The sequence below is a fragment of the Podarcis filfolensis genome (assembly GCF_964270895.1).
Source record: "Podarcis filfolensis genome assembly, chromosome: 9".
Lineage (NCBI taxonomy): Eukaryota > Metazoa > Chordata > Lepidosauria > Squamata > Lacertidae > Podarcis > Podarcis filfolensis.
The window spans coordinates 45,607,884-45,896,241 of NC_139610.1; the positions used below are offsets into that span (position 1 = coordinate 45,607,884).

The window sequence follows — 288,358 nt, forward strand, 5'->3', positions numbered from 1 at the left end:
AAGACATTGTGGTCATTTGCTACGGATGGAACAACTTCTACATCCATAAATAAATAATGCAAGCACACACACCTGTATATGTAAATAAGTTGATAAGAAGATGGGGATAGTTAAGTATTCCAGCTTCAGCCTCTTATTTTTTGTATTTAGAATACTGATGAAGTTGGAGCCTGAAACACTTAACTGAATTCATTTATTTACATATTACTATTTGGCTGCATCGTATATAGAGCCTTCTTCAATGCAGTTTAATTTTGTTGTTTTTCATTCATATCTATCTCTATCTATATATGAGAGAAAATATATAGTGCACTTGAACACTCCTCTAGATCGTTGTTAGCTACTGAAGTTCAAAGAAAACTAGTTCCCTCTCTTTCACAGAATAAACCAGGCAAAATGGACGGGAGTGAGAGTGAAAGCAGGATCCACTTGTTAGAAAGGGTGCTAGGGAAAACGTGACCTATTTGAAGAAAATGAAAGTCTTGCATTTATCAAAGAGCTTAATATATGTATCCCAAAGTCACAGGAGTAAGGTGAGATATTCCAGGACACTCCATGAATACGGATTCACACAGTGTCAGTATACCGCAAAAATCCTTATGCAAAGTGATAGCCATAAATGCCTAGCAGTAATTTCTCAAAACTGGTTATTTCAATTATTAACTTAAGTCAAAGTTTCAATTCAAAATGTTAAATCTAATTAGACTCAAAAGAAATTGTTCAATATAATTTATTCCTCTCCACTTTATTTGCGCAAGCCTGTAATTTAACAGGCAAGTCTACAAGTCAAGAATACCACAGACCATGCATTTTTTTAAGTAAATGGATCAGAATTGGTTTAAATTCAAGCATTTTAGCTTGTTTGGTTTTGGTGTTGAAATCACAAATAACTAGATTAAAACAAAATGAAGCCTTTAAAGTTTGGACCCTATGTTGTGAAATAAATAGCATCAATGCATTAGGGCAATGCAAGAACAGATAAAAAGTCTCAGGTCATCATAAATACCCTAATTTCAGATAATCCATTAAAAACACACAGAGAACAGCAACAACAAAAAGCTAAGTGTAGTACACTGGTACATGCTTCTCAACTAAAATGGCTTTTTGCTTGATGTGCATTACGATGATTATATTCCCGCATTCTGCCTCTCCATTCCAGGCCTTTGTACAGATGTTTATTCTTTTCTCTCCTATTTGGTTATTATGGTTCATTATGTTGAGAGAATAAACTGATTGAAATGTTCAGAGAGATGAGTACCGCAATAAAATGTGTGTTGGGAGGGGGTTGGAAGGAAGCAGACAGGGAGATGAGGGCAAAGGGGGATTTTATCATGCTTGAGCACTGCTGCCTCTGAAATGATGCAAAGGAACTAGGGGTAGCTTGGAGGAGGAAGGAGCCTAAAATGCACATATCTGGAAGTCGGGGGTAGGGGGTAGGGGGGACCTTATGCCAGATATATAGAGAGAAAAGAGGAGCGGGGGAGAGAGAGCGGCTCTGTGTTCCGATGTAAACTTCTGGCAAGAGCTGGTTTGTTGTCAGGTTCCCAGACACAAAATAGATGCTCTGTTCACTAAGCATGAAGCCCTGCAAGGAGCAGGGAGCTCAGAGGCTCTTGGCTTTCCGCAAGTCTCATTAGGTCTGCATATTAATGACTTGCAGTAATATAAAGCAGCCCTTGAACAGGCTTTCCTCTCTCCCCCCACCCAACCCCATCTTACAACACGCCCAGGCTTCTCGTAGCAAAAGAAACAACACACTTGGAAGAGCAAAGGGCTGGAAAACCAACCAGCCAGCCTCCACTCAGTCTCTCAGTGCTTCTGAGGAAATTGAGTAGGGTGGGATTCACCTTCATGTCCTCTCTCCAGATGGTTTGGGCTACAGCTCCCATCAGCTCTAGCCAGCACTGGCTGGGGCTCATGGGAGATGTAGTCCAAAACATTTGGAAGGGACCCAGCTGAGGAAGGCTGTTCTAGCAAGAGAGGAAAGCAAGACATACACACTTCCTCAGAGGATCACCTTGAACGGTGTGGCTGTAACAACCAACAGGAGGCCCCTTGAACTTTTGTGACTTGACCATTATTAATGCAAAGATTGGATTCCAAGACCTCAGCTGGTGACAATTCAGAAACAGCTGGCACTGAATACTGTAGGGTGTGCATAACAGCCACGTAAATGCCAAAAGAATCTTTGCTCCTCTCAAACTGGTGGAAGCAGCTCCACCACAAGACTATGCTCTCTTTTCATCCAGAAGCCGATGAAGATCAAATCACCATGTACCACACAATCATGAATCCAAATATCACAATTAGATGCAGTCCACTTATTGGCTTATAAAAGCCAGGTTAACGAGATAGAAAGTACCATCCTGCAAGTGCAAGGCATCACATATTCAAGATACCCTGTGAGATGCTACTGATCACCACACACATGTACACACACAAACCTTCACCATCCAACTGCCATTCAATCATGACTCTTTTGCTGCCTCGCTCTTTCTCATTCAAACCCCTAGGGGCACACTCCTTGTGCATCACTCAACAAAGCCAGCTATCCAGTTGATGCTGCAAACTGCTTTGAAATCTTCTCAACAGCTTTTCAGAAGATCTTTTTCTGCCTGCTCCCAAATGTGTCAGTACCTCTGTACCTCTAATAGGCAAGGAAAGTCCACCACACAGATTAACATAGCAAAACTCTGTAGCTCTCAATAGGAAGCCAAGGTTGTGGTGTGTGTGTTTTTTAAAATCACACACACATAAATATGTATTAAATGGAACACTCTTAAAACCCATCCATGCATCTGCAGAAAAAGACAACAAACACTCTGTATCCCATTACTTTCAGGCCTATTATTTATTTATCTATCTGTAATTGCCCTTGCTGCCTCGCTTATTAAAAGATCAAATATTTAGATTCCCCCTTATCAGACTTACCAGAGGATTGACCTCGATTAGTGGCGTCATGATCGCTGTCTCCTTGCTCACTGTCTCCATGACCACTGTCCTTAGAGCTTACTATGTCTGCTTCCTGGAATGCAGAACTAGAAACATAAAAAAGCGCTTAATATTTGAACACCCAGGAAAAAGGGAAAGTCATAAAACATTCTTCTGCCATCACATGGCCACATGTGGAGCTGCACTCAGCCAGACCTCCCGCTCACAGCACTGATGTTGCTGTTGCTGATGTTGCTGTTGCTGAGAAGCTCTTTCCATCAGAAACAAAACTTGTACTTCCAGGCATTAATAATCCATCTGGACAGTCAGTAGCCATTATTACACTGCCTGTGCTACAGAGTTGTTATGAATAATTTGGCTGAATTTGCTTAAACTGGGAAGCTAATTTCTGCACAGAGAAGTCAATACTATATGCCAGTTCTTGAAGAGAGGCTCATAAGTATTTGAGGCACGTTTCAGACCAGCACAAAATGAGATTCCACTCTCTTTTCAGGTAATCTCTGCAAGACCCACCAAAAGCCATAATTCAAAGGTGTTCATTCAGGGCCGATTTATTTTGCTTAATGTTCCTGTCTGAACAATTTCATTTTTATATTCCCCAGCTATTATTCGACATCTGCAGTAAACACATTTCCACGTCCTCCTTCACACTTGCTGAAATACATCTCAGGTTGTGCAAAATTAGGGCCATAATTTAGGAAATCAGGAGGTCCTACCTGTTTACCCGCCGTGGTCTATCAACTAGATAACTGAGCTCTGCACGCTGGTGTTTAGTCTAGAAAAATAATTAGAAAAAATAATTGAACTCCCAGTGTGTTTTTTGCAGGCAAAACCAGTTTATGTATCTATAATTATTATAATGGATCTATAAGTGCATTATAGTTAAGCCATATAATACCCAAGAAACAAGTATCACTGGTGTATCTGAGTTCCTTACTTCCCTTACATTGGCAAGGACTGAAATATTAGCCCTAAGGCAAATAAACAAAGATTACTCTTGAATTCCATGCCTATATTGAATAGCAATGGGTGAAAAATGTCAAATGAGGTACTATTTATTCTGAATAATAAACCTACAATTTGAACACCTCTGTGTATTTCATTGAAGCATATGGAAAGAAGAAATACAAATTTATTTATTTATTTAAAAAAAGATGAACAAGGAGAATATTTCTTCTTAAGTTCTAGAAGAACAATTTTTCAAATATTATCAAAAATTCTTCATTGGCTTCTCCAAGGTGCAAAACACTGTTTTCTCTCAGTAATAGACACAGAGAGTATACACTCAATTAAATACCCAGCAGACCACATTTTAATCGAAGAATGTTAAGTCCAGATTATGCGATCTGCAAAAATTCTTTACACACCAGGGTAACACAAAACATGCATAATGTGGCAGAATGTTAAGCTTTGATAGAAGCTTTCAGTTGCATTCTTTTGAGAGGGTTCTTTTATAACAAAAAATGCTTCATATGGAACCACTCTGCTAGAGTCATGAAAAGTTAATTAATAAATCCTTAATTCTTGAATTAATTAAAACTGCTGCCTGATAGTTAGATGTTCATAACCACAAGAAACCCCACCACTCCCCCCCCACAACCTTAATCATACAGGCAGGCACTTTGAGATGTAAATGGTAGCTTTTTAATTAAAACACACACACACAAAAACTTTACTGCATTGAATAGAAGCATCATTACAGAAACTATTTCAGATTTACTGTTCCTGAAAGGAGTAATAAAATAACTAAAGGACCAAACGAACAGCAAAAAATTCCCTGACATGCATGGATTGGTCTGCACTGAGGGAAAATAAAAACTGGCAGCTGACCCAGGGCTGTGTTGCTTTGATACAGAAAAGGAAGAAGCTAGGCTAGCTTCATTCAAATGCACATAGTGTGGGCGCTTGGCTGCAACCATTTCTAAGATGCTCCCCAGTGCACAATTGCTTCTGCCTCTGAAAAGAAGCTACTTACTGGCTGAAACCAAAAGGTGCCTCAAAACACACAGAGCTGTCCAAGTAGCCTGCCCTGCATCAGGATGGAGCAAGATGGATATTTAGGAGGGTGTGTGTGTGTGTGAGTGTGACTGAGAGAGAGAGAGAGAGAGAGAGAGAGAGAGAGAGAGAGAAGGTGGACAAGGCATGTCTACACAGAAGTAAGTCTCCTTATGTTCAGTGGAGCTTTTCCCCAGGTAACTGCACATCATTACAGCCTAAATAACAGTGAAGGAATTAGAGATGGTGCAGATGAAGGAAAGCTGCACTGCAGTTTGATGGCAGTACAGTGGCTGGAAATGCATGTGTTGCTGGAGAGAGGGCATAAATCAGCTGACTACTCATCTGCTACTACTTGCCACAACCGTAGTAGTAATCTACAGCCCACTTAAGAGAAGTGAACTGAGCAGCAGGTTGATAGTGCCAATTAATAAATGACAGTCTGGAGACCTGTAAGCATTTGAGCAGGGAGATTATAAGGCAAGTCAATGCTAGTAACACTTAATACCAGTAGTAATACCAGTAGGAACATTAATAATTAGAGAAAAATATGCAACCAGTTGAGTGAGAGTTGTATGTGCAGCTGCTCAGGAGTAAGCCCCCTAGAAGGCAATGGGACTTACTTATGAGTAAATATTTGTTTACTCTTCACTTGACCACCTTGGAACTTCCACCTGATTTAAGTGCATCAGGTTCCAACACTGATAGTTGGTAACTGTTACAGCTCAAGAGCCAGTAAGATATAACAGGGTGTCAGACTAGGAGCAGGTGAGACCTAGACTTAAAACTCTTCTCACCCAAGAAGCTCATTTGGTGACCATCATTCAGCCTGGTCTACCTCTAAAGGTTGTTGTGAGGGAAAAATGGGTATGGAGAACAACATGTGCCCCCTGCAGTTCCAGGGAGGAAAGGCAGGCCTGTTGTATGTCTAGCAAAAGATAGTGAGGGCTACAGCAAAGGGAGGGGGGTAGTGCCCTGGTAGTAAGTGGCTCCTTAGGTTGTGAGAAGCCCCGAGGGCAGCCAGACGCCTTACCTCGCTGGACAATATACTGCCATTGGAGATGATGTCGGGCTGCTGGTCGGTGTATCCCGTGACGATGGCCCCGCAAGGGTTGTGCTCGGCGTCGGTGCTGCGGGAAGGGCTGCAGGGCTTGAGGAACATCAGGTCGGTCTTGGCCGACTCGGGGGTGAGGCAGACCTGGTAGCAGTAGTTCTGGTTGTGGTGGTGGGAGCCGAAGCTGGCTGACTCCTCGACGGGCACCTGGGCCGGGTTGCTGGGTACGTTGGAGCTCTGCACGAGCATGATATCGGACTTGCTGAGCTTCTTCTTGCGCGCCCGCGCTTGGCGGCTGCAGCAGGGGCAGCAGCAGCAGCAGCTGAGGCAGCAGTCGCTGGCCAGGCACGTGTAGATGTTGAGCTTCTTTTCCTTCTGGCAGCGTACGGCCAGCACGATCATGGCCAGCAGGAAGATGAAGGAGACCGAGCCCAGCGCGATGATGAGGATCAGCGTCAGGTCCAGGGATGTCTCGCCGCCGGCACCGCCCCCCGAGCGGCTTGGCCGGTGCTCTCCGCCGGGGCCCCCAGCGCCCCCGGGACCCAGCCCCCCGCCGGCCCCTGCGCCGCCTCCGCCACCTCCCGCGCCCGCGCCCTGCCTCTCCACGGCGCTGTCCACCAAGACCACGTGCAGGGCGGCGGTGGAGGAGAGCGGCGGCTGCCCGTGGTCGCGAACCTCGATGACCAGCTCGTAGGGCCGCTGCGCGTCGCGCTTGGCGGGCACCTTGCGCGCGGTGCGCAGCTCGCCCGTGCGCCAGTCCATGCGGAACAGGCTGGCCTCGTTGCCGCGCGCGATGCTGTAGGTGAGGCGCGCGTTCTCGCCGTCGTCCGCGTCCACGGCCGCCACGCGGGTCACCAGGTAGCCCGGCTCGGCGCCGCGGGGAAGCACCTCCCGCGCCGGCGTGCCATTGCGCCCGGGCAGCGGGCTGACGATGGCGGGCGCGTTGTCGTTCTGGTCCACCACTACGATGTTGACCGTCGCGTTGCCGGCCAGAGCTTGCTCGACGTCGGGGTCGTCGGGTCCTCCGCCTCCGCCCGCCGCGTCGCGGGCTTCCACTTGGAAGCTGAACTCCTTGAGCTGCTCGTAGTCGAAGGAGCGCAAGGCGTACAGGAAGCCGTTCTCGGAGTTGATGGATACGTAGGTGAACACCGACATGCCCTGGATCTGGCTGTCAAGGATGGAGTAGGCCAGCTGCGCGTTGGCGCCCTGGTCGCGGTCGGTGGCGCTCACGGCGTAGATGTACGCGCCAGGCACGTTGTTCTCGCTCACGTACACCTGGTAGACGGGCTGCGAGAAGCGCGGAGCGTTGTCGTTCACGTCGCTGATGCGCACCTGGATGGACTTGCTGGTGCTCAGCGCCGGCTCGCCCAGGTCCCGGGCTACCACCGTCAGCGTGTAGGCGTCTCCGCCGGGCTGCTCGCGGTCCAGGGGCCCTTCGGTGACGATGGTGTAGTAGTTCTTGAAGGAGCTCTTCAGACGGAAAGGCGCATCGCCCTGCAGCAACTCGCACTGCACTTGCCCGTTCTCCTCAGAGTCGCGGTCGGACACGCTAAACAGAGCCACCACGGTGCCCGGCGCGGCAGCCTCGCTCACGGCCTCCTTGACGGTGGAGAAGCTGATCTCGGGCGCGTTGTCGTTGGCGTCGAGCACCCGCACCAGCACTTTGCAGTGGGCGGGCACGGCGTTGGGGCCCAGGTCCTTGGCTTGCACGTACACCTGGTACACGCTGCTCTCCTCGAAGTCCAGCTCGCCGTTCACCTCGAGGCGACCCGTGCGCGGCGAGATGCCGAAGAGCTCTCGCGCACGGGCCGAGATGTGGCTGCTGAAAGAGTAGATGATCTCGCCATTCTGGCCCTCGTCCGGGTCGCTGGCGTTGAGCTGCAGCACCAGCGTGCCCGGTGGCGAGTTCTCGGGCAGGGCGACCGTGTAGACGGGCTGCTCGAAGGCGGGCACGTTGTCGTTGGAGTCCAGCACGCGGATGGTGAGCAGGGCTGTGCCCGTGCGCTGCTGGGGCTGCCCGCCATCTACGGCCGTCAGCACGTAGCGGTGTACCGCCTGCTGCTCGCGGTCCAGCGGCTTGGAGAGCACCAGCTCAGCGAAGCGGTTGCCGTCGGGCTGCGTCTGCACGTCCAGCGAGAAGTAGCCATTGGGGGTGATCTCGTAGGTGCGCAGCGAGTTGGTGCCCACGTCCGGGTCGAAGGCGCTCTCCAAGGGGAAGCGGGTGCCTGGCGTGGCGCTCTCCGAGATCTCCACCGTCAGGTCGGGTTCCGGGAAGGCGGGCGGGTTGTCGTTGATGTCCAGCACTTCGATCTCGACGCGGAAGAGCTCCAGCGGGTTCTCCAGGAAGACCTCGAGGTGCAGCTGGCACGACGGACTCTGCTTGCAGATCTGCTCGCGGTCGATCTTCTCGTTCACGTACAGCACCCCGGTCTCCAGGTTGAGGTCCAGGTAAGGGCTCCGCGAATTGGGCACCGTCTGGAAGCGGCGAGCGGAAAGTTTTGTAATGTCCAAGCCCAGATCTTCGGCGATATTCCCCACGAAAGTGCCATGCTCTTGCTCCTCCTGCACCGTGTAGTGAAGCTGCGAAAGGGCTCCCTCCACCATCCAGATTAAGGCAAAGACGAATAGCACGACCATCTCCAAAAGGGGAAAAGAGATTTCCCCCCCTCCCCGACGCTAACACTTCCCCCTTCTCCAGGAAAAGAAAAAAAACCCTCCTCCTTCGAGAAACACCGTGTCTGTGCGGGGAGGGAGGGAGGGAGGGGAGGGAGCGCCAGAGATTGATGGGAGCTTTAGAAAGGATTTATGATTCCTTTCCCTTCATGTTCTCTTTCCTCCCCCATCGCCTTCCTTTAAAATAAATTTAAAAATTGAGGTGGGGGTAGCTGGGGGGGGGGAGGAGAAATATCACCCAAGATGGGCACGGGAGGGAGCCAAGCCGAGCTCCCACCTCATCGGTGATCTTCGCAAGAAATGACCAACTGGAGGCAATACGTAGGTGGCTATATAGACACAGGAGCCCGCTTTAATTTATTCCCAGAGTCCTGGCACTGCACCGCGGCAGCCGGAAAGGCGCTGGAGGCAGCGGTAGCCACGGCAAATCCCGAGGAACTGGTCGGTTTCAAGATTGTCCTCCGTTGGGCTTCCTGGTCGGAGCGGGAGCGCGGAAGACTGCGGGAAGAAGCGATGGGCATGCCCCCTTCAGATGAAGAAAAAAGCATGAGAGACGGGGAAGGTCCTCTCTCAAAACATTTTTTTAAAGAGAGCTACAAAAATATGACAGCCAGCGGAAGGATGGGGAGAAAAGCGGCAGCCCCAAACTTTAAATTCCCTGAATTTCTCCGGGGCTTTGCTGAGATGCTCTTAAATCTCCAGCTCTTCTTCCTTGCATGCCTTTGCGCTCAGTTTCCTTCCGCCGTCTCCTCCTCGGCTGCTTTGCCTCTTTCTCGCTGGCTTGCATGCACATTCACTAAGCAGTGCTACTGCTGCTGCTGCTACTGCAGCTCCTCGCGCTAGCTCGCCCGCCCGCCTCCCGTCCCGAGCTCCAGCTCCCGCGATCTCGGCTGGCAGTTTCTGAGCTCGGAGCGCTCGGCTCTTCTGTTTTTGCGCAGCGACCTGCTCCTGCCAACCAATCGCCTCGCCGTCACAGCCCCAGGGCGGCAGCCCATTGGATGTGCCGCACGTCCAGCAGCTGTCGTCACGGAGCAAAGAGGGAGGAGGAGGAGGAGGAGGGAGGAGGGAGGGAGCCCGGGAGAACCCCGCGCTCCAGTCGACTCGGCGCGAGGGCGCGCGTGCGCGCCGGTCTCAGGCAGAGAGAAGAGCCCTGCCACTCCCGAGGCGCTTGCCGGGGAATCTCTGCCTCGGAAAGTTACTATTCCCCTGTCGCGGCTCCTGAGCGAGGAGATCACCTCTCGTCATCAATGCAAACCATGACGCTAATAAACAAGCTGCTCCGTGGAGATGGAATTTCCACCTGCTGCCGACTTTCCCTTTCGCCTTTGCCTATTTCGGTACCTTTCTGCTCTGGAAAGCATCGCCAACAAGGAAAACTTGACATACATTTCCCTTACTTATTTTTCTTTTCCCCGCGGTTTGATTTTCCTTTGCCGGATCGTCTTTGACACGCAATGGAGAGCCACTTGGAGTTTCCACCAACTGCCTGCTGTGGCTTTTGGGGGGGGGGTCCTTAACAGCAAGCATTTATCTTCTAATCGATTTCACAAAACAAGCGCTCGCAGAGAGATTATGACACTGAATAACAATATATGGTGAACGAATTTATCCACAGGCCACCTATGCTACTATGAACATCGTACCCGCTATGGCTCAGTGGCAGGGCAGAGCAGAATGTCGCAGGTTCAATCCCCACCGCACCCAGGTCTGGCTGGGGAAGTTTCCTGTCTGAAATTCTGGAGAGGAGCTGCCAGTCAGTAGATATCATCCTAGACCAATAGTCTGACTCGGTTTCTATGTCTAGCCAGGAATCTGATAGGATGTGGTTTTGTTGTTGCTTTAAAAAACAATAATTGTGGATTAGAGAGCCCATCCGATGCAAGGCAATATTCAAACATATTACAAAATCATACTACAAGGGTAGCCAACATGGTGCCCTCCGGATGTCATGGACTCCAACTCCTGCCAGCCTTGCCAGTGAGCAAGGCTGATGGAAACTGTAGTCCTTAACTCCTGGAGGGCACCACGTTGGCTATCCTGTGTTTCCGAGTTTAAATATACCGTAGGTGCTTAAATGGTTATAACCAGTGTCCTGTGCTAGAATTGTAGAAGTGGGGAGCAGGGGTGCCAACCTGAATAAAATATTGGGGGTCCTCCAGGTAAGCCCCACCCTGCATAATCAATCACATGACCCAGTGCGCGCGCGCGCACCCCCCATTTGAATGGCAATGCTCATCAACTTGAGGGGGCACCGTGAAATATTTTATGTGGGTGCAAAGACCCCCCGCCCCTTAGGAGTTGGCTCCTGTGGCTCATTACCTTGTTAACAGCCATCCTAGTTACTGATGAAAGAAGATTATGGGGCGACATGTTTTGGCTAAAACTTGGGGTGGGAGGAGTGAAACTTGTGAATGGACGGACTACCAAACTTTTTCTCCCACTGTCGACGACTCTAGCCTAAAACATGTATACTCAGAAGTTCTGCCGAGTTGAATGGAGCATCTTTCCGAGTTGGGATTTCTGTTTTGCTTTTTTAAAAGTGCTTTGGAGGCAGTGACGGTGGAAGAGATTACGATCAGCGAGGCTAAAAACAGCGAACTGGTGAAATCCCCCGTTCGACGCCCGGCGGGACAGAGTCTGTTTACTACGGTTGGCTCTCCTGCCTTCGCGCAATGACTAAAGGCTCCTTTACGCAGAGGAATTGCACTATAGCAACTGAACGTAGGTGCTCCCTTGGCGCAACGCTGCCTTGCTTTTGCGCCTTATTGTTGCACGTTAATCTTTGAACTTCCCGGAGCCGCGAGAGGCTCCCACTCGCCTCCCTAAAAGCATCTTCGCGCTGTAGGGAAAGGACGTTCCCGGGTCGTTGTGTCTAACACCCCCGCCGCGCCCCCCCCCCCCCGCCCACTCGCAGAGCGTCATAATTTATTACATTTGAGGAGCGGAATCAAAGAGAAGAGGGGCCAGCGGTAGTAAGTGGCCTGTCAAAGTGCAAAATGCAGCACAGCAACTAAATGCTCTCACGTCATTTTTACAGTACGATCTTCTATTACTCGGAAGTAAGCCACACCGAGCCCTTGGGCTCATTCTCCGGTGAACATAGGCTTGAAATCCTACGCTTCCCTTACCTGGGAGGGAGCCCTATTGAACTCAGCGCGCTTACTTGCGAGTAGGCGTGCATAGGCTTACACACTGGGTAGTGCTTCAGCGAAGCTCCTCTGTCTGAAGCAAGGGGTTTAGGATTGCAGGGGATGGTTTGACGTCACAGGATGGGAAATGTACCCACCAGTCATTCCTCCAAGTTGCCCTCACGTCTTCCTCTAAAATCAATGCAGAGTCAATGGGAAATGGCCACCGAAACTAGTGCTCTCCGGCTAAAAGTGGGTGACCGCTACCCGATTGCTTCGGAGTAAGTGGCTTGTGAACGGCAGCCTCCGTAGACCATTCCCACAGTGCTTCCAAGGACTACCTTGCTTTCTAAATACACATGCGGAGGCGGGGGCAATGGATCCGTGTGCACACAGATTCTAACGTTCGGCATCTCTCTCGAAGTCGATTCGAATCGGCTTCTCGATCCCCAGCCGCAGACGCGGAGCAGAGGCGGGCGCGCGCGGGCGCTTTTCTTTATGATGCATTATAATTTGGGGCTGGTTGCTTGAAAATGTACAAGCGAGCCCTTTGGCAAAGCATAGCGCACATTATCGGATACCTGGTGTCCTCTGGAGGAGGATAGCCTTTTGATCTGCAGCCGCTTTATGCCTTGGCTCTAAGCCCGCTCATTAATTCGGGCCGAGGGTCCATTTGCCCAAGATGGTGTAAAAGCGCAAGGAAGGATTCCGGAAAGGATATTTGAGGAGCAGTGGCAATATTGGATTGGGGACGGGGATGGTAGTGAAAGAGGCATGACCCTAGATCTGTACAAGCATGACTTCCCCGTGTATAATAGTCCGTCTCCGACTCCAAATAGCCCCAGCCTCCTGGGGATCTTTCTTTTCGCGAAGACGGCTGCCGCCGCCACGGCCGTCTCCCTCTCCTCCTTTCCCCGCCTCGTCTGCCTATCGCCGCCAGCCACCCATTTCTAAGCATCCTTCCCTGCCTAGCTGCGCGCATCCTTCTCTTCACTGCGGGCTGCTCTCCTCCTCCTCCTCCGCTTCTTTTCACGTGAATGGGTCCTCCTGTCTCTGAGCAGTTAAAACCCTGGGTTGCCTCTCTGCCAGCAAAAGAGAGGGGGGTGGGGGTGGAGGGGAGCGACAGACAAAATGGCTAGTCCTTTCACAGCTGCAGTAAATTTACGGGCGGCCAGACAGAGCCAAAAAGAAAACCGCGGCAGCGTCACACGCTGGCAGCAGGGGAGGAGGGACCGGGGAGCCGGCAGAAAAGGGACCTGTGGCTTAGCCGGAGAGGCTGGTGGGGTGGAAAGGGAGCCTGCAGGGTGCCTGTTTGAACCTCCCCACCGGATCAGAGACTCTGATGCACCCTCAGCCTCCGTTATGTACTTAACGGGAAAGAAATCGCCGTCGATTTCAACACCCGCTCTCCGGACTGGCAAAGGACGCGCGTGTGCGTTGGGTGGCGAATGCTTATCCGGTTTCCTCTGTCCTGGTTTTAAAACGCTGTCTTATTGTGGCACCTTGGTTGCCCCAAAGAGAACACCCGAGCCGCCCCTGCCTGTGTGTCAGTGTATACACGCGCGCGCACACACACAAGCGCGCTCGAAAGCTCAGTGTCGTTGACTCCGACGCTTAAAAGGAGAGGAAAGCGGGATGCGCCGCCGAGAGATGGATTGGACGGGTCTGGTGGTAAATAATCCACGATATCTACCGCCACGACGTTTTAAGTTTCCTCCAGCTCCGCAGGGGAAGTGGCGCGGGCTTGGCAAATGTAAGCAGCAGGCTCCTCCTAGCGGCCAGAGCGAGCCACTGCTGCAGACGTGACGTTTCGTCGAAAGAGTTGTGAGTAGCAAGCAGCAGCAGCAGTGTTGCTCCTCCGTCCTTTTGTGTGAGCAGTTCAAACAACCCTCCCCTCTTCGAAAGAGCCCATTTGTATTTGTAGCCTCGCCTCTTCAGCGAAGAAGCGAACTGCTGCGAAAGGCTCCTCCGCGGAGGAGGCAGCACTGCATGCGATTTAGTCCCCTTGGGCTATAAAAACCATCGCTTTGCCTTGGCTCTGTCTCCCTGCCTGAGCGTCTTCACCTTCCCCCGGCCCCCTCCCTCTCTCCTGGACGTGACTCTTCCCCCTATCCCCTTTCTTCCTTTCGCGGGCAGCGCCCGCCGATTTACGACGAAAGAGGAGTTACATCAAACAGGTGCTCGGGTGGGATAACACGGCTATAAAGCGTCGTGGTGTATATTATAAACAGCGCGGTGCCACTCGAAGGAAGTTGTGGCCACAGCACAACTGTCCACCCCACGCCCCGGCGGCTCACCAGCATCGTCCTCGAGGGAGGACGACCCTCCAAAAACAGGGGCAGTCTACCGTCCCGATCACAGCTGAGGCTTGAGGTGCTGCTAAGCTTCACTCGCCTCCTTCAGACCAGGGTAACAGAGTTACTGCGTCACACATGTCCGGATCACTTTTGGGTCTTAGGTGACTGATTTGAGTATTATTATTATTTTACCTTGATTGATCGTCTCTCTCTCTCTCTCTCTCTCTCTCTCTCTCTCTCTCTCTCTCTCTGTGTGTGTGTGTGTGTGTGTTGATACTGCCCCAAATGTTCCTTTTCAGAGTGAGGTGGACTGGAGAACGGACTTTCTGTCTTCTGCAGCCTTTGGGAGAAGGAGGGGGGCAGTTTGTTAACATCTGGATAAATGGCTGCTTGTGGTGATTTAACATGACTTGAAAGCAATCTGTTCCTAAATCCTCTTATTATTGTGGCATGGCTCCGGGCTTGGCGAGAGGCGTTTTTCCGAGCAATTGAGGAAAAATAGGAAATCCAGATGGGATAATAAAAACAGGCATTTTCCAAAGCAAGAAAAAGGAAGAAAGGGGCTGGGGGAGATAGTCTAACTAGGATAATTAACCAATAAACAAGGGGCAAGGAAAATACACAAGCATCTCTTCGGGGAAATTCATGTGGGTGAAGAAAATAAGAAATGTTAGAGTAAAAGATAAGAAAAAGCCTGGAAAGCATACTGCCATTGACCAGAATGGAGTACCGCACAACAGCATAGAGCCAGAGACTGCATCTCCCATCGCCCTAGACCCGTGGCAATTTGATTTATAAGGGGGACAATTTGAGAATGAGTTATTAGCAGTCAGTGGCCTTTTAGGCTTCCTCCACGTGAATAGGAGTTCACTTTTTGAATAATAAGAATTATATGTCACAGGAGGGGGGGAGCACATCAGAATTTTTGGTGGAGCATGGCCAAAAAAAAGGTTGGGAACCACTGCCCTAGACCCATTGGGCATGCTCATGGCTGGTGCTGATGGGAGCTGGGAGTCCAGCAACATCTGGAGGTTCCCCATCCCTGGCAAAGAGACTCCTGCAGACTTCTTCACTATAATTGCCTCTTCCCAGTTAGGTTGAGGGTGCACGGAGGCAATGTGCGCAATCTCAGAGCTACAGCCCCTCCCCAAGGACAAAGGAACAGGCTTCCCAGCCAGTTAGTATTATTCATTCATTTTACTTGTATGCCGCTTTTCCACACATAGAGAGAGACACACACGCATCATGTTCAAAGTCGCTTGCCACAATAAAGAAACAAGATATATTTTAAACAAACACTACAAAATAATTTCATGACAACAGAGCAAAACATAACAGTAACGATTTCATAACATAGCAAAATAATAGCAAACGCAACCCTCCAGATGTTTTGAGACTACAATTCCCATCATCCCTGACGAGTGGTCCTGTTAGCTAAGGATGATGGGAATTGTAGTCCCAAGACATCTGGAGGGCCAGGTTTGCCTATGCCTGCCCTAATCAGCCACACTCACTTGCCCCAGGCCCCTTACTAGCCCTGCTTCGCACACTCCCTCGCCTGGCTGGAAACTGCCCTTGAAATCTGAATGTGCTTTTGCTTGTTTCCAGTTAAAAAATTCAGGGTTTTTTTTCCTCTCCATCTATTTTTGCCTCTCATGCCACCTATCACAGGCTCATGGCTACCAGAAGGTTAGCCAGAAGATGACCTTCAGGTTGATAAAGGGTTCCTTAACCCTGTATGAAAGAATGCAGTGGCATTGTGTCCCCAGAGAGCATGTTTGGCCATTAGTACTTAGATGCCATCCTGGAGTGAATGGAGGGTAATTTGTGGGATGGAGGATTTTATTTTTACTTTATATATAAAAAAGCTGGGTGTTGTAGGCAGAGAAAATTGAGTCACTTTATCTTTCACTGTACTTTTCTAGATGGTTATAGTGAATTATGTCCTCCAGATTGTTGTCACTGTATCTGCATCTTCGTCATGTGGTACCTCGGGTTACATATGCTTCAGGTTACATACGCTTCAGGTTACAGACTCCGCTAACCCAGAAATAGTACCTCGGGTTAAGATCTTTGGTTCAGGATAAGAACAAAAATCGTGCTCCGGCGGCGCGACAGCATCAGGAGGCCCGATTAGCTAAAGTGGTGTTTCATGTTAAGAACAGTTTCAGGTTAAGAACGGACCTCCGGAACGAATTAAGTACTTAACCTGAGGTACCACTGTATTATTATTTTTCTAATTCTCCATAGGAAAGATCTGATTATACCTTAATTCAAATTTTATTTATGATGGAGATAGGTTGGAAAGCTTATAGGTTTAAAACACACAGGCAAAGTTCTCGTATATAAGCATTTCGTATGAAGTCGCACATTGCGCCTAAACACCCAAACTATGGTTTTGTGCAATTCCCTGTCATTTCCATGTAGTTCCACAGGAGGGTAAGATCTCAGTAGATTATACCTAATATGCATAAACAAGGCTTCGGGGTCCACAAAGACTCTGGTACTGCAAAGGGCATTCTGCGCATCTCTTATCTTTATTTGTCCTAGCTCCATGGTTGGGCACTTCATTCTCATATAGTCTCAGTTGTCAGACAGGGCTGGGCAGCATTTTGTTAAGCTTTAAATAGTGAATTAGAAGCACTGATGATCTGAAGCAGCCCCCTAATGCAAAATGACAAATTGCACTTAGGCAATACATGAACAAGAAAATGATTTATGGATTTTCACGATGGTCTGAGCAAATGAAGGCAATATGAATTATACATCCTAATGCTCACTATATCATTTTCTAATAATACTGTTGCAGCTGCGAGGCTGTACATGGCTCTCTTCAATAGGGGCTATTGATTAATAAGAAGTCCAGGCCTAGTTTTACAGCACATATGCCTTCTCTCCTCTCTCTCTCTCTCTCTCTCTCTCTCTCTCTCTCTTTCTCTAAATGCCAGCACCAAATGAGGTTTTCTCTTTTATTTTATTTATTTCTTCATTTCTGAGGCAAGTGACGAAAATCGACCCCACCGCCACAGTTCCTGTCAGCTCCTCCATATGTCATCGTTTTAGGCAGCAATTACTTCGACAAATGAAGACTAATCTTTTGCAAAACCACATTTTGCTCCATGCTGCCACTTAGAAATGCAAATAAATGGTTCCAGGCTGGTAAATCCACCTTTCAGATTGAAATGGAAAATTAGCAACAGATTCCTCCCTCCCTTGTAAAGTGCCTTGGTCTTCTTGATCATCATTTATCTCCTTTGCCTCCAGAAAAATGTTTTCTTTGCAATTATCTAAGACTTTGGCATCACGAAAAGATGATTTCAGCATACGGTGTTATTCAACTACCCTTTGTTTTTGTAATAGAACATGTGTGCCAGCCAATAGAATTCCCTCTCCCCTTTATTTTCTGGGAACCATCAATGTCCGCAAGACCTAAATATCCATCATTTTCTGATTATTGTCAATGATCTGAAGAACAACAGGTGGAAAATGTCACAATCTCTCTTGACCTCGGACTTTACTTTCAGGGGTATTAAAAATGGAAGCGATTGATATACCACTGCATTTTCCCACTTCAACAAATGGGTTAATCCATGGAAGAAAGCATTCTTGAGTAATTTATATATCCCTGTATGAAAAAAATCCTTTGAATACATGATGCTTAGAGAACTTTTCCAGACCTTACCATTTTCTTTTTTCAGGAGTCAGCAGTTACTCTGCCTTTATGGTGACTGGAATGGATGCATCAAACAGATTTAAGTGTGAACACGAAGTAATTCACACCACTATTTTCTAACTACAACATGACCCTTTGGCAATCTTATTCTGGAGGATATCCACATGGAACCCATTTTTGTGACTGAATCAAAATAAGCCCAGCAGCCTGTGCAAACGAGATGTCACACAAACTGGACAGAAATCACTTCATGGTGAGAAAGCAGTTGTAACTTGCTGAAGAATAGTGGCACTGTGGCAGCTAGAGAACAGTCTCTTAATCAACTTTTCACATCCCTTTCATGGGAAAATCTAATTTGTATTAAATCATTGATTCTGAGTCGAGACAAGACAATAGTAATTTGTAATTGTGACTAGTATTAGTGAAAGGATATAAACCTCAATGCCCTCGAGAGACGAAAAGATTTAAGCTTAACCCAAATATTTTGAAATAGATTTTGTTTAAATGAGATGGAAGACAGTATTTTACATCTGTGTACCTTTTGTGGTAAGATAGCTATTCCAATGAAGATCTTTTGTGTGGAGAAAAGGCAAGGGTCGCAAGTAAATTGTACTCAAATGGTTTATTAGTTGCGTAGACATGTTTAATTTGTATTACTTTGTAGCTCTCCTTTCTTCTGGCAGGGTTTTGGAAGAAGCATAAATTCAAGCAGGTAATGGAGATGGTGTGATGGAGAACATTTCACATAAGGACGGAAGATTATCTCTACTAGATCAGATTAAAGGCCTATTTAGTCCAGCATCCTGTTTCTGCAGGGGCTAGCCACATGGCTGTGGGAAGCCAACAGACATTGGCTTCTTTCTCAGGAACTGGTACACACGCCTCTGATATATAACTACCATGTCTAGAAACCATTTAGATGATGATAATGATTTTACTAGAATCTCCAATGTGTTTCAAATACTGTTACCACGATCAAAACAAAACAAAAAAAATTTTTTTTCCTTCCAGTAGCACCTTAAAGACCAACTAAGTTAGTTCTTGGTATGAGCTTTTGTGTGCATGCACACTTCTTCAGATACACTGAAACAGAAGTTGCCAGATCCTTCTATATAGTGAGAAGGTGGGGAGGGGTATTACTCAGAAGGGTGGTGGGAATGGGTGATTGGCAGATAGCTGTGATGAGCCTGTTGACGACTCTTAACGACTGCAATAGGTCTTACAGGAAAAAGCAAGGGGTGAGAAGGTGAAAAATGGCTTTGTCATGTATAATGAGATAAGAATCCAATGTCAATGGATCTGGCAACTTCTGTTTCAGTGTATCTGAAGAAGTGTGCATGCACACGAAAGCTCATACCAAGAACTAACTTAGTTGGTCTTTAAGGTGCTACTGGAAGGAAAAAAATTTTTTTTTGTTTTGTTCTGACTATGGCAGACCAACACGGCTACCTATCTGTAACTGTTACCACGATGCTCTTGGTTAAGCATAACCAAGGAACTGCATTAGGGGTAACAGCCTGTCAGTGATCTTCTCTTTTTATGAACTTTGACTTTACTTGCAAAGCAGACATGACCGGAATCACTGTGAAAATTGGACGGCAAGAAATGATAATACTGAAACTATTTGGCTGTCAAAAGATCACTAAATGCAGAGACTTTCTCTGCTTGAAGGATCATAAGCAAGCTAATAAAGTTTGTACCAATCATCCTTGAATTTGGACTTTGAAAGCTCTGCCAAATACTTTCCCCCTAGTACTTTCTCTTTAGTTACACAATAATATTGACCAGATGAGGAAATTACTTGAATTCCCCAAGTGACCATGATGCACAAAAACATGGCAATTCAATTTCAGACTCATGCAACAAATCAGGGGTTGTTTGTTTTCAGTCCTTACAATTTACAGAAATATTGCAGATTATTACTCCTTTAGGTTCAAGACAGGTTCTGATTCATTTGACTGAATAAGTACCGTAAATGTTTCTTAGGTTTCTCTTTTTAGTCTGACCGGACAGTATAGCATGCTACATAAAGTAAGGATTTCAAACTACAATCTTACTGAATACTCTTTGAAGCATACATGCTCTCAGTTACAATGGGAAATTCTGCTCTAGTTGTAGTTTCTCCATTAACATTAGATGTGGTCTTCCTAGCAGTTCTAAGAGAAATCTCCAGGGTGTCATTACTCAGCTTAATTTTAATTATCTAGGCTTACAAAACAAACAAACAAACACCCTGGTCCTGTTTCAAGAGGATTAATAACTGCTCTTAGTGCAGGAAAGATTACCAAAATCAATGATGTGATTAGGATTGTAAATAAGAAGAACAAGCTGTTGCCATATTTTAAGAAGTTGCCTTCATGTCTAACAGCTCAGTCTACATTTTGCTGATGGGGTAGGGTGATTGGGTGGGCTTAGGCAACAAACAAACAAACAAACAAACAAACAAACAACCTTGGTCCAAACCTTGTGGACTGACTGAACAGGAAATTACCTGGAAGGCCAAATTTAAGGTTAATTGTATGAGATGGAAAAGGTTAACTACACCTGTTACTACCTATTCTCCTAAAGTGTTCTTAATTGCCAGTGATGAGACAAAAAGAAAAAAAAATGGAAATCTACATTCCTCTGCAGTCTTCCAAGGAAGTAGGCCTCATTGACCTGTATGAAGTTTTGTTGTTGTTGTTTATTTGTTTAGTCATGTCCAACTCTTTGTGACCCATGGACCAGAGCACGCCAGGTACTTCTGTCTTCCGCTGCCTCCCGCAGTTTGGTCAAACTCATGCTGGTAGCTTCGAGAACACTGTCCAACCATCTCGTCCTCTGACGTCCCCTTCTCCTTGTGCCCTCCATCTTTCCTAACATCAGGGTCTTTTCCAGGGAGTCTTCTCTTCTCATGAGGTGGCTAAAGTATTGGAGCCTCAGCTTCACGATCTGTCCTTCCAGTGAGCACTCAGGGCTGATTTCCTTAAGAATGGATAGGTTTGTTCTTGCAGTCCATGGGACTCTCAAGAGTCTCCTCCAGCACCATAATTCAAAAGCATCAAAAGTATGAAGTTTACTTCTGCATAAATAGGCTTACTCAGACTGCACAGCTCAGTCCATTGTAAGGAACTCTATGGTATATAGCACAGGGTGTGTCGATGTCAAGCTTGTCTGTACTTGAGACTGGTCCATTAGGATGATTGGGAAATTGCCCTATCAAGCACATCTGCCCACTGCCTCCTGACATCAGGAGGCAACATGTGGGTCCAGACGGAAAAACGGTGCCACTGGCAGCCAGCCAGTGGTGAGTGACCCAGGGTAGGGGACTCCATTGCACTGCTCCTCTCCCCATCAGCCACCTGAGGCAAAAGTCTCACAGTGCCTTTTGATAGATCTGGCCCTAACCCATGGTCACATAATTAATACTGGTCCAGGGTAAGTGTTTCAACTTACAAAAAATCCCCTTCCACCTCTGATTCCTTAATGTCTTGCCCTAAACCCTGTCCCAGTTATAGGGAGTGGAATGATATAACACTTGTTTCATGAGTGGGATGTGTTCGAGAAGAGCAAATACATTTTCTTCTCTTGAACTTCTAATGAGTGCATGTGTTACTTTAAACCACATAAGGAGACGGTTTGTCTAGTAATCTAGCCAGCTCTTGTTTGTAGCCTCTTTGTCCAGTTTAACTCTACCACTAAACCTGAGCCATTTTTTGGTTCTCTTTCCCAACATGTTGATACCAGATATCTGCCTTTTCTCTCTCTCTTCTCTACACATCCTGTAAATAGTTCCTGTATGAATAATGCCCTTGTACTCCAGAAACTACAAGCAATTATTTCAATCTGATTTACCCAAGATGGTATGTTTCCTGTCCTTACTATTGTGGCCTAGTCAGTAACCCTGTTAGGTTCAAATTTTGGTATCTTAGGTTCATGATCTATCTCCTGCTTTAGTGGCAAGGCAAGCCCTACCATTAGAAAGAGCAAGGTGGCTGTCTCAGCCAGCCAGTGCTGAGCACAGGGCAGTGGCAGTGAGGTGCTGAAGGACATACATGGGTTAAGCTAGCTTTCTTCCCCTGGGAATAATGGAGGACACTGTCCTGGCCTCAGCATTAAAGTAAGATTCAGCAGCCAGCCCAGTTGGCTTCTGTTTATCAACTGGGGGATGAGACACCCTCTTGTCCTTTATTTCAGGTAATAAAACACCTTGTCTGGTCCTGCTTGTGAACTCTGTATACACAGGGAGACTCTCAAAATAGTACTGGAGAAGAAACCTTAATACCATGCTACAGCTTAAATGTTAGTTAAATGAAGTTAATGATGCTTATCTTTCTCCAAACAGGGGAGTGTGTGAGAGTGCACAATCATATGTGTGTGTGTGTGTGAAAGAGGATGTTCTGGGATGTGTGCATCAATATAAATAAGAGTGACAGAACTGGGTTATATCTTTAGTATTCCAAATGACATTTTGACGATGCCTGATGACAAGGTGACAAAGGTTTTCCAAAGTGACTAGTCATCTCAGGTTTTGCATTGTTTGAGTGCCTCAATTGAGTCCAGCTTGCCTTGAATTACCTCTTTTCTTTTTCCTTTCCTTTTCTTTTCTCCCTAGATGAGACCCTGAATGGTTAGTTATTATTAAAATAGCACTGTAAATAGAAAACAATGAGGCTGATGACATTCAGCCACCGAGTTTTGTAGAAACCCAGCCAGTTGGGTGGGGTATAAATAATATATTATTATTATTATTATTATTATTATTATTATTATTATTATTATTCTGATCAAAACACAAAGGGATAGATAGATAGATGATAGATAGATAGATAGATAGATAGATAGATAGATAGATAGATGATAGATAGATAGATATAGATAGATAGATAGATAGATTAGAATCATAGAGTTGGAAAAGATCACAAAGATCATCTAGTCCAAACCCCTGCAATGCAGGAATCTTTTGCCCAGCATGGGGCTCTACACAACTACTAAAGATGCAGAAGGCCTGCCCCCTTTTGCATCTGACCACTCTAATCACACAACTGTAGTATCAAATCATACGTATGTTGTCAAAACACTTCATTTCCCCCTATACATCTGCTTTTCAATCTCTCTCTCTGTCTCTGTCTCTCTCTGGCATTGGTGAATTTATAAGGAGAGGAGAAATGAGAGCAATAGAAAAACAAGAATAGGATCGTTGCATTAATTTTGTTCTCTTGTATGAAAGTGTTCTCTAACAACAAAATGTTTCTTACGTGCCTGTTTCATTAATGCAAATAAGAAATAAAGGAACCTGACTGAGCATGTATCACTGTTTGCCTAATGAACGAGTTTTCCCTTGTGAACCTTGTCTGCCCTGCAGCTAAGTGGCCTGATGTGGTGAATATAACTTTATCCTCGGCAATTAGAGTCCATTCTTTTATTTTCATTTTAATCTTTAGGGTTAATTCATTTTTAATCAGGAAATACTTAACTAAAACACAAAAGCTTATTGTGCATGGACCTGCTCAAGCTTAGTACATGTCACAGCATGGCTTTTATAACCTAATTTAGTTTTGTAGATCCGAGGCAGTATCCTGGCAGCAAAGGGTGTGTCGAGGTCAAGGAGTCAGCAGACAGCAAGAACTGATATCTTTGTTGCTCAGATTGGTGAACTAACCTGACCCAGAAGATCTTACAAAGGTCAGGATGAAGCATTTGTCCTGTGGATTTCCTTGGCTGGTGATCTTTGTTGCCTGCAATTAGGGATGCTTGAGGAACTTTTGATCTTTGCAAATTACAGGACGAACAGATCTAATGTGCACCTCCCAGACTAATGTGCAGATAGCGACAAAGTTATCCATTGGATTTCTCATTTTTCTGAAGGTTGCAACACACATTTTGGCTCAAAAACACACCAGATATGCAGTTAATATGTGTATTTTGAGATAACATACATTTTAAAACACCTATGCAACTGTGAATTGTTGTGTGTTTAATGAAGAAACAAGATGGGATGCATGCACAGGTAAACATCCCTTTTATTATAAAGCAGCCTTTCTCAAACTTACTTCCCCAGATGTTGTTGGACTACAACTCCCATCATCCCTGACTGCTGGCCCTGCTAGCTAGGAATGATGGGTGTTGCGGTCCAACAATATTTGGCGATACAAGGTTGAGAAAGGCTCTTCTAGCCTGTGCTTCATTGGTTCATAGGGTGGGCTACAGTATAAAACATATGCAACAATTACACAAAGAGTCAAAGACAAGTATAAAAATATAAAGCACTGGACAAAGACGTGAAACAGTCAGTAATGGAAGAAGCTGGAAAGCCAGTTATTTAACAACCAGTCTTGCAAGAATGCATGGGTGAATGGTATGGCTTCAGTCAGTACAGAGAAGCAAATGGCATCAGTGCCAGATGCACTTCAGAGGGGAGAGTATTCCACAATCACGGTACCACCATAGAGGAGCCAGCACTGTACTGTGTCACAATATGCTTCACTCAGGGCCAGCCTGACCACAAGCCTTGCTGAGGCAGTCACCTAAGTGGCAGGCTCAGGAGAGCTGGCAGCCGTGACAGACCTGAAAAGGAAAGAGATAGGCATTCTCCTTTACCTTTTCCACTCCTTCAGTTGCAGATGCAGTGCTGCAAGGATCTTGCCACTGCCCGCCTGGGGAGGGATCTGGACCTGGTGGCTCCACAGGCTTTCTCCAGTTGTCACAGGCTGTGGCTTCCCACAGGGGCCACCACAGGTCAGAGGAGGAGAAGACACATGAGGGCCCCAGCTGCCACCATTCCTGTCACTGTCATCTGTGCCAGCCCCCAGCACTGGCCCCAGCCAATGAGCAAGGGGCTTTCCTGCTGCTGAGTCACCTCAAGTGGCAAAATGTCTTGGAACAGGCCCTGGCTCCACCCAAAGGTGCATCAACAAGTAGGGTCTGGGCCAGATATGGAGTGATATTTGAATGTGGCATAGAGTTATATATGTCTTGCCATGGTGGTTCACTCCAGGTAGGGTATACAGGGTACATTTCTCCTGTTTATAACTCAGACAACCACTTTAGTGCCTGTATAGCAAATACACATTTCTTTTCTTTTTCTTTCCCACCCACCACCCAATCATGGTTGAAATCTGAACAACATTCAGGTTACTTCATTGAACGTGGAGAGTGCAAATGAGGCTCAAAGGCTCATAGAACATTTCAATTGCTTGCTTTTCTTTCAGGGTTCACATTACTCTGTCAAAGATAGCACAAATGAACTCTCATTATTTATCATTATGAAAATTGTACTCGTGGCTGCGACAGTGTAGGTAGCTCAGGTGCTGATGCAGATCCCTTATGTCGGAAAGAAGTACAGTGCTTGTTTAAGAATCGCTAAGGAGGGGGTGGATTATGGTATATTGTGGCCACAAGTCCCAAATCCACATCTTCCTATATCTGCTGCTCCCCAGATATCCATCTTCTCCAGGAGTGACCATCTATTCCAGGAGTTGGGAACTGGGAAACTCATCTATCATCTATCATCTATCTATCTATCTATCATCTATCTATCATCTATCTATCTATCTATCTATCTATCTATCATCTCTCTCTCTCTCTCTCTCTCTCTCTCTCTCTCTCTCTCTCTCTCTCTCCCTCCCCCCCTATCATCTCCATCTCCCTCTGAACTCTTCCTACCACACTCCTATACCAGGACACCCCCCTTTCACCATACCATACCCCCTTTGGTCCTGATTGACACTCTCTTCAAGGGTTCTTTCTTGGTCAAAATGTGTCCATCAACTGCATTAATGCCTCTGGCTTGGTTGGATGAAGAGAGGCATGTGTTGCGTGTGGGTATAAAAACCTCTGACTTCTGACTGACTGGAAGGTAGCCCATGCCAAAAAAGCTGGAGACACATTCATTACTTTGCCCACCTTTGCCCTCTGGCCCCACCAGCATGTGGCCTCTGGAAGAGAATGTGGCCCTCTGGCTGCAAAAGGGGATATATTCAATGGGCACTTGTTGATGTCTATGAAGTTGTTTGGATTGAATTTCCTGAGAAAATTCCTGAGAACGGTTTGCATTGAGTGGGGCTTAAATGCAGGCTGATAGTTGCAACAAATTTAAAAAAATGTTGGAAATGGTGGTGGTGATGGGAAAGGATGTTGATGTGTTAGTTTCTTAATTCCTACTGAGAAGAAGCTCCCCGCTTCCATGCCACCTTTTCGCCATGTCATATTTTTTTTTACCTCTTCACATATTACCACACAAGGCCTTGTATGTTTCGTTCCTAAGAGTATTGCCTGAAAGCCAAGTTACCAGCAGCAGTGAAATGGAAATCAATATGGTAAAGGTGTAAAACAGGGGAAATATGCCTGACAGCATCCTTCACAATGTAGAAACTGATCTGTAGAAAATGTAACTTGAAAAAAAGACATTGCACATACTTTTGTAAACCAAGAAATCTTCAATAAAAAATACAGTAAAAAAATGTTTTAACCACTTGGAAAAAAACTTCAAAATTTGAAGTTAATTTTGGTAATAGGCCCTTTCCCTGTTTTCTTGTACTGTATATTCGATGGCAGGCTTCCTCAGCCTCGGCCCTCCAGATGTTTTTGGCCTACAACTCTCATGATCCCTAGCTAGCATGACCAGTGGTCAGGGATGATGGGAATTGTAGTCTCAAAACATCTGGAGGGCCGAGGTTGAGGAAGCCTGTTCTATGGCTTGTATTTCTGCTATTACAGAAGTGTCCTTCATGTGCTATAAAGGTCAAGGGGGCTCCATGTCGTTAAAAGGAAGTGGGACGACATTGCTCCCCTTGCCCTGAGCTCATGAGCCCCCAGACTTCTGTAAGTTGAGCACAGATGCCTAAAAAGAAGAACTCTAGGTGCAAAAGCTTCTGTGTGATCTCTTCTCCTATTCAACTATCCACAGTCAATGTGCAGATCTTGGAGGGTAGGGGGCAAGGAGGCACATTCTGGGTTGGAGATGGCATACGCAGTTCCACTTCCCCTTAATTATGTGGCATTCCCTGCATGAGTGCAATTGTGGCGAAGAAGCTACAGAATAAGCATGAGAGAAGCAAGGACCAGTTAGAAGTGGGCAGCTCAATAGAGTGCCTAGACGTTGCTGTGGTGTGTTGTCTGGGAGAAAAGAAAGCAGAGACTCTTTCCTGACCAGAGAGTGTTATATGGCAGTACCAATGCTGCAGTGACACTTTGATGCTTTTTGGTCATTATTTCATCCAGCTGTTTTTGCACTGAGCCTCCTGACCAGGTGCTCCAATGCAACAGCAGTTGTACAGCTTTGCCTTTCTGAAAGTGGCGGAGAAGGCTCATCAATTCCTATTTTGTTTTTCTTCCCAGTTCCTGGTACACAAATGCTTAAAGACTGTATTTATTAAACACACACACACACACACCACACACACTCTCTCTTGAACAGTTAACTAAAGAATAAGAAATATATAATATGTTAGTTCTACTCTTTCCCCTCTGGTACGCACCCAGAATTGTTTTCAAATAGTTCTAACAGAATTGCTTCTCTCCATTCACTGTCATTGGTGGCTGAGTTAATGGGACTGCTGAGGAGTGGACTCAAATCAGTAGAAAACTCCCATTCATGCCAATGGGCTTTTGATCAGCCTCTCATTCTTCTCCAAACTGCTGACTGCAACTGTACCATGGTATGCCTGGTGCTGACTATGCAAGGTGTTTGTTCTTCTGCTTAAATGGGGAGAAGGTGGAGATTTACCAACAGATTGTTTCTTTGGAAATTTTGTTTTAGTCTCCTTGCAGCTGTTTATATAAAGAGGATATAAAAATAATCACACATATATTCCTTAAAAAATAAAATGGTGCTTTTGCATTAAGGCATCTCAAAGCTGAGGCTAGTGCAATTCTTGATGAAAGACGATCAGCTAGGGCTTATTCTGCAGTAAACATCCATTTATCTCCTGTGAATAGGGAGTTAGCATAAAGTGATCACAAGTTGGCAATAAACCAGGGCTTATCTTCTCTTTAACATACAGGTCATATGTTTAAAATGGAATTGGAATATTACCATCTTTCCTTAAATTGACAAATCACTCTCCTGTGTTAATCTTCCATATATTAAAAAGTTGTTTGGTTGATTATTTACCCACATAATTTAGCATACCCCCCTTCAGCTTAAATTGAGGATAGCATACAATTAAAGAGATAAAAGAGACTGAAACATCAATTAAAGCAAAAACTAAAGGATAAAAACAGAAGCAAACTAAAAAGGTAAGGCAACTGCAATTTCCAGTAAAAGCAGATAAGATATTTAAAAATCTGGGTAAGGAAAGATCTAGGTGAAGCTGGGTAAATTGAAAGGTCTTTGCCAGGTATCCAAAAGACTTGGCTCCAGGCCTTGATCTTGTGGGAAAGAGTTCCATACATGAGCTGCCACTACTGAAAAGGCCCTTTCCCTGATTGCCACTTTCGTCACTATACCCAGAGAAGGGTCTCTGCACATGATATTAGTACAGTTTGTGGGGGGTTAGTCATACCTTTAGATGCTGGAGTTCCTAGATGCACAAGCTTCAAATGTTAAGACCAGTATTTTGAATTGTTCTGTGAAATGGACTGATAGCCGGTAAAACTATTTAAATACTGCAGTTGTGTGTTCTGTCTTACAATGATCTATCAGCAGTGTTCAGAACCAATTGAAATATCCAAGTAGTTCCGAAATGCAGCACCACACATATAATGAATCTCAGTTGTCTAAACAGGATCATACAAGAGCACAAATAAGGTGGAGGCAGCAACTGGCACAGCACCCACAGTGCCACAGATGTCAGTTGGGCATCCAAAAACAAAGCTGGATCTAACAATGGGACCCCAAACCTGAAACTTCATCATTTAGGGAAGTGTACGACTCAATCCAGAATAAGTTGAACACCCCTTCCTTGGTTCACTACCAACCTTACCTCCATCCTGTCTGAAATGAGCTTCATTTTATTGCCCTTTATTAAAGCCATTATGCATATCAGATCTGATGTAATGTTTCAAGTGCATCACCTGAATCAGATAAAAAGAAACAGAGCTGGGTGTCATTAGCACATTGATGATACCTCACTCCGGATTCCTGGATGCTCTCACTTACTGGTTTCATGTAGATGATAAACAGAATGAGGTATGAAGTAGAACCCAGCGGAATACAACAGCAGAAGGATCATGGGCAGATCAGTGAAATTCCAGAACCACTTCCTGGAACTGGCTGTCAGTGTGCAACCAATCACCATCCAATACAACTTGTTCAGAACAATGGGGGACATGGCCAATAGTATCAAAAGCTGCCAAGAGGCCCAGGAGAATTTTCAGGGCTGCATGTTTTGGTTCTTCTAACCTAGCTTATCAGTATAACTAAGTATCAGTACCAAACCTGGGATCCATATAATCCAAGAATGTCTGAAGTTGGCAATTAAGGGTACATGCACTATTGATTAGGTGTTTTGGCATCAAACCGGAAGCTGGGGGAATGGATAGGAAGACTTCACCGGTAAACAAAGTGACCTTTTCCCAGGAGGTTCTTTGCTTTGATATGGTAGGAAGTAGGTCATGCAGATTTCACAGTCACGTTGAGTTGTAAGTGGCTTTCAGTTAACATTTCAGAAAAAAGGACTAGTAAGCCCAATAAATAATATAGTACCAATAATTAGACTCCCCTCCTTCAGTGTGTCACCAGCAACAGGCAGAAAACAAGCACAGTATTGACAACTTGATGGGTGGTGGTGGTTTTGTATAATGGGGTACAAAATGTATCCAGGACGTGCTTGCAATCCTTTCAAAAAGCAATCAATCTCAGAATGCAGAAGTAAGGACACCGACTATTCAGTACTACTAGCGAGGAAGCCACTTTGAATTCTAAGTCAACTGAAGTGCTAAGGCAACTCCTAGTAAGAATTGGACTAATGCTTGCGAAGGACCAAGGTTTGCTTTGCTAAAGAGGAACAAAAATGTTTTGCATAGAAACATGGAAATGGACTCCCTTCAGGTTCAAAGCATAACAGCTGGGAATGCAGATTACTAGTGACTGTGTGGAAAAGTTTAATTTGCACCTGTAAGCTTATGAAATCAGGTGAAATTTAACTTTGCTGTGAATATTTTTCCAGTTCCATAAAACACAGAGACACTCATCACCCACCCCCTCACTAACATTGGGCCAAGTGTTTAATTGAGCAAACATAAGCACATCATCCTTAAAGCGTCCACCAACTAACCAAACATTGTGGTGATACACAATGTGATACACAGTTTACAGCTTTGTAATGGGAAGGGGAGAGAGAGAGAGAGAGAGTGCTGAGAAGATTTCCAAACTTTTTTTCCATTTTTTCCCACCCAAAAGTCAACTTTACACACAAAAGCACCATTGACAATTAATCTCACTCTTTTTCTCAATGTCATCAGCACCCCAGAACTAAATAACATAGTAATGGATCTATTCAGTAAACATTTACTTAAACTAGACTTCCTGCATTTCCACAACATCAAGAAATATGCTTTTATAATTTTTCTTTTTGTTTGTTTTGGTATGGTATTGTCTTTGTTTGTTGTTGCTAACTGCTTTGGGCACTGTGTTCAGGATGGGAGAAAACAAACAAACAATAATAACAAACTCCTCAAAATAATTTATGTAATAACCTTGAAATTTACTCCAAACGATTCCAGATATATTCGCTGCACAGATAACATCTGCTTCCTGGCCCCAGTCTGGATTCAGACTTAGTCACGATTAGAGTGACTCAGGCTCTAACCTTAACCCCACCGACCTGGGATTAAGCCCCACTCAATTCAGTGCACTTGAGTAGACATGGTTGGGACAGCAGTGTAAGTCTGGATCCAATTGATTGACTGTAGTATCAGCTGGGGATCCTATCCTGAGAATCATCATCATCATTAGTAGATTTTTACACCACCCTTCATAAAAAGATCTCAGGATGGTTCACAAGATAAAAATAGAATATAAAAGCACAAACAAATAGTTAAAACTTTCCTCCACAAAGGAAACAAAAATACAAAAAAGGAACAAGTGTGTCCCTTTTGCGATAGAATTTCATCCAATATCTTCTAGCTAAACTTTTGCAATTACAGAAAACTACCCCTTGGCAGCCAATTCACAACATCTTTAAAAAGCTATAGGTATGCTTCCTTTCACTGCATTCTCCTTGTCTCCAGATCTATGCAAATGACTTGTTAGAGCTGAACCAAATCTGCCTATCATAAATTCTGAATGGCATCATTATAAATCCAATAGCCAAATTTATCTTAGGGGGAACTTATCTTAGGAAAACGGTCACCTTCAAAAGCAGAATGGCTGGCAAGACCTATTACATCACCTGCAAGCCCAGCATTGTAATATATGTTACAGAGTGCAAATGCCCTGGATGTCGCATGCAGTATACTAGGGAAACATCTATGGACCTTTGCCCCATCCGGAAATCACAAGTCAGCAATCACAGCATAAATGCTTGAACAGCCTGTTGCAAGACGTTTTAATATAGGTGACCGTATCCTTTCAGATATAAAAAAACAAAAAAATTTTTTTCCTTCCAGTAGCACCTTAAAGACCAACTAAGTTAGTTCTTGGTATGAGCTTTCGTGTGCATGCACACTTCTTCAGATACACAGAATGTATCTGAAGAAGTGTGCATGCACACGAAAGCTCATACCAAGAACTAACTTAGTTGGTCTTTAAGGTGCTACTGGAAGGAAAAATTTTTTTTTTGTTTTGACTAGGGCAGACCAACACGGCTACCTATCTGTAACTAGATATAAAAAAAGCATTCCTAATTGAAAAGTCATCCAATCTTGGACTAGTGACAAATGCGGGGCAGGGGGCACATTTCTTAAACACCCAGTGCCCTAAGCTGGAGGATAATACTTTAACTTTCACATTTTTTATTTTTATTTTATTTAAAAAAACTGTATTGTGCATGCATGCACACACATTTTTTTATCCAAGTTGCTCCAGGTGGCTTACACATTACTTCCTCTCCATTTCACCGTCACAACAACCCTCTAGGGTAGCTTAGGTGGAAAGGTCATGACTGGCCCAAGTTCACCCAGCGAGCTTTATGTCTGAGTGGGGATTTGAACTCTGGTCTCCCAGGCCCTGGTCCGGCACTCTAGCCACTGCATCACATATGGCAGATATCACTATCCTAAGTATTATCTCCAGGAGGATTCTTAGAAATATCGCCTTGGTTACCAGTGCTCAGTTTGAAATCCAACTCTAACCCTATTTACATATTATATGCATGTAGGGGTGGGACACCTATCTCAGGGGTCAAATGCAGTTTTTCAGGAAGACGTTTCTATTTGGCCTTAGAGACCCTGCCCACATGTCAGGAATCCAGTCCCTGGCTTGATAACACAGTGAACATAATTCATTAAAAGGATGATTTATTGTCAAAACAAACAGATAACTCCGGACAGCTCTAACACGCCCTCTGCCATCATCAATCATGATGATCCGTCTAAGGAGTCTTTCCTCTTACACCAACATAAACAGAACCTATGATGCTTACATTTCTGATTCTGTTTCCTGTCATACACCCTCCCCCAGGGACAACTCTGAGGGCTCATTGGATCCCCTCCAACTTCTTCCTGAGAAGACAGACTGTCAATCTTCTCTTCTGTGCCTTTTCCCTCCCCTTGAGTAACCTGGCTGAGATCCTGCTCACTCAAAATAGTTCCCTTGCCAACCTGCATTCCAAGGGACGGTGGAGTTACCCCTGTCTGATGTGAACTCTGCTCAGCCTGCATGTGATTTGACTCTCTCTGTTCTACAGCAGGCTGCAACCTTTCACTTAGAGCTGTCTCAGTCCTGACACCATGCAATGCCCCTCCCCATGGGTCATGCCATCCTTGAGTACTTTTCCCGGCTGGAGTATGCCCTTGAACTCTTGCTTGCCTGAAAGGGGGATGGAGAGATGGGGAGCATGTGTGCAGAAGCCTCCAACCTACTGTACAAAGCTAAAAGAGTCACATTCATTGGTCCTCCCACCTGCACCCAACCTTGGCCACCACTAACATGTCGCCTCCAGAAAAAGGTTCTCCATCTCTGATGCTAAGCTTCTGTGTCAATAATGAGAAGGTAGGTTGTGGTGCAGGTTCTGCTCCCAGTGTCACAAGCTTTGTTTTATCAGCCACTTATTTACATATACATTTCAGAGTAGGTGTGTGTGTGTGATTGCATCCCATGAGGATTTTAAATCTAGGTGGATGCAGCACTATTTCATTGTTTTTCACATCATGTATGCATCTATTAGCACATACGCACTTTTCTATATTCTCCACTGCAGTTGTTATGTGATCATGAATAAGCAGCAAAGCAGTCTCTGCAACTGGAATGGAGTCAGCCAGCTGCTAAGATGTGTGTTCGAGTTTTTATTAAAAAACCAGAGCACAGCCAGCAGCTGAATCCTAATTGTAGCAATTCACATTTATGGAGTTTAAAAACCTTTCTGGTTTTCTTCCGAACAGGTGGATTTTCCACTACTGAGGGAGCCTGAGCAGAAATTAACTAGAGCTCAGAAACAGTTGCATTCTTTTAGCTATATTGTATTTTCCTATTGTCTGCAGCGTTTTGATCCAGGAAAAAGCATTATGCTTATGAACTGGTGATGTGCTTCAATTACAGTCTCTTCTCCTCGGCAAATATTGGAAATAATGATTCTTTAAAGAAATAGTTTTCCTTCTCATGTGAAACTCTCTCAAACATAGTCAGATCCTGAGCCAACCCTACATTAGGCAGAGTGAGGAGCACAACTCATGTGGCAAATGCAGAGTGGTTGTGAATTGTTAGAAGACAGAGCTGTGTGCGCAACTTGTTCTGAGCCACCCAAGCTAGCCTGCGGTCGTTGGGTGTGGTCCCATTGCCAGAGCTGAAGCATGTTTCAACTACCAGTCTGGTCAGCTTTTGAACACAGAACAGGAGATGTTCTACATTATTGTTTGCCCCAGGCAGCAAGATATCTTGGGCTAGCCCTGGTGGGGTCCATCTAATCTAGCACTGTCTACTCCAAGATCTCAGATGGAAGACCTTGGTGAAGGGACATGCTGAAGACTGAACCTGGGACCTTCCATATATAAATGTGTTCATGGTAGAAATCCTTTCAGAACCAGGGGTGAGAAGATGTCATGTTATGCTCTCCAAAGTTTTTATAAGCATTAAGAAAGGTTAAGAAAAGTGGAGAGAAGCAGCAGCCAGTCTTGCCCTACTGGATAGGAAAAACACCCCATATTCATTTTAAGTGTGTGTAGTCAATATGCAGACTCTAAAATAAGATAATTACTATTTTACTACTTACTTCATACAAAAATATACATGAAACTCTTTCATTTTGGACACACCTTGATAGATGAAACTGTTCAAAATGGGGGTGTATAGCATAAGGTAAGTTTGGATCTATCTATCCTAGAAGGAAATTGTCAATTACTAAATAATACTGTATGAAAGGCAAGTGAATGTCAAAACTGAGATAGATCAAACACAGTGTAGTTACATGTTTTGGCTTCCACCTCCCACAGCAAAACATTAGGGATTAATATTTGGAATGGAATAACTCTAAGAAGTGTGGCATATGCAAGAAAATTAGACAAAATATGTTGCCTTTAATCTTAGGTTCCTGGTCTGATAGGACCCTTTATACATCTAAAACTTCTATTTTCCTTCTAATATCCCTTCATTTGATGGTTGCTCTGAAGCAAGGATGGGAAATCTGTGGACCTCCAGAAGGTGATGGATTACAACTTCCACCATCCCTGATCATTGACCATGCTGACTGGATCTGATGGAAGTTGTAGTCTGAAAATATCTGGAAGGCCGCAAATTCCCCATCTCTGTTCTATAGGAAATAGTTCTAATTCAGATAAGTTGTGTCTATGAGAAAAGTATTAAACTGGCGCGCGCACACACACACACACACACATTTTATATACATAGACATATACCCACTTGTTCTATATAAACCATGTATAAATGCCTACTATTGTTTTACCAATGTATTGGGCATGGCACCCATGGAACATAGATTTAACAATACTAATAGTATTAATATCATAATTAGATGTACAGACAGAAAGGAAGTATGTGTACCTATCTGCCTATTTTATACACTTCTGCTAATTTGTACAATTAGGTTTGTACTCCTGACAATAGTATCATAATGATTCAAAATCTGAAATATGGAATTGATATGAGGGGAAAATGCAATTCCTTCCACTTTGGAAAATTCAAAGGGAGAATAACATTTTTTGAGAGAGAGAAATTAAGTCAGGTCATGTCATTTTACAATAGTGGTATGGAACAAACAGAGCAAAATAACAGCTGCCATTTTAGTTCAATAGACCTTGAACCCCCTTGTGATACTGTTTGGAGCCTGCAGCGTAGGAAGAGTTGAAAGGTCTATTGTAAACGACTCAAAATTCTATTTATTAATTAGACTAGTCAGAGGCTGCTTTGTATTTGAAACAATGACTAACCTTTATTCCTGGGGTGTAGCTAAGCCCTTAAGCTAATTTGATTTCCTGCTTTTGCTTATATTTAACAATACTTTACCTTTATTTAGTTATTGCTCTGGATTGAACTTTCAGTGTTTAGATTTCCCTTTTATGTTTCAGATTGCCTGCTCTTTGAAGAAAGGAGGGGGGACCCATCTCATTGTAATGGCATTAAGGGTTTGACCAGATGGTTCCAGCCAGGTACACTCCAGAGAGCTATCCAATAAACACATTTCTCTCCATGCCTGTGTTTATCTCAGGTCATTGAAACAGGAGAGGGGAAACAGTTGCATAGCTAACTTACAGGCTGGAGAACAGTCTTTTGTTTTTGTTTTTTAAAGTCCTATCCCACCATTTATTCCCTTCTGCCAGCCTTTTCTTTCTTTCTGCATTTCTTCCAGCTGGATTGAAGAACAGAAATAAACCACCAGGAGGGAGAATTTTAGGGGTGAATTGTTGGGTGTGGTAGGGAAAGAGTTAAACACCCCTTATTACCTGTTGGTTTGCTCCTATAAATGGCCTGTTGTATCACCATTTTCTAGCAAAGTTGTGGCGAAACATATGTCTGCCAAGTTAATGGGATGTTCAGTACAAAATGTCAATACAGGGTGTTGTCAGGACATGGTGGAGTTCACAGAATCCTTGGTTATTTCAGGGTCACCTGCTTCTTTAAAGTGGCTGCAGTCCACCTGGGATGCAGAAGAGCAAGAGGTGGTGTGAGGCTTTCTTTTACACTCTGCCGATTGGACATGGACCAGCTGCAGCCATAAAGATCTAATGAAAGGTTCCTGGAGTCAATGGGCTTACATTATCCTGTGAAAATAGTTGGGGGAGGAAAGAAATGAGTGTGAAGGTATCATGAGTCACAGGAGAGACTGATCCTAAATATCCAATTCAGGAGAGACTGATCCTACACATCAGACTTCTTTCTCCTCTCTCCTTGTCCCCACAAAAGCCCATAGAAAGCAGCTTTAAGAAAACCCACTGAGGACTTTGAAGCCAGAGGCAACACAGAGTTTGAAGCTATTGCTCCAGATCTTTCTCCAAGGACAATATGGAAGAAGACTGCACCTCTTGAGAGCAGGACTTGCATGGGGTGATGGATTTAAATTGTGTTGAATGCGAATAGTGCACTCCTGAGAGTTCCTTAGCAGCAAAGCCAAATGTGAGCCCTGCTACTTTCAGCAGGGATCAGATCCACACAGGTGGACACCCTACTTCCACCCATGTTGCAGCTCCCCTGACATGCCACCCTCCATGTGTTTTGAAGTCCAATTCTCACCATCCCTCGCCATGTCTCACTATAGTTGTGGTCCAAAATATTTGGAGGCATCAAGTTGGAGAAGGCTGCTCTAGAGCTTGTTTCTACCATCTTGATCAATGCAGAGCAGATTGTCTGGGTAAGGTTGCCATGCTAATGTTGAAGAGGTGGAGAACATCCCAGAAATATTCACTTGGGTGACTTTTTCATTTGTTTATGCATACACAAGTTGGTGATTGTACTGTGCATTGTTTGCCTTTTCTATTCTATTCCACAATTGCCTTTTTAATTATTGTTTGTTGTGCCAATGAGATCTCATTTCTGCCTTGAATTTGTTACCACAGAATACACACACAAACCTCATACAGATAGAGCAAGCATGCATTTGCAATACCAGCAAGGAAGAATACAAAATGTTATAAAGCTAAAAAGCAATGTTAGAAATGTGTGCCGGGGGAGGTGGGATTCCACGAGGACATTGGAAGTAAGGAAAAAGGCTAAAGATACTGTTGGTCCCTTGACTGCAAGAAAAGGTTAGGGTTTTGTTTTTTATTAGTTCTGTGCTACAACCTGGCCTCCAATTTCCACAAAGTTTTCTTCATCTGTGGAAAAGGCTTCTGTTTTTCTGATGCAGTCCCAGGGTGCTTCTGAATTATTTTAGAATTCTAGTGGGTGTGGGGTTGAGCTTGCATTTTCATTGCAAGATGCCCAAGGCCACATTCACATCATACATTTAAAGTGCTATGATGCCACTTTAAACAATCATGGCTTTCCCTAAAGAATTCTATAGTTCATTAAGGTTGCTGGGAGTTGTTAGGAGACCCCCATTTCTCTCACAGAACCAAAATTCTCAGAGTTCCTATGAAAAGGGGTTGGTTGTTAAGCCAGCCTGAGAAATGTAGCTCTGGAAGGGTATCTGGGATCTCCAAACAACTCTCAGTACCCTTATTAAAATACAGCTCCCATAATTCTTTGGCAGAAGCTATGACTGTCTGAATTGGTATCATTGTGCTTAAATACAGTGGTGTCCAAAGAAGGCCAGATTTGATGAAGTGAAGGGCCATGAGGGCCAACCAAGGGGTCGGCCAAAGTTGTTGACCTTTTTACCTTTTTTTAGGATTGGAGATGTTGAGCCACAGGGGCCTGATTAAACTGACCGGTGGGCCGGATTAGGCCCACAATAAAGAAGAGGCAAGACTCAAGTACCGTATGTGGGGCTGAACTAGGGTCATATTTTATTCAAATGTCACCGGAAGGTAAACCATGTGTGGGAGCAAGTCTAATTCCACAGAACTTGGGCAAGGCCATGACTTGATCATAGCCCCTTGCACAAGGCCCAGCCTCAATAGGGAGACTTTCCAGCCCTAGCCCAGCAGCACATAACTCCTGGTAGATGAGTCCAGGAAGCAGCACAAGTCACACAACCTGAAAGGGCCTGGTACGTCCCTCATCTCCAAAGGTGCTCACCTGTTCATCTTACCATCCTCCCATTTCCACCTACCTGCCAAAATATGACCAATTTAGCCTGTTTAGCAACACTCACTTCTAACACACTTAACTCCATGATGTAAGCACAAAGGAAGCATAAATTTCCTTTCCACTTGAGCCAAATTGCTGATAAACAAAGAATTCCTATTCAGCCTCAGTCGCCATGGATGGTGGGCGTTGTACTCCAATAACATCTAGAAGATGCCTTGTTTGCTACTCCTAACTCAGCACAACAAATACTCTTGCCCCAGCCATCAGCACTTTCTCTCCTTTGTTATTTTTTAATGCAATCTCTTTTCTCATTTATTGATGGGTTATGATGAAAAGCACAAAGAAGAAATCAGCAGATATAGAAAAGACCCAGCTGCCCAGTAATTTGCTTGTTTTTTTGTCAGAGGAAAAATAGTTGTATCAGATGATGAGCAGAATTGGTGTACATATTAAAGATGGGTCAAGAATCATGATAGGAAAAGTCTGTCACATAACATGTGGCTACCTTGCATGAGAAGTCATGATAAATCAATCCATCTTTCTAACTCCTGATATGCAATGCATCAACTGCCTTGGGGATATGTGTTCAAAAAGCAAAATATCAATCTAAAAATAAATAGCTACATCCCCACCTCCCTACCTAACCATCCTTGCATGCTGGTGGATGTAGAAATCCCAGAGCCACTAAGACAGCAAATTTAAGCAGATTGAGAGTTTGGCTCTCAGGGATACTAAAAATCATCAGCATAAATTAGCCAAGTTATTCGTGAGAGATGAGTAAGATGAAGAGCTTTTAGTAAGTAAAGCATCACTTCAATTTGAGGGTTTAATTTTTTTTTTTAAAAAAATGTGTTATTAATGAATGAGTGATGTAAGAGATACTTTTCATATGTTATGATTCTATGGAAACCCAAGGTGGGGCAGAAAGGGCGGAAATGGGGAATTAATTTTCAAAATGGTGAAGCAAGGCTTGTGAATGGAAGACTGAATAGTGATTATTTGATATCTAATATTATTTCAGTGCTAATGTAAGCATTTATTTTAAAAAAGGAATGCTAATGATCTTATAAAGATGGGGAGAAACAGATAGATATACTAGATGCAGCTACATTTCATATTAGCAGGGATGAGTGATTATGTCAACTTCTGCCTTTCTGTTTTTTCTTCCCCCCCGAACTTAAGTTCTGTTTTCATATTTTCACATCAGTTTGTGATTCATTTTTTAAAGTCATCATAAAAAATTGCCAACATTTTAGTGTGAATTTCTCCTAAACTGTACATTTTGGTATGCAATTTTGCCTAACAGACATATCTTTGCAAAGCAATTTCTCCTAATGGAACACAGGTTTGCATGTTATTTTCACTGATTTATGTATTTCCATGCACATTTACCCTAATATATGTGGGAAATCCAGCCTCATATAACCAGCATGCTTAGCTCTAGTTAATGCAAAAAGGGGTAAGACCATAGAGTAAGCTGTTTCGCCATACTTGACTAGGTTGACTATGCCCCCTCTTATTGAGTGGGGAAGGATCAGCTAGTTTAGAAACATTTTACCAAGTTCTGTAACTAAGGTTTTCTGCTTGAGATCTGTTGCATGGGAAAACACATTAAGCTGACCTTTGACAAGTTTGTAAGTAAATCATTTTGATAGCTTACCAAACTGTGTGGTCTTTTCTATGCTACAGAGGGAGAAAGAGGAAGCCTTGTAAGTGACTTAAAGAGGGGATCTTTTAAAGGTCTAACAGCCTACATTTTCATGCTTTGCTGCATGTTTTGTGCTTTTAAAATATCTGCTGGGGCTCTCTTACCAGAGAGTGCTTGCCCCATGTCTGGGGCAAACTCTTTTGTTAGCCAAAACCAACCATAACTGACAATATGCAGTATGTACTTTTGTACACATTACTTGGCTGGACAACTGCCTTGCAAAATTCAGAACTTGTTGTTTTTAAAAAATTGCATTTTGATTTAGAAAGTGTGCATCAGGTAAATTCACCTTTACATGTGAAGTGAATCAAATCCCTCCCCAAGTCCGGCATGTTAGCATATGTAACCATGGTTTGATACCTTATAAAGGCAAATATCATTTGGAGGATGGATTTATATTAGTCGAGGTGCTTAACGCTTTCACTATCCTGTTTATCACTTCAAATCTACCACAGTGGTTCCCCTGCATATGGTTTGTAAGGGCAAGTTCAGAGTTACTATAAGGTTCCTTATGGCCTTCACCAGTACAACATAAAGGCATCCATGTTCTTCCTAGTATATATTAATTGAACCAGCTACTCCGGCAATATATGAATAGTATGGGAGACTATAGAACACTGCACTCCTGTCTAGATTAATGGGCTACAGAAGATTAATTAATAGATAAGAATTTTTTTGAGAAACAGGTTTGGGTTTTTTGCTGAGCTTGTAGTGATTTTTAACAGATGTTGATCTCCTTTAATATTTTGCACAACAGCTTATTTCTTTCCTAACCACTCAGTAAGACTAAATGAAATTCCCCATCTGTATTTTATTTTTTTCTCCTCATGCAGATTGTCAAGAATCTAAGCTCATGTTCTCTTCTCAGTATTGCTGGATGTAAATCTGCTAATATTTCCAACTCCATGTCAGAAAACCTGCTCATACCTTTTGTATTTCATCTTTTACTCTGTGACATATACAAGCCAGCCTTGTGTAATTTATTTGAAGTCTGATATATAAAAAAACAAAACATGAAACTTAAACTAACCCAAAAAAATGCACCCCCATGTTTGGCACTATGTTGGTCTTTCAAGACTGATACACATAGGCTGCAGATGACCAGTTGTCCTTCTCACTTGGCAAGATGATACAAAAGGCTTACCAAGGAGCTACATGATCATCTTATTAACTTATTATTTAGCACTTGTTAAATAATTGTCCAGCCACCTATTGGAACATCTGAAGGATATTGGCATATCTGTCATATTTGACCCAATTAACTATACTTGCAGAGATCACAAATGATAGTGAACATCCGTAGGATATGACCCCATATGCTACAGAAGAAGCCTCATTTGTGCTTCATTAGAGAAATCTGAATATTGAATGAACTCTGCAGCCATGCTTATAAGACAAAACCATATTGACTTATGAGATGGATGTGGCTTCCTGGAAGATGTTTATCTGAAAAGTTTTCTTGTTGCATTGACTCTGTTGATTCATCTAAGGTGCATACATGTCACTCTTCAGATAAAAAGTTCCAGGGCACCTCATGCAATCACATAAAAACAATAAAACAATAATAAATACAAAATAAAACCTACTAATAAATGCCACAGAAATCAACAGAAGCACAGCTGAGGCATAAAACAGAACAGAACCAATAAAGCTATAAATTTAAACCATCTATGGCAGGAGTATGGCAGGAACTGTGTCCCCCAGCTCTTATTAGCCCCAGTCAGTGTGGCCCATGACCAGGGATAACCAGAGTTGTAGTCTTGAGTGCATACACATTCAGTTTATCTTCAGTGATATGCTGAAGACCCTGCACAAATAAAAAAAAAAGTCATTGCCTGGCAGTGGAAATATATCAGATTTGAAACCAGGCAAACCTCCCTGAGGATGAAGCGCCACATATGAAGCATCAGAACTGAGAAAGTACTCTTGCAAGTCACTGCTTGGCAAACTTCAAAGGGCTTGAAGGAGAGCCTCCAATGATAATCATAAAGTTCAAGCATGATTCTGAAGAAGATAGACCTTTAGGTAGCTGAAGCCCTAAGCCATTTAAGGAATTAAAGGTAATTGCCAGCACTTTGAATAACAGAGAAATGAATCACCAGCCAGTACAAATGTTTGAAAACTGGTGAAATATATATTCTGTGAAAGGTCCCAGTTAGCAGTCTGCAGCTACCTGAAGTATATGAGAAGTCTTCGAAGACAACCTTGCATGTGTTGCAGTAGTCTAACCTGGAGGTTGCCAAGACATAGGTAAATTGTGGGCTGGCTGTCTATGTGCAAAAGTGGTCACTACTGGTGCACCAGTATTGGCTGGTAGAAGATGCTGAGTACCAGAGATTTGATTTGGGCCTCCAGTGGTAGTGCTGGAATTAAAAGCACCTCATAATCTGTGAATCTGACATTTATTTATTACATTCACGGGATAGTCCAACTTCATTTCTGAACAAGTTGGACACCAGCTCAATGGTCAGATGAACTACCCACCAACAGAACCCCCATCTTGTTTGCGTTGAGTGTGAGTTATCTAGTCCATTGGTGTTCTAATACATCAATTTAGCATCTCCATTGCCTCACCTGAATCTATGAAAATGGTGTTATGTATTGAAGTCTGTGCATAGTATACTCTAGTGTCAACATGTTGAGAAGCAAATTGCTATATGGATTAATGTGCATTAGAAAGCAACATGCCTGCAAAATGGGAAACTGGGGGAAATAGCTTTTGGTGTGAAAATGCAATTACTTCATTTCAATTTAATATTTGAATTTAAGAAGATCTGTTTAATCACCACTGCTGCTTAAATGTGGAGTATCATTGAAATGGAATACTTTTGTGTGCATGTGTTCCATGCAATTGATGTAAAATATAATATGCTGTTCTTTTTCTTTTTCTAGCGAAAAAATAAAGAAAATCTCTTAGAGCCAATAATAATGTGCTGTCAAGGAAAACACTGTATTTTTTTTTTTTTTTTGGAAAAGAAAATGTTAGGAGTTCCTGTTACAGTAAGCCATTTCAGGCAATCCAGGAAAACAAGTTTTGGAGAGTCATGTGCTTGCTCATGTAACCTTGTAGCCAATTGCCTGATAGGGTCACTCTTCATTGCATGCCTGAATAAGCCCATTAGGTTTGAAGACACTGCAGAGAATATATTTTTTTAAAAAATGCACCAGCAATTCAGCATGAGGAAGCACTGAAAATATTTGCTAATGCAGAAGCTACTGGAGATGTTTTAGACTGACTTTGATCAACACATTGTCACTAACTCTAAGAAAGTGCTAATTTTGGGAATGGAGGAGAAAAACCAACCTTACTCAGAGGGAATAGTGATGTTCAGCTTAGTTATTTGGCTATTTTGCAAAAAGTCCACAACAGATTTTGCTCTGTGGAGCTCTCTCATTGGCCTACATGATCTTTGGCAGGGTCAGGGATTTAGGAATACAGTGGTACCTCGGGTTACAAACGCTTCAGGTTACATACGCTTCAGGTTACATACGCTTCAGGTTACAGACTCCGCTAACCCAGAAATAGTACCTCAGGTTAAGAACTTTGCTTCAGGATGAGAACAGAAATCATGCTCTGGTGGCACGGCGACAGCAGGAGGCCCCATTAGGTAAAGTGGTGCTTCAGCTTAAGAACAGTTTCAGGTTAGGAACGGACCTCTGGAACGAATTAAGTACTTAACCCAAGGTACCACTGTACTTTGAACAAGCAAGACTTAGCAGTGCTGTTATCACAGGGCAAGAGCCGGGTAGCTAGGCAAATACAGAATTCCAACATGAGTGAACAACACCCTCTTCCTTGATATCCTGATTCACTGTATAATAATTCTATAAAATTATGAAGCAAACACCTCAGAGTGTACAGAGCACCAATGGCTGTGAGGAAGTTTGTTTACCTGCTCTATCAGATGAAGCCTATTTTTACATGCAAGTGATAAATCAGGAGAACCACACTGGTTGGATCTGTACATGGGAAGCATGTACCTGTGGCAGGTAATGACACTGCAGTATGTGCAAACCTAGCCAAGAGCAATGGAGAAAGGGAAAGAGCTGTAAATTAAATTCCTGCTGGTGCTGCTAACACTTGAAATATTTTTTTCTTAAAAAAAGCGTACCTGAACAGGGCATGGTGGGGTGGTTCTATAGCACGATGGGGAACCTGTAACCCACCGGATGTTGTTGGATCCAACTCCTTTCATGCCTGGTCACTGAACATACTGTTGATGAAAACTGGCATCCAATAACATTTGGAGGGATGCAGGTTCATCATTCTCTATAGAAAAGGGGCTGCAATGTATTGATTAGGAGGTGAAATGCAGAACAGGCTCAGCATTATTTCCAGGTGGCTGAGCTTAGGAATTTTTAACAATTTTTAACATGGTCATGTGATGTGCACAGCCTTTAAGAAATGGCTGTTAGAGGAGAAACAGTCTTGCCCTTACTTATCTAGCAAATGATCACAAAGCCTCCCCCACCCACCCCCGGTCTGGAAAATGCTTCTGATGCTTGCCCTCCCCCTTCAGTTGGTAAATTTGGTGCCAGTGTGATAATGGATTTTTTTCATTTGTTTTGCAATATGCAACTCAAAATTTGTGCATGAACCATCAGCTGTATTTATCATTGTACATCCCCATCAGTGGTGAGTATCTGCTTTACTTGGAAATTATACATGCTCTCAGGATTATAATCAGCTAAATTTTCAAATGCATAACTATAACATTATTGCACTGAACATAATGGCCCACTCCTTTCATAGTACCTGATCTTTTCCTTTTATTTTGTCTACTAATTGTGGTGTTCCTCCAACTCTTTAGAAATCAATTATGTTTCTTGATTTAGAGCAGCTGCTAGATTTATAAACCAGTTCCTCTCTAATAAGATTACAAAAACTTCTTTCAAGCTGGCTTTAGCTGAGCACGGTAGACATCAAAGGTCACTTGAGTGCAATTTCTGTACTACATTGAAACCATATGCTACATTGTGACCCAACAGCCATAAATTATGTCCAAACAGGCTATTTATTACTAAATGCCCAAACATTTTCTATGTGATCAGAAAAGTATTAATCTTTCATGTTCTCCAATTCCTGCACATATAAGTATTTCAAAGGGTTATGCTAAACTACTTATATATGGCAGGTTACTTTTCTGTAAGTAGGAAATAAAACATGGACCTTTGACCAAATTGGTAAACTACAGTGGAAAGCAGAGAACAACCCCAAAGCTGGAGTTTGGAGATAAGCCTATGGCCCCTGACTGATTTATTAAGGAATTGTCCTGATTTGCTTGTACAAAGCTTTCATGTAGGTGAGGTTCTATCTGGTCTTTGTCGAGCATACGCTCCTATTTGTTTGCAGGGCAATTATAGGACAATGAGCATTTGCCCTGCATCCCTCCTAATTTGCTTCAAAGGGCATTTAGACATCTTCCTCTTTCTTAGTCAACCAACACTTTTCAATGCATTTCCTCATCACTTTCCAAACCGCAAAATGCCCAATTCTTTCACAGCAGATTTGTTGCACTAGGGATGCAGAACCCTTTAATCCAGGTTAGCTGCAGAAACCCAACTTTCCAGCTTGCTTGAACCCTCCCACAAAATAGAGTCTGGATGCACTCTTAGAAAGTACTTGAGAAAGGCGTAGCTCAGTGGTAGAGCCTCTGCTTTGCATGGACAAGGTCCCAGGCTCAGTCCCTGCCATTTCGAGGTAGGACTGGGAGAAATAGCTGACTGAAATGCTGGAGAGCTACTATCACTCATTGTAGGCAAATCTGAGCTGAATGGATGGATGGTCCTCCTCTCCCACAACATGCTGTTCTGGGGGGGAGGCTATCCTGACCCCGAGAGCTGATTTGGTGCACATTTGGCATGCACGGAGGGGGGGAGGGGAAGCAGAGGGGGGGGAAACTCTGTTGCAGTAGCAGGACTTGTTTTGGCTCTCATTTGTGTGACTATTTAGATGAATCCTGCTCAATGAACCAAATTTAGTCATGTCTGTTACCCAAAGAGTGAGTTGGACTAGCATAGGCATTTACTTGTGTGTGTGTGTGTGTGTGAATCTACTTGTTTAGACTCAGGCAGCAAAATGACTTAGGTTGTCCCTGGATGGATAGTACAAATTGGTTCACAGTTTCATGTATTTGCTGCCAAGGAAACAAAATTATATTTCCTGAAGATTTTGTTTGGGGGTGGGAAACCCTTTAATTTCATACAAAAGGGGGGGGGGAGAAATCAAATTACTTTTGTTCCCATTGATTTGTGATCTGGAGCCAGACATAATTACCATAACCACACTAAAGCAAAGTCTCGAAAAAATCAATGCATAGCATAATACATCCCAATGTATTTATATTCTCCATAAGGGGAATTTATTGCACTCTATGATTCCTTGTTAGCTCTTCAAAGGGTAGAACCAAGATGAGGTCCCTATTTAATACTCTGCATGTAAGGAAATTACAGATAGGAAATTGCTAGATGGCTGGTTTCTAATGCTGCAAAAGTCCATTTATATCACCTGTTTGTTTCAGCGTTTTTCCTTGCTTCCTAAAGTTTTTTTTTAAGGTATCAAAGGAAATTAGTGTAATGATTGTTATGCGATTAGACAGAAATCCTGAAAATAGTAAGCAAAATGGAAAGCTGCTGTGCTTATAACAGCCACACAATATTACATCACTGCATTTTGGTAAACAGGTATTATTTCCCATATATATGTATATGAAATTATGAACAGCATAATAAAGGAAATAGAAAATTAAATGCACAAAGGAATGGTGGCAATTTGCTTTTATTGTATGGGTTGCTGTCATACAGAAATTGGATCAGGGGAAAATAATTGAACTCAGAGGTTTGTAATTATAAAAAAAAACCAACCCACATACAAATGTGAGACTTTATGTATCCTTTCTGAACAGGTTTTTAAATGACCAATGCGTGCCAGGATATGAATGGAAGGCATCAACAATAAATATATTCGAAGCAGAAACCATATCAGAGACTCCTGCAGAAATACTGAATTTTGAGATGTCTTTGTGTGAGGGAGGAGCACTTTAAGACAACATAATTGTGTGGCATGGTTTATGCATGCTTAAAGTAGGGATAGCCAAATTTTGGGTACTGGGAATGGGGCCTGGATTCAGTTGACACTGCCCATGTTAGCAGCAGTATGGAAGAGGCCACCACTAATCTGACAGGTAATGACCACGGTGGCAGAAAGGTGAAAATTGACTTCAGCCCATCAGTTGGCCAGTCCTGCTGAAAGCTACTTGCCGCAACCTTGAGCATTTCTTAGTGGGGGAATTAGAGCATTTCTAGTCCACATTTTACATTGTTTCACAGTGGTGTATAGTCATTTATAAATACGTACATACCAAATGTTGAAATCACAGCACAAAATAAAATTCAGTTCGTAATCCAGGGCAGAGTTAAAAGTATAAACATCTGTGGGAATTAAGCACCAGTTTAAGGCCTGGTTCCAATTCATTTCACTGGGCCTTGTGCAAAAGTGTCTGGCATTTGCTTATTTCACTTCACTCTCCACCAAGCAAAGTCTCTGAGTTGAGGTATAGTAGAAGCAGCGAGAATGCATATATCACTAGGGTCCAAAAAAGATTTCTGTTTGATGTAGCTGCCTTTCATGATTGCCACAGCCAAATCAATAGCATAAACTGATACTCTTGTCTGCACTTTCCAAGCTGCTTACTACACCTCAGTTATATGACAGGTGGGGTCCCTCATTGCCTCAGGGCAAGATGATTTCTAGACAGTCCTGTAGTAGTAGGTCAAGGAAGAAGGCACCTGGTCTAGCTTCTACTTACTCCAGCAAAGTAGGAGCTATACAAGGGAGCCTCAATTAGCTGGCTTGGGAAGGCAGTGCAAGGGCTGGGTGGTGGTGGTCAAATGTACAGTAGCTGAGGACCACCCAAAAAGGCCTCGAGGACCTTGTTGGACCACCCTGAGCTGAACACTGGGCATCTGACAGGCTGCCCTGTTTGGGTTTGAACCTCAGCAGAGCAGGAAATTCAGAGGGGAAATTGGATGGTTATGGGGCAAAAAATCCCCCACCCATTTACCTTAATTTTCATTCCTTCAGTGGACGTTCACAGTCACAGCAATCATATCCATTCTGAATTTTCTGATTGTGCTGGAGGGGCCACCCAATTGCCCAGGCTCTCTTGATCTTCTGGTGTTTCATTCAACACAGTGGGGACTTACAGGAAAGTGCAGCTAGGCAAACTCTTGATGGATGTGCTCATCATGATAAGAAAATAGAGAGAATCGTAAGATCAAAGTGGATGGACGCTGCAGTGCTTCACTCTCTTGTGTGCGTATTAACCACACATGCATTCCAAGCGTTTCTTACCATGTGCATTGTTCACCATCCTTTACAATCAAAATATGTTATGTTTGTTGTTCCAATATTTTTTTTAAAAAAACTTTTATTAAAAAATTTCTTGGTTTACAAAATTATGTGCATTGTCTCTTTTTCAGTTTGTAAAATCTTTTCTACAGATCAGTTACATTTGTTATGAGACATTAGTGTTGAGTACAGTATAAGGTGGGGGAAGAGGAGGGATGGGGTGGTGAAACTTATATTCTTTTATATAGTGTACATGTGGGGTTTGGTGTCAGCGTCAACTGGGTCAGTTTTCTTTCTATTCACTTATTACATTTCCTTGGCAGTGAGAGGTACTGGGGGCAGGGTGTGGTTGGTTGTCTGTGAGGTTTGTTTGCATTTATAAGGGGGTTAGGAGCTTGTTGGGTCAAGTAAGCCAGATCAATTCATATGCCATCAGTGGGTTCTTGCTGTTGTCTTGTTGTTTCAATATTGAATAAACATTATCCAGAATTTGATTAATTTATCTCTCTGGACGTGTCCATTTCTCATTCTAACACTGCTGCTTTGATTTACCAGTCCTATAATCTGCCTCTTTTTAAAATAGCATTTCTCATACCCAAATAATGTATCCTGCCCTTTCCCTCTAAATTGCAATCGAACTGTAGACTAAGTCAAGATACTGTCAACTGAGGGAGACTGTATTTATTCTTGCTTTTCATTTACTCTGTGTAATTTACTTAACATTTGTCTTATCTCCCTGAGTACTGACAGCGTTATTGTTCATTTGCAATTATTTAGTAATATTGTTGAAGACTGGGGAGAGATTATTTTGTTTTAAGACCAGGCAGCATCAGAAACAAACAACAACTGGACTGTGTTGGGAACTTCTCCCTACAGATGCAGATATTAGAAGGTTTGATTAAATGAGAGAAGCTGGAATAAAGTACATCTCCAGTCTACAGTCTTGTTACAGTGAGGTAGGTTAGAGTTTGTTAAGATAACTTAACCACCAGGTCAGTTACATGTCTACCAACATGTGTAATGTCAGACAAAGTGTCCCTCTCCAAGTAGCTGCAGTTGGGACTTCTGTGAGCCAGCAATTTGTACTTCTTGAACCAGTTTTTAATCTTATTCACATTAAGAAATAGAAGTACACCACTTAGCTGGGGGTGTTGAGCAGGCTGCCCATAGCCATTTGGCTCTGTGTGTAGGCAGAGAACCTCCTGGAATTTTGATAAATAATATCCCCAAAGAAAATCCTTGTGTGTTCATATCCAGCTGTTAAAACAGTGTTAATAGCTGTTTGGCCATGTCTTGCCTTCATATATTCTTGGCAGATGCTAATATCTGGAGGCTAATATCTGATGCGTGGTCCCTTCCAGAAACATCAGCCACCTATCTGGATTACTTCTGCAATGTTTGGTAGAACTTAAAACTTAGTCACACTTACCTGTCCTATGTGCTTTCCTGGTACTGTTCACACTTTAAACCTCCAGTTCAGAGTGCCTGTTTGTTTGTTTTCCTTCAGAGCTTTCCCCATGAAAACCCACTCTTTAAAGCTGAATCAGAGCAAACAGCAATTGACATAAAACCCGAATAGCCATTTCCTCTAATTCAGCTTTAAAGAGTTGGGGGGGGGGGGGTTGGGGGGAAAGCTCTGGAGCAAAAAAAAAAAAAGTGCACTTAGACATGGAGCTGTCTTAATATGTGTCCAGATGTCACCACATTCTGCAACTCCTGCTTCCAGAAGCAACCAATTATATGAAGAAGCAGCATAACTTCATAGTAGAGCATGAAGGTCCCAGGCTTAACTCCTGGCATCTCCAGGTGGGGCTTGGAGAGACCCCACCTGAAAACCTGGAGAGCTGCTGCTAGTCAGTGGAGGCAACGGTCCAAATGAGCCCAAAGGGGGAACATGGGGTTCATACATTGATGTCAGAAGGAAGGCTAGATGTATATTCTCATGTTTAGTTTAGTGCACAGAAGAACTTCATTGTCAAAAAACTTTATTTGAAGTTTAGGGTTAACAAATGAACACCTTTCTCCTTTGTCAGAATCTATGCTAGATCACAGGATCTGCATGTGAGGGACTTTGGTATCCTCATTCTTTCAAGCTGAGAACTGAACTGTGTCTCAGCTTGATTTCCAGCACATCAAGCAACATCTTAAATGCCAGCCTTTTGCTCATTCCTATTATACAAGAACCATTTTCTCCCTTCCTCTGAGTTATTGGAAGACATCTGCACTTTTATACACAAAGCTTTTAAAAAAGCAGAATGGCTTTCAGTAATGTCTCACTTTTATGCAATCGACTCTTTAGTGTCTTCCTAAATCTTTGTTGCCTTTCATACTGGAATAATGTTACAACATCTAATTTTTAAAAGTTCTGCTTTTGTGGCTGAATGATTCATGGATACTTTGGTGTCGATACTGAGCACATCGTTAATACAGCATATTTTTCAGTGACATACAAACAACCAGTTGGCAGTCTCTTAAAAACAGTTCCCATATATTTTCCATTTTCTTTTATTAGTCCTTCAAAAACTCTAAGAAAACAGAATTAATCAGAATGGGGAGGGGAAAACATTTCGAAATGTGAGATATATAGTCCATCAGGATAGGACTACTTATTATGGACTCTGTAGAAGTTCTTGTAGTAGAGGTTCAAAGGTTCATAGCCAAACCATCCTTCAACAATAAGTTCTAAAGCTGTAACAGAAAGGGAAATTAAGAACATGGCAGCAGATCATATTCTGGTATCTTCCTGAAATGCAAGACGTTTGCACACATACAAAACCCCATTTGCACACACATAGAAGCCTCTGTGCATAAAACATGGGTACACATAGACTCAACAAATAAAAGAACAATCAATCTGCATAGGCTGGAACAGGATGAGCAAACATCATCCAGGTTCTTCACTGTGCATTGATTGCACAGTTTTGGTGCATCTGAAAAGAACCAGAAGGAGGTGAATGAGAAGGCATCTCATTATTTCATCAGATTTAAAAGTTTGGTGTCCTGGCTTGGAACTGTTTGTGTGCTGCTACTGAAGACCTTGGATTGTTTAATACAGTGGTGCCTTGGTTCTCAAATGCCGAAAACCTGGAAACAAGTGTTCTGGTTTTTGAAAGATTTTTGAAAGCTGAACATCAAATGCGGCTGTCGGCTATTGTTTCCAGGGCCCCTGCACCAATCAGAAGCTGTGCCTTGGTTTTTGAACATTTTGGAAGCCAAACGGACTTCTGCCATTTTTTGTCTCCAATGCATCCAATAGTAGTCCTACTTAGAGTAGGCCAATTGAAAAGGATACATATAATTAACTTATGCCTATTAGTTTCCATGGGTCTACTCTCAGCAGAACTGAGTTGACTATAATCCTGTGTTTCTTTCTTTTAAAATACATTTTTGAAGCTTTTTGAAGCAGGAGAAAAAGAGCAAAAATAAATAAGGACAATAAGCAATAATTATAAACTTGAATCCAAGAGCTCAGTAATCACTCTTTCTAAAACCTGTCCACTGGAATAGATGTGTTAGTGGACCAGGCTTGCCACATATTCCTTATTTCAAAGAAATGGTACTTATTTAGTATTAAAATGCAGCATTCATTTTCATGCTAATAAGGAATGAAATTTATTCCTTTTAATTCATTCTGCCTCAGACTGGTTGCTGTGCACTGTAAACGCAGTTACAAGAGGGTGATTGTAGGTTACAGGACTCCATAAATCAGCCCCCCTAGGTCTATCCCCAAGGATACGGAGCAGATTGCATTGCGGGGTGGGGTAGAATTCATTGAAGTTTTTTTTTTTATGTGTGTGCGTGTGTGTGTGTGTTTTAAATGAAACTATCAACAACCTTTTGGCAGAATTGAATGAAATTTGCCAGCATAGTAGCTCCTTCTGCAGGGATGAATCCTGCCATATTTCAAAAGGATGTCTGCAAAGTTTTGGTTTTATTTCTTTTCTTCTTTTTATTTGCAAGGGTTATCTTTATGGTTTTTGGTTGGTTATAAAAGGATTGATTATGAAAGAATATTATTCTGTTCACAATTTGTATGGGAATGCTTACTTCATAAAGATTATCCCTAGGTAAGAAATCTCTGGTATTACATAAAAATATGAAATCCAGGGGTTTTCATGCTGGGCACATTTAAAACTGGGGAGTGGAGGGGGAGAACTAAAAAAAAAATAACGTCCCTCATTGTGAGTTTGCGAGCTATGATTTTCATATGAAAACGGCATTATTACATTAGTGCTCCACCATCTTTCCATTCTGGCATTTTACTTATAAGTCAAGCTCTGAGAGAAATATTTCTGTTTGGCCCAGATATGCCTCCTACAGCACTCCAGTATGCTTTGGAGGCTTCCAGTTGAGTTTAGAGAAATTCAGAGGTATCTCATTTAAATTGGCACGAGCTCCAAATATTTTCAAATCATCCCAATTTGGTTCTGGATTTGATATCTATCCAAATTTTGTGCATGCCTCTGCTAGAGAGACCATTGGCATGATTCCGTATAAGGCAGTAATTCCATGCTTTCAGCCTCATTTTATTCACTACCAGTTTTTATGGTAGGGAAACGTCAATGTTTATACTGCCAGTGATCTGAATCTCTTTGGATTTATGCCTATTTCCCTTTTATCAGTGAATAAAACTGGGCAAGGAATTCCTTCAAATAACTCCCTGAAAATATACAATGCAGAAATGTACATGCAATTTTATTTCCAGTGATATTTTTATTCGTTGTACATGTCTGTTGCCTTCTATCCACCTTTGTTTTGTGTGTCTTTTGTATGTTTTGATGAACCCCCCCCCCCATGGAAACTGACTGAGATTCTCATTTCTCACTAAGATGGCAAATGACTGAATACCAGGAAAGTGCCTGTAGTAAGAGGATGGCAAAAGTTCAGACTGATGACTCAGGGCTCAGCAGGCGAGCATTTCATATACCGCCAGTGCTCTGTGACAATTGATACACTGGCTCAGGGATGAATTGCACTTTTCTTTATCATTGCAGGGCAATGAAGAGTTTTGTTTCAATGATTTTCTGCCACTATATGAGAATAATAGGGTCTGTGACCGCTAGTGCAATAGAAGAATAAGGGTTTCCTCAATAAGTTTCCAGCGATAGAGAGTAGGTACCACATTGCTCTCATTTCACATTTTGAAAGATGAACCTTTAAGGTTCATGGAAGCTTAAAGCAACAAGCAACTGCAGACTGTGAGGGTCATTTCTCTCATAAAGCACTTCAGTTTCACCACAGAACAAGAGCATGTCAATGACCTACCTAGATGAAGGATAGATCAGGTTGAACGACATGTAATGGACAAAGTCTTGAATGCTATTTGCACTTACCACAAAGGGCAGAACAATACTTATTTGGGATGGAAGGTGAAGGGAAGAGGAGAAGGGGTGAAACATCATTACATGGCAGTAATCTGTCAACATAAAGTGGCTTCATGGCTTAGAGCTTTTGATATGCAGAATGACAGAAGGGTAGTGAAGCCCCATAGGTATAGCAAGTACTTCTCTTGCTTCAGCACAATCCCCCTTTCTGATCTCCCAGACAGGTTAGCTCATCCCATGCTACTTGCAAGGCCAGTAGTGGCAGCTATGTGGCTGCCAGCCAGGAGGACAGAGGTGAAAAACTGTTAGCTGAAAGAGAGATGGAGAGAAGACTTCCACAGGCGCTGAAAAAGAAAATTTAAAAAATGTTGGAATAAAGTGTGGAGAGACCATGGCACCAGCACACTATCCTAAATAGCCCTGCTCCACTCCAGATCTTACCACATTGAGGTCAAAATAGGATTTGCAACATATTTGACTAAATATATTAGGAATCCTCCCTAAAACTGGGAAGCCTGTACAATCAAGGTTCCCAATCATGGGGGCAATTCAAAGCATGTTCAGCCAAATGAGTAAATAATTCCACTTCATGCCTTCGGTCTCAGTCTACAGAGGTCAACATGAGATGTTGGGAATGGGGATAATGTATGGGCACCTTCCTGCTTTCTCCACATTTTGTTCCCATGCACCTTCTTTGAACGCCTAGAGCAGAAACGGCCAAACCTTTTGAGTCCATTTGCAAACTGAAGTTGTAGACACCTTACGCAAACCACAACAAAGCACTCACTGCAGACTATTTGACTGACTACAACAGAATGCTTCTTTCAAGCCTTGGTTCAGTGGCAGAAGGGGGCAGCAGAGCGTGCCTTGATGGTGCCATGGAATGCCTCTGTAAATACTTGTGTGCCCTCAGCTAGAGTATTATGAGGAAAAAAGAGCCATTCAAGGGATGCAAATTTATCTGGATTTAAAAGTCCATTCATTAGTACACTTCGTTTGAGATCCCTGAAATATGAAAGTTTGGCGAAGGTGAATCTGCTGCTGCACAAACTGCAAATACTTTGCAAATCAGGAGAGGAGAAAAGCAATGACCTTTGCAGTTAAAAATCATGAATATATTTTAGAAAGGTAATGACATGTCTATCTATCACTGAAACAGGAGGTAGAACATGGGCACAAAAAAATTAATGATTATTTGTAAACCTCCTTAAAGATTTCCAAGGACACCTCATGTTACTACACACTGTTACTTGGAATATGAATGGCAGAAGTTTAAAAGGAACAACCAATAAAAAGTTATGCTCAAATTACCTTGCCCTTTTGGTGAATATATAATTATCTAGAAAGAGGTTTTGTAATGAACAGCGTGATGAATGTGCTGTGTTCCGGATCATATTTGCTTGTTTCCTATGAGCTTGAATGACATAACTCAAGGCTCTATATTTGCTTATGCTAAAGCCACAAAAGGGAAGAATTCTCATCACAGTGAGAGACTTGCTATACGGTGCTGAAGCTCTGAACAGAAGTAACACACATACACATGTGTTTATTTAATTGTTTGATTTTTTAAAAATTACTTTTACCTTTTTGTACAATGTTCAGGGTGGCTTAAAATAAAAGAGTTTAACCCCTCCCCTTTTTAAAGAAAACCACTTTAACATCATTTTAGCTAAAGCTGCAATAGCAAAAGTAAGTTCCTTAGCCTACTCTAAATAGGCTTTCCTGAGAAGCCAGGTCTTGGATGCATGTTTATTTGGGCTTTTACATCATATGGCAAGCCTGCATAAGGAGAATCGGGCTCCCTGTTTCACACAGTTACCCACCAACTCATTGAGGATGACAGGGATGTGTGATCAGGGCTGGATCTACACTGATCTGGAAAAAGCTATAAAAATGCTATAAAAAAACTCCCAGTGCAATTTCCCATTGGCGAAAGATCGTTGTTCTACAGCACCAGGGCTAGCATGCTAATTTCCATACCCTGTACAGATGTTAATTTTACCACTTTCCTGAAGCTTTCTTAGTATTTCCTTGAGCTTTTTTATTATTCTTATTTCTGGGGTATTTCTTTGGTAATTTTGAATTGGGCTGTCTAAAGAGAGAAAATGCATCATAAAAAATCGGATCGAAAGAGGGTACAGATCTGCATAAATTCTGCATATGCTAATTTATAGGTACAGAGGCATATCCTACAATTTAAATTGAAGTACAATACAAGTCACTATAACACAGGGTTACCATACACCCAGGAAATCCCAGACATGTCTTTTTTAGGGGGGCCTACATGCCCAGCGGGCGGGGGGGGTTTTTGCAAATGTAAGCAAATGTCTGGATTGGGGGTGGGGTTAAAAATGTTTGTGTGTGCATGCAGGTGGTTCGGGTTCAGGCTCTGACTCTGGCACTGGCAGCTCTGGTTCTGTTTTGGGTTCTGTTTTGGGCAGCTCTGGCTCTGTTTTGGGCTTTGTCAAGCATGGGTGGTTCAGGCTCGGGTTCGGTCTCAGCGGTAATGGCCGGCCAGAGGGGCCTCAGCAACTTACTTTGTCCAGATTTTTACCTCTGGAAATATGGCAACACTACTATAACAGGAAAGACTGTGATGCAGCCCACATTTTCTCAGTGGTTTACAGGCAAGACCTGCCGTATTTCCAAGGAACTAGGGAATTGTAGTTCTGTGAGAGAAATAAGGCCTACTAACATCTCTCAGCATCCTTAACATACTACAGCTCTCAGAGTTATTTGGGGAACATCATGGCTGTCTATCTGAGAATGCATTTTAATTCACCATGGGTAGAACTGTAACAGCAGATTACATCTTGCTCTTAGGAAGGGCCAATTCTTACTGAAATCTTGGCTTGTACCTCTTGTCATGGGAAATTGTAGAGATTAATAGTGACCCAACAGAATTCTGTAAACAGGAATGAATATTTGAGAAGCAATAGCATGTGGTCCTAATTGGCATCTAAATAAGTGCACAGAGGGAGGAAAATAAAACAGGCTATAATAGGAAGTCATTCTTCACCTCTGCTGAAATAACACAACAGCATGGTTGACTTGAAGCTCAAACCTTCAGCACTAGAACATAGCTGCTCTATGAAGTTATTAAAAAACTTGCTCTGTACTTTTTTAAGCTAATGTAATTGAAATCTAGTGAAATAAGATGTTAAGCTGTTTCCTTGTAGCTGCAACATTTTTTATTTTATGTTACTGGTGGTAAACTAACATTTCTTCTTATTCAGAAACATAATCCCAAAATGGTAACACAGAGAAAAGAAAGTGTGTGCGTGTGCGTGGCAAGGGGTGGGGTGGTACCAAGCCTTACAAAGGAATTCTCTTTACAAAGATTCCCTGTGTTGAAAGACTTAGTCCACCTTTTGCTCTGCCAATTTACCATCCCTACTACTAAAATTATCTCATAATACTGAAGTTTCTCTTGAGTTCCATGTTTTTCTGTGTTTATCTCACAAAAGCTTTGCCAATGATCTGTGAGGAAGGTAATTGAGGCTGTCAGCTTATCTCACAAATCCAGGAGAAAAGGAAGACATCAAAAGATGAGTTTAAGCAATACATGCTTCTCAGATGATCATTTTCATGTCAGACTGGCTACGCCCCTATTATTTTCTCTTTATTTGCTGTTGCAGAGAGGCTCTATTATAATAAAGTACTTAACACTTTCCTGGTGGCGGTGAGAAAGGACACACACAGATGTCTGAAGTCGTTTGGGGCCTATTTTCAAACTGCTTATTACAGAATTCTGGCATCCCAATGGGAAGTTACCTTTTGAGTAATTGACATGACTCCAATGCTTGACAAGTATTCCTAAGGCAGATGATAGTTATGGGACCTTTGGTGACTTCTGCTGCTTCCATGATTAAAATGATAGAAGGAAATGGTGAACTGTCATAGTGCTATGGGAATTCCTAATGCATGCTGAAGAGGCAAGACACATTGCAGTGTGAACTATAACATGGGAATATAAGAAGCTGCCTTCTATTGAGCCAGACCATTGGTCAATCTAGCTCAGCATTGTCAATTCTGGCTGGTAACCATTCTTAAGGTTTTAATACAGGGATTTCTCCCAGACCTACCTGGGCATGCCGGGGATTAAACCTGGGACCTTCTGCATGCAAAGCTTCTACCCCACTGCTACAGCCTTCCCCATGTCCATTCAAGGAATGGAAGAATCACTTACAGACCCAATAGGACAGAATCCAGTTCTATAGGGTACACAGTCCTGCTTCATAGGCCATGAATGTGCTAATTCTTGCATGATCTGCTGTGTTTTCTTTTAGCCTACATGGAGCCTTGAGGTACACCAATGAGTTTCAAATTTACAAAACAAGAGGGCAACCTTGGCATCGCTTAACATCACGATATCACTTAACAGTGAAAGTGAAAGTGAGAAACACTTGACTGGGGACTGACTTTCTTCAGCCTGGTGCAAGTTATTCAACCTCTGAGCATGTTACTAAAGAGAAACAAATAAAACAGAAGGTATACAGATCTCACGACCCTCTTAATGGCTCTGTATGTGCTGTGTTCCAGCACCAACATATGGAGTTTGGAACTAGAACTATTGAGTCCTGTGTTTACCCTCGTATACATGTCCACTGTGCACAAGCTAAAATGGATTGGGTCCATTGGCTGAGATCCATTGTAGCAAGGTTGGATGTTCATGCATGCAATGGGATTGCTTCTTTTCTTTTTTTGCCCCTACAGCCCATGTGCAACTCAAAATTCTGTTGTAGAGGATTGGGGGCCTATCAGACTTTGGGGCACACAGGGAGGCTGGAGAGAGGGAGAGAAAATAAAATAAAATGGGGAGTCCTATCGCAGAAGCAGACTTCCATGCCAAAATGGGTGGACATCATTGTTGTCACTCATTCCACAGCACATAGTGGCATAGAAGTAAAAAAATTGATTAATTAAATGTCTTTCAAATATGCAGTCATGTTCATGCTGCTAACAACTTTTTTGTGCAGTGCACAATGCATCTATCAGTGAGTCTTTTCCCACTGGTGACACACCCTTGATGTTCTTGCATTTCCTATTATCTAAACATGTCACAACTTAAAGAACATATTTCTTGCCACACCTTGTCCTTCAGCTCACAAACCAGTTTTTCTTCAGACCACATAACAACTTTACTTACAACTATCACATTAATTAAAAAGTACATATCCCTAGTACATACTCCTCCAACTATTCCTTTACATAGAAATTAGGTAATTGGTTGAATTAGTTGTAACAAGTCGCTCTCATAATGTCATAATGGCTATGTAAGCACAGAGGGTTCTAGGGCAATCTCCCATAATGGCACTAATCAGAGTCTGATCTGTTTAGCTGCCTTTGGCATTCTACACGTAACTAGCAAGCTCATTTTATGTGCACCATCCATACACTTGAAGGTAGGTACTGGCAGACCTGGGGGAACCTGAAGACTTGCAGAAGTACAACAAAATCTTTGACAGGAGGAATAAAAGAATGAACAGAGAGCATGTCGATGAGGACTAAGCATGCTCAGTGACCATAGAATGCTGACTTACTACTGGAGGGAGGAAATGAAAAGAAGGCGAAAGAGGAGTGGGATGGGGTATCCTAGAAAAGGGCAGGGCCAGCTGGCATATTTAGGATGAGCTTTCCACACCACAACATTTTGCTGCAGGTACCTCTTGGTCATGCTTAGTACATAAATTGATGTAATTGTTTATACAAATATGAAGTTTCAGGTGACCTCTCCATCACATGTCGAAAGAGTAGAGCACAAGAAGGGGGCTTGGGGGCTCTGCAAGCTAGACCTGTGCCCCATTTGTGATGCGTCCAATGACCATGCTGTCCCCCCACCCCACATAGTCATCTGGCATGTAAAGGGATTCTGTGCAGATAGAGGGTTCTCCCTTGAGTGGAGGGTATCAGCATAGTGCTCCTTAATATCTTATCCTAATGTATGGGTTCTGTAGGCTGTATGTGTGTAAGTGGTGCAGTGACAGGGCTAGCCCATAAAGTCACAACCTCTGTCACATACTCTTTCAACACATAGGGGGTTATGGTAACAGGTAATTTGAATTATGGTCAGGGTGGGGCATCTACACAGGACCAGCATCAGAGGTCAGCCAGGCCAGATACTGACCAAGGGTCCCTGGGGCTCAGAATATGTGGGAAATGGATTGAGGATTAAATATGTAGATTTAGATCTAAACCTCTTATCTCTCATGTGTGGGAGAAATACAAAAGGTAATCTGACTGTGAAGCCTTTTCAGCAGAGTAAAACACTTATAAATTTTACATCTTATTAAAGGCAATTACTTTTTTATCCCTTACATTTGTGGTCTGCTGACCTCCCCCTCTTCACCCCAGTTTCAGAGAACAAACCACACATTTTTAGTTTACTTACATTTCAATGCAAGCAACATATACAACAAAAGTCGTATGAAGAAAAAAATACTTTTTAAAGTTACAATAAATACTTCTAGGTTACAAGGAGCTTTAGTCATGCATGTCTGGTCAGCTTGGAGGCATGGTAGAAAGAGAGAGTCTCCTCACAGGCAGAAGGAAATTTGATGGATCATCTCCTTTGTTGCTGAGTTCCTGCCCAGAGGAGGCAAAGGAAGTGACCACACTCAGAGTGTCATCTCTAGGAAGTTCAAGAACTCTCTTTATACTAGCCCTGTGCTTGTCTAACAGAATATGCATCTGTAATTTGGGTTGCAAGCCACAAACAGAAGGCACTTATTGCTACTCAGCACTCGCTGCTGGACCTCTGGACCCATTTCAGCATTGGGAAGGCATCCACCATGTTACCGAAAAGTAAGTAGGCTCAGTCTATAGATTTTATGGATCTACATATGAAAGATAAGCCCCAGTGCAAGGCCCTTTGGCAGCACTGTGCTGGGAGCCCTCTGTACTCTGGCCCTGCATCTATATTATGGTTGAACTGGGGTTGGAAAGAAATGCCTTTAGTCAAAACAAGACGGCATGAAGAACTTCACAAGGCAGCAATGGGAAGTTATAATAGCACAGAAGCATCTTTAACAATCCAATTTCAAGTTTACGTATCTTGCAAAGGTAGTATAGATTAGCGAACAAGTTAGTGTTAAGTGAATGTATTCAGAAAACTATTACAGCATTGTGACTCTGCAGATATGAATGGCATATATGGGATAATTAGGACACATTCCTTAACATGCTATGGAGCAATTTCATAAAACTTAATGGGACTTAATTGTGAGTAAAAGATGTTTAGGATTGTTCTGCATGATTCCTCTGAAGAGAGAACACACGCAGCGATGGGTGTAACCACCAGAAATGCTAGCATTGTGAAATAGCACTTTTGCTTATAAACAAGGTTTTGTGTTTAGTTTTAATTGCTCAATAGTACACACATCACTGCCAGAATCTGCTAGCATTCCTGTGAAATTTTAAATGGCATGTTAAGGCATATTATTTGTTGCCACCCATAAAGCAATTATTTCCTATCCAGTTCAGTCATCTAAATTTGAGCTGCTTACATTGCACCATTAGTCTGAAATAATTTCCCCTGAAACAATGTGATCCTGTGCAAGAGAAACTTACAATTGCTTTAATTGACTATTTAATTAAACTAAATGCAGAAGATGGGGGAAAGCCTTTGGTCTCTGACTCTCATTTTTTGCTAGAAGGCTAAGCATGCGTTTTATATTACTGCCCCAAGAATTTATTAGATACAAAACTTAGTTCATTTCTGTTTAACTGATTTGCAGATTGGGCTGTCAATGGAAGTGACAAGACTATGTCTTTGAATGCACCCAGATCAAGCAAGGGTGAGGATGGTGCATATGAAACTAGACTTTAAGGCATGTTCTATTTGTGCAATAGGTAATGCCTGGGAGTAAGAACAAGTCAACATCTCAGAACCTGGGGTGCACATGTGATGATGTCTTTGTAGGAGGGATGCTGATTCCAGGCACAGACTGAAATGACTAATCTGGAAATATGGGCTGAACCTGTGTTGGAATGAGGTAGTAATCCCCTTGAAAGATCAGGTCCAGTGGTATCCTCAACACAACCTTGCTGTTTGTTGCCCAAGTGGTGGCTGTGCCCCGGTGTGTTCTTCATCTTAAGCCAGTATGTCAGCTGGGGCCATTTCTGTGTGGGTTGGATCAAAGTTGACATGCTTTAGTTACACACAGACTGGATGACTGTGATGTATTTTAAAAGGGGCTGCCTTTGAAGAGTCTTTACAAACACAAGCTGGCCCAGAATTCACCAGCAAGGCTGTTGACAACGGCTAGTTCCTAGGAGCATGTGACTGACTTCCAGTTTGCTTCAGACTGTTTACTGCTTTTAAAGCCCTAAATGGTTTGCAACCAGGAGACCTAAGGGTCTGCGTCTTTCCCTATTGTATTTTAATTAGTGCTGCTGAAGTTTTCATCAAAAATAGAAATGCAACTAGCTGGAAAATGGGAGCAGCCCTTAGCTTTTGACATGCCCAGGCTATGGAACTTCTGTCTAGTGAAGTGTCCTCTCCCTGGCCAAGATGTTTCTTTCTGATGGCTTGTTTTGAGTTGCCCCTAAGGTTGCTTTAATATGTTTTGTCTCTGTGATTTATTATTATTATTATTATGGATAGAGTGAGTCCAGGTGCTGCCTTTCCACAGTGAGCTGTGCCCACTCTCACCTTCAGAAGATGACAGAAGCAAAGGGGAAATGCTGAGCAGGTCCTCTCCACCAGCCTCCTGTAAGTTCCACCACCTGCTTCAGGTCTTCACTTTCTTATTGTTTCATACTATGTGAGTTTCCATTTGCATTGTTTTACAATGGAAAGGGAGGATGCAAATACACTGAAGAAATAAACAAACTTGTGGCCACAGACATGAGTTACAATTAGAATAATTTTGCTAGCTGAGGAGCTCAGAGGGACAGTCATGAGGCCTTGAATGCACCCCCAAAAATTATTTTGCAAAGTCAAATGAAGGCCTAGGAAATCCTGTTAGCAGCCTGTAAAGTTTCCCATTTCTCATAAGGTAAACAGATTTGACAGCACTAGCCTTTTCTTTGGCAGGAGATGTACCATTGTGCACAATAGACAAGTTCCCCAAATGAGATCACGTATTTTCTCTCTCTGTTTGTCTTGCTGTATTTCATTATCACAGAAATGGATTGTACATTCATTTGTTCCCTGTAGAGAACATTAGCTTTACATAATTTCATCAAAATGCAACATCTGAGGTCACTAACAACAAATGAAACACTCTGGTTACACTTGTATGTAGTATTAGACACACTCAGATTTCTTTCTGGAAGGTTGCAAGTTTGTAGCACCCTGCTTGTGGTTAACGCTTAGCTGGAATGAAATATTCAACGCAGCAATAGAGAAATTAAAATAATAATTTATTTGTCAGACAAATAAATGATAAGCACAGTGGTATATGGTTACCAAAGCTCTGCCTATGCTCCAGCCTAATGGCCAGCACTTATATTTCCTCAACCCAGCCCCCTTGCTCCTACTTTGGCTGCCTCTGTCCAATCAGCCTGGTTGAAATTCCTATTGGCTGTTTGCTAGAACCATCATAAAAGATACACCCATTTCCTATTACCTTTTATGGGAGACAAAGAGCTATATTTCCTTCTATCCATAAATGGCAGACAAGTAGCCATATATCTTACATTTGCCTCAACAAGGCACCTTAATTACCAGATCACCTTTTGCCCTTGTTGCCCCTCCATTCCAAAATAGATGGCTAAAACAGATGGCTCATGGTCTTACATTTTGTCTTAAACAGAGATCTTGGGTTCACATTCTCACACACCATCAATGGAATAAGAATCTAACATAAGAATCTAACATTTCTTACTTTCTAAATCCTTTGCATAATAACATTTAAGCCAACAAATCTCATACATTAACATAGATAGCTTTTTAGAATAAAAGGCCTTTGCAAAGTAAAACTCTTCAGTTTACACCCCCCTTTCCCAGCCAGCTGCTTTTCCCATTAGCTCTTGCCCTTTAACCTTAGGAAAATATGGCTAGTCTCTAATGGGAGGCACATGGTATTCTTTTCTGTTAAACAATAAATCCTACTATTTACTAACTCTTAATTAGTGTTTTTGCAGCTTGATTTTATTCTGTAATATGTAGGGTCAGTGTAACCTTTGCTCCCAGCCTGTAATTCCCTTTTACAACTTTGAGAATTTTGGCTCCTGCTATAAATCGGGGGGGGGGGGGCTGTTTAGGAAGATAAACATCTGCCAAAGTACTTAGCCAGCTGCTTTTCTGCCTGGCATAAAACATTTGCAAATCTTTAAGCTCATTTTAAAATACAGGCCTTGATCAGATGCCTCAAGTTGAACATTTCTGTATGTGTATTTCCAAGTAGCTCATACTCACAGCAGATCCATTGACATCAATAGAGCTAATTCCATTGATGTCAATGAACTTGCTGTGAGAATGATTAACACTGTGTATCACCGAACACGTAGGAAGATCAGATGCCACTTTCACACACACACACACACACACACACACACACACACACACACATCCACTTTCCTGATTCCACAGAACTACATTATTATACTTGCTTAGGCACAGACCTGAATCACAAGGCTAAGGCGACAAAAAATTCTTAGACTGCATATGTAATTTGCTAAGGGTACTGGGAATTGTACCTCTGTGAGGGGCAAACTACATTCCCCAGGATTTTCTGTGGGAAGTTGTGTGCTTTAAATGTGTTTTAAATTTGTGGTGTCTACACAGCCTTGCTTTATAATATTAAGTTCAATTAAATATAAGCAATATGATTAATGCCGGATGTGATTCAATTGATAATGATGGCACAATGAAAACTGTAACAACAACAACAACAGACCCCATTAGATCCTAGGGTGGGGTACCAAAATAAAAAATAAATGTAAATTAAAACAATTTACACTTAGAAAAATAGAATGGGACTAAAAATTACAATACGAAAGTTTAAATTAATAAGGCAATACACTTGGATCTTTGGTGGTGGCGGCGGCAGGTGTCACTTTTTTAGAAAGCCAATTATCTTGAGCTATTATCATCTGCATTTCCTAATCAAGAGTTCATAATCTTATATCACACCTAGCAATTGTTGGCTCTGCTTCTACTTGTGTGGGTTCTGAGTTCTGCATACCTCTTGAAGCATTTGCTTCATTTACATTGCAGAAAAGTACCGGAGGGCATGACATGTGCATGTATAACCTTTCTCTCAGGCATAGAGAGTTCATTCGTGAAATCTGTAGTGTTATGAATGGGTGCTTCCTTGTCTAGGCAATGCTTTTTGGCTCAGGAAATTAATTATGCTTCAGTATATAAAGGAACTTCCAGTTTTATAATGGTTGTTTCTTCGTTGAGTACATTATTCAATATTTACAGCAAGGAAGCCTTTTCAAGAGGAAATTTAATCAAAAAGGTGGCATTGCTTAAAAAGATGATTTCAAAACTACTTTTTTAAAGTATAAAATTAATTCTCATATTTTATTTTTAAAATATTAAAATTTTAATGAGGTTTCCTTTTGGGTACTCTCTTAATGCATTGATATACTTCTCAAGCTAATTAGAAAGTGCAACATAAAATGCAGAAGCAACAATACATTTTCAAAAATAAAAATAAACATAAGAAACCTGGATAAACATCTTTGGCTAGCATCAAAGACTGAACAAGGTTGGCACCTGGGGGGCCTTTCTAGAAAGAAAAATCCTACAAAGAGAAGACCCTACTGAGCAAGCAAACATTCTTTGGTTTCCATACATCTTTCTGGTTACCATAGATGCCAGGGACACCTGGAGGGACACCTCAAAGCATGAGCAGGTTGACATGAGAGTAGGCATTCCTTTAAGTACCTGTGTGTCCTAATACATAGAAATGGTTTGAATTGTGCTCAGAAATCGACCAGAAGCCATTGAAGTCCTGTCAGTACCAGTGAGCTATGTTCCCACCAATTGTTCTCAGTCAATTGCTTGATGGCTGTATTTTGAACTAACTGATGTTTCAAAGGAGTCTTCAAAGGCAGTTCCACAGAAAGGACATTACAGTAGCCAGTCCTACATGGTTCCAGAGGCTATTGATGTACAGCAGAGGTTGAAGTTGGAATACCAGCCTAAGCTGATGTAAGGCACATGAAGAGTATCCCATTCTCCAACGACAAGGCTGAATCAAGGAGCATCTGCATACATACTCCCCACCCCAAACAACAATGGTAATCCTTTAGGGGGAGCGCAGTTTCATCTGGAAAATACTGAACGCTATCATTTTGAACAAAGGAACCATTTCTGACAGAACCTCTATCTTGCTGGGACTGAGTTTAAGTTTATTGACCCTGATTTATCCCTTTATGGATTTCAGCACATCCACTGTGTCACCTGAATCAAGTGAAAAAGAGAGGCAGGGCTGAGACAGAGCTTTGGTAAGGGGTCCCCCCTCCCAAATAACCCCCACCAGTTTGGGGGCAGAATTCCTGCTATTGGTAGATGCTACTGTGATGAGCCAGGACATCCCTTTTAAATATATAATTACTGACCACCATTGCTCCTATAACCATTTTTATCTGGACATGATAGTCAGGTATCATTGTTTTCTCTATCCCATTTATCCCAGAAGAAAGATAGCATCAATAGACAGCTTTGGAATACAGCATGTTAGTGGTGTGTCTTGTCATTTGTGCATTATGGGAATGTTTCTGCTTAAGCATTGGCAGGATATACCTGAATAGTCTTTAAATTACCACTGTCACTTAGTAAGATCATTGTCTTTCATATGCAGGTAAACACCCAAGCCTTATCTTCAATCTTTGGGTGTCAACACCTGCTTTCATCAGCAAATCCTACTGCATCCTTGTGCAATAACTGAATCTACTTTAATGTTTTTATTCACTGTCTCTCCTCTCCCACAAGAGATAAACACAGATTAGAAACATTCATTTTATTTCAAAACTTAGTCAATCATTTTTTAAAAAACAAAAACCAAATCATCAAGGCACCAGAACAAGTTGTTTTTATCTGGGGGGGGGGGGTTCCTGATAATTTTATTGTTTTGTTCTTTTTGTAAACCACATTGAGGTTGCTGGTTGTTGTTTTTACAATAAATGGTATATCATTTGTGTGAAATAAATAAAACAAAACAAATAAGCATATTCGCAGATCCTTCTGAAGCTACCGCTTCTGTTATCACTGTATACTCCTCTACTATCATAGTTTTGGATGGCAGCATTGTAGAACTGTGAAGTTTTGTAACATCTGTTTATTTATAGATGGAAACCCATTTTAGCTGTGAACCTGAACTCAGCGACCAACCCGAATCAAGGTGGAAATAGCAGGTTCTATATCGATATCTGTATTTATATGAAGTCCCACCTCTGCAGAATGCCTTTTAGAGACTGACCCTTTAACTTCACTACATCAAAACAGCTGCAGGCCTACAGTTTCCACTTTGCAACTGGTGCTTGCAGGCCTGCATCTTTCTTCCAACAGTGCAAAGTACCAGTTATATTTTTATCATTTTATTGCCATGGAATATGGAGGGAGGACCCTGCTGGTTTCAAGATTCACAAACATATAGAAAAAGCAAAGAAGAGCAAAACTTTGCCCATGTTTCCTTTTCATTTCCATCCCATTTGCAAGATCCCAACTTTTTTTGACTTTCCCAAAACTTCTTTTAAATTGTTTCTAGGGCTAAGCCAAAGTGGTGTTTGTGGACACACACTTTTTGTGAATAACCACTGGCAATTCTGGGGAACTAAAAAAAAAAGAGAGAGAGATGGAAATGCTTAGGTGCTGATTATGATCCCATTGCAGAGTTAACTGGACTGGCACTTGCGTGTTCAGACCCAGAAACCTCCCCCCTAAATAAATTCACACTTGACTCAAATTTTAGTTTGGTTTTTGGCATAATTTAGGCCACAGCTTTATTGATTACAGTGAGTGGTTGCATAGGCTCTTGTTCGACTAGCTCCCTGCCATGCAGGTAGCGCTCACTCAGGGTTCCAGCATATGTCAGCCAAGGCTGAACACCTGGATAGGCAGAAAGTCGGGAACAGACTACAATGGTACCTCAGGTTAAGTATTTAATTCATTCTGGAGGTCCGTTCTTAACCTGAAACTGTTCTTAACCTGAAGCAACACTTTAGCTAATGGGGCCTCCTGCTCCTGCTGCGCTGCCGGAGCACGATTTCTGTTCTCATCCTGAAGCAAAGTTCTTAACCTGAAATACTATTTCTGGGTTAGCGAAGTTTGTAACCTGAAGCGTATGTAACCTGAAGAGTATGTAACCCAAGGTACCACTGTATGTCCCCCAACCAGATGTCGTCCTGGACTCAGGCAAGGTCATAACCCCCTCTCAAGGGTTGACCAAACCATTTGAGTCCCTGGATTCCTTTAACGGAATACCCTTCACATAGGGATGGCGAGAGTGTCCTCCCATTCCTATCACCCGTGCCCGCCACCAACCACTCACACCTGTAACCAATCGCTTAACCATGCTGACATGGAGGTCAGCCACAAATCATTCCCAATTACAGACAGATGAACCCCATCAAGCCTGTAAAGGGATGCGTCATGGAAGTTAATGCCCGGGTTACGGATCACCAGAACCTTCTTGGCCACTGCGCTCTGGACGTGCCTCCTGGCCCTCTCAGTGGCAGCTGGGCATCAGCTACCTCACCACACACATCGCTGCAGCAGCTGCGACCAAAATATTTTGAGTCCAGGAAGAGCTGCCTTCAACTCTTCCAAGTCCTCCTGCATGCGGGTAAATTGCTCTTTCTCGGCTGTGCAGAGGACACGTTGTTGCCATTCCGAATGCACACACCGAAAGAGGAAGCTCTGGGTCACGTGCATGGGTATATAAAGGTCCCTCGAACCATTTGGACTGTGACCCATTGGCCAGATTGAACCCAGCATTGAGGGACCTACCAATCGGGTGTTGTGGCTAACCAATCTTACCCACCCACAACATAGGGATTTGGTCTCACCGCAACATGTGCCCTCCTTAAGGGAGGACATGATTTCCTATGCTGCCAGTACAGCTTGGCAGTCCCTCACCTTCCCTGTCCATAGCAACAGAGGTCTAACAGAGCATACAGCCACACCCACAAACAAATTCACAATCAAGCCTTTAAATAGCTCAGACAAGCAACCAAAAGATACAAACTCACTCTCTTCAGTCTCCTTCATCAATCCCTCACAAGTGCTCCTGTTTACAAGTCCTGGTCACAAGCTCCCAGAGACTGAAAGCAACTAAGTAGAACTACTGTGACTGCATGCGCCCAAACATGATTGGCTGTATAGCTCCTTGATAATGTTATCATTGTGTGTTCCCTGACTGGCTGGTATCATTTGGGAAACAAAATGACAGTATCAAATAGGAATGCAAGAACTGTGGATTGCTTTCAGCTGCAGTGAGAAATGGTGCTTTTAGGGGTTTAGAGGAATATTTTAGAGTCCCACCTCCAAAGGAGCCGTGTAATCCTGAAAAATTCCCAAGGTAAAAATTCAGCTCAAATCTATTTGCTTCCTACTTCTTAGTGACTCAAGAAATAGGAAGTTCCAGTATGGCTTTCCATAATGGTTTTAAAAATAAATACAGTCCCAAACGCCGCAAACCCGGAAGTGCTTGTTTCAGTTTGCAAACGTTCTTTTGGAATCCAAATGTCCACCAGGGCTTCCACGGTTTCTGATTGGCTGCAGGAGCTTCCTGCAGCCAATCAGAAGCCACAATTTGGTTTTTTAACATTTTGGAAGTCAAACAGACTTCCCGAACGTATTCCGTTCGACTTCCAAGGTACGAGTGTATACACATTGGACATTACAAATATGCAGGTAGCAATACATAGATAGGCAGACCCATACACCCCAAAACCAAAGGAACAATTTTCCACCGCGTCAGGCTTTAAATAAATTATTTCTGTTTCACCATCCAGATCCAAACTCATTCCCCTGTTCTGGGTATGCTGACCTTTAGCTCATATTGTGACTGCTCAAACCATTTTCACAATCTTTTCCCATAGTGGAGATGAGCCTGAACAGACCATCCAAATGGCCCAAGTGATCAGTTATTGTGATTGCCCATTAACTAGCAATCATTAGTGGCAAAGCCATGCCAAATCTAAAGGGAGCATTTGACTAATAGGACAGCGCAACACAATGCAACACTTAAAGACAACCCTCTTGAGATCAGCATTTTAAGATTTGCTTGAAAGAAACATAAATTGATTATAGAGACTTTTATTTCACTGCTGAGCATGAAGCAGGCTCAGAAGAGGAATTCTGAAAATGAGCTTCTGTATCTAGGCGTCTGAAGGCTGTTACAGTGGGCTGGAGCAATGTGTAAACATACCATGAGAAATCTGTTTATATATAAAATAATAATATTTAATTCAGCTAAAATCCATGTAATTAGCATCGGGGGAGATGTAGCACTGAAAACAAATTAGACCATTATTTTATTTAATCATCTGTGAAGGGTCTAAATAATAAATGGTTTCTGGGGATATCCAGCTGCCCCACATCCCAGTAGGGCTCCCATGTCTTTAACAGCTTCAGAGGTGGCAAATATAAGCAGATGACTTTTTCTTTTCTGGCATAGAGATTTGCTGACTGAGAAAAAAGATCCCTGCTGTTTGATTGTTTTGATACATAGCTGTTATAAAAGCAGAAGAGCCCTGCTAGGAAAAAAGTTGGAAAATCTGGCAGCTATTTTTAATCTCATGCCTTAATACTATAGTTTAGCGAGGGTTCTCAAAATGGAATTGCCACTTCTTGGTGCGTTTTGGCTTTACAACATCATTTGCTCATAGCAGGAATGGGGGACACATTAAAATTGTCCTCTCCTAGAGACATATAGGGACGCGGGTGGTGCTGTGGGTTAAACCACAGAGCCTAGGACTTGCCGATCAGAAGGTTGGCAGTTTGAATCCCCATGACCGGGTGAGCTCCTGTTGCTTGGTCCCTGCTCCTGCCAACCTAGCAGTTCAAAAACACGAAGTGCAAGTAGATAAATAGGTACCACTCCAGCAGGAAGGTAAACGGTGTTTCCATGCGCTGCTCTGGTTGCCATAAGTGGCTTAGTTATGCTGGCCACATGACCTGGAAGCTGTACGCCGGCTCCCTCGGCCAATAGAGCGAGATGAGCACCGCAACCCCAGAGTCGGTCACAACTGGACCTAATGGTCAAGGGTCCCTTTACCTTTACCTTTTAGAGACATATAGATTCCAACAGATTCCTGAATTGAAGGATTTCCTAGTGAATAAAACAGGCTATCTTGTTGAGGTCCTGGCAGGGTTTTTTTTTTAAAGGGGGAACTCACCAGAACTCAGTTCCAGCTGCTTTCAGGTGAGTTCCAGCACTTCTCAGGGAGGTGCCAATTGCAATTTTTAAAAAAGAGGGAGTAGTTCATGGTGAGTACTGGCACCTCTTTTTCTAGAAAAATAGCACTAGGTCCTGATCTCTGTATGGAATTGTGACATGTAGGTGGTAAACACCATGCAGTACCGTTAGGATATGTGAGACTGGATCTAGAAGGGCAATGTCTATATGAACTATCCTTGCTCGCTATTTCGCTTTAGTTGGTCTGTTGGAACTGAAATTTGTATTTGTAAGTAACTTGATGCTCACAAGTTAACTGCAGAATCTAACACAGCAGTTTGCAGAAAGCTATGCCTTTAAGGAGAAATTATAAAGTTAATAAAAGAAACCTTTTTAGGAAGATGTTTTGCAATTTTTAAAATATAAAATATGCATTACACTACTTTTTAAAGTACTTTCACTAAGGAAACATATGTCTTGTTTGCAGTAAAAAAACAAACAAACAAACCCAAAAGATTTGTTAAAAGAAAAACAATTAAATTGTAATTAACCAAAACCATGAATTATGGTGACAAAGAGAGTAGAGATGGTTAATCAAAAAGTAATGAAAAGTGTAGCAATTGTATGTTAATTATTCTTCCATTTCTCTTTATCCACACCAAAAATAAACAAGTAAATTCTAGAATGACTCATAGCTTTTTCAAAATATAACATTGAAAAAGCTGAGTCTTGGTAAAGTTTGAGTAGCCTTCAGTGGTTTTGCTGAGCAAAACTGTAAACAGCCATTATGTTGCAAAGGGAGGACTATTATCCTTATACTTTTTTTACACTGGTAGAGGGAGATCTTGGTGTTAGTAAGTGCTTCACTGTTAACTGGATAGCTGTTCCTGGTATCATTCAGGACCATTCAGTTAGCAACCATTTATTGAACGGTGCTGGCGCCACCTCCATCCTTCACTAAATGTGAAGTTAAGAATTCTAATTTCCTCCTTGACTGTCACACAGCTACTACTGGCAGTTTCACCTAGTGAACTGTGGCAGCAACCTCTCCTGATAGCCCTTCTATCATAACATTCTTTAGTAAGTTAGGATAGTGAATGATAGCCTCTCTTTTCATTGTTAGGCATATTATGTGTATATATGGTTGCTCCATAAGGAACATGTGAGATCACTTAATCACCACCAGGAGCTACAAAACCTTTTGATAAGCAGCAATTCTGACACAAAGGGTCTCTCTGATAAAGCTTGTCAGCACTTGTCTGTTAAATGGAACCAAAGTCAACCACAGCTTGAGATGCTAGACTGATAAACACTACACGTGCTTCTCAATTTTCTCACTTTCAGCACTGCTGCGATGTCCATCTTCTGTTGCTACTTCAAAGATGGCAAAAGTAATCTTCCCGCTTCAGTGGCATTCTAACACCTTGTGATTGCAAAGCTTTGATACCTGGATTTGCCATGTGATTTAAAATTATAAATGGGTAAACATCAAAATGTGCTGCTTCAAAGTAGTTCAATGACACCAAATTCCATGCCATAAACTAATATCAACAGAATATTGTGCATATATATATATATATATATATATATGATTGCATTTCTTTCCAAAGCGGCACTAAAGTCATAACCTATGTGTGTATTCACAGTTCTTCTATGCCTGTGTTGCTGCACCTTGTGGTCCACCAGATATTGTTGATTCCAATTCCCATCAGCCCCAGCAAGAATGACTAATGGGCAGGGATGATGGCAGCGGGAGTTTAGCAATGGCTGACCTAGCCCTGTTCTGTGTATACAGTGGTATGTATACAGACAACAGTTTATAGTGGACAATAGAGCTGCAGAAGCTCCAGTGACCCAGTCCAGGTTGTGCCAGGAATCCCCAACCCAACCTGGGTCCAGCCTCAAATCAATTTGTGGGAAAGGCTAATGTTTAATGTGGGAGAGGGGAGGAAAAACATTGTTTCCTTCTGCGTGTGACTGCACTGCAGAGGAACACGGTGCAGGGAATGCACAGGCGAAGCAGTCCCCTGCAGCCAGCAGGACTGAGTCCTCCACTTGCCAGCAGGAGAGAAAAGAAATCCAGCCTATTTCCCCAGTGCACTCCCTGCAGAACGCAGCAGAGTTGATTCTCCTGCTCTTTGCAGTGCGGTTGTGGGGAGGGTGATGGTGCAGGAAATACACTGGGGAAATAGAAATCACTTTTCTTTTTCCATCCTCATGCAGGGCTCAGTAGCGCTCTCTGGCTGCTGCTTCTCAGCAACCATAGTGCCTCTGAACATGGACGTTCTTCATGACAAACAGCCATGGACTCCCATGTCACAGAGAGCACAGTGAAAGCATTCTCATTGAATGGCTGGAGCTGTCCCCGGCACAGAGGTTAATTGTGAAATATGGTTTATGTGTGTCTGGGAATGCCATGTGCACATGTAGTGATGGAATATTGTGGATGTGTTTGAGAATAAGATACGAACAGAGGCATTGAATAAAGCTGGTTAATTTTCTCGGTTTAGGGATACTTAATAGACTCATAGATTGTCACAGCTTTGGGGACTGCATTATTTGGGGCTTCTGCACAAGCAAGGCCTGTAGCTATCCGCTTCCTCCAGAGCCATCAGTATATATCATTGCTGCCAGTTTTTCCCCTGCAGACAATGACATATGCAGTTTCTTTGTTCTGGTCTAGGCAGCATCCCAAAGGTTGCTAATCTATGACAAGAGGGAGATGGACTTGGCAGTAATTTGAACTGTATGTGATTTTACAGCAATAATCACATGTTCAGATGCACAACATTTCTGAGAAATAGTGGATTGAATAATATGTGCATTAAAATATAATTGTTTAGTCCTCAGTCTATGTCAAGAATCAATTTTTTATTTGAATGGCCCTAATAGTTATTGTTCAAAAGAAAGGGGTGTTCAAGCCCATCTTTAAATAGCAGCTCCTGCTCTTGGAAGTTCCAACTCAGTCCCAGCCAACCTGAGTGGTAAGTGATTATTGGAACCTACACAAATATACAGACACTTTTACAGGGGTGCTGACCCTCTGGGGCCCTGGGTGCCCGAGCACCCACAAATTTTAAATAAAGGGGCTACCCCACAAATCCTCTCAGGTATGCCGCAGGTTGTGCTGACATCACTCATGTATGCCACAGTGAGCCACAGCACGCGCTGGGCATCCGTTGTCACAGGGCCAAGGCAACAAACCTACACGTTTATATAAATCACAGAATTATATTGAAGAGTACCTCATGTGTGGGCATCTGTAGTTCATTCTAGGTTTGTTAAACTTATTTCCAATAGCAAGGATTCATACATCAACAATCATTAAAAGATTAGCAATTATTTATCTTAGGGTTTTTGAGGTCAAAACTAGAACTTTGACGCACACCTGTTCACAAATTCAAAGGCAATGACACAATATTTACCTCAAGAAAATAAAATTCTTTCCAGTAGCACCTCAGAGACCAACTAAGTTTGTTATTGGTATGAATTTTCGTGTGCATGCACACTTCTTACCTGTACCTCAAGAGAGTATGCTCATCATGGAGGTGAACTGATATCTTGAATTAGAATTCTCATCAGGAAATGTGCATAGTTGCCTGCTGTCAGGCAAACTGCCATGTATACATGGCAATACATTTGTGTAAATACAACTTATCTTCCTGCCAGTACCACCTAAAGGTTGCCATAATTGGACTCCACACAAGTATGCTTATCTATCCTAAGCATTTCAGAAAACTGCTGCTGCACTCAGGTTTTCTTGTAGGCTTCCTATAGGCAACTGGTTGGCCACACTGAGAACAGGATGCTGGACTAGATGAGCCATCGGCCTGATCCAGCAGGCTCTTTCTTATGTATTTGAAAACTTATTATCCACTGCAGTCTTACATCATGCATATATACAGTCTACTGATGACAGGTTTATGGGTTTATGGTTCAGCACTATTTGAGTTACAGCCCCCTCAATCTAGACATTTCTTTCCTAAAGGGGGAAAAAAATCTATCAAACTGATTCATCTCCAACTGCAATCCCAATGAAAATAATTTATGCTTAATTGCATCAAAATCAGCCCTGCCTTCCATCATTTCGACAAACTAGTTCAGAGTTGCCCATTAGACTGTTTATTTTAAGACCCATTACTCATAATTGCATAAAACTTTGTCCCTCTTTCACTCTTCCAGATAGTACAAAATTACTCATTTGATTCAAGAGATATTACTCTCTGTTCTTCTGTTACTATATCACAATGCATTGTGAACATTAGTGTTGCCTTTGGCCTCCATAATTAAGCTGTTAGTTAATTGGTTCAGACCTAATCAGAACACAAATTAACGTACAATGTTGTCACAACATTGCACCTCTTTTCATAACAATTAATATGTCTCTCTCTTTGATGGGGGTGGGAAACCCTTTATCATTGCTTCATGTTCTGCCTCACTGCAGCACAAATCTGGAACCCCACACTTTACCAAAGAAAACTGAACATTTACACTCTGTCCTAGAATTCATCAAATCTATCACTATAATATTAATAATTATTTAACTGAAGCATATAGTGAATCCAGAACATAATAGAAATTCAAAGAAGATTGACACCAGGGCAGCCGTAACTAAATACACTGGGTGTATTTATAATAATTTACACAATGGATATTTATTAGATACCAGATTACAGTGGGCATCACCTTTCTGGTAGTAATTTTTGCGAGTACCCACTATAGAACACTTGTATCATGTCATGAATGTTCATGCCTTAGCAATCTTTTGCGGTTTGTGTGTGCATGCACATAAATGTTGAGGTCATCATGCAATAAGCACTTGTGAATGTTATGTTCAAAAATAAATTGTTTTCAAGCAACATGGAGACAATCCACACAAATATTCCCCATTGCTATTATTAAACGTGTCTTGACTCTCAGTAAAAAAATAAAATAAAATTATTCAAGGTTATCTAAATGTTGATTGCCTCCATGTGTCATGTATGGATGGACTGAGAAGCCAAATTCATTCCACAGTGGTACCTTGGGTTACAGTCACTTCAGGTTACAGACGCTTTAGGTTATAGACTCCGCTAACCCAGAAATAGTACCTCGGGTTAAGAACTTTGCTTCAGGATGAGAACAGAAATCGGGTGGTGGCGGCGCAGCGGCAGTGGGAGGCCCCATTAGCTAAAGTGGTACCGCAGGTTTAGAACAGTTTCAGGTTAAGAACGGACCTCCAGAACGAATTAAGTTCTTAACCTGAGGTACCACTATATTTCAAATTGGAACTCAGTCATAAATCTGTTCCACCTATTTCATTTGGTATTAATTATTATTATGATGATTAAAATCCATGAAACATATGCATTCAAACTGGGCATTTTTGTGTGGATTTTGTATAGTTTTTTACACTTTTTACATAAAATATGCAGCTATACATAAATACACTTTCCCCAGTGTTTTCCCAATACATCTGCCTCATTTTTGTGTGTACTGTTTGTACAGTGAAATTGCATTTTGATATCTGGAAACATGCATAATCTGACTGTGTGTTTTATTCTGAAAGCAAGTTTCAGTCTCAGATTGGTTTGGACTACTTTGAGAAATGGACTAAATAAATTCCTCCTCCAATGGCATGAGAACACGAAATGAAAACAATTCCCATTCATTCAGAACCGAGTTTATCCAAATATTGTGCGTACGAAGCTTACAATTAACACAGGGCCTTATTGTATCATGTGTATTACAGTGAACATTAGAAACCTGGTAAATGTTGACATTTATTGGCAATGCTTACAATTTTTATGAACCATTGGGAAATCTATAAAAATTCTGACATTTATTTTTGTACACATTGCATTGTTGCAATGAGACTTATAGTTCAGCTTGGGAGGGAGCATTTGGCAGTCTTATTGAAGATCTGGACTGAATAGAATGGGATCCCTCTAAGCTTTAAAGGGAATTCTTTCTCTACAGGAGAACACATGACTGTATATTATGGCTTTGGCTTGTGCTAAAGAAGTGCAGAACCAGATTTTCAAAATTAGGCAAAATATGCATGTATGCAAATCAGGTGTTTTGTGTGCATATGGCAAGTTAACTATCTGGCTTTTGGCCAGGCAGCTGTATGTTGAAAGAAATTAATGTACTGAGTAGTAATTGTTTAGGGCTATATCACTGGAGATCTTTCATGCCAAGAGATGAAATAGCTTATATACTGTCTCTCAAAACAGTTGTGAAATAATGTGCTAAGTGAGCAGCCTAGTCTTCCATGTATCAGTGTAGATGAAGAGGCAGTCTGTGTTTGAGTCTAGTCTATATCCCAACTGAGATTTATGTTCAAAGTGCAAGAAAACTGAAAATTTTTGAATCTGTGACAAAGCAAATATAATAAAAAAATATAAAGCAAATATAAGTCACTCAAGAAACACACACATTTAAATATGATTATTTTAACTCTCAGAATTTTTTAATTTGAAAGTACATGGAAATAAAAGCGCATTTTGATTGTGAAACTAATCCTCTAGTGCAATTAGGGTTTCAATATTTGTAAATATTGAGCCCTAATGACTCTTTTCGGACCTTCTCACACCCCTCATCAGCCCTGCTTTGCACCCCACTTGAGTGCTTTTACCTGGCTAGAATTTGCTTGGATGAAGGTTAGAGAGGAATGTTTGAATAACTTAACAATTATTACTCTACCCACATTTGATTTTGGTTCCACTCACCACTGGCATATAGGCCCTGGGAACTTGCCTAGAAGGGAATACAGCACCTGGGAAGAAAAATGTTCTATAACTTTAATAACACTAAGTTTAGTTTACCTTTTAGAAACTTATCTTCACCACTTCCTCACAAATAGCTTCTTGTTAGATAAAAGCAACAACAATCCAAATTTGAGGATATATCCTTGTGTGTATATAATATTTGTTGGTACACATAGCCTTATATATAAACTTAGGCTGCCTTCACAGAAGTTTTATTCCGTTTTCCTAACAGTTAATTTCAGCATAACATTTGAGCTAAGTTTAGCACTCATTTCTGTGTTATTTGCTTTTAGGGGGAAAATACCTTTGTAAATAACACATAAATGAACACCGAAATTCTGCAATATTCTGCTATATTTCTGGAAGTGGCATTTACATCGTGTGAAATATAATGCCAAAATGAAGAGTTAGGGGAATGTTAGAGAAAACAGAATAAACTGCAGTGTGAATGCAGCCTTAGATACACAGTGACTTCCACACAAATGATAGGGCATGCTTTAAAAACCATTTTATGAGCACACGCCTAAGATAGATTAATCTTTCATGAGTTATGATGTATAAGCTGCTCAAGCGATTCATTAATTTTTGTGGTAAAGAAAACCAACATTTTCATAGGCAGATGGCACTGTTATTTTGGAAGAGAAAGCTGGAGTCAACGAGAAAAGAGTGTGATCTATTGTTTGCTGTGCATTCAACACTACAGGGAAAGAAGTATGGGGAAATGTCAGCATCTGCAACATCCACAGCAGCAGGTACTTATTATCACATGAAGTCAAAGTGCTTAGAGAAACCACAGTTTGTATGTCCTTTTAATTGTGCCATGCAATCTTGATACAGGCAAGAAAGCAAAGTTGTTCTCAGGGAGGAAGAGGACTCATAATAGGAGACAATGGCCTAATTGTCTCATTGGTTGGAGGCGGGGTGCTGCAATGTGCGATGGATAAAATTTGCTTGCAAAGAAGCAAACGCTGTGATGTTATTTCAGATAGTCAGCACCATTATTTTAAGAGACAAAAGGAAAAGTTTTTAATAGACTTGGTAAGTCCAGTGCTTTTTTCACCTAGAAAAATAGGTGCTGGTACTCACCATGAAGTTGTTATAGTAAGTGCCAAACTTCTGAACAACAAAAAAGGGTACTGTGTATCCTTGAGTATCCCCTGGAAAAAGCACTGGTTATTAGTAATAATAACACAGTTTGCAAATCATTTTCCCGTAACATAATACATTCCTGTATGTTATTTTCAGAAAAGGATACATTTGTATGCACACTTTACAGAGTGCATACACCTTATGTACAGAGGTGGGGAATTACTTGTAGACCAATCTTGGTCTGCCAGGCCGTTTTCCCCAAACCAAGTGCATACACCTATCAGCTGATGTCACTGGTGACATCAGCTGATGGGCAAAAGGTCAGGTTTTTATCCTGCATTGGCAGTGCCACCCTGTTCCTAGCAGGAAAAATAATCATGCAGGTTAGGCACTGGGATTTAATCTCCACTCATCAGCTGAGATAGACAGAGACAGAGAACCCAACAAACTGTCAGACTAAGACCAGAGAGACTCAGGATCAGGTTTCTACTCTGTCATGAAGCTCCCTTGATGTCATTGGGAGAGACTAACCCACTTTACATGTTTTGAGGATAAAGTAGAGAGAGTGAACCATATATGCTGCCTTGAGCTTTCTGGAGAATGGATAGGATAAAGGTGAGATGAATTATAATGAGTATCAGTTTTTTATCCAAGAGATAGGATAGAAAATTGTCTGCACAGATTCCTAAGTTGAAGGTTGATTTGCAAATCACTGTCATAGGCAATGCATAAGGTAATCTTGCAGAGTTCTAGATCACACCAAGAGCCTCCAGGAACACAGGAGGCTCCCCACTTCAGTAATTTATGGCAGATGATGCGAATTCTGAATAGGTCAGAAGTATGCACATTTGTACAGCTTGTGTGTTGCTTGTAAGTGCAAGTAGAATGCCTGAAGATGGCTTATAAGAGTGTGTGATCTGAAAGCAGCCTCTACATTCCAGATTTCATCTCTTTCATTTCTTTTTTTTTACTTCTGATGAAAAATGGAAAGTTGTCTTTGAAGCCTGCAAATGAAATAAAAGATACTTTCCTAAAGATAACCCACGTTATTTCAAGGCCATCCATCCTTTCAGAATCAAATGTCTCTAGCATACCACCGAAGGTTGAAGACATTAGTCAATTGTGAGAGTTGATGTCACTGGCATCTATCTCAGCTATACATGCAAGTAAATTGCCTGCCTTCTCTCCACAGATAATTGGCATGTGTGCACTGTAAATTATCTTTCTTTTAACACCACTCCAGCTGAAGCTAACTTCAGTAATCTTCTTCACACCTTATGGCCAGTAATTTGTCTTACACTGTGCACTTAACCAAGCTACACTCTGCTTTGGAAAATCCTTATATTCTAAAAAGAGCCATTCATACTCTCTCAGTACAGTATGTAATTTATGTATGATAAGAGTCAGAAGTGAGTCTATAAGTGTTGAGATCATAGAATGGCTTGCAAATCCACATAGATAAATTTACAGATAGATAGATAGATAGATAGATAGATAGATAGATAGATAGATGATGATGATAGATGATAGATAGATATAGATAGATAGATGATAGATAGATATACACATATTTAGTAATAGTGTCAACATATTAAAAATCCAGTAAGACTCCAGTGACACGTTAGAAAGAACATGTAGCTCCTGCAGGCCTTCTAAAATCTCCCTCATTATGTTTAACTCAAGCAAACATGAGGTGAATTGGCATGGTTTTTAAAGTGATGACACCTTGACCCCACTTCATTGGCTGCTGATATTTTACAATGAAGAACCTAAACATCAAAATGTCAAGAGATATGACACCTATAAATGTTACCAAATATATATATGAAGAAGCAACATGTATCAATGGCATAGGAAAGACCATTTCTGGATCAAACCAAAGCCCTGTGTAGTCTAGCATCCTGTGTTCACAGTGACCAACCAGATGCCTCTGGCAAGACCCAAAACAGAACATCAGGGCAACAGCTCTCTCTTGCAGCTGACTAGTTACTAGTATTTGGAAGCATACTGCCTATGATCTTGGTGGTAGCATACTTATTCTGAACGAGAACTATATGCAGCATTCAAAGTTTGCACTGTGGACTATTGAGAGCAAGCCATTAGGGAGCTGTCCTTTGCAAGTTGCCCATTGAAATGAACAAGAGTTGTGCAGGAGCACACTAAATTCAATCAGGGATACAGAGAGGGGGTGAGAGAAATAACAGCACAGCAGGTAATATCCTTTAGGTCCATCTTTCCCAAATTTGGGTCTCCAGCTGTTTTTGGATTACAATTCCCATCATTCCTAACCACTGGTCCTGCAGGCTAGGGATGATGGGAGTTGTAGCCCAAAAAGAGCTGGAGTCCCAAGTTTGGGAAACACTGCTAATAAGTTTAATTTATATCCTTCCTTTCCTCCCAAAGGAGCCCGAGACAGCAAGCAATAAAACAATATAAACATCTTAAAAATATGAGGGGAAATTTCATGTGAACAGGTGTATCTTAGGAAGAATCTGCAGATGAATTTGCATGAAAACATTTTTTAAAATGCATGGAACACTAGAGACCTGAACTTAAGATTGGGGAGGGGAGGACGAGAGAAACTAAGAGAAAATGAAATTTATAGATGTGGCCATCCCTTGTTGTTGTTGTTTAGTCATTTAGTCATGTCCGACTCTTCGTGACCCCATGGACCAGAGCACACCAGGCACTCCTGTCTTTCACTGCTTCCCGCAGTTTGGTCAGACTCATGTTTGTAGCTTCGAGAACACTGTCCAACCATCTCGTCCTCTGTTGTCCCCTTCTCCTTGTGCCCTCCATCTTTCCCAGCATCAGGGTCTTTTCCAGGGAGTCTTCTCTTCTCATGAGGTGGCCAAAGTATTGGAGCCTCAGCTTCACGACCTGTCCTTCCAGTGAGCACTCAGGGCTGACTTTCTTAAGAATGGATAGGTTTGATCTTCTTGCAGTCCATGGGACTCTCAAGAGTCTCCTCCAGCACCATAATTCAAAAGCATCAATTCTTTGGCGATCAGCCTTCTTTAGGGTCCAGCTCTCACTTCCATACATCACTACTGGGAAAACCATAGCTTTTACTATATGGACCTTTGTTGGTAAGGTGATGTCTCTACTTTTTAAGATGTTGTCTAGATTTGCCATCGCCTTTCTCCCAAGGAGCAGGCGTCTTTTAATTTCGTGACTGCTGTCACCATCTGCAGTGATCATGGAGCCCAAGAAAGTAAAATCTCTCACTGCCTCCATTTCTTCCCCTTCTATTTGCCAGGAGGTGATGACACCAGTGGCCATGATCTTCGTTTTTTTGATGTTGAACTTCAGACCATATTTTGCGCTCTCCTCTTTCACCCTCATTAAAAGGTTCTTTAATTCCTCCTCACTTTCTGCCATCAAGGTTGTGTCATCTGCATATCTGAGGTTGTTGATATTTCTTCCAGCGATCTTAATTCCGGCTTGGGATTCATCCAGCCCAGCCTTTCGCATGATGAATTCTGCATATAAGTTAAATAAGCAGGGGGACAATATACAGCCTTGCCGTACTCCTTTCCCAATTTTGAACCAATCAGTTGTTCCATATCCAGTTCTAACTGTAGCTTCTTGTCCCACATAGAGATTTCTCACGAGACAGATGAGGTGATCAGGCACACCCATTTCTTTAAGAACTTGCCATAGTTTGCTGTGGTCGACACAGTCAAAGGCTTTTGCATAGTCAATGAAGCAGAAGTAGATGTCTTTCTGGAACTCTCTAGCTTTCTCCATAATCCAGCGCATGTTTGCAATTTGGTCTCTGGTTCCTCTGTCTCTTCTAAATCCAGCTTGCACTTCTGGGAGTTCTCGGTCCACATACTGCTTAAGCCTGCCTTGTAGAATTTTAAGCATAACCTTGCTAGCGTGTGAAATGAGTGCAATGGCCGTCCCTACCATCAACTAAATCAGAGAGTGCTATTTCCACCCTAGCAGTTTCTTTGAAATTTCCACCATTTTGCTGAATCACTTTTTATGAAAAATCCATAAGTTTCTGCCCTATATTTCAGTGTTTTCTGTACTGCTGTCCTATCTTTACTTTCATTTAGGGAGGGTTTCCAGGTGATAATCTGGAGAAAAAGCAGGTAGCTTTAACCTCACCAATCAAATCGGAGACAAGGTAATAGCAGATGTTCCTGCCCATTCCTAACTCTGTTGTTTTTACACCAACTTCTCCACCTCTGATAGGGTGGAGAAAAGCTGTTGAAAGCAGAGGACCAAGGCAGACAAAAGCACCAAAGAAGGATTGGTGGGGTAGCAGTGATTACTTTGTCTGCCACATCACTGGCATATTTAAAGATAAAGGTCTCATTCTCTTGGTTGCAGCCCATTCTTGCACACCAGTGCACACTGACTACAGCTCAGATGGAACCAGAAATCAGCCATTTCATTCTGCAGTGATAGCTTCAAAGTACTCACAGCACTGCCAAAAAGCAAACAACACACATACACAAAGCCACCAGAAGATAAAGAACTGTGACATAAATCATTGTGTGTATGAGTCATCAATCCCTATGCTTTATTTTAATATATAACTGACTAGCATAAAAGACAAAACAAATGACTCTCCACTTGAAGAATTCATTTCTGTTTGTTAGTGCTTACAGTGTGACTGTGACAGTGAATGAGTGTGCATCTTTAATGTAGCCACTCTATCTCCATTTTAAAAAACAAAAAAAACAGGGATCACATTCAGACAATACTTGCTAGTCATGTCTGATTTGATGCATCTAAAATAAAAGATAAGCATTTTATTTTTACAATGCCCCATAAATGTCCTGCTGCTCTCTCTGTCAAGTCAACTGCATATCTTGGTGACTTCGATGTAAGCTAATGAAGCTTTTCTTACATTATGGAGAAGCTGTCCCCATAAATAGATAATGTATGCAAACCCATTATTTTGCAAAATGTGATGGGATGGACTTTGCTTGCTTTCCTGCTTTCCCCAGGCCTGAAAGAGATGCAAACAGGAGACTTGATTATGAAGGTCAATGCTCATCAATACTTCCAGGTAAGCAAAGGGATTGTCAAGATGAAACCCTGGGAAGATGAATTGTACAAAAATTGTGACCAGAGAGGTTAATAATAAGAGGTCTTATACACTTTAAAACAGGGAGAAGTCATGGCTGGAGATAATCTGTTCTGCAAAGTGTACACTCTTGTTGATGCCCATCTTAGACCAGAGTCTCTGATGCCTTTTGAAATCAACAACAAAAAGAGATGTTCTCTGTTCAGCTAACTTATCAAAGCAAGCCTTGCCTAAGGCCTTATTCCAGAACAAAGAAGAGAAGAAATGATCAAAGAGATTGGACCCAACAGGAACCAGGCAACAACAGACTAATTGGACATTTTCTCTCCTCCGCTCATATGGTACTGCTTTATCCTGGTTCTACTAAATTCATGCACCTTTTCAGCTGTTTTGCAACACTTGGATTAATTAATTAACATTCTACTTTCAGGCAGTAATTATTTGTTGTATCACCATCTGAAAAGCAATGCCTCAAAATTAGTCCATAGCTGATAGTTGATTTTAGGCGGTGAAGCAGGGGTGGTTAACCTGTGGTCCTCCAGAGGTCACTGAATTACAACTTCCATATTCTCTGCCCCTTGACCATGCTGACTGGGGCTGATGGGAACTGAGGACTAGGAACTTCTGGAGGATCAAAGATTAGCCACTCCTGATGTAAAGCTCTAAATGGCTATTGGCCAGATTATTGATAGTCCAGCGACGTCAAACTCCCAAGAGACTGCGATCTACTCACAGTATAAAATAATGGCAGTGATCTACCCATTGTCAGAGTTTTTGAGCTTTTGAGCCTGATTTATACCAAGTGAATTACAGCAGTCACAGTAGCAGCCAAGCTGTAGGATGATCTTTCAAGAGAGGCTCATATGGAACCCACTTTGTACTATTTTCAGTGTCAGAAAAAGTTTATTTTTTATTTTATGGGTTGGGGGGGGAGAGATTACAGGGCATTTTAGAGGTTCTTAATGGCTTTCAAAAGTGTTGAGGTCTGCTTGTGAGTCTTGCTTGATTTTGTTCTCTGATGCTTACAGTTTTGAAAAAAAACTTCTTTTATTTTTATTGAAGGGTGGGGGAAGTTTCTGTAAACCATCCAGAGAATCTTGGTTCTGGTTATACCAGGCAAAGGGCCTTCTTGATAGTGGTGCCTGCCCTGTGGAACAGCCTCCCATCAGATGTCAAGGAAATAAACAACTATATGACTTTTAGAAGACATCTGAAGGCAGCCCTGTTTAGGGAAGTTTTTAACAGCCTAATAAATGTGTTTGTGGGAAGGGGGTTATTGTTTTGTTGTTTTTGTTTTAACTATTTATTTGTGCTTTTACCTTTTATTTCTATCTTGTGAAGTACTCTGAGATCTTGTGGTTAAAGGCTTTATATAAATCTATAATCATCACCATCATCTAGCATTCTGTTCTCACAGTGGCCCATGAGAAACCTGCAAACGAGACCTGAGTATAACGGCACCCCCCCACTTGTGATTCCCAGTACACTGGACCCTCCAGATACAAACTTAATTCATCCCAGGGGTCCGTACTTATCCTGAAAAGTCCATAGCTGGAGGTGCCACTTCTGCGCACATGCGCAGCGCAATAGAGCGCCTTTCTGCGTGTGCACGTGTTGAAACCTGGAAGTATACACTTCCGGATTTGCTGTGTTTGTAACTTGAATTACATTACCCGAAGGTAACGTAACCCGAGGTACCACTGTAACTGGTAATCCATAGGCTTACTGCCTTTGATAATGAAGGTAGAACATGGATGTTAAACTTGACTATTTCTTCTAGTCCAAACAATTAGGGTCATGTTGTACTAGCTTACAGAGAAGAGAGCAATATAGGAAGAATTATCTCATAATTCTAATTCATCACATTTCAGTTGTCTAGTCATTATTGGTATTCACATTCTGTACAGCTATTCCTGTGTTTCGCTGGTTAGCATCATTTTCTCTTTAAGCATTTATGGCAGAGTATGCAATGGCATCTTCAGTGCATATTTAAACAGCTCTCCACTTTTGGGTGCTTGATTGGTTGGATGGATTACAAAAAAAAGAAAACGACAGAAGTGCAAGAAACAATTGATGGCATTTATTTTAAAATCTACAGATGCTTGCTGATATAACATTGACTTTAGCTCAGAGAGGTAATTGCAAACAGCAGGAAAAAGTCTCACAAATAAACTTCGGCTCTAGATTTGATTTAGAATGTGCTAATAAATGTGAATGTAGTGGCTGCCATTAAAGAAAATAATCTGGAGGGATTTCTAAAAATACGAGCTTCTGTAAAGCAATTTCCTGCAGGGTACATAAAATCATAGCTTCTAAAGGGTCTATTTTCCAGGCAGTTCCAGTTAGTTAATATCTGGTAACTAGCACAGGCTTGTTCTCCATAGCCAGACATTTGTCTTTAAAACAATGATTGCTTCTAAATATGCAATGCAGCATATATTTGGGGTGATTTAAAAGGGTAAATAGCCCATCATACTAGAAGGAAAGCAAACAAGGCCTGTTGAAAAGAGAACCAGAAGTTTAAAATACTTTAAAGCACATGAACATTTTTTTACAGGACTTCATTGAAGGGGTTGGGCTGAAACCTGTCTTCCAATTTATAAAAAAGCTTTATTCTCCCATGAAAGAGACTTCTCTTTGTCTATGTTCCATTCACAGGGCACATTTATAATGATTTTAGCACTGAGTTTAACTTTATCATCCCGAGATAGCCAAGGGCAGTGTGTAGGTTTTTCTTTCCATTAAACATTTATCCAGCAGTCTGCAGCCTCCCTGGCTGCCCTCATTTCCTGATTGGAAAAAGCCCCATGAGAGAAATTACCTCATGATGCTTCCCCACAGGCTTTAATTGAAATGTGGGAGGTTATTGGGGCTGACTACTTAGCACCTGATATCCTTGTACTTACTGGTTTTGTTTTTAAGTGAAGTTCTTACTTCCCTTTAAAAAACCCTAAAAAGACTTTTCTTAAAACAAAACAAAAGCAAGCAATGAACAGCGGTCAGTTGGATGGGAGAACTCTGATTACAGGAAAGCCCAGCTGAGGATGTAATGGGATTTTTAGGAAATGCAGATACCTGGGACGGCTGCGGAAAGCAGACCACTGGAGAGATGATTTGTAGAATGAAAGTACACTCACAAAACTGCTCAGTCATCTTGAGTAATAAAAAATCCACTCCTTTGGACGTTTCACCACAATTTCTCCCCTTCCTTTTAAAGTTTCTTTTCTTTTCTTAACTGATGAAGAATAGCCTAGAAAGATACAGAAGAATTTTTCAGTGCAGTAGTAGAAGGAACCTATGGTCATGGAATGTGAATTTCTGTTATCCTACATGTTAAAGGCCACATCTACCTGTTATCCCAGTGGGGTGGTATCTGGCCTGTTCAAATAGCAAACATTAACTGGTTGCTTGTGTGAAGTGGCTTGTATGAAACTGAGGCGCATTGTAACCAGGAGGCTCATTCTTGAGGCAGCCCTGCACATGTCGTGCATCGCATGTCCAGTGGCCAGCTCCTCCAGAGCGCTCAGACTCCTCCACTGCATGCAACATCACATGCATGTGATTCACACCAGGCACCCCCCGAGCTTGGGGGCAACCTGGTGCCTCTGGTTATATGGGCATTTTTTAACACAAGTGCTTAGCTGTGCAGGTCAGCAACCTGATGGTTGGGATAATGTATAAACAGGGCCAAAGAAAATTCAGAAAGGTAACAGGGTATATATAATTTTATGTAGTATGGACTGTATTTGGGAGTGAAGCGTGTATGTGATGAATCTGTGATTACACATCGTAAGTCTGTGATGATCAGTCATCAAAACTGCATGGCTAAGCTTCATAAGACTACATTGTGGTAGAGGTAACCATATGTGAATCTTCTACATGGATTAGTCTCATTTAAAAAAAAAAATGTAAGACAATCTGAGCAAAGCTGGCTGATCAGTTAATTTTGCTAGTCAGTTTTAACTGGACTGTTATCACACCTACATAATTAAACCTTCTCTATAACTCCTTTAGCTGATCCAACCTTGTCAAGCCATTAGGAGATGGAGAAATTATTTTATTTTCTGAAAGTTTCTATTCTGCAAAGCATTCATAGTTGTTTCCAAAGAACTTTCCATGTCAATGGCAGGAAATGAAGGAAACACTTAACGTGGGATCAAGGTTACATTGCTACGGGTGAAAATAAAAATTCACTTCAGAAAATGTCAATCATTTCATTTCATAACCAGGATAATTTCTTTTCACATGTTTGAATGGAATAATCCTGTCTCTAATTAAACTTTCCACTGTCACATCACATCACCACATAAACACCTGTTGGTGTGTGTGTGTAGTTACAAGCCACATCATTGTCTCTAAGTTCAGCCTTTTTACAAAGTTGCTAGATACTTTTATACTGACAACTTGAATTACATAGAGGAGTGTCTTCTGAAATATTTCAAATGTTGTAAGAAGAATAGTAAGTCTCTCCTCTGGGTGGACACAGTTATATAAGATGATTAACACTTGCCTCATTCCAAACCTGCTGAAATCAATAGTTGTCTTTCCACCGGGAGTTATATCATGCCCTTGCTGCATACTTTATATAAAAACAGTTGCTCTATTATTATTTTTTCACATTCTTTCAGCAGACAGAAGGGAATGCAAATCAGGATGTTATAAGCATTTTTATTTCTATTTTTAACCAGTGATCACCAACTTATGGCATAACTGAGGTAGAGGCTTGATTCTTTTGTCTTTTCTAAAAAAATATCCAATGGAACATGTTAATTCGTGTTCCTTGTTCTTTCTTTCTTTTAATCATTATTCTTACATTCAGGAAGATCGTTAAATCTCTCTGACAATCTTTCGTGGAAGCCTGACATCAGTTCTAATTACGTGCTCACTATGTGGAAGGTTTTTATGTAATTGGTTCTTTTTTCCCCTTAAAAAAAATGTAATTCTATTGTTGACTCTGGTTCCTGTAACTTCCTTCTTTTCTAGGGTATCAGTTGTCATTACTGCTCTTGAAGGTATTGCAGATTTTTTTTTTTTAATCCACTTGTATTTCATATAGAAATCTTCCTGGCTTGTATTTCATGAACCACACCTCTTCCATTTCAACTGCAAAATTCTATCCGGTTTTCTGAATACAGAGAACAAAACTCTCAGCATACCAGATACACTAGCTTGTCCCTGCTTGCATGCATATTTTTCAAATTCATTATTCATTTGTCTTTTGCTCTCAGGCTAGACAGTGATCTACAAATAGTTTCTAACAAATGGAAACCAATCTGTTTATGGGTACCCACTTGATTGCCAACCACCTTGATAGGAGTTTAATTGAAATGAATCAATGGTTTTAAAGAAAATACCAATGACAAGAAAACTAGGCTACATCCAACAAAGTCATATTTTGAGTAGTCCCACTGAAATCAGTAGATCCCTAGCTCCTTTTCACATGTACTGCTAGTAAGCCAGATGTCCCCCCATGTTATATTTGTGCAGCTGGTTCATCCTGCCTAAGTGTAGAACCTTACATTTGTCCCTATTGAAATTCATTTTGTTAGTTTGGGCCCAATTCTCCATTCTGTTAAGGTCAAATTGAATCCCAATTGTGTCTTCTGCCGCATTAGCTACGCCTCCCAGTTTGGTGTCATCTGAAAATTTGATAGCAAACACTCAAGTCCTTCATCCAAGTCATTTATAAACATAAAAACAGGCTCAGGACAGAAACTTGTGGCACCTTACTTGTAACCAGTGGTGTAGCGTGGGTTGTCAGCATCCGGGGCAAGGCAAGTAATTTGCGCCCCCTAACCCGTGGATTTGCACCCCCTAACTTGTGGATTTGCACCCCCTAACCCTAACGCCCAGATGTTGCGCCCGGTGCGGCCAGCCCCCCCTGCACCCCCCACGCTACGCCACTGCTTGTAACTTTTTCCCCACGATGACTGAACCAAGCATCCCCCTCCCCTTAAATCTGCCTTTGCTTCCTCTGTGTGCTGTACATATTCAATTGCACACAGAATCTCCTATTTGCAGCGAGGCTGATGCAAAAAATGCAGTCATATGTGGATTGCATTTTGTGCCATTGCTTTTCAGTTGGAACTCACAGAATCATCAGACAATGGCTAAAATGCAGAAGGAGCCCTGTGTATTATCCCTCTGGATAAGTTTTTCAAACAAAATGAGACCAGGAAAAAGTGAAGAGTAAAAGTTTTACTTTGTAATTTAGATGTGCATACATCTTTTGAGAAAAGAGGCAATATTTTTTTCCTTCTTTCTTTCCAAAAGATTAAATGTTGGTGAATAAAAGTTAACTGAGTACTAGAAAGCAACGCTAGAGGCTGTTCTAGATGTCATTGTAAAGCAGTACAAAACGATAATCATGTTAGGAGATGTGGAAGCAAACCCTTATCCTAAAGGCAAGACTGAATGGCAGCCATTAGGAATGGCCTATATGGAACACAACATTTTCCTTCCTCTCAAATGTTCAAAGCTGTGATACTGAGGCAAATAAATATCAGAAAAACAGCATCTTGACCCTCTGCTGTTCCTGCTTCTGGGAAATCTAGGGAGGTCCTTGAATAAGAAGACAAGCTTCTCAAGAAGAGGAACTGCTTGTTTCAGACAAAACAAAAAAAAAATTTTTCTTTCCAGTAGCACCTTAAAGACCAACTAAGTTAGTTCTTGGTATGAGCTTTCGTGTGCATGCACACTTCGTCAGATACACTGAAACAGAAGTTGCCAGATCCTTCTATATAGTGAGAAGGTGGGGAGGGGTATTACTCAGAAGGGTGGTGGGAATGGGTGGTTGGCAGATAGCTGAGATGAGCCTGTTGACGGCTCTTAACGACTGCAATAGGTCTTACAGGAAAAAGCAAGGGGTGAGAAGGTGAAAAATGGCTTTGTCATGTATAATGAGATAAGAATCCAATGTCTTTGTTCAGACCAGGTCTCTCCATGGTTTTAAGTTTGGTAATGAGTTGCAATTCAGCAGCTTCTCTTTCCAGTCTATTTCTGAAATTCCTTTGTAGTAATACAGCTACTTTGAGATCTTGTATAGAATGTCCTGGGAGATTGAAGTGTTCTCCTACTGGTTTCTCTGTCTTGTGATTCTTGATGTCCGATTTATGTCCGTTTATTCTTTGGCGTAAGGTTTGGCCTGTTTGTCCAATATAGAGAGCTGAGGGACACTGTTGGCATTTGATGGCATATACAATGTTAGACGATGAGCAATTAAATAGTCCCGAGATGGTATGTGTGATGTTGTTGGGGCCAGTAATGGTGTTGTCCGGGTGTATGTGGCAGCAAAGTTGGCATCTGGGTTTATTGCAGGCTCTGGTGCCAGTGTCCGTGTTACGTCTGGTTGTAGTATTATTGTGGGTTAGGAGTTGTTTAAGATTGGGTGGCTGTCTGTAGGCAATGAAAGGTCTTCCTCCCAGAGCTTGAGAAAGAGAACTGTCATTGTCCAGGAGAGGTTGTAGATCTCTGATGATGCGTTGTACTGTTTTGACTTGGGAGCTGTATGTGATGACTAGAGGTGTTCTGTTATTTTCTTTTTTGGGTCTGTCTTGCAGCAAGTTCTCTCTGGGTATCTGTCTGGCTCTGTTGATCTGTTGTCTAACTTCATCTGCTGGGTATTTTAGTTCTAAAAAGGTTTGCTGTAGATCTCTTAGGTGAGAGTCTCTGTCTGTAGAATTGGAACAGATACGGCTGTAACGTAGTGCCTGGCTATATACAATGGACTGTTTGGTATGTTTGGGATGGTAGCTAGAGGCATGTAGATATGTTTGTCGGTCAGTTGGTTTACGGTATAAGGTGGTGTCTATGCGTCCATCCTGTATTTTTATAGTAGTGTCCAAAAAATGTATTTCTTGCATAGATTGATTCATTGTTAGGTTGATTGTGGGGTGAAAATCATTGAATTTCTGGTGGAAGGTGTCCAGGGTCTGTTGACCATGTGTCCAGATGATAAAAATATCGTCAATGTATCACAGGTACAAGAGAGGTTTGAGTGGGTAGGAGTTTAGGAAACGTTGTTCTAAATCTGCCATGAAGATGTTGGCATACTGTGGGGCCATGCGGGTGCCCATTGCTGTGCCGCTGATCTGAAGGAACAGGTCATCACCGAATTTGAAGTTGTTGTGGGTAAGGACAAATTGGCAGAGTTTGGTGGCAAAGTCCGCTGTGGTTTTGTCTGAAATGGTGTTCCTTATAGCTTGTAAACCATCGTTGTGTGGGATGTTGGTATACAGAGATTCCACATCCATAGTAGCTAGTATAGTGTTGTTGGGAAGATTATTTAAAGATTGTATTTTCCTCAGAAAATCTGTGGTGTCACGTACATAGCTGGGAGCACTGATGGCATATGGTTTCAGAACAGAGTCCATATAACCGGAGACACCCACTGTAATAGTGCCAATACCTGAAATGATGGGGCGTCCTGGATTTCCTGGTTTGTGTATTTTAGGTAGAAGATAGAAAGTTCCTGGTCGAGGTTCTGTTGGTGTGTTGGTGAGGATCTGTTCTTGGATGTGTGGGGGTAGCTCCTTAACAATCTTGTTCAGTTCTTTTTTGTATTCTTGTGTGGGGTCTGAGTCCAATTTTATGTAAAAGGCGGTATTGGAAAGTTGTCTGTGAGCCTCCTGAATGTAGTCAGTTTTGTCCATGATAACGACAGCTCCACCTTTGTCTGCTTCTTTAATTATAATGTCTGGGTTGTTTCTGAGATTATCTATGGCTCTCCTTTCAGCATGGTTTAGATTTTGTTGTAAGCGATGGTGTTTTCTGGTCACATCTGTTTGGATTCTGTGGCGGAAGCAGTCAATGTACAAGTCCAGTGTGGTATTGCGTCCATCAGAAGGATGGACTGTATCTGACGAAGTGTGCATGCACACGAAAGCTCATACCAAGAACTAACTTAGTTGGTCTTTAAGGTGCTACTGGAAAGAAAAATTTTTTTTTTGCTCTCATTGTATGCTAAGAATGACCCACTCTGGAACCACCTAGTTAAGGGCAGGCAACAAATATAGCATCATTATTATTACCCATACCACACCCCATTCCTCAGCTATGTATCCTTTGCCCATGCAACACCCCTCACCTGCTTGGCATCCTCCTTGACTATTTCTGGAATGTGTTCTTGAACTCTGATAATACATCAGAAAAGCTGGGAAAGGCTTAACAATGGTAGAACATGCAGAAGGTGCCAAGTTCAACCCCTGGCATATCTAGGCAGGGATGCAAAAGACTCTTATCTGAAACCTGGATTCACTGTCAAACAATGTAGACAATACTGACCTCATTGGACCATGGGCCTGACAGTTTCATATCTTATGTTCCTCTTGCTTGAACTTCAGTTTTTTGCTCCTGGGATGTCCCACCAGCACACACTTAACAATAAGCAGAGTCTGGAAAAGTATGTTTACCAGTGGCACCAACTTGAGCAAAACATTGAGGGGAGCCAGTGCCATTCTCCTTTCCAGTCGGGGGGTGGGGTGGGGTGGTTAGCCTGTCGTGCAGCCAGACAGGCACGGCGAGCATCAACAGCATGGTTGGGGCACTCATTCTGCCTTCTTCCCTCCTCCCCTTGGTCAGCTGGACAAGCACACTCTTCAGCCCTTGGGCCACCATTGCAGTAGTTTCAGGTGTGAAGTCCCCTGAGGAGGTTGCTTTTCCCTGCCACGGGAGAGCACCACATCCACTGGCTCACCTTTCTGCAAGTTTGTAGGAAGCGAGGGAGGCAGGCAGGCAGGTGGGGGGATAAAAAATATTGAGGGGGTTGTGCCCCCAGACGAAAAGTATTGGGAGGGCAAATGGTCTCTGCCCCCTAGAATTGGGGCCTATGATGTTTACACAGTGTCTCTGGCCCTGTGGTGGCATAGTCTGAAAACTGAAAAAGACAGAATTGCATAACCCTGAAGCTTAATCTATCATGGCCTGCTTGATATTTGGCAACCCTCCTATTTTTTGCAGTCCCAGATAGGAAGTAAAAACTAGAAGGTTTATTGAGTCCCGTGAATATTATGGATGGTAACTAGGCTGTGTTCAACTTGAAGACCAAAAGTCTTGTAGGCCGAGCTGATATGAGGAAACATAGAGAACTTCAAGGAATATATTTGGATTGATCACATACAAGAGATCAAGAGTGCTGAGAACAGTCCTGCATCCAAAATAATTCTCTAAAATATTCAGTACCATTAGACATCAAACCTCAAACCATTTCTTCACACAGAAAGGAGAACTTTTAAGCTTCACCTTGAATTTCCAGTCCTCCTTGAATTCGGATAAGACCTGCAAGGAAAATGGAGAATGACAATGAATGTTCTTTGAACCAGTCATTTATCTTGGTTTAATAGGCACTAAATGTGTCCTTTCTGTCTCCAAATATCAAGCATTTGAGCTTTTCATTTGAAAGTGATATTTGTGCCCACAGCATATCTCAGTAATTCACTTAGGGCAGTTGAAGCAACATTATGAACATTTCCAGGAGGAAAAAGTCCTACCTAGCTGTATTCTAAAGCTGTTCTGTTTTCTACAAAGAGAGTAGCATTCTAAAAACCCATTTATATTCTGTAATATTTTTAAGCACAGATGCTCTTATGTGCTGCAGAATTCTGTCAATTTTCATAAAAAGGCTTCAGTTCTGATGCTTACCATGCTTACCTAGGTCAACATTTTATTATTAAAATTGGATTTTCCTTTCAAATTGTTGCATTCCTAATGCCAGCATCTATTTATATATCTTAAAGAATAATACAAGTCACCTGTTCAATATAATGTTCAGATATGGTTCAGCTCATAGCTCCTGTTTCCAGTTTTTGCATTGATGACATGCAGATGGTACCTCAGTATTTGAAATGCTGTTTCTCTTTGTAGGAAAATCAGTTTCTACCAGCAACACTGACTGAGGCCTGTGGAGGCTTCTCTCCACACTGTACTTTGTTTTGAGAAACCCTAATCTTCTCACTGGAGAGCAACTGGACATCTCTGCTCAGGAGCCAATCAATGCAGCTTATTAATCAATTTGAGTGATTTGCTGTGAAACAGCTTCTTTCTCCCTAGTGTGATGTGCTTAGTTCACAACACCCCCAGATCCCCTCAGCTAGTCCACAGAGTAAGGCAGCTGAATCCTGATACGAAGGTAGAAAAGCATGCCCAAGTCATAGTAAATTATATCCTAATGCCTCTGTAATGAATCCCAAATTTGCAAAAACACAAACCACCTACTGTTTGCGAGCTCTGTAGTGATTGAATTGGCTAGCTGGGGATGCATCTCATTTGAAGAATGCTTTGAATAATGTGGCCTTGATTTTATGAAGCCTTCTTGAGAGAAATGGCATAAGAGAATGCAATTAATCAAGAGCAAGATTTTAAGACTTGATGGATTGAGTGGTTGCAGTTTTAAATGTAAAAGGAAGGCTCATTTTCAAGATGTTGCTAATTGTAAATCACACCCTGAGATGTTTTGTTGGAAATGCAACTGCAGTTGAGAATCATTGTTGTTTTCAATTTGGTACTTGTATTTCAATATAAAAACACTATATATTGTTTTGATGGTTTCTCACAATGCTCGATTTTTAAAATTTGAATGCCCCGTAAATGACCACCAACAAATCTAAAATCAGATATCCTTAATGTCTATCACAATTACTTGCATAAAGAAGTGGTTATACGGTGGCTAACCTAAGTAGCTGCTAAGAATTATTGCTACTCCCAAAACATTATTTTCCATGTAGCTTTTGTTACAAATTCAGTTGAAGTTAATGAGTTTTGACTAGTGTTATGCTGGGCACAATCTATTGTGTTTGTGCAGACCTAACTTAAATTGGCTATGCCAAAGAAAAGAGGCCTTACTGATAGACTGTAAGGAGGAAATCCACAGTAGGGATGACTGAATTGGTCAATTTCAGATTCTTTTTATCAGGGGTGCTTCTAGGCTTGAGGGGGATGAGATGACAGACTATTGTACTCTTTTCTTGTTTCCCACTATCATTGACTTCTTCTTTTTTTACCTCTGTGGTTGTTGTAATTTACAGTGGCCAAACTATTCCCTCACTCCCTTGATGGCTGGCTAGTTGAGTGACAGGTAGGGAAGCTGGAACATGTGAGCAAAGTTTCTGGCTGGTGTGCACTGCAAAGCAAATTGCTGAGCCAGCCAGCTCCTCTGAGGTTCCAGCTGCTCATCATACTCATTTTAAGAATACAGTGGTACCCCTGGTTGTGAACGGGATCTGTTCCGGAGGCCCATTCACAACATGAAAAGAGCGCAACCCGCAGCGATGCATCTGTGCACACGCAGGTTGCGATTCGCTGCTTTTGTGCATGTGGGTGATGTCATTTTGCGCTTCTGTGCATGCGCGAGTGGCGAAACCCAGAAGTAACAATTTCCGGTACGTCCGACTCTCTGCGGGACATAACCTGAAAGAACACAACATGAAGCGGACATTACATGAGCTATGACTGTAGCTAACCTTAGTGCAAAAGTGGCAATGAGCTCTGCCAGTGAGACACTAGTTTTGGTATTGTGGGACCAATGATGGTGCCAGAGTAGCAGGGGGCAACCAAAGCCCCCTTAACCCCCCTGTCCCTGCTCTCATTGCCCCGTGACCCAAATGGTAGTGTCTAATTGGTGTAGTATCACTGCCGCTAAGAGCATAATAATGTAAACAAGAGCCTGATAGACCAGGCTAGTCACCTATGTTGTACAGTGGTACCTCGGGTTACATACGCTTCAGGTTACATATGCTTCAGGTTACAGACTCCACTAACCCAGAAATAGTGCTTCAGGTTAAGAACTTTGCTTCAGGATAAGAACAGAAATTGTGCTCCGGCAGCGCGGCGGCAGCAGCAGGCCCCATTAGCTAAAGTGGTGCTTCAGGTTAAGAACAGTTTCAGGTTAAAAACGGACCTCCAGAACGAATTAAGTACTTAACCTGAGGTACCACTGTATAGGTTCTCACAGTGGCCAACCAAATGCCTGTGGGGAACTCTCAAGCAGGATTCAAGCAACAGAGCTCTTCCCTCCTGTGGTTTCCAGCAACTGGTTTCCAGCAACTTCTTCATCTTTCCATTTTTGGGCAAGTAACATTCTTGCCGCTGTAGTTGCAAGTTTGTTGTTTAGCATTTTGGAGCAAAGTTTTTTAATTTCCCCAGACCCTTTTTTTTTTTTACCAATTTCTGCCAAGACACTGTATTCTGGATATGTTCAGGAAATGTATGGCTGATGTACGGCAACCCTATTCTCTGTTTACCGTTTCTACAACCTTATGTTCAATCTGCCTCATTTCTGCATTAGTTCATGATCACCTTTCCCCCACAAAAGTCCATGCAAAATGTTGTTCTTGTTTTAATGCATATTTCTTCTAATATGCATATTTTTGCAAGCAATTTTCCTTAGCATAATCCCATTTTTTTGGTACAGTTTTCACTAATACACACATTTTTGTGTGCATGAATATATAAGCTTGGTTGTTTGTTTGGAGAACTTCACCACAAAATTTACAGAAGTGCAAATTTATAAGGATAACTGGGTTTTGGTTCATAATAGTGGTTTAGGCAATGCAACGGAAGTGTGAATGGAATGAGTTTATCTCCCATCCCTAATTCACAGAAAATATTCACTCTTCTGTGTTTTCCATTGGTTCCAATGGCTGGCAAACTACCGAGCTCAAAATGTCAGGCACATAAGAAGGCAAATGAGCAAAGCTCTTTTGTTCCAAAAAGCAATAAAATGGGACTTAGAAAGACCTCACTATTTTTCTGTTTCCCCAGGAGAGGATTTTGTCTCAAGTTTTCATTTGCCATAGGACAGGCTTATCAGAAACCAGGAGGACAAGATGTATGGTGATCAAGGCATGGCAAATTAACCTCTTAATAGGTTCTATAGACCTAGTATCCTTAATTGACTCCATTCTGGCCAATGGGAAAACATAGGAACAAAGGTCGCTGTCTCACTCTAAATCAGACTACTGGTCCGTCTAGCTCAGTATTGTCTACACTGACTAACAATGGCTCTCCAGGATTTCAGTAAGGGTTTTCTCCCAACCTTGCCTGGAGATGATGGGGACTAAACCTGGGACATTAGCAGTTCTATTACTGAGCTATGATCTTTTCCCTAAACTGATGGGGCTGATATACACATATTTCTATAGAAAAATATGTATGTTGAGGAAAAGGGTGGTGGTTTGTTTGTTTGTTTGTTTAAAGATACAGGGAAATTATACTTCATACCACATCAGTTTGCTTTCAGCCTTCTTTCTGTTGTGAAACAGCACCTTCTGCAAGCCCAATTCAAGCAATCATATTCAAAGACGTAGACAGATTCTAACCTCTCAGTTAACAGGTCCACAAAATCCTAAGCACCAATTTTTTCAAGTCCTATATCGGCAGGTTAAATTTCACAATATAGCCATTGATTTCTTTATTGAATGCCCTTGCAGCATCATTTTTCAAACAATGATATTCTTAAATGGAGCATATGCTACTTTGATTTTCGTTTGGGATCTCAGAATGTGTTAAAACTGTCTGATTTTCTTTTTGCTAAATGGCAGGAAGAAAATGAGACCAGAAACCTCACAGAACAGAAGTCTCAGTTATAGATCACTTTCTTCCATACCTTTAATTTGCTTTATATCAAATTCTTATTTCCCATAGAGAAACGTAAGTGCCAATGTACTCATTAGAACAAAAATTCTGTCTTATTTTGGGGTGTCCTTTTAAAAATGTGCAATCCATCTTTTACAAGTCGCTGATGGAGCACCAGGCTCAGTCCTCATGAAATCAGCAAAGTTTTGCCTTCAAAGTAGGCCTGTAAAGAATGATGTCCTTACTTTGAAGAAAGCATATAAAGAAATTTCTCACAGGTGTGTGTCTGTAACTACTGTAGAATACCACTTTGAGGTTTTAATCTGTGTCTACAGATGGCAATCTATAGATACTCCAGAACATTTATGCTTTTGTACCTCTCACATGTTGCAATCTCTGCACCAGACCTAGAACATGGTGCCAATAATCTCTTCAGAACAAGACAATGGCTGAGGCTTTGGGGAAATGACAGTCACAGATAATACACTTGCTCATATTTGAAAACTGCAGGCATTAGAAGCTATATATTGGCTGTATTTTTCAAACGATCAAGGTCTTCAGCTCCTGTTGACATTAGCAGAGTTTCTTGGTGCTCATTGCTTTTGAAACTGAAGCCATCACAGTTAGCAAATGTATATATTTAGCTCCTGTGATGCTTCTGTAGTTGAGAAAAGTTAGAAGTGATTGAAAATAGTTTTTATAAAACTAATCTTAACAATGGCACCAGATGTGGATGGGGCGTTTTTTGGAAGTGGGAGAATGAGAGATACCAATTCTTTATTCTATTAAAGGTTTCTAAGATTGACACTTGATATATTATCAGAGAGTTTAGTGCCAAGTAGGATAATTAGGTGAGTTATAGAAGATCAGGTGATAGAGAGATGATTTCATTTTGTATCATATGCCATAATAATTTCCATGCACTAAAATCTCTAATGTCCCTTTCGAGGGATCTGCTGTATTAACGTAGAAAGGAGAAATGTGCCCAAATACCAGTTAATGCATAGTTGAATGACACAAAATGACATCCAGTTATTCCTGCCCCAGGGATAAAGACTTTGATGTGGTTGTGCAATTTTATATCCTTAAACTACAGATCTCTGAGGTGGGCAGGGCAATGCAAATCAATCTATGGAATCTATGTTTGAATTTCTGTATATCTCAAGCACTGTCTAGGAAACAGTTCACAATAAGTAAACATTCAGTCAATATTTGTTATTAATCAGCACCATTCTGGAAGCTATATTTACTTTTTAACCGTACACCTGAATCTGTATTAACTCCTGTTAACTTTTTTTCTATCAATCATGCTCCAAAATCTTATTTTCATAGTCTGACATTTTTACTCATCAGTAAACACAGTGGTATTCAGTGGGATTTTATTGGCTGTGCTAGCATATGGGACAAGTCAGGTGAACACCATTAAAAGATGCCACACCACTCAGGAGACATAAAAGGGTAAATGAACAAATTAACATTTAAAGAAGAGATAGTCCACATTATAGTGGTAGCTAATGAACACTTGTCTAAAGCAATATTTGCTGCTGTAAATTAGTTGTCTTATGCACACTGTTGACTAAATCAGGAAATAAAGTTCTGTTCTTAAACATGTGCAAGTCTTACATGACAATATACAATCCTATGCAAATTTTCTCTTAAGTAAGTGCCATTTCTTCAGTGGAACACATATTGACATAGACAAGTGTAAGAAGTTTCTTTTGTTTTATATGGTACAATTATTCATGGAATATATTGTTTCTTGATCTAGTTTACCAAAACAGTTTGAAGCAAATTTGAGGTCTTCTTGCCCTTCCTAAAGACCCAGAGTTGACAGAATCTGAATGCAGTCATCTGCACACTTATCTGTGAATAAGGATCAGTTGAACAAAGATGAGCCTTACAACTCAGTAAACATGCATAGGATTGTACAGTTTAGCTGTGATCCTTAGCACAATTTCTAGGGATTAAGCCCCACTGAACACAGGAGAACTTTTGTTGTTGTTTAGTCGTTTAGTCGTGTCCGACTTTTCATGACCCCATGGATCAGAGCATGCCAGGCACCCCTGGATCAGAGCACGCCAGGCACCCCTGTCCTCCACCGCCTCCCACAGCTTGGTCAAACTCATGCTGGTAGCCTCAAGAACACCATCCAACCATCTCGTCCACTGTCATCCCCTTCTCCTTGTGCCCTTGTGCCCTCCATCTTTCCCAACATCAAGGTCTTTTCCAGGGAGTCTTCTCTCATGAGGTGGCCAAAGTATTGGAGCATCAGCTTCACAATCTGTCCTTCCAGTCAGCACTCAGGGCTGATTTCCTTCAGAATGGATAGGTTTGATTTTCTTGCAGTCCATGGGACTCTCAAGAGTTTTCTCCAGCACCATAATTCAAAAGCATCAATTCTTCGGTGATCAGCCTTCTTTATGATCCAGCTCTCACTTACTTATGGATAAATAATTATAGGATTTGTCTGAAAATGACATAAAACTAGAGTTAGATGAAATAAAATCAAAAAGATGTGTGTGATCCATTTCCTACTCTTGAAGGCTTTAGAACCACAAGCCAGCAAAAACCAATGGGGGTTTTAAAACTCCCATGGTCCTCCTGTTACTAGTGATCTCCCACCCATCAACACTTACCTCCATCACCAGCCCTCCCCCACTTGACTCAAAGTTAATTTTCATTTTATTTTACTCAGGAAGGAATTAGGTACTTGGTAGGGGAGAGGCTTCAGCCATTTTGATGGGTATTTTCTTTCCCCCACTTCCTTAAAAAAACAACAACACTCCCCCTCCAGCCCCCTCCCCCACCAAAAAATAAACAAGAGAGGGAGAAAAGGTTTTTTAATGTGTGGTCAGGGGAATTTTAATATTGCTGGCTGAGAGTGATTAATTTTCATTACTTGATTGTCCTCTGTATGTACACACTACTTTTTATAGGTCCTACCTTCTTTCCAAGATAGAGGAAGGGAATGTTCTCTTCACAAATCCAGCTTCAAATAATTACAAAATCTTCCACCACTGTGGATTTCCAAATCGGCATGTTGCGTGCATTGCTGTATAATGATTTTCTTACTGGAATTTCTTTCACAGCATGGCTTCTAACCCATAAGTGGCATACTAGTGCTTCTTCATCCTTTTCTTTTCATTTTTTTCTGATGAAAATGGTTGTCATCTCAGTGTCCACAGGTTGAAAGGCTTTCACATTTTTCCTATAACCCCAGTCAGCAGTTTTATATTGCAAAATGGGGTGGGGGGAATTGGCATAGACTTCATATTTCTAGGTCTGCTACTGTGTACCTAGTAGCCAGTTTGAGAAGCATGCTGAGTTTCTATTGCTCTTCCCATGTCTTTTACCATTAGTGTCTTAGAAAAATTTCTCCAGCACAAGAAGCTGTAATTGCAGCTACTTGGTGACCACCTGAGAAAATTACCTTTACCATTAAAAGTGAATGGATGAAAAAGGCTTGGTTCATCCTTCCTCTACAAAAACATATCTCAAGCAGAGCACAAGCATCAAGGTGATCTGGGGAACTGAATGGGGTTTCACAGGGCACTTAGATATCTTCGTGCATGTCAATATTTTTCTGGAACAATGTTCTTTGAGAAAAGATAAATTTGTATCCAACTAAATTAAGAATATAAGGGTTGTATCCAACTAAATTAAGAACATAAATAGGACCTGCTGGGTCAGGCCAATGGCCCCTTTTGACCAGCATCACAGTCTCACAGTTGCCAACTAGGTGCCTATGGGAAGCCCAAAAGCAAGACCTGACTGCAACAGAACTTCCCTACCTGTGATTCCCAATAATTGGTATTCAGAACCATACTGCCTCTGAAGTTCTACTCAGCCCCAATGAAATCAATTTACTTGTTAGTCATGAATTTCAATGGGTCTGCTCTGTGTATGGCTAACACTGGATACAATCCCCAAAATGAAAAATGCTACTTAAGTAAGAGACAGGCAGCCTAAGTATGTTTTAGAGATTTATGTCCCCAGATTTGCAGTGTCCCTGGCTGTAGTGAAATTATCGGAGGGCACGTCTGCATAGAGGGAGCTTGGCCACACAACTATTCTCAAAGCTCTTCATAGCTCAGAGCACAGTCTAATCTGAATAGCAGCCATACAAAGGGTATTCCATCAACATTTTGAATTCCCATCAACTGATTGCTGCTCTGAGTCATGTGAAAAGGGAAACACTGTACTATGTCTTGTTATATTACAAGATATTGTATGGGCCTCCAGATGTTTCAATCCAGCCATGGTTAAAATAGTTGTGGCATCCAAGTATGGTAGGAAAATGTTTCACAAGGATTGCAACCATTATTGTATCTGGCCTCCCTAAAGACTTCTCCACTCTTTAAATACTTCTGGAGATAATCTAGTATTTGTTACCTAGCCATACAGCAGAATTCTATTCCCCTGGTGACAGTACTGACAATAAGCCCCAGGCAAAAAGAGCATATGCTCAACAACGGAGTGGAGGAAAGGAACAGAGCCTTGATGTACCAGAGTGTAGAAACCCTCCTCCAGATATTTAATTCAAATTGCTGCAAACTTGTGCAACCTCTGCTGCAGCATCTGCTTTCACAAGTCTCACTTCTCTGCTAGAACAATAGTTTACATCTACTAAAATGAGCAGATTCTATCTGCATCTCTCACTTTTGTTTTGACACAGAGACATGCCAGGTTGAACAGACCCCCGTCACTCCTTGAATGGATGGACACACCGTCTTCAGTTGAGCTGAAGGCATATGAGAGCAGCAGGGAAAAGAATATGCCAAAGAGAGTTGGGACAAGAACCCAGCCCTCTTCCACACCTTTATAGCAAAGGTTTCAGAGGATGAGCTGACTTACTGGATGGTGCCACACATGTTCTTGTGGAAGGACACAATAACATTGTGAAGTTTAGGTGGGCATCCTGTCTTGCTGAGAAGTGAAGAGTCCTTTATGGCTGATGAGGTCAAAGTACTTCATCAGGTCTATGAAGGCGATGTAAAAGAGACAGCTCTGCTGTTGGCATTTCTCCTGCAGCTGGCGCAGCAAGAAAATCATGTAGACTGTTGACCTCTGAAATCTAAAGCTGCATTGTGACTCAGGATAGATCCTGTCAGTGAGCAACTGTAATCTCTTGAAAAATACATGGGCAAAGGCTTTACCCACAGTACTCAGCAGGGAGATTCCACAGTAGTTGTTACAATCATGGCAGTTACCTTTGTTCTTGCAGAGGGTCACAATGCTGGAGTTGTGCATGTCTTGTAGCAGAGATCCTTCTTCCCAACACTACAAGAGTAGTGTTGGAGGCATGTCATGAGAAAGGAATTGAAGCCAGCTTTCATGTTTTCAGGGGTGCAGTTTTTCTGACTGTTGGTCCAAAGGCTTTCTTCATGCCTTTGTACATTTTGTGAGTATTGCCAGCATCAGCAGAGAGTTGAGTGTTCTCACACAGCTTTAGCCAGTAGTCATTGGCACATCATCTGGCAACCCACTGGGCATCACTCCTTGCCTTTCTCAGTGTAGCAAATGTATTTTTGCAGGGACGCATGCTTATAGTTCACAAGAGCCTTACGCTTTGCCTCAATGTTCTTTTTCCCAGCCTCAAACCAGTCAGGGATCTGCTGCTCTTTTTGGCCAAAGGCACACATAGCTGTGTTGTAGATTCCCTCTTTTTTGAGGTTCAACCTTACGTTGGTGGTATATCTGGGGCAGTTCAGTAGGGCTTGTTTGGCAGAATCAGAGGAGCATTAACAGAGTTCAAGTATGACTGTTGTCACAGTGTTGATTCAAGTCTGCACTTTCTGCTATTTGCTATGTGCCCTCTCTGACTGGAGATGGCTCTTTCTTGCCACCAGGGAGTGATCTATGTTGCAGTTGGCGCTGTGGTAGGTCCATGTGACACAAATACAGTTAAGTGCTGATTGCCTGGTGACAATCAAGTCCAGCTAGTGTCAGTGGTCTGAGCTTGGATGTCTCCAGGACACTGGGAGTTTTGTCTTAGTAGAAAAGAACATGTTCATGATGCAAGCACAGCTCAAGCAGTCTTAGTTCATTCTAGGTATTAATGAATATAGTTTTTGCCTATAAGGACATCTGGCAGCTAAGCTTGTGTTTTCTTTGCTGCTCTGTAGAAATACTTTTGCGTGACCAGGCGGTGACAGCCCCAGGCCCCAGGGATCATAAGGAAGGAATAAAGACTCTGACAACGTATATGGAATTAAAATTAGGCCACAACTTTATTAAACTTCCGAATGTAGGAAGCTGTTTCTCCTCAACATCAGCACTTGCAAAATGTAGCTTCAAAGTGACATTAATCTATCTACTGGTATTTATCAATGACATCACAACAGCACACTCTTGCTTCCTGAAAATCTTGACTGGTCTAATGAAATCAAACCCAACTGCATGTTTCACCACACTTTATCTTGCATAAATAAAATGTTGCTTTATGACAGTCATTATGCCTAAGCAATAAATCTGATTGTGCTTATCTTGCCATACAAGATCTGGCATGGACATTCTAGATGGATGATGTTCTCATTGGAATGCTACAAAACAGCAATGGAGTGAAGGAGGAGCAAACACTTTAAGGGGGGGGGGTTGTACTGAGAATACAGGCTGGCATCTCAAAGGAAAAAAAGTGCATTATGTGCTATTAATAAGTAGAAAGTTTCCAGGTGATTTGTATATCTTTCTTATGATTGAAATATCAAGAATTCACCAAATATCTGTTCTACTTATTCTAAGAGTTCTGGAAGTTGGTCATTTTAGATCAGTGCTAGAGAGTGCTGGTAATATCTTTCTCTCTGATTACAAATTAGACTTACAATGGAGCTCTTTCTCCATACCCCCTTCCCATTCTGGTGTTTGCTTCATCCCTTCCCAACTTTATGGTAAGTTTAGAGATATTACTTTCATTTTCAGCAGACACTTACTTCCACTTTATTTTTTAAAAGTCTGGTCTGTCAAGGTGCCACGAAACAGTTCAGGGGCCCTTCCTTGTACTTGTGCAGATTCCAATTTGCTTCTGATAAAATATCTGCAAAGTATCTTGCTTTGGCTCAGGATGCGGAATTCATCCAAATCCAATTTGTACCTCTAGTATAGTCACTAGTTGGAGGTAAACTGTATTATCTGATTATTGTAGGAGTGGAACAGGTCTACTCTTGACTCTCCCATTTATCTTGAGTCTGTATAGGATTGTGAGGAAACATGCATTGCTGACTCTTCCACTTTGTTTTTCAGTCCTACTGGGTAAAACTGGTTTTCTTCCCATCCTTTTAGATGCAATGTTCTCACTAATCTTTTTATTATAGTGAATGAATTTGTTGACCTTAAAGGTGCCATAGGATTCTGTTGATGTTTTGGCTACAACAGCACACTTTACCCTGCAGGAATTAATATATTCAGGGAATATGTTGCACAAAACTACTTAACAGGGTACCTTATTTTTCCTTAGGGAGTGTATTTTCATACTCTGGGTTTAGTACTAAAGCACCAGACATACCACATGAGAAGTGCTTGGGTGTATCTCTGTATGATGGATGGGTGTATCCTTAATAGTGTGTCAACAGGATAGGCAGAAATAGTGAAGAATGATCAGTGCAGCAATTTTGAGTCAAAGGAGAAAATATATGCTATAAAACATACACTTTTAAAAAGAGTTTTCAAATAACCAGCAATATTCAGGAATGGAATTGCAAATCTTTCCCTCCTAATGTGCATAACATGCTGGATGAGGTCCTCAGCTGCAGTAAATGGGCATGAAGGTATGGCCATTTACACCAGCTGCCCATAATAAAATTGCACTGTCAAAGAATTTAGCATCATAGAATTATTCCACCAGAATAATAAAACAAACCATCATAGATACCACTTCCCCTCCAGTTAGAATCTGCACTGGCTTCATTGAAAATTCTCTCTTTATATTAGTGATAGAGAACTGTATTGTTAAATACAGTCTCATGGCAGCTAACATGAAGGAGGCTTCATTCCTTGGATGACAACAAACTGGAAACTCCCACATACTTCAAGGATTTCACCAAGTTCTTTACTAACATTTTCAAAAGGGTGCGGCTGTGAGAAATGTTCACAGCATTATGGTTTCAGCTATTAGTAGCTGCTGGTGGTTATCCAAAACATTTCACATGCATTAAGATAAAATTAACACCCGCAGCTCTTCCAGCCAACACCCAACTAACTACAATAAATGAAGTCTAGCCACTAATTCCTTCCATACATAATGTTAATATCTTTGCTGTAGAACCTTTACATTTTAATAAGCCTAATGTGACTCTGATCCAAGTTTCTTCTGGCAAATCCTGCAGACTACAACTGTAAAGTAATTACAGCTGATTATTTAACAGGACAAGTAATATTTAATATTTGTTGAGTTTCAACAGGATGCTAGGCACTTTAAAGAACACAGATGTCAAACCAGAGCCTTTACAATGTATATTAGGTGGAGAAGAGGAACATAAGAGGCTGGCTTATAGTGGATCAAATTATTTGTCAGTTTAGCCTAGTATAATATACTCTGACTGGCAGCAGTTTTCCAGGAATGCCAGCAAAGGTTTCCCTGAACCTTTTAAATTAGGCTCCAGGAGGGAACATAGGATCTTCTGTATGCAAAGCACACACAATACTGGTAAGCTATGGTCACTCTCAGCAGCAGTCAGGGGTTGACAATAAGGATGGGATAGAAGGAAAACAAATGGTAGTGGATGATAGTTAAGTGTTGCCAGCGAGTAAATAGCCTTTTTCTCCCTTTTATTGAAAAGAAATTTACAAGACATGAGCATGGCTGGAATGATTCAGATGAGGAGCCAACATCAATCACAAGGAGCAGTATTGTAAAAAGGGTTATAAGGCACCCTGATTCTCACTTAGGACAGTTTTAACTATGCCCCAACATCTTGTCCCTAAGAAGCTCCATTGTGACTAGGGAATGTAAATTAAGTGATGTCTTAGAGAACCAGGACAAAGACCAACCTTTAACTTCAGAAGTGGCTCTTGCCAATTATGCAAAGAAGCTCAATAACCCCAGAATATGCAGATGCCTGGTTTCTAGTTCAGTCAAACTGCCCAAGTTGTGCCCACTATTCGAACATTTCAGAAGCCCAAATTGAGGACACTGCATACCTCAAACACTGCATGCCTGAAACACTGATATCCCCAGCAGCAAACATATTTATAGGTACTTAGCCACTAGCAGCTATCAAGGTAAAGGTAAAGGTACCCCTGCCCGTACGGGCCAGTCTTGACAGACTCTAGGGTTGTGCGCTCATATCACTCTAGAGGCCGGGAGCCAGCGCTGTCCGCAGACACTTCCGGGTCACGTGGCCAGTGTGACGAAGCTGCTCTAGCGAACCGGCACCAGAGCAGCACACGGAAACGCCGTTTACCTTCCCGCTATAAAGCGGTACCTATTTATCTACTTGCACTTAAGGGTGCTTTCGAACTGCTAGGTGGGCAGGAGCTGGGACCAAAAGACAGGAGCTCACCCCGCCGTGGGGATTCGAACCGCCGACCATGCGATCGGCAAGCCCTAGGCACTAAGGTTTTACCCACAGCGCCACCCACATCCCTCAAGGTATCAAGCTATCAAGGTACTTCCACCCAATAAACTGCATTTAGTTTTTACTCCAAGCTCCAGCATTTTCTTTGACTTCTAACTCCCCCTCATGTAATCCGACTCATGGTGCACAGGGACCCTTAGCTAAAGACTCAGACATGTCAGTTGCATACACATGTACATTTGTGTGCAAGTGTAGATGGGGATGCACATTAAAAGCAGTATCTATTCTAGCTTCCTTAAGAACTAACAAAACATTCAAAACTCAAAATCCATCAGGATGAGAGAGTTTGGATTTGGTGAACCTTGGCCTTTTCTAGCTCAGTCGGGGCTCACAAATTGTAAATTCTTCACCCTGGCTGAACCAGTGGAATTTAAGGTAATGCCAGTCCCCCCCCCCAAGGGGTGTTTTAAATGTGTGGCAGGGTCATGCTGGTGCTGGGACAGAGCAAGGAGAGACTCATATTCCAAACCCTTTCAGCTCTATCATGTGACCTACTGACCTGACAGAACTAAGCTGGCAAAAAGGTGGTGTAAGGAAAATTCTTATTACAAGCTGGACCTATAAGTCATGAAAGAGCTGCCCCTCCACTTCACGATTCTTGTGTTTTACTTAAGCTAGATGCATAAGATTCAATTTTGCAAGGCTGTTCTCTCTCCCTGCTGGCATTTCCCTTAAATGGAAAATATACATTTTACCCTTAGATGGAGTGAGTGGGAGTGGGACAGCACAAATACAAAACGGGATAATTTTCATATCATCTTAGCATAATACTATGAGTCATGCCACATATTCGGCTATCAGTCATCAAATGTACAAAATTCAAGTGGAGGAAAATGAAGTGATATAAGTGCAATACAGTCAGGTTGTGTATCCACAGCAGTGACCAGAGGAGGAATGACCACTGGGAAGAGCGCAGAGAGACGAAATGTCATGCACCCAATATAGCAAAACCAGATGCTTTCATCTGCTCCACCTGCAATAAAACATGTCTCTCCTATATCAGTCTCTACAGCCACAGCAGGTGCTGTAACTCTCCAACGGTTTGACTTTATCCCCCAAGGCACTTTCTTCCATTGTCTCCAGAAATAGATGGATTCTAACAACAACAAAAACCACCAGTGTGTTGTTGTAGCTGTCTTCAGCAACAGAAATGTCATTCGAAAAGAGGACCGGATGATACAAAGTAGTTATATACTTCCTTTTTTGGTAAATAGAATGAAAATTGAGCAAATTTGTTTAGTAAACTTACCTAATTATTTATAGTTCCTTAGCAACAAAGCTTTCTTTCTTTTTTGAACGTCCATTTCAAATTGTCAAATGTAGTTTAATCCATTTTACTCTATTATTATTTTTAAATAGCATTACACCCTAGCATTGTACCTTCCTTATGATATATTACTGTGCTATAAACTGAGCTCATGACTCTTCCTCACCCATGCCCCTGTTTTCCCATAATTCAGTCACTTTCTCTAAACATTATCCATCCCCTCCCCTGATGATTTGTCAACTTAGTTTACCAAAATGAAATTCGTAATCAAAAAGACTTCTGAAATAGCAAGAACTCCATCTGTTCTAATGGAGTGTGTGTAATAAAAATGTATGGCGATGAACACCTCTAACATTTTTTTAAAAGGTCATTTTTAAAAATATTGCAGTAAACATTAGACCAATTAACACTGGTACTGAAATAGTTTCAGGCCTTATGTTCTTGCACTTGCAGATTTATGAGGAGAGATGCTGTTGTTTATAAATTGCATGTATACTTAATTGTATAGAATTCTGCTTCCTCATAAAGTTATGTAAGAATACTCAGGCATCGTTCAGCCTTTATATTTTTAATTTAGGCCATGGGAGGCCTCATTTTGTAACACGTTATTACTTATTTCTCTCAACAGAATTATCTTGTTTAACTGGAAACAAAACAATATTTCCATTTTGCAGAACTTCAATGAGACTTTTTAAATGTTGCAACAGGCATTGTCTATATGACGATCACTTCCAAGTATCCAGTAATGGAATAGTTAACAGACAACATTAAACATGGCACCACCTAATCACTGGAAGAATAATGTAATTTACTGAGTGGGATTTGTCACTGGACTGTCTAAAGAAATGCACTCATTGAACTTTGATATGCTAAGCAAAGCCAAAATGGGGAAAGAAAGTGATTTATTTGTTTTGTTTGCAAAACAAAGATGATGTAGTGAAGATGCTATCAGAACCCCACTCATGCTATGTTGCCATTGCTGCCTGTGGCCGATGGAGTACATTCCACAAGCACTTTTCTTTTGCTACAGTCAACAGTGGGAGAGAACACATTGGCCCCAGAGAATGGTCTGAAGGCGTAAAATGCAGCAGCTTTGCTAAAGTTCAGCAGGTCTGGGTCTGATCAGTTCCTGGCACATGTGGGCTCATCAACTCAGTGTATAGCATAAATTTTAATCCCCCTTTAAGCCATTGAAGCTAGTAACCATCACCACATCTCATAGCAGCAGACTATGTGCTGTATGAAGGAGGATACCTCTTCTTGTCTGTGCTGAATCTGCTGCTAACCAGTTCCATGCGATGACCCCCAGATTCCAGCCTTGGGCATCCATGGGATGAATCTGTTGTTGGAAATAACAGTTGATAAATAGTCCTTGCTAGTAGACAAGGGCTCTGAAAGTGCTTGGACTGAATGTTTGCTCAAGCATGACACTGTTCAAGGTGCAGAGGCTAAAATGCAACAGAACTCTCTCCATAGATGCAAAGTTTTTCTTATCAGTGCCATTATTCAAATGTGATATAAATATGTTTTGTTTTGTTTTCTTTTTTTTAAAAAAAAAACTTGTTACAAATGTCATCATTCACACTTCATTAAGAGGTAAGTCTGTGAATTTTACTGCTCTCTCAAGCCACTCCCCCCCCAACCCAATGCTATTATTGAGCAAAAATGAGAGTCTCATCTGAATTCCATTCTTTGATAACCCAAAATAACAGATGGTCTGTTCTCCTAACCCAGTTATTATTTATCAAGGTCTCTTGGGTTTTTTAGAAGCCCTGCACAATATTCTGAGAATAAAGAATATTTTTCTCAGTCAACTCCTTATGCTGTAAAGTGTGGAAATATTTGTACACTAACAACATATTATGGATTAGCATTACTAGAACGCAAAACAATAGTGCAAATTGCCACACACAGATCCACAACAGATATATCTGATCATACCTTTGATCATTTTTAAATAATTTCCTGGCTGCATTACGAACCTTCTCAGCAACACCCTTGAAATAATGAAAGCATTGTAATTGTCAAAGTTGAACGTATTTTCCTGTGCTGCTCATGTAGTGAAACAAATTATATGGGCCATATTATATTAGGTTTGCACCTTGACTTGGTTATTATTACAGAATTGAATTTTGTGCTAGGTACTGTACAAATAAAATAAACAAAAGCTATAATGAGACCCTGCCAATGGCTGACAACGTAACAAGCTGTGTTTTGTTTAAAATTGACAGCATTGTCTTCTGCTTCATCCACTTAATTGAACCTGAAAATATGACCTACTGACTAACAAGGAGTAACTTCCATATGGACAGATGTTTTTCTTCTGCTTGGTAGATTAGCAATTTATGTGTTAAGCTTAGTATCCCTTTGAGAACGTCACTGAGAACTTTTGTCATTGCTTAATTTTTTAGCGTATTTGTTTAATGAAGTTTGACGCTGAATAGTTCAGTTGCTTTGCAATAGATTTTTAGATGGGCCATTAAGAAGAATTAAGGAAGTGATTTAGGCAAGTTGCAACATTCCAGCCAGCTAGGCAATTTGAATGCTATTGTCAGTTTATGCTATGTCATTTGACTGTGAGTTTACTGCAACACCTAAATGCTATTCATCTCCTGCTGGCAACACTGAAGATGAAAATAGTTGCTCAGAATTAAAAGCTAGCATGGTTTGAAACCAAAAGATAGCTGATACATTAAAATAATAGCAATCAAAAGTTGTGCATGGAAACAAATATGTGTTTGTGCCGTATGTGTATGGATGGATTATGTTAAAAACTTAGCATGCCATCTATCTTCTACCAAGTGCACAGATCACAGAGGAGTATTCACTGGAGCGAATGGGACCAAGTTCAGGGACTATAGGCTCATCACTCTCTCTGTGGGTCTCATACTCCACAGGCTGCTGTACTGTCCATCAGATATATGCGCAGCCCACCCTACGATCAGGAGCTGTGACTAGGCTACTGCCGGTGGTTCCCCTATTGACCTAGACCCATTTCCACGCATGATTCAGTATATCTGAAGGAGCATCTCCACCCCCATCGTTCTACCCGGACACTGAGGTCCAGCACCGAGGGCCTTCTGGCGGTTCCCTCACTGCGAGAAGCCAAGTTACAGGGAACCAGGCAGAGGGCCTTCTCGGTAGTGGCGCCCTCCCTGTGGAACACCCTCCCATCAGATGTCAAAGAGAACAACTACCAGACTTTTAGAAAACATCTGAAGGCAGCCCTGTTTAGGGAAGCTTTTAATGTTTGATGTATTACAGTATTTTAATATTTTTTGGGAAGCCTCCCAGATGGGCGGTGTATAAATAATAAATAATAATAATAATAATAATAATAATAATAATTATTATTATTATTATTCATGACATGCAACAGATGCTACCCTGCTGCCTATAGAACAACTGTCCAAGCCAAAGGAGCCCTGGTGGGGTGTGCAGTTTACAACCCCATGCATGTAACATTTTCAGGAGCTACTCCATCTCAAAATGCTGATCATGGTTACATGGAGTTGTAGATAGAGATGCTCCCCCCTCCCCCCGTGATTTAATTTGGCTTCAGTTTCCCTGAGGGCAAGACTGTTGGGGGGAAGGAATGATGAGGAAGTGGCAATGAGTACTTTTGTGATGCTCCCTGGCATGTTAGAGTCGTTGCAATGAAATCCGTGATTAGGACCGTGTGCAGAGTAGAAATGAATGTTCTCCACCACAAAGCTTTACAGCGTTAAATCTGTTACAAATAAACATTACAAGATGTAGCCCCATCTTCTTTTTTATTCCTTAATGCAGTTCAATATACTTTCCTTTTTCTGGTCCCAAAGAGAGATCCTAAGCAACTCGCTTGTATCATCATCATTGAGCTGACTTGCTACTACTACTACTGTTGCTGCTGGCTCCATCCATGGCAAAGAGACTGAATTCTCAGGTTTCACCTTCCTGCTGTGAGAGATCTGCAGCTCGGGTTTCTGGTGATGAGTCATCAATTAGCCTAAAGACTGAAATGGAAAAATGCCCAACCTTTCCTTGCCGCTTTTGCCAGATTGAAACCTCCTTCCTAATAAGAACTTTTCTTCATAGCATTTTAAATGCAATGCACTCAAACCATATCATTTTATGGATATTATATTTTATACTTTATATATTTTTATATCTTTAACATGTTTATTAGGCCCAATAGCAGGAATGATTGATCACAAGAGTTGCCAAGAGAAAGGTGGTCCAAAGGGGTTGGTTAGCCCACAAAGGAACCAGGCTATTTGTCCATGTGGTGCTCCTCTTTATTGGCTCAGACCACCACCATGTCTAGTGGGCATTTATACCCTAGATTTACTGTAAAGCTGGGGCCCTGTGCATGTAAACTAGGCTAGAGCTCCTCCTGAAGCCTTTGTGCTACAGACATCTATGACTGGGTCTTGGGACAGGAAGACCCCATTATATTCTCTCTGCCTGACTCATGTCTACTGCTGGGATGGTTAGAGAACTGCTCTGTGAGTTCCAGGATTTCCATCTTGTTTTGCCACTGAGAATGATTGGCTGCTTTTCCAGACATGCAAAAAGTGTGAGAGAGGCATATGGCCCTCACTTTCCCCTAGTGCAGTTTGAACTCCCATTTTGTGCTTCCTTTCTAGCATTCCCATGTTCTCAGAAGTTTATGGAATACCAAATTAATGGAGGTTAATAAAAAATAATCCCCTAATGCTATTGTCAAGCCTTCACAGCCTTGAAGACGAAGAATTAATTGAAGGTTTGTTTGCTAAAGATAAAAATAACCCTCACAAAAGACACAGTTTCATTTTTCTACCCATGAATAATTTATTGTAAAATGAATGAAGTGTTTGAGGCACAATTGAGCTCAAATTCAGAATTTTTACATCTCATTGAATTTAATGGGGGAAGATTAGGCATATGCATACATTTCTCACATTGTAGCGAATTGAATGGACCTTAAAAGTGCTTAACCTGGCTAGATCATTACTCAACACTAAAACCCTATACATGTTTCATTGGTACCAAGTCTTAATGTGTAAGATAATATTGTTATGCCTTTAGTCCTCTCTTCCTATTGAATAGGCATTTATTGACAGGGTTAACAGCACCAATCCTAAGAACATAAACAATAGCGCTGCTGGATCATATTAGAGACTTTGTAGGCCAAATTCCTGTTTCCCTAGTAGCCAACCAGATGACATGTGAGATGTTCATAAGCAGGGCATGAGGATAGCATCTCTCTCTTGCTGCTGTTCTCCAGTAACTGATATTCAGTGGAATGGTACCTCTAATGGGATGTCAGATGTATTAGGGGAGGAGTAGTACCTCTGATGGGACACGTCATGCTACTTCTGGGATAGTCTGTCCACCTTTGGTCCTCCACCCTGCACTCAGCTCTCACTTGTGACTCCTAGATGTAAGCATGGGACAGTGGCTTTGATTGGCTGGCTAAATTAGGTGAGGGTCACAGGTGAGTATATTAGGTGAGGGTAAACCAGTGAGTTAGGTACTCCCCCTGCATGCGAAGATAGGCAAATTAAGCGGACAAGACCAATACTGAGTCCAGTAGTCAAGAAGGCGGTTTCTGCATGTGCTCTAGAGGGAAGTGAGGAGCAGGTAGGGCTTGTAAACCTGGAAAGCTAGCTCATCTAGGAGAAGGAAATTTTTGACCCTAAACTTCCACTGCCCTGTGGGATGTCTTTGGGAGAAGAAAAAGCTAATAAGTAAATCCTACAAAAAATCCAGAAAAGAGTCCCTAAGATGGTTGGATGGTGCCTTGTACGTCTCCTTTCAGCAATTCCTGGAGCCCAGCTGGTGTTTAATGTATTGCTCTGGTTTCATTTGGTCTACATCAATGAAGCCAAGAGGAACGTATTGTTATCTGGGCAGCCCAGGACCTCCATACACACTGCCCAGGCTTGCGTCCTGGGGATGTCATTTTGGTGCTGCCAACACAGCAGTTTGACTTCATCCCTAGAGGGGCACTCCATTGTCTCTTGAGATAGACAGATGCCAACAAAAACAAAAACGTGCCTCTGATCCAGGAGGTAGTATACAGCAGTTAAGACGAGTAGCCACTGGTAGCATTCTTGTCCATGAACTTGCCTAATTTTCCTTCAATTTTGGAACTGTCCCACCACATAGTGAGGAAGTGAACTCCATGGTTTAAATCTGCACTAAGTGAAGAAGGACTTCATTTTATGTGTGCTAAATCTTCAACCATTCGGCTTTATTGACCAACCCTGGGTTCCAGGAGAGAGAGAGAAAGAGAGAGAGAGTAGATACTGTGGTGTAAGTCCTCCTTTGCAGCTCAGCCAGAGCCAACCAAGATGAGGCTGGTATATGTCCTGCAGAAAGGGTGTTCTGGAGTTGGAAGAGAGGGGAACCTATCCCTTTTCCAAACTCTATTCTGCTCAGTCACACATGACCCACTGGACATTACACTAGAAAAAAGGCTGGTGCAAATCAAACTCTATTTTAAATGCTTCTTCTTTCTCTGCTAGGCTTGGGCTTGCTTATGTGGTAGTAACCCCCCTTCTGAACCGAGTTTGGAATAGTGGTACATTACATTGCCATAATTTACTACAGCTTTATTCCTATAGTTTGGATTGCTAAACTGCGGATCTCACATGTGGAAATACTATGATATGGGATGTGCTGCATTTGTTTTTTCCCCTTGCAGATTTTCTGAACTTGTCCAGCGCAACAGTCACATTATTATTTTTTAAGAATCATTTGAAACACCCTTATTGAAAATTCACTATTGTCGGTCATTATAAAGGCAGATGAAGAAAAAATAATGTTTTGGGTAATTTTTATACTGACTTATAAATGCTAAACGATTGCTAAAAGGTAATTGTTCCCTTTGTTTTTTTCTTAACACAAACATGTTCCAGTGCTAAGCATGGTGTTACTTTTATTTAAATCTCTGAAACATCACTGGCAATCTGGATCAGATTTTCTTACCCATCTCTGCCAGATTTGCATTATGAAAACAGTGCTACTGCCCTAGGGCAGAGCCTTTTGCATGTTGTGTTTCCAGCTGATCACGGATTGTGATGGTGGATATTTGTTGCTTTAATTGCAGTTTCCAGTCCTCCAACTGAGACCAGGTTTCTACCACAAACATGATCATGCCTGGAGCTTTGGAATGGGGAAAAATGTAGGAAAAAAGGGGAGAAGATACAAATGAATGGCAGCTCGGATTCAGTGAGCACATCTTTCTGGAGAGGATATGCATATTACAGTCTCTGAATCATCTGAGCAAGGACAGAAAAAAACTCAGCAAGAATATCAAGTAGAGTTTAGAAATATTCAAGGCAGTCAGATATTCAGTTTTCTTTATGAAGGAAATTGCTGGATATTTATGTAATGTTTGTCACTATCTGCTCATTAAAAAATATCCGTACATGTCAAATAAGTATTAAGAAGGTACAAAAGCAAACATTAGCAGTGCCAGTTCCAAACAAGAGAAAGGGGTGTTTCCTCTCCATCTCACTGTAGCACAACCAAATGCAACTGAATGTAAAGCTGTTTTAATGAGGCATTTGATGCAAACTTAGGTATAGTCACCCAAGTTGTAAAAATACACATTTGTAGTAGTAATATCTTCTAGTTTGCATGGTGATCTGCTGCCCACAAATGGCACAGTCTGTGACCTGATCTATACATGCAGCAGAACGAACTCTTAGAGGTGGTATGCTGGGATGTATCACACCAAATTGCAGGTGGGGGAAGCACAGTTTTGAATCCTATAATCATTAAATTGTAGAGTTGCAAACTTTTTCAGCAGGGGGCCGGTCCACTGTCCCTCAGAACTGGTGGGGGACCTGACTATATTTTTTTTGGAGGGGGGTGAACAAATTCCTATGTCCCACAAATAACTCAGAGATGCATTTTAAATAAAAGCACACATTCTACTCATGTAAAAACACGCTGATTTCCGGACCGTCCACGGGCCAGATTTAGAAGGCGATTGGGTCGGATCTGGCCCCCGGGCCTTAGTTTGCCTACCCATGATCTAGTCTAACCCCTGAAATGCAGGAACACATCTCAACATACATACAATTTCAACCTCCCCCATACAATTTCAAACCATACCAGACCCTGCTTTGCTTTACAAAGCTGCTAGCAGGTTTTATTGCTGCACCACTAGGAGGTAATGACCCTGTGGTGAGGGGAGTGCATTTTAGCACTATTTTAATGTAAAATTATTATGTGTTTAGAGTTATTAATTATAACAAGTTTGGATTGTGATTAGATACCCCAGCATGAAATGAAACATGAAGAAAAACTGTATTGGGATAGATTAGGCCTCAGACCCCTGTGAAGGTCACAGCATAAGGGGTCTCGGCTGCTAGCAGAAACCGTGGTAACAGTTACTGTAGAAGGCAGCACCTCTGGAAGTCAACAGCACTAAAAATGAATGACGCTGGTATTTACTGAGCAGAGCATTAATAGGGACTAATCTAATTGGTGTTCTGAGCATCATTCTACAATGCCTATTGGTCTTTGGGTAAAGACCAATAGAAGAAAGTTCCAGAGCAGGGGAAGGGAACCTTTTTCAGATTGACAGCTGGATTACGATTTGGGGAACCATCTGGGGGCAATATCCTACAGTGGTGGGTGGGGTGGGTGAAGCAACTAATGCAAATATTACTTTTGCATACCGTAGGCTCATTTCTACACCAACCCTCTTTATTCTCCACTGAAGAAAGCAACTTCATTGGAGTTTAATGACACATTCTAGCCTGACCAAAAATATGACAGGAGGATATGAAACAAGGCTAGTGAGGGGATGGCATGGGGAAAGTGGTTGTGGCCAGTTAGAACAGGGTTGGAGAACAGCATTTGGCCCCCGGGAATCAGGTTCCCCACCTTCAACCAACAGATACACACACAATAACTTGTGCTCAGGGTGAGGAAACAAAAGAAACAAAAGAAAACCCCACAAGTCAACCTATTGTCCTTCTTTTCCCCACCTGTTTCTGCTTCTTCCTAGTTATGTTTTAACTGTTTCTTACATAGAGAGTAACATCTTTGTGACAATGAATTAGCCCAGAAAGAGAAATCTTCATCTACAACTATTCAGAACCAAAACAGAGCTACACAAAAGTACTTTTTTTTGCAAACCTTCACAGAAAATGTTGCTAAGATGTCCTTTTCTTCGTGACATTTGACAAAGAGTGCAAAGTTAATTACTACCAAATACAGTAAATCAAACAGGAACGTTTGAAATAACCATCTGCTGATTTCACCTGAAGCAAAATATACACTATGGAATAAAACAAACAGATTGTGGCCTACAGATTACCCCGCCCCCATGAACAGCAAAGAGCATTAAGTTAATACAGCATTAGTTGGCACTAGTGCTCCAAGAAACAATTAAAGAAAGGAAGATTTTCAAATGTGTAGCTTGTGCAAGATTAATAATAAGAGAAGTGATGTGCTTTGTGAAATTCAGCATGGTGTCAATGACATTTAGGAAGAAACATAAGTCTTTTGGTTTTGGTTGTATTGCATTTGTACACAGGCCTGTAGCTAAGTTTAAAAGATCAACATTGCTCTTCCCCACACCCCCAAATGGATGTTTCAGGTTTATCGCTTCAGTTATTTGGATTGGATTTGTTTAGACAAGCATAAAGTGCACCTTTTATTACTTTAAACCTGTCCAAAAATGTCAGAGTTACCAACAAAGCAAATTTTGGGATGTTAATCCAGTTCCTTCATTTTAAGATAAATCTTGTTGGGGGTGTGCTGCTCATGAGTAAAGGCTACACCCCAGCATCATTATACTTGTCTGTCTCCATGACTTGGAGCAGGAAATATGAAGCAGGAAGCCTCCTCTATTTGTAGATGTTCCCTGCCTGGCATGATTTAGAACCCCCGATTTCCAGGGTTATAAATCACATAGGGAAACTCCATTAGTAGAGGAGGCTCCCCACTTCAGACTTTTGCCTCCAAGTCATAGAGGGTAAAGAGGATATCAACACTTTGGGATACTCATTGATCTGTCTCCATCACTTGACGTCCAAGTGGTCCCATTGGCAAGGCATGCCTATTTCCAGCACCAGCTGTTTCGCAAACTATAGAACTTCCTGGAGAAGGAATTGGCAACCATGATCCATGCCATGGTAACCTTTCAGTGGGACTACCCTTGAAGATGGTTCAGAAGTTGTAACTATGTTAGCAGAAGAGCCACCATTTTGCATCCTTTATAATCAAGCATCATTCCAGATCACTGTGCGGGTGTATGTTGGGGTGGCGGTACCAGGTAAGATAGTCAAGTCTATTTGGCAAAAAGTCTGGAAAAGGGTAATGTGAGAGATAAAAAACCTGGGTTTTTCTCAGAAAAATCAACTCTGTAGGAAAGTGGTGCAGGAAAAGTATTTATAGTGGAACCTCTACTCACGACCACAATCCGTTCCAGAAGCCCGTCCTTATGGCGAAATGGGTCACTGGGAGAGGCGCCGTTGTGCACAGGCGCAGGCAATTGCTGCTTCTGCACGTGCGTAAACGGTGGCAAACCCGCTGGTTACTTCCGGGTTTGCTGTGGTCGCAACTTGGAATGTCTGCAAGTAGAGGTGGTTGTAAGTGGAGGTTCTACTGTATTAATTTATATGCTGCTTACCTGCCAAAATTGCTAATAGGTGGTTTGCAAGTATAAAACCACTTTAAAATAAGGGCTGCACATAATTCAAATACACTATAAAACAGTTCCATCAAAACACTGGAATAAACACACATAATTAAAATGTGCAATAAACAAAGCCATTAAAACAGCCCAGCAATTAAAGCAGCGGTTAAAAGAATAAAAACAAGAGATGAGGAGAATGCTCATCTAAACAGATGCAAGCAAAGAAAGCGCTTCACAACACTAGTGCCACCAGTGAACAAGACTGGCTCCATGTTACCAGGTGGTAAACATAGGGCTGTGGCTCAACCTCCTACGTTTCATTTTTCTTTCTTACACACTTTACATACTTGGTTGATTTCTACCTATATATCATTTTTTTCAGCCTATTACGGGGCATATAAAGTTCACCATGTCCCCTGATGCTGTTAACCCTTGCTAGAAAAACTTACAAAAAGGAAATATTTACTTGGGTTGGCTATTATAATGGCCACTTAACCAAATTTAAGAAAAAAAATTATATTCAGAGCCGTCTTTTAAATAGCTCTTTTATTTACCAGTTGAATTGAAGGCACTGGCAAATCTCACAGTTGCACCTAATTGTTCTTGACTGCACATAAAATTACTAAAGGCCCAGCTTGCTGCATGCCAGAACATGATCTGAGCTGCCACTGAACTGACAGATGCTATTCCAGGATGTTTGCAAAGATGCTTATCAAGTTAGTGAAGTAAGTCTGTGCCAACATCCTCATGTGATATGATAATTATGGGAAAGCAGAGATACTTGCAACATTTGAAAACAAGGGTCACACTAGATGGGATGCTAAATGCATCACTAGGTTGCATATCAGGGATTTAAAATAAATAATGGGTGTGGGAAAGTGATTTTCATCGAGACAGCAGCACAAGGAGAGGGGGATTCTTAGTGTGAATTCTGCCCATCCTAAGTTGAAGTATGAAAAAAGCTACTTCTCCTGTATATCATAGTGTATAAGGCTGCATTTGGAATTTTGAAATGGCAGCCAAAATACCATTGTAATCCATGTAAGAAAAACTATCACATCAATAAAAAAAACTGAGCTGTGATAACGAAAAGTGGGGGGGGGGGAATAGGCTCAACATTTTTTGAAAGCAATCTGTGTTTTTAATAGGTTTATTTTAACCATTCCCCATCCCCCTGGCTCCTGTAAAATAGTTAAGTATGTCGAGAGATTCTGGATCTCTGCCAAGGTATTTGGCAGCCATTAGAATTTTAAATGATATATTTGATGTGCCTTGGCAGTTGAAAAGTTACAGTAATGGCTGTCTCAGATACAATAGGGCTTTAAAATAAAGATAATTGATTTGTTTTTTTATAAAAAATAAAAACAAGACTAAAAAAACAAAACAGCTTATTGAGTGCTCCAGATAGCCAATCATGTTACTCATACAACCTTGTGGATATGTACTCCATGACCTAATGATTCACTAAGGAACAGGGAATTTATACTGTTTACAAAGGAGCAGACACACTGTCTGCTGATTTGTACCGGCAAGAGGAGCAGAACAGAGAATTAAGGGACAATCTGGGAATTTATCTTTCTGGTGCCATACAGTACATCCATACTCTACTAGACGAAGGCAAATTATGACATTAGCCCTTCACAAGTTACTCTTGCTTCGTCTCATTGATTCATGAAGGTTTTTTAATTTACCTTAAGTATTTAGAAATGAAAAATGCAATATTGGTTCAGCATAAAATAAAGTATGTGATGTAGGGTTTTCATTTTAAAAAGTCAGTGTAATATAATAACTCTTCAATTATGACAGAAGAGAAGCTTAACACTAGGAGTTGCACTCATGAGCAGATTTTGTTTAGATCTGGATTCACTGTATTGTAAAACAGACTGTCTCGATCTGAGATGCTTCATAGGTTGCCCAGTTCAACTCATCAGTCCAAGTCCATGTTGCTTCCCTCCTTCAATTTCACTGTTAATATTCTTTTTTATTAAAAAAAAATATATAACCCACCCTTTTGGCAGAAGTAGATTGATTTATTATTATTATTATTATTATTATTATTATTTTTTTTAGGAACTGTAGCTCCCCCAGAATAGATAAAGCCTGCTGGATTGCAGGCAGCAGCCTCAGGGTTTTTTTGTTTTAGATACATCTAAATTTTGATATGTAGTTTATAAAATTAATACTTACAATTTTTAATCTGTTTGAGAAAAATTGGAAGAAATTTGCAGGCAAGTCTATTCTTTTTTCGGGAAAGAATCCTGGCAAATTTCAGAAGAATAGCTGCAGTAGTTTTCCTGCAAGAAGACTGTCAACATTTTGGGAGAGTTAAAAAAAAAATTATTTATCTTTCGTTGGTGTTGCATGACCAATTGATCTGAAAACTGCAGACATGACCGGGGTGTCATTGGGTAAGAAGCCTGCCAAATTGCAGAATAATAGGTCCAGAGCATTTTGGGCTATGCACTCACAGTCATGGCCTGTCAATCACAGCACAGCTCTCCCACCATGCTGCTTCCTCCTCCAAAGCATTGGGATTGGAGTGTACTGATAAAATAACCCCCTTTGATTGCAAAGTAGACCTGTCAGTCATGAAGGAGTTTCCCCTAACTCCTGACATTTTCCTAGGGATGGGATGTAAATTTTGATTTTACAAAGCTACTCCATCTTCCCACATCCTGACATTAATTTTTTGAGGACACTTGATTTCATCTTTTTGCGTGTCGAGGTCCCCAGGGCCACCCCAATAACTCACACATCACACAGAATTTTTTGTTTAAGATTTTTGGCATAATTTTGGCCACAACTTTATTAAAATACAAATTTGTGAGTGGTTGCTTAGGCATTGGTTGCAACTATCTTCCCCCACCATGGGGGACAGACTGACATTCCACACGATGTGAAAGTCAGAATAGGGGAATACACTTGGGGGTTACGCGGAGCAAGGAACCTGCCCTCACCCCAAATGCAACCAGGAGCTCATTGCTATGGCCCGAGCCCCCTTGACAGAGTGGACAAGCAATAGTTAGCTCCCAATTCCTTTAACGGAATCCCTTGCAGCAGCAGCATTAGAGGGGCAGGCACTCAACTTACCAAGGGCAGGCACTCAACCACTGCCCCTCAACCAACCAAACCATAAACCAATGCCTAACCGCAACCTTACAAGTTGTGACAATTTGCTATGCAGTAGGCAAAAACCAAATGGACCCAGCCAATCAGCCAGATGGACAAAATTCCTACCGGGCCCCTGCCCCAAGAGCAGACAACCCCATGACAGGCATAGCAAGGTCAAAGCAAACAACCCTAATTCTAGGGAGGGGGGGACGGGCAATCCAATGCACGGGCAAAAAGAGGAAGTCCTAGCCTCGTGCAAGGAGTTTTAGCATTTCTGGCTGTCAATCAACAAATGGCAACATTAACTTCTTCCCAACAACAAGGGAAGCCCCAATCACATCAGTGGCCAACGATCAATTAGCCCGCCCCCAACTTTGGAGTGTCCTGGCGGCCCCCACCGCAACACGTGCTCTCCATGAAGGAGAACACACTTTATTTAGTGTCTGGATTCCTGAGGAAGACACAGCACTTCAAGGGCTTTCTGCCTTGACTCATGCCTACCTTGTAGAATCCAAAAATTCTTTGAAGGCACCCAACCTCAGCATGCTATGGAGGATTTGTACAGCTCTACTTAACACTCTAAAGTCTGTACTCAGGGAGGAACACATGCACACTTTATTAACTATGAGTTCATTTATAATACTTGAAATTGGAAGCCTAGGCACAGAGTCATAAAATTGTAGAGTTGGAAGGGACCTGATGGCCATCTAAATCCAACCCCCCTGCAATGCAGGAATCTCAACAAGATCATACATTTACATCTGCCACTGGCTATTTTAAAGATGCAGGTACAGAATTGTACATGTGTGTAAACATAATATTTGATTTCTGTACTGAACATGATACAAATGGAGTATGGCATTGAAATAACTTTTACTTAGAGAAGACCCTCTGAAACTAATGAACCTAGGTTAGTCATGTCCGTTAACTCTCATGGATCTACCCTGAGTAGGACTAGTGTGGAATACCACCCGTAGTGTTTGATATCAGCCTAATTTTATGATTAAATTTGGTATGATAACAAGTAACAATGAAGCTTGCAAAAACATTTGCTGTAGCCAATATGTTGATTTTTCTGTTGCCTTTTTCTTATGCCCTAGTTTTGCTTGGGAGGAGACTAATGAGAAAATGACCCTTTTTATATAAGCCAAGGAGCTGATTTCATATTTACGTGCTTTAAAATCATATAGAAAAGAGAAAACCATTCAGCAGATCAAGAGCAAAATTGAAAATGTCAAAAGTTGTGGAGCACAGAACAATAATTATCAAAGTACATCAGGTGTTATTAGAACTTTCATAGCTTCCTCATTGACAGCCAAGGTAATGAGAACAGAAAAAATACAAAATTAATTTATTTTATGACAAAAAAATAGCAATGAAGTGAGATGATGGCAGACAGTTCATATTGTTAAAGTTGTCATTTCCTGTTGAAATTCTAGGGTAATTTAATAGCATAACTAAATAACTTGTTGGAACTCCACTTTTCTAACTATGTGCTCAAGAACACAATCAGGCCCTGGTACTAAGGTTTACATTTTGTGGCTACAAGTAAGAGGTGGACATTCAGTCTGGAATAAAATTCCACTGCTGTATCACCAGTGTAGACATAAAACTAATACAGTGGTACCTCCGGTTATGAACTTAATTCGTTCCAGAGGTCCGTTCTTAACCCGAAACTGTTCTTAACTTGAGGCACGCTATCACTAATGGGGCCTCCCACTGCCACCGTGCCACCAGCGTGCGACCTCCGCTCACATCTTGGGGCAAAGTTCGCAACTATGGGCATCTACTTCCGGGTTAGCGGAGCTCGTTACCTGAAGTGTTCATAAGGAAGATGGTACGTAATCCACAGTTCCACTGTGTGGTGATAATTGAGAAGACACAAAATCTGCAGGCCAGAAACACACCCTTCTAAATACAACACTCTCCAGTAAAGAGGTGAAACCTGAGAAAGACATTTAGTGTTGAGAAAGACAGAAAAGGCTTAATTTGGGCTCTAGACCTTGTCCAAGTAAATTGCTCAGTTGGAGCTCTCCAAATTCTGTAACTCTGGACTACATCTTTTTACTTTAATTATGATCAAAGTTTATTTATATACCACATTTCCCACAGTGATTTACAAAAAAGAAAAGAAAAAAAAGCAAAACAGATGTAGGTACAAAATCTGGAATAAAAAATACAATATCACTACAGCACTAACAGGTCAACAAGTTTTTTTAAAAAAATCATTTAAAATATATAAAAGAAAGGTGAGCATAAAGTTTGTCAATAGGTCCATTAATATCCCACCAACTAATTATAATAAAACAGCTCCCCATGCCCACACTTTTATACCCAGACTCAAAATTCCAGCAGAAAAACCTCACAGCTCATTTGCTTAGTTATGACTGTCCTGAGTGGATGCAGCCATTGCTGGATGTCATATAGACTCTCTGACACCTTGGAGTTTTTCTGTCAATGAACAAGTCATTTACCCCAAATCAAAGAATATTGGAGGGCAGAGAACATAAGAAGAGCTTGCTGGATCAGGGCAATGGCTCATCTAGTTCAGCATCATGTTATCACAGTGGCTGACCAGATGCCTGTGGGAAACCATCAAGCAGGTTTGGAGTACAAGAGCACTCGCCCCTCCTTTGTTTTATAGCAGTAAAATAATACTGCCCATGAAGGCAGAGCCCAGCCATCATGGCTAGTAGCCATTGATAGCCTTATCCTCTGTGCATTTGTATAATCCACTTCTAAAGAGTTGGTGGCCATCCACTGCCTCTTGCAGGAGTGAGTAAAAGGTAAAGGTAAAGGGACCCCTGACCCTTAGGTCCAGTCGCAGACGACTCTGGGGTTACGGCACTCATCTTGCTTTACTGGCGAGGGAGCCGGCTTACAGCTTCCGGGTCATGTGGCCAGCATGACTAAGCCACTTCTGGCGAACCAGAACAGCACACAGAAATGCCGTTTACCTCCCCACCGGAGTGGTACCTATTTATCTACTTGCACTGCATGTTTTCGAACTGCTAGGTTGGCAGGAGCAGGGACCGAGCAACAGGAGCTCACCCCATCACAGGGATTCAAACCACCGACCTTCCGATCGGCAAGCCCTAGGCTCTGTGGCTTAACCCACAGTGCCATCCGCATCCCTTGCAGGGGTGAGTACCATAGTTTAACTATGTGCTGCCTGAAGAAGTACTTTCTTTTATCTCTCTATTGAATCTTCCAACCTTCAGCTTCACCAGATGTCCATGAGGTCTAGTGTTATGAGAAAAGGAAAACCACTTTTCTTCACCCACTTTCTCCAAGCCATGCATAATTGTATAAACGTCTATCGTTTCACCTTTTCTCTAAACTAAAAAGTTCACAACACTGCAACCTTTCTACATAGGGGAGTTGCTCCATCCCCTTGATCGATATTTAAATTTTTATTGATTTACAAATAAAAGATAAACAAAAAATAAGAAGAAATTAAAAAGAAAAGAAGAAAAAAACAAAAATAGTACACGTTACATGTTTCACATCAGATATTTCACATTTCCATCTCTTATAAGACTTCCTTCAGTTTGTCCGTAAATCATTTGTGGTAATAATTAAGATTACGCATTTCCTAGCATATATTGACAATATATATCTCTCTCTCTTCTATTCCCTTTAGTCAATAACTCTTCGTCTTTCACAATGCTTCTTTAAATCCCCTTAACGTTGTTTGTCCCTCACTTATATATTCCAGGTAATCTACATATTTTCCCCAATCCTTAATGAACTTTTGGTCTCTTAAATATCTAATCTTTCCTGTCAATTTATCCAACTCCGCGTAGTCTAATAATTTTGCTCTCCACTCATCCACCGTTGGTATTTCCTGCTGTTTCCACTTCTGGGCTAGCGTTACCCTTGCTGCTGTAACCGCGTAGTACACAAATTTACAATCCTTCTTTTGTATCTCGTTCCCTAGTATCCCCAATAGGAAGATTTCTGGTATCTTTAAAAACGTATATTTTAAGATCTTCTTGAGTTCAATGTATATTTTTCCCCAGAATTCTTTCACTTTTCTACACTCCCACCACATGTGGTAAAAGGAGCCTTCCTTGTCTTTGCATTTCCAGCACTTATTACAAACCTTGTACATTTTCGATAATTTTATAGGTGTTATATACCACCTATAAAACATCTTCATGACATTTTCTTTTATTGTCGTACATGCTGTAAAGTTTAATCCATCTTTCCACAGTTTTTCCCAATCTTCAAATTGTATATTATGGCCCACATCTCTAGCCCAGTGAATCATAACGGACTTGACTTCCTCATCTACTAAATTCCAATCTAACAACATCTTATACATTTTAGATAAAGTTTTCACATCATTGTCTATAATTTCCGTCTGAAATTTAGAGTCTTTATCCACATATCCTCTTTCTTTGCTGTCTTTTTTAAACATTGCATTTATTTGGAAATACTGTAGCCAATCAAGTACTAGTTCTTTAACCTGCCCATAAGGTTTCAATCTCCATTTCCCACCTTCTTTAATTAATAATTGGCTGTATGTTACCCAGTTACTTCTCATATTAATCTTTTTCACACTTAACACTTCAAGAGGTGATAACCAGTGTGGAACTTTAGGCTCCAACAGGTTTTTGTACCTTTCCCATATTTCAATTAGTGGACCTCGAAAGATGTGGTTTTCGAATCCCTTATGTACTTTCCTTTTTCCGTGCCACAAGTAGGTGTGCCAACCGAACCTGTTGTCGAAACCCTCCAGATCTAGCAATTCATTGTTCACTAACTTGACCCAGTCTTTCAGCCAGCAAAGACATGATGCCTCATAGTATAATTTCAAATCTGGCAGGGCAAAACCTCCTCTTTCTCTTATATCTGTTAACAATTTAAATTGAATTCTCGGTTTTTTGCCCTGCCAAATATATCTTGAGAGCACCCTTTGCCACTCCTTAAAGACTCCATTCCCCTTAATTATTGGAATGGTCTGAAATAGAAACAACAACCTTGGTAGCACATTCATCTTAATTGTGTTAATCCTTCCCCAAAATGACAGTTTTAGTCTTCCCCACACTTCTAGGTCCTTTCTGATTTCTTTCCACACTGTTTCATAATTATTCTTATATAAGTCTATATTTTTAGGGGTTACCCAAATTCCAAGATATTTAACTTTTTTAACCACCTCTATCTGTGACTGTTGTTGAATTGTTTCTATTACCCTCTGATCCATATTTTTGGCTATCATTTTCGTTTTCTTCTTATTTAGTTTGAAGCCTGCCACATCTCCGAACAGATCTATTTCCTTTAAGATTTCTTCAATTGTAGCTATGGGATCTTCAGTCATTATTACCAAGTCGTCTGCGAATGCTTTAATTTTGTACTCATTATGACCGATTGTTACTCCTTTTATTTTTTTGTTTTGCCTAATTGAATTCAGAAGGACTTCTAGCACCGTTATAAATAGAAGTGGGGAAAGTGGGCAACCCTGTCTCGTTCCCTTCTGTATCTTTATTTCTTCCGTTACTACATTATTTATGATCAATTTAGCTTTCTGCTCCCTATAAATTGCTTTTATCCCATTAAAAAAATCTTTGCCCACTTCCATATATTCCAAATTTTTCAACATAAAGTCCCATGCCACATTATCGAATGCTTTCTCTGCGTCCACAAACATCATTATAGCTTGTTTGTCATACCTGGCAGACAGATATTCTAACATATTAATTATGTTCCTTATATTGTCTCTCATCTGCCTGCCAGGAAGAAAACCCGCTTGGTCTCTGTGGATAATTTCTGATAACAAAATCTTCATCCTCCTCGCCAGAACTCCTGCAAAGATTTTGTAATCTATATTCAGCAGTGAAATCGGTCTATAATTTTTGACTTGGGTTGGATCTGCATCTTGTTTTGGAATAAATGTAACATATGCCTCTTTCCATGTTTCCGGAATTTCTTCTTCTCTTAGGATGTTATTCATAACCTCCTTCAATGGGTTCACCAAGATGGATTTCATCTCTTTGTAATAACCCGCAGTGAATCCATCAGGTCCTGGGGCTTTTCCTCTCTTCAATTCTTTGATTACTTCTACTATCTCTTCTGTTTCAATAGGAGCATTCAATTGTTGTTTTTTATCTGTTGGTATTTTCTGCACCCTTTTATCCTTCAGAAATCTCTCTATTCTCCTCAAGTTGTTTCTCTCCTTGTTTTTGTAAAGGCTTCTATAGTAGTCCAAGAATTCTTTCCTGATTCCTTTTGGATCGCTTATTTCTTCTCCCTCTACTGTAATTTTATTTATTGTGCTCTGTTCTTTCCTTTTTTTAATTTGCCACGCAAGCCACTTGCCTGGTTTGTTTGAGAATTCAAAGTTCCTTTGTCTTAATCTTTTAATATTCCATTCCACCTCTCTATTTATTATTGTGGCAAACTGGGCTTGTAAGATTTTGATCTTTTCTTTTATTTTCCGACAGTTAGGTTTCTTAATTAGTTTTTGTTCATTGTCCATTATCTGCTTTAAAATTTCCTCTTTTCCTCTCTCTCTATTCCTGTTTTTAATTGCATTCTGCTGAATGAAGTAACCTCTTATTACGGCCTTGCTCGCGTCCCAAACCACTTTACTCTTTGTTCCTTTATCACAATTATCAGCAAAATAATCTGTTAGCTTCTTCTGTGCATTTTCTACAATTTTTTGATCGTCTAAAAGATATTCATTTAATCTCCATCTAAAAGTTCTTTTCTCAAAACTCTCCAACTCAAATTCAATCGGATTATGGTCTGAAATTACTTTGGGTCTAATTTCTATTTGTTTGGTTCTTGGTGTCAATTCACTTGAAATCCAGACCTGATCTAACCGTGACAGCGACTGGTTTGGTTCCGAATAGAAAGTGAATTGTTTATCCAACGGGTGTCTAAACCGCCAGATATCTATCAGGTTACAATTTTTTACCATTGAAAAAAAAGATTTTGGTAATTTCCCTTCTTTGCTTGCTCCTTCTCTCCGTCTATCCATTTCTAAGGAAACCACCCCGTTCATATCTCCCATTAAAATAATTTTCTGATCCATGTACTCGAGTAATTTCTCTTCTAGGTTTTCGAAGAATTCAGTTTTGTTACCATTTGGTGCATAGACCCCCACTACGACCAGATTTTCTCCTTGCCAATTGATTCGAATCGCAATCATCCTTCCCTCATCATCCTTAAAGATTTGTTTGGCTTCAATCTTATTTTTGACATACAATACCACCCCTCTTTTCTTTTCTTTATCTGAAGATTCAAATTCATTCCCTAATCTTTTGTTAATTAGAATTTTTTTGTGTCTTCTAGCCACGTGCGTTTCTTGCAAACAAATAATATCCAAATTTTTCTTTTTCAAAAATTGTTCAATTTTATTCCTCTTTTTTTTATTATTCATCCCATTAATATTCCAGTTCCAAATTTTTAACCCCATGGTGCCCACCATTTGCGTGAGTTTCCTTTTCTTTATAAATTCGCCGAGTCTCCTTCTTCCTCCTCTTCTTCCTCCTCCGTCTGTCTTCCACTCCTTTCTTCTTCTTCCTCCGTTTTTGGTTCTCCTGGTGATCCTCCCTCCGCTCCCTTAGCTCCATTCACCTCTGATCTTAATTCCTTATATTTCCTCAAAAATTTCCCTGTTTCTTCTAAATTTGACAACCTGTGTCTCTTACTTCTATACACAAATGATATTCCTTCCGGGAACTCCCATCTAAATTCAATTTTGTTTTTCTTCAGTGTCTGTACCAGTGATTTATAAGAATCTCTTCGTTTAAGTAATCTAATTGGGATATCTTTAAAAATAATTATGTAGTTCCCATCTATGTTCAGCCTCTTTTCCCTGTTTTTTCCTAATATTCTGTTTCTCATTTCTTTATCCTTAAATGTAATCAGACAATCTCCTGTAAATTTCTTTGCTTTTGTAGTATTCACACGCATTCTAAATGCATTCTGCACATTTTTGGCCATTTCTTCTATTGGTATATCCATCCCCTTGATCATTTGGGTTGCCCTTTTTTCGTAACCTTTTCCAACTCTAAATATCCATTTTGTGGTGAGGTGACCAGAACTGTACCATTTTATTTTCAATGCCTTTCCTAATGATCCCTAACATAGATTTTGCCGCTTTCATACCTGCTGCACACTGGGTTGACATCTCTACTAAGCTATCTACTATGACTCCAAAGTCTCATTCCTGGTTTGTCATCAACAGTTCAGAAGCCATGAATGTATATGTGAAATTAAGATTTTACACCCAAACATGCATTACTTTGCAGAAGTATCAATCTGTCTGTATTCTCCACCAAAGGAACTAGCCTGCTCTCTGTGCTACTCCTCGGGCCAGTCTACTCATGCGTGAGCATTCTGCCTATGATAAAGCTCTGTGCTTGGGCATATAGTTAGGGTAAGAGCAAATCCTGTCCAAGCACTTCCCCATGGTCTATGTTGTTGGTTACAGGTGCCTCCTGAGCCTTGGAAGACCCCTCTCTTCAAGCAAAGCATGCCAAGGCATATATCTGGCTTCACCATCAAAGTTCCTTACTGTGTCTTAACTGAAACTCACAGTGGCCAATGAAGTCCAGACTGACCATTAACTGTCCATTCTTCATTGGCTAGAATCTCCAACCAGTTAGGGTCCATTTTTTACCAGACCAATCAGAATGCATTTTCCTCATCCAGGCCCTGCCTATAAATTCTAACGTGAGAGGCTTTCCTCTCTTTCTTTAGAACTTGTGACCAATCAGCTAATGCTAGAAAGTCCTGCAGCACAGTAGCAGCACAAGGCCTTGTACTCTGAAAGTTACACTCTGGCATCACCAAAAGCCACAGAAGTCCATTTCAAAGAATAAAACATAAACAGATATATACACAATATTTCCCTCACATGTTCAGGTTTCCTTCATCCTTTCCCCCCTGGAGACCTGCTCCATAGTTCAAGAATGTAGGATTTAGTTCATATGTAGCCGAGCTGATACTTAAGGTAGGGAAGTCTCTCACTGCTAGCAAACTCTCAGCTTTAAAACCCCACAAGAAGACCATAAAACATGCTGCCACATTAGTGAAGGCTGCTGGATAATTCGTGCTAACATGTGAAGAGGTGGTTCAGTGCTAGGGAAGTTAGAATCCTTTGAATTGGGTAGTGTGGGTAGAAGACTATAGAGTTCAGTTTCATACTTGAAAAAATATCATCTAAATAAATACAAGAGAAGTTGTGGGAGTACACCAGAACCTTAATGAAAAACCATGTAGAGCTTCATCTTATCTATTAACTTTCCATTTTCCCTGTAGAAATTGTTTCTGTCAATATTTTATTATGACAGGGGATGAATGGGGAGGGGGGAGTGAAGTCTAATCTAAGCAGATGTTGCCATAAATGGCACACAGCAATTGAGACTACTGAAAGGAATCAAGAGATTTCTCCTCTTTTCCATGTTTATGCTAGAAGTAGTAAAATGATTCATTAGAGGGGGGGGGAGTAGGAAAATGAGATGCAAAGCAGTTGGACAAATAAATAAAGCACCGAAAATATCTCTTGGACATTATTTGGGATTGAGATTACCACTGGAGCTTAAACAATCAATGCATTCATAGCTAACAGAAAACAATAGAAATTGGCATATTTATTATAGTCATGAATCGATGGTCTTATCTTCTGAGATATTACAAGGTTGATTCATTCTGACAGGAATGAAGGAATGTCTTTCAAGCTGTTTCTCCATTACTGATAGATCAAATGAGTTACACCATGTTTCTTGTCAATGAGGTGGATGAAAATACTAAGGGGTAACGGCTGCTGGTAAGGCTAGATTTAGCTTGGTAAGCAAAAAAATACAACTCAGTAGCTATCACTCCTTTCTGATTAAAGATCCAAAGCTAAGCTTTGATGAAAACTTTTTCTTGGTTCTTTGCAATATAATTCTACATCCCCTTTATATATAGTTTTATAGTACTGAACTACACAGTATACTTTTAAAAAATCTATAGTTTATTAGAGCTTTTACATTACTACAATAAAACAGTATTTTTCCTTATTTCCCCACTCCCAGCTCTCCTCCCTCCCCTTATTTTATTTTTTAACAAACAACAACCTTAAAGCACACTTATTTCTGATGCCTCTGATATTGTTTGGATAAATTTCTATTTCTGTATGGCTGCTTGTGGCAAATTGCATCTCCAGCAATCAACCGTGGCTATGATGCCCATGAATTTAAGGCACATTCACTGATATTGAACACATTCCAGAGTAAGGACCACTATTTTATTCAGAGTAAATATATTTGAGATTGGGCTGAGGTTATTATTTTTAAAAATAAATGACAACGGCCTCTATGATTCAATGGGCAATTGACCTAGGACACAACATCGATATGGCCTCTTGGGAGAAATTGTGGAAAACAACAATACATTTCTTGGCATGCTATGCCTAAAAGAGAATCTACAAAAGATGATAATAGATGGTATTTGACCCTAGAAAACTTGTAAAAATGTATAAAAAGGGAACAATTTATGTTGGAAATGTGAAGAGATTGAAGGGACATTTATACACATGTGGTGGGGTTGCAAGAAAGCCAAAGAGTATTGGGAGATGACATACTCAGAACTAAAAAAGATGTTAAGGGTCTCATTTCCCAAGAAACCAGAGATGTTCTTACTGAGTATAGCAGAGGGGGAAATATCAGCAGCCAGAATAATTTATACCCAATGGTGGAAGGACAAAAATAGACTGGCAGAATAAGCTAATAGAATAAGGAGAGCTAGCAATGTTGATTGCAAAGATAAGAAATCAAGATGAGTCTGATATAAGAGAAGAGTGGGAATACTTTGGTGAATATTTAAAGAAATATAACAATCAGATAACCTTCCAACTGTGGTTAGATATATGGGCAGCAGTTAAAATAAGCAGGTGGGGTGGTAATTATGGAGATGCAGCTTAACAAGGACAAAATAAGGTCCCATGGAGGGATGAGTGTTGAAGTCAAAGAGTGTAAGATAAATGATGACAGTTGTATAACTGATGTACTAAGGTATGTAAAATGCACAAGTAAATAATTAAATAAAGAACTGAACAACAATTAAAAACCACCTGAATTGTTAATTGCAGTGAACATGAGGGTTGTCTAGTGTTGTTGGCAATATGTGAAATGACATGAACCGCAACAGAGTCTACCTACTGAGAAACAAATAAGTTTCATCTCAACAAGCCAACAATTCATACATTTACCTACGACAGAAATCCACTACATTCCCCACACAACAGCTCAGCAATACAAATAATCAAAACTAGGGGTGCCAGTCAACTGAAGCAAAGATAGAGATCTTCGCTGACTTAAAACACATCGGTAAATTAGACAATGAACAAGGAAGCAGAGCATATAATAGAATATTTAACTTGAGACTGAAAAGATAGTTATTCAGACTCTCTTTGGTACAATTTGAACAATTCTTGCATAAATAGTGATGCCCCCCTTCACGTCTGTCCTTCTCTGCAGTAAGGATTTTGTTGCAAATCCATATTCTCATTTAATATGATGGAGAAAATGATTTTCATATAAAAAAAAATTCTTTCTATAAGAATAATAACTTGGGATTACAGTGGCTGTAGGTTTGGATTTGAACATCTCTCTTTGGACAGTCTATCATTTCTTTGAACACATAACCATATACTGTCAATGTCTCATCAAGTAATTTGATCCATTATAGACTAATTTATAACATGTAGAGTGAGGTAACATAGGAACCTGATTGTTTCAGGCAATTACATTGATTGACAAAAGGGTCTTAGGCTATGCTGGCATGTTGTGGCAAATTAATATTCAGTGCGGAGCAAAATGTGAATATTTTTATGTTGCTACATTACAAAAATGTGTGTGTGTGCATGCATGCAATTTCCAGCAGTTTAAAATTATTTTTATCATTAGTTTTCCTGCATGGATATAGATATTTGTATAACTTCTAGGCTAAATACATTTCTCTATGAAATACCTGAAAACATTGCCATAATTTTAGGAGTGGCTACGTCCAGGACCAGCCCAAGACATTTTAGCACCTGAGGTCAACCACAAAATCCTCCCTGTGTTTAGCTTGTGGTCTATTAAGACCCCTATATACCTTTCACATGTTCCACTAACAAGCCAGATATCCCCCATCTTATATTTGTACAGCTCGTTATTGCTGTCAGTGCAAAACCTTACATTTGTCCCTATTGACATTCATTTCCTTTATTGGGCCCAGTTCTCCAATCTGTTAAGGTCATATTGAATCCTGATTCCGTCTTCTGTGGCATTAGCCCCTCTCCCACTTTGCAAATTGGATGTGAATCCACTCAATTCCTTCAACCAAGTCATTCATAAAGCCCTTGAAGAAGAACTTGTCCAGGACAGAACCCTGAGGCACCCCGCTTGTCACTTTTTCCAGGATGACAAGGAACCATTAGTGAGCACTCTTTGAGTTCAGTCAATCAACCAGCCACAAATCCATCTAACAGTTACCTCATCTAGCCCCCATTTTACCAGCTTCTCTGCAAGAAGCTCCTGGGGTACTTTGTCAAAAGCCTTGCTGCAACCAAGAACACTACATCCACAGCATTCTCCTAATCCACCAAGCGATCCAATAAGCTTGCATCAAAATAAAAAATAAGATTCATCTGGTATTACTAGTTTTTGAGTAAGCCATACTGGGTCTTAGTAATCACAGCATCCTTTTCTAAATGTTCACAGACTGGATGTTTTATTAACTGTTCTAAGACCGTTCCTGGTATCAACATCAAGCTCACCAATCTGTGGTTTGGCTCTCCTTTGGCTCACAATTGGCTTCAGGTAGTGAGTGAATTGCCCTTAATCTCATACACCTTCATACCAGCTGCAATCCTTGGAGTCTGGATCTGCTATCTCTGTGGATCCTGGCACCCAAGGCAGTTGTCTCAACTTGCCTCATATGTGGGCTAGCCCTAGTTACTTCATCACCATTTATCAGAATGGAGGCTGTGATGCATCTCAATATCTGAGTGGTGAGAGACTCCAGGGGTGCCAGCACTTATCCAGGGTTCAGTTTCCTTGGAAAGAAGGTCATAAGACATTGCCGTGTCTTTAGTACACATGGTTTTATTTACACATATATACAACCTAAGCATAAGATGGAGCGTTAATGCTGTGAGTCTGACCAACAGATCTTGCTTGTCCATTAAGTTTCAAGTAAGGTCCCCAAAGTCACAGCTTTGGATTCCTCACAGAGAGCAAGCTCCCAGCTTCAGACCAGACTTAAAACAAAGACTAGTCCTTGGCCTGTTGTCCTCTTATCCCTAGGATGATGCAGCATTCTGCCAGGGGAGGTGAGGGGAGTCTTAGCCATCCTGAAAGAATATCACCACTCAGTTGTCTCTATGGCAACACTTCTGTTCTTAACCAGCTCCTCAGGCATGTAAATGGAGTGCTTACAGGCTTGACTGGGAACATAAACAATTCAGTGCAAAGTAGCTGTAAAATCAATGACTCACATTTGCGATACAATAAAACACAAAGGATGAGATGGTATTTCATAGCTGTCTTGTGTACTTAATGGTTTGGGAGTATAGCTTTGGACAAGAGCTTCATAATCAGTGCAGAGATATATTAAGATTCTCAACAAGGCTACCATGATTTATTTTGATTTCTTATGAATTGCTTCTTCTTTTTACCCCCTAAATGTGCTTAAGAAAGCACATGTGAAACTGGTCTTCACATAATATTCAATTCACACTAAGTCAGACCTTCAAGTTCTGCAAGCCAGGTGCTAGTGTCATCAGTTCCCTTTATATCAGCTTGTTATTCACTGATTGACTGGCCCACCATTTATTAACTGCAGCAAACACATGTACCAAATGGTGCTTTTCAGCCAATGGTAACTCACAGAATGCTAGGCAGTTATGCATACCACAGGATGAAGAGCACTGGCCACAGAAGCAGAAAATTCTATCTAAATAAATAATAATAAACTATGTGGGAAACTCAAATGATCTTATAATGGCTTAATTTATTATCTTCATTATTTACTATTGACAAAATGAAGATGGGAGGGGAACTATGGAGAAAATGTTTGATACACCCATCAATGATATGTATCTGGCTTCTGTGCAATTCAATTTTTGCAATCAGCCCAAAATACAGTGAAGTTAGACCACATAAGATATGACCGATTTGCCTGCTGTTTGATATATATTTTCAACATTGAGTGCAGTACACAGTCAAAATGGGAAAAACTACTCACTACATTCAATCCTACACACACCTGGGAGTAATTCCTTTGAACTTAATGAAACTTATTTTGGAGCAGATAAGCATAGAATTGCACTGAAAGAATACTAGAGTATAGTTGCCAACTTGAATTGCCGCCACTTCTCCTTTTTTATTTATGTATCAGAAAGACTGGGTTTATGCCTGCTTTTTAAAATGGATGTAAAGAAGAAACAAATGTAACTACAGAAACACCTGACAGATGGGAAGTACTTCAGGGAACTAAGGCCAAAGGATAACCAATACTTCATATACAAGCAATGAAAGGAAACAAATAGCTGACACTTTAGTCTCCAGCATATCCATGGAATGAATTACACAGGTCACTGGGTCTGGATAGTGTTCAAATACTCAAACAATATTGTACAATAATTAAGAACAGTGTGGGGACTGGAACACTGGCAAAGCATCATGTTTCAACAGAGCATCTTCAATATAACAAAGGAAAATGTGCTGCCTACAGAATGAATTATGTTAATGGAACATTCAAGCAAAAGTATGTGGTATTCAACATGGGGTCAGCATTAAAAGATCATGAATACATTACTATAACAAATAGGAAGGTAATACGTTTTTTTAAAAAAACAAAACAAAACAAAAAACAAAATGTAATTAACAACATGCACATTTGAAGGCTAAAGTGGCTTATTTGAAATGCTATGCAGAATTTCCATTTCACTGCTATTTTTTCCAGTCTAAGCAATAAGAGATCTAAGTAGATCCCACCCCCAAGAGAAAGCCTTATTAGTGTAAAAGGATTACTAAAAGCTCCCTGTCCCATTTTTATTTAAAAAATATATCACTATTGCCAGAATCCTACACCCACTTACCTACAAGTAAACCCCAATAAATACAGTGGGACTTGCTACTCAGTAACATGCATAGGATGTATGGAAATTTTCAATCCTGGAAATGTTGAGATCTGAAGACTTGTGGGTCAAGGGGATAGTGGAGGTCAAACTGCAAGATCCAGAACTTAAATTTTAGACAAAACGTTCAGTTAAAGCTCTTTGCTAGCCAGTACTGGAAGCAGCAGGAGTTGAGAAGCACTTTCGAGATGATAACAAGCCTGTGCACAATAGCGATATCCAGTGCCAACCTCAAAGAGTTTCTCCTTCACTGCCATCACTGTTAGCTGAAGATGAGGAAGTTGACCCTATATTGAAGAAACAGGTATTGGGGGGGGGGGAGCTGTAGGGAGGACAAGTGGGTCTTAGTCTTTTGCACTTCAGATGGTTCAAAAAGGCTTACAGTGCAAGCCTATGTATGCTTACTTAGAATTAAGCTTCATTGTGTTTAGTGAGGCTTCCTCCCAAGTAAGTGTGCCTAGGATTGCAGCCTTAGTATGGCCCAATAAGGCACAATTGCTCATCTATTTCAGTGCCCACAGTCCAGAAGAAATCCAGACTTCAATATGCAGTGGCCCCTACCAGTCCTTATAGCCAACAGAGTCTGTTCTAGCTGCTGATGAGCCTAAACTTTCTGCCACATGTTTTTTTCCCCAACTATTCTCCATCAATTAATGAGAAAAGAAATAGAAAAGGGGAGATTAAACAGTGAAATTATTATGGGTGTGGTGCAAGACTTTGTTATGTGAAGCTTACTTTTAAGGTCATTGAGCAATGATTTATGAGTGTCATTTCTTCCCATTCTGCACCCTGCAGCCTTCCTGGGTGCTCTCTTTTCCTGAAAATTCCATAACATCCCCAATGGATTTACCTGTAAGCACAGGAAAATGGGAAGACCGACTAATGTGGTCCTAACAGCTGTTCATTGTTACCTATTGTTTTAGGTCGTCATACTTTTAAAGAAATCAGCAATTATTAACAATAAAAGGTAAGAGAAAGACTTCCCTTAAAAATAACATCATTGAGCACACTAATTCCAGACATTCTGTAACCAGCTTTGCAGGCTTCCTACCTGTCAAATAAAGTTCAGGGAAAGACATAATAATACATTCTAAGGTAACTCATCTTATGGGGCTTTTTCAGGACAGGAGGAATAGGCAGCCAGAGAGAATGCAGCATGCTAGAATGGAGTTTAACCTATTGCCAGCTTACAATAAAGCAAGCTAAACTCTGCACCCACCAATAATCTGAATAAATTCTGAAGTGCCCTGAGAATGTGTCAGAAAAATAGAAGCCTCTTTCATGGATAGCACAACTGCGTTAACCTAGGGGTACAAAAAGGTGTCTCTTGACATGACTCAGAAGTGTCAATACAGCACTTGACTACTTGAATTTGAAAGAAGACTTTGGAAGGATATTCCCTCCCCCTATTTTAAACAGTATGCTACTAAAAAGCAAAAGGCACAGAGTAGGAGAAATTATGAATAAAAATGTGAATAGTGCCTAAATTCCCCCCTCAATATCTGTTTTCTTTCATTTAGAGGGTGGGAGATGAAAAACAATTAGATGATGCATTCACTTTGCTAGCCTGATTAAAAGCTCATCAAGGGCCTCAAGTGGCGTAAAGTTTTAAATCCATTGATTAAATTTGCATCTCTTGTTTTAGAAGTGTTCATCCACACAGAGTGCAACCTAAACAGCAAAATCTTTTGCCATGTTAGGTATAGATTTATAACACTTTAAATAGATTGATCAAAACTGGTGTTCCACATGATACATTTTGAAATACCAATTTGTGCTGGATTTTAACAGCCCCGTAAACCAATGCTATCACTAGAAGGCATATGGATAGGAATGGCTCTGTGGATAAGAAGGGAATATGAGGTATTTGGTTTTGGTTTAATTAATTTTAGGCTAGGATTTATTTTTATGTTGTATCTTAGAACAAGTACATTCAGGACTCTGGAGCACAAGTTATTCCCATGTGGTGGGAATAGAAAATGACTTTTTCTTGGGACAGCCAACAAACAGCAATTCTTCTGTTAGCCATAGCCAGCAGAGAGCTCCAGAACATCCTAGTGCTCTTGCAATTCAGGCTTTAAAGCTTAATATCAGGGTCAGCAACCTTTTTCAGCCATGGGGCAGTCCACCATCCCTCAGACCATGTGGTGGGCCAGACTATATTTTTTGGGGGGGCGGGGATGAACAAATTCCTATGCCCCACAAATAACCCAGAGATGCATTTTCAATAAAAGGCTACATTCTACTCATGTAAAAACACGCTGATTCCCGGACCATCCGCAGGCCAGATTGAGAAGGTGAATGGGCCGCATCTGGCCCCTGGGCCTTAGGTTGCCTACCCCTGCTTAATATTTTGTTGTTATTTTTTGAGAAACAATTTTGATTTCAAGGGATTAAAATATTCAGGACACCACATAAAAGGGAAAGAAACAGAAATACATTTTTTTTTAAGAAAAGGAAAAGAAATAAATAGATAGACAATTTTTTTACTAACAGTGGTCCACATATCGGTCATAGTAGCCCATTTCTCATGTTATGCCCATGCATTTGCTGCAGTGTCTGTAAAAGTCATGTGGCAGCTGCTGGATGCATGTAAGTGCTCCTTGTGACTGGAGTCCCTTCACATATTGGTTCTTTGCAATAAAAAAAAATGTATAAGAAGGCATGATCTGATGAGCCTTTACATGCATGTACAACATTGCAAACTCTTTTTAAAAAAAAAAAAAAAAACCCTATTAAGTTTCAAAAGCGGCCTGACAGATATAGCTCAAGGTATTCTTTCGGCTAAAGGAACAAAAGCTCTGCAATATACACGTAGATCTTAAATGCTCTTTCATGGTCCAAGACTGAGATTATTAACACATTTCCTTGGAATCTTAGGACTGAGGTGTTAATTGTCTTTTGTCGTGTAACAATGTGCTGTATTGCTGCATATTTCTCTGTGCTAAAATTTGATCATGTTAGCCCAGACAACAGATGAGTTTTACACCCAATTTATGTTTGCATGCCAACTGAAAGTAAAATTGACAAGGTCCCTTGCAGTGTCAGTAGCAATTGCAGGGAGCCAGTTCATAAAGGTATTTTGTTGTTGTTTACTCATTTAGTCGTGTCCGACTCTTCATGACCCATGCTACATAAAGAAGTGTTTGTGGCTAGATTACACTGAATTTCTGAGTATTAATTTTGCACTTCCATATAGGTGTTGGCAAAAGTGATTTCTTAAAAATAAAACTTTTGCTTTTCAACACTTGACTGTTCTGGGGATGGGCACAAAAGACATGAATCAGTTCAACACAGGAGACCAGTGAGCAGGCTCTGCCATGGTTAGCTTTCATTTTCTATAATTAGCAGCATCATACAGCTGTTTTGAAGAATTGTATTAAATAGATCCTTCTGTATTTAATGCTTTTCAAAATACCATATGGTTTTTTATTAAGCTTCTTTTGATATCAAAAGATAAATATATAAAGAAGAGTAGGAGGAACAAGCACCACAGAATTTATTTAGCAGTTTGGTGGAATTTTAGGATATCTTATTGTTGGAAGGTGGCCAAGAGAAGTAGGTGTATTTTTCCCTGCAGTAAACATTTCTGTGTAGAGCTGCTCTGACTTCACACACTTCCTGATCAGAAAAAGCCCAGTAAGAGGCAGGGGCGGAGGAAAGGGGGTGTGGTGGGGGGGTTCGCCCCAGGTGTCACCACTGACAGGGTGACAAAATGCCGGGTGGCACTCACCGTGGGGTCTGCAGCACGCCCGAGCTACGTGTCTCTCCTAGGAGAGACATGGTGGCTTGGGCGTGTACAGGCTCTGCGCTGCCCAAACAATCTGCCCACTGCCTCCCCCCCAGCTGTAGGGTGGCTGAGTGGAAGGAGGCAGGCAGACTCTGGAGGCCCCGCAGTGCGCCCCATCCTTATGGGCGGCTTGCCCTGCCCCTGGGTGCGCCGCCCCAGGCGCCCGAGCAGCTTCCTCTGCTGTTGATAAGAGGAGTTGCTTCCTGATGTATTTTCCCAGGCTTTAACTGAAGCATGGGCACCCAGGAGAGAGCCAGTGTGGTGTAGTGGTTAAGAGGGGTGGACTCGTAATCTGGTGAACTAGGTTCGCGTCTCCGCTCCTCCACATGCAGCTGCTGGGTAACCTTGGGCTAGTCACACTTCTTTGAAGACTCTCAGCCCCACTCACCTCACAGTGTGTTTGTTGTGGGGGAGGAAGGGAAAGGAGAATGTTAGCCGCTTTGAGACTCCTTTGGGTAGTGATAAAGTGGGATATCAAATCCAAACTCTTCTTCAGGAAGGCTACAGAGTGCAGGCAACAGGTGAGATGATATGCATAATGAAATAAAAGACACTCATAAACACCGCTTGGCCACCTCAAAAGTAAGGTAAGCATAACCCTACACATAAGAAGACAATTCATTTTCTCATTAATGGGAGAGAAAGAATGGGGGGAAATGCAGATAGGAAAGGCACAAAGTGGATCTTTTGATGAGTAAAATAAAACAAAACTTCAAGACACTGCAGGAGTTCCTCATCATGAATCTTCCACATCAAGCCTAGCTTTTTAGTAATGTAAAATGAAATCCCATCCCTCACAAACAAACGAAGTTATATGCATATGAATTGGTATCTTCAATTGGACTTACGGACATAAAGAATATTGGATTGTTGGCATAATACAAGTTCTAGAAGATGGTACAGACAGTTTCTCTGAAATAGAATAAATACAAAACAGCACTGGGCAGTTGCAATATTCATCCATTACAATCATCCTCTTAAGAATGTTGGCTATTGATGAATTCTGTCTGACAAAGGCACAAGATCAAGACACAAGTAACAATAGGTTAGTGAGTAAGGAATACATTTTCTGGAAATTGTCATTAGCAATTTGCTATGGGAATGGGAAAGAAAAATACCTTACTGAAAATCAAATATGCTCTTTGCCTTTTAGACCACTTAGCAATTTGAAGCATTGACAGAAGAAATAGACATTTATTTTTTTCAGGGAAGGGGAAAAAAAAGGACAAAGGAATCACTAAGGCTGCCACATGCTGCTATAAATCATTATTAAATGAAATGCAAATAAATCCAGAACACTTGATCCTGCAGCTCAAACCAATGCATTGAGAAGAGACAAAATAGCTGAAACTCCACTGCAACATTATGTTTTGTAGTGGTACACTGATTGTGCGATCTGATTGGGATGGCAGACTGACACAGTGGCCTGTATTAATGCAGCTGTGCTACCAGCTGCCCCTTTAAAAATGTCAACAACCTGATGCCAATGTGGTGGAGTAGGAAGATGATTGACTAGGGCGCACTTTCCATTTCAGCTCCTGGACACACTATGTACAGCTATGAACTAAATTCCCCTAGTGGGATTGGAAGAAGAGGCAGTAGAGAAGAACAGGCACGCTTAACTTTTTATATACCACCGTCAGTGTAAGTGGCACTTTATGGAGCAGCATAAACAAAAGGCGTGTCACTGATGAGTTTACAATCTCAGTTTAGACAGTGAGTTGTTAAAGACAACAAGGGAGGAAATGGAAGGAACAAGGAGAAAACAAACTGCAGAAGAGAAGGAAAGTGTGAGTGGACATTGACAATGGATGAAGGCAGCTGCATGTACGTCACATTTGTTTGAGTTAAGGAGCTGGACTAAAGGCACAATCCTAACACCCAATCTACACTGCTGGTTTTTCCCTACCACCAGGCTCCACCACCCAGGGGAGAGATCTTCCACCTCAGAAGCCCACACTGTACCTACCAAAGGCATGGGATGATTGTTAAATACTCAACAGAAGGAATCCTGTCAGCAGAAGTCCCTGAAATAGTGCATTTTAGGAGAGGGATGTACCAAAGCAGACAAAGGCTGGATCCCATACCAATCCTGCTTTGCCCCAGCCCTGAAATGTCCTATTTCGGGGCCTTATTCTGGGAAGATCCCTGGATCATCTGCCAATCCATTTGCTGAATGGTAGCAGGAAATGCAAACCTGTCCACTTGGGTCTGTCTGGACTGTTAGGAGCTGGCAGGGCTTCAGATGCAGCAGTGGTTTTTCTTCCCTGATAAACCCCAGAACCTTTCAAGATTGTTCTGGATGAGACCAAGGCAACGGCTTCACAGAAGAGATGAGCTGAGAGTTGAAGAAACGAATGTGATGGTTCATTATAGGTATTTTGGGTCTGCTGAGAAACCAGCTCTATTTGGTTCCTCCCATCTTTCAACTGTCACTTAGTGTTAGCCATTCTGTTTGGTTGCAGCAGAGGAAGAGATGGGGATGAGGCCTGTCCGATCAGCTCTGCTCAGCAACCAGGTCCATTTAGGAACTGCTGCCTGAGTTTGCTTACTTGAATCTTCCCTTATCACCCCTTTCCCTGTTTGTGTTGTCTTTTAAACAGTAGGTCTGTGTTTGTTATTGATCTTATGTAGCTGCTCATGGATTAAACCAATCAGTTATATACCCTATATTAAAATGGTTCATGTCCAATATATCAGTAATGTTTACATCATCCTTGTAAGGTAGTCCTGCATACTCAGTTTATGTAAGGGGAAAGGCTGAAACTAAACTGAAGCTGAAAACTAGTGGCTTGCCTAAGGTGATTTCAGTGCTGAGATAGGATTATACAAAAGAATATCCTCCTGAGTCAGGTTTGAAGGTGGACTTGGAGTGCTGTGAAGCTTTTTTTTTTTTTTTTTTTGCAGTCAGAGCATTTTTTAATACCTTACATCTCCCTCTAGTTTAATTTATCTCAACTCTCCAACTCATACTGCATTTCTCCTTTTTTCCACACATCTCTCTAGGAAAATTGAAGTCAGGTACTGGAGCATTTATGTCTATAAATGGCAGCCCCAGAGATTGTGAAACAAAAGACTCAAAAAGAAAATTATATACAAAATAATTCTAGGCAAGAAGATTTCCACATAAGAAAATTACACCCACAAATCTACCTTGAAATGTTTCATTTGGAAAGAGTTTGTGTTTTATCCAAGAGGCAAATTCATTTTAAATGTATTCACTTCATGTATAGCTAAGGTACAGAATGCACATTTAATTAACAAAAAATTAGAAAGTAAGGTACACTAAGAAAACAACAACAGAAGTGTGTGGGATTTCTTTTTTCTTCTTCTTTTGCATCTGCTTGTATTATTAAAAGATATAATTCCACTATATAAAAAATGTGGCTCTATAATCTTCCCCCTGAGTAAAAATGAATTATATCGACTTTAGACAATGGCGTATTATAGAAGAGTGTCAGTTCTGTACTTAACTCTTTCTAAACTGCCTGCAGTGCATTAGAGAAGTAGAAAGGGCACACAAAGCGTTAATTGATTCTGTAATGGTGCGGAAATAAGAAATCATAAGGTTAGGACGAAAGCAAGGGAAATCTGCTAAAGTGATGTATAAACTGCACAGGAGACTAAGAATTTGAAGATTCATTTGATTGTGTCTGAGCGATTCATGATTATAAGATGAATAGAATACATTTTAAATGCCAGCAGCTAGATGGTAGTCATACACAACACTTTTTCAAATATATCCCTCTTCTGATTTTGTTTAAAGGGGGGGAAAACCAAGTTAATGATTCAGTCACTATCTCCAATAGACTATCATTTTATCACACACTAGTTTTGATATAAATTATGCAAAATTTGGGATATTAAACAATGCATTTTGATTTTTTAAAAAGTTACATTTGGTAATATTAAGAGTTCTATGGCTAACATGAGATGTCACATTATAATGTTATAATCAGCATTATATGGGTTAGATCCATAGAAGACTGAGTGAAATTTTGTTTGGCCAGTGAGACTTTCCTGGTTTTTCCTTCCCTTACAGTGCCTATGGCCCCATGAATCTACTCCTGACCCTGTGGAATGAAGTAGGCTGTGGGGACAGGGCAGGGCGGGGTGATGGCTGTAGTGAGATGGGGAAATTGAAAGAATTCAGCAGGATTGACTTGAGCAAGCAGATGTGGTTTTGGATTCAAGTCAATAGCTTTTCCAGCTATTCCACTGTTGTACCATACTTGTGCAGAAGGCACAATCTAAAGCAGGGGTAAGTAGTATGGTAGATGTTTTGGACTTCCATCATTCCTGGCCAAATGTCATGCTGGCTGGGGTTGGTGGAAGTTGGCACCACATTGGCTTTCCCTGATTAAGAGAAATTTTCCTATTCAACAGGTTTGGCTTCAGGGTTTGGTGGCTTTTGGGAATAGGCTATCTCTAACCCCTTGGCCTCTCCATTTCCTCCATAGGCCTGCCCCAGTAGGTGAAACTGTTTTGGGGTGGGGGGCATTGTCAGCACTGCACCAAAGGCCCCCTGAAGTCTGAGTTTACCTTGGCTGGAGCTAAGGCTTCATCAATGCCAGTCTGCCTCAGCTGATCAGCTCTCCTGAAGCTCTACCTCTATGGTCCACTTTCCTAAACTGCTCAGCACCTTCTGAAAGGACTGGAACATTTTGAAATGTATTAATTGGCATTCCTACTGTCAGCCCCATATACCCAGTTGCCCCTTGCTTAGGCTGCCATTGGCTGTCTCTTGCTTGGATTAGTTTGGGTGGCAGGCACGAGGCAGATTGTCACCTCTCAGAGAGATCTGAGCATGGGCTCAAGAAAAACCACATTTCCAGGATGCTGCTGTGATTTTCCCAAATATATACCTTTTTTCCAATCCATGGCATGAGCAGCATACAAAGTATTTGTTGAGAGCAGACCAGGGTAGCAGGATTGCAGCAGGATGTTCTGGTGGTAACCATTATTTTCAGCTATGCTAAGGTAGATTTATGGGAAGTGGGATCCAGCAACTCTTAGGATAAGTACATCTCATGATCTCTAGGCTTTGTGCCTCAGCATGCTGCTACCATGGAATACTCCAAAGAGACAAACATAAACCCTTGAAAAGAGCTTGTTGGATCAGACCAATCTTGTCCAGCATTCTATCCTCAAAGTGCAACCAGATGCCTGTGAGAAGCCCACAAGCAAGAACTGAGCACAAGAGAACTCCCCCTCCTATGTTTTCCAGCAAGTAGTATTCAGAAGAATACGGCCTCTGACTGCGGAGGGAGAGCATAGCCATCATGGCTAGTGGCCATTGATAGTCTTCTATGCATTTGTATAATGCACGCCTCCATGTTAGTGGCCATCATAGTCCTGTGGGAAGGTATTCCATAGTTTAACTACATCCTCAACCTTCCAACATGCAGCTTCATTGGATGTTCAGCGTTCTAGTGTGTTAGGGACTGGACTGAGGGGGACGAGATTGAGGAGGAATGGTGGAGACAGTCCCCCCTCCTCCTGAACCTTCCAGAAAAGAGGAAGGCAGTATTGAATTACAGCAGTGGTTTGAGGAAGGTCACAGCTCAGATACAGGTGAACAGTAGAGTTGGGAGGTGTTAGGAGAAGAGAAGGGGGAGACAGAGCCAGAGGAGCCAGCTGACACGTTATCACTGGAGAGCATTTCTGACCCCCCTTCTCCCAGAACCCAGCGTGCATTGAAAGTGGAAAAGCAAAGGACTCAGAGACCATTAGCCCCTGGCAGCCACCTTAAGGGGAAGTGCTGTTGCTAGGAAGGGAGGGGGGAAGAGCCAGCGTGGTGTAGTGGTTAAGAGCGGTGGACCGGGTGAACCGGGTTCACTTCCCCACTCCTCCACATGCAGCTGCTGGGTGATCTTGGGCTAGTCACACTTCTCTGAAGTCTCTCAGCTTCACTCACGTCACAGTGTGTTTGTTGTGGGGGAGGAAGGGAAAGGAGATTGAGACTCCTTAAGGGGAGTGAAAGGCGGGATATCAAGTCCAAACTCCTCCTCCTCCTTCTGTTGGACCAACACCATTAACCTAAGAGGCAGCGTAGAGAGGCACTGTGAAGATTGAATATAGACTCGGTAAGAGCTTCCTTGTCTACTTCCTTGGCTGTCTGCCATGAGAGGGGAGAGGATTGGAATTCACTGAAACCTGACACAGTGTTGTGAGATGGGGACAAAGTTTCTACTTTCTCCTTGTCATGTTTTATACACATCTTTCATGAGAGTTTCCATATTTCAAAAAGTGAAAAATTGCTGAGCTTTTTCTAGTTTTGCCCAAAGTTGTTGAACTTTTTTTTGGCAAAATTGGCAAAATTGTTTTTAGCTGTTTTTAAAGAAAATCAGCAAAAAAACCCACTGCTGACATACGTCTAGATTTTCCTGGACATTTTACCAATTTCTGCCCGGACACTGTTTTTGAGTGCAATATTTCAAGTATGTCGAGGAAATTCCGGACATATGACAACCCTATCATGTCACCTCTTATTTGCTTTTCCCACCTTGGGCTACATAACTATACAGTGATGATCTGACACATCTGTCCTCCATGGCTGGTGGGTCACACATTTGTGCAGGCCTAAACTACCTGCACTGTGCTACCTTCTCATATCAATACCTTGAAAATATGTTGCTGCAATGGCTCCCCTGTGTCTGTCAAAGTGCCTGTATTGATTTTTCTTAGAACTGTGTTCAATTGGAAACCTAAGCTTTATAACACACACAAAGAAAGAGAAACCCCTAACCCTATGAGCTTGCCTAAACTCTTCATTGACCTCTGTTTTGTCTGACTACAAAATGATGGTGATAGGTAACTGGGAAGAGGGACATTATGGATACTGTGCCCTGAAGAGAAAATTATTGGAATACCTTCTTCAGAGTTTCATGTAGCATGAGCTCTGGTGCTATTCTGAGGCCACCTTTTAAAAAATCTCACTGGACATCTCATTATATAATCTAAATTTGCTTAGATTATGACTGTGTTTGTTCTGATGAATTTTTTTATGCCTCTGTTTTAATTGCTGCTTCTGCTGTTTTATTCTTGGAGTATTTATATAGTTGCTGTTTTTATTCTCTTTTTTGTACACTTTCCCTGGGAGTTTTTAACCGAAGGGTGGCATAGAAATCTTCCAAATAATAAATAAAACTGCAGCAGCACTTTTTGCACTTCCAACAAATGCACGGAGGTGGGGTGTAAATTGAGATTGCACATCTGATGTTCTGACTAGAGCTATATGCATAAAGTGGAATGTGTATAGGTTTTCTGCACAGGCGACATGCACATAGGGTCTATTCAGATGTTCCATAAAAGTTCTGAAATGTTGCTTTTGGGAGTCATGATAGCAGGTACTATCTCAGTTCCCTCCCTTCACACAGTCCTCAAAGCTGTGAAAAGGAGTACTCACTAACATGTCTGAGGGCTGGAACAATTTCAATCAGGAGTAAGGAATCTGACACCTGAGATGTTGTTGGCCTCCAGTTCCCATCACCCCCATCCAGCATTGTCAGTCACGAGGGATGATGGGACATATAGCAAAAGAAGACTGGGAGAGCCACAGGTTCCCCACCCCCAATTAGACAAATACCCAGATGTTTAGAAGGTTCACCCAGTCTGAATCTCTCCAGGTGAATAAAGATTTAGAAATGTCTTATTTTTTATTCTGCATGCCAAGAAATGCAAGTAATCATGTAGCCATATGGCAGTTGCTGCTGTTGTTGTTGTTGTAATTATTATTTATTTCTCTTATTTTCCTATGCTAACATTTTGTTTTGAGATCAAGAGCCATTTCCAAATAGAGTTGTTAACAACACAAAATGCTGCCTGTGAACAAGAAAGAGCAGAGGATCAGTTCCTGGCGTCTTTGTGATGCTTAAAACGAGACAAGAAAATAAGCATGCCCAGGTCACACAGATAAGCCTGCACACTTTAATTATATTTTTACCCTTTGCCTCTATGAATGTGTATTTTCAAAGTAATAATAAATATTTCCAAAGTCATCTTTCTGAGGTTTTATCTTTAATAACCTCCATACAATATTTTGTCAAATTGTTATTTCAAAAGCTTTAAGAAAGAAAGAAAGAAAGAAAGAAAGAAAGAAAGAAAGATAGATAGATAGATTCAGTGGCGTAGCGTGGGTTGTCAGCACCCGGGGCAAGGCAAGTAATTTGCGCCCCCTAACCCGTGGATTTGCGCCCCCTAACCCATGGATTTGCGCCCCCTAACCCATGGATTTGCCCTAACCCCAGATGTTGCGCCCGGTGCGGCCGGCCCCCCCTGCACCCCCCACGCTACGCCACTGGATAGATTTAATGTAGTCTGGGCACTAGCAACAATCAGAGTGGGCAGAGAGTTTTTGTGGGGTGTTCCAAGTTGGTGAGTATGGTTTTCTTGATGTCAAATACATCATGACTATTTTGAGTAGGCAGAAGAATATTTTGTATAGGTTAAGTGGGTTTCCTATTAACAATACAAGCCAGGTTCCTGACAGTCAAACATAATGCTGTCTCTGCTAAAATAAGATTCACCGTGTCTGCAGGTTCTAATAAAATAAAATAAAAATTCTTTTCAGTAGCACCTTAGAGACCAACTAAGTTTGTTTGAACGCACACTTCTTCATATACGGTCGATGGACTTCCATTTCATGCGGCTCAATATGGTGCCTTCCATAGTTCTAGTTACAGGTAGGTAGCCGTGTTGGTCTGCCGTAGTCGAAACAAAATTAAAAAATTCCTTCCAGTAGCACCTTGGAGAAGTTTGTTATTGGTATGAGCTTTTGTGTGTATGCACACTTCTTACCTCAAGAAGCTAGTGGAAAGATTTTTTTTATTTTTCAGATTCTAAGATAGGCAGAGCTGAAAGGTAATAGGCACCAGCTCATTCTGTAAGTAGTGATTAAAATTATTTGTGCTGGCTTCTTTTGATTGATGCATGGGCTGCAAAGGTTTTACAACCTGGAGAAAATGGTGATGCTTTCTGTTCATTAGGCATTATGAGAACCAAATACTGAGCCCTACTAGCTAGGCAGAATTAGGCTGGTTCTGGATGGCTTATTTAACTGAGCATTCTTCCTGATTTGGTTGCAAAAAGTTGGGATTTAGACAAAATGTGCTATTTATTGGGTGTTCATTCTGATATATATTTTAAAAAAATTTTTGGCAGGGAGGTTCAGAGATGTTGTGTTAAGAAAATATTATCCTATACTCTCCAGGGTGTTTACTTGTGCGTCGAGGTCCCCGAGCCACCCCAACAACTCACACCACACACATCAATTTTTGTTTAAGGTTTTTGGCATGAATTTGGCCACAACTTTATTTAAACACACACAATGCCTAGGCATTGGTTACGACTATCTGTCCTTGCCCCAGAGACAGAACTGACTTCCGGATTACAGCGGAAGCCAGTCAGGGAAAACAATATTGGGGAGAAATGAAGCTGGGCATCAGTCCCTCACTTCTCACCCTCATGCCCCCGGGGGCTTGCACGGCCCAAGTCTGATGCCAGGGACTAGGACGAAAGGATGGCAAGCCCCTGGATTCCTTTAACGGAATTCCCTATGCAGCCCCACTATTGGAGGGGTAGGCACTTACCCCTCCACCAACCAATTTTAACCAATGCCTAACCACCAACCTTACAAGTTGTGACGATTTGCTACGCAGTAGGCAAAAACCAAATGGCAACAGCCAATCAGCCAAATGGACAAAATTCCTACCAGGCCCCTGCCTCAAAGCAGAAGACCCCATGGCAGGCATAGCAAGGTCAGAGGACAAGGAACGCCCCCCCCCTTTTCAGGGAGGGTGGGCGGGTGATTTGGTGCACGCAGCCCAAAAGAAAGCCCCAGGCTGCGTGCCCTGTATTTAAGCCCTCTGACCCCTCCCACCAGTTTGTAACATAACAAACTCCCCAGCAACACACTTTTGCCCAATCACAGCTCCTGGCCAAATATTAGCCAAACAACAGTGGGGTGGTCTTTAGGCCCCCACCGCAACACGTGCTCTCTCTTATGGAGAACACGCTTTATCACTTTCCTTACTGCAAGAAGTGTGGAATTTTTTTTGCCTGGACAGGGTTGCAGGGAGGGGGTGCAGGGAAGTAGTTCTGTTGTGCAGGAGCTCTAAATCAACTTTTAATTATGGAACCTGACTTTGCTGGTATATGTCTGAATATATGTCTGAATATGCCCCAAAATATTGACAGTCTGCAAACACCCATACTTGTACACTTTCCTGGAACACGGCCACACTATGAGACAAAGAGGAGAAAATAAAATGTTACAGAAAATGTTAGCAAAAGCACAATAGCCTTTATTCCCCCCGCCACACATTCATAGATGAAGGATTAATGGCAGCTTCTAAAGGTCACCACTAAACATTCGGTTGATACATCCAAGCAGGAAGGGTCATGTGCCTGAATCCAGAATGTGCTTTTCATAACGAAGGACATCAGGCTTCTTATATTATCACAGAACTGGGGGCAAACACAAGCATTCTTCTTCACAATTAAGCCAGATTGCTACATTCATAAATATTGAAAGATTTCTTTAGCACTGTGAAAGCAAGTGCCTCTTACTTAGAAGCAAATCGCATCAGTAGCTTGATGATGTACAGCAGACTGCCCACAAAGAGGCACTCATGGATCTAAAGACCTATACTGCATTGTACATTCTGCTTCAATTCTGACAAGAGAAACACATTGAAATGGCAAAGTTCCAGGCATGCAGGGCAGCTGTTAGCTAACACACAAATCGTTGGGCTCTCATAAGTAAATATATTGATAGCAGCTGCCTCAATTCCCCCCCCCCCCAGAAAAGCCAAAAGTATGCCTCAGCTATTGCAACCCTAAAATCTACCGAACATGAATAATGCAAATAAGAAAAATGTTGTGCTGCTATGTTGATTCAGGAATGCTTTATATGCTCATTAGCTAATGCATATTATAACTGAACTCCTAGAGAAGTCCGTGTGACAGCCCCATGAATGCCAAATGAATGTGTGATGATTAATAGTGTTTCAATGAATATCAAATGATTTTTTAATGACTGAACACTTAACATTTTACTGTTGATTCTTGCAGAATACAGAGGCTCTCAAGAAGCTGATCAGAAATGACAATAAGAAAAAGCTGCTTGAATTTAGACACAGGGTGTCCTTTTCCAGAGAAAGGTTGTAGAGTCTATGACACTTCATAATTTCATTGTCTACTTGTGGCATAGTTAAAACAGCAACAATAACAAACCTGCAAAATATCAGTGAGTAAGCTCTAATCATCAGATTATTTAATTCACATAGCATTTTTCCCCAAATTTGTTTTAGTTTATGAACCTTTGTATTTCATGTGTGTATCCCCATGTAAATTCAAAAGTGCCATATTATGTCCTACTGACTTTGGTGAGTCAGGTGCACAAAGCAGAACAGCCTTCATGAGCCAGCTCAGTGCCATGCAGATGTTCTGGACTGCAAATCACATCAGTCCCATCTTGAAGGCACCAGGTTGTCGAAGGCTGAGGTGTAGCTTCATGTCGTGCACCCATGAGGCTGGGATTTAAGAGATTAGGATTTAAATAAAACTGGAAAGAGTCAATAATAAAATGTACAGCTATATCTCAATGACCAACAATATCTAATATCCTAAAGCAAAAAAATATATTAAGGACAGAGGGATGAATGCACCAATGAAATTTAATATCCTATATTGCCTCGCAGTTAGCAGTTTTCTTATCTAGGTTCCTAGACCCTAAAAGAGGATTCTGGATATGTTTCGAGTAGATAGGATGAAGTCCTTTATTAAGTAAAGGACAATCCAATAATTAACACATAGCTTAGGACAAAGGGAAAGGTCAGGTATAAGCTGAGTGCAGAAATTTCTCAGTGAACTTTAATATTCCATAATGACAAATTTAATAAAGAAAATGGCTGAGATCCAATGTGCAACTTTAGGTATGCCCAACTTTAGATATGCTTCCCTACCCCTTGAACAGCATACTACCATGTTTTTGTTGTTGTTGCTATTTTATCAGGCATATTCCAGCCTTTCCATGTTAAAATATTAAATGCTGTATGACAGCTTTCTATTTCAGTCTTCTATTCCAAACTCTGTGTGTGAAGCACCAAAACTTGCCTCTGCAAACTGTGACATATTTCCTTTTGAGCTCTTACGTAGCTGCTCTACTCAATGCAGATTGCCAGTGAGGATCCTCTACCCCTTCAATCTGTGCTGCAGATAGAGGTGGGAGAGAAACCTCTCACATGGACTGGCAGTGCCAGCCTACACAGGTTGCCGGAGGGAGATGTGTACACTTAGCCTCTCTTCAAAACTTCCATCTGGGCATGTTCTGAAGACTAAATCCACATTTGCAATGCCAAATGTTTCAGTCCCCTGCATCTTCTATTGGTTCTTTCTTTACTCTTGTGCTTTCTCTGCACTATGCCTCTATGATATCAGGGCTGCTGAGCACATGCTTCACATGCAACAAGTTCTGGGATCAGGTAGCAGGTTATGTGAAACTCCCAGGGCTTGGGTCATTTAAGGACGGCGCGGCCCGAGAACGCCCATTTTCGTCTTCGATTCAGCTGCAGTTTCCCACCCACCCGCCCTCTAGGTTTTCCCCTCTGACTTTGCTATGGACCTCGGTTGGTCGCCGCAAGGGGCCTGGTAGGAGTTTTTCCACTTGGCTAATTGGCATTGTTTTTAAAGCCATTTGGTTTTTTCGCCTACCTCGTAGCAAAACGTCACAACACCTTTGGTTTGGGCGGTTAGGCATTGGTAGGGGTATTATTATGCTGATGAGTTGGGGGGGAGGAGCGCCATCACCTCTCCCAAATGTTGAGGGGTAGTCCGATAAAGGATTCCGGGGGGCGTTGCCTCGTCCGAAACCTACGGAGGCTAGGGCCTAAAGTGCACCCCCGAGCGGTGACCCCTCGGGGAGCCCCTAGGGATGTGCATCTCAGGGGCTCCCCCTGTTGGAGTTAAACCCTCCCGGTCTTTACCGGATAGTCTGATAGGACCAATGCCTAAAGCCAATACTGCTCCTACCTGTAATCAATAAAGTTGTGGCCATTTTTTGCCCATTAACCTTAAATTCTGGTGTCCTGTGTCTTTATTTCTATCCAACTTGGGGGAGGGGGGAATCGCCACACAATCATTCTTTGCATTAATGGTAGTTTTCTATGGTTTCAGACAGGGGTCATTCACTGTCCAGCTGTAATGGCCTGGGTCTCTCCCACAAACGCGAGACCACTCTGGCAGTCAATTATTTCAGATTTATTGTTCAAACAAACAAACCAGGTCGGAACTCAGCTAATCTCCATCATCCTCAGGTAGAGGATGCTGGAACTAAGCCACACCCCCTTTTCCCCCAACAAGAAAACCCCCACCTTCTTTTCCTTTCTTTTTCGTGCTTCTTGTAAAGTCTTGTGATCTTACGAGATTTTGGAGAGGGCACTGCCGGTATTCCTGGGTGTGGGTCACTGTCTGGGCTGACAAGCTGCATTCTTTCACTCTGGCTCTCCCTTCCCTTATCCCTAAGCCCAGAGATCAAGTTATGGCTGCTCCTTGCCCCTTCTCCCTCCCCTCTGCATTCCATTCTTATCTGCTCTTTCTCTATGCCAGTGTTCTCATTCCTCGTCAGTGAAGGAATGTAGCTGACACCAACCTGGGGATGGAACCTGCATGTAAGGCAGATGCGCTGCCACAGTTCCCCAATGCCAGACTCTGATCCAGTGCTACCAGAGTAGACAATACTGGGATAAATGTTAAATAGTCTGGCATGGTAGGCAGCTTCCTATGTTCCATGGGAAGCTCAATCAATCACCCCCAAAAACTTTATTACAATATATATTACAGCTAACTGTAGCAATATTACCACTGTCCCTCCTTCCTGAATCTCTTTGGTAATCATCCTAATGTTTGGAAGATCACATTGCAGTAGATGGGTCATTGATTATCCCCTGTGTTACTATTTGCTGCTTTAAGTGGGTGGCCATATTGACAAAAAGTTGCATACTATAGTGCATTGCTGTCTAGTGAGCTCATCATCTTTTTTCAGGCCATTAGTCTCTGTTGTGGGTAACATAGTAGGCCATAGATTACAAAAATAGCACACATCTCTCTACCTGCACCATTTCTGGCAGACAACTAGCTTCTCAGAGCATCTATGAGTAATTGCTTGCTTAGTATTGTGGTGCAATTCCCAGCAATGTGTTTTGTCAGCCAATGCAGTACTATTCCTAATATCTCATATGAGTCCCACCAGATTAGATTTATCACATTCATAGGAAAATACGCATCAAGGGAAAGATTTATAATTTATCAGAAATCTCCACTTTTAGCTATCTTTATTTCCATCAACAGATCAGTTCTAGAGCATATGGTAATCTCATCCATGAAAAACATAATAAGCTTCAATGTGGCATTTTCAATTAGCTCCAATTTTTGTGCTCAGGTGCTAATTATGTATACCAACAACTATGCCAAACTAACCTAAAGTTCTGCTCTGAAACGTGAAATTGCACAGCTCTATGCTTAGCCTGTGTTTGGATAAAAATAGGTTTCTTTTCTTAACAAGTATAATTATAGGGAGAACCAGCTAGCTTTGTGTTAAGAACAAAACTACAAGGACAACTGAAGAACAGAAAGGAAATGGACTTTATGTTGAAATGCTTTATTGCAAAAAGTTACTGTGCTCAAAACTTTAACAGGAGTACACCAATAATTCATTTATTTGGTTATTTTGGTCATTTTGGATCAATACCTTCCAAGAACATAGTATGAACACACAAAAACACAAATTTATTCTGTCTTTAAACATTGTGAGGACCTCCTCGATCAAGCATCAACTCTCCAAAATTCTGAGCACAACTGTCCTATGTGGTAACCAATAGAATTAAGGTTAGATCATTTCCCTCAACATTAAAAATTCAACCAAAATGGCCACTGGCTCTCCTTAGCACAAAGGGATATAAAAGTTTCCTGTTTGGCTTTGGGGTCTTTCTAAATCAGAGGTGAGCAGCCTGTGATGCTATGTTCATCTACATTCCCATAATAAAGCATTCCCTTAAGTACAGATGCATACTCTGCAATCAAAAGAATTGTTACTATTCTGTAACTAGTGGAGTGGGTGGCGCTGTAGTCTAAACTACTGGACCTCTTGGGCTTGCTGACTGGAAGGTCAGAGGTTCAAATCTGTGCAACAGGGTCAACTCCCGTTGCTCTGTCCCAGCTTCTGCCAACCTAGCAGTTCAAAAGCACACCGGTGCAAGTAGGTAAATAGGTACCACTACAGTGGGAAGGTAAATGGTGTTTCCATGCACTCTTGCTTCTGTCACGGTGTTCCGTTGCACCAGAAGCAGTTTAGTCATGCTGGTCACATGACCCAGAAAGCTGTCTGTGGACAAACGCCTGCTCCCTCGGCCTAAAGCGAGATGAGTGCCGTATCCCATAGTCGCCTTTCACTGGACTTAACCATCCAGGGGTCCTTTAGTTTTTACTTACTTATTCTGTGACTACTACTATGCACTAAGATTTAGCAAGCAAAACCAGAGAAAGGCTTGCACAGTGCTTGCAGAAGAAATGATATTCCACCCCCACCTCCAACTGACAGGGCACCCAGGTCAAAGAATAGTTTTTGATTGACTCCTCATATGCAGATGCAAAACAAAAATATATTTCAATAGTAACAATGTGGTGCAGGAAGGACAGCTGCAGAACAAGGAAAATGGTGTTGTGCCCATCCTAGGGAGACGGTCAACTGCAGAATGCATAATGTGAGGTAATTTAATTTAAAGCACATTTTCAATTCTATGCTAATAAGAAGTGCTTCTATTTTCATGACGGAAATAAAAGGGGGGAAAATCAGTTAGGGTTGAGCAAATATTCCGCCATGAATTATTTATTGGACAAGTTTTGCCCTTTTTGTGTGTGCTGGTAGGATATCCATAAGCAAATTGTAATTTCCTCAAATTTCCCTGTTGTTTAAAGTTATTCCATCAATTTCCTCTCGTTTTGCTAACTCTGCGGAGTGATTGGAATATATTCCTCCCAGTGCCTCTCATTTATTAATCAGTATTCCAGCTGTGTGGGTTGTTCTGATTGTGTGGCAATCACACAACACTATAAGCAGAGAGAGAAGTCATAGTGTATCTTTTCCTCATCTCTCGGCGTAAAGAACCAAACTGATATTTTCCTGCCTGTTAGAAAGATTTTGAAAGCAGGGTGGCACTCAGGAAGAATCAGGTAAGGTTTCCAGACCCATTCCTCCCCCTTCTTTAAGAAGTTCTTCAACTGCAGCTTCTCCAGTCACTTGAACACTAACAAGAGAGGCTATATTTTCAGGACTCTAAGCGGCCACAAATCACTCAACAGGATAGGAAATTTGATAAGAATGGAAACCAGTACACCTGGATGTGCAACCGTGGAGATTCCATAGTACACAAGGGCAAGGATTCTGTATTAAACTGAAGTTAGACTCCCCCTTATGTTGTGGGAGGTTGGATTGCATGGAGGTCCACTGGTTGAGTCAGCCTCCCACCAGCCACTGAATAGGTGGGCAGCATCTTTGCCAGCAAAGGTTGAAGAAAGCCTTGCAAAGGGATGAGGCCAGGGTGGAGTTGAGGCAGCCCATGGTCTGCTGGATCTCAATCTTGTCCCACTGCTGTCACAAATTGGCATCTGGTCCAATCTGGAACTGGTGTACAGGTCCTGTCCTGCCCATACCCTCTGCTGTGAGTTTCCAACTTCTAAGCAGCCCTCCCTTAGCAGTGTTTGGAAGTTTTGACTGCTGCTGTAATCAGTTGCTAATATTTAGCTATAATAAAGTGAAGGGCTATTGCTGAGTGGTAGAGTATATGCTCTGTATGCAAAAATGTCCATGTTAAAGCTCCATATCTCAAGGTATTTCCTGGAAAGGCTTACGTCTGGAACTGTGGAGAGGTGCCCCCAGTTACTGTAGACCATGCATGGCTAAACCTGGCTCTCCAGCTGTTTTGGGGCTACAACTCCAACCATCCTTAGCTAACAGGTCAGGAATGATGGGAATTGTAGTCCCAAAACAGCTGGAGGGCCAAGTTTGGCCATGCCTGCTATAGACAATATAATGCTAAATAGCCTCCTATATTTCTAGCTATGCCATGACACGTTTCAAAAACTCTGTTAATGGAACAGGAGTAGGGCAAACCCTATTTTATGGCTAATGGAAACCCTACTGATGGAAACTATCAAAGGCAGCCAAGATTAAATTCTTGTCCTTGACTTTATTCACACATTCTCCCTCTTGTGAATATTATCTTGAAGCCATGGTTAGGTTTTCACTGCCACACACATCTAAAAGTTCTTTGCCTATTTACACATTGCCATTTCTGAGTGATGGGACAAAATAGGAACAATATTTATTTCTGTGTGTGGAGGGGTTACTGTATGTATTGTATCTTGCCTGCTGGATTTGAACAATCATGGGAGGTTATTTTCCCTGCTGAATTAGGTCAGTGTATGTCCTGCATAAACTGTTGTTCCTAATAAGCACTCAATAAGCACACATGGTGCAAGTGTGTGAAGTATTCTCGTGTACAAAGTTTCCCCTTCCATACCCTGTCTAGTTATGCTAGAGGAGAAGAGGTTAAAAGACCATTGTTTATTCACGGAGCGAGTCAAAAATGAAGAGAAGTGTAACATGCCTCATGAGCAGAAAACCATTAAAGTTGTTATTATTGGATATTTCAGTTTTCCTGTATGACTGAGAAACTTTTGACAAAAGCACAATAAAAATAACAAAAAAATATGGATGAAGTTCCTGACCTTCTGTGTCAAAAATCTTAATAGGACTGGACCTGTCCAATCTCAGAGAAAATGGGTACCTCGTAGATTAGAAATTGAAAAAAAATAATAATGTGGTGCCTGTGACCCCATGATAGAATTCAATATCATTTATAATCCTAAACTAAATGTCACATCACAGTGTTACATACAATCTCAGATGTCTAATCTTAAAAAAAAATGATTTGCTTTCAATTAGCAATATTCTCTTAGGTTCCTTTTATGGCACATTTATTTATATAAGGATTTTGATTGCTGTTCAATGTGCTCAGCTACACTGGGTTTTACTTGTTATTTGATTTATTGCTTAGAAATATAGAGGGAAGAGAGAGAGAGAATGGGATAAATAATATTAAGTGATTTCTGTGATTAAGCACAAAACTTGATTCATGGATTATGCAGCAGTTCATATCCATTTATCTGTCTTCAGATTCCATTGGTATCTTAGCATCATTGGACTCCTGGGAAGCCTCACTGGTTTCAATAAGCCGAAGACCTCTCAGCCATGTATTGTTTACAGATTATAAAAGTCAGATGAATTGCCCTCACACAGAATTGCCCACAATTCAGATGAATTGCTCTCATGTGGAAACGGAGAGGAATTGCATTTGCAAGTCACATCTCTAATGCTGAAGAGTCCACTAGTTATGCCCCTTCCCAGGCGGCAGACATTTGTTGTTAGTAAGAAAGAGGGCATACTCTCATACAGATGTACACAGATACTTCTCTTTTAAGGGAACAGGAACTCTTATTGACCAGAGTTGCCTCTTAAATGGGAGTGCCTTACTTTCTCATATCTGTTTGCATTTAGCCTCATAGGCATGGTTGCCAGTGAATGCGTAAGCATTGTAGGGGCATGGGTTGAGGACATGATCCAACTCTCATCTCGTGTTTGTTTATTAAATGTGTGAGAGGACTGATTTGAATACATAGTCCAAAAGTAACAGGTGCTTCAGTCCTCAACACATTTGTCAAAGTCTTAGTTGCAAGGAACTTTGCAGTATTTACTTCTGAACAAACCAGGTAAGGATCAGGCTACTTGCTTCTTCATCTGTTGGAGACAGGTGACTCATCACCACCTCCCCTCCCCTTCCCAACCTGTCGTTAATCTTTATTAAATTTCCCCACCAGCAATGCACAGGATGGTGAATATCACAGGTACCAAATTCAAGGAGACCCTTTGGTGGTCACAAGCAAAACTATAGCTTCTTCCCTCCTACAGCTCTTTAAAGGTAACCAGCAAATTAAATCTAAGGAATAACTTTTTAGGTTTTGCACTTAAAATATTCTCTGTTAGACTATGCTCTCCAAAATCCACATTTTGAAGAGGTTTTTTTTTTTTAAGGCTTATCTGATTTCAACCAAGGAGGCTATTCTGCCTTTATATGTGTCTCAAGGACTATAGGAGCCTTGTCTACTTCCATAGCTTTCTTTGACTCACTTCTATAAACTTCTGAGAACCATGGCAGATCAGTGATCTGAGAAATCAGGAACTGGATCTCCATTTCTCCCCTAAGCAGCCACTGGGAGCTCTATTTTTTATCAGAATTATGGTGATGGGGTTTTACCCTTTATCCATCCCCCTCACCCCACCTACCAAAAGCACTGAGACATCATCATTATAATAAAGTTTTTTTCTATTTCCAAAAGAGAATAGCAGCTTCAAGGGACTATTTAGACAGTAAAATATAACAGAGAGAAGTATCACCCCCCTGCTCAAGCAGTAACACTACTTGATTAAAAAAACTGACACCTCCATGACTCTCTTAAAGGGAGAAGTCAGGTAATCTAAAATCTAAATTTCCACATTATATCTGTAAGGATTTAATTTAAGGATTAACCTTAAATCTGCTTTATAACAAAGGCCTGCAGAAAGCTCTTTCAACTGTTCTACGAGGCTGGGCTTTAAGCTTGTACATTCATACCCTAAAAACTGTCAGTGCCACCCCTCTGGAATATGTAATATATTCATGAGCATCTTACTAGTCAACACAAATCAATGGGCTGATGTACCACCTTCTCAGAAGCCATGCCCATTTCTAATTTTTGCAGGTGCTATGAAACTCGCCAAGTTCCTCTTTCCTCACACTGTTCACTATGGAGCAAGGATGAGAAGATCTCGCCGGATTACAACTCCCATCACCTATAATCATTGACCATGCTGGCTGGGGCTGATCGGAGTTGGAGTCCAATAATATCTAGAAGGCTACAGGTTCCCCCTACTTGCACAGAACAATGGAAATAAACAGTGAATGAAATGTGGTTCAGTAGGATAGGCTTTCTGCAGAAGACTACATAATGACACAGGAGAATACAATACTAGTGAAAAGTCTGGAAATGTTCCTCAACTTGACTGGATCTACCATAACTCTTTCTGAAGCCAGATTTTTAAGCCAGTATCTTGACTTCTCTGTGTGGCAACCTCATTTTCAGTGACACATGAATTTTTACAAGTTGTTGGATTTAATATTCTATTTGTGTTTTTCATTCTGTGCTTCTTCTATTACATGCTCCTTCACCAGCATTACTACTAATGACTTTCTCTCCTTTTCATCAATAAAAAGATGTGCTCCAGAGTGACAGCCAGATCATCTGCTAGAAACCAATTCAAGGTTGATAAGACAATACAAAAGAGAAAGGAAATTTATTCCAGACCAGCGCCTGCCACATCTGTTCACGGTGAAGGGGAATAAAGATTTCCTTCTGCCTTCCATTTTAGAAAGATAAAGTATCTTTTTCACTTGCTTGAACTAAGACAGCCATATTACCATAAGCCATAACTAGTTCATTCCTCTATAATAGCTATACCAAAATGCATGAAAAACTCAGACAGAGGATAATGCAAGCAGTTTGATAGGCAGAATGAAATAGGGTCACTGATAAGTGAGCTTATCCTCCAACAATTGATTTCATGGCTATGCTTGTCCACTATGAATATCATTCTCCATCTCAACCACAGAACAAGGCATTCATTTGCAACAGAGCATTTGATGTGAGGAGCTTTGGTAAAAAAAACACATACTGCACTGACATTGAGGAAAGTGGTAATAATTGTTCTTTTGTTCTATGGGATATCCACATGTGCCGGACCATTCTTCTGAATATTCCTCATATGTGTGGTATGTTAGACATGAAGTGACAAAAAGTATGCATATTGGGGAGTAAACAATGATTTCTTTTCTGAAAAGTAAAGTGGATGACTTCAACAACATCCTGGAGGACCATGAGTTCTCTATCTCTTAGCTGGACAATGGATTTATTTGAATTTCAGTTTCATGCATGTAATACAGAAAGGTAAAGAGGTCTACTGCACAATGTCCTGTTCTAAAGGCAATCTACCTCAGAAAGTGGTGGTCTCTCTTTCATTGGACATTTTTAAGCAGTGGTGGGATTGCCATTTGTCAGGGATTCTTTAGTTGTGGTGCATGTATTGCTGGGAGTTGGACTAGAATTCCAATTCTATGATTCTATTATTCATAACAACACAACTGAATGAAGGGACAGAAAATATTCATTGTGTTTTAAAATGGCTTTCACTGCATGTTTTCACAGTATAGCCAGCATCACAGAAGTGATTTGGATAGCCACTCCAAAAGTCATACACACAACAAAAATGGCTTTCCAAATGAAAAGCGCTACTCAAAGATATCCCTAGGGCTGTATACACGCAACATTTTCTGACAGGACTTACACTGTAGTTATACAGAATAACTGTAGCTTTACACAAGTGATATTGATCCTCGGCCAGGAAATTTACAAGACCAAACTTAGAAGCAATTCTTTTGAGCAGTAATAAATTATATGGTGTATGGTGAAGTCTTTCCAACTGTATACTGTCAGTGATAGGGGAATTGGCTTGGCAGTTGGTGCTTTCACAATGAGAATGATTATATTGTTATTGCTTTATTGAATAAGTATGATTCTTTCACTATGTGATATTACATCTAGCATTGTGGTAGAGGTACATCATTCGAAGTCTGCTTGTGGGGACAAGTAAAAAATAGTGGTATTTTATCCCCAGATTTACATTTGGCCCTGTATACAGATCTCAGCTGAGGGGACTTCAGGCTTATAGATGGCTTTATTGGAGAAGCCTAAAGTATCTAGTGTTTATCCTATCACAATCTCCACCCCCCACCCCGGTTAGTATCTATTTTCTGGTAGTTATAATGGTGGTGTTGGGGGGAAAGGGGAAGCTCAAAAATGTGTGCTTTATTTTTGTTGCATTGAACCTCCAGCTTTTTTTTTTTTTAAGTTAAATGGTAGGTCCCAGGAAGGAGCAGCAGGTGGTTAAAGGAAGGCACTACAGATCTGGCCTCCTGGCAGTGGTTTTGCTATTGAATATCAAGATAGTGTGGGAGTAGGGCAGGGCAGTGGCAAGGGCAGGGCAACTTGGATTCACTAGCAGAGCCAATCTCCCCCAGCTCGCTCCTGCCATGACCAGGCCCCCCCACCATTCTTGTACACAGTAGCTCCACACCACCACCACTCCAGATTCAATGCCTGAAATCTCCAGGCCAGCCGAGAGAATAGAATTCCACCTAAAATACCAAAGAGCTGCTGAGATTTTAGTATAGAGAATGTTAAGCTAGATTGACCAGTGATTAAATTCAGTATAAAGCAGCTTCCGGCATGGTGGCTGTAAGGTACATAATTTAGGTTGTATATTGTCAAAAATGGCTGAGGACACATCCCTTACAGCTGTCAGAACATCCTGCTTATATAGTTGAGAGCAAAAGTTACATTTGCTCTGGGTTGTTATAGCTCAAATTAAATTTTCTAATAGTAGATATAATGAAATCACATGACAAGGGAAAACTGAATTTATAAGCTGCGGAATTTCCTCCTGCCATTTCCGCCATCACAAAACTTCATGTACTGAACATAGTCAAAATTTATCATTGACGAAGGATATTGGGCCTACCAACCCGCATCCAAAAATTTTAATGTTGGGATGACAATTCAAGCCTGAACAGAGTAAATGATAGTGTTTTAAACATTCTAGTCCCTGTACCCTAAATAATAATTCTGTAGGAAAATTTTATTGGTACTTATCATCAACAGTTAATCAGTATTTCAAACATCTGCTTTATCGTTTCTGCTTCTAAGCTACAAAGGTTAAATGCAGAGGTTGTTTACAAATGCTCTCAAGCTTTTTAATATGTGTCAAATTATGATAATGAATACTTCTTATAGCACTTACTTAGTGTGCATATGGCACAATCCAGAGTAAATAACATGTCAAAATCCCATTGAAATAAATGTGATTAATAAATATGTCAATGGGGCATGGGCGCAAACACAAATTTATCTCAATTGCATCCTTAAGCCATTATATAAAAATCTGTGGCCACTGAAGCTACTTGGCTGCACAAAGGGGCATCTGATCATTCCTTGCCAAACAGATGATCAGCACTGTCATCAGTATGCAGCTGATGAAAGGTTGTTGGGCTCAAAGGTTTTACACTCCACTGGTTATCAGCACTGTCAGAACTGAAAGGCAGGTGGAATTTCAGGATGCAGAAACCTGATTCATGCACCTATCATCTGTTCTGGATTCTAGCCAAATCTTTCCTTCCCACAATGTTCTGAGGCTGTTTCTTAATATTTCCATTTTATTGATCGGCAATTCATTGCTCAGATCCAGAGACCTGAACAGTGAATTCAGGATTGAATTTTGATGTGGCCCAAAGTCTCCTCAGTCCAAGTACCATGATGCAGCAATGTACCACAATGACTCTCAGTCCTGAACATGACGTACAAGGTAATTCACAACCCTTTCAAACTCAGAAAAAGAACAGATTGATATACTTTTGAAATGATCATTGCTCCTTCAGTCCAAACTAGATGTGAAATTAGTTGGGTGAATGGCATTCACAGCAGCATTAAAAAACAGAAGAAAAAAATCAAAACAAAACAACCCCCCCCCCCGTAAACTCTTGTATCACCCTATTAATCACTTTGCTTTGCAGATTAGGGCCACATGCAGATACCATCTTACCAGGGGCCTCTTCCATACATTACAGGAATTGCGTCTTTATTGTTGTCGCATGCATCCAGGGAACTCATTAAGTATTAGACATGTGCTATCTCTTGTCTTTTTGATACCTATCAAAGACCTTCCTCTTTCAAGAAGCCTTTTAAGTCAAAATCCTTCCCAGTCTGCCTCTGTATTGGAATTATTTCAAAGAAGTTTTTAGATGGCAGGAAGAGTGGGATATAAATTAACAACAGTTAACCACATGGAAGGAATAGTATAACTGTGGAAAATAGGGAGTTTAGCCTACTGTGGTCCCAATAAAAAATTTGCACTCTCCAGCCCTGAAGTGGGGGGGGGGGGTCCCCAAGCAGGTGGCAGGGGTCCATGGGCCAGTTAAACAACCCCCATGGGCCACTTGAGGCCCATGGGCCTTAGGTTGCCGACACCTGCTTTACTGTGTCCCCTACAATGTTATAGATATGAAATCAGAGCAATATAGATACAGAGCAGTGAGAAAAGATACCTGCAGAGGGATATACATCTACATTACGGAGTGGGGAACCTCAATGTGACAGAAAAACCAACGAGGAATCCAGCACTCCACTTACTAATCCCTTACTTGCTTAACCCCCATTGAAGTAAAATAATAGGAGTTGTGTTGACAAGGGACCTTGAACACTGTGCTAAGGAATTCATTGATCAGCTAGCTAAGCACCTAAAAACAAGCATTATAGTCAATTGCCGCTTTTGCTCATTTCAGTGAATGGATAGAACTCATAAAAGGGAGAATCAAAATAAAATAAATTGCTTATGTTACAAAGTGTAAATTGATTCTAAGCATCTCGTGTGTTATCTCCCAATTGGGATAACAGTGTAAGATGTAAGCAGTAAATTGAAGCACAACTATTAAAAGAAGAACAAACAACCTACACGTATTAACTACTGAAATTTGAAATGAAACCTTAAATCCTAAAACATGTGGCAGGGCTGGAATATCATGAAGCAGGGAGAAGCAGGTGTATTAAAGTAGCTTATTTTGGTTCGATTGTTTACTTTATTGTTGTTGTAATTATGAAGAGAACCCGACTCTTCTCTTATGCAAAACAGTCCATTGCCAGTGCATGTCACTTATGCATTGTGTTCACCCTTAAGTCTATTCTATCATGGTTCTGCAATTGATCTGCTATCTTTTATATTTTAAAAACTGCACAAATTGCCTTTAAATATTAATTAAGCTTGTGTTGAAAAACTTGGTGGGTTGTTGTTGTTTTTTACCACATACATTTGTTTTGTCCCTTTTCCAGTCAAGAATTGCCCTGGAACATTCAGGAAACAGAAAAACTGGTAGATAACGGAATTCAGATCCACACATTAATCTGGGAGGTACAGACTGGGTTGCTATCATGGCCTTGGGTTCCACACTCTGTCCTTGGAAGATTAGAAGGCTAGACATACAGAATGGGAGAGGAAATTGCCTTCAGGGACAGCTCTAGGTATCCCAACTCACCTGGAAACAGGAGATCAAAGGAAACCCATTGTGCCAGTCTGTGGCCATAATGCACTCCTCTGACTCAGACTAATCCAACTTGGAATCCACAGTGGAACCACAATCTTCCTCATTCCCTCACAGCTGATGACAGTTAAAGCAGGGTGGTGCCTGAAGATGACTAGTACCGAAACAGAATGTGAGCTCTGAGCCTACATCTACTTAAGTCTCTAATATAGATGTTAGTGGAGGTGCAAGTTATCATGTTTATTCATTAGATACTGTAAAGCTGATTTGGGAGTCAGGGATATCTTCAGGTCAGCTCCCCTACTGTTTGAGCTGAGAAGACACCTGGGAGACAATGCAGATATTTCCAGGGGACAGTTTTCAATACATAAGCTTTATTAGTCTAGCAGTATGTATTAGTGATGTGTTTCAGCTGTGTGCAGATCTGAATTATGAGAGAAACTGAGGTGATTTGAGGCAAACTCCCACATTCCTGAGTTTAATCACATCATTACTAAGGAGGGTTGATGTGAAATGGGGAGTTGTGGTTCGAGGACCCGACCCCCGCAGTGTGAAATGAATACACAAGGACACGTGATGTAAGGTTAATGGGCAAGGAAAGGCCACAACTTTATTGATTACAGCAGTGAAAAGGTATTGGCTTAGGCATTGGATCTCTAAAACAAGTGGGTTTATTCACCAGTAGGTGGAGCCTGTTGATGCTAATCCAACTATAGGCTCTCCCCTGATGTCACCGAGGGTCGTGCTATGGCCTCCCGCCAAGCAGGCATCGGACAGAATACACGACCACCAGATTCCTTTAACGGAATATCCAAAAATTGAAGGCATAGGCGATGGCTACACCTAGCCCTTCGACACACCACAACACATTATTCCAATGCCTAACCTACCCACCAATACCACAAAAGTTGTGACGATTGCTACGAGGTAGGCGAAAAAACCAAAAAGCCTAATGCCAAATGGAAAAACTCCTACCAGGCCCCCTAGACAACCAGGGCGACCAACCTAAGGTCCATAGCAAGGCCAATGACCTAAGCCCTAACTCAAAGGGAGTGGAGGGTGGGTGACTCGCGACGAAACGACGGCGAAGAATGAGGCCGGGGAGAGGCTGGCGCTGCAGCAAAAGGCTGCTGAACACGCCCCCTCTGATGCACCTGGTTGGGTGCCTGCCGAGGGGCGTGGGCGCCAGCCAGGTGAGGTAGAGGCAGGGGGCTGACGCCCCCTGCTAGGGGCGGTGCTCGGGCTCCCGCCCACAACCACTCCCCTCTCTTCCAGGGAGGAGAGTCTTTCCCAACCTTCTGTGTAGTTCTACTGCTTTACTCCCCTCTCCAAGTTAAATGTGGAAACTTTTAAATACCTTTTATTTTCTAGCAAATGAAACCAGTGACCAGGGATATGTCCAGAGCTTAGGTGGGTAGAAATGGCGTTTTGATTTTGTTTGTAATTTGACTTAAAAATCAGTGCACTATTTCCCCAGTTCACTCCAGTCACAGTAGCTTGGGAGAGGGATTTTCAAGTAAATAAGCAATACTGTTCTTCATGGAGGTCATCCTGCTCCTCTGAGGTTTGACTGCGACAACAGCATGCAAGCAGCAGAAATTGGCTATTGGGTTCACCTGCTACTTCCTTGCCCCCCCTAAAAACCACTGACACTGGAACTCTGTTTCTCTCTTTCTCCATGGAGGTTACTCCTAAGAAGAGGTAAGGTAGGAGGTGGTGGGAAGTGTCTGCAATTTTGCAGCTTTGTTTCCCAGAAGTACTCCCCCTTATTTCCCCAGTTTTAACTCCCACCCCCATTAACAAAAAACCCTGCAAGAGGGAATATGATTTGAATTTTCCCACTCAAAATGGTAATCTCTGCCCTTAAAGGAGAACCACTGCACCTATCTTCCTGAAATTTTGCACCCCCAACCTAAAAATATGTGATTATGTCTGCTATTTACATCCAAAACAGACATCAAATTTTAAAAGTCCACCCCCCTTCACTCCTACCCACAGATGAATCTGCCTGAAATTTAACAGGCTTAATGTAATTGTGGCAGCAAGTGGGGAATCTTTTGTCTGCAAATTCCATCCACTTATGTGAAAAGGAAAGAAAAATAGGTAGCAGTTTTGTAGATTCCCCATTATAGTCAGTGGGTGGAAAATAGAGCTTCAGATTTAATATGACAGATTAGATAAGAGGATAAGAAATCAGACACAAATGGTACAGAGTGGATCTGAAACAGATTAGTCATCTTCCAAACCACTACAGATAAAAGAAGAATATTGTAATCACTGTATACCCATAACTGTGTCCATTTGAGGCTTTTAATAGCTATTCCTCTTCAGTCCATTTGGAAACTATTTCTGGCTAACACAACTGCATTTGGAGTGTCCTCAGTCTGAAAAATAGTTCTCCATAGGACTGATGCTTGGAAATGGTCCAAGACAACTTGGGTATATGGAACTAGTTGCCCTGTTCTTTGGATTATGGCCATCAATTCCAAAAGTGGTTAGCATAAATCTTGATTTCTTGCATTAATTGATTTGTTCATTTGAATGCTAACTCTATTTCATTACTATAATTCATTTACTTTAGTGTGTTTTATTACCTTATTCCATTTGGACTTTCAAACATGATATTGAAAAATCAACTCATAAAAGCCCAGGAGTTTTAAAAATGATCACTCACCCAATTAAGCAATATGCCCTGTAGCATGTGCTATGATAAACAAGCAATCATAAGTTTCACATCATCAAATAAGCACATTCAGTGCTTCATTACATGTAGTATCATTTCATAGAATCATGATTTATGATATGATGATTTTATTTCAGAAGTTATTGATTTTATGATTTATTTCATTATGACTTGATTGCATTTTGCCTGAAACTTACATTAACATCAATATTTAGTCCCACAAAATTAAAAACAAATCAATATCTACAAAATTCACCTCATATCAAAGTTCCAGTAAATAAACTGAGATGTGAAAGGGTGGGAGTGAGGTGTCAGTGCTTTTAGGTCTTCTACTCTTGGGTTTCTACATACTGTGCTACATCTGAGTTTAGGATGAAGATGTATGCCATTATCATTACTGGGTTGTATCTAATTTAGTCATCCAATGCTAGTCACACTCGCTGTAAACGCAGATAACTTTCAGTGGCTTTACTCTGAGTAGAATTTAATTAGAGACAATCCATAATTATTTCACACCATTGTTTGACATGGAACTAGTTACTACTTAATAAAAAAGACAGAGAAAACAAGTTAAAGATTCAATGATAACATGGGCACAGAAAATTGATGGTAATATTCCTATGGAAACTTGGGGAATATTGTGGAAAAGAGCTCACAAGTTATAATTATACCAGGCTATAAAAGAACAATGATATGAAGTTATATCAAGGTGGTATGATACCTGTTGCAACTAATGCTATAAATAAAAATATACAAAACTGAGCTGGCAATGCACACACACGCATATATCATCACTTCAGCATTCCTTGTGGGATTCTGATTCATAAATGACATGTGTTATTGTTACGGCAAGGCTGTATGTGCCACATGGACTGCTTTGCAACCTTTAAGCTAGCCTGCTGCTCCCAAATGTGGTGGAAGACCTTGTCCCATTGTAGAAAAATGCCAGTTGGGTTGTGTGTATGGTACAGGGGTGTCATCTATTCCTTTGCTTCAGGCAGCAAAAAGTCTTAACCCAGTCTTTGTGCCACCTCAGAAATGTTGTCACACTCACACAGAGGAAATAAACAACAACAACCAAAAATAATCAGTGTCTGAATTTCTTGTAACTATATCTTGCATTCACCACAATACGGTGCATTATAGAGTATGGCATTATATTTGCGCTCTGTGTGTGTGTGTGTGTGTGTGTGTGTGTGTGTGTGTGTGTATATACATATGATTCAACAGCTTCATCCTTATTTGTCTGCTTGTATCCATAGGCATATTTCTAAAGGTTACCATTCAATATTTAATTCTGCATGTATTTAGAAAGACAAAGACTTAACAAATTAATGCTTTAACTAGCTGATATTTCAGCTGCTACTTTTTTTTCTTTTTGCCGTAAGAACCCATCAAACATTTACAACATAACAAAATCCCTCCAACCTGCAGCCAGTTTTAATAATGAATTCAGAGTCAAATCATCACCAGCAGGTTACCATTTTTCTTACTATTACATTTGCTTCCCCTGAGCTCTTAAGAGAGGTGAAGCAGACTTGGCCTGCCTAGATATATGTTATCTTTATGGGGATTCAAACACAACAGCTAGAATACTGTTATTTCTGGGAGCTTAATGGTTCAGTGAAGAGCTGCCACATGCTACTCTAATGGAGAGATTTGCCTAGTACCATTTGTTACATCATTTACTCTTTCAATGTTCCTCTGTCACAAAAAGACATCCAGACTTTCCTTTTAAATTCATTGCTTAGCATGTATTGTGATGCTGCAGAGCTAGGTACCTATGAAAGCTGTGTGGCCTTAGAATTCATTATTAAGATCAGGCCAATATTGAGCCAGAAAGAATGTCATGTATGCATAGTAATCACACACAACCAGCCTTTCAAAAGGAGATTAAATAACTGAGAGGGGTTGAGTAATCATCCTGAAAAGTAAATAAAATAAAATAATGAAGCCCTCTTCAGCCACTTGCAATTCTGATATGTGTTTTCTGCATAATCCTGAAAACATTGGATGAAAAAGGACTGTATGTTATATTTGATTTGAAAGATTCTCAAGAGCCCATACTATGCCTAGAGAGTAATGAAAGTGAATCACTGGAAGAGTAATATGTATCACAGCTAGGCTGTTACAACCAAATCTTTAGAAATTCAGGTCAGTGAGGAGATGAGACTTGGGGCAGGAGGAGCATGTAACACTCTTCTCCCATTTGCATGTTGGCGTAAGGAAACCTACAGATCTTTGGAGTGAGGAAAGATACTTGTGTTCCTTTGCAACATTGTTGAATTTGTAACCGTCATCTTTCCCTTCAAAATGCATATTCTGTGCATCATATTTTGGGGGGAAATAGCAACTGTCAGTCATAGTTGTCACTGCATTTGTGTATTATGGCTGTAATTTACTTCATTTCACTTTTTTATTTGATTTCTTAGTTGCCTAATAAAAACATTTTTCTAGACAACACACACACAACTAAAACAACTGTATCGGGACATTCCTCTGGGCCAATCCCACAAAACACTTCAACCCACATCCGTAGATGTGAGCACGCATTAGCAGAGTTCAGCGAAAGCAAGATTGTGTCGGATATGTACCGTCAGAGTCTTCATTTACAGCAAAGAAAACAAATGCATCATGACGACCAGTGAGCTGCATCACACAGCTTCTCACACAGACACTTCCCTCAGAAGAGAGAGAGAAAACAAAGAGTGGAAGTATCTCAGACTGACTTCCATTCCCATACAACAACAGTATAGAAAAGTAAACATAGGATCATATGAATCAGCAATGGAAAATGAAATATACTAACAAACCGTTGCCTTACCAATAAAACCCAGCCGGCAATCAGAAACAAACTGGATCATAGGAACCAACTCTTAGGGCTGAGATTCTTTCACCCTCCCCAATAACTTATTTGAAGGGGATGTCCCCCAAAGTTGATAGGCATTTCATCATGTGATTGATTATGAGGGGTGGGGCTTACCTGCCCACCCAATATTTTATTCATGTTGGCACCCCTAAATTGGATTATATGTTAGCTCCCTGTGTCCTTAAGTGTACATTTTATAAAAGATAAATGGCCAGAATGCTCTTCCTCAATCTAGATTGGAACCCTAATGTGAAGGAGAAGAACCACAGTCCCTTTGCCTGCCCCCAGATTCTCCATGCCCCCAGCAATTTACATAGAAAGAGAAACATTCATCACTGGGAGCTGCCACCCCCTGGGCTACGTAAACAGTTGCTGGTGATGAGGGCAATCCAGACCAGGACCACAAAATTAGCACAGAGTTAAAGACTTCCCTACCCCCCAGGCTAGGGTTGATCACACTCTTTATGTCTAGTTTGTGTTCATTTGGGGTTTTGTATGTGCCTGCACTGATGGACACATATAAGGAGATATGCTGGTCGTCATTCACACCCATCCCCTGCTATCTAACTTTTTCTAACCATTAGTTTTCAAAAGTCAACAATTCTGCACTATTAACTAGAAATTCACCCAACAAAGCATGGTTTGCCAGCAGATGTAACAATATTATAGCTTCTGCCTTTTACAACTCTCTTGAAATATATGGAAAGTTGTAAGCAAGCTGCCATGTGTTTCAAATACAACCAGCAAAATTGCCCCACATGACTTCATAGTTAACTAAGCTGTGAGAACCCTTTTTTCCTGTCATCTAATTTTCTATGTGCAATTTTTACATGGAGGCACATTCCAGTCATGTGATTTCCTGCCAGCAATTTGAAGTACATTTTAGACATCTAATCTGCTGCTTCTGATAACCAGACCTAGATTTCCAGCCTAATTCATACTTTTCTGTTTGTTTTGGCCATATTGTCTCCTTCATTTGTTTTCTTTTTTCTCCGTTTATTTTCTAAGGCTGGAAAATGTTAGAAGCAAGAAAACTTCCTGCTTACACACTAAACAATGTTATGGTCAATAGATGCTAATAACCTTGTTGGTATTTGTGCTAAAACCTATGCAAACAAATCTCTGAATAAAATTCCACACTGCACTTCACAGTATTTTGAATATCTTGCTTTGTGACCCAAACCAATCTTTCATATTCCAGCTGCATAGCGAAATCACGTTTCAAACATTTTCCCAACAATATGTAGTTGTTTATGAACAATTTCCTGATGCTAATATAAAAAATAAAGTGTGCAAACATAGTTCTACAGATGCATATCTTGTTGATTACAATGGGATTTAAGATTGTATAAGTCTGTTCAGAAATGTGCCGGTATTTTATAAAGGTACTTTGAAAAGGAATTTAAAACCTTTTTGATTAAACCATGATATATAATTGTCTTAGATTCACACTCTGCATTCTTATGCTAATAAACACTATATATTTTTATATTGCTAGTTTATGAGAAGCATTTGATTTGCACATCAGATGTCAAAAAGACCAGTATTTTGCTCCCTGCAGAAAAGCAGTGCCTCTTTCTATTAATTAATTAATTAATCATTCATTCATTCTCAGATCAAATAGATAATAAAAACCAATGCCAGATAACTGTGAGGCTAACAGTGGGTTGGATTTATTTTCTCTCAACGGATAAAACAGCTCACTGCATGATGTATACTGCTGTCTTTGGATTTCATTTTCCCCTTGCGTCCTATTTTTACTGCTGCTACCCTTCCAACCAGGGTCTGTATAGATCGTTGCTGTACAGCAAAGTCAACTGAAAGGTCTTCCCCAAGTTCTCAAAGCCTTAGGTTTCCAGAGTTAACTCAAAACGTTGCACTCCATATGCAAAGGGCAACCATACATTTAGCAAATCATGAAAGTACTTTCCCCTCTATCTTCCTTAGGAATCAAAGTAAATAGCTGAAGCTTAAATGTATCTTAGCTCTCTTTACAGTCTTCAGAGCTCTTGCTGCTCTAAAACATGTCATTGGTGCTGCTAATTGAAATAATTATGCTCAATGCTTCCCTGATTGCCTCTATTAAGAAAGTGTTGATGGCCAAGACCAGAACCTTATAACCCAGTCGTATGTATTGCTGCACTGAATCAGGTGTATGGGTCCTTCCATTAGGGCACAGCACAACCTGTATTGCCCATACCAAGCATGGGCGCAGGGCAGGAGTAAAGATACATCAGAGAGAGTAGTATTTGATGGTCTAGATTCAAGCAGATGTTTTACAACTTTCCTATTAATTGACTGGAGAAGGAAGAAAAGAAGCCAAATAATCTTTGGCTCAGCAGACATCTCTACTTCTCATGAGCAGTTGGCAACAATACTGGTGGGAGATAGTTGGAGTTGGGTGTGGGAGAGTGTTTGACTGGTGGCAAAGTTAGTGGAATAGAGTGGGGTCAGCATTGCTGTTTGTCATGGTTTAGGGATAAAAGGAGTGTGAATTTAGCTTGTATGTATTTATATGGGTAGAGTAGGTAGGAGTGACTGTATGAGCCAGAGCCATATCTAACAAAACGTAGAGCTGAAACCACATGCTTCTGCACACTGATTTATTGTAAAACCTTTTATTACTTCCAATATCACTAAAATTGTTGAATATACAGGATCTCTGTGTCCTGCTGAGCCTCCCCTGAAAAGTGTTACTGTGATTTCTCTCTCTTTTTGTCTATGAACTCATTAAGTTGACTGGGGTTTGTAGTCTTTATAGTCTTTTGCCAGGCAAAGGTTTTTGCCAATATAAATGTGAATTATAACAATGGGCTCCCAAAGCCTAACCTAATCAAGTTTTGCCAAACAGCCCCCCTGCAATAGGTGATGCATTAATTCAAGAGCTGACAGATGTGAATGCTTTCCACTGTGTTTTACATCTCAGTGCCAAATATTTGCATGGATGCTTCCATTAGCCACATTGCTACAAATACCATTGTGCTGAAGCAGCAAGATGATACAATCCATTGCACAACCTTCTACCGTGAAGCAGCTCTTTAAGTTGGTTGTGTTAGTTACTTTGGAACCAATGATCTGGAGATGTCAAAAATAAAGACTTACAAGAACAGCCCTAGGTGAAGCTCTTGAGACAGCGGCTGTAACATTTCTGTTTTTCTCCAACTGTTTGCTTATAAAAGGCTCTCCACTGGCAGTTTCTGCCTCATGGGGATTTCTGTGTTTGCTTAACACCACACTGTAGTATTGACAGCAAAGCTCCATTATAAACACTGTACCTAAAGGTAAGTGGAGTTACTTGAACTATAGCATGTGCAATTACCTGGTAGGGTAATTCTAAGACTTTAGGGATTAGCACAATGGAAAAGGTCAACGATGGGTGTTAGATCCAAAAATGTCTACTAAAATGATTTCTTGCTTGGTAAAATTCTGTATGTGGTTGATGTTTCATAATTGTCCTTTTCATATAAGCTACTTCTATAGATCTGGACTATTATATCTATTTTTGACAACACTGAAATCATGTATCCAGAGTTGTATAATCAGTTAGGGAACTGGAAAACTACACAATCACCCCATAAAATAATTCCAAACCATTATAACCAACTTCTGACATCCCATATGCTGGTATAGTTTCCTGGTTGCTTCCATAGTAGCCATTTTCTATGGAGCTAACCACCCGTACTTTATTCACTCATATTTTTATGGAGAATCTAGGAAATACTGATGCTTTCTATTCCATTTTCTTGTGCTTCTTGAGACCTAATTGGTGGCAGCGGGTAGAAGGAAGGTAGGAAAAGATATATTGTTTTGATATTACCCCTCCTCACTCATGCTAGTGAGTAAACAGCAGAGCACATTCCCTTTGAGCTTATTGGAAGCAAGTTGATGATTCATTACAATCCTTTAATTAAGCAATTCAGTCTGGCTTGTCCTGTCTGGATTGTTTTAGGTAAGTTTCCCATTTATTTCCCTCTTAAAATAATAACACAACACAGTCTTCTTTAAAAGTAAGAATAAAGTTTTACTCACATTCAGTTGAAAGCAGTAATCTAAAGGCAGGCTTTAGATTACAGGCTTACAGTGAAAAGAAGTCTGAACTACATCTCAGACTTTCTGCTTGTGGGCTCCATCCTATGTGAAGGTTGAGACATGCACTGACTAAGAGCCAGGAGAGCAAGAATCCAAGAGTAAGAGTCCAAGAGAGATGGTTGCATGGCCAGCCCTTTTATCTGGTCAGCTAGGCTCATGCCCATCTACTTGGTCACACACATGGGAAGGAAGCTCCAGAGCAGGTATGACAGGAAGTCCTCCTTGTCTGGAGCCACATTCCCCTGTGTGTCCATTCTAGGCAACAGGAAAATGTTGTACTTGACTAGTAGTACATCCCACAGGACAGAAGGGGCTTTCCCACTTGGGCTAGCTTCCCAGCAGCAGTTGACGCTGCCACTTACTGGGAAAGAAGGGGGGTCAAGTCAGCACCAAGGTTGAGACTATTTGGGCACAATATAATTAAAGTTTAAAAAAACCTGTGCCTTTAATTAAAAGCTGTGTCCTTACAGATCAATTACTTCTTCATTAACTCCTGTTCTGTGGGGCTTTAATCACTAGTTTCTCTCTCACACACATACAGTGGTACCTCAGGTTACATATGCTTCAGGTTACAGACTCTGCTAACCCAGAAATAGTGCTTCAGGTTAAGAACTTTGCTTCAGGATGAGAACAGAAATCGTGCTCCGGCGGTGCGGCGGCAGGAGGCGGCCCCATTAGCTAAAGTGGTGTTTCAAGTTAAGAACAGTTTCATGTTAAGAATGGACCTCCAGAACGAATTAAGTACTTAACCCAAGGTACTACTGTACACACCTCCTTTTATAGAAAAAGATAGCCATGCAGAAGAAAAAGCAGTTTCAAACTAACGAAGTAGCATGAGGATGGGTTAACCTTTTCCTCCCTAGGCCAGTATCCCCCTGGGTCAGTATTGCCTATCCATTGCTTTATCCTGTCAACTGAGACAGTTACTGTATCTATTTTACAGTGGAAAGTATACTCACATGTTTTCCCTACAGGGCAGTTTGAGGTGATTTGCTAACATTAATATCAGGAAAATGGCGTGTGGAAAATTTAGAAAAACAGACAGAAAATGTCTGATCTCCCCTGCCCCATGTAGGCTGGTCACTTACACATTGCCAGAAAGGGTACCAAGAAAGACATGATTTTGTATACAATTTGCATATGGCTAGATGAATATTTAGAAACACAGTATAATTAGAAATGGAATACATCTCACCACAGTGGAGACAGCTGTGACCTGGTGACTTGTGTTCTTATTTCAAATGCTAACTATTTATGGGCAACTTTAAGACCCCCCTGCTCTTCCTTCTCATGGTTCTTTATCTATAAACTAGATACGGTTTGCACAGCACTTCAAATAGAACTGCTTTCTGACCAGCCTTCAGATAGAGGTATTCTCTGCAATGTGCCCACGTACTTACCCTATGTCATAATGTCGTTGCTGAGCTCAGTGGAGTGGGAGACCATACAACAAGAAGAGTCTCTGAGGTGTACTTGCCTGAAGGCAGAATCAGCATCCAAAGACATGTCCACTTCAGTCAGGTAAGCAGCAATCCTCATGGTCAGATGGTCCAGGGGTCAGGGAATCTGATAGTCACAGAAGTCAAGGGTCAAGACGAGGGGGAAGCAGCAAGGTAGGACCAGGAACTGCAGACAATGTTACCAGCATCTAACTGCTGCTGGAAGCTCTGCTTAAGAAGGCTGAAGCCAGCTGGTTCTCATCAGCACCCTCTTCTCTGAGTCCTTGAAGGCTGCCGGTGGAGTCACTCCACCTTCTCCCCCCTTCTGGCTGCTGTTCAGTAGGCAAAGCTGACTCCTGGCCCATGACACTCTAGTGCTGTGGCAGTAATTTCATTAAACATCCCACCCTGGTTGCTTTAACTCCTGCGTTTACATCTAGTTGGGTTCTGACCACGGAATGTAAATTCTGTCAAGGCTTTAAAAATTTGGTGCGTGATTCACTTAACCAGTCTTGTCAGTGGAAGCCCTGTACAAGGACTTCTGCTTGAGCAATGGGGCCTCCCCCCTCCTCTTTTTGCACCCCTGAAAAAAATCACTCAGGAGGGTCAGGAGAACCCCAGAGGAGCATGAAGTGGAAGGAGGGGGCATTTGCTTCATCTGGCAAGCTGAAAAGCTTACCCTGACAGAATGATTGACACAGCATGACCTTGAATTCTTCCCATGATTACCTTGACTGCCTTTCTGCAGCTGCAAGGTAAGACTCCTCAAATCTGCATTTTCTTTAAAAAAAGAACCTCACATGTTTTTATTCCCCTATTCTGAATAAAAAAGACAAGCAAATCTTCCAAGTATCATTGTATACAATTTCCTCCTGTAGGGATGATTTGTGTGGAAATGGATCTCAAGTGACATTTATTAGTCATCTTGCTTTATGAGCTGTTCCTCTTAACTCACTCCATGGGGCTAGGAATAGAAAGAATTTATATAGATCACAGCTGCAATCCCATGCCTACTTATGTAGGAGCAAGCCCCATTGAATTCAGTGGAACGTGCTTAAAGTAAACATGTACAGAATTGCCCTGTAAAATGTAAAAATGTATGTTTTTTAAACAGTCCACATGAAGAGAGAAAGTGCGTGAAGTAACCTGAAGGAATCTCAAGTAACACAGTTATGTAGGTGATTATTTTTTACACATTCCAGAAAAGCAAAAACACACAAGGTGGCAAAGTGGGGCAAGTGAGGGGAGTGGCCTGGGGAAAGTGGGTGTGGCTGGGGAAGGGATGTGGTTTGAGGTGACTGCTGAGGACCAGATAGAGATGTCCTGAGGACCCTGATTCCCCCACAACCAGTCTTAGGTTCCCAACACCCACTCTAAAATCTAGTAAGTGGAATTGTTCTGGTGGGTGATGGGCCACTGTTATTTTCCCCCTATATCTCAAAAACACATGAAAATGGATATTAAGCTGGTATCGACAACATTCTAATTCAGGGAACAATTTCCACGTTCCTCCATTTCAGTTTACTGACAGTTGCTTTTGCTTTTTACATACTAAACATATGTTTTGGCACTTGTTTCTGTGATGATAGGAAGGTGAGATAGTTTATTTCTTAACCCATTTCCACAAGTAGTTCTCAAGCCTTTTCAGAGAACATTTCCTTCAGTTCATTTTTGTTTCAAATTAGCATTTAATAGCTTTGCCTGAGAAAGCCATTCTGAATGTGTACTTTTCACATTTTGTCTCTTTAGCTATCGGCATACAATGTGATTTTTAAAGCAAAGCTGGACAAAAAACAAAATCTATTCAGATAGAACAAACCAACAAGAAAACACACAGGGCCATTTCCTAAATATTATATTACCCATAGAATCCTTTTCAGTAGCCATTAGTTTTGCAAAATAAGTTTGGCAGTAAACGTTTCAGAACATCGGAAACTTCAATTGGTCCATCTAACTCAGTACTGTCTACACTGAATGGTAGCAGCAGCTCGAGGCTTCCAGATAGGGTTATTTCCTAATCTACTTGGAGATGCTGGAGACTGAACCTGGGACAGATGCACACTACTGAGCTACAGCCCATTCCCAATTTTACATTTGCACACTAAGCTAGTTTCCATGCACTCGCATGTCCATCTCTATCCAGGCAAGCAATAAGCATTATTAGATTTCAAGGTACATTCTAGCCATGCAGAAACACCCAAGGAGGGTGCCAAGCAGGTCTTGTGAAGGTATGTGGCTAGGGGTGTGTGCATATCTGGTGCTCAGGAGTCCTGGAGGACTGCATTTGGCACCTGGGCCTGAGGTTCTCCATCCCTGGCTTAGAAGCTAATAGTGTGTCAGGAGCAAAAGGTGACATCAACACTGCTGTGATAAAAAACCTGGATTAGCAGGTGGAAGGAAAGTGACCGTACTAGCTCTACTCACTTCCCATAGCTTAAATGACTGTTCAAAATAGACTGCGGCTGAGCAAAACATGACTTCCAAACCCACTATTTGTGGGTGAAATTGAGAACATTTTGTCAAATATTCTCCTGGGAAGAATTGAAAAATTGCAACAGTTTTAGAAGAGTTGGGGGGGAGGGTTAAAAAGGCCATAAACTTATATCATGAGACATTTCTGCTCACTTACAATATAATCACATCATCTTGAGTTCAATGGAACTTTCACTCAGGTAACCAGTCCACTAGGTAACCTCTAGGAACTAGTCTGGAGGTTATAATATCTATTGGCATTGCTACATTGTGCCAATAGGACAATGAACCAAACTGTACATGACAACAGTAGCAGGTAACCATTTCTATTGCAGTGGTATGCTAAATTGCAGTGTGAAAACAATTTGCCAGCTGCTGTGGGTGGTAGCCATGAATAGCCATTTCACAAAGGGAGTTCTTCACTACCACAATACCATTCAGTTCACAATGATCTTCCAAAACCTCATTAAGCTTAGATTTCTCTGGAAGCAAGTCCTGCAGCTGAGGAGTATCCACAAAATGTGAGTCTCTGCATGACTTTATTTGGGGGAGTTTGTCACAGTCAATAAAGATATAAAAGTTATAGATAGACCCATAGACATTGTGGACCAAAAAGAATTGTTTTAAATACACTTGGCATTGTCACATCAGCTACAACAGTTTGCAGTGCTGTTCTTCATTTTGCTAGCCAGCCAACCAGCTGTGCTCTCGTCTAAGACATCTCACTCCTATTCTCAGTTTTCCATTCACCACCCCCAACAGGCAGTTGGTGTTCTGTGGCAACTGGCCACACTCATTCTTCAATGGACTATTGCGGGGTTCTCACTTAAATATTTTTGTCTTTCATCCAGTGTTGAAGTTTCTCAAGCATCTGTATTCTTCTCTCTCACTTCTCTGTGCCTCTGCTATTTGGGCTACACTCCTGTCACAGCATACAGCAGCTCAGTTTGCTATTAGAAGAAAATACACATACATATACAAAGTACAAATGAAATACAAATACTTTTAGATTTATAAACTGCATAAAAATCTATGCTGTATAAAACTATAAGTATTTCATTTTTTCCTCAATGCCTTCTCCTCATATGTTTTTACAAATATATCTGCAAATGAGACATGTAGGTTGGCAATGTCAGCCTCACTATGTGGGAATCCCTTGCAGATGACCATACTGCCTGGAGACAGTCAGTCACGTTGTGTATCCACAGTAGTGACCAGAGGAGGAATGACCACTGGGAGGAGCATAGAGAGAAGAAACACCATGGTGCATCTGCAACATCACAACTGGCTGCCTTCATCTGCCCCAGCTGCAACAAAACATGTCTCTCCCATATCAGTCTCTACAGCCACAGCAATCTCAGTAACTCTCCAATAGTTTGACTTCACCCCCAAAGGCACACTCCTCCACTGTCTCCTGAAGCAGATGGATGCCAACAGCAAGAAGTTGTGACATCACTACAGAGCTTTGCATTTTCCACTAGGAATGCAAAAATTGTTTCATATTCAAAATATAAATGACTTGCTATCAAACATTATTCTGTAGGTTTTATTTCTGTCAAATACATTTCATTGTGTTTCATTTCTTTAATCTTCTTTTCCAAAGCCCATGACAGAACAGGGGCTTTGGGCTTCAGAACTGCACAAAAGTGGTCTATCTCCTGAAGTTTTTGGAATTCAATTATGCAATGTCAAAATATATTATGTTAATATATAATTCACAAGCTAGGATGCTTGTCCGAAAGTTTCTTCTAAGAGATTGAATGACGTTGCTTATTCATTGTTTGCTTCATATCCTTTGTTTCAGTCCATGGTCTGTGTACCCCAGTGCTTGGGTTCCATTTTTGGTGGAAAACCAGATATTAAACAGTATATATCTTGAATTTCTGAAGCCGCACACTTGCTGTGAGTTGAGGCTCTTAATAATCTCTGGGTGTTTGAATCTCAGCAGGCATGAAATACTGCAAGTCCACTGAAAACTCCTACCTTGCAGCCACACTAATGAATGTAAACTGAGGAGCCAATGCTTTGAGGCTCAGCTTCATTTCTTTGACTGCATTATTCAATACATGCTAACCATGAAGAGATTTCCTAACAAGATACTTGTCATAGAACATGATGTGAGGAAGTAGGCAACACAGACGATTTGCTGGAGGATAGCTATATCTTCCCTGAGTAAGTAGTCTCAGGACATTGCCTGAGGACATATCATAATAGCTGATACACTGAGATGCTGAAGTTAATTCCGTTTCAGAATAAGATATAACTGTAGCACCAAATGTTTTTGAACACTAGAATGCATTAATCATGTATAAGAGATTTCCCCAGTCCCCCCCCCTCTATCCACTTCCATACTAACCTCTCTCTTTTTATGGGCATTCCCCCTGTTGTGATACATATCCCACATATTATTGGTAATGCCTACAGATCGTGTGCAATTTTCTGTCAGAAGTCTTTTGCTGAATGCTAGTTTTCTGTCAGTAAGTCCCCACAATCCATGACAGGAAATGTAGACAATTTGTGACCTTTCATGGCCTCTCAGCTGTGGAAGTGAGCCTTCTTCATTGCCTATCACCTCTTCCTCCCACAAGGTCTTCCAAAGTTTTATTTATTTATTCTTTTTGGCTTAGGGGAAAAGATGACACAGGCTGGGAATGATGGGTGAAGCAGTTGTAATCAAGCCCAAATAGAGCTTGACCTTGACTCAGAATTAGGAGCACAACATTTAACACTTTGAATTCTCTCAGCTTGAAGTCTCCTTAAGAGTGACTCCTCTTTCAATGAGCTAGACATTTGTAAAGAGGCTAAATGAATTTCAATGGCTCCTTTATCTACCTCACTACATTTAAGGCAGGAAAAGCCAGTGTTTTGCCCTCAAGAAGTTGTGGGACCAAATTTCATTAGTCCTAACCAACATGGTCAATGGTGAGAGATGATGTGGGACATTTCAACCACATCAGGAGGCATAGGTGCCAAATCTCTGGGGCCCTGGGTGCCCGAGCACCCACAAAATTCCTCATGAAGGGGCCAGGAACCCACAAATTTTGGTGCCAGGGCTATGCACACTGCACGGCACCCATGGTCACGGGGCTAGGTTGGCACCCCTGTCAGGTGGTCACCACACTGGCAACCCTGGTCTAAAGGGGGCTCTCTAAAGACCCCTCAAACGAAGAGCAATTATGAGGCTCTAACTGTGAGGGAAGCAGGTCAATACACCAATTACCCTAGACTGTTTGTTGTCTTAAAGGTATAGCTTGAACCTCCAAGGTGAGGGAGTTTTAATGTTGTCAGTCAAAGCACCACCTGTCTTGTTTTTGATATATGGTGTATAACACAGCAAAGAGTTCCACATCAGCAACTGTCTCTGACAAAGGCTGAAAGAGAAATGAGGTTGTGAACTTCTGCCTCTCATCCACCCAACAAAGGTCCACCCCGTCTCTCAAAGAATGAAAAGCCTAAAGGAGAAGGTCTTGCCTTGGAGCATAGCACATCTACATTCTGACCATTCTCTCTGGGTGCACAGTCTGTGTTGACAAGTTGACATGGGGAGGCAGGTTCCTGGTATCAAGGGTGGCAGTTTCTTAGGTTGTGCAGGCCCTGTGAATATGGATTTTGGAGGTCCTGCCTTGGCAGTCTTGAACACAAGAGCCCGCCATCTTTTAGGCTTGCTGTGTCAGGCCTAGCCATGGTGGTGGGGCTTGGGTTGTCTTCTGGTGCTGCTGTGCTAATGGACTGGACTTGTACCTCTGAGTTGGAGTCAGAACCCAGTCTGCTGCTCTGGGTTGAATTCCTATTGTGCTTCTCCAGTGCCACTTGGCAGATATAGCCAGCCCCCCATAGAGTTGGAATCCATGCTACCTCTTTGTGTGGGCCATTTCACTGATGCTCAGACAATGCTGCAGTAAATAGCACTCAAGAGCTTGGTGAAAGTGTTGGGCTAGTCTGCTTTGCCCAAGCTGTAGCCATCAGTGTAGCCACTAATGAATGCACTTTATTTGACTGGTAAAGGCATCCTAATTTTGTTCTGCTTCCATAGCAAATATGCAAATATTTCTGCTCCCCCCCTTTTTATATAAAAAATGCATAGTAACTGTAGCTGTTTGACATGTAACCATCTTTGCTTAATGACAAACATTAAAATGATAGAAAGAGAATCCCCAGTCATTTTGCACGGAAAACAACAATAATCCTCTAGTACACGACCCAGCCCCCCATTCTCCTGCTATTTTAATTGTTAATATCTTTTCAGCATGCAGGAACAGTAATCTCTTCCTATGCTAAAGCAGTCAGCCTAATTGAAAAGAAATACAAGTCATCTGGAGCACAACTGAAATATTTGGCTAGGACGCAATCTGTCATTATCTTTCCATTGCCAATTTTAAATACGTATTAAAACAAATAGGGAGAGACGTCTTTTCCTTTCTCCTGTGGCATCCCTCCTCTAATCCTCAAATGAAGATTCCGCCCGATACCTGAGAAAGCATTCAAGTGTCGGCCTCAAGTGGCTTAGAGGCTGCTTTCTAAAAATAGAGGACTACCTTCCCTATCACAAATTAATCTCATTTGGAAATGATTTTCAAAATACAGTTTATGCAATGCAAATCCCTGCTCCCAAAATAACCTGTAGTTGCGGTTGCTATGCCCAGCCAAGAGATAAATTACTGCTCAGTGAGCTGTTTCAGAATGGCAACGTGAATTGAAGCTAGGATTAAGAGAACTGATGAAGCATAGCATACCATGAAAGAAATAAAAACATTTTATAGGACATATGGGTATTATTGACAGGTTTCCACTGCTTTTTCAGATACAATGATCTCTCTCAGCAGGAGATCATATTTGAAAAATGTCTCATATGGAAAACAATATGATGCTACATTTAAAAGTGTGTTTGGACCAAAATATTTCACAATATGCAGTGCTTTTCTATTTAATTTGCAAAATGCACATTCTCATGCTGAACATTTATTTTCTCTGGAGATCATTCTTTCTAGTCTAAGAGAATAAATAAGCTTAAATTAGAAGGGTTGGCATCATCTTTATGATTCTAAATACAATGCTCAGGTAGGCATAACATAGTAAATTCTCCTCACAGATTCATACATTCACCCTGGCTCTTGGTTCATCTCCCTATTAGAACTTCTTTTGACTCATTTCACTTCTTATAACATTTTAGCTCTCTAGGGTGCCTATGAGGGTATATGCATAAAAAACATTTTCGTACCCCTAAAGGGAAGTATCCTGGTTTATTGTTCAAAGGGAAAATTTATTATATGATTTGCCATTTACTTGGCAACATTTCTAGATGGGATCTTGCCAATACAAATTTTTTTTTAATTAACTGCAGCCCATTTTCCACTTCAAATTGAACAAGTCATTCAACCCTAACAATATCCTATCCTTTGCTAAACCCAAGGCAAAGCAGTCACCATGGGTAGCATTTTCTTCATATCATTTAGCACAGAGCTTCAGATGCTCATCTGGAGAGTTGATACACATAGCAGGTAAGTGGCATGTAAAGAATACTACCTGTCAGGGCCTTGGGGAGATTGCTTGGTGAACTTAATCTCCCAGCTGCCCTGGATCTAACAACCGTATCTCGAAACAATTACTCAAAATCTCCTTTTGACAAGAGTAGGCAGCTCTTTCAAATGGTTTATGCCATGTCACCTGCACACAATTTAAAGCAAAAACTAGCTATCTAAAGTTATTTGCCACAGAAACCACACAGATGTTTCCTGCATCACAACCACAAGATGTGTCCCAGCTGCAGCCATTTATTGGTTTGGTTCAGTGCTCTACTAAAATGTCGGCTTTGATCCATCTTCAGGTTCAGTAGCTGTCAACGATTGTTAAACAGAACAGGAGACAGAACTACACTTAGGTTTTCATTAAGACGGAAATAAAATCAGCTCAGTTGATACTGATTAAGTTTACTATTGAATCAAGCACTGGTCTTGGTAGACTGGACACTCCTTTAAATCTGAACTACTAGTGCTGAAGGAAATCTAGGCTGAGAATGCATCGGGCTGTATAGTCAGACTGTTTATAACAACTAGTGATGAACGTGGGCTAGTTGCAATTCCAGAAAAAAATTAAAAGGTTATAGAGAAACAGTTTATCCACAAATCCTGTAATTATACTGCTTAAAATACTGTATGTTGAGACACAGTCACACGACTCTGATTAAATACTGCTTGGTTGATGCCTATCCCTGCTGATGCTATAGTTCAGGCTTCCTCATATTCGGCCCTCCAGATGTTTTGGCCTACAACTCCCATGATCCCTAGCTAGCAGGACCAGTGGTTAGGGATGACGAGAATTGTAGTCTCAAAGCATCTGGAGGGCCGGGTTTGAGGAAACCTGTTATAGTTCCTGGAAAACTGGAAAAGCATCTGGACTGAGAAAACTACTTACTGTGATAGGACTGAACTGAAACTATGTGTTCATAACAGAGCTCATCAGATTCATAGCCTTGGCCATAACCTTTCTGATCTAAAAATTAGACATGTATGTACAGCCTGTAGCATCAGAATACTAGTTGTTTGAGTGTACACTGAGTTTCCATTGGAATGATAAATTCCTTATCTTCATACTTTAGTTTGATACATAATGGAAATATATCAGGTGATGTTGTGTTAGTTGTACTCAGGGCAGATGCACTGAAATAAATCTAAAATTACTTGTCCATTTATTTGAATAGCACTACTCAGAGTATGACTTAGTTGGAAAAAACTCATTGTTATTATGCAATAGTAAATGACTCAGTTATATTTTGAGTACCAAAAGAAGGAAAAGCACTTGTATAGCAGATTATTATTATTGATATTTTAAGAACTACAAATCCCTAAATGAGTTTGCATAGACTTCTACGTATAGTGGAAAATACAATAGCATGCTAATACTGTGATTATTTGCTGTGCACAGAATGAACCATTTATGAGAAATAGCTTGAAAGCTACCATCTTTGTTTGTGTCTGGATATAATTCAAGTTGGAAAGGCTTCATATGGATAATAAATCAAGGCTACAATCCTGTACCCACTTACCATGTCTTCTTCTGAGTACATGTACATAAGATTGCACCATTAGTATATGGGGAAAATCAAGCCAAACTATTGCAAGCAACTCTGCCTTAGGCACTTTCTGTGACAAAAATTGAAATAAGAAAAACCAGTGTACACTGAAATGGGCTGTACACATGAATATTAATATCAGCACTGAAATGAACAATATTTCAGAGCCATTAACTTTATGTCATCTATAAGAAAGCACTATACAGTATACTTAAATTAAGACTTGTAATCAAAGTTAAGATGTGTAACAGCAAGAGCAATTCTTAAACCAAGGGAAAAATCTTGTAAGCATTGAAAGATGAAACAATAAAATGGTTTGACAGATAGGATAGATAAAGAATAACTTCAGTTATTGCTGGGTGAAGAACTGTGGAGGACGTGTGTGGTCTAACACATGGAAAGGAAACGAAGTTTGACATGGCTGGGACACATCACCAGTGAGGAAGAAAGAACATTGACAGGCAAGGCACTGAAATAAAACCCCATAAGGGAACCTATTTAACAGGCTGGCTGCCAGTTGGAAACTGTGTTAGACAAAGAAAAGCCAGTCACTTTTGGGTCAAAGGAGAGGTCCTCTCCACTGACCCAGAAAGGATGACATATGTACCACAAAAGGAAGACAGCTTTGGAATAACACCTTTTTCTGCAGCCATTTGCCTTGGGTTTTTTCCCCCCTTCAGGTAAAATTAGTTCAGATGTGAAATCTGAACACTGACACACGTTAAGTACCTATAAATTCAACTGACTTTCGCCCACACCCATTATCTCATTTCACGATCCCGCTTGCTGCTTATGAACTCTTGACCTCCCTCATCGTTTAGAACCTCTTTTGTTTCAAATGAGGGGAAAGGTAAGAGCTACACATTTTCCCTTCAACTGTTATATAGTAACAAGAGGTGAACAGGAGAGTTGCAATGGCAAAGATTTATTGCCAACTCCAATGAGCACCCACAGAGATCAATTTGTTCAATCAGATCAAAGTAGTTTGCAGTTCTTTACATTGACAAACTTTGTTGATTTTGAATCAGTTATTTCAAGGGCTGAATTGTGGGAGAAAGAAGAATGAAGACTCCACCTTAACAAAGTCCTTAAAAACAAAACAGGTGTATGCTTGCTCCCACACCCACAAATAAGTACTGCTTGAAGGTGAAATTGTCACCAGACAGCAACACCATCACAAATAAATCAACACCTATATGACTCTAGTGCTTAAAGTTAACATTCTCTCTTCAGGAACACCCTATGGTTCCACACCTTCCCAAGGTGATATCTAGTGCTAATGTCAGTTACCAGGTATTCCATTGCTGTACTGCTCAGTCCAAAAAATGACACTAGCTTCTCAAGAATTAACAAGTTATAAACAACTTTGATTACAAAAGCATTGCTTAGCCAGGGTGACAGTAGCTTTGCAGGATACCTGAAAATATGTTTAAGAAGAAAAAGCACAAAGGATCTGTTGGCTTTTGCCTCATGCAAGTCATCCAAAAGAATGCAGGCAAACACTATTTAAAATACCAGAATCCCCAGCACACTTGGTCCCTAACACTGAACCACTGTCTTCCTCCCATCATCATGCAGGTATGGCCAGTTGCCTTTGCAGAGGATGAGTAGAAACATTTTGATCCACACTGGCCATGCACTGTGAGATCAGGTCATCTGATGTGTCCAAGATATGCATAGAAATCAGAAATAGCTCTTAATTATCAGAGACAGTGCTGGATATGGTTTATATAATATTCTACTAGCAAACTGAGAAAATCTTTGGACAGTGAAGGACCAGTTTCTCAGAGAGACTATAGGAATGTGAATCCTTTGAAGGTAGGCCTGCCTGCCTGCCTCATCTACCCAAGGATTATTGACTCATGGTGGTAATGGTAATTCAAACTTTCCTCTCTCCCTGCAACTTTGGATGGAGAGTTTATAACTAAGGTGGAGTCACCCATATAGTGAGACAAAGCAGCAGGTGACTGATCACCACCAATATATATCCCTCATGATACACTCACACTGGATGTATGAATACAGTATTTAAACATTATATTGAAGATCCTGACAGTTATAGTTATAGCCCATTTCAGTCCAGAACTTGTGTCTTGCTTTTCATTCTGAAGTTTGCTCATAGAGCCTGGAATGAAGCAGAATCAAATGGCTAGATCAGATGTTCACACTTTGCTCTTGATAACTGTAATATATGACCTACATGAATGAGCCATCACAAACACTGCAGATGGGGCAACACCTCAGATCTATTGCTCTTCATTGGAATCCATTTGCATTCTGATGAGAATAATTCAATACTGGGGGACTTTGAACAAGTCTTAAGTCTACCTTAATGGGATATCTATCTGTGCATGTTTTAACCACTTCAGCAATACTTCCTGAGCTACTTTTTCAGTTCCTAAATCTTGGTTGTTACACACACATTATATTTGCCTTACCCAACATTTTCAGGAAGGTGAATGCAACTAATGCACATCAATAATAGAAATTACATTTTTAAAAATCCACATCAAAAGCTATCATTCAAAGAGGTAATATTTTACAGGTCCCAAACTGTCTATACTGTGTATCTCAGGATGAAACTATACAAAAAGTGCCAAACATATGGCTGCCATGAAAATGTTGTAAAAGTATGCTGAGCTCTTCCTTTCTCCAGAAATATATTTAGTCCCTTATGCTGTGTTCTGACATGATCATGGCGTGCATTTTTCCACCCTTGTCAAAGTTCTTCAGTCAGGTCAAGGTAACACTTATAATGAAATGGATTCTAGTAAGGGCATGATAGAGGTTTCTAATATTATGAATAATATGAACAGAATGGAGGAAGGAGAAAATTTCTCCCTCTTCCCAAATAACTAGAAAACTTTCAAGGTCACCTAGTGAAGCTGACTTACAATAAATTCAAGAAAGAAAAAAGAGCACACATATTGGATAGTTAAAACATAGCATTAACTATTACAAAATATAGTAGTGACTATATTTTTACAGAACATTTCCCCTTATAGTCAAGAACAGATTTTGTATGCAGGAGAATATGCATAACAAACCCTATTCAAAATTAAGTAATCACTTTTTTTCCAGGGCGGGGGGGGGGGGATGATCAGAAATTCACATCAGCTTTGGATACAGTAAACCACTACTGATTTAGTAAAGACCTTACCACCTTTTTTCCACATCATCATTGCTAGGATTAGAAGGGCAACACTTAGGAAAATGTAGTGCATAATACTCCCATCTTCACATCCAAGGTCTGTTGATAGGGATTAGAGCAAAGCTTATTCATGAGATTTTAAATATTTACCATGTATCTATTTGTACAGGCTCACTTAAAAGAGGTTAAACACTTGGCTAAATACCCAGGAATACTCTTAGTGGTTCATTAAAAGTCTGTTTTAACAGTTAGCAAATAACTGTAAAGAATTATCAGCCATTACACCTGATCGAGGAAAAAGGCACATCAATAACTTTATTTTACACCTGGAAAATAGGGTTATAAACAGGTTTATGTATGTGCCTTAATCTGCCTAGAGAGGATCTATATTAATGTATGTTCTCCTTTGTTCAGATATTGGTTAGAGACAGAAAAAAATGCTAATGAGATATTTATATAGTCACACAAATACATAGGGAATCTGGCCATTAATTTAAGCAGATAACCATCCAATAAACTATGGGTTTGTGAAGACTGAGGTGCAGAGATTGCTCAGGTCTTTTACAGTCATAAAACACAAATCTTTTGCTCAAATAAAGATACTGTAGATAGCATCTAGTATGTGTTATTGTAAGCCACATATGACCATTCTTCTATGGCTATTATCTCATCATGGCTTGTTCATCAAAGTGCACATTCAGCTTTTTCTTCAGTGAAGGGTGAAGGCTTCCAACAAAATATTAAAAATACAATAAAACATCAGACATTAAAAACTTCCCTAAAGAGGGTTGCCTTCAGATGTCTTCTGAAAGTCAGATAGTTGTTTATTTCCTTGACATCTGATGGAAGGGTGCCACTACCAAGAAGGCCCTCTGTCTGGTTCCCTGCTTCTTGCAGTGAGGGAACTGCCAGAAGGCCCTCAGAGCTCTCCCTCAGTGTGCGGGCTGAATGATGGGGGTGGAGACACTCTTTCAGGTATACTGGGTCGAGGCCATTTAGGGCTTTAAAGGTCATCACCAACACTTTGAATTGTGCTCAGAAACATACTGGGAGCCAATGTAGGTCTTTCAAGACCAGTGTTATGTGGTCTTGGCAGCCGCTCCCAGTCAGCAGTCTAGCTGTCGCATTCAGGATTAGTTGTAGTTTCCGGGTCACCTTCAAAGGTAGCCCCACACAAAGTGCATTGTAGTAGTCCAAGTGGGAGATAACCAGAGCATGCACCACTCTAGTGAGACAGTCCGCAGGCAGGTAGGGTCTCAGCCTGCGTACCAGATGAAACTGATAGCCCTAGAAACAGAATTGACCTGGTCCTCCATGGACAGCTGTGAGTCCAAAATGACTCCCAGGCTGCATGCCTGGTCCTTCAGGGACACAGTTACCCCATATAATGCTCCTCAATACTCTACCAGTGCTGGATACAGGTTCAGCTTCAAGCACAAAGTCATAGGATTGGGCTGTTCAGTGCTACCCTGTTGACATATAAAAAACAGTCACACTTTGACTTCTGCGACCATCCACATTGTCTTGCCTTGCTCTCTGACAGTATTCTTGGGCCAAGCCTTCACATTCTCCAAATCTCAGTTTCTCTATCTGTTTGTTAAGAGGCTAGTGCTTCAGCATGCAGTGTCAATTTCTCCATGCAGCACAACTCATCTGTATTTGCATGCCCATGTGTTCCTAGTTCTCAGAAGAGATAAACCATCCTAATTGGCTCACTTTTGCCTATCTTTTCAGTTTATCCCTATGATTGCCCAAAGTTGTGTGTGTTTCTATGCTCCACTGAAGATGTGATCCCCAGACTTCGTATATTGTGAATAATCTCTCAAATAAGTAGATGGGAATGACAGATAAGGATGTGATTTTTTTCTCTCCACCAGGTTCATGTTCCTAGATCAATATCTCAAGTCAGTATAGGTGCCAAGTGAACTCCAAAATCTTCCATTAAATCATGGTCCCAAACTCACCAGGGTGAAAACTTTTGCCATTAGTCAAGATCAGCAGTGCTAGAATAGCAGGATATTATTGCTCTGTTCTTTTTCTCTGGTGTTCTTTATTGCTACCAAGGGCTAATATTAATAACATTTATCTAGCAATTTACATTTTTATTAACTAATTAATCTTTTCAGTGCCATATTATGAACATTAAATACTTACTTGACATCCCTATGTTCAGTCTTCACATTCATGCTGCTTCCAGCACCTAAAACAGCAACAGTCCTCTATAGCTAGAAGTGCCTTTTACCAGCTTTGTCTGGTTTGCCAGCTACAACTATTCCTGAAGAGGCAGAGCTTGGCCACTGTGTTAGCCTTAAGTCTAGATTACTGCAATGTGCTATGTGGGACTGCCGTTGGATCTGGTAGAGAATCTCCAGCAGATCTAGAATGCAATGGCCAAAGTCAATCATATATATTAATGTGAACCTATCTGAGTCACACTTTCCAAGCCAATACATGAAATAAAATGCAGCTATACTTTACAATTCACACTTCTCTGAATTTTGTAGTGCAGTTTTTGACCCCAAAATGTATACAGTATATGTTAGGAGAATAGAGCAGCAAAAGGGGGGTATTAGTAAAAATAATGTACAGAAATGCTTGGAAACATCTGTGCATTTGGGAAAATGACATTCATAAGTGTGTATTTTGGAAAAATGCACATAAAATGCATTGAGATTTCATGTAAATGTTTTTAAAAATCACAAACTGATGCAGCAAACTGGACTTAGGTCTGGAAAAGAAATAGAGAAACCTAAAGTGACAGATCTGTAAATCTCTATTCTGAATGCAGACTTCTGGGTGAACCCACAGTTGTATAACTGAGAATACTGTAAGAATGAGTAATGGCAGCAACTGCACAATTCCTATTCAGAAGATCAAACATTTACTTGCCAGGTTTTGAGATGTGATCCATTCTTTATTTTATGTAATGATATAGTTTTATCTTTTAAGGTTAAAGTCTGGAAAAAAGAAAGACTTCTTATTATTTGCCAGTGGTAAATTGTGCTCCATGACTCAGGCATCCACTTCTGCTCTCTTAACTTCACAGGTTCAAGCTACTAAGTGCAAGGGGGAAATGATGTATGTCTGGGAGATCAGAAGTGGCATTGGCATCACACATCAAAAACAGTCAGTAAGGAAAAGTTTTTGTTCATCACCTTACACTTTTCACTTGCTCAACTTTTCAAATTCACACTTTCAGAAAGGATGCTGGAAAATATGCACTTGGTCTTCACTCCACAGCACATTGTGGCAATCACTAAAGCTCAGAGACTTCTAGAACACAGGCTAAAGCAGAACAAAATATGTCATATTTTGCACCACTGAGATTAGAGAAATGCTTTTCTCAACACAAAGACTGACACCAGCATATTACCAGGACCTTGAATACATGCAACTCAAGAGACAATATTGTGATGGGAAGTTTGTGCCACAGCTCTTTAAAATGGGTAGCTAAAGAAGGGTTTGAAATTCATAATGACTTGGTTCAGAATATATGAATCTGACTGGCTCATAGGATTTAGATGTATAATAAATTGTGCCAGTTTTTCTCTGGCATGGGGTGTACCGTAAAGTAAGATTCTAGAGATATGGTGTTTGGTAGACAAGAAACCCAAATCCACTAGCCCTGCACAGGAAATCATTGAACATTATCACTTTATTCTCAACGAAACTTTCATAGGCTACTGGAAACCAGATTATCCAAGTCACAATTTGTTTTGGTGGACAAGCAAATTTTCTATTTGAGATAGGTATTCTTTACACTTTTAAAAAATATGATTTCTCTCCATCCATCCCATATTTGTTTATTTATTTTATTTAACCCCCGCCCCCTTTCTTCCAAGGAGCTCAAGATGGCACATTTGCTTTCAAAGGTCCTCATTTCATCCACACAAGAATCCTGTGAGGGAGGTTAGACTAAGAGACAGTGACTGGCCCAAGTCTGTGAGATGGTGGAGGCTGGATTTCATAGAAGTGTGCTCGTTAATTCAACGAATGTACAATTGGTGTATCTATAGTCAGGAGATGGAGCCAGGGGCAGGTCAGCAATAAAACATCTGGGACTCAGCTACATTAGTCAAAATAAAATGTTATAAATGCTTTATAACACTCTGATACCAGATGGTGCTGTAGAGCTGAAAATGGAACTCTGTGGAATTTTCCATTGTGAGCTTTAAAACGTTCCCCCCCCCAGAGCATTTTAAGAACGTTTTTTATAGCTGTGTAGATGCAGACCTGGTGTCAGAGAAGTTAACTCTTTGTTCAAAGAAACCAAAATAGTGCAGACCTAGTTTCACAGCAACTCTTCCCAGTAGGTATTGCCTCCTTGTGACAATTGCAAGGACAGAAGGTATTTGCCTTCCCACCTCTGTCTAAGGCTCCTCCCCTGCTTCCTTCCCCAGCAGCCTCGCGCTCCTGGGAGAGTTCAGCAGGGAGAACCTGGAGCTGCTATTCCTCTCACCCCCCAGCAATGGTTGCTTGAGGCAGTTGCCTCACTCTGACATACTGGTAGGGATGGCCCCATAGGCCCATAGCCTATTCATATCCCACTATTAACCTTAGCATCCAACACTATTAAACTCACTGTATAGAATTTAATACCATGACCACTTTTTTCACTAATTGAAATCAAACTATTTTATTTCCTGTTATTGAGACCCCAGTTAAAGTCAGTCCCCCATTCATTTCTCCACCCTGCCCCTGATCCCTGCTACAACCCTAACTATTCATCTGATAATACTTTCCTAATCAGGGCCACTAACCTTCAAAAAGCGAAGAAAGCAAAGGCAAGATGTGATGCTCAGAGGGAGGGAGAAAAGACTGCCTGCACGGTTCACAGAAAACAGATGGAAAAGGATGCTTTTTCTCAAACGGATGATCGAAATAGATTAATTTCAATGTTCAATGTACTGTAAGATGTAGAAGTGAAGGAGCAAAAGAAGGTTCTGAATATTTCACTATTTATCTTTCGAGTAAAACAGATCACTCAAGATATTTTTAAATTACATTTGGTGATGGTTTTTTAAATAGAAGTATAAGATTCACATTTTCTCATGCAGGTCACAAGCCTCCATGGGAGCTAGATAAACATTTTGTAAACACTTGCATGAAAATACATTTAATGCTGCAGAGAGAATTCAGTGAGCTGACTAATTAGTTTTGCATTTAATATGAATTCAAACAAGAATCACTTTGTGGGAACCATGGGGTGCATATACAACATCTATAGCTGTACTTATGAGAAGGGATGGATGTATTGCTTGCCTTTATACCTGGGGAAAATGGTGTTGGCCATAGCTGTGCTAATAACTTTCCCACATATTTAACAAATAATAGGATTTGAAAGACATTTCACCAAGTAGGTCTTCCTGAAATGATAAGGTTCATAGTTAACAATTTCCAAAGTTTGTTTACTGTTTTTATTACCGTTGTTATTTATTTCATTTGTTTGTCACTTTGTACCAAAAAAAAGGTCTGAAAGCGACTTAACAGCAATATAAATTTCAAGCAAGTAAAATCAATTGGAAGGGTCATAGCATAGTAGAAGAGCATCTGCCTTGCATGCAGAATGTCCCAGGTTCAATCCATGGCTGGGAGAAATCCCTGCCTGAAATCCTGGAGAGATGCTCAACTAGATGGACCATTGTGTCTGCCTGTCCATACCTTAGCTTAATGTGGATTGTGAACCCCTCCTGCCTCCTGTAATCACCCTTTAGCCATGCAGCATACTCCTCCAACTACTGCTGTCCCACATTTTCTCTCCCAAATCTGAAGATCTCTGATGCCTCAAAAATCAGATATCAACAGGTACATTTGCCTGAAGCCAGCAGTCTGGAACTGGGGCACTGGCAGAGGTGCTTGTGCAGGTAGAAAGCAAATACCACCATAGTGCTGTGAGAGAGGCACCCTTCCTCCACCATCACCTCCTGGAATTTGCTTCCCCTTAGCATATACACAATGATGACTGTTTCCACTGGTGAGCTGCCTTAACAGCTGCTATTGTGGATTCCAAAGGCGCTTGTAGGAAATCAATTGTCTTGGTTTAGCCCTAACCATGTCTCTAGTTGTTGGTAGATCATCATATTACTGATAAGGTTGTAATTTGTTCCCTTAGAAGCACATGATTGTCAAGTATTCATGCACACAACCAAACATCAAGAATGCATAGCCCTTTGAACAAAATTTTCTGCAAATATATCCCAAGCTATAATTTTTTTCTCTTTGAAACAAATGGTAGTCAAGTAGCAGGAATTGTGTGCAGGCATGCACACAACAAGATATCAAGAGTGTATCTAACTCTTTGAACGAAATTCTTTTCAAATATATCTTGAGCTCATAGTGTAGTTCAGCTACACTGATGAGCACTTCGCTTTCCCAATTTCCACTGTGAATCAAAGTTCATTAAAACAGGCATTTTACAATGGTGAAAGAGAACACTGCCAAGACTCGAAATGGATCTGTAACTCATATCAAGTCATGTTGCTGTGGTCAGCTATTAGCACAGTGGGAAGTGGCTTATCATGCGCCAAAGACACAGTAATAGCATAACAATTGCTGTGTTGCTTTGTTTATGAATAGTTCTAAAGCTAAATGTACTTATTTCAGGGTTCTGTACCCTGCTTATACCCTGCGTACGTTTCAAGGCAGCTTACAAAATCAGAATGTGATGAAATAATGCAGTAAAAAAATAGAAACAAGAAGAACAATGAGCAAGTTGATTGAAAGTCTTTAAAACAAATTTCCCAAAAGGCCACCAAAATTTCTTAAAAGCCCGGGAGAGCAAGATGGACTTTGCCTGTTGCCTAAAAGGTAGTAACAAAGGTGCCAGGTGAACATGCCTAGGGAGATAGTTCCATAATTTAGATACAAATGCAAGAACTAAATAAATACTTAAGATATTGAGAACCAGTTGTTGTTTGCATCTCTTTGATGACATCCTTAATGCAGTAAACTAGCCCAGATATCACAAAAGCATGAATGCATTTATCTGTAGGTTACTGTATTGTACTTAAAGAGGAAACAAGTGCCCAGATCTTTATAAGCAAATACATTTTATATATATAAAAAGTTAGATATCTTATTTCTGCCCTAAGCTGATGGAGGAAACCAACAGCAAATCAGACTATGTAGTCAGAAAAATTGTTGAATTGATGTAAAAGTGTTTAAAAAATGATCCCGCAGATACAATAATGAAGCAAAATAAGCTTCTGATGAAAACATTTGAGCTTCTTGCTAAGTAGGAGAGAGACTCAGAAATAGATTGACATTGAAATTGAAAAGCTTCATTGTTGTAGCCTAATGTGCTGCCAATATGATACAGGTGCACACTCCATGCACTCATATATAACTAAATATGGCATCTGAAACAGAGCGCAGAGGGCTCTAGCATAGTAGTTAGTAGCAATTCTTTGTTACTTTCACCTGGTTTCCCTGTCACCTGTGCAAGCACAGAAAGATGAAAGCATAGCACAGGGAATCACAAATGTATTAAGGGAGGAGATCCCACAGAGCCATGCAGGCCAACCAAGCACCTGCAAAGGTGAGATCAACTATCCACTGGCTATGTCCAGAACACGTTCTTTATCTGTCAAGCAATATGGATTTATAGCCACTGTTTGAGGACAAAAGCCTCAGACAGCACAAAATAAGGTGATGCTCATCAAATCCTCTACACCTCACCTATGAGGATGTTACTGCAATTTTTTCTCTCCACTGACAATTTTCAATAAATTTCTTTTCTTATTAACTGATGGGGAAGATGACTTACCCATAATAGTTGTTAATCTGTTACTTGCTAATTTGAAAGGCACAATGCAATCTCGTCCATCTCGTACCTCATGAATGCTGTCCAGACAATGTGTATTTGTTATAAAATCAATCAATAATTTTAAAAAATGCAGAGGGAATTTTCAGCGCAATACTACACTTGAACAACACAATCCTGGCTCCAGACTGGAACAACTTGAACAACACAATCCTGGCTGGTGAATCAGATGGTTCACCGAGGCAAAAAAAAAGGGGAGGAAAGGTACCCTATCCCCAGTGCCCAAGGTGTGTCCATCCTGACATTTCCTCTCAAGCCTATCAACAATAAGATATGTTGTGGAAACATCCCTTCAACATGCTGGATACTCACCAGGGCATTGTTCCTGCTTTTTTTGTAAGTTGCTTTGAGTTGCCTGTGGCAAAAAAGTGACTAAGAAATGACCAGTGCTATTTTACTAGAAAAAAAGAGGTGCCAGAACTTAGCATGAACACCTACCCTGTTCTCTTATAATGGCAAGAGCACCCAACTGAGAGATGCTGGAAGTAAGTTCTGGTTAGTTCCAGCTGAAAAAAGCGATTATGTTGATGATGAAGATAGGTCGTATTTTGCCCTAAGATATAGCTCTGTACAACTTAAACCACAATTTTGAAGGGAGCGCAGCAGCCATTTGTTTCATCCTGCTAGATCAGGGGTCGGCAACCTAAAGCCCATGGGCCACAAGCGGCCTACAGGGGTCGTTTAGCTGGCCCACGAGCCGCCCCCAAACCTAGCTGCCCACTCGGCAGGTCCCCACATGCTGCGCTAAACCAGCGCGGCATAGGGACTCGCTTCCATGGCACCAGAAATCACATCTGTGCATGAGCAGACGCTGGAAATCGCATCTGCATTGATGCAGATGCCAGAAATTGTGGGCACACACGCTCATGCACGCACACATGATCTGGCCCACAGAAGGATCTCCGCTGGAGTGAACCGGCCCGGGCAAGGTAAACCTTGCTGACCCCAGTGCTAGATGCTTGATGCAGGCGTACTCAAATTTTGCAGTCCTGGAGCAGCTTATTGTACTGAGCCTCTGATAGCCAACCAACTAACCATGTATGATGGCCTATGTTCTGCTTGGTAGAACCAAGAAAAGAGAAGAGAAGAGAAGAGAAGAGAAGAGAAGAGAAGAGAAGAGAAGAGAAGAGAAGAGTCTTTTGTTTACTGGGTAACAGGAACAGTAATTGGCAACTGGCCAAATTTTCAGTTCTAAAAAATGTGCCAAGTGAATCCCGATGTAGCAAAGGGTATCAATCCAGAATTCCACCAAAACTAACAAGAACCAGTTGGGTTTGTATGGAAAAGAGTGTGGCAAATTGCTAACTTTCCCCCTTCTTACTTGCACATTTCAGAATAGTATAGTACTGAAGTAAGCAGAGCAGATGGACAAAAAGGGTCATACGGCATGGAACAGGAAGACTATAATGATTCAGAAGGAACTACTTACATGATAACACCATCTGTTACATCTCCTGTCTCTTGTCTTCAAAACATACACAAAACCAGGAGCATTATTAACATCACTAGAGTACAACTGCTGCTTAGTTCATTATAACCTCTGCTCTTGTGCTGTCATGTTACTATTTGCTTATTACTACAGTGCAATACTGGATTTGCCATCTGCACTGTAGTAGCGGTGACCTCTCGGTCAAATGTGTGATCATCCAGTTGATAATTATACACTTCAGCAAGCTTGAGAAGTAAGTCACATTTAGGAAGCCTAAATGTTCATTCTCAGTATCACAACAGTTGTATCTCATTAACACCAGCTCTCACATTGTAATACATAATGTATTAATTTCTCGAAAAATCATTGTCTTCCTTACTCCCATTTTCAGTTGTGTCCTTACAAAATAATGTGACAGCTAGGCTCTAAAATTAGTTTTCTAAAACCTGAGTCATTAGCTTTAACTCAGGTAGGATTCCAACAGTCATTATTATGCTGTGGCCAATTTCAGGCATGATGCTAAACCATTATCTACATGCTTTACATGGTGTTACATGAAGATACAGTATGGAGCCTTGAGTTGAAGTGCTCCCCCATTCTCCTGGTTTAAACTAACTGGAGTTTTTTATTGTGTCTGAATTGGGAACTCTGGTAATTTTTAACTACAATTTTCTGGAGGTACGTGGACCCAGAATCATAAACCATAGGGATGGAGTAGGAATTTAATTCAGTAGACATTTAAAGCCAACTCTATCAAATATGCATTTCTCGAAACAATATGTGAGCGGAAATATAGCTATCCTTCAAATCCTTCAAATTTGTCATGCCATTCTCCAAACAAACAAAATTTGCAAAAATGCATATCTTAGAGGAAAGTGTGAATAAAAATGAAGATATTAATGAAAATAGCAAACAACAATGCGTTATATTAAGTAAAATTGCTTGCAAAAATGTGTACAGTACAGTCAAAACTACATATAAAATGTATTGTGGTAGAGATTCATATGAAGTTTGCTCTAAGTGCTACCCAACTGTATAATTTTGCATGGTAAGCTTGGCTTTTGAAGCAAGTGGTAATCAGGCACTAGAGGTTGCAGCAAGACTTGCTAAGGAAGGCTTCATCATATTGTTACATGCCAGCATATATTTTGCAATAAGTTATAAGGCCATGTACCAAATCTCCAAAGGACTCATAACTTCCCACATATTTAAAAATAAACAGGATTAATCATATATTTATTTGAACACCAGCTCTTTCGAAATCTTTCTTAAGTAATAAGTTCCATGATCAATCACTTCCAAGGCACATTATGCTCCTCAGTTCCTAACCATCCTTTCACTTTTCATCTCTGCCAATGTCTGGGGGCCAAATTTAAGTGTTACTCACATATCACTAGTATTTTCTTCTGCCCCATGCACTACTTTCTTCTAGCAACTTTCCCCAGATTTCCTTGGGAGCAATGCAGTGTGATATGATGTGGTAAGCAGCAATTTCCTCATGAAATATTTGGTTATCATCCCCTCCCAAAAAATCTGGTAATTTTTTTTTGTCGCCATCCACCCATGAGTACAGTAGCTGAAAAAAAGTGTGCATATGTTCTATGTACATATGTGAACAGAGGGTTGGAAATTCATGAGAGAGAATTGCATTTACATCACTAAAATGAACACGTACCATTGTACTTTTATTCAGACTTATTCTTTCTACCATTAATAAACTGTGGCAATTTTCCTAGGAATTTGTTCATTTGATTCATGTAATGACATCTTGTAAAATATGTCCATTTAGTTAATAAAAAGCAATGCTCCATGTCTTTTTAAAAGCCAATTGGGTACATCTTATAGCATGGCAAAGATACTAAAATTAATCATACATATGCTTATCACTGAAATTCTGAAAAGCAAAGAAAAACCCGGTATTGAGGATACACTCAATCCTTTTTATAAAAGTCTGAAGAGGAAACAACCTCAACAGCTGCATCTTTAAAGTATTATAATGGCATATAAACAAAGAATTTAATTTTGGTCTAAATTTCCTCCCAGCGTGCCTAAATAACTGCTAATGCACTTGGTTCAGAAAGAACTGGAAATAGATGAAAGGACTAAATGCACAAAGTCTCCATTTAACTGTTTTTGAAAGGTCATGCTTTGCAGCAACGTTAACATCAATGGGAAAATGAGAGTACAAGGCAAGCATATGTCTTTATGAGCTTTGCCTACAGGTAACTCTGATGTTAAAAGGCTGATGGTATTCATAGCCATAAAAAATTTAATGCATTGTGATTCATTGCTGTAACTCATATTGAACTCTTAATTGAACATTAAGTTTCTGGAGCTGTCAAGGAATTTATTTAACTTACTAGCTGTTCTGGACAAAAGAAAGAAAGTAGATCCTATTGGGGAACAAACCTGGCTCACAAATTGCATATTTTTCTTTACTTTAGCAGAGAAGTCAAGGGTGCTCATGTCATTAATCAAATGCATAATCCCAAATTGCTCCTATCAGGAAGCATCTTCATTTGTTTACCCCTTTTCTTTATCAGTTTGTTGTTCACAATTTTGTTATTTACCTTCTCAAAACTTTGGAGGCCAAACCACAGTCACATCAGTCTGAATTAAGTTGAAATCAGTGGGATACATTCCAAGGAAATATATTTATGACTGAAGTGAAAAGCAGCTTAAATTCAAGCAGCTACATGTAATTCTTTGCGGACTACAGTTTGGCGTCCTAATCCTAACACATTTAGGCTGCAATCATAAGCATGCTCACCTGGAAATAAATCCCATTGACATCAGTTGAACCTACTTCTAAGTGAACTAGGTTAGGACTGAGAATTGTTTCCCAGTGCTTTCTACTACATAACTCCCAACTATCCCTATTTAGGTGGAGCAGTAGCTGTGGCAAATTTGCTTTGCACTTTGAGGATAATGTCATTTAACCTCATAGTGTCCCAGACACAGTTGTTTTGACAGGTCTGGAAGAGGCACCAGTGTACCACCTCGTCAGATTTTGTGGTATTATTGAACCTTGGCCATTGTGGCTGATACAAGCTGACAGCAAATGAGTCCTGGGTGCAGTGAATGCCTCAGAATGAGGGGGGTAGCAGTACACACCTCTTTGAAAGAGACAAGTGAAAGAAAAAGAAACCCACTCTGAACCCTGAAGTACTAATAACTACTGTCCAGACACAAATACCTACTTTTTTTTTTAGCAAGGTGATTGACAAGCTGGTGGTGTACCAACTTTAGGCATAGTACGAAGAAATCGATTACCTAGACCAATTTTAGTCTAGCTTCAGGCCAAGTTTCAGTACAGAATTTACCTTGTTTGCCCTGATAGTCTCATATGTTGCCATAGTCAATAGAGGAGTAATCAATGTCTACTAGGATGTACCCTGATGGAACTCCTATTTGGGGACTTCCCTGGATAGTTGGCCTTGGTGAAGACTTGACATTTTCATCCCCCAAAAAGTTTTTGATTTGAGTTCCTACTGAAATGAGGCTGCATTTTAATGTTGTATTTTAATCTTGTTTTTAAGTTGTATTTCAATCAATTGTTTTTATATTTGGTGTTAGCCACCCTGAGCCCGGTCTTGGCTGGGGAGGGCGGGGTATAAATAAAATTATTTATTATTATTATTACCCTTTATGTGGAGTCATCTTCCTTTGGAACTTAGGCAGACACCATATTTGACTATATTTTAGCACCTCCTTAACATATACTCCTTAACATATATAAGTATATGGAATTGTAATTGTTAACTCTGATAATAATTTAGTGGACCTTTTAGCACCAGGGTTTTACAGATGTATAAACTGAGTTTTAGGGTGAAGCAAGCCCCCTTTGTGATGGAGAAAGGGTGGAATGTTCGATACGTCCACATAGCCTTTTTAGCAGATGGCTAATTAAGCTTGGCAGGGACCCCAAATTGGACCATAAAGCCATTTCCCTTAAGTTATGCCCACTCGCCACACATCTAGCATTATGTATGATGCCTTATGTGGGGTAGGTACTTATGTGACTGTAGAGGAATAAACAGAAGCCTTAAAATATACTCTCGGTTGTTTCTTGGCAAGTGGGCCTTTAATCGAGCTCCTTTTAGATTTTGTGCCAAATTCCAAATGCTCTGCTGGGCTTTATTTCACTTTGGAAGCTCTCAGTCAGAGCTCCCATGCAAAGCTGATCCCTGTGGAAAGCAGGGCTTGGAATCAGTGCTGAGCATTGTGCTGAAACTACTTGGATCAGCTACACTGCATACTTTCTGATCTGCTGGTTCAATCTGTTTCATATGACCCTGTCTGTATAATAAAAGGAGCAACTCCTAACTTGTTATTAGCAATGTTTCAGACAGGCAGTTACAGGACCTACTGTTCTCAACTTGCCTCTCTAACCATCTCCATCAACCTCTCTCCTGCTTCCTGTTCTTCTAACTGCTCCCCCCAACAACTGCTAATTTTACTTCTGAGCTCTGTATATATTGTTACCCAGTGCAAGTCTGGCTGGCTGGCTGGCTGGCTTTATATTTATTTATTTATTTATACATACCTTCTCCTGAAAACCTGTTCAAACTATTCATAAAGAACCCATGTCTCATTCCACCTTTTTAATTGCTTTAGATTTCCAGTGGTTTTTTTCTGGGGCTACTCAAGGGTACTTTGTAAACCCCCCTCCAAAGTGTTAATAGTGTGGCACTTAGTATGATAACTTCATGGTGAATACTGTCACCTTTTTCTTTAAAATAAAAAAGCACTGGATTAGACTGATCATTCTCATGCAAAAGGAAGCTTTTATCTTAGTGCCTTTGCACATCTAAACCTGCTGTAGGAACAATCACTAATTTTTCACCACCTGCCTTTGCTAGAAAGAACTATTCAATAGATCATTAAAATGTGTGGTTTATGTGCATCAAGCTCATTGTTGTGCTTCACACAATCATTAAAAACCTGATAGTGCCAGGGAAAAATCAGTTTATGAACTTACCCTTTAGTCTTTGAATACTTGTCTTCCATAGCTTCTGAGGTTTGCTTGTAAATTATTAAATGTTTCAATTTTTTTTGTTTTAATTCCTGCCTAAAATAAAAATCAGATTTGTATTGTTTAAAAACATGGAGCTAATGGATTCCTATAGAGGAAACACCTGTTACTAGTAAAGAATTAAAGTGATGTTTCATATCCCCATGAAAGTGAATAAAGTGCTCAAGGCACCGCTTAGACAATAATACCTTCAACCAAATTCAACAAAGGCCATCAATCACAACAGAAAACCTTGATGAAATGTTTTCATTACTTTGTGAACAACAAAAGGTATCTTCTGGGGTGGGGAAAAGAAATAATCCTTGGGGTTATTTTGACTGATTAATTATACAAATGGATTGCCTCTTTAGCAAAGAAGTGGTTGCAAACAACATTACAGAGCACAAACTTCTCTGCATCTCTCAAAGTTTGAAGGTAATCCTCTGCATTTAAATGGCAAAGAAAAATGCATAATATTAAAAGCTTTAATGGTATGGAAATTGGGAAACACAGCCATCCTTTGAAAGTCAACCTTCTCTGAATTTTCCAATGCTGTTTTCCAGTGAAGTTTTCCATTGATTTCAGTAAGGCTTTTGACAAAGTCCCCCATGGTATTCTTGCGAGAAGACTGGTAAAATGTGAGTTGAATTAGGCAACTGTTGGATTTGTAGCTGATTGACCAAACCCGAAGAGTACTCATTAATGGTTCCTTGTCTTCCTGGGAGAAAGTGACAAGCGGGGGCGCTGCAGGGTTCTGTCCTGGGCCCATTGTTGTTCGACATCTTTATAAATGACTTGGATGAAGAAATTGAGGGGATTCTTATCAGATTTGCAGATGACACCAAACTGGGAGGGGTAGCTAATGCCGCAGAAGATAAAATTGGGATTCAAATGACCTTACAGATTGGAGACCTATGCCCGAATTATCAAAATAAATTTAAATAGGGGCAAATGTATGATTCTGTACTTAGGCAGGAAGAACCAGCTGCACAAAAAATAAGATGGGGGACACCTGCCTTACTAGTAGTACACGTGAAAAGGATTTAGGGTCTTAATGAACCACAAGCTTAACATGAATAAACAGTGTGATGAAGCTGGGGGGGGGGAGAGAGAGCTAAGTTTGTATCAAAGAAAATAAGAACAAGGCAAAAGCCCCTAAAGATAACAAAATAAAACCTACAACCAATGGAGTTTCCCCTCCATATTTAAAGCCTTGATTTTTGTGAAGAGTTTATGTTACTCATGGTTGTTCAAGAGCGATTACTATACAAGCAAGAAACATTGTGATTCAATGTCTGCATATGGACTTAATTATATAGAATAAGGTCTGTGCCACTTCCTTCAACTAATAATATATTAAAGGTAGCACATATAAAGTAACAACAGCTTAATTCTGTATTTCAAAGGAGATATTAACATCTTAAGGTTGGGGTCAAGGGCTTTTGAGGGCAACTATCTTAATTCACTGTCTAGACTCTACTAACTTTCATAATGCCTTCTATACTTTTCCAGTGGATAAAATCCATACTGGATCATTATCCCCTTCTAAAACAAACGCAAAGCAGCTGCTTTCTGGACGGCAGTTTCTTCTGCATATTTATATAGTGTGTTCTCCCTTCTGCTCCCTAATTCCTTCTTTAAGAAAATGCAACCCATCTGGTTGACAAAGTGGCATAGAAATCATTGTTGGTTGTCATTCCACCTATCGTTAATCATTCATTTCCATTTGACTCAATTGGTTAAAAGACTAATATCACAGAACAGAATGAAACCACACACAAGTATAAACACACGCTCCCAAGCAAGATCTCATCTCTATAACTATTGTGATGTTCACAATAAACAAAAACCTGATGGTGTTAAAAGGTTGGATGTAAAATGGGAAAGGAAATCCTTGAAATGACTGTTCAGCTCAGAAGTAGCCAATGAGGTGCTGTCTAGATGTTGTGGACTCCAGCTTCCATCAACCTTTGCTTGTCAGGGGAGGTGGTAACTGTGGTCTATAACATCTGGAGGGCACCATATTGGTTTAGCAGTACAGTCTGGTAAGGTATATTTGTTACACACACCATCTTTAGTCACCAGAGTGCAGAAACTATCGGGACACCTACTACTGTTTCTACAAAGGAAACTTTGATATCCATCTTCCAAGAAAATATGCTGCAGATTGGAGTGGAGGCAGGGTGAACAAATAAATACAAGGGACTGGAAGGGAAAGTGGATGGGAGTCCCTTAGAACTGCTATAGTCACATGGAGGCTTCTCTCCAGATTCATGTTCTCCAACATGAACCAGTACAATATGAATTTTGTTTTCCTTTATGTACAGATGGAATAATGATAGCAGGTAGCCTAAGAAGATTGTCAGAACAGAAAACACAGAATAATAGAATCATAGAATTTGAGATGGTAAAGCCGATAACTAAAAATAATTTATAAATGACAAATGATGGCATATTATTGTTAGGAATCTAAGGGAATGGGCACAAACATACACAATTTGTTTGCAACATAGATTTCCCAATAAGTTTCCATGCCCTTCTTGCCAAGCTTTTTAATATGAAGTGTGGTGACCTCACTTGCAAATCTCTCTAGCCTTGCAAAAACAGCAAGTGCATAAAGTACACTGCCTTAAATGGGTGAGTCTGTTCTCATCTATGGAAGTGACACCTGGTCCTTGGTGTCAAAGCCACACCCTGCTTTTCTTATTACTGTTCAGCCTGTCCTGCTTCTGGCTTGGCCATCCCTAGCACAGCCACCTCCTTACCCCCCCCCCCAAGGCTCTCCACTGCTTAAGAGGGATAAAAGGGCAAGAACCTCCATCTCTAGTTCCAACAATTTGCCCCCTTTGCTGCTTCCTCTGCTCAGTTTGAACCTGCCAAACTATACCTAATCCTGATAGGGTCTCGGGACCTTTGACATATGTATATGGTCATACTGAGAACATTGGCAATCCTTATGCATGAATGCTTGGAGCACTTTAACAATCTGAACTGGCTGTAATATGCCACTACATGTTTATATTCATAAGTAATCAAAATGTTGATTCATAGTATTAAGAATAAGAACTGGCTTCCATCACCAACACTACAAGTTTTCAATTTTTTTGACAGCCCAGAATACCATCTGCCACTGGAGATACACATCTTTGAATCTGGATGTATAATTCAAGTATAAAATACAGTTCTGTGCATCTGTTTTTAACCTAGCAGCTGTAGATTTTAAAAGTTATACTCCAAAAATGTTATTTTAAGACATTGTGTATTAAATATCAATGAGGTTTTTTATTTTGTCACACCAGTTTCAAATATGTTTCCCCGTTTTCTTCTTCTTCTAGTAATCAGAGCCAGGGAAATAAACAATCTGTAGCTCTCAAAACAAGGTTTGAAATTTCATTAGTTAGTATGGCGTATCAGGTAGGCTCATTTATCATTCATTCCCGGAAACAAAGCCATTCATTCATTTAAATGAGAGGTTTCCGTACATTACATTGAGGGAAATCACTAAGAAGTGAGATTCTGCTGCTAAATGAGGTGCAGAAGATGTTTCTCCACCTCCTTATTTCAATAAGAAAAGTAAATCACGGTGGAAAGGGCTCTGTCTTTCACTGTAATTAGAATTCATGTAAACATAAACCCTCTTCAGAAGTTTTGGGCAAAGGCTTGTGGGTTTAGGGAAGGCAACGGATGGGGACATGCACACAAGCCTTCCCCTAATATCCTCATGTGTGCTGAATCCACATTCACACATTGGCCTTCCTACAAAGTCCACCCTTCCACACTGAAGAAAGTTCAGACGGTGGATTCAAAGCATATTGACATGACTGTGCTTAGAAACTTCTTCATGACTGAGAACCCTGATAACACAGTGTTCATGATAGCAGGGAGGATTATATGCATGTTTAGTTGAACGCACTTATAATTATTTTCAGACTTTCTCTCTTAATGAACAGATGCTTAATGAGCTGGCAGTGAAGTCAGCACATGCAAGGACACTGGAGGAGAGGGATGAGTGTACTTCCTTACCCCTCCTATGTTCAGTTTGCCTGCATGCAGGCAAATGCCTGAATATCGGTGAGGGAATTAATGCATGGCTTGTGAACAGATATATTGTCAATATTTCTCTCTAGTCTTTAGCTAATTTTAAAATACGCTGATTTATATTTTGATTCTTTTAGGTTAACTTGTTTTTAACACCTGATTTTTATCACTAATTTCAATGTATATTTTATGTAAACCATTTAGAGGTTTTAATGATTAAATGGAATATAAAACATATTAAAATAAATAAAATAGCCAATGAGGCCACTACCTACCAGATACCTGACATGACAATACCATGTGACATAGATTATCTTAGAAAGATCTAGATCTTTGTAATAGTTAGTTGAGTGAGTAATGGGTAAGAAACTGATACATAATCTAGAGAAGATGCAAGTGATGTTAATTAGGAGCTTCCTCAACTCAGTAGGAGTTTCTGTGCTAGATAGGTTTGCGATCTCTGTAAACTAGAAGTACATCAAATCCTCTCAAGATGTCACCACCCATTTTGACCTGGATGAACAGGAGAACTAGATCTGAGTGTCATCAGCATACCAATGTCATTTCATTCCAAATCTCAATAAACTTTTGAAAAATGCATTTTAAGCACTTTTATGGTGATTGCTTGCAAAATATTTCAAAATAATGACAGCAATGTTATTATCTGCCTATTCCTTTGACACTTCTCAAAGCAAAAAGGAACTGTCTCCTTAGGTTTCATACCAAGCACACACAATGTTTAAATTTTTAAAAAATATTATATTTCTTTGCAAATCCTACGATATATGAAGAATTCTAATAGTAACAAACAATCATACAAAAACCCAATTCACATTATGGATACAGTAACCATCAGATAACCCAGTATCTTCCTACAAAAAAAAAATTATTAAGATTCAAATGGGAGAAGCAATAAAATTGCTACCTTGCATAAAGAAGAATCTTGAAAGAAGCTGCTGGCTGGAATTTGCTGAATCAACTGTCTGTATGTCATCCAGACCCAAAGCAGGAGTGCTGCATCTGTATGCCAAAATATGTATATGGGAAGTTTGCTCTATATTTCACCATTTAGTCCATTTGTATTGCTTCAGTGCTTTAGTAAACCCCAGTGCTATTTTTCTAGAGAAAGAGGTGCTGGAATTCACCATGCACACCTCCCTCATTCTCTTAGAATGGCAATGGCACCCACCTGAGAGGGGCCGGAACTGAATTCCGACTGAAAAAGCCCTGGTAGACTATTTTCAGAGTAGTATGTCCCAAATGTACATAATAAAGAATGTAAGCTTATTCTGGACAGTGATAGCAGCACAGAGTCATCAGCATACGGGAGCAGAGCAGAGGAATTCTGATAGACAATGGAGGGGCATGAGCATCAACATTATGGAGACAAGGGGCCAAATAATGTATAAATAAATTTAAAAAGAAAGGAGACTCAAATAGAGCCCTGCCTGACACCCTTAGAGCAGGAATTAAATTAGAAACCTGTCCATGCTATCCACATCTGAATTGGCTGAATGTTTGGTTATATAGACATCTGATGATGAATAGTAAATGTTTACTCATCAATGTTTTATATAATGTAGACCACAGCAATTCCCCTGAGAACAAATCAAAGGCATACCTATATCAATAAAGGGAGTGAAAAGCTTACCACCAGAAACAGAACCACACTACGCAATTTCACAGTGGTGGTTTATAAAGCAAAATTACATTTGAAAAGGAAGAACCTTTTTGAGTGTGAATCTCCATCCAGTGTTTCCAATTAACATCCAGTATTTCCTTTTCATAAGCCAGCAGTTCTTTGATTCCCTCTTTGCACTCTAGCCCACACTTAAACACAATAAATATCCTCCCACCCCAGACAAGAGTAATGTAACTTTAGCAGTAGGTCAAGAATTAGGTGACTTTCCAGGCAGTGTCATTAAGACCAACCTAAATTGTCTGGGTATAATGAATAACTCCATCTTAAATCCATGGAACTCCATTAACTGCTCGATGGCGCCTTTCAAGGTATTAAAACCTACCAGCAATGCAGACGAATTTATATTATATCTTTAAGGCTACAAGAGTATTAGGAAGAATGCCAACAAGATGAGCCACCATGTGTTAAGGATTAGCATTCTGTTTGTCACATTCAGATCACCTGACTCTGCTTTGCAAGCATGCTACCTCCAATTGTCACTGATTGTACAGTGAATTTGTCCAAACTCCAAACCGATAGCTTTGTTTCCATAGAACAGTATACTAAATTTCCAATCCAAGGCAAAAAATAAGTTAAAAGACCATGTTCCCACCTGTATTTTTGGACTATAACCCCAGTGGGAGAGATTATTTGTTATCTGATCAACTTGCTTTCTCGGATGAACAGAGACAAAGCCTGGGTAGGGCACTCAAGAGGCAAGTGATAGAATTATGGGGATCCAGCAGGTAATATACTAATGTTTTTCATGTATTCTACTGACACAGGAGGGAGTTTACATGCACATGCACTGACCACACTCATGGAAACCACATTTCTGCTATCAGTGTGAAAGAGCATCATGTGTGTCTTTGTAAGGCTCCTTTGTAAGGCTGAAAATCACCAGAGTTGCTGGGGAAACCCAGTCAGATGAGCGGAATCCAAATAAATTGTTGTTGTTGCTACTTGTGGACACCTGTACATCTGTACTTCACATTGAAACACACAGCTGCTGTGGAGTTGTGACTACTGTGTGCATGTCTGTGTGCGGGGGTTGTCATTTTTAAGTACAGAGCAAGTCTTTTAAAAGAGGCCCCGTGGGTACAGAGTACACTGTATGATTCCACTTCCCCCTCACATATACATACAAGTCTTATTTGCAGGTCAAGAAAGTTACTGTGTTCTTTCAGTGCCAGCCAAAGTTAGAATATTCTACTAGCAAATAATATATCTCTTATTTACTTGATATTTTATACCAGCACTCAAATGTGTTTGATTTTTACAGTACTGCAAGCAGACTACTTTTGCAGCTGGGTTCAGGATGTTCATAAGAATGTATCTTTCTTTTTTGTGGGAAAGTTCAAGAACAGCTTATCTACTTCAGATTATTTCTTGTGCATTTTCCAGTGAAACAAACACATAAGGTCAGCATCTGCTTAATGTTATGACTCCTTTATGTAGTATAAGGGACTAAAAGTATACCCTGAAGACAATCCCTCTGCGCTTAAAAACTTAACATGAAAGTGATGAAATGAAGCTTCCTGTGCAGACATATATTAAGAAAGTAAGTTTAAAAACAAACGGAGAGAGGACAGAGTTTGGGAAGTTGTAGCAAAATGGTCAAGGAATAATTTCTAGGACACTGTCAGGCTTTAATGTTTGTACATACAAATCATGAAATGGAATGGCTTTAGGCTGCAGTCCCAGCCTAGAAGCAAGTTCCACTGAATTCAATGGAACAAATATTTCTGAACAAATAGGATTGGATTATACTATAAAGCATTTCAAAGTAAGGTCGAGTTTGCATAATACACTTATGAGGAAAAAAGCTAACACATTAAGGACTCTCGCACCTGCTCTTAGCCACCTTTTATCTCCTTTGACAGGGCACTTTTACACTTGAGGGGTCTCAAAAAACTTGTTACGTGTAAGAAAGGGAGACACAACTTTAAGGGAAGACCCATCAGATACAGCTTTGTGCATAAAGGTTGGGTTCAGTCTTCAGCATCTCTAGTTGAGAAATCACAGAAAACAGGACTAGGAAAGGCCTTCACAGAGACTTTGGAGAGCCACGGATAGCTGGAGCAGACATATGTTCTGGGATATATGAGTCATTGGTCTTAGAAGAAGAGAGCTTGCTATGGTTAACTTTCCTCATGACGTAAATCCTTGAGTTTCCTTTAGAGTCAAGATGATAACTTGTAAAATGAGGAAGAGGCCTCTGAGTTCAATATGATGGGTGTTGTCCCCCTAATATTGCAGCAGTTCAAGGGTTGTAATCAACCAAGTCCTACTCAAAGTAGACCCACTGAGAGGAATTCAACATCACATTCTTTTGATCTTTCCATCAGTTCAAGCATTTCTGCTTGCCAGATACATTTGTATATGTTATCTTCACTAGTATATTCACTTTTTATTAATAATATGCACATTTTTTAAAAATCATTGATTCAAATATTGCATTGCAACATTCAGATAAGTGTGAATTTTGAAAACTGGCTATGTTTTGGTTCTCATACTGTTTCAGAAAGTGAAAAGTTGATGAATTCACCTTTAAATGTAAACTGAACTGAATTTCTCCCCCAGCTCTAGAAAAGACTAAGGAACATATCATCACTCTCATGCATCTTGTGATAGAACAGTGCTGTTGACAAGAACAATACTGGTGACAAAATCTTAAGAGGGATTTATTTTGTTTCGATTATAATTTTCTCTGGTAGTGGTTAATGTGTTTGTGCCCATCTGGAACTTTTTTTCTATCAGATTAAGACTGCTGATAAGCCACAATGATGCAAATCTATGAGTTTGTGCTTAGTTTTCTCAGGAATTGGCTTTTCCAACCATTCATTTATTGGTAAGTTGATCATGTGAAGACTGCTGCAATTTCTGCACATTTTACACTGTGTAAATATCAAGAGCCCAGAATTGAAGACTGGCCTAATAGCAATGTTGCTTTTAATAAAAGGCTGTGATCCTTAGCATGATGTGGATTACTGATAGTCTGGTAAAATGAAGCAAACTAATTGTAAGCTGATTTGCCAGTTGCCTTCATGAGACTAAACTGCTGTTATTTACACCAAATGCGGTCAAGTATCCCTTTAATGCAGACATGGATTACACACATTCAGTGCAAGACAACATAATCCAGAAAGCACACTGAAATGTAACAGAAAGTCCGACAAAATCAGAAGCCAGCTGTTGGGTGCTTGCAATTAATTTGGTAGCTGCCTTGAAGGTTTTTAATGAAGGATCAGCAACCAAGAAATGACACAATACAGATCATGATCGCAATGACCAAAAAATTAAACATTTTATTGCATTGTTGCATGTAAGCAGAAAATTTAAGATCAATTTAAATTTAAGATCAATTTAAGCAAAGCAAAACTTAACCGTGACTATTTTTGCTGTTTACTTGTGTGATTCTTTGAATCTTCTTTCTTTAGTGAGGACATGAAAAACAATTTTCAGTTATTTCTCTCCCCCCTCAAGTCATTATAAGAAATCTGCTATATGTTCTCCGGTGGTTTCCCCCTCTCACTTCTGTCAATGCATTTAAGAGAAAAATAGAATTGCAATCACTGTAAAACAAATTCCAGGAATGACAATTTTGGGTGCTGTTCTTGCCTGTTCTGTTGAAAGCCAAAGGTTGAGGAACTCAAAATTCAGTTCAGCTGGCTTTGATTATTTTTTTTTAAAAAAAGAGGCAGATAGCATAAAATATTAAAGTGTTTAACAATCTGAAAGTAGGGGATTTGAACACATAACTTATGCACTGTAAAGATCTGCATGCCTTACCTTAGTGCTGTACTTTATAGCACATAAAATGTTAGGGGTTAACAATATAATCCTATGTATGCCTACCCAGAACACACAGACCTCAATGTGAGTATGGCTGTTTTAATAGGATCATATATACTCATAGCAAGCTCAGCTAGTGTGTGCCAGCCAAAACAGGATTACTGAAAAGCAAGAAGAAAGTATAAAAATGCTTATAGGAACTCAAAGGTTCGCAGAACTACATCTTTAGGGGGGAAATTAATGGTAAAGCCACAGAATGCTGATTGTCAAGGTGCTGGGGAAGGGGAGAGAACAGAATGAAGTCCCCTCAGAGAGAGTTATGTGTAGCTGTTTAGCATCAACCCTGAACACAAACATTATATACTGTAACATTTTCTTGAAGATCCCAAACATATGTGCCTCCTCATGAGAGAGATGACTTCTTCTCTTCTAAAAGGGAACAGGGCGTGGCAAATGTATCCCCCACGTCAAACCAAATTTTTTAACATGGACTTGCTTGGTCACCTGTATTATTGAAAATGTAGGCATACGTGTGTGTTTCTCTGCCACATTTTCTAATGTCTGGTAAAGTTCTGGGGTTTATCCTGGAGTAAGGTTTCAGGCAATTTCCCATGGGTTACTTGGACACCTGCATTTTCCCTTAGAGCAAAGGGGGAAGAGGGGACAAGTTCACACTTGAAAATAGATAGGCATAAAATAGCCTGAGACGAGCTCCCAATTTTGCCTGTTCTGCAGTCACCTAGTTTGCCTTGGATTTAACACGAGGGATGGGGACAGAAAGTACAACTGATTCACTTTCCTGATCTCCGTGCATATTATTATTAAATTCATATGGGTGGTCACCAATAACATCCTCAGGGTGTCTTTCATCTTCATGTCTGCCACTGCCACAAATTATTTACTTTATAAAAATTGTAGTACGGCTCCTTCAGAATCAGAATTTCTCTCTTTCCATCCTTATATTAAAATAATGTTTCTAGCCATCATCGATGAAGGCTACACTTTAGAATGGATCCAAAATGAGACATCTTCACTGTAGATAGTGATCTGTTCACAGTTCCTTCAGTAACTCATATTAACACCTGATGTCCCATGCTGTCTTACTGTTGTTATCCCAATCATTAGGTTTTTTTCCTGCTATCAGGACATCACAAAATAGAGTAACTACATTCCAAAATTCAGCAGCTATTACATTACATTACAGGTTCAATTCCTGTAAGGAAGAGCTGCATATTCCTGAACTTTGGGGGGGGGTGACCCTTAGGGTCCCTTTAAACTCAGCTTGAAAGAGACTGAGAGAAGGAACTTCCTCTCACAATTTATGATGATTAAGTGGCAACATACCATCTGACAATGAACTTTTTTTTTTTGGTCAACTTGCAAAACTGCAAAAAGAGGGCATAATTTATTGTGCAGAACTGCTGGAATTTCAAGGATTTGAGCTACGAACCTTTTTCCTATGTCCACCCTTCACCTTCTCAGATCCAAAACACAAGCTTATTACCCTCCTACAAAAGCCAGAGGAACAGAAGGAGCTCTGAAAGAACCACCGTCGTCTGGTAATTCAGTCTCCAACATGATGCGTTTGAAAGATAAATGGCCAGATAATCAAAGATGCTTCTCTAGTCAAAATCTACACGGACAGTGTGCAAATAATCCTGTGGAAGATAAAGCACCTATTACCAGCACAGAGTGTAAGTCCCTCTAAGCAAGGTTTCGCCTGTGCGAATGACTGATACCATCTGGAAGCAGAAGATTGACAAGCCAGAAGACAGTTAAAGATAACAACAGGGCACCTGAGATTCACTGAGGGAATTTATCACTGTCACAGTGTGCGATAAGTGGCACACTGCAAGTGTTTCCAGGCTTTAATGGTTTCCCCTTCCCCACTCTCCTTAGTCTCATTTTTTTTTTCAGATTCCCCAGGCTTACTTCACATACAAGTAATGCAATGAGGTCACTTTATTCCAAATTGTAGCTTTATTTTGTGTGCGTTGTTGTTGTTTTATAAAATGGATGCAATTGGCCTATTTTACTATTTCACAACAGAGAGAAGGTGATCATGAGAAAAAAACAATTCCAAGTCCAAGGAGGAAAGAAAGCAAGAAATTGTATCACTAAAATGCTGAGGGATACTTTACAATCTCATTAAATGGCAGTAAGTGCTTGCCAACCTCAGAGAAACCAATGCCAGGGGAAAGCATGTGTGAAACAGAGCTTCCTAATCTTCTAGGTACCTTACATTTTGTTTTCCATATTCAAATCCCAATTTAAGACTTCTTTTTTTGGTGTGCTTTAGCAGATGGGGCTAAATACATCCAGTTCCAGGGTGTTTAAAGCAGAGGCTGGACAGCCATCTGTTGGCGGATGCTCAAGCTCCAGCTTTCCTCTACTGAACAGCGCCATACAAAGATCCCTCCAACTCCATGGTTCTGTGAAAGCATAGCTTTCAAAAATCCTAAATTGGAAGTACGCATTGCAGTTTTGAAAAAGATTTGGTACTGATCTCTTTGCAACCTGAGCTTTTAAATCACCATTGGATGTTTGTTTTCAAATTATTTGTGACAGATTTGGGATTCCTCATGGACACATGTGAATGGTGTTGGAATGTTACGGGCTTCCTTGATATTCCTTTCCTTTCCCTGTCAAACAGAATACCTATCACGAGCACAAACAGTGGTGATGATGGCAATGTTTTGTATGCTACTATTCTGGTGTGTTTTTTTGCTACTGTTTAGCTTCACTTATGTATTTAGGCTAGCCTGATCATAGTGCTTTATACAATGTTGTTTGGTTTAAGATGTTAAATTGTTGTTGTTTAGTCGTTTAGTCGTGTCCGACTCTTCGTGACCCCATGGACCAGAGCATGCCAGGCACTCCTGTCTTCCACTGCCTCCCGCAGTTTGGTCAGACTCATGTTTGTAGCTTCGAGAACACTGTCCAACCATCTTGTCCTCTGTCATCCCCTTCTTCTTGTGCCCTCAATCTTTCCTAAATCAGGGTCTTTTCCAGGGAGTCTTCTCTTCTCATGAGGTGGCCAAAGTATTGGAGCCTCAGCTTCACGATCTGTCCTTCCAGTGAGCACTCAGGGCTGATTTCCTTAAGAATGGGTGCATTTGATCTTCTTGCAGTCCATGGGACTCTCAAGAGTCTCCTCCAGCAATGTTAAATTAGTGTTGTGCTGATATTTGTATTGTATTTGTTTTGTTTTTACAATGCACAGATTGATTTTTGCTGTACCTACTGATATTGTGATTTATAATTATGGCTTCTAATGTTTTTGAATTGTTATACTTCCATTTGATATGTTGTGAGCCACTTTGGACACAGTGTTGTGGGAAAGTGGCATACAATAAACAGATGATGATGAAATAGTAGTCACCTCTGTGGGCATTCTACCAAAACAATGAGCTAGATGGAGCAACAATCTGACTCAGTATAAGGCAGTTTTCCTATGTTCTCATGTTCATGTGACCAGAACCATGTACACCCAACATTTTTGCTGGATATATAATTGTACAATATCCATTCTTAAGGAAATCAGCCCTGAGTGCTCACTGGAAGGACAGATCCTGAAGCTGAGACTCAAATACTTTGGCCACCTCATGAGAAGAGAAGACTCCCTGGAAAAGACCCTGATGTTGGGAAAGATGGAGGGCACAAGGAGAAGGGGACGACAGAGGACAAGATAGTGTTCTTGAAGCTACCAGCATGAGTTTGACCAAACTGCGGGAGGCAGTGGAAGACAGGAGTGCCTGGCGTGCTCTGGTCCATGGGGTCACGAAGAGTCGGACACAACTAAACGACTAAACAACAACATAATTGCACAAGTGGAGTTTGTGTGCATGTATGCTCTGTTAACAAGACTCAATGCGCACAGAACGACAGGGCCAGAAACTGTGATACTGATCACACACTGAGAAAGAGGAGTCACTACCACAAACAACTCTGGAGCCAACTGATGATTCCCACGTAATCCTCCCCCTATGGTGTGGGCAGGGAGGTCCCTCCCCGTACCTGTCCTGATCACCTGGAAACGCCTCCCCGGGCGGGATTGGACAACTGGCTGGGGTAGGCGGAGACTTCCAGGTATCCCACCTAGGATCCAGGGGGCTGCACGCAACCACGCAAAGGGTGGCCCCCACTTAATGTGTGGAGTGGTCATTATGTGGGCAGCTTCATAGACATTCTACTTCCAATACATCTAGAGTGAAAATATTAATTATTACAATTCACCTCTGCTGGATTCATCTCTACTGGATTATGTTCACCTGAGCAGACCTCAAAAATGCATTGTGCTACCAGAGTTTTGTGGTGGCTCAGAGCAGATGCCCTCACAACACACTAGAATAATAACATGTGTGGTCCTCAAAGTTAATATATTGCTTTTGCTTTTTTCAGAATGCTTCTGCTAGTGCTTCAAAGAGCAGAACCTTCACTGAGGGCATATTACACATTACCTTAATTATGTTTATATTGAAGGCAACTTTAGGAATTCTATAGGGAAATAGGCTTAAATTGTCTCACACTGCTCAATAATCAGTATATGTGCAGCAACTTGAAGAAAAACCTGGAGGGGGAGTGGGAAAAAAACCCAGCCAATCTCTTGCTGCATTTGCTATTGAGCAGGTCAAGTACAAAGGGGCAGTAAATATTTACAAGCATCTTGGTGGAGCTCCACAATAAGGTATTATTTACTAGGAGCAGTGTAAGCAGACTTGCTGTGCATAATGGGACTCTAGCATAGCACAGTCAGGATATTAATTTGTATGAATAATGAATGTCATGCTACCGTGGTAGCAAGAAGTCTACTTCACGGTGAAACTAGGGAACCTGAAATGTGATCCTTCTCCCTAATTAAGTTGAGGGTTTCTTCCATTTTTTTTAATTATATGATTTTAAAAGCTATGCAAAATTTATCACAGAATTCCCCATCTCTATGAGTGAGTATTTCTACTTTTTAGAAGACAAACAGTTCTATAGCCAGGCAAAGATGTAATGTAACACATAAATATGTTAAAACAGACAAATGCACATAAATTTGAATTGTATGTGCAGCCTTAGCACTCACAGAGTCTTTCAGTAGTGGGGATGGGGGCTAGATGTGCAACCTATCTAAACAATAATATCCCAGTTCTTCTGAGACTACTTCTTATTTAACAAGGGGATAATTATTATTTTTAAGTTGGAGATCTCCAGATTTCTACATCACTATTGCTACATTTTTTTATCTATTGTACCTGCAAGGAAATCGGGTGCGGGGGGGGGGGCATCAATACTGGGACAAATTAAAAAGGCAGTCAGAAGGGACTCCAAATACCTGAGCTCTCCCTGCAGATGTTGGGGTTGACCAGCATGCTGCACAATGTTGAGGCTGGCTCAAGGAGGCACCACTCTGTTCGACCCTTGACATGCTAGCTAATGCATGGTAGGAACATATACACTGGACCTCTGTTTCAAGTGGAACAAAAAGAAATCTCTATTTGCGCCCCGCCAACCAGGAGACAGAGTGGGAGCATGAACAAATGCAAAACACAAACAATGTTGGCTTCCCTTGGTAATTGTTATTCATTATTGAAGAGTAGAACTGTTTGGTTGAAAGGTATGCAAAAATGGCATGTGCCAGCAATTTTAATAAATCTGAGTTAGGTATGAGAAGTTTGGAATACATAGCTCTACCAGACCCAATTCAGCCATATCACCTCGAGACGAACAAAATGGTAGTTATCGCAAGGCAAAATCTTTCCTCATCATTTTTTTCAAGTGAAATGTAAGATACATATTTTATTAAATTTATTTTTTTAAGCTACAAAAATAAACATATCGAAACTAAATGTTCACATTAGGAAAAAGTGACACATGGCCTGCTATATTCTTGAAATATTCTATATTCGTTCCAGAACATTGTGAACATTGCTCATTGCTTATAATAGCTTGAATAACTCCTTCCTGAACTTGCATTTAAAATATTAATTTCCACAAATCCATACCTCTGTCACTCAGATGGGAACATTTTGTCCAAATTTCACTGCTGGGATGAAGTCCATGAGACCTTCCAGCTCCTATGGGGGTTGTATTTGGCTGCCAATGAAAAGGAGTCATGTGTGACCATATTTGGGACATGTCATAGCATCACATTGGCCTCTTTCCTTCAGACACAGCAGCACACACATGGGCCTCATTTAATGACATGGAATTAAATGGCTGTCAGTGTTGACTGAGTAGGAATTTTGGGGGTGCTCCTTTTTCACCTACTCCATACAAATATTGATTTGGCTTGGATGGATTTGATGCAGCTGTTTGGCTTACTGTCCTAACTTATAGCGCATAGTGTGCATAGGAAAGTTAGTTGTATCATTGCCATGGTAAATGCCTGAAGGCACCTGAAGTGAACAGCATTTGAGCAATCAACTTCACCGTACCACTCAGCTCATATTGACAGATGCTCTTGGGCACTGTAACCTTTACTGTGCTGAATGCTAACCAGCATGTGTAGGGTGGATAACAAGAGCCCCTTTCTGCTCACCTTCACAGTGAGTTGGCAATGAAACTTCCCCTTCTGGCTATAATGGTATGGAGGATTGAGCCAGGGTGATGTTACCCTTATGAGAAGATACAGGGATTGTACTTCAGTCGTCTCAATCTAGAGCAGCCCTCAGAACTACTTTAGCTTAGGTTTGGATGCTGCAGGTTCTTTATAGATTAATCAATGGTTTTGTGACCTTTCATCTGTATTTTTTCCTCATGGGGAAAGAATGGGGGCAATGGCGGGATCCCTAAATTTGCATAACTGTTCTGAAATAAGTGATGAAAAATACTTTCCCCAATTATATGCAATGTACATTTTAACTGCTATTAATAAACTCACACTTCCGTGCTAGTCTTTTCAGACATTATATAAGTAATATAGCAAAGCACAGAGTGAATTGTTCAGACATAAGATGTCTGATGATGTGTTGAGTGATGTTGAACTATAATCATCTCAATCTATATAATCTTTGATGACAGGGGGAACTCGTTCCTATGCGCACACACCCACAGCTTCACACCTCCTTTTGTCCTTTTCATATTTGAACTTGATAGAAAGGATAATTTCTTAAAACTTGTTGCGTCTTATGCAGTCAGGCAAGAATTATAAGAGGGAAAATAATGTAAAAACAAAAAGGAGAGGAGATACAAGATTCATGTTGATTGTTATAGTAGACATGGACACATGTTTACAATGTTTTTTAAACATTTGTGTACAATAATTTAATGGAAATGTGTGCAGATTTTTAAAAACATAGCTGCAAAAAACCACTATGTAGCTAATCACAGAGTTAAAAGAAAAAAAGAGGAGGTCTTAGAAAGGAATTATAAAGTGATTAACTACTTCTTTCTCAATTCAGTCACTGAATCATAGGACACGGCATAGTAGAATAACCAACAATGTGATGGAAAATTATATTTTCGTTCACAACTTTTTGCTCAACTCTGAACAAGAGCTTTATTTGTTCATTCATTCAGGATATTTATAATTCACCCTTTATCCAAATGAGCACTATAAGCAATTCTCCTATCAAAGAAGTCTCACTATTTATTTCCATCATACAATGCATCAGGTATGGTAGACACTTGGAAGGTCAACAGTAATCCCCTTCATTTGTTGAAAGTATTTATGAGGACCTTCAGGAACAAGCCAGATAACACTGCTCTTGCAAATGCTCTCATGGGTCATTAGTGAATGTAAGTTGGGCATGTAAGGTGTGACTCTATCTGCATATCGGGGGTGGAGGGGAGTATAAGGTAGAGTTAGCCAATGCAGTGATCTCCAGATGTTGGACTAAAACTCCCATCCCTGAACATTTCCCATACTGACTGGGGCGATGGGAGTTGTAGTACAACATCTGGATAACACCACATTGGCCACCACTGGTCTACAGTATCTCAAAAATGAAGGAGGAATTCTGGAACAATCTGTGTTGGTATATGCATAATGTCTCTTCATACAGCCACTGACTGTTTTTCATTCATTTACTGACCAATTTCCTGGTAAGTTTTGAAATAATGGTAGTGGTTCATTCTGCAGTCATGGAGGACTAATTAAGTTGGCCTGCATTCAGAGATCATCATGATGCAGGGCTCTGCCTCCCTATTCTCAAGGTAAGAGGCTATGGATTCAGAGGTTACATCTGGCTAGAAAGAGAATGTGCCTCTTGAACCAAATTGTGACTCCTTCTCAGAAGTTCCAACACCAGAGAGCCTTTCTTGCTTGAATATGAAGCTATAGTAGAACCATGGTAACCTCCTCCCTATGTGTGTGGCTCAGCAACTGCATCCCAGTTATGGACCCATCCACCACCACCTCCTGGAGGGTTGGCAGTTATCTACTTTCACAAGCTTTCAATGCTTATTGCTGTTGGTTAATTGCATTTTAACTTATGGTTACAAAGCTTGAGATAACTTGTAATGAAGGGTGATATAAAGAGTCAAACATGCAAGTAAGTAAATAAATAACAAGTTTATGCTCCCCTAAAAAGTGTCCCCCCATTCTTGGTTCAACATGTTGTCCAGTGTTATCCCCCATCTCCTACTTTTTTTTGCGCTAAGATTCCCGCATGTTTAGACTTCTGGCAACTCACTTCATGTAGATCTTATGGCAAGTTGACTGGGGTGAGGAGTGGGAAATTACCTTGCAGTGAGCAATAAAATAGTTGCTTCAATCCAACAGGGAATCATATAAAATTTAAAATAATGACTCTCGATGAAATTCACATACTGTGCAGAGTCAGCAAAAGGCTATACTAAAGAAAACTTATTCCTAAATTCAAAATGAGGACCTATGCAGCGAAGTATTGAGATACTTCCTCAGAGGAGCAAATTTTACACTACAGGAACAGCAAATTGAATGCCACTTTAGCTACCAGAGACTACTTTCAGAAGAAAGTAAAAGGAATATAATAAAGACAGGCAGGGTGGCTACACAGGCTATAACATTTTGGTAATAATAGTAGAATGAGGGCAACTAATCTGGTATCTTCCATTAACAGTAACTTGAGAAAAAGACCAATTTTATCCTGAAAGAAATATATGGTCTCTGAAAATAAAACTTGTCTGAAGCAGCTCTCAATGAGATATGAAGACCAATTCTTAAGTGTTTTTTATACTACCATTTGGTGTAGTCATCACACAAGAATAGTATGTGTTTACCTCAAAAACAAAAAAAATGTAATGCATTTCATGTGGGGCAATCCATGAAAATTGTTTTAACATTGCAACTGGTTCAGAAAGCTGCCACTCAATTGGTATTATTCCAAGACCAAAGAAGCTAAACCCGGCACCAGTTTGTTTTCTGGTGCAGTCTGTCATGCTCATAAATGCCAACTGCTGGAGAGCCATGAAGTTGCCAAAATGATGCCCTCCAGATTTTGTTGGACCACAGCAACTCCCATCATTGGCCATGCTGTCTGAGCCTATTGGATATTGGGGGGCACCAGTGGCATAGCATGTGTTTCCAGCACCTGGGACAAGGCAAGGATGGGGGGGCCCAACCTCATTGTGGGCATCACATGGGAGGCAACAGGTGGTATTTGCTTGCTGCACCTCTGTAGCAGCTGCTGCTCACAAAGGTCACCAGCCAGTTGCCGTGTTCACCCTCTCAGCTCAGTGAGGTTCTGGCAGGAGTGGTGGCTGTAACCCTTTGGTTGGCTTGGCGGCAGCTCAGCGGAGATGGAGCCACAGCTGCAGCAGGTCTAGGGCAGCAGAGAACAGTCCAAGGCACCAAGCACAGCCCTTCCCCGGTTGTCTCTCCTTGGCCGCACAGCTGAGAGAAGAAAGAAGGCCAAAAGGACTCAAGGCCAGTGTCCTTCTCTCCCTTAACCTCGCTGCTGTTGCTTCCACCACCTTTTCCTGATGAGCACAGCATTGCCACTGGGAACAAAGGCACTGAGCCACCACTGGCTCACATGCTTATAGGCAACTATATTTCAGAGACTTTATGCATATCCTGATTCTCTGACAGAGCTCTTACTTAAGGAAATTCATAAGTTATCTAGGCATTTTGTAAAATAGAGCATGCATCAGAGGTGACATATGCTATTAAAAAAAACCAAAATAAATATTTGGGTCCTTTACCTTCCAGTATGTTTTATGGGTTAGAAGGACATCCACATCAAAATGAGATCTGGGATCATAAAAAAATACATCCTCAGATACAGAGCTTATCCTACATGGTGTCCTGTTGCAATTTGGAGAAGTCTCATGAGAGTCTAGCATAAAACAGAACATGAAGCAAGGTTCTTAGAATGTCAGCACATTTGTAATCACAATTTAAGTGTCTCCCATAAATTGAGTCTTGTCCTCTGTGACTAGAAAGTACAGAATGAAAGTATGTTGTTAGTTCATGATTTACATAGGACAAAACATACTCTCTAATGCTGTTAAGTAGGTGGGGGGCGTATAGATATATTTCACGCATATGAGTCTGTCCTCTGTGATGTCTCCATTTCTAAGCCCTGTATTAGTGTTGTAATGCTTCTAGATCACACTTTTTTAAAAAAAATGAGTCAGCAAATGGATAGCCTGTAACATCAGAAAAGATGTAGTGTTAGAACTGGCTATTACGCAATTAGGTTTTATACGTTTCCATATGTTATAAACTGATTCTTGACAACCAAGAGACAGTTTTTAGCCATATCGATGGGAAATAGTATGTTATGTTGTCCAGTGGTTTTCATGTTATTTGATCTATAGGCAATATGTGCTCCTCAAAGGCACATTAATGGGTTTAAGAAAGTGAAACAGCTCTCTGTCTCTTAGTTATGTGGGTATCCTATCCTCATATCTAAGTACGGAATATTTGGGGAGAGGACTGTAGCTCAGTGATAGGGCATCTCTTTTGCATACAGAAGGTCTCAAGCTCAAGCTCTGGTTTGTCTAGGAAGGACTGGGGGGTGGGGTCTACTTGAAACTGCAGGGGTGCTGCTTGTCACAGCTAGTGACACCAATAGTCTCAGTATAAGGCAGTTAATTAATATGATCATATGTCATGACTCACCAAATGGTGCTTAAGGAATAAAGGAAGCATGTGGGCTTTCTGTGAAAGCAAGGATAGAAATCTGTCCATTAGTCTATTTCCCAGTTTGGCTGCATTTTGAAAATTTATTGGCCATTTCTCCAAAACTTTAAAATAGCTACAATATCAAAACAATCCAATAAATCAATTAATAAAAAAGAAATAATTTACAATACTAAAAGCTGTCAATAGCACTGAATGACAAAAAGAACAAAACTTCTGTCATAAATAAAATATGAATTTCACTTAGTGCATCTCTTTATTAGGTGAAAGTGACATTTATTGGCCCCTGTGTAAAAGACAATCATCTGGTGCCCTAAGTCTGCCCACATCTCATTTCAAAACCATTTCCAGAGATTAAATAAACACATGAAAAATGACAAATGGCACCACTGTCCTAATTTATTATTATTGCCTTCCAAGAGCCCTTGCAGAGGCATTGTGCTGCTTTTAACTGACAAGTGAGCCAAGCCAGTCAGCCACCACACAAGAGTCACATCTCCCATTCCCAAGAGATAGTAAAAAATGCTTTTATTAGGGCCAATGAAAGGTGGTTCAGGAAACAGATATTGCTATGCATGATGGCAGCCTCAGTAACAGATTTATAATACATTGGAAAAGGCATTTCAGAGACTCAAAGTTAAGTTTCGGGGAGAAACTTGATTAAGTTTGGCATTTCAAGGTGAACTGATCTATTTTTGATTTTATGAAACAATGTGAGAACCAAAACACAGCAGTCTTTGAAATTCTCACTTCTCCAAATTTTGTAAAGCCAAGAAATGTGTAAACTGGGGTAAGTGAGCATAAAATCCATATATTAGCAAAAATAGCATATTAAATTACATTCCATTGTGGAAATGTACTTTACAGAAATGTATTTGAAGGCCACAGGGTGGGTTACAACATTAAAACACATTGAAAACAGTTTAAAACAACTTACTTTTGAAGGTGACCCAGAAACTACAACTAATCCTGAATGCGGCAGCTAGATTGGTGACAGGGAGTGGCCACCAAGACCACATAACACCAGTCTTGAAAGACCTACATTGGCTCCAGTATGTTTCTGAGCACAATTCAAAGTGTTGGTGTTGACCTTTAAAGCCCTAAACGGCCTCGGTCCAGTGTACCTGAAAGAATGTCTCCACCCCCATCACTCTGCCCGGACACTGAGATCCAGCGCTGAGAGCCTTCTGGCGGTTCCCTCACTGCGAGAAGCAAAGTTACAGGGAACCAGGCAGAGGGCCTTTTCAGCAGTGGTGCCCGCCCTGTGGAACGCCCTCCCATCAGATGTCAAAGAGATAAACAACTATTGGATGTTTAGACATCTGAAGACAGCCCTGTTTAGGGAAGTTTTTAATGTGTGACATTTTACTGTATTTTTAATCTTTGTTGAAAGCCGCCCAGAGAGGCTGGGGAAACCCAGCCAGATGGGCGGGGTATAAATTTATTATTATTATTATTATTATTATTATTATTATTATTATTATTATTATCACAAAAGAAAGGTGGGTTAGGCAATTAGACAGAATTGCATTCAGACAAGTGCCTATTAGAAGAAATGCACCCGAAAATGCTGGTGATTTTTTAAAGGGTTCTTCTTAAATAAGAAACGGATGTGGAAAGGTGGAGAACTTAATTTAATATTGGGGAAAAATGAGAAACTAAGAGGATCTGAAATCAACAGAATCTCCATCCCAATTTGTGGCACATTGTGTTCATCTCTACTCAGAAATAAGCCCTATGGTTAATAAGATTACAAAATTCCTGGTGTAGAAAAGATCAGTTTGCATTCTAGGTTGGAGAATGGGCACTCTCCCTTTGACAATACAGATGCCAACAGTTATTTGAATCCATCTCTGGCATAATTGGAATTCACAGGCCTCTTGTAAGGTACAGAGTAGAAGAAGAGAAACATGTGACAGTCCTTATATGAGCAGAGCTGGATGTTAACATTAGATGACACAGAAGAACCTATGATATCCATAAGACTGTTGTGACATGCTAGTCTGGGGACTTATAGAAAAACAAGTGGCAATTCTTCTATGGATTCTAATTCTAGAACAAGACAGAGAAACTTCTGGCATTACCAGAGTGACCTTGGCACTGACTGGGGAGGAGGAAGGGGAGAGACACATTGCAAAAGTAACATTTGAAGCAGTGGGAAATCCTCATATGCACTCCTGCAAATTGAAATAAATGAGTTCAACATCATAGGACCTGTATATACCATTGGAAAAATGTATTACCAGAATATGCCACAATCATTAAAGGGTGCATAATGGATCTTGACAGAATGACGTTCTTTTCTTCCCTGCACAGGCAGGAAATACATACAGCCTGACAGCAAACCATAAAGGGAATATAGATTATATTGCTATGAATATGTATATTACTGAAGTTTGGGACTGTGCTAATGTTGAGTGAATTGAATTATTATACCATGCTGAAAATCACCTAAAATAAAATTAACTGAAGAGAAGGATGAATTAAGGAAGATAATTATCAAAATGAAACAGAGAAAGAGTAATGTAAATACTGCAAATTTGAGCAATGAACGGCAATTTGAAATACCCATCCAATATAACACTACATGCAGCATAAGGTCCTCTACTGCATCAGGTAAAACTCAAGTTTTACTTATTTACTTTCAGAGCAATCCAAAGGATGGGGAATCTGCCCAGTTGAGAGGACATGATCTTCATCTGATGGAAGGGCTTCTCTCTCACTATGCTTGTTCCCTGCTCCAACTTGGGTGCTCCACCAAACAGATTGCCAATAGACAGAAAATCCCCACTAGGCTGCGTGGATGAGCTCCCCTATTCTGGGAGGGGGTAGTTTTATTGTATTCAAACCCCCTTCTGGTCCAGTGAATTGGGCTGAAGTGGGTGGTTTGGGTTGCACAGATACTTTAACTTGTATTTGTATAGCTTCTTTACCCCAAGTCACTCAGAACAGCTTACATTTAATGATGATAGCTTGCAATGTAAGGCTTATAATACAAAAAGAAAAGGGGGGAGGGGACAAAGAAGTATCAAATGTATCAAGTATCATACTGTTACATAAAGAAGTTTTGTAATGACCCTGTGGAATGGTCACTAGAGGAGACAAAGTTGCAAGGGTGACAGCCAAATGGCAGTTGGTCCAGCGAACCCAATGGAGGGGGGCAGACTCTCATTCTCACCTCTCTCTTAGCTAAAAGCAGGTGGAATGGGTGCCGAAGGAGAAAATTCTGAGAGAAGCAAATGGCAGCTGGTGTCAGACAAATGGCATGCTCTGGCGTGCTCTGGTTCATGGGGTCACGAAGAGTCGGACACGACTAAATGACTAAACAACAACAACAATCAGACAAATGGATGGATGGAGCTTTGATTCACCACCTCTCTCTTAGACGTAGCCAGAAGGACTGGCTGCTTGTAGAGGCACTATATAGAAAATTGACATAATATGGATAATGTAATACAGTGAATTGACATAATGCAGATCCCTTTTTTGATTATTATTATTATTAAAAAACACACATGTCAGGGGCTCAGGAGCAGGAGCACAGGGGAGAGAGGAAATGGAGAGCGAAGGGGAAGAATCCGAGGGCAGCGTAGGGGAGTATGACAGTGGCCCGAGAGATTCCATGAGCTTCTCCAGTGAATCAGAAGATTCCCAGAAGGGGGCGCCGACAGTCAGGGCAAGGGGGGTCCCAGGGGGGACGCACCAGAAACAAGGAGCCAGCGGGGAACCCCAAAGCAGCAGAGGGGGATCAGGACCAGTTTCCCCACCAGAGCGTAGTGGGGGGGGGGAAGAGTCACATGTGTCAGGACCAGCGTCTCCTCCAGCGGGGAGAGAAAGTGAGTCAGGGCTGACCACGCCTCCAACGGAGGGGAGGTCAGTTGCAGCTAGCCCCCCCAGAGGGGGAAGCAGTGACAGCAGCAGTGAAACGGTCAGGAGGAAAGTTGCTGGCTGGGCGCGCGCGCCAAGTTCAAATGTACAGGCGTGGGGGACAGCAGGAGACCCGGATGGGGAACCAGCTCCTAAAGCCCGCCGGAGGGAGGGGGAAGGCTCAGGGGATTCAGCGTCAGAAGAGTCTAGAAAGGGCGAGACCCCAACGGACAGGCGGAACCAGAGGCGGAAAGAACAGAGGAAGAGGTGGAGTAAGGCTAGAGTCTTAAACTGGTGTCTGGGGGGAGGAGACTCAGACGGAGCATCAGCGGTCTGAGAGTTGAGACGTAGAGCCGCACGCTGCGGCTCTGGAAGTGAAACTGAACTTCAATAAAGACTTTTGTACTTAACAACGAAGCAGCGTTGGTCCTTTGTGAGCTGGGACCTCGGGCGGCTCTGACAACACATAACACCTTATGAAGTGGGCTCTGGTCCATATAGTCTTATTGTCCCATAAAGCTGTTACTTTTTAAAGTATCACAGGACTCTTAATTATTTCTAATGCCACAAGAACAGCACTGCTGGATCAAGCCAAAGTTTTACCAAGTCCAGGATTCTATTTCCAAGAAATCAATAGCTGACCCACCTACACAAGCAAGACCTGAGTCTGAAGGTCTGGTCAATGTCCAGTCAATGTCAGCTTTCAAGCCAATTTCACTCCCAGGACATGTCATCAGAGAAATGCCTTTCTGAAGCCAGTTTTGGGACTGAAATTGATGCACCTCTAAATATTAAGGTTGCAACCCTATATCCAACAGTAAATCCCACTGACTTCCATGGAGATTATTTCTGAGTGGACAGGTAAAGGCTTGTACCGTAAGTGATGTTATTGAGGGCTAGATTGTACTTTAGTTTAGGCAAGGCGCACACACACACACACACACACACACACACACACACAAAGCCAGTAAATGGCTCTGACTAATAAAAGCTCCATTTATTAAGCTGCAGATATTTCAGTGATCAGTACATTGCACTGATTAATCAATTATTGTGCAGTCCTCTGTCTAAAACTCCACTTCAGTTTCTATAAAGTTAATAAAATTGTAGTCTGTAATAAAAAAAAAAGTGACAATCTGTGCTTCAGTGAAATACATTTGGTAAGATATTATTTTTTAAAAGAAGTTTTGTTATAAAACATGCATGATGAATTAGTCATAAAAAGTCAAAACATGTAAAATTAATGTTAAAAGATGTAATGTATTTTTCCTATTCCTTTCACCAACTATAAATCATTTCAAATGGCTTTTAGGTATGAATGATAGCTTTGTGCAGAACTGAGATGGGCCTGTCCTACAAATTGATACTAATGGCATAAGAATTATTAAGCAAATTAACATGAAACTTTATGACTGTGGCTTTATCTTCCTTCTGCGAAAAGTGGATCAATGATGAAATGCGTTTCTAAAACCATGGAGATAGCTCAGGTTTGTTTTTTGTTTTGTTTTTATAAAATCTCCATGATAATTTCTGAAACTCTTTAGAAGCTCAATCCACATCTCATTTGTGCTAATGTACTTGCTTTATGCCATCAATTCAAGTTCTTTGGGTTATTGTGGATGGCTTTAACTATCACACCTGCATTATAATTATGAAATGGCTTACTCTTAAGAAATCAATAGTAACATTAGGGGGTGAAATATCTTTAGGTATACAAAAAGCAGCAACATACATTTTTGTTGTTGTTTAGTCGTGCCCAACTCTTCATGACCCCATGGACCAGAGCACGCCAGGCACTCCTGTCTTCCACTGCCTCCCGCAGTTTTGTCAAACCCATGCTGGTAGCTTTGAGAACACTGTCCAACCACCTCATCTGTCGTCCCCTTCTCCTTGTGCCCTCCATCTTTCCCAACATCAGGGTCTTTTCCAGGGAGTCTTCTCTTCTCATGAGGTAGCCAAAGTATTGGAGTCTCAGCTTCAAGATCTGTCCTTCCAGTGAGCACTCAGGGCTGATTTCCTTCAGAATGGAGAGATTTGATCTTCTTGCAGTCCATGGGACTCTCAAGAGTCTCCTCCAGCACCATAATTCAAAAGCATCAATTCTTCGGCGATCAGCCTTCTTTATGGTCCAGCTCTCACTTCCATACATTGCTACTGGGAAAACCATAGCTTTAACTATACAGACCTTTGTCGGCAAGGTGATGTCTCTGCTTATTAAGATGCTGTCTCGGTTTGTCATCACTTTTCTCCCAAGAAGCAGGCGTCTTTTAATTTCGTGGCTGCTGTCACCATCTGCAGTGATCATGGAGCCCAAGAAAGTAGATACCTCTCACTGCCTCCATTTCTTCCCCTTCTATTTGCCAGGAGGTGATGGGCCCAGTGGCCATGATCTTCGTTTTTTTTATGTTGAGCTTCAGACCATATTTTGCACACTCCTCTTTTACCCTCATGAAGAGGTTCTTTAATTCCCCCTCACTTTCTGCCATCAAAGTTGTGTCATCTGCATATCTGAGGTTGTTGATATTTCTTCCGGCAACCTTAATTCCTGCTTGGGATTTATCCAGTCCAGCCTTTCGCATAATGAATTCTGCATATAAGTTAAATAATATTTACATTTAGATATATATAAAAAGCAAACAAAACAAAACATTTCTAGCATCCTCTAGGTGACCTATTTATTTATTTATTTATTGAGAATACACCTTGATTTGCTTGCACAAAGTTTACACAGAGTTTAGATTATGTCTGGTCTATATTGAACATTCATTCCTATTTGTTTGTGGGGTTTCACATGTCTTTCTGTTAGCTCTTCACATTCCACACCTGCCACTTTCTGCAAAAAAGTACATATATCTTTAGAACACCAGACTTAGGAATTAGAATTCAATTTGTTGTACTAACTTCAGACAGTTGCAAGAAGATGGTTAAAGATGAGCAATATGGCATGTAACAGACTTGTGCCATGATTCAAAACCAGCCATAGTGAATCCCCTAAAGCAGATGTAGTCTAGGAGTCTTACTGTACATATGAATGCATCAATTGAAGAAACATGTCAACATCCTGAAAATTATAACAGAAAATATATTTTTATCAGTTCTTCATTTGAAAACTTTGTTTTGTATCATTGTTTTGTGATACATTAAATCCTATTTTTTCCTATTTCCAGTGCAAAATTGTGTGATGCAAGCTTATTTGTCAGATATTGTTGTCTTGCTCAACTTACTTGATAAAAAGGGACCAAATCCAAGTTACTTCTGTCAAGTCAACACTGACAAGCAGTCAGCATTTATCTTAATTAGCCCTTAGATACATGGGAAGTGCCTAGTAATTGGCATATTTCTATTGAATTTGACAGATACAACAAAAGTATAAGATAAGAGACAGATTTGATGGATATGAACTTTGCCATGAGGATTCAGTTTGGTTTGAAATTAACTCACTTCACAAGCTCAAGTGAAGATCTATGAATTTTCACCTTATTGAACTTTTTTCTTTTGGATGTAAGCACAAAATGCTATTTGACACTCTCTGGCTCATAGGTAGATTAAATTTTCATAAGCTTTGTAGCCTCAAGAGACCATGTTTTCTCCCTTCTGCGAGGTTGTCTTAAAGGTCGAGAAAAGAATCACACCTACTTCTTTCAGGATAACTCCCACGATTGCCCAGGCAGGCTGATCATGGCTCATGAGTGTGATGGAAACAACTGATAATGAAAACCAGTGTTGCATAAATTCAGGCCACAACTTGTATTGGTTAAACAGTAGGCAAGCAGGGTTGGCATGACAGTAGAATAAGGATCAGTTTCTTATTCCAGCCATCCTGTTGCTAATGGAATAGCATTTCGCTTGGGCTTGGAAAGCACATTCCCCCTACCCACATCCCGGAGATGGCCAGTGTTGAATCTGGCATGGTGCAAGCCAAGCATCCAGGATGCAACTGAGTAATGGAAAGGGAGAGATAAGCCCTACCTAAGCCTAGGGCAGGCTTTGAGTCAATTATTCCTCTAGGTCCCTCATTTCCACCCCAAAGTTGTGATAATTGTTTTCAATTGCCTAACATAAATAATAACATAAAGTTTGGGACGTGGGTGGCACTGTGGGTTAAACCACAGAGCCTAGGACTTGCCGATCAGAAGGTCGGCGGTTCGAATCCCCGCGACGGGGTGAGCTCCCGTTGCTCGGTCCCTGCTCCTGCCCACCTAGCAGTTCAAAAGCATGTCAAAGTGCAAGTAAATAGGTACCGCTCCGGCAGGAAGGTAAACGGCGTTTCCGTGTGCTGCTCTGGTTCGCCAGAAGTGGCTTAGTCATGCTGGCCACATGACCCGGAAGCTGTACGCCGGCTCCCTCGGCCAATAAAGTGAGATGAGCGCTGCAACCTCAGAGTCGGTCACGACTCGACCTAATGGTCAGAGGTCCCTTTACCTTTACCTAAATAATAAGTTCACTGAGGGGAAGCTTGGAGAACAACAACAACCAAGCATGAATTGTGCTTAGGAGAGAAAATAATATTTCTGGCCCTCTCAACCACTGGCCACTATGGTCTAACACTGAGGGCAAATGGGCTAAACCTTACAATGGGAAATGGCCCTGAACCCTCTCACAATATATTGTAGGATGTTCCCAGTCCTGCAAGATCCCATGAGGGCAGCATAGGGAATGAAGTCTCATCTTGCCTTCTCTGCACGCACCTGAGCCCCTGCACCACTGGGCATAATTGCCCTGCATGGAAGCATATATGGAGCAAAGCTACCATTGGCCCTTGCATTCCTAGGATTGGGAGGGGTGACTATTTACTGGCTGAATTTTCATATCTTATAGAAAGTATTAAGAGAGCCTGTGCAAATGACTCATGAGTGATATCTAAAGTAATGCCTTCTTTCCTCACCTAGTGCACTGTGTTAGTGATGGCCAGTGCTCATCAAAACTGATAGGGCAGAAGGCAGGAAGACCAGCAGTAGATGGGCCAGAGCCAATATCAAGCAGATCCATGTAAATGTGATTTTGTCCCCATTCTCCAGCCTTCTGAGTTCTGCAAGGGCGAAACTAAGACTAAGGGCAAGGAAGGTATTGGAGAGTGCTACCCCTGGACTGACTGTAAGTAATGACATGCCGAGGGAGGCTGGATAAAATCAAACTTAGGTCTGTGGGGTACTCCTTCATTTGGTCAAATGGACCAGACTTCACTGTACTGCATAGATATTTAATAAGAGTGCAGGTGGGGAGGGCAGGAGAGGGGGGCTGGAGGGAGGGAGAGGGAGAGGGAGAGAGATTGAAGCTTCTTAATAATCATATAAGGTTTTTAGAGAGGCTGGTGTGAACTGTATCACCATCTGACTCCACAAGCCACATGGTACTCACGTATCACATTGTACCTCTTCCCAGATATTGTTCCTGTAGTTCTGATTGACGAAGAGAACGTTCTGACAGTAAGAGCTGTTTGACAGTGGAATGGACTACCTCAGAAGGTGGTGGACTTTCCTTCACTGGAGGCTTTTAAGCAAAGGTTGCAGGGCCATCTGCCATGGATAGATGGGTTCCCTTCCAATTCTACAATTCTATAATTCTATCTGATCAGTCACTAGAATAACTGCTTGGTGAGATGTGAACTTCCATGCTGAAAGTTAGAAAGAAGCTCAGGGAACAGGAACCAAGTCTGCTTCTGCCCCACCCTATACAAATTTATTTATTTACTTATAGATTTTGTGAACCACCAGTTGTTCACAGATCTCATGGTGTTTTTGTACCAAGAAGTGCAGCAATCACATATTAAAAGCAGTAAGCCAATGGAGCAACTGGTGCCATTCTTTGAAATTACACCAAATGGCAAACAATTGGCCTCTGACAAAGATGGCAGTTTTAAGTAGTTCCCTTGTCTGCCTTCAATAGGATGCTGTTTTTAATTACTGTATCACATGCTATCTTGTCCATGGGAATCTGTCTTCATTTTGAGTCTGGAAAGATGATGCTCAGCAAGTGAACACAAGTGATACTGACCATTTGAGCTAAAATGCTCCTGTTAATTGAGAGATACATTGCTGTTTCACTCGGGAGAGCTTTCTAAAGGATAAATCAGTATGATCTCCCGGAGCTCCAGTCTAGATGTACTTTTATTACAAGCTCAGAATCTTAAATTTCCCCTGTGTTCTTCTGCTGAAGAAAAACACCTTTAAGTAAAAACTTTATCGTTTACTAGTTCAATATCTCATTTCACATACACAAGCCCCTTGACATATAATCATCACTTGCCCGCCATTCCTTCTTCAGTCATTGTCCAAAAGCTAATGATATTAATAAAACCTGCCATATGGATGAAAATGGACATTTCTAGATGTCAGTTAACTTATATTGCTGTATTAATGACATAAAAATTGAGAGCTCTTCTTGAAACAAATTATCACAAGACCCCCTTCTTACGGCAAAATTAGGGATGCCACTGTCAAATGCATCAGTTGAAAAAGAGGCATTTAATAGGAAGTGTGTGGACTCAGGAACATTTCCACTGGTACTTCAGTGATCAGGGAGGATAAGACTAACCTTTTCCTTTCCCCCTTCTAGTTCTGACTAAAATCTCCTTCATAGTTTTTTATTAATTTCCATTGTTTTTTGTAGTGTGAATGTGGAGGTAAGTTTTTTGGTGATTATAAAATGTGGGTTTGAGGTGATATTTATGTTATGTAATGATATATTGTATTGCAATTATGTTGCATTTTGATGTTTTTGAACAGGATTTTGTGGCTCTTAGTTCTTCTGATTATGCACATTCTTTAGAAACATTTATTTATTGATGACACTTAAAATGTGGAATTATTATTAGTAGCAGTGGTAGTATTGCTTGGTTTTGAATGAGGGATTTACAGCACCTTTCTTATATCAGTTCATTTTTTTCTTTTCTTTTTTGAGCTTTGCAAACAGTTTAGAGTGTTCTGCTGAAACAATGTATAAATTAAATAAACTGCAAGCCCTGGAAGAGAAGATTCAAGGAAAGTGGGCTCCCCCCCCCCCCGGACTAGTAGCAGGCATAGTAGCCGCGGATATACATTGTATTAAATCTCTCTTCCCTGTATGCCAAGGTCTCAAGGAAAATTGGGGGTCTGTGCATGCTAAAGTTTTCTTTTTCAACTGATGTGGTTGCCAGTGGTGTATTTAGTGTCAGAGCTAATTGGGCCTTCAGCTAATTAAGTACAGTTCCACACAAAGCAACTTGCGCCCATCACTGCCGATTAGAACAATGGAAAGGATTTGGGTGTGGGTGGGTGCTTGGATATTGTCACCAGGAATTCAAGAAGATCAGTAATTCAGAACCATTGATTTCTACAGGAGCTAATTTGATCCAAAACAGTGGTGCAGAGAGGGAACTTTTCTTACAAGCAAACAGACATGGACAACACCCACCCATTTAGGTTTGGAATGTCTTGTTTATTATGCTGATTCCAATGCTTTCTGATACAAAAATCTGAGAATAGTTGTTTTTGACATATAAATAGCTAAAGTCTGGTCCCACCATAATTAAAGACAACTTGCTTCTTCCCGCAACTCCCAAAAAAGAAAGGACATTGCCTCTACATATATGTTCACTTTTGAAAATAAAGGAAATTGTATATACAAAGGTTTTGCTTTTTTGTTTGGAAGCCAAGCTTTTCTTTTCTTTAAAATACAGCTAGTGGGCCTGAAATGACAAACGGGTTTTTAAAAAATGGCTATTTCCTTTCAGGTTCTTGGCACAATGTCTCATTCTCTAGTGCCCTCTGGTGGCTACTTTGTTCTGACTGTTCTTAAAAGAGTTGTCAGTTATTTCAATGGCAGAAATCAACTGAATTCTAAATTACTGTACAGAGTTATGGAAAGTGAAGGACAATGATAGACTGTATGGTGTATGGGTGGTGATAAAGCCAAATTCCAAATGTAACGTAAGAGTGAATGCCAGGGTTCACTACAAAGTGTTTGGTTTAAAGGAAATATTACTCTAGCTTTGATGAGAAAAAACATTAAAGAAAAGAAAGGGAGGGAAATGGGGCATTGAAACTGGGCCCATCAGTTGAACATTATGTAACAGATGTCGCCCTCTAGATATTACTGAACTATAATTTCCATAATCCACAACCATTAAGCATGCTTGCTAGGGATGGTAGGGGTTGGGATTCTTCAACATCTGGAGAGCCAAACGTTCCCCACACCTGCTCAAGGGTTCTCATTTTCAAAACTTACAGATACTTTGGTTTGCTTCTTTGTCATATCCAGTACTACTGTAAGAAACCTCAAAGTGTTTCTGAGGTACATGCATCAATGAAGATTTAGCCCTTATTATCATCTTGTTTCCTTCTCGTTACTATGCAGTCCCTCTGAATTTCCTGTGATTCTGTACATTGCTACACACATACACACACTTTTTAATTGTCATGAAGGCATTCAACTACTGTACATCCCCAACACACACAACTGGGCAGGAGATACATTTAAATCAATATAGTATCCTTGGAGGAGAAGATACATTGAAATCAGTATCAGTATCCTGACTGTGCAATGACTTCATGTGTGCAATGCCTATTCACTAAAAAAGAAAAAAGAAGAAGAAAAGGTGGAGGAGTTGAGCTGCAGTTGTATGTGAAATATTTATGTCGCTTTTACTACTGTTTATCAGAGTTTGTGTAGAATATTGACTTGTGCCCCAAGGCCCCCAAGCCCTTCCCCAGTAAATAAATTCCAACGGACGCATAATTTTAATTTTTGGGCAAAATTTTGGCCACAACTTTATTGATTACAAAACAAATTAAGTGGTATTGGCCTAGGCATTGGTCAGAGACTATAACTGACTCCTGCCTCTCTGGCTGGTAGTCTGAAAGGGTAAACACCAAACAAGGGAGCAACAGTGAAGATAGATTGAAGCTCACCCCGGGGTTCCTGTAGTCCTGGCATGGCCCTAGCCCCTCAAGTGGACTTCAGACAAGATCCAGGACCCCCCAGTTCCTTTACTGGAATACCCTATTTCTGGATGGGTATGTGATGGCCATAAATAAAAGCAATTTGAATAGATTTAGAACAGTCAACAAGAAAACATTTGGCCATTCTCAATGGAGACCACGTTATGATCTGAGTCACAGTGATCTCACCAATCTTATTTTAAAAATGCAGTGTGAAGAAAAACATATATATGCTTTCCCTCCTTAACAGACAGTAAATTAACTTTTGATCAAGTTTAAGCTGTTCCTGTCTTTTTTCTGAACTCAGATCTGTTCAATGGCTTGATATGTTTTCTGAATTTGCTTCCTATCTGAGACAGCAAAAGTGTGGCAGAAAAGGAGTTGTCAAGTGCCTGGCAGGCCACTCTGCATGGTGGTGAGCTGTGTGTTATCTCATGGCGTCAAATGTTGTGTAGGCAAATCCTTAGTGGAGCATGCCAGTGAGATTTCCGTCTAGAAGTTTTCATTACAGAGCTCAGTCATAGGTAGATGTTCAGCTTCCAATTATCCTTGAACTAGGATATGGAGTCCTGCAATGCATACCAAAGGAATCGGTTTTAGTGGCAAATTACAGTACAGCATGTTTAGGAAACTAATCAGTTCTAGCTTAAATATCACTTTAAACACCTGGGAATCAGTGTCCTTGGTCTGAAAGGATATATTGTAGGATAGGGTCATTTTATTACTATTTTAATGTTAGATAAAAATATTATTTTGATTTTATAGTATCATTCACTGCAATTATTAAATCATCTATCGAGAGGAAGATATATATTGTTGTAAAAGCCTGCCACATTTCTTCCTTGCCTTTGTTCTGCAAAAAAGTGATTATCTATAAAGTTATCTGGTCATTTATTTGAAGGAGCTATGCTTAATACCAGTGCAAATCTTCCTTTCTATAACCTCATTCCTATAACTATCAAATTTGCCTTTAATAGGAATTCCTTTTGTGCTTCATTTAAATTCAAGGAACTGATCAGGTCACCTACCACAAATATTTCTGGATCAAAAAGAATGTCACTGTCCATAATCAGATTCATTTCTCCACTTTTCATTTTCTGCAAAGAAGCACTACTATATTTTGCCACAACATAAAGAAACATATTCCAATTTTCTTTCCCATAATACTAACATCTGTCATTTGCTTTCATCCCAAATCTCAGCATTCTCATAACCAATGCCCTATATGCACCTGAATACAATATTCTACTCCTTGAGAGCATATGGTGAACATTAAACTTTTGCCTAATCCCCCCCCCCCACAACCTATGCCTTTACTTATTAACATTCAGTATACTTTTTTCCAGAGAATGACTGGATCCTAAGTAGCAAAATACAATTTAAAGCATCTAACTGATTGAGTATCAGAGGTATGGAGTTGGTTCAGTACTGAGAGTCCAATTTAGAAAGAAACAGTAAATGAAGGATGGCAGTTAATATGCAAGTTTGGTTGCATGTAAATAAAATTATTCTAATTTCTTTCAAAATTATTGCAAGGAAAACATATATAAAAGAAAATACATAAAATTGTATCTATAAAAGAAGAGAGAAGTGTAATGGCATAGCAATAGGTATAAGGGTCACTGATCACTGCGCCAATAGGTCTGGTAACCTCAAGGTTAGATTACTGCAATGCATTGTATGTAGGGCTGCCTCTGAAGACTGTTCAGAAACTTCAGCTGGTGCAGAATTCAGCAGTCAGGTTGCTCACCAGGGAAATAAGGTTTGAGCATATAACACCAGTTCTGGCTTAACTGCTTTGGCTGCCAGTGAGTTTCCAGGCCTAGTTCAAACTGCTGCTTTTGACCTATAAAGCCATAAATGGATCAGAACCTCAACACCTCAAGGACCTCCTCTCCCTGCATGAATCAACCTGGACCCTGTGCTCATCATCTGACATCTTCATTTGTCAACCACAAGAGGTTGGAAGGGTGGCAAAATGAGAACATTGTCAAGAGAAAATCACCAGCCTTTCTCTCTCATCTCCAACTCCTCTCCTTCTCATAGAATCTACCTAGTGAAGGACTGTGACTCAATGGTGAAGCACCTGCTTTCTATACAGAAGGTCCCAAATTCAATCTGGAAGTAAGGCTGGAAAAGTCCTCATCAGAAACCCTGGAAAGCTGAACCAGTCATTGTAGATAATACTGAACCAGATGAACCCTGGAAAAGTTTCCTAGAAAGTAAAGAAATAGCTATTATACCTACACTTTGCTTTCCATTAAGATATGGTGCTTGGAGTAGTTTGAGTGTCCATCTAAAATTTCAGTACTGCACAACTAGGGGCAGACGTTGTGCCATAATGAATTTATACTATATTCAAATCTATTTCCAACAGATTTATACATGGATTTGGGTGGTTAAGACCCAATCAAGCTTTGCTCTCATCAGACCACCATTTGCATCAAACATCTCCAGGTTGTTTTTTTTAAAGCTCAACTAATTTTATGCAAAATTATATGCAAAAAATACAAGTAGTATGTGTATAGAATGAATGAAAGAGACAATCTCTGTGGTGTATTATATTTCTGTGGCTTTATTTTATATATTTATAATTATATTACCATGCATTTATACACATTCTTGTGTATTGTGTATTGTGGTTTTGTTAGGAAACCTGGTGTGTAGAAATGTGACAAGTATAATAGTGCATGTACTATGTGAGAATTGTTCATATTTGTAGCAGAATTGGGGAAATAAGGCTTACTTCTTGTCAACATTAAGAAGTGAGATGGGAATTAGAAGAAGAAGAAGAAGAAACCTATGTGGATAAGCTTGATCTTTCTCTAAACGATTCCACCAAGGCCTCCCACATTTTTTATGTTCCATAAAGCAGTAAATGGTCATGAACAATGTCTGTGAATGTTAGTTACACATTATGTCTCTGTGTGTAAGTGTAAAGAAAATAATCTCATCTACATTTCTAAGAGATGCTAATTACATACTGCATATTAAATCAAGTCCACTTGGGGAAAGGTTTCCTTAATTAATTAAATTAATTAGCAATAAGGCAGAAGAGGGAGCCATGGTTATCAGGAGATAATCACACCCCCAGGACATGGCTTTGCACTCAGAAGGAATGTTTCAACTTTTAGGATGAAAGTACGACAACTTTTACTTAATTTTAACAAGTGACTCCTGGATATTCCCACACTTTAGATAGGCCAGATGTGTTTGCTCCACACACATTTGTAACAAACCAAATGACACAGCAGCAGGAATGGGGGAGAAGTTTGGTTTGCGTTTAAAGGTAAGCCTACCAAATTTGTCTTCTCTGTGACAACACACAAAGCCATCTTTCAAAATTCATACTTCTCTGAATTTTGCAATGCAGTTCTCCTGTCAAGTAACGTGTATAAAAAGTACCGTATTTTTTGCTCTATAAGACTCACCTTTTCCCTTCTAAAAAGTAAGGGGAAATGTGTGTGCGTCTTATGGAGCGAATGCAGGCTGCGCAGCTATCCCAGAAGCCAGAACAGCAAGAGGGATTGCTGATTTCACTGCGCAGCGATCCCTCTTGCTCTTCTGGCTTCTGAGATTCAGAATATTTTTTTTCCTGTTCTCCTCCTCCAAAAACTAGGTGCGTCTTGTGGTCTGGTGCCTCTTATAGAGCGAAAAATACGGTATATACTAGGGTAAAGTGTGCATAAAAATGCATATGGTAGGGAAAATAACACCCCAAAATGCATTGTGTCTAATAAGATAAATTCACACTAAAATCCCGATGAAGGACTATTTCTTAAAAATAAAATAAAAATCACAAACTGATGTGGAATTGTGGTCAATTGAAGACTGGAAAAAATCTTTAGTCAGGACAGAGAAATAAAAACTGACAGATTGGCCCATTCTTAAACACCAATGATAACATGGCATAAAATACATTTTTGCATGGTTTACTGTCCAATTTGATTGCTTCAATGTATCTTCTTTTCAGAAACATAAACCTGTGTTAACAGAATAACAGAATAAGGCAGAACGGCAGGCACTGCTGAAATTTGAAAGACCAAAGTCATCCCTTGTAGCCAGGAGTAATGTGGGGGGGGGGGTGAGAAAAAACTACCCCCACCTTCCACTCTGACACTATCAGTGGCAGAGCTTCAGATATGGTGGTGAATCAACTTTTCCGCTGCTCCCGGGCCAGGATTTGGGTTGCTCTTTATCAGGGAGGTGCCAGCAGCAAAGCAGACTCTTTTAAAAGGAATGGCTGGATCTCATTCCCAGGTATTCCAGAAACAAGTTAACCCCCCTTCTGGTCGAAAGATTTTGCTTTGACATGGTGATCAATGTTTTTAAGTATTGTTATGATTATAAAAAACAAACCCAAAAACTCAAAATGGCTATCCAAGGAAATCCAAAGTTTTATAGATGCAGGGATAATTTGCCATGCAAAATAATGTGTTGATGAATACTGCCATATCCCCTTTTGCCTCCTTTCTAATTTCCCAGAAACAATTATATTCGCCTGACAACAACAGGAAGCATGACTGCAAAATTGGAGAAAACCAGAAGGTCCTGAGAATGGCATCCAAACACCATGAAATTACAATCTTTAGAGCATGTCAAGAAAAGGGCTAATTCAGTATAATTTCTTTCTGTAGTTGCAATTTGGTCATTACTATGATATGACAAACCTGCAATGCCTGACAATTCTGAGATCTATGATATTTTGCTCCAATAATTTAGAGTTTTTAAATATACGGTATATTAGATGGCTGACCACTCCAACTTGAAACTGTTAATTGGGAACTGAAGAAGGGCCAATGTTGCTTCATACCATTTGGACATGTCCTTTTATGATCATGCTACTTTAAAAGTGGGTGTTGGGGTGTTTAAATGGTGAACTGATGAGGAATCATGGTCTGATAAAGTACATACTCAAACTTAATTATTCACACCAATGGAAAAAAATGAGGCTCAATATGCACAAGGCGGTGCTTCTCCCCAACAGCTTTGAGAGCACTGGCCTAGATGTTCTGTTTGTTTCCCTCACCTGTTCACTGGGTGACCTTGGACCACTTTCTCATAGGTATTTTAAAAGAGCCTTCCTGGATCAGTCCATCTAGTGAAGCATCCTGTTTTCACAACAGAGAGAAGGAGGAGGAATGGGGAGAAGTATTGGGGAAGTTGCTGTGAATTCCTTGAAAGAAGAACAGGAACAAACATGGTAATTTATTTATTAATCATCTACTACGATCAAATTAGTTCCTTTGCTGTTAAATAATTATTCTCTTTGCAGTTTGTTTGGCAAAAGGCTTCTTCGGTTTATAACTTTTTAAAGAAAAGAATTTGCTGGAGCAATCAAATATTCTACGGACCAGCAATTCAAATAGCCTGCCACCCCCCCTCCCTTTTCATGTTCCACTATGACATCTTTGGTACTGTTCCTCTTGCTTAACACAACCATCTATTTGAATATGAATTCATTTTGTAAAATTAACACATTAAAGGTTTACATCAATCATATTGAAAAGCTAGCAAAAATGAAATATAACTTTCATTTTCCATCAACTTACAAAGAAAAATGCCTTGCTGGAACAAGACAATTACATTTTTATGTAAACAAAAGTCTGCACTAATATGATTTAACAAAGAATTTATAAAATTTGTTATAAGAAAACTTCAGGTAGTGATACATTCTGACAAGGGTAGAGTTTTATGTTTTCAGATATCATTTTAATTTGAACTTTACTTGTAGAAAGTTCTCCAGTAAACAATTTTTCAGGAACGTCCCTCCCACACAAAAAAAGGTTGAACAGTGTATTATTTTCCAACACGTAGTGTAAGAGATGTGCATATGCCTCCCTGCTCCCCATGTTATGAGAGGAGTCATGGCCACTAGTGGCAGCCCGCCATGTGCCCATAGGTCATGCCCTCTGGTAACTGTGCTTTCAGCAGTAAAATGAAGGAGGATCCCTCTGCATACAGATGTGAATTCCAGCTCTGGTTACTCCAAGTGATTGCTTATCCTGAAGAGCTCTATGCACATAGGGCTGTACAAATATAGGTTTCCTTCTAAATCACTGCATTTCTCCACATGGTTTTTATATCCTAATTGATTTTATGGTCAGCTGTTAAAACTGCTTTAAAATCTGTCAACATCTCCCCCCGCCCCCCCCCCAAAAAATCAGCACAGTTATCTGTTAATACGTATGTTGCTTTCCAGAACTTCAATCCTGGAGTAATGTTATTTGGAATACCTTCTTAATTCCATTTGCTAGATTCCTCTCATCCCCCTAGATAAAAGATTCCAGTCATTACTTTTAAAACTAGTCAGCTTCTCTCCTTCCTCTTTTTGGCTTCATGGAAATGTTTTTTGAGGTCACAATGTCACAGAGTGACTTCATCATTGTACCATTTTCATGTGGCTATGATGCTATGTGAAACATGAGAAGTTAATTGGTGTGCGCTAGGTATGTGTCCCCATCATCATGAACTCATTGGCTGCCTCTCTGTGTGGATAATGGCAAAGTCCCAGATAGGTTGGTGCTGGAAATGTTATCAGACATGCTATGGGCATATCTGGCATTTTTTTTTTTTGCATTTTATATTGGGTGGGTTTCCCCATTCCACCTGGGATAAGCATGTAAAAGAAATACTGGTTATTCCACTGGCACAGAACCATGCTATCCTTAGTCCCTGCATTGTGCAAGTATAGAAATACTCTGCCCATCACTTTCTTGGACCTCTTTCATAGCTCAAATGTGCTATTTTGCAACAGTGCATTTATGAAACAGTGTTCATGAAGCAGTAGCTCTTTGTACAATGTATTAATTAAGGCTTAATAAGTAAATTACTATTGTATGTAGTATTCCTTGCCTTCAGCTATCCCGAATGACTACTGAATTTGATAACAGAGCTGTCTATCACTTTTCAATTGTATGAACACTGAAGCATTATTCTCACTAAAACTTCACAATTGCATACTGTTCCGTCTGAATATTAATAGTCTGCACACCACATATTTTTATTTGATAGTCTAAGAATGGGAATTATAAAGTACAAAATGTAATGAGAAAGACCAGTCTAATAAATTATGAACTCAGGCATTCACCTGAAAAACAGACACACACAGAGAGAGTCAATTCTCTCTTCATTTCTTCATTTGACTATGATGCCACGCCCTGAAGCTATTTGAAATCTGAAAATAATTATAGCATTAGCAATCCATATTTATTTATATATGAAATGAAAATGCAAGGCTATGATAAATAGACTCGTTTTCCATTTTCTCTGGGATCAAATTGTGCAGAAGAATTCTATGCACAAATTAATTATATTTTAAATGAGTCCATGAAAGTTTAGAAGCACTGGGATTGGCACTTGATAAAGGACTATTCCACTCTCCCGCCTCCAATTCTATTTATCTTGAAAACCCTTCTAGCCTGAAGGTTCCATGCAATATTTCTTAAGTAAATTTCTCACCCTGGAGATGTTGGTGTGCAAAGCCAACATTTTTTTTTCATTTTATGCAGGGGGAACTGGGAGTTTTCCCGAACAAATCTCAAAGGGTTAATTCATCAGACAAGCAATGCCTTAGTTTGTTGTTCTCTTTCATTAAACCCTCACCCCAAAGAGGCTGCATTGTTCTTGGGAGATGAGGCAAATGATGTCCCATCAGGACTCAGTACAGCCTAGTTCAACAGAAAAAGGTTACACTGCCCTCCTCTTGGTCCACAAAGCATGTGTGAAGGTTCTGCGAAATGCTAGCCAGTAACACGAATATTCTGCTTCTTACAGCCATTACTCAAAGAAAATAAGGCATTGCAAAATTCTGAAAGTAATGCAAACATCAAGTAGTGGGTGTAAAAGTGAACAAAGGTCACATTGTATCTGTTGTTACAATGGATTTTGGACATCACACCTGTTATCACACCCGTATTTGTGCAGATGGTGCACCACAGTTACTGGTCCTACCATCACTTTCTGCAATGAAGAGAGACTGCACATAGACTGAGTTCGGATGCTTGGCATCTTGCAGGAACTGGAGTCTTTGAATGAGTGCCCATGAATCTTTCCCCTACCTCATGAAAACACATTCTTTGCCGCCATAGGGAGTCCAAAATTCCAAGGCCCTCAGTCCAAATGATCAGACAGAGTAAGGAATACAAGTACATTTGGAAGTGGAATAACTACCGTATTAAGCAAAATCCAGACAGTAATTCAAGAAGTCAGGAAAATGTATGTCACCATTCTCCACATCTTTCTCACCCCTTTAACTCCTTGTGAGTATCTGATACCTGCATAAATTCACTCTTGTTGAGTTGAAGATTTTCTGAGAAATACACTCTGGCAAGTTATATTGAAACCTGTCATAGGTTACACTCATGAGTAAGAAAGATAATGTTTATAGTGAGGCTGATGACTATATTTTAAGAATAGCTAAAGAAAACCTAAAGGTAAAGTGCTTCCTCTAAAGTGGTAATTCACATAGTAATTCTTTTTCATTTTAAAATTGATTCTGCACCCCAGCGCTATGACAGCAGTCATTTCTCAACCCAGCTAGCCATCTTAACCTTATAGTTGCATGTGAAGGATAACAGTAAGTGCCTATCAGAGCAAAATTGATTAGTCAGTAGAAGGCTAGCTGTAACATGGACTTGCACATAAAATGGCATGTTTTGCTCATCATTATATGCAAAATTCATAAAACGTAATAATTGTGCCCATTTTATCCTTCTATGGGCTCACGCACATGAGTAGCTGCCACATTAAATGTGCAATTGCAAACCAAGCCCATTGGGAATTTTCCAGCATGCCACTAAAGACATTGGTGTGTGTGTGTGGGGGGGGGGGGATATTTGTAGTGACTGGGGAAAATTTCTCTGATCCACATGGCATAAACCCAATGGAGATAATCAATGTCCCACCACCTTTTTGTTTGTCTCCTCATAATGCTATGGGGTTTTTCCCCCCATGGAAAGGCCAGCTGATCTAGAAAGGATTTAGAATTTCAGCATAATGTGTACCTGAGTGTTTCTCACTGGAACAGTCCATTGAAATGGGCAAAGGAGTGTCCTCACCATCTCTATGTTTCAGTGTAGGACTTCCTGAAATTGCTAATACTCATCCTTCCTCCACACAGTAAGTTCATCAAAGCAATACCATGCCGCAATGTGACCAGATTATCCTATTAACAACACCCACCCTTACATTAAATCCAGCCTCCAGTATGGAGTAGGAAACAAACTCCTGGCCAATTCAGCCAAATTTTGGACAGGCAAATAATAATAATAATAATAATAATAATAATAATAATAATAATAATTCCTACTCAACCCCACAGCAACTATAAATCCTGCACTGGAACTGAGGGTGGTCTGGACAGGGACTTTTAAACCCTGTGGCCATGTCCCATGACACAGATACTTTCATTCCTGACATCACTGCATGTCACATCACTCCCTCCCTTGCCTAAATGGTGTCCCAGGATGTGGGACCATATAGTCAGAGGAGGTGGAATGCTACAGGTAGCAAGCTCCACTGTGCAGAGTGGCATTTAATTTTGAGTAATCTTGAGCAGTGTTTGGCTGCTTGGATATCCTTGTAAAGAGCCCCTTAATATAGATGTCCTCAATGTTTCTACAATACTGTGCATCTGACATGTTAAAAGCAAGAGAAAGTGACTAGTGTAAAGCATCCAGGAAGAAACGCCTTTTACTGACAGAGTACTTATATCTTCCGTTTTCACCCATCAACCAATTTTTCCAGTCCTAGCTCAAGAAGAGTGTATCCATTATTTGATTATATGCACCAGTGCTGTTATAAAATGAAGGCCGAAATGACTTCAGTTTCAACATATTTCACAGGCTTAAAATCAGGCAGATTTCAGCAAGTGTCAAAAAAGAAAAGGTTCAAATTTTATATTTCCTTTAATAACCATGCTCTTTTCTGTAGTTATACTGTGAAATTTCACGTCTTTGTATCCAGATATAAGCATAATCATTTATACATAGGAAAACTTACTGAGCTTTTCTTCTTCTTAATTGAGCTGCTTTCTCTAGTTTAGAAAATGCCTGTCACCTGATATTGCTCACTGTTCATAAGCTTATTAAGTCACACATGATTTTAATTCGTAGGCAAGACTCTTCATATTCAAAATTACTATTGTCCTGGAAACATCACTAGCATCACCAAACAAACAAAACACAATCAATAATTTCTTCCATATGTGTGCTCAGAAATAGAAGGCTTTAAACTAATTCACTGGGGAGAGATGGGATCTTGAACTGCCTCTGTATGAACTCTCTAGGGGAAATATACTGAAGAATTAACAATTGCATCCAATTAGATTGCTAATAGTTCAGAACCCTGTAATCGTTCCTGATGCAAACTCATTCTCCTTAAACAAAAACAATGGGCAATAAAATATGTAGAAACAAATATAGTGGCATGTAAGCATAGCTGGCTGGATCACGAATGGAAAAAAGAGAACATTTTTAGAAGAAAGAAAACATGGTATGCCATAATTTGAGAACCAGTGTGCTTGAGTGGTTAAATTGTTGGACTAGTACCTAGGAGACTAGGGTTCAAATCTCTACTCAGCCATGAAACCTCCTAGGCGCCCTAGGGTTATTAACCATCTATCAGCACAGCACCCCAAAATGTGTGAGATTGCATAGCTCCAAAATGTGTTTGGGGAAACTGTGCTCTCACACAGGCTGTGACTCACTCGTGTGGCCCTGTTTTGGACTATGATATGTTGGAGGGTATGACATGCTCTGTGTTCCATTAGTTTTCCAGAAGTGTCTTGGGGGAACATCAGGGAAACAGAATAAACTGCTGGGTGAATGCAGCCTCAGAGTGTCAAAATACCCAACTTATTTTATGTGCACCACCCACAATGATCCTGCCTGGAGGGATTCTACATTACAATCTTAGGGGCATGGCTGAATTTAGCAGTTTAATTCTGTGCAATGCAAAGAAGGTGAACTAAAACCCAGCTATGCCAGCCAATTGAGAAGTGGCTCCCCAAAATTGTACTTGGTTCTTCCCCTGAACAGTTACAACAGTGCCTGCACTGCCACCAAAGGCGGGTGGGATGCTGCAATGCAGAGAACTGCTGAGAGAAAGTGAAATCAGGTGTGAAGTACCATTTTCCCTTTAACAGAATGAGGCCCTGGGTGTCCACTCTCCATATCTTCTAACCTCATCTGGGTAGAGCAGGTAGGAGAGTAATACTGTTAATTTTTATTTCCATCTCTTCAACCTCTATGGAAAATTGTACGCCTTTAAGAGAATGCCTCCGTATTAGTATTAGAGCTGGATGTAGTTTTTAAAACATAAATTCAAACTTCTAGAAATATGAAAAAAATAAAAATCACTGGGCAGCTCCCAGTTCTGGCAAGCAAATGATTTGTGAAGCAGTTGCAAGTGTTAATCCCAGCTTTAATATTTCTAATTAATTAACCTTGGCTACAGCAACTGTAAACTGCAAAGCAAGGGATTACTTTGAATTATCGGAGAATAAAATAAATCCATTATTTAAATGGGAAAAGTCTTTGAAAACAGTTGCTGAGAATCTACTAAAGCTTTAAATCATATTTAAAGAAGAAGAAGAAAAAAGTCCATGTGTTAAGTATTGCATTTGATTCTGTTATGAAGCCTGCCTACTCTTAACACAGGAAAACAGCTTTGAGTATTTGACTAGTCACTTTGGCACTTCCTCGTCAAATAGGATTCAGGGAAAAGGAACTTGTGGCTTTCCGGATATGATTGGTCCCATCAGCTCCAGCCAGAATGGTTGTTGGTCAGGGGTGATGGGAGTTGTGGTCCAGCAACAGCAGTGCCACCAATGACCCACTCCTCTTCTGCAGGGTACATAGGGAGCTCCCAGCAAGCATGGACTTCCCCCTTCACTGAAAGGCTGGGACAATGCAGCGTGTGGAGAGGTTCCTGATGCCACAGTTTGTAAGGAATTCCCTCTACTCATAGAAATTCAGTTCTCATACTTTTGCACATGCAAGATTTCCTTGGATCAGTCACTTCTCAGTTAAGTTTTGACAGGTGGTCACCAGGGCTTTCAGTTTCCTCAGATCATTGGCCAAAAGCAATAAAAGCTGGCAGACTGACTGACAGTAGTTATATAGAAAGGAACCATTTAAACAATATGGGGCAGCATCCAAAGTTTGCATGAGCAGCCTCCTGGTCTTTCCCGTCCCCTCCTGCCGCTGCAGCTTCCCAACAACCTCTCTTGATTGTTGGGGGGTCGTCCTGAACAGGGCAGGCTATATTGTGAGAGGGACTAATTCCAAAAATGGGCAGAGGAACTGTGCATGAGTCCATGAGAACCAGAAAAACAATTTAGTGACAGCAGAAATTGAGCCACTTATTTAGCCATCTATTTATATTTATGGTTTATTTATTTACTATGCTTATCTACCCTTTCCTGAAAAACAGCACTAGAATACTTAGCAGATAAAAAATAGCACATAATTCACACACACACACACACACACACACACACACACACGTGCCTCCTATATTATGTTATGTTAGTAGGGGTTATATTGTAATAGCTTCTTTTTTAAAAAAGAAAATAAAAAGATATAAATACGTTTGTTTTCCATCCCATACTTGAGGGAAAACAGAAAATTAAATATTGAAAATTTTTGGCTGTTAATGCCACCTGAGATAATTTGATATTTTATTTCCTTTGCTAAAAATCAATCAATCAAAATAAATTCTAGTTTTTGTCTGATAGGTTTTAGCCCAGAATTGGCTCAGTCAAACACAGAAACTGCAAACCTGATGCTTTAGTAACATTATAAACACTGATGAGGAGACTACTTCAACACATCAAATATGAACCATAAGAGCAAACAAAGCAATTGTCAACCCTAGAATTCCTCTCTTTCTCTTTCTGAAGACCTGCCAAAGTGTGAGCATGTGTGCGTTATACAACTCAGGAAGTTTCAAAGGAATAGAAGTAATGGATCTATGTTATGTTAACTATGTTTTGTGAGTAGACAGCATACCTATTTGATTCAAGAAGCCACATCTAAGTAAATTGATATGATGCTATTCTAATATGATGGTTACCTACAGAGGAAGATAAAGTAATCTTTGCTAATCATTCTTGATTAATTATTGCTTTGTGACTGGGTCATTTAATTCAGTCTTCCAATACATGCTGTTACATAAATTAGATGTCCATGCGCACAAACACACACTTTTCATAACAAAAATTACATCAGCATAAAGAAAACTGCTTCTGAATAAATGGATATATCCTTATTAAGGCATAAATTCATCTAGTGAAATTAGTTTCTAGCAGAATGTAATTTATACCGGCTCTGTTATATTTGCTACTCAGTAAGACAAACATTTTCTGTGTCACTAACAACTGATATAGCACCCCCCCCCAAGTGTCCTGATTTTCCAGGGACAGTCCCGGAATTACAATAGCTATCCCAATTTCTAATTTGATCCTGGAATGTCCTTATTGCCCCCACCATCACTGCCACTGAACTCGGGGAGAAGGATGAGCCGGCACTTGTCCCAGGTGGCAGTGGATATGCAGGTGGCAAGGGAGCAACCCATTGCCTCTTCATGGCTGCTGTTGCCAGCCTCCTCCCTTGGGCAGCTTGCAGCATCTGCTGGAGAGCAAGCGAGGAGGAGCAGATGCCACCACCTCTGAGGCCCAGCCCTGGGGGATGCAACGGTTCTGAGGGGCAAGCAAAGGACAGGGCCACCCTGGACAGAAAGAAAGGAGGAGCAGAGTGAAGTGGAATGAATCTTGGTTGTTTTTAAAAAATGCTTTGTGTGTCCACATGCAATCTTTCCCCTTTCTAAAATTTGTTTATTGATGTGTGCTTTTGTTTTCGTAAATCTACAAAAGAATAAAATTAAATCAGGAATAAGGGGGGTTCTCTCTCTCTCTTTTAAATAATCTTTATTCATTTAAATTACACACATATACAAAGAATTTGTATACTACAAAAAGCAAATTAAAGAAAAAGCAATTAAGAAAAAAGAAAAGACGAAAATACAGAAAAAAGAAAGAAGAAAAAGCAGATTTATGTGCATAAAAAAATTAATCTTCCTAATTAATACTTAAATAAACACTTAAATAAAAAAGGCTTCTGACAAAACGAGTCTTCCAATCATTCCCATTGTACTTTTTATACTGTCATTTCCCCCCGCAGAGTTTTATATTCTTTAATATTGTTCCCGTCTACTCCACAAATGGTATTTGTCGTGTTTACAAGTATCACTCAAGTTCTGCTAATATGGTGTGGTTGGTAAAATATGATCTTATATAATCCTTAAATATTCTCCATTCTCCAAATATTTTCTGGTTCAATACTCCTCTAACTCTTCCCGTCAGTTTTGCTAGTTATAAATATTCTAACATGATGTTAGAATATGGGGCGTTCTCAGGACGGTGGAGGGTGTGGGTGCTGTGTCCCATTGGTGTAGGCACTTCCCCCTCTTCTGATAGGAAATGCTCTGCTGAGGTGGGTCAGTTGGGGAGTGAGAGTGAGAAATGTCCCTATTTCACTTGGAGGAATGTTGGAGGGTATGATGGAATGTCTTCTTTTTTAATGGTTGATACATTTCTGATACATCTGATTAAAAATTACAGTATATGGGGTCCGGGATGTTTCTGCAAGTAAGCAAAGAAATAGGATACTGGAGAGGGAAATCTAGAACTACATGTCTTCTCAGCATTCCAAGTATTTTATTGCAGAGATCAGAGAGAAATTTATTTTGTTTGGATTTTAACCTAATTCATACAATCTGATCCAATAAGTGAAGCAAAGTTATCCATTTAAAATCACACTTCTCCAAATCTTGTGATGAAGTTCTCCAACACACACATACACAAATGTGTACAAATGTGCATATATTAGTGAAATCATTGTAACCAATTGCATTATAGAAGGTTGCATATATTAGACAAAATTACATCAAAAATGTCTACAGTGGTACCTTGGGTTACAGATGCTTCAGGTTACAGACTCCACTAACCCAGAAATAGTACCTCGGGTTAAGAACTTTGCTTCAGGATGAGAACAGAAATTGCGCAGCGGTAGCAGTGGGAGGCCACAATAGCTAAAGTGGTACCTCAGGTTAAGAACAGTTTCAGGTTAAGAACGGACCCCCAGAACGAGTTAAGTTCTTAACCCAAGATACCACTGTATATAAGATAAAACTGCACCTGAGTTGTCACATAGACCTTTTTTCTTGAAAAGAAAAATACAAAATTGCACAAAAATACACACTGATGCAGAAATGTGGCAAAGCAGATGCGACTCACTTGGTGGGGTGGAGCTGTCAAGCTAGCTTGCTGGAAGATGGGTTGCTGTTGCATGCTGGGAGGAAGAGGAGGAGAGATGAAGAGACAGGGTGTAGTGTGAGTAGCTTTGGGGGCAAGCTGAACTTAAGGTAGGAAAACAAAACAGAGAAACCAAAATTGTCAGATTTGGCCATTCCTGTTTTATCACCTTTGTGGTTATGAGTATGAAAAATAGAAGTCTAGCACCACAGAGGAAGGAAAAATAACTATAAACTCACTAACTGCTCATCCAGAAGTTGGCTCCATTTGTAATTAGTCCATCCCAAAATGTAGCCGCTCTGAATAACAATTAAGACAGACCTCAAATGTGGTCGTTGTTTTCCTTGTTCAAGGGAAAGATGAAAAACACATCTCCCCCCAGCAGGGTGAAGCAAATCTGATAAGCAGAAAAGGCGGATATAAAAATTGCATGACTTTTGTCAGCAAACTCTGATGTACATGATTATAAAAGTAATTTACTTGCATTGTTATTGCTTAATGGTAATGATTGTATCTGTAGACCATAATTAATGTATGATGAGAAGATTCCTGCAGTTAAAATACATTATAAGTTCTCTGAGGAAAGTATATCCAGAACTTAGTAGCTCTCTACCCTGATATGGGTTTTAATATAATTTCCAAGGGATTTTAAATACCCAGCTTTGGAAATTTTGCAAGCAGGAAGTGAACATTTCAGCAGCTCTAGATGTATGAAGTTGATTTGTAAGCACCCTTGGGTGACAGTGGAAGAAGAGTGACATTGCTGCTGTTGTAAAAAAAACACACACACACAACCCCCCCCCCACACACATATTGGTTATTGGAAAGATGCATTTACATATATTCCAAAACAATATGGCTTCATAAAGGAGCACCATGTTTATGCTGCAATAAATAATAATAACATACATGACTTTTTTGTTCATTTTACATTCTGGTCATCATATAGCTAAAGCAATCTAAAGATACTGATCTTTTTAACACACAGTCAACACAGGTGTCAGTTACTTTTCTCAGCTCGCTTGGAGCTGCACATGAAATTTGTGTGTATCTGTCAGCTTGTCTATTCTTCACTTCTGAGACTGTCAGAAATAATCAGCTTGCTCTTTCCCATTTACTCAGGTGCAAATGGAAGTCCTACTTGCGTCCTGACTGCCAAGGGACACAGCCCACACAGTGCTAGCTGTTTACACTGGAGTAGCATCACTCAAGAAAGGAACATGCAGATGTGTAAACAACCATAACATTCACAACAGAATTAGATAAATGTTATGGAAACGGCTTTTGCCAATTTTCTCTGATATTTACTATAAATATTATGGGGGCGGGGAGAAATCCCATTTCCTGGAGAGAAGGTTGATATTGTGATTCACTGATATATAAGAATGCTAGAGCAACTGCATTTAAGTAATGGCTGCTCTCTGGTGTTCTACACAAGAAAAACAATGTTGCTTGGGGCCGCTTGTTCACAGACAGATGACTGCTACCACACAGCTGGGAGGAAAGTATCCAATTTCCACTATAAGGAAAGCTGTTATGTACTGAAGTTCTCACCCTGGGCCAGCAGGGGGATACTGTAGATAGTTATGCAAATGAAGGATCGAAAGTGACATTCAGTGATTGGATAGTTTTAGAAAGTTGCTACAGTTACGTTGTTCTGGAGCCCTATATAAGCAGGCTGACTGAGCTCTTCAGTTCAGTTCCATTCTGGCCTCTGAATAAACAAGAGCTGTTTGAAGAATCGCTGTGTCGTCTGATATGTTCACCCACAACTTAACACCAGCTGGGGGCCTGCCAAATGCCCCCATCTACCCAGATGCATCCCAAGAAGGGGCTCCTCCAGTGTTGGGTTCTGCTGCTCTGGTTCATGTGCACTGACCCCCATCCCCTTGTCATCCTCCATCACCCTATGAACACTTCCTACAGAAACCTCTCCTTCCTTACCCCCAGCTTGCCCCAGTGTGTCCCAGTCCCAGCTACACCCCTCACCGGGATGCTCTTCCTCCTTCTTGTGGCCCTGCCGGTTTATGACAGATAGCACTTGTAACATAATTAGCATAGGCAGATGTTATGCAAATCTGTCCTCTGTTAACCTCTTTTTTGACAATGCACAAATCATCACCCCATCAAGCAACTGTAGCCCAAACCAACAGATTGGCAGGTAGACTGCTCTCTGCTGCATCTTGACAAGAAGGATTTATGATATCAAAATTTTTGACTCTATTTAAGGAGGAGAAGGTGTCTTTACCTTTACAATCTATAAGTATTGTCCCAGCTCAGTGTCAAGCTTGGAGATCAAGGCACAATTATGTGTGCATGGAACCTAATTTGGGAGTATAATAAGAGAGACTGTAGTCGTTGATGCTTACATGGTGTAGAAGTTAAAGTAGGCTGCTTAAGTTATATATTTCATGCCTTTTAGGAGAAGTTAATGTTTTAAGTGCCTTAACTCCCATCTTAAACCAAAGGGTTTTTTTTTTCTTTACAGAATGATAATGATAATACCATCTAGAAATAATTCCCTATTATAAGTAAAATTGAGTGGTACTGCTAACTGTTGCATATGCACAAAATCTTGACTGCTCTCTAAAATGACATTCTAATAATGTGTTCACACGTATGCCCTATATTGGGTGTTATTTCTTATTATTACTCCAACAATGAAAATGTTGTAATTTGTATGTGTGGATGCTTCTTCCACATGCCAGTGATCTATGAAACATGGAGCCAGCAAGATAAGTTAACACTTTTACACAACGCTGCACCTTGTTCCTGGCTATGATGTTGGAAGTATGTTAAATGCAAACTGAGTTTACCAATCAGACCTTTACTGTAAATAAAGACTTATTTTGCATGACAGGATAAAACTACCTATCATCATCTACTGAATTGGGATGTTTGACTATCACATAGCATTTACCTGTGATCACTGCTGTTGCTCATCATCACATCCTTCATTTCTCATTAGTGTTTGGGCTGCTGTCCTATTTTAGATGTAGCAATCTGTGTTCAGTCTTTTCCCCTAGTACCAAAAGGACTATGAAATACTCAGCTTTCCTGTGTTTACCCAAAGTGGCACACACACTGGTTTTCTATGCATTTTGCCAGTGCTGAAATCTCTGTCCTACTTTGAACAGTACAGCAGAAGAAGCAGAAGCACGTATCATTCATGCTCCCAATTTCCTTGCTTGTTATGCACATCCAAACTGGTTCCAAAACTCAGCTGAACCGGGAGTGAAGCAAGATCCGAGCTTCTAAGAATCTCCAGCCCCATCTACACTTTGCCCAGGCCCCCTTTATGCTCACAGCTGTCTTCTTTGTCTTTAAATGTAGTTTTAAGTGAACTTAATGCAAGCAAATGCATATAGAACAGGGGGTCTCCTCTACCTGTTGCTGGACTACAGCTACCACCATCCCTTGCCATAGGCTGTGCTGGCTGGGACTGATGGGAGTTGGAGTCCAATAACATCTGAAAGGCACCAAATTGGCTACCCTGGATCTGTAAGTATCCTAGTGTGGGATAAGTCGGATTCCATTAACAAAGACTCCCCAGGCATTCCTTCCTCTACTGATGGTAAAATTATAGCCTGTGAAAAAGCTCAAAGAATAAAACATATTCTTATTAAAATAGTAAAACAAGCAGCACAAACAAGCAAAACAAAGCAAAACAAAAGACAATAGTTGTTAATTTTCTTATTATATTCATCACTGAAAAAATGAAGTGTTTTACCAATCACCAGCCTTTATAGGTGATACCAAAAAGTTCAGTGTTTTCTCGAGAACGAACCGTCTGTGTGTTCCATTTTGAACATCAATAAGTGCAGCAGAAAATGTCATTCCCCGGTGCTGTCAATGCCCCTTTGTCAAAGTATTGTCTACAGGTTTATATCCTGATATAATTCTCAGTCAACTGCTGCTCTGTTCTTTAAGATAGGAATAGTTGGAGGGGAAAGGAGGGACACCACATTATCCAGGAAGAAGTCTTGAGACTTTTTGATGTTGCAACCTTCTGATGTGCTAGTAGCAGCAGCCAAATAAATGAAAGCAATTATTATGAAGGCAGGAACAGAATGTGGATACAATGGGGAGAAAATAAATGCAAGTGTCAGCATGTTTAAAAGGCAGTTATTTACTCAGGCATCACCTCTCTCAACACATTTATTCTGCCTGCAAACTCTAATGGCTGTGTCAGTCTTCTCGGCAGGTGAAGAACACACTTCCAAAGTGCAAAAGGTGATGGTCCCCTGTGCATTGTGCCCTGTGAGAAAATCCTACTGAAATTTTCAGTAGGGTTTAGTTCTACTCTAGATGTGTAGGATCAGGCGGCACAAATGATTTATTTATTTAGAAGAATTTATAAACCACTTTGTCAATGGCATTCTTAAGTTGTGTACATCCACCTTTGAAACTATATTTATGACATAAAGGGGATGAAATTATGATGAGGATGATGAAAGGTCAATTCTGGCCCCATCTGCACTGCAAACTTAAAGCAGTATCACGTCACTTTTAACAGTTATGGCTTCCCTCAAAGAATCCTGGGAACTGTAGTTGATTAAGGATGCTGAGAATTGTTAGGGGACTCCTATTCTCCTCAGAAAGGTACAGTCCTAGAGGGGTTTAACAATCAATCCCTCTTCCCAGGGAACTGCAGGTCTGTGAGGGGAATATGTGTCTCCTAACAACTCTCAGTACAGTTCCCAAGATTCTTTGGAAGAAGACATGACTATTTAAAATGGCAGCCATGAGTGACTACCCAGATTACCTCAATTACTGCAACTGCTATAGGCAGTGGCAAAACAAACAGGAAAGAGGAAGGAGGAAGAAGTAAAATGAATGTAACACAACCAATAGAATTGCAAGTAATTAATTACTGAAATGAATGTAATGTTAAAAAAATTAAATGTAACAAAAGGAGACAAAAAAATCCATTTATTTGCCATTCACTTTCACTTATTTTCCCCTTGCAGATCCCTAGTAGACCATCACATGGAGAAATTGAGCAATATGAACTAGCCCAAAGAGTCTTGCTATGTACTAATCATTAACTAATTTGCTCTGTCTCCTTATTTCTATGGCGGCATAATAAAGTCACCATTGTAGTCCCAAAACAACATTAGATCTTGCAGGCAGAACATACCATTGTTCTGTGTGTCCTTTAAGCTAAATGGTTTAAAATCCTTAACATACCATTGAGTAATTGTTTTGCTCCTTGTCAGACACAGTGAGTAAGCTCAAGTAATTAATGCAATGTGTGAACATAAATAGACTCTATAGCCTCACTGGAGCATATGGATTTCTTTCTGATTAATCAGAAAACATCCATATGGTGTACAAACTCCTGATTTATGTTGTCTTCCATTCATGAAATTCAGCAGACAACTAATCTACCTCTACCTGTTGGCGGACTACAACTCCCATCACCCCTGACCAATAACTGGCTGGGGATAATGGGAATTAGAGTCCAACACATTGGAATGGTCACAGGTTCCCAACTCCTGCTAGAATCCCATTTACTGTTATAGGAGATAGAGAGACTTGCAGCCTTAGGGTTTTATATATGCTTAAGCATTCCACCTTCCATGTTGTCATGCGCAGCACACTGTTTGTTAGGATGGCCGATAGTAACATGAAACGTGTCTATAAACATTTGCCGATCGTGGCATTCTTTCAGATTTCCATAGTCATTTACTTTTAATATAACAATTACAAATTATTAGCTTAGCCACCTCTTTATTAAATAATTGATTAAAAACATAACCTAACAAGGAACTTCAACTTGCTTTATTGTCAGCAAAGAATTCTTTGCCTTAATGTATAATTACTAATGTCAATTCTCTTAATAATTAACCATCATTTATCTTCAGCAAATATTTTATATGACCGAACACAGCTGGGCTTTTCCTTTGGAACATGTATTATTGATAGAGTGCACATAGGAAAAGTTGAAGTAATGATATAATCTAGGCCAGGTTGCTCCTGACATTAAAAGCATCTTTTGAAATTGCATCAAGTTTATGAACTCTTATTTAATAACAGGAAGGTTCCCCCCACCCAAGCCAACAGCAGTGTGAGAGGACATTTTTGTTAAGGATCTTGGCTTTAAAGGAAAGAGGTAAACTTCTCTTCCCCATATGTTAAGGTTGCAATGAAAACTGTCTATTATTAAATGTGAAAAACTAGACATGATTTAGTGTCAGAGTCATAACATGATGACATACTTTTCAGTGCAGGTAGGTACATTATATGCCTTATTTATTTATCAACAGGATTATTTTACCCATCTCTCCTAAAAGTGGAAGACAGATAATATATTCAAAAGTCAGTAACAAACAAGCAAACACTACCAACAAAAAATTACAAAGGTAACAAAAATAGAAGACAAGAGTAGCGAATGTCTTTCCAGAAGTTCATCTAAAAAAGGAAAGACGTCACCTGCCTCTCATAGAATCATAGAATCATAGAGTTGGAAGAGACCACAAGGGCCATCGAGTCCCACCCCCTGCCAAGCAGGAAACACCATCAGAGCACTCCTGACATATGGTTGTCAAGCCTCTGCTTAAAGACCTCCAAAGAAGGAGACTCCACCACACTCCTTGGCAGCAAATTCCACTGTCGAACAGCTCTTACTGTCGGGAAGTTCTTCCTAATGTTTAGGTGGAATCTTCTTTCTTGTAGTTTGGAACCATTGCTCCGTGTCCGCTTCTCTGGAGCAGCAGAAAACAACCTTTCTCCCTCCTCTATGTGACATCCTTTTATATATTTGAACATGGCTATCATATCACCCCTTAACCTCCTCTTCTCCAAGCTAAACATGCCCAGCTCCCTTAGCCGTTCCTCATAAGGCATCGTTTCCAGGCCTTTGACCATTTTGGTTGCCCTCCTCTGGACACGTTCCAGTTTGTCAGTGTCCTTCTTGAACTGTGGTGCCCAGAACTGGACACAGTACTCCAGGTGAGGTCTGACCAGAGCAGAATACAGTGGCACTATTACTTCCCTTGATCTAGATGCTATACTCCTATTGATGCAGCCCAGAATTGCATTGGCTTTTTTAGCTGCCGCGTCACACTGTTGGCTCATGTCAAGTTTGTGGTCAACCAAGACTCCTAGATCCTTTTCACATGTACTGCTCTCAAGCCAGGTGTCACCCATCTTGTATTTGTGCCTCTCATTTTTTTTGCCCAAGTGCAATACTTTACATTTCTCCCTGTTAAAATTCATCTTGTTTGTTTTGGCCCAGTTCTCTAATCTGTCACGGTCGTTTTGAAGTGTGATCCTGTCCTCTGGGGTGTTAGCCACCCCTCCCAGTTTGGTGTCATCTGCCTCTCTTTGGAAGGAGTTTCAGGGACTAGGCATGATGACTAAGAAGGCCCTTTTCTGGTTTTGACTAATGAAGCAAAGAGGTTGAGGGAACATTTAAGAGGCACTTCAGTTAAGCAAGCAGGTTTATGCAGGGGAAGACAGTTATTCAGATATCCTGTACCAAACAACCAAGCTACTGCATTCTGGACCAGTTGATACTTATGGGATATTTCAAGGGTAACTGTACCAACATAGATCAAACATATGATAATTTTAGTATTGTAAGGTAATAATGGTGTCTTAATGGGTTAGCAAGATTTCAGCAAGACAAATGGACATAAAAGACCAATGATAAAAGGAACAAAGCTGAAACACAGCTGGCAGGGCAAAGGTGGTTCATCCACCTCATTTTCTCCCTCCCAGAGTTCAAGTCTGGATATTACGCAGGTAATTACTTTAGTATCCATTGCATGTTATATCACTTTGTTGTGTATGCTTATGATGTACATACATCTAACGGGACAGATCACCAGCATTCGACACACTGCCTTGGTTTGATATTGCTATCAAAGTTTGCAATAAGTTTGCTTGTCTTCACCTCTTGTTTCTATGAACTGGCATATGTTCCAATTTCTGCTTTCTGTGAATGAAATGTCAGCATTGGTACAGAGCCAGAATAAGTGTGATTACAATTTGTGTGTGTGAATATACAGAGAGGCAGTCACTTTAGAAAACCGCTTGTCATTGCATTCTATCAGCACTGCTCGACAAATTAACTAGGCCAGGCATAGGCAACCTTCAGCCCTCCATATGTTTTGGCCTACAACTCCCATGATCCCTAGCTAACAGGACCAGTGGTCAGGGATGATGGGAATTGTAGTCCAAAACATCTGGAGGGATGAAGGTTGCCCATGCCTGATCTATCCATTCTAATGAGAAAGCAGGCCTGACCGATAGGGAAAAACTTATACAGGAAGTGCAAGCCTTATACCAAGCAATATGTTTGGTATACGTCTTCCTTTTGACTAATTTTCTCCTATTACCATTTCTTACACCTCCCTATTTCCTATGTATAGACTGTTACATGGATTGGGCACCCTGCACCAAGCACTTCAATAGCCCTCACCCACAAGCCATAATCAAAATGAATGAGGCCAGGCTTTAATTGTGCATGATAGACACTGCCCATTGTCTATGTAGAATGATACAATTAACCAAAATATATGTAAGGAATGCATATACGTTTTATCAGTTTTCATGAGTGCAATTTTTAGTAGAGCTATAGGTCAAAATTCACCAAAGCAGTGCCCTGGGGGTTTTTAAGCCACTTTTGAAATCATTCTTGGAAGCCATGATAAGAACATGGTCAAACCATTTCAAGTCCTCATTTGAAAGTGGTCAACCCTGACTCATCTGTTGAGATTTTTTATGGAGTATTACAGCCATGACATATCAGTGAAAATGTATAGATTTAATGTTCTTACATTTTCCATAACACATTTGACAAAGTGCCACATCAGAGATTAACAGTCAACAATCACACTCTTGGGGAGGTAAAATGGCACACAAGTTAAACAAGTGATTTAGAGGCAAAAGAAAAAGGAAAGCAATAGACTGGTAGTATCCATAACTGGAACAGTGATCCGATGGAAGTGCATCCAAGGTCAGATTTAGAGCCTCTCGATTACTGTGCATGAGATTTTCTGGTTGCCATCAGAACCAAATTCTTCAGCTACATGATAATGATTTGGGGACATATTTAGTTAAAGTGGCATCTGCTCCAACAAATGGAAGTTTATTTCAGCACAAATAATGATGTGAAATTGAAAGCTAACATCAGATCAAATAGATAGTGTGAAATACACAATGCAATGCAATATATTATAGTACTGGCTAAATATTAAGAAATATATGAAAGAATACACAGTACTGGATGCCTCTTCAAATCAGCTGAAGAATTTGAATTGTTCTACCAAAGGCTTTAAGTACAAAAGGCAAGTTACAGGTTACAGGAATGAGCAGGTACACAAGTGGTTAAATGCATGACTAAGCGTGAACTAAGATGTTGATCTAACAAATGGCATACCTGGATAGTAAAGGTAAAGGTAAAGGGACCCCTGAGCATTAGGTCCAGTCGTGGCCGACTCTGGGGTTGCGGCGCTCATCTCGCTTTATTGGCCAAGTCATGTGGCCAGCTTCCAAGTCATGTGGCCAGCATGACTAAGCCGCTTCTGGCAAACCAGAGCAGCGCACGGAAACGCCGTTTACCTTCCCGCCAGAGCGGTACCTATTTATCTACTTGCACTTCGTGCTTTCGAACTGCTAGGTTGGCAGGAGCAGGGACCAAGCAATGGGAGCTCACCCCGTTGCGGGGATTCAAATCGCCAACCTTCTGATCGGCAAGTCCTAGGCTCTGTGGTTTAACCCACAGCGACATCCGCGTCGCCAATGCCCGGATATCTAGATATAATAAATATATCTAGTTAGATCTAGTTAATATATCTGGTCAATAAATAGGAACAGTGAAATTTGCATATCCCTAGACATTGTTTTATCAGATGCTTGTTGCCAATTAAATAGATTGCAAGAAAAAGGACAAGAGAGGTAATGGCCTAGGTTCACATGTCATGGTAATCCAAACCATGGTTTACTTGGACGGTGAGAATTTGCGGTTCCTGAAGAAGAGGCCACAGATGCTTTGCTCATCTCTTGATTTTTTTCACCCCCGTGCTGCACTGACCTAAACCAAGGTTTGGCTTAACATTCCATCCAAACCCAGGCTCCTGGTTAACTCTTCTCCTCCCTTCTAGGAGCTGTAGCCAAGGGTGGTATCTATCCAGTTCCACTAACTGCAAGCCCTTTTGTCTTCACAATGGAACCTTACTTCTCTTCTCCATGCTGCCTTGAAATATGTTCTGGAGGTTCCCCCATTCCTCTAGAGCTAATTTAGGGGGATGTGAGGGATGGGGAGGAGAGGAGAAGAGAGGAGAAAAAGGGAAAGTTCCAATGCACAGCCCAAAGTACATGCACTAGCAGAACTGTTAGCTGCATATCACCCCAGAAGTCCACACATTTGCATTGTCCTAGTAAGCCATGGTTTGCCTTATCATGGCATGCTACCTAGCAAACAGTGTGACCCAGACAATGTCAATTCTTCTTTATGGAATCCTATACAATAAGTCAATCATATGTAAATACCGTATATATTGTGCAAATGAAATAGAACATAGGGAAAAGCATAAAGGTCACTGACTGTTACACATATTAAATAAAGAATAGCTAACGATACACAACACAGCTATTTGGAGCATCCAAGAATAAGAAATATTGAACAAGCTTTTCGTCCTTCTTAACATTCCTCGGTGGTTTGATCTCCTTTGGCATTTATTTTGACATTTAATCTTGAATCTTTTATAAAAAGAGACCATATCTGCTTTACACAAAATAAAAACACATTGTATGCTTCCTTCAGGGATTTTTGTCACCATTTTGCCCCTGATTTTTTGTGACATCTTATCTTTCCAAGGATGCCATTATTTTTATAGGCGTGAATTAGCATAGAACTTTTACAAAATCAAAAGTTCAACTATCTCCCTGTGGATTCACAGTATAAAGGGTAAAGCAGTGGGAAGACTTTTTTAAACATCCTTGGAGTTGATGGTTATAAAATAGCACTGGGCTTGTTAATATACCTTAGTGAAATACAAATGAGGTCTTTTAAAAATCGCTTTCGAGATCTAAAATACTAGCAGTTCTCAAGTGAAAGGATTGGAAACAAGCAGCTCCATTTCCCCCCCTTTTTGTATGAAATGCAGACATAGGCTATGATAACCCAGCAAACCATGATCACATACTGTTGTGATTTTCAAAACTTCACATGCAAATCTTTACAGCTTCATGGACAACTGTATAAACCCTGTCCAGGTGGATCACAGCTGGATAGTCTTTGGATGATATGTATAATAAGACACATACATGCAACAGTGGTGAACTAGTGTGAGCTATATGTTCTCTATTGCCTCCACAATGAAGACATGATATAAGAGATATGGTGCAAGACCACATTGTTTTAACCTGATTCAGCATCTGCAGCCATTTCATTGATAATTTAAATTCCTACAATCAGGTATAATTAACTCCAGGAGATGAGAGGGTGTGAATGTAAACTCCCGTCTCCTCAGATGAGTGAAACCATGCTGACTTGAGTCACAGCACCTGCCGTTTGACTAATACATGTCTTTCATAACAGGGTAAAAGGGGTAAAGGTATTCTGGACAGTTAAGCCCAGTCAAAGGTGACTATGGGGTTGCGGTGCTCATCTTGCTTTAGGCCAAGGAAGCCAGTGTTTGTCCACAGACAGCTTTCAGGTCATGTGGCCAGCATGACTAAACCACTTCTTGTGCAACGGAACACCATGATGGAAACCAGAGCGCATGGAAATGCCATTTAGCTTCCCACCGCAGCAGTACTTATTTAACTACTTGCACTTGTGTGCTTTCGAACTGCTAGGTTGGCAGAAGCTGGGACAGAGCAACAGGAGCTCACCCCATTGCACAGAATCAAACCGCCGACCTTCCCAAGAGGCTCAGTGGTTTAGGCCACAGCGTAACACCTGTTCACCCATCCTGCTACCACTAGTTAGTGTTTAGAAGGGCGAAGCCTCCAAGACTCAAGAGCATCTGATCAACGCAGTCCCAAGGAACTATTTGGCAATTGGAGGTGGTTGGTTGAGTGCCTTTCACCAAGGGTGCCTCCAAGTGCTCACCAGGGGTCTGAAATTTCATTTACCTCTCTGCCCACACTATATGTCACCATTACAAAGGAGAGAAGTCTGTAGGCTAAACCATAGCTGTCAACATTCAGATTTGAAAATAAGGGATCAGCTGTCCCGGAGACAGTCTACAGGGTATCTAACAATCTGGGATAGCAGTGGGAAGCAGTGGGAAATGGCACTGGAATAAGTGAATTTCCTGCAAAAAAAGGGAAGGTTGACAGCTATGGGCTAAACAAGAAGTGTTCCAATGGCCAATCATAGGATACCACCTCAAATCCTATACATCCCACTGAGGTGGGAGGTAGCACTTTATAAAGGCCCCTAGACCTCTCTTGATTGCCCTCAAGACTCTTCCCAAGGTAAGCTCCTTTCTAGTGCATGGTCCCTATCCACAGGCTACATTTCTCAACATCTCTCAACTGTGTCATCCTCAAGGGCTTTTCCCTGGCTGGAATGTGTCTGTTTACCTGCCTCTTGTTTACCTGCATGGGTTGTGAGGAGATCAGTAGTATGTATGTGATTGTATCAACACCTGACTTCTGTGTAGTTGGAATGTACCCTACTGCAAACATCAGTACCAGCTGACCCACCACTTCATCTGGCCCTACCCACTGGAAGGTTGCCTCTGAGGGTATGCAGCCTTTGGGAAGGAAAAAGGACCCCAATCCTCTAAGATTTTGCATATTTGTAGCAGCAAAGAAACATATAAAGTTATTAACATATTTATCTGGCAATAAAAATATGTATGTGGCTCTGATCCATTACACCTCAAAGGTATCCATGTTTCTACTCAAAAGAAAGACCCACTTTAGATCACTGAGACATGTTTTCATCAGTTCCACCAAAAGCCTGGGTGAGCAACTGTGTTTTAGTACTTGGTGCCCAAAGCCCATCAGTGGAGAGGCTTAATTGCATCTTTAGGGACAATGAATTTCATACTTGGGGCATCACCACAGAAAAGGTGCTATCCCATGTCACGATGCAGCAAGCAATCCTTGGTGATGGAATAACCAGAAGGTCCTTCTCTGCCAGTCTCAATGCTCGGGTCAGCTGGTAAAGGAAAAGGCAAGACACTTGGGTCCCAAGTCATTTAGGGCTTTTTACATCAACATATTTATATCAACACCCTATACTGGGCCAGTAACATACAGCAAGCTCTTTTTATGCTATGAGAAGTGCCTTGATTGACCTAACTGAAAGTCTTTAAAGTGTCAAAGCATATGTTTTCTTAGCACTTGGAGATGTGTTGCTGACAAGTTATCATTGGTGTGCCACACAAAAAGACGCTGAATTACACACTGCCTTCCATTATCTCTGATCAATTCCATTAACTCTGCTGTTTAAAGGTGTGTAATTGATTGATGAATCTCCCCTGCTAAGTGTTTGCAGTTGCTGTAGACCTAGGATGGGGGAAGAGCTCTACACAGAGATCACTACTTTTTGGAAGAAAGAGCCCATAACAGAACTGTGAGCATTTCTTTTAGTAACAACTGAGAAAACCTGTGGAATTATATAATCTGCCAGGTTATACAATCAGAGAAGAGGATAGACATCTTTTAGTGCTCTATTCAGGGAAACTATGATAATGATTTCAGAGTGAGAACAACAGTAACAGAAAGCTGGTTTTTTCACTTCCCTGCAAAAATGTGTTGGCATGGGAGTAGAATGTATCATGTCTTGCTCAGTGCCACCCAGTTCAGTGTAAAGTGCTCTTCATCACCCACCAAAAAAGTGTGAGTTGTGTTGCAATTTGGAAATGATGACATTTCAACCAAAACCCTTTGACTTGTTTGTTTTACATTTCTTCACATGGGATTATTTAAATGCACTTGCTAAATACTATTTGATCTTACAGACACCTTCTGACGGAGAAAACAAGAAGTAGCTTCATTAAAGAAGGTACTACTTTGAATGCTTGCTTATGACATCTTTTGTCATAAAGATGTCACAAGTGAACATTAGAAGTCTGTCTTCAGCTATTGTAAACACAAGAGTGTGAGAAATGCCCTGGTGAATAAGACTAAAGGCCCATCTAGTCTAGCTTTTCATTCTCATAATGGCCGACCAGATGCCTGTGGAAAGCCCAATAAGCAGAAATGAGTGCAATAGCACTCCCAGTACAATTTTTGTTAAAACGAAAATAAGAAATAAGCCTAAAATCTAAGGTTGGCATATTTCCCCCCCTCTAGCACTATATTCTGGTTTTGAAAGAATCAGAGAATGAAGGGACAACTTGAGGTTGCTTTCTCCATTATTAATTCTTCTTCACAAACAGAACTTCAATTCCACATTAATACATGGAGCAGATGGTTAACACCACTCTGTGTTAGTCTGTTCTGACACTTTTCAATAAAGGCAGGTGCCAAATGCTACACTTTGATATAGATATGACCTCTGGGAATGATTGTTCTTTTCATCACTTGCTCAAGAGCAGAAAAGAGTGGTGTCAATGGATTGACTTTGTTTGTGGCTTTTTATTTATTTATTTATTTAAAAGGTGCCTTTCCAATTGGAAACTCTGATTTAAAATAATTTACAGGCTTGCACAGGTTTCAGAAATTACTTAAATCAGTATGTGTATCAATCTCCTATGCTAAATAACAGCATATATGGAAAACACAGGGTCAGTATACTACTTTAGATCCATTGCCCCATAATACCTTGAGCATCAGTGTTGCTCCCAAACTTAAGGGGAAGCAGGCTAGGCTGAAGGCTGAACGGAAATGGAAGCATTAGAAGATATATTGGGAATTAGCACAGAGACTGAAGAATGTGTTTATTTACTACTTACATGGGGTAGATGTTAAGGCAGGTGCTTCAGATTACAATTTATATGCTTTGGGGGTCATGACTAAATTTGTAAGTGCCAAAATTATTCTCTTCAACCAAAGTGTTGTGCTTTTAGCATTACTGTCAAAAGTAAAGTCAAATTTCAGAAGCAACATTTCAAAATGTTCAACATTCCAACACTGGCATTCAAATCTTAAAATTATATTTACTTTTTTAAAAATTAAACTTAAAAATTGATGCAAAGTTTCACTTTGTCTCTGGTCTGTGCCAGTTCTTTGGATGGGTGTCCATCTCATACCTCACCAGTCTTGTTACATTCTGATCTAAGAATGCACTTTGCATATTCTCCCCTCCCCCATATTATTTTTCAACCATCTATATCTGACACTTCAGTATACAAAAAAAAGAAAGAAAAGAAAAGAAAAAAGGGAGAAAAAAGATTCCCAAGGTGGATAGACATAAAACAAAAACAGTAAAACAGTAATTACATCACAGATTGAAAGACGGAGGGAAAGAAATATTTGCCATGGTCAAAAAGACAATGAGCTTTGTTGTGGAGAACATTCCACAAATGGGGCATCACATTCGAGAAGGCATTTCCCACAAACATTGTGCTTGCCTTGGTTCAGATAGCACAGCCACATGGATCAAGGTTGAGGAACCACAGGCACAGAGACCAAATGTGCCCCTTGACCTCTCTGTCCAGATGAAAAAGGTTACCTACCGCTGTCAGAGATGATTGAAGTGTTCAGAACAGGTGATTCTTCAGGTACCCAAGCTGTGCTTTTATTATTTATGCCTAGTCACCTAGATAGTGACCTAAAACATATGTGATTTGAAGGTAGCATTTTGAATTTGTGCCTATAAATACACTGGAATCTGGTATACCTCCATGTACATACACACAGAGAGAAACACATATATACTTACATAAACTAAAGTGGTTCATACACTAAATGCACAACAATACTCAATAAAAAAATATAATCACAGTAAAAACTAAAAACATCCTACTAACTAAGGGCACCATGCCCAGGAAAAGCTTCTTATTGAATGGGCAGGGTCATGTAATAATTTTATAATTTTATAATTTTATAATTTTATAATTTTATAATTTTATAATTTTATAATTTTATAATTTTATAATTTTATAATTTTATAATTTTATAATTTTATAATTTTATAATATAATTATAATTTATTTATACCCTGCCTGTCTGGCTGAGTTTCCAGGTGGAGACATTCCTTTAGACAGACGGTCTCAAGTTTTTAAGGCCTCTAAAGTTCACCCCCAGCCTTTTGAACTCTACCAAAGCTTTTCCTTGTATTCTGTTTCCTCTGTCCCTAAAAAAGATTTTGCTTTGTGCAGACACCTTTATTTTCTTGTGCATGTGTCAGAATCAATGTATATGCTTCCAGCAAGACTCTAAATACTGTTTGTTTTCACCTGGAGACTGGATGATTTCTAGTGGGTGAGTTGATGTGTATGGAGTTGGCTGATTCTGTAAAATGAACCCAGGTTGCTTACCTCATACAGTATTAATCTGTGCCCCCAAATGACAAAACATTTCAGCTGTCAGCCTCCAGAAGCATTGTAGATGTTATCTGTAAGGCTTTCAAAGGGGACTCGTAGGTTTTCTTTGTGGCCCGGTTAACAACAATAGAGATATTTACAGTTCATTTCCTATTCTACTCTTGTGCATTACAAAAGCCTCCTCAGATCTGTTGCTAATATATTCCGAAGTCACTTTGGCAGAGAAGTGCAAAGAAAACCCGCTGTCACCTTTCAGAACTTGCCAAGCCTTGAAAGGCAGGAGACTTTTCTATTCCAAACATCTTCCACAGTGATTTATGTCAGTGAAAGAGAGATGTTAATGTTTTCAAGCTTCCGGTGTAAATCTGAACATACTTATTGCACAACAGAGAAACCTCTTGTTTGAGGATCTTTTCGTCTTAAGATTTGGGGCCCTTTGCCTCTAGTGAAGAAGATAAGTAGAAGTCCTGTGAATCAGGAAAACTGAATTATATTTGGGTGGCTATTCCCCTGAATTTCACATTACTGCCTGGGTATATTATTGCCTGGGTATATGGGAAGACACACCTCTGAGATTGGCACCATAATGATGCCAGTTGGTATTCCCAATATAGCTAAATAATTCTCTCTCTATATATATATATCTGATCAAGAGATGAATAAAATCATTAAAAGATATATATCATTCAGTGGAATCAAAATGTATCCATGTATAAAGAAATCTGACACCCAAGCAATTGTATAAAATTGATCAATTTGTGGACTCATTCAACATCTCCCTCCAAAAGGGGAGATTTACTGATGTACAATGCAAATAAAGCCTGCAAGGAATCAAGGTGTGGGGTAGGGGTGAGGGCAAATGATAGTTTAAAAATAACTGGTCACAGAAGGGGAAGAGTGAACTTGTCTATATAAAAATAAATGTATAGTACAATATAGAGCAACAGGAGTGTGAAACTGACTAATACAACATTGATCAGCCACAGAGTGTGAAATTGACTAAAATAATATAGATCAACCAGGGTGTGTTGAAATACTGGTCACTTGCCCGAATGGGAGGGGAAAGGGAGGCAGATGACAGGATTCTGAAAACAAACTACTGGGGGGGGGGGGCTCACTGTAAGTCCCTAACAGTCAAAAGGAATGCCGTCGAGAGCAGGAACTGCAACCCAACTACTGATTGCAGGACAAGCTAAAGTAGCCATTCACAACCTGATCATTGCATATCCCCAAGTGGCAATACCAAGCAAAAGTGCATGTGTCTATTCTTTATGGGGGTAGAGAAACTCCAACACAGCTGCAACAGTGTCCCCAGCCTATGTGGCAGAAGGATAGAAGGGCCAACTGTCTGAATTAGGGCCGCCTTAACCATTGGCTCTAGTGGTGCATGGCGCCAGGGCGCCGGGCTCTCAGGGGCACCGAGCATTGGAGTCCAGGGCCAAGCGTTGGAGTCCGGGGAAGAGCAGAGTTTGCCCCCGAACTCATGCTGAGCCACCCTCAGCAGAAGAGTGCTGCATTGTTAGGGGTGCCAGGCACCTGCCGCTGAAGCCGCTGTGCTCCCCAGCTGTGGAGAGGAACGGCGCAAGCAGCAAACGTGTCCCCTTCCCTGCTCTGCTCTGCTCTTGCTATCCATGTCCCGCCCTGGAAGCTGGAGATTCTATGCTGCGATTGGGCGTTAGTGTTTTGGATGTGGCAAGGGCTGTTGTTGATTGGCTCAGTCCGTGTCAGTTGGGTGCTCATTTTGCTGTGGCCTGCAGCAATTTGGCGATAAGCTTAATTTTATTCCGCATGCCTCTTAATAAGGAGTAATAAAGAGGTGGGTTTGTCTGAGAAGAAATGCCAGTCTGCTTTGGAATTTAAATGCATTTTCTTTCTTTCTCTGTCTCTTCCTCTCTCCTCACTTCTCTTTTCCTTTCCTGGAGCACTCTGCAGGTGTATTGTTACCCTTTCCGTCCGGTGATACTGTTTTCCCTGGTATGATCGGTGGTATGTTTTTAGTGGTACGAAACTCCCTAAAAAAGAGCTCAACAACTTTGGGGTCCCCTTCCTAAAAAAAGCTGATCTATGCACCCCGGCACCGCGTATGCTAAAGATGGCCCTGGTCTGAATTCACAAGATGATAGTGGGCCTACAAACCCAAGCACAAGAGCTGAGGTTGCTCCCTCGGTTCACACATTCCACCCTTGAGCATGTGAGAGAACAGAGAAAGGGACTGTTTGGGGGTGCAGTCAAGCCATATAAAGCTATGGTGGCCACCCCACACATACAGTGTGCATGCACGAGCATGCCAAGCAGCCTGGCCTCCTCCCATCCTAGACTGGAATCAGCAATGCACCCAGCTCCAGAGTTGTGAGAGACTAGCGGGAATGGACTTCTACTTGCAATCTGAAACCATGTGTCCTTGTGAGACTAAAGAGCACATTGTGTGGCTCTTTGGTCTTTTCTGAATTCTGTAAAACTGGAGGTATGATGAATTGACATGATGTGCAAGAGATTCCAGTAAGTGTGCGTATATCAATGATGGAAGGCATGAAGCGATAATTATAAGTGGGATCATCTTTAAAGATGGTCCTGGTTGCAGGCAGGCCCCCAACCTGGTTCCTCCCCCCAGCATGGGCTGAGTAACAACGTCATGCCAGGGTAGCACCACAATCACCCCGGCTTCTTGGCCAATCACTTTTGTGTGGGGTGATCGTGGGGGGATATAAAAGCAGCAGTGTGACGTGTGTCAGGCACCTGCTTCACGCTGCCAAACACCCAGCCACTCGCCCTTTATTTTATGTGTCCTCTGGCCTTGCTTTGGACTTTGGTTGGTCTTGGGATGGGTAGGAATTTTTCCATTTGGCGGATTGGCACTGGCCACTTGGTTTTCGCCTACTTTTTAGCAATTGGCACAACTTTGTAAGGTTTGGCTGTCAGGCATTGGCTCATTTATTTGTGGGGGAGGGGAGGTTAGTTGTGGCCTAAAATTTTGCCCAATAACCTTAAACCAAAATTCTGTATCAGTGTGAATTTAATCTAACGAGGGGCTGGTTTGGGGGCCTTGCCATGCAAGTGAGCAATGTAGGACTCATGTGGCCCAATAAGGATTTATTTTAAAATATAGCTGAGTACTGTTTTGGTTTTCCTTGTGTCCTGCTATGGTTCATTATACTAAACACTTATCCACATGGAAAAAATATATGAACATTTTCCTCACATTTAAAAAAAAAATCTAAAAGGACATTTTTTATTGCATCATATTAAAAAACTTATGCCAGATGCTTCCTTCCTTTAACATTTGCAAAGTTTATGTTTCTGCCCTCATGAGTCCTGCTGTTTTGTTTAAGGCTCGGAAAGGGTAAATGTTGGTGTAAGTTCATCTGCATCAAACGAAGAGCAAGTTGGTCCGAATATAATCTAACAGCAAATACCCATCACACCAGAACATTAGCTATGCAGAGAGAGAGGGAGAGAGAGAGAGGGAGAGAGAGAGAGAGAGAGAGAGAGAGAGAGAGAGAGAGAGAGAGAGAGAAAGAATTATTTGAATGAATGGTGGTTTTTGTCTCTCGTGTGTTTCATTTTTAGGCTTCTAACAATAAATACACTTGAAGCAGAAAGCATGTCTTTGTTGTTCCACAGAAGATCTAATATTAGAAGAGGCATTCTTTGTTCTCTTTAAGATGGTCCTTCCCACCTGCAACTTATATGTATGTGTTTGTGTAGATAGATGATAGATGATAGATAGATGATAGATGATAGATGATAGATAGATAGATAGATAGATAGATAGATAGATAGATGATAGATAGATAGATAGATATAGCTGTCTGTATTATTGGGGCATATTTTTAGCTAGTAAAAGCCTTTAAGACTGAAATCCTTAATAAGCTTGCCATATTTTGAAGAGCAAAAAAGAGGACACATTTGCCCACTTCTATTTTTAACTATGGATCACTATGATGACTCTCATTTTACATACCCATGAAAAAGAGGATGTGTCCTTGAAAATGAGGACATATGGTAAACCCTACCCAGTTTGCTGGGAATAAGCCTCGCTGAATTCAGTGGGACATACATTGGGATAGATCAGTATCATTATGTAGCAGACCAGTGAATTATTACCTCTCACAGTGAAATTGAGTGCTCTTATCTATATTACTTCTGCTATAGCATCGTACATAGCACCAAGGCAGAGAAGGCTTGTACCTATCAGACGTCTTATGTAAGAATAATCTACCTCAACAATAATTTTGGTCCCAACATTCAGAATCTACACATAGTGCTGTCTACGGCTTGCTCTATAAGAAATTATTAGTTTCTGATGGGGAGAATAACAATTCTATACAGCCTAGCTAACTAGGTGCAGTACTAATTTTAAGCAGCAACACATTCCTCCTAATTCAATATTTTTTAAAATATAGAAATAGATATAAAAGGTTTTGGTAGGAGTAGCACATCCTGAAGTTCTTTTCTGATTTATTTTTCCAATACATTATCAATACAGTTCAAAAACAGAGACACTTCCATGATGCATAGCTACTAAGTGATGGCTGCAAATAACATCTGACAAGGGCACAATTGCAGAGTCTATATTTATGAAATAATTTGTAGGAAGCTATTTGGTACATTATTTATACACAAAATGGGAAAGACAGCTTTGCTTAAAGTTGTCTAATTTTTCTACACGGGCTCACTCAATGCTATTAAAGCATGGAGGGACAGATGTTTTGCCCAGGCAGATGCATTATGCGAACCACAAGAGCAGCAAAATAACCCAACTGTACAATGGTTATGGTATAAAATCAGGCCAAATCTTTATTGACAGCAGCAGGCAAGGTAAGAGTTGGCATGGCATTGTGTCCCAGGATCAGTTCATCATTCCACAAGTGTCATCTTGATGGAAGCATCCTCCGGGTTTGGACTGCCCCAAATCTGTTCCATGGGACTTGGAAAGTGTTGAACCTTGCCGGGGTGCAAGCCAAGCCAAGTAAGCAACCATGTCTCACTGAGGGACCAGGGTGCAGATTCCAATCAAGCAGATATCCCAACCCAAGCTTGGGGGTGCCATGGTCAATCCTCCCCTCAGGTCCCTTATGGGGTGCCTCCCTATACTATGTTGATCCTGCCTAATGTCATTTCTGCCCTCATACGAACAATGCTCTTAACAAAGGAAGGCCATAATTTCACTGAGGAAAAGGCAAAGAAACCCCAACCAAGGGTCAATCAGGTTGAGAGAAAAAATTCCTTTCAGGCCCCGTCAACCAGTGGCCGCAATTACCGAGTGAAGACCCTAACCTGAGGGTGGGAAGCTCTCAAGGCAAAATGGCCCTGAGCTCCAGGGGAAGCAGCCTTCCGTCCCCTTTGTAAGGACTCATGGGACAGCCTTTTTCCCATGAGCCCACCACACAAACAAGATACTGGGCAAAACTTTGCCACACCAGTCAAAGGCGTCCCATACTTATTAGGCACGGAACAACATTACAGCAATCCATATTAACGAAGAGAAATAGTCAAATCTGCTAATAATTCTGAAGTTGAGGATGTTAATTAAATGATAAATTACATTTCTTATGCACATCGCTGTTATAATTCAAAAGTAATTTATTCTAAGCCCAAACTGTGAAAGAGAAATAATGCATAATAATAATCTTAAATTTATTTGCTATTTTTATTTTTGATCTTGTCACATAGTTGACAAAATATCAAACTTTCACAAATATTAAGTATTCTATATCACTACACCATGTGTTCACCACACTGTGCATACCAATAATAAACTTCAATCATGGTTGTTCAAATCCACTTTTTTCAAGAACAGCAGCAGCAGTTGATCTGTCCTGGCTCATTTTCCTGGTTTGTTAATCAACATTAAACCACAGTTACCCAGTTCAGATGTGATTGGTAAGTGTGGCTCCATGCATGCTAGAATCTTGTGATGGAGGCGGCACATGATGGGAGAGGAGAGTGCAGAAACAAGAGGAGGAGAAACACATAGGAAATTGTATTATTTCAAATCAAACCATAGTCTGCTAGCTCGGATGTGCATGGTTTTTGTATTATTTTAAGTGACTAGTTAGGAGAACTGCGTTATGCAATGCAGAGCAAATACAGGCTGAAATAAAGCCCATGTAATGTGTTAACCTCTATTGTATTATTATTTTTCCATATTCACAATGGCAGCACAGGAGAAAATTGTTGTATCCTGTGTACATTATCAGATCTCTGACATACTTTAAAAAATATCTCTCCACTATGTATAACCATTTTGCTGACTCCTTCCTACCCAAGGTGATTTTGCAATGATACCGTCTTGTTCCCTTAAGTGAGTTTCTTTTTAAAAAAGATGAGATCAGCATTTTTCTCTTTCCAACTATTTTTATGTGGATGTAGCATTCAAGCAACTTACATTCCACATTACAAATTTCATTATTGCTTTTGCCATCCGTCACTTCCGTAATATCCAAGCCATTTAATACTTCGCTTTTTTGCCAAGTTTGAATGTAACCCTCAGAACACTGCTAGCATTTCTGAAATTGGCAACAAGCCTTATGAAATGCATGCAGTCTAAAAGTCTCCACAGGATTAGCACAGGTGGGGAACATTTTAAGTTTGAGTGGGGAAACATACTTCTAAAAATATTCAGGCACTGCTGTCTCTTGTTAATTTAAGATCTGTCTTTTAGTGTTGTAGCACAGAATGTCCAAGACCCATTTGAACTTTATATAATGGAACTATAGTTCCAATAGAAATATAAAACTATATTTATATTAAATAATGTAAAACTATATTTTATTATTCTGAGATAAGCAGTTATTCAACAAGAGATTAGTAGTTAAACAAGAGGTTTGTGGTTTAAAAGTGAGTGAAACTTATACATATATTATTGAATATATACCTACTGCCTTTAATTTTCTAAGACAATTCGTGTCCACAGGTTCATGATATACTAAACACAAAAATAAAAGGTAATGGGGAAGGAAGAGAAAAACAACCATCAGAACAGCTACCCCTTCACTGCCTAACAGAACAGCTACCCTTTCACAGCCCCCTAGCATTCTCCACTTCATGGCAGAGGCCAGAATGTTTCTCCCATCAGCTCTGTAATTGCAGCAAACTATTCTTTATGACAGGATGTGGGTGGCGCTGTGAGTTAAACCACAGAGCCTAGGACTTGCTGATCAGAAGGTTGGCGGTTCGCATCCCCATGACGGGGTGAGCTCCCGTTGTCTGGTCCCTGCTCCTGCCAACCTAGCAGTTCGAAAGCATGTCAAAGTGCAAGTAGATAAATAGGTACCACTCCGGCAGGAAGGTAAACAGCGTTTCCGTGTGCTGCTCTGGTTCGCCAGAAGTGGCTTAGTCATGCTGGCCACATGACCTGAAAGCTGTACGCCGGCTCCCTCGGCCAATAAAGCGAGATGAGTGCTGCAACCCCAGAGTCGGTCACGACTGGACCTAATAGTCAGGGGTCCCTTTACCTTTACCTATTCTTTATGATAGGAACTAGAGTAGCAAGCTCCCTGCAGCTGCTCCCCCTCTAGCCAATGATGGGGTTCTGCCGGTCTCCACCCGGCCTTGATGATCTTCCTGAGAGGCATATTTGTAGAAAAACTTATCCATGAGTCACATCACTTCTGGGAATAGGATCAAAACACAGATTGTCACAGTAGATTCCCCCACTTCCCTGTAATGAGGCTTGTTACAATGAACATGGGTAGAAAGTAACTCTACTATGACATATAACAAACAAACAAATAATTAAACAAATTCCTATCCCACCCTTCCTCCCCAAGGAGCCCAGGATGGCAAACAGAGGAGTGTTAAAACATCTAAAGGTATATTGTACTATACATGTAAAAGTGTTTGCGTGAAAGAGAATGTACTTGTTCATTTGTATAGCTCAGCTATTTTGTACACATGTACAGAGACTGTACCTGTGTTGACTGTTACATTTGAATAACTGTATGAGTGCACAGCTCAACTATTTGTATATGCAGATACAGACATAGCTCACTCGCTGAATGAAAGATGTGAACACTACTATGGTAAGTGGTTTAAGAGTGTTTGACTACATAAATGATGGTATTAGGCTTGGTCAGTAGTCTTCAAAAACTGGTTTGGGGACATTTCTGTAGTTTCTCCTCTTTATGAGGCCAATTACTTCTCTGATGGCTTCCCTATTCATAGTCTGCTACATAGTTCAGCAGTTCAGTATAAATTCCCTTTGGATATGAGCTGTAGGAAAACATAATCCAATGAAGAAGACTGACAGTGTTCTGGCTTTAAGGGCATCTTGGTGGTCGGAGAATGTTAATATTGTTTTCAAAACCTATATCCTAGGGTAGCAGAGGGAGATTTCCATTCCATTCTTCATTTTGTAGCTGTCATATTTCATCACAAGGGCAAAGATGTAATATGTAACTAATCTGGACTAATAATTAAGCAAGATAGTTCAAGCAAGACTGTTTCTGAGAAGTATGATGGTATTTAGCTATTCATGAGATTAAAAGGCCAGGTGTTGTTAAATTTATCAGCATAATTCAAAGAATATTAGCAGAGCTCTAGGTTTACATTTCTTGCTATCTGTTTACAGATACAGAACATGAAAAGTATTATTACTTATTACTACATAATGAAAAGCAATGAGTTTTAATGAGACATCTAAGTAATATGTTTATTATCTTGGTTACAACTGTATGAAAATGAGGCATGTCAGTCAGCACAGACAGGAAGCATGATGTTGTGAGTTGGGGGGGCAGTCTGGATGATGAGCTGAGTCTCCTCCAATTCCTGGGGTCCCGTGCCCAATCAGGGTTAGAATCTAATAGAGAATTCTGCTGAACTGCTTGGACAAGTTTCTTATGTGTCCTCATCAGCATTCCAAAAGAATGAGCTAAGTTGCAAGAGATATAGCTAAGCGATGGTATACCATCCAGGCTAATGTGTGGGTCTTCCCTCCACCAACCTCATAGGAGCTATGTAGGAGAAAAACAACCAGTGGTTGTGAGAGCCGAGCTGGAAGCAGTCTGGAAGCTGGAGACAAGACATGCTTGATCTGTGCTGGATCCAAAGTGGTGCCTAATGGAGAAGCAAGATCTGTTGGGCTGTTAATGCTGTGAGTCCCTGCATCTTATTCTCAGGTTGTATATATGTGTAAATAAAACCATATATCCTAAAGCCACCAGTGTCTCTGCTAACCTTTGTTGCAAGCAAACAGAGCCTTGAGTAAGCACTGTTACCCCTGAATAATTATAATTATAATTATAATTGTATCTTATTGCTCAGAGATTGGGGTGAAGTATAACAGTAATCAACTGTAGCGCTGTGCAGACATTATCACTTGCATGTTGCTGAACATGGGAACAAGGAAGGGGGCAAAAGTGGGTAGCTCAACTCCTAATGTTGCACTCTCATTTCCCATACATACCTCATGAATGTCTGTAGGGAGGGGGCCTTATGCCTATAGTTATACATGCAAAAGCTTGCACAGAAGATTTCACATGTACAGCTATAATCATAGACACTGGAGAAAGTGTCTGTGACATTGGATACAGCATAGCATCTCTCCTTTATTCTTAATTACGTATCCCCTCCCCCCCCAAAAAACCACCACATTAAATTATAGTAAAGGTGAAATAGAAAACAATTCAAAGAAAAGAGCAGGTGAAGCAACACACCCATTAAAAATCCAACCACAGAAACTTCCCCCGGCCCCCATAACACTTACCAGCAACTAATACCAACATCCCACAAAATCCCGGGCAGATTCTTCAACATGGGAGCAATAACACCCCGATAAAGCTTATAACTCGCCACCAATTCAATCTGGAATAAACAGATAAACTAAACACAAAATTTATACTGATAAGGCTAGTGCAGGAAAGGAAGAACATGAGAAAAGTACATAGAAACCTGCACAAGACAAAACATGCTGGAAAGGGTTAGTTCCAATTTGTCCCAAACATGCTGTTTCCCTAGTTATTAAAAGATACACTCTTATTTGTTAGCTGAACATTCAGATAGGCTAATTAACTGCACAGATCTGAATGAAATTTGATTTCCAAAGACGAAGCACATGATAACCAAACTAGATGGAAAGCAAGGGATAAACAATTAGGATCTCTTTTTTAGAACAACAACAAAAAAAAAGCAGCAAAACAAAATGACTGTGAAGCAACTTTCCCTGATGGACCTGGATTAACTATATCTCTGTGTGTAGACATACATAAATTGTGCTTTTTCTCTACATGCAGAGGTAATATAAATTGGGAGGAATGGGGTGAATTAGAAGGGGGTAAGGGCAACTAAGAGGGTTTAATAACCTTTTCCAGAGTCTCACTTTCCCAATCTTAAAAAAAGTCACACACAGGTGTTGATTCATTTTAAACCTTTCACAGGGCATTTTTAAACAGAGGCTAGATGGCCATCCAACAGTGTGGTTCCTGCACTGTCAGGAGCTGAAGTACCGTATTTTTCACCCCATAGGACGCACCGGCCCATAGGACGCACCAAGTTTTTTGGGGGGGAAATAAAGAAAAAAAATTATTCCCCCCAGGCGCTTGTGGGGCCGGCAGCGGGGAAACGCACTGTGCCTCCCAGCTGTCCCCGGAGCTTGCGGGGCAGGCAGCGGGGAGAAGCGCTCTTCTCCCCACTGCCCACCTGCAGACCAGGTCCGGGGACAGCGGGAAGATGCGCTGCACCTCCCAGCTGTCCCCGGAGCTTGCGGGGCAGGCAGCGGGGAGAAGCGCTCTTCTCCCCACCGCCCGCCTGCAGACCAGGTCCGGGGACAGCGGGAAGACGCGCTGCGCCTCCCCGCTGTCCCCGGAGCTTGCGGGGCCGGCGGCGGGGAGAAGCGCTCTTCTCCCCACCGCCCGCCTGCAGACCAGGTCCGCGGACAGCGGGAAGACGCGCTGCACCTCCCCACTGTCCCCAGAGCTTGCGGGGCTGGCAGCGGGGAGAAGCACGCGTCTCCCCGCCGTCAGCCTCCAAACCACATCGGGAGACAGCGGAATGGCAGCGTTCCGCCTCCCCGCTCTCCCCCGACCTTGTGGGGCTGGCGCTGCGGCTCTCCTGAAGCCTGCATTCGCCCCATAGGATGCACACACATTTCCCCTTCATTTTTGGAGTGGAAAAAGTGCGTCCTATAGGGTGAAAAATACGGTAGGTACGATTGCCATACTTCCAGGATTTGGCCATCAGAAACAGTGTCCAGGTGGAATTTGCTGAAATGTCTGGGAAAATCTGGGTGTATGGCAATCCATGTTGGAAATGTCATTTTGGGGCAAAGCCTAAAAAAAGCTTCCCCCCCCCAAAAAAGACGAAAAAAACTAAATAATTTTTGTGTACAGATGTTCACTTTTTTGAAATATGGCAACCCTAGAACTAGATGACAATTGGTATCTGTTCCAACTCCACAATTCTGTGATTTTGTGAAGAACACACACCTGGGAGTTCCTAGGTACATATCACCACCTTCCTAAAGTTAAGCTGGCCTGAATCTGGTTGGTGGACTAGAACCCATTCATCAGATACATGAAGTGATATCCTAACGTGGTGGGTATATGTAGACCAATTTAAAGTGGGTAAAAATAGGAAAAATAGGAAGTAATGGCAATGCAATGGGGGGGGGGAGGCAGACTGACAAATTCAATTGAAGCTTAAATCTATTTGGTCTCCCAATACATTCTGCTGTTGACCTGACAGTTGCTATTCTCCAACAATGGAATTTCTTATTTCCCCCCCCCTTTTTTATTAGTTTTCCAAATTTATAACAAACAAATAGAAAAAAGAACATCAACAAACAAACAAACAAACATTTATCCTAATTGTAGTAGTTCCACTTTTGTTAACATTATTGGGTGACTTCCTCGAATCCCCCTGGCTGAGTTTCCATATAAATCATTGTAGCAGTTTTTCAAAACTATTTTCACTAAAATTTACTTAGTTAATTAACATCTTTCTTTCTTTTCATTTTAACTTTTAACCTAGTATTCTACAACATCAGATATTTAAATCCTAGGCCTATCTGATACTCACAAGTAATTCTATTTAAGTTATCTTAACATATTTAGCTAAGTAGTCTTTAAATTTCTTCCATTCCTCCTCCTTCTGGTTGCGGACTCTTCCGGTCAGGTCGGCAAGCTAACAAAAGTCCATCATGTTCATCTGCCATTCCTCCACTGTTGGTACTTCTTGTGATTTCCAATTTTTGGCCAACAAAATTCTATCTGCAGGTGTGGCATACAACAATGGATTTTCAAAGGAATATATGAATATGAGATAGCTGAATTTGAGATAGCTGAGTTTGATTCCATTTGTTTGGGCATGAATAGAGACAGTGGTTTCTAGGCTTCTTACAGTGCGTAATTTACTCAGACATGCTAAGATGACTGTGTTTTCACCTATCACTGCTCTTGTGGATTAATACTATGCATAGGTATTTTGCCTGCCTTCGAGCTCTAACTGAACTGTCACAGAGTACATTTTTATTTCACTTCAAGTATTTCCACCTTTTGCATTATTCCTCTACTACAAGTGTGTGTGTGTGTGTGTGTGCGTGCGTGCGTGCGTGTGCGCTGAGTATAGCACTTAATGAAGTTGTTTGTCTTTAATGTGCTACAAGACCCCTGACTGTGTTTGCCTCCAAACTTACTGTACCCTGTTGACTTTAGATTGTGCCTAACAGGGAGTCCTAGGAGACTTAGTAGCTTTGGGTGGTTGGCTCCTCATCAGAAAAGACTGAGCGAGGTTGGCTCCTCATCAGAAAAGACTGAGCTCATAGCTGCAGGTTAAGCATCTGTTACGCATCATCTCTAAAGCTAGTGCAGTAACAAAGTGCTGTGCATCATTACTCAGAAAAAAGCCCAAAAAAAGTTCAATGGAACATACTCCCAGTGAGTATATGATTGCCGCCATAGTCATTAAGCCAGGCTGATTTCAAATGGGCCCCCCAGGCAATTTTGAAAAAGCAATCTCTTGCAGCCCCTGAGCACCTACCCACCAAAGCCATTTCCTTTTTGCGGGCTCATCACAAGCTCTTCCCTCTGCGTGGGAGGCGTGGCTAGTCCCCGCACCATTAGGGAGTCCCCGGCTGCGTCACTCCTTGGGTCGACCAATCTGGTCAGCCGGGGTGTGTGGCTAAATAAATAAATAAATAAATACTACAGTACACATCCGGGACGGAAGTGGTATAAATCTATTGAGGCCTCCTCCCCATGCCAACAACCTTCAGTAATTACCATAGTTAAGCTCTATGAGACAATCCCAAATCATGGTCATGATCTGAACAGAGTAACTCTTTGTACAATCCCGCACCCTGATAATCACATTTGAATCACAGAGATTTCAATGGGTCTTGCACGCCCACAACTGCAATGCAAAATTGCAACCTAAATTGATGGATTGCTCTCCATAGCAAAATGAAGATGGACACTTAGGTATGTTTCACCAATAACTTAACTGTCAGCAAGGTGCTAAATGAGAACATTTATCAAATGAAGGCTTGGAGCAAACAAAGTACTGTCAGCATATATTTTCATTTGGCTGTTGAGCTAATTGGGCAAATGTCTTGCAAATAAGTATTGGATATGTTTGGGTGTGAACAAGCAGAGCCCTTTTATGCCAGTAAGACTTTGTTTATTTTTAATATTATTTCAGTCCACACAGGACCTTCTGTTATACAATCCTGCCCAGAATCATTTTACTACACAACAGTTTACAAGTTATTTGTTTCTGGTCCACCATACTGTAAGGGGCAATGATTCAGCATATTTCCGTTCCATGTCATTTATAAGTCTGTTTTGCCCTACTTCCATCTTAATTTGCAAATTGTTTTTAAATATTTGTAGAAATTTTAATACAAAAACATTTCAAAAACATTAGTAATTACATATCCTCTCAAAATATGCATATCTAAACTTATTTTCAAAAACACATATTTTTTTAAAAAACAAATCTTGATCTTTTTAATTTTTTAAAAAAGAGATCTGCACTGGAACATTTGTGAAATGCAAAACTAAATGGATAACAATGTTGAAATCAGCACTTAGGGCACTTAGAGCACTTAGAGAGTATTTCTGCTGGAGCAAGGATTTACACTATCACAATGGAACTTTCCCTCCCTCTCCTCCACACACCTTCTATGCCCTCCCCAACAGTGGCGTAGCATGGGGGGTGCAGGGGGGGGCCGGCCGCACCGGGCGCAACTCGCAGCGCTAAAATCCACGGGTTAGGGGGCGCAAATTACTTGCCTTGCCCCGGATGCTGACAACCCACGCTACGCCACTGCTCCCCAAAAGTGCTCCTGGTGGTGGTGGGAATCCCAGAACAGAATTTGGGATGTGCAGGGGACATATAGGGAGAGAGACATCTGTTTCACAACCCAAAGTCCTTGCATTAGTGGAAGTTTTCTATTGGATACTGCCCCCAGTGCAGAAGATCAGGCAAGTTCATGTTAGAATTTTGCAAAGACTGAGTTCCTCAAGTATCCTTACTTACCCCTGACTTATAAATAAAGCTGGTCCATTGCTATATAGATATAGATACCTTCATCTCTCCAGAAGGGAGAATATACAGAAAGAAAACACAAATTATGAGTGTATACGTTTAAAAAGAAAGTCTTCCAGGCTTTCCAGCAGCTTTACATTCTATTAAGAGGCTGAACCTTTAAGGAAAGGAAATCATTAGAAGCCTTATTGCAACGTTTTCCATCTGTGAAGAAGTTGGATATTGACGTTAATTCCATAGGCTTGTGATATAGCACTCTCTCACACCTGATGCTTTGGCTGCAGCCCCAGGCAACCATCAATTGCAGTGGAGACTAGAATTTGTCTTGCTTTAGGTGAAACATAGTGATATTTACTGAAATATTAAACAGGAGAACAGATTGCAAAACCCCAGGCTAGACATCATGTGGAGCTTCAGAGACATCTTTAGGGCATTTTTTTTCTACTTCACTTCATAAGTAGGATAAGGTAAATACCTATCCTTTATCAGCAAATGTTACTGCTTAGAAAGCCATAGGCAACCCATATTTACTTACGAAAGAAAGTTAAATCTTCATAGATACTTTATTCCAATTAGAGAACTGTGGTAATTTTCAGGAATCTGTTTTCAAGATATACCGGTACATTTTTTCCCCTTTCTATTTGGCAAAAGGAAAATATAACACTTTAAAGGGGGGGGAGCATCATTTGAAATTATAATAATATAAATATTTTATTTGTACTGAAATTAAGGACATGCCAACCAAACAATATGGGAGTGTATTTTCCTGTGAAAATCTGTTTAAATTAACTGGAAACTGCACAAGAGCAAGTAATAACTATCTTTGCTAATACATATAAAATAAATAGGCTCATTATGTGTGAAGTATTTTGGGATCATCAATGTTTTTTTTTTTAAAAAAAGGACTGATAGGCAGGACATATGATGGCCAAGCTGGAGAAGATATGAAGCTTTTGCAACTATTTAAATTAACTCTTTGGGGGGGGGCATCAAATATCTAGATATCTTGAGAACTTGACATTGTTATTCTTCTTGCATAGTATGTTTTATTTTTTTCAAATGTGCAGGATATGCCTTCTTCCATGGATGGCAGGTACAAACAGATTTGTATTTGTAGACTGAATCTGGTTGGTCACTGTAAGAACAGGATGCTGGACTAAATGGGCCATTGGCATGATCCAGGAGGTTCTTCTTTTGTTCAGATTGAGACTATACCTATTATGCACTATTTCATATTATGGTGGACCAAGGAGACATTTTGGGGAAAACAATATATCTAGCATTTTCCTTCACTGAAGCTGTCACATAGTCAAACTGGGTTGTCTAGGTGACAACTTCAATGTTGAGAAGGGCAACTTGAAACAACAATAAAAACTACATTTAATTAGGGCATCAAACGCCAATTAGCAGGTCTGAAAAAGCCTATGCTTTGGGAGGTGGTGAGACTCTGTGGAAATTTCAGCCCCAATGAAAGTCCCTTTTAGTGCCAAATTCATTCAGTATCTGGCTCAAGAAAAGTGTTTAAAGTATTCTGGATTTTTGCGCAGTTTGTTTAATAGAATTTTCAATGGTTCAATAATTTTGTTCCCAAATGATAACAATGACTCAGTGTGTTAAAAACACACACACAATATTATCTAAATTAAAATCTAAATTAAATCCTTTTTCTCTAATGATTCAGCATTTACTCTATTGTGAATATTTTGTAATTGCAGTGAGTCTACTGTTGTTTCAAGCAAAGCTTGAACATCGGGAAACAAAGATTGGATTAAAAAATAAGGATACTTCATTGGCACTCATCATATCAGCTTGGTCTTATTCCTATTGTAAGAAGGGGTGCTACTTTGGACTTTTTTTTACCTGATTCATTTATATGGAACAGAGCATCAACACAAGCTGGTGTGTTTTAATATAAGCATGACCTATGACCATAGTGCAGCTTATATCCTGTTCACGACATATGAGAGCAACTGAATTCCAACTCCTGACAATTGCAGAAAAGGTCAAACTCTTAATCTCCATATTTGCCAACAATTCTGTTCCTTCCTCATATGGCGGGGGGCGGGGGCGGACACAATTGCCACACTCTCATCCTCTTCAAAAAGATGAGAGATGGACTCTTCCTCAGAAGTAATCAGAGCAACCACATGGGGAGATTTGCCCTATAGCGGAGAAGTAGAGATCAGATTTAAGCCCACTCCACACCACACTCTCTCCTCTTCTCATTGAGACACCTACCCTTCCACCGTTTTTCCATTGTTGGCTCGGCAAGTTGCCTTCTTTAAGGGGACTGAGTAGGATTTTTGGGGTGACACTAATTGGCCCAGGTCTCATCTTTTTTGCCTACTTCACACTCTTTGGTGTTGTCTGCGTGACTTGAGTGGTGTTTTGTTAGAATTTGTCTAATTGGCATTTGGTGGGTGAGTGGATTTTGAAAAATATCCGACTACTGTTGGAGCCAGGGTGGTGTTTGGGCCTGTCAGTCACATCAGGGTGAAATGGGACATGTCAGGTTTATATACCCAAGGAGCACACAGTGAGGGGGGAAGCATTTCTTCAGGCCTTGCTTCATGATCACAGCGCATGACTGGCAGCTGGCTCAGGAGGCAGGAGAGTTGAAATCCTCCCATCAATCCACTTCACTGCCTGGACTTCATTAATTTTGGATAATCTGGTGGAATTATTCTGATTGCAGATTCTATAGTTGTTATATTTTAATAAATATGACCTGTTACCCATCTTTCATGTCTCAAGTCTTCTTGGGTATGTTGGCAAGATCTGGTTATCAGTTCCCTTAAGGAGGGTCTCAATTTTAAACAAATAGTGAAGGTAAAAATTGGGAACTGAAGAGATAATACTTGCTTCCTACCAAATTAGTATCTTTCCCTCTTCACCCCAACCTTTTGAATAATCCCCTTCAGATATGAGGTAGGTGGGAGAAATATTTGAGCTGACATTTGCTACTGACCAGATATAGTGGGTCAGGTTTCTAGATATACCAATGAGACTCATAATGAACATGCATTATGAGGAAAGTGAAGAACACATGTCCATGAACTTCATGGAAACTTCATTTGATGCTTGCAGTTGCGGGTGAAATGATGTGGAGAAAAGGTGGATTATGAACAATAACTCCTTTACTTATATGAAAAACTCATTCCCTTTATTCTCCAAATGAACCAACTGAGAGAAAGTGACTAGAAGACAATGACAGAAGTCATACCAGGCAGTCAAACTTCTCAACCATAATAGCAGTAAGGAATAATTTGAAAAATAACTTTGAAGTCAGTTGTTTTATGTACATTTCACAGTTTCAATCAGTGTTATTAGGCATAAGAAGTTACAAATTCCAGGATGATTATTTCAAACAAACAATTTCAATACTATTTGATGGACATAATTTAAACATTTGTGCATGGTTTCATAAAACACAGGTTTTGCCAGATATTCCTTATGAGATTAGAAGATAATATGGATTTACATTTATTCTGTTTTACATAGTTTAGATAAATTTAAAATGTCTGTCTACATATAAATGAACTAATAAACATTTTAAGAAAAGCAGAAGGAAAATAATGTGTGTGTTTCCTTCACTGAAAGTCAGAATGCATTCATACTGTGGATGCATATTGAAATACGTAGAAGCAATTTAGTGGCCATAAAATTATAAAGCCAATACATATTCTAAGCATCATTAATTCATTATGTGCCCACATACATATTAAAAATAGGTATAGCATCAATGACAGCTTCAAAGTTTCCTTCAACCTCCAGAGAAAGAGGAGTGGGCCTGAAAGTCTGGATGCATAGAAGAAACACTATATAGAGACTGAACATCTTTACTGTAGAAACTGCATG

General features: G+C 40.8%; 1 protein-coding gene and 2 long non-coding RNA genes across 11 annotated transcripts in view; 1 reads left to right on the forward strand and 2 right to left on the reverse strand.

Annotated features, from left to right (window-relative positions):
* PCDH10 (protocadherin 10) overlaps positions 1-9,569 on the reverse strand; it is a 54,524-nt gene extending 44,955 nt beyond the window's left edge. For all 9 annotated transcript variants that reach the window (XM_083571090.1, XM_083571089.1, XM_083571088.1 and 6 more), the window contains exons 1-3: positions 5,981-9,569; positions 3,669-3,727; positions 2,932-3,038 (exon numbers count right to left, since the gene is read on the reverse strand). In XM_083571090.1, coding sequence (XP_083427216.1) covers positions 2,932-3,038; positions 3,669-3,727; positions 5,981-8,638 — 2,824 coding nt within the window. In that variant the 5' untranslated portion in view covers positions 8,639-9,569. The remainder of the gene's footprint in view (positions 1-2,931; positions 3,039-3,668; positions 3,728-5,980) is intronic.
* Positions 9,570-14,027: 4,458 nt separating this feature from the next.
* Positions 14,028-18,691, forward strand: LOC310742558. Its single transcript, XR_014538553.1, has 3 exons — positions 14,028-14,260; positions 17,798-18,025; positions 18,456-18,691. It is a non-coding gene; the product is annotated as an uncharacterized lncRNA (long non-coding RNA).
* Positions 16,703-155,336, reverse strand: LOC310742578. The gene is made up of 4 exons (XR_014538575.1): positions 154,984-155,336; positions 93,797-93,832; positions 86,633-86,807; positions 16,703-16,763 (listed from the first exon to the last, which is right to left on the reverse strand). It is a non-coding gene; the product is annotated as an uncharacterized lncRNA (long non-coding RNA).
* Positions 155,337-288,358: the final 133,022 nt, after the last annotated feature.